At 40.6% G+C, this 288,358-nt stretch overlaps 2 protein-coding genes across 8 annotated transcripts; one reads left to right on the forward strand and one right to left on the reverse strand.

The window, feature by feature from the left end:
• Nucleotides 1–45,499: 45,499 nt before the first annotated feature.
• LOC126203246 (protein SGT1 homolog) lies at nt 45,500–70,820 on the reverse strand. Of its 3 annotated transcripts, none has more exons than XM_049937499.1 (6): nt 70,687–70,820; nt 65,171–65,369; nt 64,203–64,310; nt 64,014–64,110; nt 46,097–46,281; nt 45,500–46,021 (listed from the first exon to the last, which is right to left on the reverse strand). In XM_049937499.1, exons 2-6 carry the CDS (start codon nt 65,342–65,344, stop codon nt 45,917–45,919), a joined length of 669 nt encoding a protein of 222 aa, XP_049793456.1. In that variant the 5' UTR covers nt 65,345–65,369; nt 70,687–70,820; the 3' UTR covers nt 45,500–45,916. The 3 variants fall into 3 exon arrangements, with proteins under 3 accessions (XP_049793456.1, XP_049793457.1, XP_049793455.1); XM_049937500.1 differs by lacking the exon at nt 70,687–70,820 and adding an exon at nt 70,486–70,609; XM_049937498.1 differs by lacking the exon at nt 70,687–70,820 and adding an exon at nt 69,717–69,857.
• A 36,160-nt stretch (nt 70,821–106,980) lies between these two features.
• Nucleotides 106,981–211,514, forward strand: LOC126202951 (testin). Of its 5 annotated transcripts, XM_049937061.1 has the most exons (15): nt 106,981–107,105; nt 107,228–107,401; nt 107,503–107,591; nt 124,021–124,139; nt 134,232–134,329; nt 147,014–147,168; nt 154,289–154,349; nt 157,072–157,420; nt 157,524–157,733; nt 157,817–158,047; nt 158,125–158,763; nt 173,147–173,604; nt 174,543–174,647; nt 200,817–200,975; nt 209,581–211,514. In XM_049937061.1, the coding sequence occupies exons 2-15, from the start codon at nt 107,339–107,341 to the stop codon at nt 209,773–209,775; spliced, it is 2,931 nt and encodes a 976-aa protein (XP_049793018.1). In that variant the 5' UTR covers nt 106,981–107,105; nt 107,228–107,338; the 3' UTR covers nt 209,776–211,514. The 5 variants fall into 5 exon arrangements, with proteins under 5 accessions (XP_049793018.1, XP_049793022.1, XP_049793021.1 ...); XM_049937065.1 differs by having other exon boundaries at nt 107,064–107,401; nt 158,131–158,763; XM_049937064.1 differs by having other exon boundaries at nt 107,064–107,401; nt 157,820–158,047.
• Nucleotides 211,515–288,358: the final 76,844 nt, after the last annotated feature.

Genomic DNA, 288,358 nt, shown 5'->3' on the forward strand with positions numbered 1-288,358 from the left:
GACGAATCAGCACGGAAGAAGAATATCCTTTCCGACATGCGGCGGAACCCATCGCGAGGGATACCTCAGCCAACAATACCATACGATATTTACATCTGATACGAGAGTGTCCACTTACCACGAAGATGTAGAAGAAAGGACAACATTTATTGAGCAGCGCTGAGGAAAAGACAGGCTCGGTTGGTGTTGGCGGTAACCCAGACCACGGTACGGAGAGGTGGTAAGGCCGGGGAGTGCGGCGGCGGGCAGGCGCGCCTGTGTGGCTGCAGGTCGTGTCTGGCGCCGCTATTGATCGCCGGCACACGGGCCACGCCGAGCCGGCTCCACGCCGCTGACGTCCGCCCCGCCCCGCCCCGGCAGACAGCGAACAGCAGTCGCACGATAACAGAACCGGGGGACCGTCATCCGACCACCCGCCAACCTCGCGCGCTACTCTGCCCATCCCCGGCACCAGGCTGACGGCAAATCAGTTATAGGCGGCCGGTGAGATAGCGCTCCTGTCACGAACTCCACCAGTCATTGTTAATATCCCGTCACCCGGAACGAATGGAACGGGCGAACTCAACCTCTGAGAGAGTACCTGCAATAAGCGAACAAAACTGCGAAAAGGAGGTTGTCGCATTTACACCTCATTTCAGCCCACGTTTTATCATGTTTTATCACACAGTATACGAAAGCTTACGCCATTGCGAGCAGTTAACATTTGTGGGTCCACCCACATCACAAAGTGGCAGATGCTCCTGAAGCTTGGGAAAGAGGAGTGAGTAAAAATAGTATCGAGTTGGATTCATTGATTGAGGGGGTTATGGGACTAAACAGCGAGGTCACCAGTCCCAAGTCAAAAGGTACGTGCGCAAGAGGCGTCCGCGTAAAGTGGGCGGATTCACTCGGATGAGTCAAACTATATAGGGCGAGAACACAAAGGCAGAACGCTGACTACAACCATCCGGCCCCTGCTCCAAGAGTAAAGCAAAATCTTATAACTGAAAATAAAAACCACTTTCACGAAGGAAACTGAGGACCAGTTCAACCACCTGTGAATCGTCCGCTAATATTAAAGACAAGAAATCTGGAAGGCCATACTTAGTACGAAGGGCCAAAAGAAGGGGACATTCCACCAATATATGGGATACCGTCAGTCTGGCTCCATAACGACATAGGGGGGGGGGGGGTAAGTTAAGTATGACCGATGTCTAGACGGCTCCTTCTGAAAGCAGCGGAAGGAAGATCGCCAAACAGCAGTAGTCTCCTTGATTGTGCAGAGTTTACAACAGAGGTCAGTACGCACCAGATGTCGTTCCCTTTTGGGCAAAAAGCGAATTGATGTGAATCCACATATTTGCACCTGGAATTACGAAAGGGAATAGGGGCTAAGTATCTGCCTCACTATAGAAATGGTCAGCCAGTTCATTCCCTGGGATGCCCACACGACTTGGGATCCAGAGGAAGACAGCTGAACAGGCACAACAGCCAAGCGCAGAGAGAAGGTCGTCGATAGTGGAGACCAAAGAGTGATGACAGTAGCATCGGTCTATAGCCTGCAGACTGTTCATTGAGTCGGTACATATCAAAACACTTTGGAGGGAGGCCCGAGTAACAAAATAGAGGATCCTGTTAACGGCTAGCAGCTCTGCTGTGAACACACTACATGATCTCTGGTGACCCACGCCAGTAGCAGCCGTAAAAGTGTATCCCACATTATCTATCGTTTTAGGATCATCAGTGTAGAAGATGGTAGCACCACCAAACTCATCAAGGAGAGAACATACAAGACGCTGGTATATCATATGGGCGACAGAGACCTTATGTCTCTGGAATAGCTTCAGCTTGGTGGGGGCTGAAGGTGGTTTCTTCAGCTCGTCGTTTCTGCCAGGATAGGAAGTGTGGCGCGAGGTGTTCTGCAAGGACCAGTGGATCACTTGACAGAGCACCCTGATTGTAGCTGGCGCCCCAAAAGGCTACAGAGCTTGGATCAAACCTGCAATGCAGAGGCATATGTCCCCATGGAGGAAATATAGCGCTCCCAGCATTCCTTTTTACTCTGCTTAATAATGTTGTGGGCCTTAGCATGGGTATGCTTAAAAGCGATAACGTTGATCTGTGAAGGGTGGCGTTTAAATCGTTGCAGAACCCATCGGCGGTCCCGGATAGCGACTGCGACATCCTTGGTCCACTAGCGTACTGGTTGACGACGAGGGGAACCTGTGGATAGGGGGATAGCCGAGCCAGCAGCATGAAGGATAGTGTCAGAGACATCTTGCACGACTGCATCAATGCAATCTGAGAGAGAAGTGTTGAAGTACACAGCAGACATATATAAAGGCCAATTAGCTCTGCAGAATGCCCAGCGGTGGGGGTCTGTCGGCCTGGAAGCAGCATGAGAACGATAGAATAACCGGAAAGTAGTCACTGTCACAATCATCATGGGGAGACCAATGTAGGGAAGCCATGAGAGCAGGGGAGGAAACGATGACATCAATAGCAGAAAAGGTGCTATGAGCGGCGTAAATGGGTAGGGAAACTGTCACTGAAGAGACATAAATCTTAATCTGTAATAAGTTGGTCAATTAGAAGACTCATACCCATCGAAGTGGCATACCACAGTGTGTGGTGTGCACTGAAGTTCCCGAGGAGGCAGGAGTTGTTGTATTAAGGTAGGCAATTCAACATAAGGAAGTGGCCCACCTGGAGGGAGATAGACACTACAAATGGTGATCTCTGGGGTCGTTCACACTGATACAGCTATTGCTTCCAGGTTGGTATGAAGCTGGATCCAGTCACTAATGAAATCAGTGCGAACCAACGCGCAGATGCCTCCAGATACTTTCCCAGAGTCGGCACGGTCCCGACAGTATGCCCAATAATCATAAAAAGTTGGAGAGCAGTCATCAAGGAAGTGTATTTCTTGAAGAGTGAGACAGAATGCAGAATAAGAGGAAACAAGGTGTTGCACCTCTAGTAGGTGACGATAAATCAATTGCAATTCCACTGGATTAGTGTGTGGCGTGAGCCGGCCGACGTGGCCGTGCGGTTAAAGGCGCTGCAGTCTGGAACCGCAAGACCGCTACGGTCGCAGGTTCGAATCCTGCCTCGGGCATGGATGTTTGTGATGTCCTTAGGTTAGTTAGGTTTAACTAGTTCTAAGTTCTAGGGGACTAATGACCTCAGCAGTTGAGTCCCATAGTGCTCAGAGCCATTTGAACCATTTTTTGTGTGGCGTGAGTCCAGGTTAGGCATAAAGAAGCCGAGAAGAGGTCATGTCACTTGCTCAGTGGACATTTCCGAGGAGAATGGTGTGACAACCATAAATAAGATGTCAGACACAGGTTGTGATGAGGGAGATGGCACTTCCAGGTGCACTGGGGGGGGGGGGAGGGGGAAGAGGGTCTAGTGCTGGGACTTACGTTTCTTCTTCTTCTCTTTCAGAGAATGAGGAGGACAGTGCACAATGGCAGAGCAGGCTTCTGCAAGATCAGGGACCGAAAGGGAAATAGCAATCTTGGGGCACATAGACAGTGCATCTCAATACCGAGTTGTTGTAGCACACTTCAGGCAGACACCGGGGGGTGGGGTCCCAGGGGGAAGCCCAATCCCCAGTGGTGCTGACGAAGGGGGACACTTCTTCAGCCAGGGAGGGTGAGTGGCACCTGGAGGGGAGGGCATGGGAACCATAGGGGAGAGGGAGGGGGAGAGGGGGACAGGAGTATGGAAGAGGGAGGAGGGGGAAAGGAAGAAAGAGAGGTAAAAATTGAAGAAAAGGACACTGAATGGAGTCGGTCATATTTCTGGCGAGCCTCAGCATATCTCCTGGACCTTCTTTCCTCTCTTGTAAGCTGCGCAATCTGGCGAGTGGCGCTTACGACACTTTATACACACAGATGGTGGAACACAGGGCTTCACTCATGGAGCAGGTGTCCACAGTCACCACACAGAGGGTCCGCCATGCAGCAGGAACACATATGCCCAAAATGCAAGCACCAGAAACACCTCATGAGTCATGGGATGTACAGCTTCATGTCACATCGCTGACAAATGACCTTGACCTCCTCTGGCAGGTTATCTCCCTCGACAGCCAGAATAAAGGCGCCGGGAGCGGTTGTCTTTATAAAACTTCTGCACACATCTAACAAAATGAACGCCCCATCGCTCCAGAATAGCCCGGAGTTTCTCATCAGTTTGCAGGATGAGATCCCAACGAAAAATCACTCCCTAGACCATAATCAGTGACTGCTGAGAGGTAATAGACACTGGGACGTTGCCCAGTGCACAAAGCAGAAAGAGCTGCAAGTTGGGCAGCAGAAAAAGTTTTGATCAACAATGAGCCCGACCACATTTTACTGAGAGACTCTACTTTGCCAAACTTGCCCTAGATATTCTCCACAGGAAACAATGTCTTTGTGGCAGTGAATGTGTTCCCATCCATCCTAGTACAGACCAGGTGACGGGGAAAATGTTTCATCCCAAGAAGGCAAGCTTGGTCCTCCTCCCAGGGGGTAGCGAGGGAAGGGATGCTGAAGAGTCGTAAAAAGCAGCATTCAATGAACATTTACCACTCTGAGAGATGGCCCTGGAGAACAGCCAGATTTTTGCAGCTTGATACACTCCATGCACCTATCATCTGCCCTGATACCACCCACTCCAATCAGGGGCTCTCCCCATGGGCAGAAACGAGCAAGGGCCGCCTGGCATGGTGGCCACTGCCAGGAGTTCTGACTCTACAGGATGACTCGCAACCACTCCATGGCATACATGTGGAGGCAAAAGCTCAGGTATAACTAGTATGATCCCTGTGTCGTCAGGAGGCTCAGCTATATGGGTACATAACAGCCCCACCACATGGAATGGCTACACACGCTGGTGATGTAGCAGGGTAAAGGGGGCCTTCGGCAGTGAAGCAAGAGGGGAAGAAAGGGGGTATATGAATCCACACCACATACGCTAGGAAGGGAGTTCCCCAAATGGCTCACACTAAAAACAGAAAATTGAGAAGTGGAGGTCAAACGCCAAGAGAGGACCAAGACGCCAAAAAGGATGAAAGAGAAGAGGCAAGAGGAACAGAATTGCAAGGAAAACAGGGAACCAGATGGATAGCCAGGTCGACATAAATCAGAACACCAAGAGAGGGGAAGGAGAGGGCAGTGGCGAAGGAGCAAGGATGGGGAGGGATGGGCATGGGGAAGGAAATGCAGCCAGGGAAGGAAGAATGGGCTGCAATAGCTTGTGGTCCCATATGTGTCTCACACAAACTCACCAAAGAATCGTGAGCAGCATGGGGGGGGGGGGGGGGGGTATCGAGTTGGAGAGCAGACAAAGTGGTGATTTAACTGTTTGGGCTGGCACCATGAGCATAACTTTGGTTACTAATGCAACACTTTTTTTCTGAAAGCACATTCGTTTTATTCAGGATTCCAATATTATCACTCATTCTTTTCGCTACAAAACCCTGTTTCTCCTACATCATTTACGTTCAATGCGACGATCTTACGTCACCTTACGCCACATTATTGGGAGTTCCCTGCTCGGCGTCAGAGCCAACATCGTGCTGCAGCAATAGCCACCCCATCATCTACGTATCGGATCCCAGGACTGCATCCCATTTGGGCCAAACGGATGGAAGTCGGAAGATGCGAGATCCAGGCTGTAGGCTGGATGAAAAAGAACAGTCCATTGTGTGAGGCGTTGCGTTGTCATGGATAAGGAGAAGTTCTTTTGCATTTTTGTGGTGACGAATACGCTGAAACAGTTTCTTCAATTTCCTGAAAGTAACACAACACAGTTCAGAGTTGGTCATTGGGCCATGAGCGAGGACATCAAACAAAATAAACCCTTCAGAGTACCAGAAGACCGTTGTGATGAGTTTACTGGCTGAGGGTGCGGCTTTGAACTTTTTCTTCGGAGGGGAGATGGTGTGACGCCAATCCATGGACGTTGTTTCCGGTTTAAAGTGATGAACCCATGTTCGATAAAAAAATTTCGCGATCAGCCTCTTAACGCGCCATATTGGATTATGTCGTATACTGTTGAACCCCGAAATTTGCTTGTTTCTATGTTATAAATAACGTGCTAAGAAGCTATTTTACGCGAGTTGACTGTCATAAACAAACACTGTGGTTCAAGCACCAGATGTAGCTCTGTTCACTTAAAGATATCTACTGATTCAGATACTAATGAGAACGAGGAGGAAGCTCCTGCAAGTATTCATATGAAGCACAACTATTTGTGAAAATGGTGCGTGAACTGACGGAAACCCAGAGAAGGAAAAACTGGAAGGATTCGAAGAACGTTAAAAAATAAATGAACTGAAGAAGTATTAAAAAGAAGGAAAGATATCTATGGAAGACGTTTGTCAGAAGAACGGGTAGTTCGCTGCGACAACCAGCAATATTTAACTTGTCGCTAGGAGGAGCTCTAGAGGGGAAAGATTAGCAGAGGCAGACAGAAACTGTAGCAGAGTGCACGTATGAAGAGGTGGGCGGTGGGGCTATGTGAACTTGCAAAGAGCTGTGTGCCACGGTACGATCCAGTCAATAGCGTTATCTGCCGCGTCCCTCTGTAGCGTGCACTTCGAGATGGGCATACAACTTGTAATGTTGATTTTCATACTGCGCAGGTATGGTGTTTATTATCAGTGGCATAAAGCAAACACATCAAGTGTTAGCACACGTTAACAAGCGAGGCGATTGCTATCTCGACGTACAGGGTCCCATCCGAAACCTCCCTTACTGCCGATGCAATTACATAAAAGGAACGGACATAGACACTTGCGATTAACGGTATGGTGTAAAGCGACTCACGAAATGTTGTGTACTTTTTTTCTAAATGGAACTTTTTTTTTTCAAGCGCTACAGCATTACCAGAAATGACTACACATAATGCTGAGCCACCGCGTCGTGTGCTATGCGGAAATGAAATCACCCATTACTGCGCAAAGAGACTTCGACGTGAATTTCAGATGGAGCCACGAAACGTTAAAACGATCAAGACTTGGCACGACGAAACCCTAGCTGCTGGGAGGATAATCAGACAGCAAACGCACATCTGATGAAACGGCAGAGATCAATGAGACCTTCCAAAGAACTCAATAAACGTCAGTTTGCCGAACATCCCTCGCTCCGCGGTGCACAAGGTGGTGCATACACTATTTCGCTTGGATGCTACAGCAAGCGCTGTAGCGAGAAGACTGCAGCTTCGACCGAATCGGGCAAAACGCAAAATATCTAGGAAATGTCGTTTTTTCTGACGAAGCAACCTTCCTCACGTGGGAAGGTTAACTGGCATCTGGGGTCCTGAAAATCCCCACAGTTTTCGGGAACGTGTTAGAGGCAGCGAAAAGGCAAATGTGTGGTGTGCGTTGATGAAAGATAATAGAGTTGGACCATTTTTCTTCACCGAGCAAAAAGTAACAGGAATCGTTTATCTGGACGTACTTGAGCAATTTCGTGTCCCTCAGCTTCTTTCCTTTGAGCCAGATATGATCTTCCACTACGATGGTGCACCACCGCACTGAAGTTCACATGTTCGTGAGTTTCTGGATCGAACACTTCCAGCGACAGGACGTGATGCACCAACCAGGTGGCCACCGCGATCTCCTGACAGAACGTCTCTGGATTTCTTCCTGTGGTGTTAGGGATATAAATCGAGATGAAAAAAGCCATGGGATACCTCCTAATATCATGTTGGACCTCCTTTTGCCCTCATGTTGGACCTCCTTTTGCCCTGCATAATGCAGCAACTCGACGTGGCATGGACTCAACAAGTCCTTGAAGGTCTGCAAAAGTGTTGCTAGTGCAGGTTCAAAAACAACTCTAAGCACATCTGAGGTCATCAGTCCCCTAGACTTAGAACTACGTAAACTTAACTAACCTATGGACATCACACACATCCATGCTCGAGGCAGGATTCGAACCTGCGACCATAGCAGCCGCATGTTTCCGGACTGGAGCGCCTAGAACCGCTCGGCCACAGCGGCCGGCGCTAGTGCAGGATTTTGTGCATGAGCAGACCTCTCCGTTACGTACCATAACGTTGGATGGGATTTATGTCGGACGATATGGGTGGCCAGATCATTCCCTAGAATTTCCCAGAATGCACTTCAAACCAATCACAAATAATGTGGCGCATTGTCATCCATAAAAATTCCATTGTTGTTTGGGAACATGAAGTCCATGAATGGTAGACAAACATAACAATTTTCAGCCAATGATAGGTTCAGCTGGACCAGAGGACCCAGTCCATTCCATGTAAACACAGCCTACACCATTATGGAACCACCACCAGCTTGCGCAGTACTTTGTTAACAACTTATGTCCAAGCAACTTGGCCTCGTGGCTTCTTGGGATATCTGAACCACACTCGAACCCTACTATCGGCTCTTTTCAACTGAAATCAGGGCTCATCTGACCAGCACACGGTTTTCCAGTCGTATAGGGTCCAACCGACATGGTAACGAACCCACGAGAGGCACTGAAGGCGATGTCGTGCTGTTAGCAAAGGAACTCGTCTGCAGCCTTGACTCTGGTGAGAGGTAATGCCTGAAATTTGGTATTCTTGGTACGCTCTTGATACTGTGAATCTCGAAATATTAAATTTCCTATCGATTTCCGAAACTGAATGTCCTATGTGACTAACTCAAGTATTGGCGCAAGGGGGACACCAAACCAAAGTACCGTTATCCAAGATGGCAGTGACGACGTCATACAATATGGTGGCCATGACATCATCCAGGATGGCGGATTTTGGTGGGAAGATAGGTCACTTGGGCTACCTCCACTAACCTACGTCATCTGACCGCCACCTCATCCTAGGAACTGTCACCAAGTTTGAATTTTGGTGGTAAAGAAAGGTCAATTGGGCTCTCTCTACCAACCTAAGGAAACAGTGGGAAAGAAAGGTCACCTCCACTAACCTAAGTCACCTGACTGCCACCTCCTCCTAGGTATTCACCGGATAAGGACTCAACCTGTGCTTGACATTAATCTTTATTATTTTGCATGCACTATTTTACTTACAAAAATAGAGGCTCTACCACCACCCAGTGTGGTCGCCCAGGGGTCCGGACTCCAAATGACCTAGTACACAGTACCACCAACAGAGGGCACTCTCATCCATGACATAATCCATGATGGCCAACATGATGCGAGTACCATTATCCAAGATGGCGGGAAACTGTATTCACCATGAGGCCCAAGTGGTCTAGTACGCAATACCACAACCAGAGAGCGCTGCCATCCATTCTGTGATGTAATTCAAGATGATGGTCCGGGGTGGGGGAAATGGAGGTAAAAGGACTCTGCCTGTGCTGGACATTTTATTTTGCATGCAGTGTCTCCACCACGAGATCTAGTCCAACTGACCTACTACACAGTACTGCCACCAGTAAGCACTGTCATCTGTTCTGTCACATAACCCAAGATGGTGGGGGAAATGGTGGGAAACAGTGTGGTCGCCTAGTACACAATACTGTCACCAGCAGGCACTGTCATCCGTTCTGTGACATAGCCCAAAATGACTGTCTGGAGGGGTAAATGACTCAGCCTGTGCTGAGCTGCTGGAGAGAGGAAGGAGTGTACTTTATTTATTTTGGAACAATTTATTTAGGAATTCAGTATATTTATCACACTGACACAAAACACTCGCCATGATGTGCTTGAGGTCACAATACACAGTCTGCAGACCTTCATACTACTCGTAAATAATGCAACAGACACACCTGCTAAATGTAAACTGTCGAAATGATGCATTCCACAGCCTACACACATGCAAAATACTACACTGAAATAATTTCAATGGTTGTTGTTGGGGTCTTCTATCCTGAGACTGGTTTGATGCAGCTTTCCATGCTGCTCTATACTGTGCAAGCTTCATCATCTCCCAGTACCTACTGCAATCTACATCCTTCTGAATCTGCTTAGTGTATTCATCTCTTGGTGTCTCTCTACGATTTTTACCCTCCACACTGCCCTCCAATACTAAATTGGTGATACCAAGATGCCACAGAACATGTCCTACCAACCAATCCCTTCTTCTAGTCAAGTTGCGCCACAAATTTCTCTTCTCCCTAATTCTATTCAATACCTCCTCATTAGTTACTTGATCTACCCACAAATACTTTCAGAAACGAATTCCTGACACTTAAATCTATACTCGATGTTAACAAATTCCTTTTCTTCAGAAACCCTTTCCTTGCCATTGCCAGTCTAAATTTTATATCCTCTCTACTTCGACCCTCATCAGTTATTTTGCTCCCCAAGTAGCAAAATCCTTTACTACTTTAAGTGTCTCATTTCCTAATCTAACTCCCTCAGCATCACTCGATTTACGAGGTGCATTCAAGTTCTAAGGTCTCCATTTTGTTTTCTCCGGACTGGAAAGAGATAGAAACATGTGCATTGTTTTAAAATGAGGCCGCGTTCATTGTCAATACGTCCCAGAGATGGCAGCACCGTACGGCAGATGGAATTTTACCGCCAGCGGCGAGAATGAGAACTGTTTTAAATACTTAAAATGGTGACGTTTTCATTACTTGAACAGCGTGCAATCATTCGTTTTCTGAATTTGCGTGGTGTGAAACCAATTGAAATTCATCTACAGTTGAAGGAGACATGTGGTGATGGAGTTATGGATGTGTCGAAAGTGCGTTCGTGGGTGCGACAGTTTAATGAAGGCAGAACATCGTGTGACAACAAACCGAAACAACCTCGGGCTCGCACAAGCCGGTCTGACGACATGATCGAGAAATTGGAGAGAATTGTTTTGGGGGATCGCCGAATGACTGTTGAACAGATCGCCTCCAGAGTTGGCATTTCTGTGGGTTCTGTGCACACAATCCTGCATGACGACCTGAAAATGCGAAAAGAGTCATCCAGGTGGGTGCCACGAATGCTGACGGACAACCACATGGCTGCCCGTGTGGCATGTTGCCAAGCAATGTTGACGCGCAACGACAGCATGAATGGGATTTTCTTTTTGTCGGTTGTGACAATGGATGAGATGTGGATGCCATTTTTCAGTCCAGAAACAAAGCGCCAGTCAGCTCAATGGAAGCACACAGATTCACCGCCATCAAAAAATTTCGGGTAACCGCCAGTGCTGAAAAACTGATGGTGTCCATGTTCTGGGACAGCGAGGGCGTAATCCTTACCCATTGCGTTCCAAAGGGCACTACGGTAACAGGTGCATCCTACGAAAATGTTTTGAGGAACAAATTCCTTCCTGCACTGCAACAAAAACGTCCGGGAAGGGCTGCGCGTGTGATGTTTCACCAAAGCAACGCACCCGCACATCGAGCTAACGTTACGCAACAGTTTCTTCGTGATAACAACTTTGAAGTGATTCCTCATGCTCCCTACTCACCTGACCTGGCTCCTAGTGACTTTTGGATTTTTCCAACAATGAAAGACACTCTCCGTGGCCGCACATTCACCAGCCGTGCTGCTATTGCCTCAGCGATTTTCCAGTGGTCAAAACAGACTCCTAAAGAAGCCTTCGCCGCTGCAATGGAATCATGCCGTCAGCGTTGTGAAAAATGTGTACGTCCTCAGGGCGATTACGTCGAGAAGTAACGCCAGTTTCATCGATTTCGGGTGAGTAGTTAATTAGAAAAAAATCGGAGGCCTTAGAACTTGAATGCACCTCGTAATTCGACTACATTCTATTATCGCCGTTTTGTTTTTGTTCATTTTATATCCTTTCAAGATACTGTCCATTCCGTTCAACTGCTCTTCCATGTCCTTTGCTGTCTCTGACACAATTACAATGTCATTGGCGAACCTCAAGAGTTTTTAAATCTTTTCCATGGATTTTCATTCTACTCCGAATTTTTCTTTTGTTTCCTTTACTGCTTGCTCAATATACAGACTGAATAATATTGGGAATAAGCTGCAACCCTGTCTCACTCCCTTCCAAACCACTGCTTCTCTTTCATGCCCCTTGACTCTTATAACTGCCATCTGGTTTCTGAACAAATTGTAAATAGCCTTTTGGTCCCTGTATTTTACCCTTGCCTCCTTCAGAATTTGAAAGAAAGTATTCCAGTCAACATTATCAAAAGCTTTCTCTAAGTCTACAAATGCTAGAAACGTAGGTTTGCCTTTTCTTAATCTATCTTCTAAGATAAGTCATAGCGTCAGTATTGCCTCACGTGTTCCAACATTTCTACGGAATCTGTACTGATCTTCCCCGAGGTCGGATTATACCAGTTTTTCCATTCGTCCGTAAAGAACTAGCGCTAGTATTTTGTAGCCGTGAGTTATTTAAACTTATAGTTCGGTCATTTTCACATCTGTCAACACCTGCTTTCTTTGGGATTGGAACTATTATATTCTTATTGAAGTCTGAGTGTATTTCGCCTGTCTCGTACATCTTGCTCACCAGATGGTAGAGTTTTGTCAGGGCTGGCTCTCCCAGTTGTTGAGAAAACGGTATACAGGGTGTTACAAAAAGGTACAGCCAAACTTTCAGGAAACATTCTTCACACACAAACAAAGAAAAGATGTTATGTGGACATGTGTCTGGAAACGCTTAATTTCCATGTTAGAGCTCATTTTAGTTTCGTCAGTATGTACTGTACTTCCTCGATTCACCGCCAGTTGGCCCAATTGAAGGAAGGTAATGTTGACTCCGGTGCTTGTGTTGACATGCGAATCATTGCTCTACAGTACTAACATCAAACACATCAGTACGTAGCATCAACAGGTTAGTGTTCATCACGAACGTGGTTTTGCAGTCAGTGCAGTTTTTACAAATGCGGAGTTGGCAGATGCCCATTTGATGTATGGATTAGCACGAGGCAATAGCCGTGGCGCTGTAGGTTTGTATCGAGACAGATTTCCAGAACGAAGGTGTCCCGACAGGAAGACATTCGAAGCAATTGATCGGCGTCTTAGGGAGCACGGAACATTCCAGCCTATGACTCGCGACTGGGGAAGACCTAGAACGACGAGGACACCTGCAATGGACGAGGCAATTCTTCGTGCAGTTGACGATAACCCTAATGTCAGCGTCAGAGAAGTTGCTGCTGTACAAGGTACCGTTGACCACGTCACTGTATGGAGAGTGCTACGGGAGAAGCAGTTGTTTCCGTACCATGTACAGCGTGTGCAGGCACTATCAGCAGCTGATTGGCCTCCACGGGTACACTTCTGCGAATGGTTCATCCAACAATGTGTCAATCCTCATTTCAGTGCAAATGTTCTCTTTACGGATGAGGCTTCATTCGAACGTGATCAAATTGTAAATTTTCACAATCAACATGTGTGGGCTGACGATAATCCGCACGCAATTGTGCAATCACGTCATCAACACAGATTTTCTGTGAACGTTTGGGCAGGCATTGTTGGTGATGTCTTGATTGGGCCCCATGTTCTTCCACCTACGCTCAATGGAGCACGTTATCATGATTTCATACGGGATACTCTACCTGTGCTGCTAGAACATGTGCCTTTACAAGTACGACACAACATGTGGTTCATGCACGATGGAGCTCCTGCACATTTCAGTCAAAGTGTTCGTACACTTCTCAACAGCAGATTAGTTGACCGATGGATTGGTAGAGGCGGACCAATTCCATGGCCTCCACGCTCTCCTGACCTCAATGCTCTTGACTTTCATTTATGGGGGCATTTGAAAGCTCTTGTCTACGCAACCCCGGGACCAAATGTAGAGACTCTTCGTGCTCGTATTGTGAACGGCTGTGATACAATACGCCATTCTCCAGGGCTGCATCAGCGCATCATGGATTCCATACGACGGAGGGTGGATGCATGTATCCTTGCTAACGAAAGACATTTTGAACATTTCCTGTAACAAAGTGTTTGAAGTCACGCTGGTACGTTCTGTTGCTGTGTGTTTTCATTCCATGATTAATGTGATTTGAAGAGAAGTAATAAAATGAGCTCTAACATGGAAAGTAAGCGTTTCTGGACACATGTCCACATAACATATTTTCTTTCTTTGTGTGTGAGGAATGTTTGCTGAAAGTTTGGCCGTACCTTTTTGTAACACCCTGTACACAGTTCTGTCCAGTAAGTAGCATAACACCACTGATAAACATATACTTCGAACAGAAGTCTCTTGCTAAGGCAGAATATTCAAAATTTTTATTTAAGTATACTGTCGAAGCAACTGAAGAAATTCAATGATTTTCGTTTAATATTTCATCTTCATATTTTCTGTAATGTGAATATATCTCCAGTTGTTCTAACAAATCCACTCCATCTCGTTTATTTCGTCGATGGAGTACTTCGACAATTTGCTTTGTTGTTACAAATGGGAATCCTGCGCTGTGTATGTGTGTGGCTATTGTCGATGTTGTGTGTGTCCTATGTGTAGGTTTTAATGTGTTCTGCGCACCTGGCGTTGAAATTTTGGCATCATGGAGCATTCCTCGCAGATTACTTTGTATATCACGAAGTCTGAGTATGGGTCACGATTACACATCACGTTACGTTTTAGCTTTTGTTGTAGTTTGTTATAGATAACTCAATTTTTATATTGTGATTTTTGAAAATATTTGCAATCTTCTGTGATATATTGGCAATATCTGGGGTACCAGACATGTATCTGTTTGTGTCTTTTTCTCCTGTGGTGCAGTTTGCGCCTGAATATTTCCGATTTCTGCACTCTGTCTAGGAATCTGCCAGCCCTGGAAGCAGCGTAAGCATCAGCAACTGTAATCTGGTTCTCTACGTTTATTTCTCGTTGAATGTTTTCTTGGTTCACAGATATTTTAGTTGCCCTGTGCAGCACTGACTTGTATGCTACCTGTTTATGAATGTTTGGGTGACATGAGGTTGCAGAGATTATGGTGACTGTTCGCTGCATTTTATTCTATAAAGTTTGAATGTACATGTGTTGTTGTGTCATGTAACACTTAGATCCAGGTAACTGACTATTTTGCCTTGTCCATGTCACACTGTAAGAGTAATTTTCTCATGTAGATTATTGTGACGAAGTGATCTTGCTTCTCATTGGTACTCCCCACGAAGCGCAAATCTGACAGCCCTGATTTTGCCTAAAATGCTTTTGAATTCTGTGGTGTCACCGCCAGACACCACACTTGCTAGGTGGTAGCCTTTAAATCGGCCGCGGTCCGTTAGTTTACGTCGGACCCGCGTGTCGCCATTATCAGTGATTGCAGACCGAGCGCGCCACACGACAGATCTAGTCTAGGGAGACTTCTTAGCACTCGCCCCAGTTGTACAGCCGACTTTGCTAGCGATGGTTCACTGACTACAGACGCTCTCATTTGCAGAGACGACAGTTTAGCATAGCCTTCAGCTACGTCATTTGCGACGACCTAGCAAGGCGCCATATTCAGTTACTATGTCTTCTGAACAGATAATATTGTGACTCATGTACCGTCAAGAGCGTCGTTCATCATTAATGGATTACAGTTAAGTATGAAACCCATTACGTCCGCTTTCTGAATTCTCATTCCTTGTCATGTTCCAGACCTCACGTCAGTATAGTTCTTCCCTCCTCACGCCAGCCTGCGTGAGCTAAAACGCGTGCATTTCGGCCTCCTCTAGTAATACGGTGTTGGCTCTTCTGCCAACACAACAAATTTTCCGCAATGTGAATAGTAAATTATAGCGTTACAGAACTCTGCCAGTTACACGACTACGATCGCTTTCACGTCCTGTGTGAGTACGATTTCATAGTGTACGTGACAGCGTCGGCGAGGGATGACAGGTTGGCAATACGGCCGATGGACAGAGGGCGTTAATGAGGAAGTCCTGCGCTGAGATACAGAGGGCCTTGGCCCCGCACTACGGCAGTGGGGCTTGATTTGTTCCGTAATGGGTTAAGGAACACAGTGGCTGTGTCGTATATTGCTGAGAAAGAAACTGCAGCAGTCACTACTTGAAAATCTTGTACGTGTGGTGCTCTGCAACTTGTATGTGTTCTGCTGGTGTGCGCTATGAGCTGCATGTAAAATATATAGTTGCCAGATCGGTGCACGGGCATACTGCCCATTGTCAGTGGCATCCGTTTACCATATTTTCATTCCACAACAGTGGTATCCAATGAGACTCAGGTGTACAGTCGTTTAGTGTTTGGCAGCTGTAACATGTACGCAAGATAGCCTGTGTGCTGAATAGGTGGGACATGATAGATCCTATCGATCGCATAGACATGTGTCTAATTTGATTTTAAATATCTTCAGGGTTGTGAAATTTGTAGACCTACATCTAGTTTGAAATCGAAGAAATTTTACAACCGACATACATGTCATTTGATATGGACGGAGGTGGCAAAAAGTCACAGGATACCATCTAATATCGTGTCGGACAGCATTTTGCCCAGTGTAGTCTAGTAACTCGACGTGTCATGAACTCGACAAGTCATTGGAAGTCCCCTGCAGAAACACTGAGCCCTGCTGCATTCCATAACTGCAAAAATCTTGCCGGTGCAGGATGTTGTGCAAGAACTGAAAAATGGTTCAAATGGCTCTGAGCACTATGGGACTCAACTGCTGAGGTCATTAGTCCCCTAGAACTTAGAACTAGTTAAACCTAACTAACCTAAGGACATCACAAACATCCATGCCCCAGGCAGGATTCGAACCTGCGACCGTAGCGGTCTTGCGGTTCCAGACTGCAGCGCCTTTAACCGCACGGCCACTTCGGCCGGCTGCAAGAACTGACCTTTCGATTATGTCCCATAAATGTGTGATGGGATTCATGTTGGACGATCCACATAGCTAAATCATTTGGAAAAACTGTCCACAATGTTTTTCAAACCAATCGCAAACAACTGTGGCCTAGTGACGTGACGAAGTTGTTTGGGAGCATGAAATGGTTTTCAAGTAGACGAACATAACCATTTCCAGTCAATGATCGGTTCCATTGGGCAGGGGGCCCAATCAATTCCATGTAAACGCAGTCCATACCATTATGGAGCCACCACCAGCTTGCACAGTACCTCGTTGACAACATGGATGCATGGTTGCGTGGGTTCTGCACCACACTCGAACCCTACCGTCAGCTCTTACCAACTGATATCGTAACTCATCTGACCAGACCAGTCGTCTAGGATCCATCCGATATGGTCACGAGCCCAGACGAGTCGCTGCTAGCAAAGGCACTTGCGTCGGTCTTCCGCTGCCATACGTCATTAACGCAAAGTTTCGCTGCACTGTCCTAACGAATACCGTCGTACATCCTACACTGATTTCTGCGCTATTTCATGCAGTGTTATTTGTCTGTTACCACTGACAACTCTACGCAAACGCCCCTGCTCTCCGTTGTTAAGTGAAGGCTGTCGGCCACTGCATTGTTGGTGGTGACAAGTAAAGCCTAAAATTTGATATTCTCGGCACACTATTGGCACTGTGGATCTCGGAATATTGAATTACCTAACGATGACCTAAATGGAATCACTCACGTGTGTAGCTCCAACTGGCAATCCGTGTTCAAGTCTGTTAATTCCTGTCATCCTACCATAATCACGTAGGAAATATTTGCACATAATCACCTGAGTGCAAATGATAGCTCCGCCAAAGCACTGCCCTGTTATACTTCGTGTACGCAATACTGCCGCCACCTATATATGTACAATGAGAGGCAAAAAGAATGGCCGGCTCGAATAATTTAGAGTCGAAGAACAGAGCATTGCGCATGCCCAAGTTCAGAAGTGCCTGTGTTCACAACTCCAGCGGTCTATGGAGCTACAGCTTGGTGTTTACATCGTCAAATATAAGAAATATAATTGTTAGGACACAGCATATGTCGAGTTTCATTGCAATTTATCTCGTCGAGTCATTTCTTTTTAAAATCATGCACGTAGAAACGGTTGAAATATAAGAACACGTCGGTAGAATTACTAACAAGTGTTTAAATGGCTTTACGAACGTAAAGGACGAGCGTTCGAATCTAACTCTTTTTTTTTTTATTTTATAGACCTGTGCATGTAATATTTTAAACCTTAATTCGCTACAAGTTGTGCAGTTGTAGGCTTCCCCCGATTCCAAATTCTTTCAGAAGATTCCATTTTATAACAATCTAATCTTTAAACAAACAGACAAATGGTCATAGAAAAAATATTGGAAAAGTGTGTATTTAATTGTAATTACTTCGTGCGCCATCCTGTGTGTCTATGGTTTTCAGCTAATTTTCATATTTTTCTGCGTCCCTACGCGCGGTTTGCGCGACTGATTGGATGTGCCTTCCAGAATGTGTTGTTTCCAGTAGACCGTTGCGCTAAAAAGAAGAAATCGGTAACTCCTTGGTAGCGTCTCCGCTTATTATACTGGTAGCTGTAGTATGTTGTTTTGTTTTGGGGCACAAAAAGCAACTGGGGTCATACGCGCCCAAGTCAAAACTATAAAACACAAACACATTTTGTCAGTCTTAATGGATAGAAGAGGAGACTGCTAGAAAAGGCACGTGGAAAAGGGGCTAAAGAAAAACGCCATCCAGAATGGATGTCCAAAACTAAAAATTAAATTGCCTTCGCCATATTGCTTTGGCGGATAAAAAGTAAAATGCGGTCGACAGCCCGCGCGTCATTCGCAAAAATGGCTGATAAATCAGATGGCAAACCCAAGCTGGAATGTGAATTGGTAAAAAAGGGCATTCCAGCAGGAAGTGGCGGACAGTTAAAATTTGGGAGTAATGCGTACAAAGTGGAAAAGCAGCGCCACTGAGCAAATGACGATGGCTAAAAAGGCAGTGCCCAATACGCAATCGAGTTAAAATATTCTCCTCCCAGCGAGAGGGCCGAGAGGAGGTCGTCCAAGGCGCCAGGAGAGTCTTAATAAGCCGAAGCTTATTCCTGTGAAGGGAGGACCATTGGCGATGCCAAAGGGACACCAACTCCTGACAGACGGCAATGCAGAGATCATCGGAGGAAATATAGGTACTCGCGGTTTGAGGTACGGGAACTGCAGCCTTGACAGCAGCGTTAGCAGCCTCGTCTACTGACAGACCGACGTGATCAGGGACCCACAGAAACATGACACTGGCTCCACCAAGAGCGAGCAAGTGTCAGTTGTCCTGGACCCGCTGCACAAAGGGATGAGCAGAGTACAGGGCACAAAGACTTTGGAGGGAGCTGAGTGAGTCTGAGCAGAGGACACAATTGGGAAGGCTGTGTCGCCGGATGTACTCCGTGGCCCGATGCAAGGCGAAAAGCTCGGCTGTAAACACTGAGGACTGTGCCAGAAGCTCATAGCGAAAGACACGCGTACCAATGACGAAGGCACACCCGACCCCACGGTCAGTCCGAGAGACATCAGTGTATACAAAGGTACTATCGCTAAGTTCCATGCGAAGGTCGTGAAACTGAAGGCGATAGATCGAGGCTGGAGTAGTGGACTTAGAAAGCGAATGAAGGCTAAGGTTAACATGGGCCGCTTCATGAAGCCAAGGTGGTGAAGGGTTCACACCTCCTGGGAAAGTTGCAGGTAGCATGAAGTTAAGCCGCCATAGCAAGTGGCGAAAGTGGACTCCATGAGGTAACAGAGAAGGGGGACGAGCCCCATACTGACGATCTAAGGAATCGTCAAAGAAGGAGGCATAGGAGTCGTGGCCATGCATGGCAGACAAACGGCATGCGTACCTACTGAGGAGAAAGCCACGGCAGTAGGACAGTGGTAGTTCAGCAGCTGCAGCATACAGACACCCAACTGGGCTGGTGTAAAAGGCGCCCATGGCCAAACGGATACCATGATGATGGATAGTGTTGAGACAGCGTTAAGGGATGGGAATGCAGATGCATAAACAAAGCACCCACAGTCGAGTTTCGAACGGACAAGGGACCGGTACAATCGGAGGAGGGTAGTTCGATTGGCACCCCAAGAACACGTAACACATTGAGGGACTGTGTACAGTGGGCTGCCAGGTAAGAGACATGGGAGGACCAAGAGAGTTTCTTTTCGAGCATGAGCCCCAGGAATTTCGTAGAGTCAACGAGCATAAGGGCAACAGGTCCAAGATGTAGAGAAGGTGGGAGAAACCATTTGCACTGCCAGAAATTCATACAGACAGTTTTGTTGGTGCAAAAGCGAAAGCCATTGGCAATGCTCCAGGATTGAAGACGATGAAGACAGTGCTGAAGACGCCGCTCAGTGAGACAGGTCCGTGGAGAACTGCAATAGAGGGCAAAATCATCGACAAAAAGGGAGCAGGAGATGCCTGACAGGAGACAGACCATTATAGGGTTAATGGTGATAGCAAAGAGGATGACGCTCAGGACAGAATCCTGAGGCACACCATTTTCCTGAATAAAGGTGTCCAACAAGGCAGAATCCAGATGCACCTTGAAACTCGGTCTTGTAAATATGCCTGAAGAAAACAGGGCAGGCACCCACAGTAGCCCCACATGTAAAGAGTACGGAGGATACCAGCTCTCCAGCAGGTGTCGTAGGCATTCTCCAAAACATGGCCACAGTCTGGGATTTCTGCAGAAAGTCATTCATGACATGGGTGGACAAAATAACGAGATGGTCAACTGCATAACGCCGCACTCGCAATCCACACTGTGCTTTCCTGAGTAAACGGCGAGACTCGAGCCACCACACCAGACGGACATGAATCATACGTTCCGTCACCTTGCAAACGCAGCTGGTAAGAGAAATGGGGCAGTAGCCCTTACCAGGCTTAGTTATGGGTATGACAGTGGCTACACGCCACCATCCTGGAAATGTGCCCTCAGCCCAGAAGCGCTTGTATGTGTTAAGCAGAAAGTGCTTGCCCGCAAGAGAGAGGTGCTGCAACATCTGAATGTGGATAGCATCAGGCCCTGGGGTGGAGGACCAGGATGAACTGAGAACATGGTTGGTTGGTTGGTTTGGGGAAGGAGACCAGACAGCGTGGTCATCGGTCTCATCGGATTAGGGAAGGATGGGGAAGGAAGTCGGCCGTGCCCTTTCAGAGGAACCATCCCGAACTGAGAACATGATGTAGCTCCCTCATAGTGAAGGCGGCATTGTTGCACTCACTATTCGGAGAAGAGAAAGGTATCGCCCAAGCCTCCTAAACTCGTTTCCAATGGAAGAAGGCAGGGTGATACTGGGAAGAACTCGAAACTTCCGCAAAATGGCGGTCCAAGGTGTTGCAGATAGCAATAGGATCCACGATGACATGGGCATCTACTGTCAGGCTGGAAATGGGTGAATGGATCTTGGTTCCAGAGAGCTGTCGGAGGTTGGCCCATATGACAGAGGAAGGTGTGGAACTGTTAAAAGAACCAGTGAATGAAATCCAACTAGCTCTTTTGCTGTCCTGAAGAACTCGACGACACTTTGCACACATCCGTTTATAATAAAAGCAGTTTTCCAGCGTAGGGTGGCGGTTAAAAACGAGGAGAGCAAGTCTCTGTGCGCGAATTGCGTCGCGGCATGCCTGAGTCCACCAAGAGACTGGGACACGACGTGGTAAAGAGGAAGTGCAAGGAGTGGAACGTTCTGCAGCAATAAGGATAACGTTGGTGAGATAGTCCACCTGGTCATTACAACTGGGGAAATCTTGTTCTGCGAAGGTCGCCATGGAGGAGTAAAGCTGCAAGTCAGCCAAAGTGAGCTGCCATTCGGGTGTGCATTTGGATGGGGTAGAAGTCAGCAGACGGAGAGCACACGGGAAATGGTTGCTCGAGTAGGCGTCAGAAACAACACACGACTCAAGATGATGGGCAAGCTGGGCAGTGCAAAAGGATGGGTCCAAATGGGAATAGGTGTGCGAGGGGTCAGAAAGGAATGTGGGTGCTCCAGTGTTAAGGCAGAAGAGGTTGAGTTTGTGAAGATCAGCCAAGAGGGCACCTCTCTAACAGGTCCTCGGAGAACCCCAAAGGGGATGATGCACATTGAAGTCACTGAGTAACAAAAATGGGGGAGGTCACTGCCTAATAAGCTGAAGGAAGTCTGCCCTGGTAACACTGAAGGACAGAGGTACATAAATGGTACAGAGGGAGAAAGTCCGGTGGGGAAGGAGAAGACGGACAGCAACAGCTTGAAGATGGGTAGTCAGGGAGATGGGCTGAAAATGAAGGTCGTCCCTTATGAGCAGCAAGACGCCCCCATGAGATGGGATGCCGACCTCAGGGAGAAGGTCAAAACGAATTGGTAAGTAATGTGAAAACTCAAAGCGGTCTTGAGGACACAATTTCGTTTCCTGAAGGCAGAGTACAAGGGAATGCTGCAATGCTAGAAGCAGCCGTAAACCCTCTTTGTGGGACCGAAGGCCGCGAATGTACCTTTGGAGAACAGTCATGAGGACAAAGAGATGTAGGGGTGTCAACTCGGTGGCCGCCGAGGGACAGCTGGTGTAGAGTCGCTACTACAGGGCACAGAAGCAGGAGGATCCTGATCCATGGGGTCCACAGAAGTATCGGCGTGCTTGTGTGGTCGGTTTGCGGAGTCGAATGCTGAAAAATGGTTGGCGGTGCGCACTGGCAAGACAGAGGCCAGCCGGGCTAAGTGACCACATGACGACACTGTCGAGCAGTTGGGTGAAGGAGAAGACCATTTGTCTTTAGAGGACTTCTTCGAGCCCTTCTGGTAAGAGGAAGACTTGGGTGTTATTTGGCTGGAGGAATGGACGAAGTCTTCTCGGGAGTACTCCTCCTGTCCTTTCCTGCCTGCTGGTTGTGTTGTGGGTAGCTTTGCCCCTTTAAGTGAGAGTCTGACAGTTTGTTGCACAAGGGGACATAGGGACGGTGATGCTACCTTGACACAGGGCGACTTCACAACCTCAGAGCCAAATTTGAGGTCACATGTCTGCGTGGCCATGTCCTGCATGGATGAAGGGGTAATAGGAACAGAACTACAGGTTTGCGACTAGCCAGAAACTTGCGAGCTACTGGGTAAAGCACTTTTTCCTTTACCCAGATCTCTTTCACAGCCAGCTCATCTAGATATATGGGACAATCCCGGGAGGAGGCGGCGTGGCCGCCATTGCAGTTCATACAGCGGGGGAAGGAGGTGGACATTTGCCCTCGTGTGCATCCCTGCCACAGGTTACGCATTTGGCTGGGTGTTGACAAGATGTTCGAGTGTGGTTGAAATGATGACACTGGTAGCAGCGCATCAAATTCAGAAAGTACGGCTGGACTGTGATGATTTCATAGCCTGCTTTAATCTTGGACGGCAGCACTACCCTATCAAGTGTGAGGAAAAGAGTGCAGGTGGGCACCAAGGAGGAATCGATCTTTTTCATTACATGATGGATACCAATGACACCCTGGTCAGAGAGATAAGAATGTATTTCAGCCTCAGTTAGATCATCACGCAGCCTGGTGTAAATTACGCCATGGGAAGAATTCAAAGTTCTACGGGCCCCGACATGAAAAGGGTAGCCGTGGAGAAGCGAGGCAGCAAGTAGTTGTTGTGCTTGAGAACCAGAAGGCATCTCGAAAAGCAAAGTGTCATTCCGTAAACGAAAGCAGAATTTCACAGGATCAGCAACGGCATCAACACCTTACTGAATAATATACGGATTGACTGTGGTGAAGGACTGACCGTCTTTAGTATGTGAGACCACAAGGAACTGGGGTGCAGCGGGAAGGGTCTTCAAATCAGTAGTCTCATTACGTTTACGTTTCGTCGACATTGATGGAGAGGATGATTGATTCATCATGAGGAAACCCCCATGATTGCCAGTGTCTCCGATGGCATGCTCCTTCTAACTGGGGCCCCCTTCACAAGGTGATCGTTCACACCTCAGGTCACACCTCCCGAACAGCTGACAGAGGGACCAATCGGCATCTCGGGAAGGTTACAGTTCAGGCAGTCACCCCTCCCTGGGCCTGGCCTGTACCAAGGGGTACGTGCGAACCCTACCTGTCGACCGTGGACTGGGAATTATGCTTTACCCAACCACCTTTCACGCATCAGACACATGGGCCAGCCTTCAGGAGCGCACAGGGAGGAAGAAGAAAAAAGAGGATCCTCAAATGCTGGAGGGACAAGAGGAGAAGGGAAACAAAGAAAGGGAAGGGGAGCCAAAAAGAAAGTTGAGATTGTTCGCAGGTCAACGACAGACTGCAGAACATTGCCCCACAAATGTTCCCTAAGCGAGGGGAGAAAGAATAGCAAGAGGGTAGACATACAGCACAGAAGGGAAAAAGTGCTGCAAAGGCTGGGGCCCCGTGGGAGCCAAGCACGAACCCGCCAAGAGTTGCAGTATGTGTTGGATCGGATCTCATCGCAGCCTTTTTCTTATAGCATTTTAAATGTTTCATGCTTTATTTACTTTTGTTATTTAAATTTGCTTTTTTTACTTTTTCAATGTTCTCTTCTGTAAACAACTAATTATGGTCTGTGAATTTGATGTCTAAAAATAAGGATGTCTAAAAATAATTTTCCTTAGAAGGTGAGGGTGATATTCATGTGACCTCCGGTACAAATACAAATAATCTTCCTTCGAGGGTGATACTCATCTGACCTCCAATAAAAATACAAACAACATAGTAGCAAGTAGATTTGTATTTTGAAATTAATATTGTTGGTCTAATAACTATGTAGGCCTTTTATAGAAAAATGAAATAAAATAAAATGAAGAGTAGGCTACGTATAGTTTCAGTGTTTTGTCCACATGCCATGGCATCAAGAACAGCTTGGATCCTTCGAGGCATAGAATTGACAAGTGTGTGGAAAAAGTCCTCATCCATGAAGAATGAACCAAATCCCAAAGGTCATTCACAGTTCCCGGAGGAAGGTGTGGCCAACGGTTCCGCTATATCTTCTTAAGCTGAGCCCAAACGTGCTTAATGGGATTGAGATCAGGTGACTTTAGAGGCCACGGAAGGCACTGAATAATAGTTTCCCTCCATTGAAACCAGCTCTGAATCCTAATGCTAGTGTGTGATGGACGATTATCACATCGATAAATTAGACATCCTTCAGGGTACCAAAGTCGAGCTCCAGGGATGATAACATTTTCATGTTCATAGCATGGTGAACTGAACTTGCCTTGGATACATTCTAACGTTCCTGCACCTATGTAAGACATCCAGCCCCAATATTTCACACTTATGCATCTGCTTCCAGCACGTGTGGCTGAGAAGAGAGTGTTATATCGTTGTCCATCTGTGCAGGGAAAAACAGCAGGACCTCTGCTCGTAGACTCAACCGTACACCTGTCGGTGAAAATGACTTACCTCCAATTAAAATCTTCCCAAGAACTCACAATTGCTAGTCTATACACGGCTTGTTTGTCACACAACTGTTCTTTGACAAGAGCACGATGGGACCTGATTCCAAGGTCCTTCTGACAGCAGTTCTCAACAAGCCTGGTAAATGTAAAACTTTCTTTAATTCCCGGAAGATTGACAAAGGAGCATTCTGGGTAGCCCTGACCAATTCTTCATCTTTTATTCATGCAGAGACTCGTGGTCTTCCAGGTATTGGACATATCGCTACCTCACCATTATCTCCAAATCATCCAGTCCATCTAGTTGCTGTAGAAGCATCAACACCAAATGCACCAACGCCGTTTTCAAAGAGGGCAATTATTCTCTCGTGAACAATCACATCAGCCATTCTGAACCAGACCTATGATGTATGCCAATCAATTAATACATTTCTCTTAGCTGAAAACTACAGAGATACCAGATGGCGGTCGAAGTAACTACAAATAAATACATCCATTTTCAATATTTTTACTATGACCATTTGTCTCTTTCTTTAAAGATAAGACTATTATAAAATTGATCTTCTGAAAGAATGTGGAACCTAGAAAAGCCTAAAACTGCACAATTTGTTGCGAATTAAGATTTTAAATATTACCTGCATGGGTCTAAAGAAAAAAATGACAATTGACTCCAGTTATATTCGAACGCTCGTCCTTTACGTTCGTAAACCGTCAGTTTATCCATTCAGCCATTTAAACAGATGTCAAACATCGTCGCAGTAATGCTGCCGATGTGGAGTTTTCACATTTAAACCATTTCCACATGCTCGAGTAACGATTTTCAAAAGCAATGATACAATAACTTAAACTGCAATCAATCTCGACATATACTGTATTCTAATTATTATATTGCTTCCATTTGACGATGTAAACACCAAGCTGAAGCTCCTCAGACATTTGTGTACAATTGCACTCCTGACCTTGGGCATGCACAGAGCTCTATCCTTGGACTCTGAATTATTTGGGCCGGGAAATCTTTTTTGCCTCTCATTGTACATATCGCTATCTCACGACTTTTGTCATCACAATGTATACAAATAACCTTATGTTTCTACCGTTATCGGTATGCATGCGGCAGCTTCCGCTACCTAATATATTCCAAAACGCTACACATAAAAACAGTATTTTTCCAGGGCTCACACCTCAGATTCTATTGCTGATAGAGGGGTAGAGTTAAGTGTTTTGGAAAGCCCCTGGGCTATCGACCATTTGTATAACCAACAGAAGGCTCGTCCTAGTGTCGCTGTCCTGCAGTACAGGGTAAAATTATGAAAATTACATACTTCCTCACGATTAGGCAAATGGAGCAAATCAGTTGGTTCTTTTTTGCTTTTGATGTGGTCTACAGTTAGCCTTAAGGGGCTTATGAAGGCTCCTTAGAAAACCTCAAATACATTTATTTTGCCATTTTTCGTACAAATGCCGAGCCGCGGATTCCAAGATGACTATGCACAAAAAATGGCTGAAATTTTTACGATATATTCTTGAGATCTCAATCTCGGACAACCTCGATAATTTTCTCCATATTATTATTCATTTCCGAGGTACAGAGGTTAAAGGTTACCTTACATGTACACTTAAATCTGCACGTAAAATCCGTTATGTGTCGAAATCTAGATAACCGCGGCCAATTGCTCTATTTTAACATTATATTACATTGATGGACACCAAGAAGTTGTGCGACGTAAACGAGAGTTGGTAGGTATGTTTCTGCATCTGAAAGATAGTGTCTATTCAAATTTAATGCTATTCGCATAAGAGAATGAACATGGTGAGTTGATGTTAGTCAACAATACCTTTAAGGCGACAAAGACGCCTATATCAATGAGACTACAGCAGTGTTAGAAAAGGGGAAGCACACAGTGGCAGTGGGACATAAGTAGTCAGTGAGAGAGCAGCGCTAGGAGAAGAGTGACGGAGACAGTGCCAGTGGGACAGGATTAAGGAGAAGAAGACAGTGGAAGTGGGTAAGAGTCAATGATAATGAGAGACAGAGTCTATGACAATGGCAACGACGAAGAGAGATATAATGAAAGTGAGAAAAGACAGCAGCTGTGTGAAGGAATGAATGAGATAGTACTCGTAGCAGTAAGAAACAGCACAAAGGAGACAGTGACAGTGAGAGGAGACAGTAATAGTAGAAGTACGACAGAATGAAGGAGACTGTGACTGTGAGACAGTAACAGAGAGATAGTAACAATGGTCTGGGGTGAATGAGTGAGTGAGAATGAGCAAGTGGGAGTGGATGGGTACGATCGACTTATAGCGATAGACTAGAGGATGTGAGCGAGTAACAGCAGAGTTTGTGGGAGCGACAGGTGAGCTATAGGTTAAAATGAGCGCGAATATACTCGCATAGCACAATTTTTGAGAAAATTTTTAAAATTTCTGAAGTAGGTAAGAGTGATGTTTTTAGTCAGAGTCATTTAAAAGGAGCATATTCGCCTTTTCGTGCTTGGATAGGGCTATTTTTCCGCTGATAAGGTTCAAATGGTTCTGAGCACTATGGGACTTAACATCTGTGGTCATCAGTCCCCTAGAACTTAGAACTACTTAAACCTAACTAACCTAAGGACATCACACACATCCATGCCCGAGGCAGGATTCGAACCTGCGACCGTAGCAGTCGCGCGGTCGCTGATAAGGAAAAAAGCATTTAGCAAAGCATTTAGCAACTGTTAGAAATGTAAAAAAGAAGTCCTACACTTTGCCCTTCTTAGCAGAAGGCTTGGATGTAGGCTATACTTTTTAAGGCTTTTAACAATGAAGCAAGTGTACTGTATGGATAAAAGTCCATTGACTGTCTATATTTCAGTTTTAAGGTTTTATTTCCGACATGTATTGGAAATGAAATCTAAGTCTAATCTGTATTTATTTCGGTTTTCAGTTTCATTTCCGATTAAGTAGCGGCAATGAAACCTAAAAATCTAAATACAAAAAGTCGAAGGACTTTTATTCATAACATGTATATCTTCTACTCTCTTTTTGTGTCGCATGACACCATTATGAATTTGTTAGCAAATGAAATAAATACTTCATGTCTTGCATGTCTATTGCTATTCTCCTTGTATGACGTGTCCCACAAACATCTGCAGTCTTTCAATTTTTCCAGAAACTGTAATTAAAGTTTTCTACACCTCACACTCTGTCATGTATATTACACTGAAGAGGAAAAGAAATGGGTACACCTGCATTGATATTTCGAGTGGGGCCCCCGCGAGCACACAAGAGCCACAACATGACGTGGCATGGACTCGACTAATGTCTAAAGTAGTGCTGGAGGGAATTGACATCGTGAATCCTGCAGGACTGTCCATATATCCGTAAGAGTGCGAAGGGGTGGAGATCTCTTCTGAACAGCAAGCTGCATGGCATCGCCGAGATGATAAATAATGTTCATGTCTGGGGGGTTTGGTGGCCAGTGGAAGTGTTTAAACTCAGAAGAGTGTTCCTGGAACCACTCTGCAGCAATTCTGGACGTACGGGGTGTCGCATTGTCCTGCTGGAATTGTTGAAGTCTGTTGGAATGCACAAGGGACTTGAATGGATGCAGTTGATCAGACAGGATGCTTAAGTACGTGTCACCTGTCAGAGTCATATCTTGACGTATCAGGGGTCCCATATCATTCCAAGTGCACACGCCCCACACCATTATACAGCCTTCACCGACTAGAGTGGTCCCCTGCTGACATGCAGGGTCCACGGATTCATGAAGTTGTCTCGATACCCGTACATATCCATCCGCTTGATACAATTTGAAATGAGACTCGTCTGACCAGGCAACAGGTTTCCAGTCATCAACAGTCCAATGTTGGTTTTGACAGGCCCAGGTGAGGCACAAATCTTTGTGTCGTGCAGTCATCAAGAGTACACGTGTGGGCCTTAGGCTCTGAAAGCCCTTATCGATGTTTCATTGAATGGTTCGCATGCTAACACGTGTTGATGGCCCAGTATAGTTCAGTTGTCATTAGTCCTGTTTTTGCAGGATCTCTTTCCGGCCGTAGCTACCTCGGAGATGCTGTGTCCAATCGCTCGTGCGCCGACTATAACACCACATTCAAACTCACTTAAATCTTGATAACCTGCCATTGTAGCTACAGTAACTGGCCCAAAAACTGCGCCAGACGCTTGTCTTATATAGCATTGCTAACGGCAGCGCTGGCTGTTTACATATCTATGCATGCCTATACCAGTTTCTTTGGCAATTCAGTGTAGGACAGCATTGAATCCCAGACTCACTGACAGAAGGTGAGCTTCAGTCAGACCACTGGCATGACAGCGGTACACATGGCACAGTTTGTCGGCTGAAGTGGGGGGGAGGGGGGGGGGGATGGTTCGGCTGCCACTTAGTCGTACCCAATCGACTGCTCGACAAGAATAGCTGCTTGGTCTGTTTGGAAAAGCGCCTAGACACGCCTGGTTTGTCTGTCGGTCGGTTGGTGCGTTTGTAGTGCCCTTTATACCTAAGTCATACATGCATTTGATGTTCGCAGCATGCATAGTTTGCCTTACCTACTCCATAGGTATTCCTTTGCTGACTATAGAGTAGGAATAACTTTGAAGTAAGCACAGCAACGAGCAACTAAAATCGACCAGTTAAATATTGCGCGAGTGTAAACATAGGCTACACCACATGTCAATCTGTTCCAACCTTTATCTGACATTCAAATTCGTTGGCTTTGCCGTCTCACAACCAGATTATCACCTTTCAACCTAACCAAGACGTTGGCTATCCTACCTATCAGGAAAGGAAAAAAAACATAATGTAATTAGGTGATTTTCTTTCAAGAAAATGATTTAAAAATCAGTATTACGAAATACGCCGTACCTCCAGATCCAGCCCCCACCCTACAAGCTGTAAGTCTGTCACCACAAACAACTTGACCTATTTCAGCCATTTTAGTGATTCATTCAAGAAAGCATGCTGCACATCTCACCAACAGAAACAGAGACGTGTTTCGTGATAAATGCTGTTTGCTTACATGTAGAGCTACGACTGAAACTTAAATATTGCGCTTTTTAAATCAGTTTTTACACATTTTTATTAGTAACAACAGCAACAATTATTGCTATTACAGATGGATATTCAAGCATATCAAAGCAGGAAAAGTTGCTTTTCATAGTAAGTTCAAATTGTTCAAATGGCTCTGAGCACTATGGGACTCAACTGCTGTGGTCATAAGTCCCCTAGAACTTAGAACTACTTAAACCTAACTAACCTAAGGACAGCACACAACACCCAGCCATCACGAGGCAGAGAAAATCCCTGACCCCGCCGGGAATCGAACCCGGGAACCCGGGCGTGGGAAGCGAGAACGCTACCGCACGACCACGAGATGCGGGCTTTCATAGTAAGTGCCACAAAGGTCTACTGTCAGTCATCATAATAGCAAGAGGCGCTTTTTGATTAATATTAAGACACATTATAATAGAGAGTTAACACAGCAATTATACTTTATGTGACTGCATGGCCACGAGACAAGTGCTAGATAAATTAAGCACAGCTGGGGTGTACTGCCAGTTTAATCTGTCGGATGTCTACAGTAGAAGTTACCAAACTTTTTTCACAGAAGGGTCGTAATAACTGACAAAATGACTAGTGTGGGCCGCATCTACATTCTGTGCAATACTTGTTAGCCAGAACGAAAACTGGCAAAAAAGACGAAAACCTAAGTTTAGCATTCCGTGTTAACCATGGGGAGTGACATGCAATGCATAAAAACACGGGCAACCAACATATTTATTTACTAAAAAAGTTATCAAAGAAGGCAATGTTACCAAATAGAAAATTACACCAAGCCTGGTGTGCACATATTTGAATCTCACAAACTAAACAATAAAAAACGTTAGTAAGATTTGTAAAACTGTAGTCTGGCTTTCAAGTTACCTTCAATATTTGGTTTGGCATTGCTACATCCAATTAAGAAAATTGCTTTTAAATGTTCATCAGTCAATCTTGTTCGATATGCTGATTTCACATAATTAACTTTTGAAAATGTTTGCTCACTGGCATATGTTGTCCAAAACACTGATGTCATACCAGCGACAAATTTCTTCAGTATCGGAAACTCAACATCAGGTAAGCAGCGGTAAAAATCGACAAATTTTCCTTCTCTGTACTTCCCTTTCTGCAAATCATTTGCTTGCAAATCAATGAGCTTCACTTGTACTTGAACTGAAACATCATTAACTTTACAATCAAACTAATGCTGGAACAGAACAATGTCAGTTGATTCTGTCAAGATCTGAAAATCTCTCTGCTTTCAAGGCTTGAATATTTTATTTCGGAAAATCAAGGTCGACGTCTTCAGAGATTATAGCACAAAACTTTGAGACTCTGAAAATGAAAAGTTTTCTCCCTCCAGCTGTGCTACAAACAATAACACTTGCAGGAATCCTTTGAAGATTCTGTGGAAATCAAAGACGAGGTTGTCCTTCTGCTGAAGTTTCAAGTTCAGTTCATTGATATCAGATGTGATTTCGATCAAGAATGACAATTTTGACAACCAGGGAGAATCTGACAGCTGAGGATCAGCTCTATCCTTTTCAGTGACAGAAAATCTATTTCGTTTCGGAGCTTGTAAAAATGTAACAGGACTTAACCGCAGCTGAGCCACCTCACTGCTATGTGAAAGATCAACTCACAAAATTCAGAATAAATTACTTCAAGAAGAGTCCGGAAGTGATGGTGATTGTGGTCATGTTCACAGCAGAAATGAGTGTATCAGTACACAACAAATATATGTCTTCCCAAAGGTCCTTGTTGATGTATGATGCAGTATATGACAGAGTGTCCAGAATTCGTAAGTCTTCCAAATGAGTACTGATCCATCCCATCACAGTCATGTTTTTTCCTTCATCAATTTTAACACCTCAAAACTGACTCCACACATAGTTTTGCCCTTCAGTGCAAAATGACTTTCCAGTTGTTGTTAGATGCATGCTGCAAATGAATATTAACACTTCAATTATCTGAAAGTCTAAATTGATACCACAAATTGACAGGATAAGTTGTGACGTACTTCAGGAATTAGTAGATTCATCCAAAGCCAGAGAATACCACATGAAGTTCTAAGCTTTCTCACGTACCTGTAGCATTAGTCTCTCTCCAATTTCTTCTGTTTTCTGCACAACTGAGCTTTCCGAAAGGCTGATACTTCCAAACAAATCTGCTTTCTTAGGACACAAGCCATTTGCTGCTTCCATCATACATTCTTCACTGAAGTCTGCCATTAGTAAACGGTTTCCTTCGTTTCGTCATAGTGTGGACTATTTTGTGACTTTTAAGAGTGACATATTCATTTACAAGCAAATTTTCTCGTAAAGAGTTTGCTTTGGGTTTCTAAGTTACGTTTCATTGACTCATACTTCTCAGAGCGTCACTTTTCAAAAAATTTTGAATATATTGATTACGGTGGTCCTTCGTTTCCCGAATTTCGTGTTTCTTCACGCAGCCGCCCCCCCCCCCCCAGTTTTTTCCCTTTTGTTTTAAGAAAAATTTTAAGATGTATTTTGTTGAAACTGAAGACGAGGAACCCTTGCCACAGTGGCCGAGAAGTTACGTCTTATCACTACGTTTTGTTTATTACTGCTTATGCGTGTGCTTGACTGCTGTCATACTCCACAATGAAATTTTCACTCTGCAGCTGAGTGTGCGCTGATATGAAACTTCCTGGTAGATTAAACGGCGCGCCCAACTGAAACTCGAACTCGGGACATTTGCCTTTTGCGGACAAATGCTCTAGCGTCTGAGCTACCCAAGCACGACTCAAGACCCGTCCTCACAGCTCTACTTCCGCCAGTACCTCTTCTCCTATCCGATAAACTTCACAGAAGCTCCCCTGCGAAACTTGTAAAATTAGCACTCCTGGAGGAAAAAAAAAAAAAAAAAAAAAAGAGGGAGAGAAGGGATATTGGGAAAACATGGCTTAGCCACAGCCTGGAAGATGTTTCTGGAATGGAATTTTCACCCTGCAGCAGAGTGTGCTTTGATATGAATCTTCCTGGCAGATTAAAACTGTCTGACAAACTGAGACTCGAACTCGGGACCTCTGACCTTCACATAAAGGTGCTCTACCAACTTAACTGCCTAAGCACGGCTCACGAACTTCACAGCTGCTCTCCTGCGAAACTTGAGGGGCTAGCACTCATGGAAGAGAGGATCTCGAGGGGACATGGCTTAGCCACAGCCTAGGGGATGTTTCCAGAATGAACTTTACACTCTGCAGCGGAGTGAAGAATTCACTTCGATCAAGAGTTTGGACATACAGAAGTTAAGCATAGATTTAGGTATATTTAATAAGCTGCCTTTTCCTTGGGATTCAAACACTTGCTACCTTAGAGCCAAAGAGGCTACGAAAAATCTCACGGTGACACATGACACAAAAGGTGAAGTTAATGTAATTTTCAATGGACCATTCAACCGATAACAGTCAAGCACACGCATAAGCAGTACTAAACAGCATTTAGTGACATAACGAAACTCCTCGGCCACTGCGGCATGGGTTCCCATATTCAGTTTCAACAAATTAGGTCTTAAAATTCTTCTTAAAAGAAATGAAAAAACTCGCTGTGTGCATGACGAAACGAAATTCGGAAAAATAAGGGCCACTCCCCATTCCTTATTGAAAATGCGGCCGAAGTAGTCGCCATAATGAAGGGTTTAGTGAAGGGATCCGAATATAAAAAACGCTTTAAATTATAAACACATGGCGCGAAATAAGCAAACATTACAATAAACAAGAACATCTAGATACAAATTAAAAACTGAACTCAGTTCATTTAAGGTACACAGCAGCCAGTAGGTCTCCGCACATATGAAGATCTCCTTGTATTCTGAACATAATATTTAAACTATATCACATCATCTCATGTTCAGTACGTTTTACCAAGCAAATTCAAATACGACGGCAGACCGACTTAACTGAAGTCTAGAGCCGGGTCCAACCAACAACACCTATAGGCCAAGTGGTCCTGATTAGCACTGTGGGTTACAATTTAGTGATCTCTGGTCTACATCTTTCAAGCAATTTTCACTGCAGACAAGCTTCATATACAGAAGTCTGATTCATTGCCTCCAGCATCATTTGTTTACCTTAAAGCAGTCACAATAGACAACTGTAGCATTATGTAGTATGCATATCAGAGGGAATGTAAATGTGTGATTAATAGTTCAGTTCCCGCAGAATGAACAAGGCTTAAGTATGTGGCACTAGGAAGGAAAAATGGCACAAATTCATCCGTAAATATATTTCACTGTGTGATAAATCTCTAATTTGCTTCGTTTAATAGCTCCAAATTCGATATTTTATCAGGGCACTTTCAGCTTGGTGTAGTAGAAAGCCATTACGCAACGCCGCCACAGCCACCTTTCTTAAAACAGACTCTGTGTTTTGATGGAGTGCAGCACAAAATCTAAAAATAGTGGTGGCTATCGATTTTGTTGTTATAACAAAACGATTAGCGGCATCCGAGCAGTGACACTTGTCATATTCAAGCGAGCTGCGCTTTCATTTACCTCTTGAGGAGAACTTGACAGCAATTCGCTCCAGATATCGAAAGCAAATTATTAAGATGCCTATGGAACGCGTTTACAAAACCTTCGGCGCTATTGGGGGTGACCTGACTGTATCAGCGATCACGGACAAACCGTCAGCCGCAACACATGACTTTTGGAGTCTATGTATGTTGGCGACAAAAAGATGTACGGTACCTGAATGGGATGTTACCACAGTTTACAAATACCAAAACTTGTCATTACAAATATCACCCAGGGAGATGGGTGATCCGGATGTAACAGGCAAGGATGCAGAACTTGAGAAATTATAAATCACTTGGTTACGAGAGTCTTCACCTTGAACAATGACAATTACAATGTGTGCTCGTCAAATTGTTGACACATTACAACAATTGCAGAATGTCTCCAAACATTCTGTATTTTATTACTTAGACGGTAAGCATTGGTATTAAAAGAACTATTAATAATTCAGAAAAATGCTTTCTGTCCTCTCGATATTCTCCTAGCAGAATCCGTCAGCATCAATTTCATAAACAATGACCTTGTATAACACAGCGTTTACACTTTGCAGTTTCGAAAGCTCCAGCACAACTCCCCTTAGAAAGCTTGTTCTACAAGACCAACCACTCTTTATTACGTACCGTATAGTTCCTCATGGAAAATCAAGGCACTCAGGTACGCCGTGAGACAACTCCTCGTGTTGGTGACACGAAGCGGCGCGCACTATCGACACCGGCGTACATGACAGTAGCGTTTCTTTCGCTCAAATAGAGATCTTGAAAAATAGTCTTAAGCTACAAAACGAAAGTAGAATAGAATCAGACGTATTTTGATGTTATACTAAAATATAACATCACTTCTACAGCAAACTACCAAAAATTCAAAATAAAAAGATAACACCTTAAATCTACGGTTAGTTACGTTAGATTTTATGAAACATTGAGAAATCCATGTATTGTTACGACCACACCTTGTTTTCAAAACGGAAATTTCGGTAAGTCCTAGTAAAAAGTATGTAACCTAAATAGACGCCAGTTTCGTATTATGCGTCACGTTATTTCAATTTCGGTCACGTAGTTCAAGGGTCAATCCTGTGCAACCTTTCAAATTTCCATTTCATTTCATTTCATAATCGTTTTGTGAATGGAAGTGATAAAAAGTTTACCTGTGCGGTCCAAAATCGTTGTGGTATCTTCAAGCACACACTGAATTAAAAACGCGGTCGTAAAATAGAAAAAAAAACAATTACGCCATTTCTACGGCAAATAGTTCAAGAATGTTCCCTTCTTGATTGCGCCAGAGCACTTTACACCATTGATCTTATGTTTGTTTATGTTCAAATGTTTACACGTAAATTTTTATTGAGAAACTCGTCCATGATACGAAATAAATATAGTACAATTTACGAATTTCCACCGAAAGTATAATCTGTTAAGTGTTTATTGAGTCCATTCTTAGCAGATAATGCCGCGCATCTAGACACGCTAGCTACAGCGCACGGATTTGTTTATCCACGCTCACACCATCCCTCACTCTCGAACTACACAAAGCAACTACCTTCTGATCTTTGCCACTGGCGGCTGGTCGCATGACAGCGCTAGCTGTGTAAAATGGCGGCACGAATAGACAGTTCTACCAACATGATATTCGGATCCATGATCAGGTCTGGGCACGGTGAGATGCTTTGTTATTGTCAGTCAGTTGCGTGGATTAAAAAAAAAAAAGTCATTATACTAGACTCAGTTTGTATGATCTCAAACGACGGCGCAAATCTAAACAAGAAAAGACTGATTAACGTAACTATTCGTGCGAAAGACTTTTTTCAGCAGATAAGATTTTGCGGCAATTTTATTTCACCGGGTCGCAAGATAGATACGAAATATAAACATCACAGTGTCTGTTTTCTACTACGCACAATTTTAGAAATTTTGCACATTTCCGTCTATGTTGTTCATATTTTAACATCAGTGTCATGGAGTATTTTAGCCATGTTTCTAAAGATATTGTTATAAACATTATTTGGTTTATCCATATACTCTTTCAGTTTTACTAACTCATACATTTACTGCAAATTTTTGTCGTCCATTCTTCTGTGTAGTTCGTACAAGTTATTTAAATTTACTAACTCATTGTATTTTACCCATTTGGTTTTCTATGCATTTTTTTATTTTTTCCCCCTTTCTTCAGCAAAAATTTTAAGGCGAGTTCTATTGGTTGTTTTTCTAGAAGACTCATTTACCTACTTCTGTCAAGTTTCTTTTAAGTATTCGAAAATCGTCGACAAAAGCTAAGCAGTTTGCCTTGACTCCACATCAGTTTTCTTACTACAATTACGGGTAAATTGTGTTAGCTCCAAGTCCTAATTCTTTTCTAAAACACAGTTAGTCATTGAAGATAAGCCACTGCCAAACCATTATTTGAGAAATATTGCCAATTTCTTCTATAGCTCTTTCTGACAGCATCAGATTTATTTTACCTGCAAAGAGTACCAACGCTGGGATAGGCCTATATCCTTAAGGAAAGGTCATTAACATGCCAGGATTACTCGATTTCTATCAGTCTCTAAAATGCTCCCTCCATCTTTCATAGTTTAAATTATTCATGATTATTTGCTGCATTATTTTTGATATAGTTCAGATCAGTTGTTTTTAAAATCAACTACAAAATAAGTTGAATGTTCTAAGAAAGTTTAATGACCTACTCAGTCAAATGCTTTAGACACATCACAAAAAGTGCTAAGTTGCAATATTTTATTACTCAATGCTTTTAATATGGCGAGCATATGTGCAAGTGGCATTCTTAGCTGAGCACCTATCCTTGAACCTAAATTGTGATTTGCAAAATTAAATTGTTTACATATAAATGTGACAACTCAAGTTTGTAATTTTTTCGCATAGTTAGGAAAACATTCTGAGTATGCAAACAGGAGGACAAGTATTTCAATATTTTCTCACATTCTCAAAAAAAGATTTAGAAATAATTTCTTTTCAATATAAATACCGAAAACTGCAACCAGTCGCTTTCTTGAAATACTCGTTTATTCCATAAATCAGTTTTCAAATCTTTTCAAGGTCATCTTTAGATGGTACATATGAGGTCATTTGTAGTGTAATACTGGGAGCTCTCTCTGTGACAAGAATATGGAACCTGCTTTAATGTACTGCCATTAGTATTGTTCATATGGCAATTTGAATCCACAAATGAATTCTGAATGTATTGCACTACTATTGGTAGCTTTGTTATTAATGTCGATGTACCATCCTCCATTGTGATGGACACTTGGTGACATTTCTCATGTAAATAATTCATTTTTTTTAACCAAATTGCCGTATAAACAATACTCATGGCAATACATTAATGCATGTTGGCATCTTCTTGTCACAGACACCCAACATTATGCTATGAAATGGTCATGTAACCTCCTATGCATCTTCTAAAGATGAGCCTGGAAACAGGTTTATGGCATAAACAAGTATTTATAAAAAGTGACTGGTTGTAGATTTAGGTATTCAGTCATGGGTTCTTAATCATCTGTACTGGATAAGCTTAATCTTGACTTCTTTTTGTCTAAAATTTTCTCATGTTAGTGCACTGTGTTACACTTACCAGAGTACATAACTTACACTTTAGAATCCCACAGTATTTCTTTTGAAAACATTTTAAAATACTGTTAATGTCAGAAAAGAATATGGCTGCTTCCGAATAGTTAAATTTTTGGAAAAGCAGTTTTTATTGATTCTCGTACTGAACCCTATGCTTAGGAAATGATTATAAATACTTGTTATTGGTTGGTTAACATCATGCACGATATGATCGAGTCAGTTGTCGTACCCCTTTGCACTGACTGGTTTTCTTGTCTCATTTCATTTCACATTATGTCATATGCTGGGGGTGGACAAAACTAAAAGTTCTGTACGGTTGTCAGGGGAATCTTATATCACTATTCCTGCAAATTAGTGACAAGTTCAGCTAACAAAGATGAAGGTGGATAGCAATTCACACACACTTCTCTCCGATGTAGACCACGAAGACTCAATAATACTGAGATTTGATGACTGGTGGCCATGGGAGATGCAACAATTGATCATTGTGCTTACAAACCCATGCAAGCTGTGTAAACTAAGGGGGCCTGTCATCTTGGAACACAGCATTGCCATTGTGGAACAGACACTACACTATACCATGGGATCAGCTAAAATTGTCACCTAATCCTTGGCAATAATGCAACCTTGCAGAGTAACCACAGTGCCCATGGAATACCACAATGTGGCTGCTCAAATCACCACCGAACCCCACCATGTTTTACTCTTAACTCACACTACGCCAAAAGTTGGAAACAGTGTGAAACAAGACTCGTCAGAAGAAATGACATTCCTCCATTGCTCTGTAGACCAGTTTCAGCATCATGTTTTCTTGCCATGAGTGTTTCATCATTGATGCAGTATAAATCTTCAAAATGAAGCCTCTCAAAACACCAGACACTTTAGCTCATTGGTAATGGAAGCACCCACCATATGAGCACCAACAATTTGCACATGTTCAAATTGACATAGTTCCAATGTAATGTATTCACAATTACACAGAACAGTGTTCTGACCACAATTGATGCTTACAATGCATTTGTGGTCAAATATAACAGTGTAGCCTGGTGGCTTGGTTACCATCTGCATTATGTTCAAGCATGCATTGCTCATCGTGTTTCCATATATTTGTTGAACCCTTGTAGTTAGAATTCTAGTTAATTCCTATTATTACTACCATATTTAAGAAATAAATTATACATTGTTGAACTTACAACAAAATTCAAATAATAAAGGATCTTTACCTATGCCAATTATAGAGTGAGAACCTTAACTCTGACAAAATTTCGCAGATTGTTCAGGGATATTTTGGCATAGGGACAGTGATAGAGAATGATAATGTATGTTGTTGTTGTTGTTGTTGTTGTTGTTGTGGTCTTCAGTCCTCAGACTGGTTTGATGCAGCTCTCCATGCTACTCTATCCTGTGCAAGCTTCTTCATCTCCCAGTACCTACTGTAACCTACATCCTTCTGAATCTGCTTAGTGTATTCATCTCTTGGTCTCCCTCTACGATTTTTACCCTCCACGCTGCCCTCCAATGCTAAATTTGTGATCCCTTGATGTCTCAAAACATGTCCTACCAACCGATCCCTTCTTCTAGTCAAGTTGTGCCACAAACTTCTCTTCTCCCCAATCCTATTCAATACCTCCTCATTAGTTACGTTATCTACCCACCTTATCTTCAGCATTCTTCTGTAGCACCACATTTCGAAAGCTTCTATTCTCTTCTTGTCCAAACTGGTTATCGTCCATGTTTCACTTCCATACATGGCTACACTCCATACAAATTCTTTCAGAAACGACTTCCTGACACTTAAATCTACACTCGATGTTAACAAATTTCTCTTCTTCAGAAACGATTTCCTTGCCATTGCCAGTCTACATTTTATATCCTCTCTACTTCGACCATCATCAGTTATTTTACTCCCTAAATAGCAAAACTCCTTTACTACTTTAAGTGTCTCATTTCCTAATCTAATCCCCTCAGCATCACCCGATTTAATTTGACTACATTCCATTATCCTCGTTTTGCTTTTGTTGATGTTCATCTTATATCCTCCTTTCAAGACACTGTCCATTCCGTTGAACTGCTCTTCCAAGTCCTTTGCTGTCTCTGACAGAATTACAATGTCATCGGCGAACTTCAAAGTTTTTACTTCTTCTCCATGAATTTTAATACCTACTCCGAATTTTTCTTTTGTTTCCATTCCTGCTTGCTCAATATACAGATTGAATAACATCGGGGAGAGACTACAACCCTGTCTCACTCTTTTCCCAACCACTGCTTCCCTTTCATGCCCCTCGACTCTTATAACTGCCATCTGGTTTCTGTACAAATTGTAAATAGCCTTTCGCTCCCTGTATTTTACCCCTGTCAACTTCAGAATTTGAAAGAGAGTATTCCAGTTAACGTTGTCAAAAGCTTTCTCTAAGTCTACAAATGCTAGAAACGTAGGTTTGCCTTTTCTTAATCTTTCTTCTAAGATAAGTCGTAAGGTTAGTATTGCCTCACGTGTTCCAACATTTCTACGGAATCCACACTGATCTTCCCCGAGGCCTGCTTCTACCAGTTTTTCCATTCGTCTGTAAAGAATTCGTGTTAGTAACTTTTGCAGCTGTGACTTATTAAACTGATAGTTCGGTAATTTTCACATCTGTCAACACCTGCTTTCTTTGGGATTGGAATTATTATATTCTTCTTGAAGTCTGTGGGTATTTCGCCTGTCTCATACATCTTGCTCACCAGATGGTAGAGTTTTGTCATGACTGGCTCTCCCAAGGCCATCAGTAGTTCTAATGGAATGTTGTCTACTCCCGGGGCCTTGTTTCGACTCAGGTCTTTCAGTGCTCTGTCAAACTCTTCACGCAGTATCTTATCCCCCATTTCATCTTCATCTACATCCTCTTCCATTTCCATAATATTGTATATTAGGATTTATTCAGCTTTGTTACCAGAATTATCGTTGTTTCTGTGAAAATACTTTCACAACAGCAATATGCAACCACCAATCCTAATAATATGAAAGGATTTGTTTATTTGTGGGCGGCTATGTGCAGAAGCAGCACTCGTATGAGTACAGAAACAGCTGAGCAAAGCATTGCCGCCGTGCCCCTCTTCCATCGCATTCAATGATCCCATAGATGAGATGCTTATCAGCAGATCCTTCATCAGTAAACCTATACATATTGCTGTGTAAAGTGTTAACATACAACTAACACTGCCGGGAAAACATCCATGACAGGACCAAGCTGTACTGAATGCAAGCTTGAAAACCAAGAGTAAATTAGGCCTTACTGTTGTCAGCAGCAAGCATCTACATCTATGAATGAATGGAACACATCTGTTTACAAACAAGTCAAACAGAGCGCTACTGCACGGATATTTACATTGCAGTACCAATAAAAGCGATAAGAAATGAACCAAAATGTAATTACTCTGTAACAAGCCAACAGAGACCGTGGGTCCCCGATATCAAAATACTTCAAAAATCCCTGAACCCCGTCTTAAAATTTGTCAATGGTGTTCTCGTTCATCCTTTATACAGGGTGAAGAAAAATTCATGCACTTTGATTTCACAGGGCGATTCCTCAAATACCAGCAATACAAAAATGTCTGTCACAAAATTTTGTCCTACACATATTTCCAGAAGTAAATGGATGTTAAAGACTGGCAATCTGACAACACTGTAATCACATGTCCGGTAACTACCTCTTTCGGTAGCAGGGTGCTGTACAGTTGGTGCAGTAGATAGTGTTTTTGGTTAGCATGCAAGAGGTAAAGGGTCGATTCTCGGTCAAGGCTTTTTTGTTTTTATTTGCCAATTTCATTTTGCCATATAATACTGTAGTATGCACCATTTCTTAAGCCTTATGGTGGTGGTGGTTATTGGGATGTTTAAGGGGGACTAAACTGCGAAGGTCATCAGTCCCCCACTTAAGCCTTATGTATCCGATATTTACATAGTACATGTTTGGCAATTATGTGCAAAGCACGTTGCTAGCCCTACTAGGGACATAACGTCATAATGAAATGTAATGGACTTGAATGCGGCAAGAATAATAGTTGGTACGAATCAATGGGACCACTGGGGTAGGTACACAGAAAACAGGTTTGGAATCCATTAGATGCAGTGATGTGCAACAATTCGTGTCCACAACATGCAAAAGGCTACTTTAAAAGCTGACCAGTGAAAATAATTGTACTTCCATTTCCATGTTGGCGGCATGTAAGTGCAAATGTTTTGTAGAAGACCTACTGTAATCAACGTATGATGATTAAGACACCAGATACCGTACCATGCAGACTACATTTGAATAAAAATAAATACGGCTTGACTCAGAATCCAACCCTTGACTTCCTGCATGCTAACCCAAACCACTGTCCATTGCACCAGCTGCACAGTACTACTACAAAATGCTGACAAAGGTAGTTTATGTGACTACCGTGTTGTGAGACTGCCTATCTTTAACATCCATTTACTGCCGGAAATATGCACAGAGCAAAATTTTGAGACATGTTTGTATTGCTAGTATGTGAGGAATCACACTGCGAAGTCTAAGTGCACGAATTTTTCTGCACCCTGCATATCACCTTTTAATCAATCATCTGTGGTTTCTTACTTGTTTTTAAACCAATTTCTGGAAAAAAATTGAAATAATGTTGACCTAATAAAGCTGGCATAAACCAGTGGTGGTTAAACACCTTCAGATATGGTACTTACTTGTAACACATAACTTTAAATCAACTATGGATGTAGTAATATATGACAGTGAGTAGAAGGGAACTGTCATTTAAATCATTTTCCAAACCTTTGCGATGGTGTCTCGCATTCATTATCGCATTTAAATGTAGGTACAGATACTATTATTAATCAAAGTCATTCACACTTAGTAAAATAAGCAACTCACCACCGCACAATAATAGTGTCACAACTGTCAGATTCGCTAGGTGAGCAGCAAACTGGAAAAGACCACAGTCAACATGGAAATGTTCCAAATAATGCCAACATGTGGCGATCAGTACTTGGAGGCTGGCAGCCAACTTATCGCATCCTTACCGTAGGTAATCTACTGGGGGCTCACCTATATCACTAAGTGACAAAACCAGAACTCAATTCCATCATCTAATGGCTTCCAGGGACAACAAAAATTTGATTTCAATATTTCACATAATTATTGACCAAATTTAAAATGCTGTTGTAATCTACTCACTAAGAATTGTAATTTTATGTTAAAGATTTAACACAGTAAGACAAGTATTACAGTTAGAAACGGTGTGTTTATCTTGAGGCATAACTGATGGTGCGCAATTACCCGGATTTCATCGATCCAGTAGATGAGCATGAGAGCACCTGGAAATGCTCCGTAAACTTCACATGTATTTTATAACCTTAAACTTTTTCTCAGTGGCACCCCGACCCCTACCCACAAAGTGGTGAAAGGAAAAAAATTATCGCTACCTACATTTTCGATTTTCATGCAGTAAAACTTAAGCATCAGACATGGTGTTTAATTTATTGCTTCTTTACTACTGGCTCTGTTGACATCACAGTTTGCAGACAATATGCACATGTTACTGAATGTACCAACAAAATTATACCATTGACGACATATCGTTCAAAAGATGTGATGTCATAAACACTGAGACGTGGTAAAACTTGCTTTTGCCCAAAATGGGGCACAATTTATCGAGTCCTGCATAATGAAAGCACTTCCAACAAATTTTAAGCAAAATTTCAACCCTTGTCTGAACCTTTTCTCACTTACATATTTAATGCCAAATATTTAACACCAGATGTTGAAGCCATTTTATACATGGAAGTTCAATTCTAGAAAGAATCAAGTGTTTATTGGTAACACACTAATTTATGTAGGTTACCAGTTGATGATAAAACCAGTATATATACAGACCAGTAGCCTGCTCCAAGTCAGTATTGGCTCTTGAGCAAAGAGTTTGACACCCACTGGATTACACAGTAGTAATTCTTTCCTTACATTATGTCATTCCAGTATACCACTTGTATTTTATGACATGCTGGTATCATTAAGCTTCACTGTTTTGCACTCTTACAAAGACATACGACAAAACTGCAAAACTGCTGCTACTGTTGGCATATTGGGCTTGCATGAAGAGCGAACCGCCAGTCCCCTTTCCATGCTCAACTTCAATCATTTTGTTATTCTGGTCTAGGTATACGTACAGGCCAGTGCTAGTCAAAGTTGTTTCTGAACATTATAAATCATCATTACTGGGGAACTGGTGGGCAGTTAGTAAATTTATTATTACGGAAGTGGGTGGTACATAAAAAAGGTTGACTACCCATGGTGTAGGCCCTAGACACCTGCTGAAACAGATTATCAACAACATTGTCCAATGACTTGGCTTAAATTACAATATGCTTTAAACTTTCCTCAATATGCTGAAACCCAAGATGGTGTATCTCCTTGTCATTATGGCACTAAGCACATTCACCTGCATTTTGGGAGCCATATACTACTGTAACAAAAAATAAAAAAAATTGGACTCAGTTTAATCAGTCTTGTTTAGGATTTCTATATAAAATTTCCTTTTTCAAGTTATAGCTTTCTGTTACACTTTAAATTTTTACATGACTAAATAAGATGTACTAGAACCATAAAAGGATGAAATTCACATAACATGAACTAGAAACATTTGACTTCTATGTAAATTTCCATTTGTGTGTCCTCTTCCTGACCACACCAGATATTTCTCTGTTTCATAGCTCCTTGTGGTATCAAAGTTTAGTGTCGTTGGACCTGCAAGTCGTGACCAGAGCCGCTCCGCAGCTTGTATCAAGTTTCTAGCTAGCCCTTGTCCACTCTTGCTCGGGATGTCAAGTAGTAAAGTATTGTAGCCTTCAGCTGATAGGAAGCAACCTCTAACAAGGTGCTTCGTAACGTATGGCCTAAGTGAGGCCTCAATAGCTATCTGTGTATAATGATATGTATGCAGCCAAGAAGAATCCTATACCACCAGTTAAGTACAATATACATAATTTTTTACCAACGACTTCTTATTATTTTAGTTGTTGCAGATCCAGACCATGCAGCCAGCACCTTATCGACGTTACTGACAAACCTACTGTGATTTATATGTTTCTATTTAGCATTGGCCACCAGTCAACATTGGCGACGACTCATCCGTCGTCGTCATACCGCTCCTTATGCTCAAATTAACTGAGGAAAACCAGGTTTCCTGTAATTAGTTTGTGTAACAAATTTTTATAAATAAAAAAAGTTTTTCAAGCATAATTATATTATTAATATGGAGACATTATTTATTTTGTACACTCAGTCTTTAAAGAAGCAAACACAAATTAGCATGCATTTAGAAAGATTGTACAAATTTACAAGATAAGACAACAATGATGAAGATTAACAAAATTATGAGACATTATGAGCTTTGCACCAGATGTAAGAATTCATTTTATAGGATCTTTACTAAATCCAAAGTAAGTGCATACCAGAGCCACCATATAACTCATCATACACAAAAATGTTAAGAAAGTTTAATGTGCCCACAGCAGCTCTGTTTCTGACTTTTGTCAATATTTTAAAAGTGAAATGAAGAACCACTATACAGTGTATATACTCTGGTTTTTCACTATTAAGTCTTTCAAAATACAAAAATATATTAAATACACAAGCATAACACAACACTGTTCTTCATTAATCCCACTTCCGCCACTCCAGCCCATCAGGAGCCCTTACTTCCACCTTCTCTTTTGCCACTTCTCCCCAATTCGTACTGAGAACAGTGCCACCAGATTCTTGCTGCAATTGTTATTTAACATTAGTTTTGTTGCAGTGTAATGCCATAGAATGCAAAGGATTTTTTCATATACTTACAAACGACTTGTTCATAGCTCGCCTGACTTCATCCGAACCCTGTTCATAGATTTTTTGGAAGAGGGCATTCAGCGCAGCTTCTCCTTCAGGTTTCTCATTGTCATCCAGTTCTTTAGCAACTTGATCCCAGTCCTTTGATTTTGGGGCTGAGCTGGGATATTTTGGCGGACCAGCGCTCAATATTGCTGTGTAAGGATGTGATCATTTGAAATACGAAAAACTAATATTAAAACAGCCAAAGAAAGCAAAACAAACATTAAATTTTTAATTTTCAGTAGCTGTTCTGGCAGTATCACAAGAACTGACAGACAAATTGATGAGAGGTGTAAAATAGATGCAGAAGACCATTAGCTTTTGGAAACGGAATTCCCCTAGCACAAAGTGAGATTACCAATTTTGCGTAAAACATGTCAATGATCAAGTTTTCTTATATAACCATTAAATATTTGAGGCAAAACTTGGATGATCATGAAATCTCTTGAAGTGGTCCATAAGAGTGTGCTCTCAGTTAGCGTATGTGAAATGTTGGGTTAAATTCAAAGACAAGACTATAAATTTAATAAAACAAATCAATTTATATACTATACAGCACCTTCCAGTGGTACAAATAGAGCTACCTGTTGCCAGCATGTGGTAAATATGAAAACAGACCAGGTAGTCTGATCAGACTAATCCTTACTTGACTGATGGATTAGAACTTTCTTCTGCTGACGACTGTGCTATACATCATTTTATGTTTTCAAAATGTCTTATTAAGCAAGTTATGTCAATGTTGTCACTTGGGAACCATATTTAGTAAGAAACAAGGACAACCATTTAATAGCATCCTACTTCTGTGAATAAGCTGGAAGTATTGAATAGACAGAATGTAAAATGATTTTTCAAAATTAGTTTCCAAGATAGTTCATATAATTTCTGGTTTCTGTAAAATCTTTGACATGCACAAAAGAGTTTAACAATATTTTGTCATAAATTTTGTCTTTTGTAGTTCTACTGAACCTGATACAATGTGGAACTGAAATAAGAGAACAGTAACCATTTAACTGCTGTATGTAAATCATGTGATAACTGCAGTGTATCCTCAGAAAAAGTTGTCTTAATATCCACCTTACATGTTTGTGTTTTAGTGCGTAGTTATGGACAGAGACTCAGGGCAGTTATGCTCACAAATATTATTCTTCCTTTTTCTGACACTAGCTGCGTACACGGAGTATTTACAATGATCAGCCAGAACTTGACCACCAAACTACTACCGATATAAACACATCCAGGTGATAGTAGCATCACATGGCAAGGAATGACTGCTAGTCAGACACACACATGTAGCATGTAGTATTAGTACGCGTACCGTCCGTGTACAGAATGGGCAAGGCGTATGATTAATCTGAGTTTGACCGTGGGCAAATTGTGATGGCCGAGAGTATCGGCATGAGCATTTCGGAAACTGCACGACTTATCGGGTGCTGTGGGAATGCTAAGGTGAGTGTCTTCCACCAAGTCGAGATGGCGTGGGGTTGGGCGGCCAACCCTCTTTACAGCTGTCTAACATCATAGGAACAGAACAGGCAGCAAACTGTGGTGGAACTAACATCAGACTTTAATGCTGGTTGAAGTACCAGTGTGCCTAAACACTTCTAATGACAGACCTCCGCAGCCGACGACCCATGCATGTGCCAATGCTAACCCCATGACAGCGGCAACTACAACTGAAATGAACCCATGACCATCAGCACTTGATGCTGGTGCAGTGGCAGAGTGTTGCATGGTCTGCTCAATACCTTCTTCATCATGCCGAGGGGAGGGTGCGAATCTGTTGTCATCCGGGTAACAACTCCTTGACACCTGTACTAGGAACAGCTCCTTGACACCTTTACTGCGGATCAAAGACAAATTGGTAGCAACTCCATTATGCTCTGGGGAACATTCACATGGACATCCACTGGTCCAGTGGAGCTCACGCAAGGCACCATGAGGGCCAAGGAGTATAGTACACTGGGTACAGACCACATGCACCCCTTCACAATGATCACATTTCCAGCAACAGTGGCATTTTTGAACAAGATGTTACAAGGCCAAGAGTCCTATGGAGTGGTTCAATGAACAAAGTTGTGAGTTCCAATTGATGAACTGCCCCACCCCCCTTCCCCCCAACTTGCCGGAACTCAATCAAACACATCTGGGATGCAACTGAACATGACGCCAGAACTCATCACTCTCCTCACCACAATTTATGGGGATTGTGTGACTTCTATGTGCAAATGTGGTGCCAACTCTCTCCAGCAACCAACTAATACCTTACTGCTTCTACACCATGATGCGTTGGCATTGGTATCCATGACAAAGGTGGACATACTGGCTATTAGGTCGGTAGTCATAATTTTCTGGCTGATCAGTGTAAATTGCTCATTAGCCTATTTTGATATAACACATTCCCATCGTAAAAAATTCCTACAGCAACATTACAAATTAATATAAAACTGTTGAACACTGTATGTGATACAACTTCAGTATACACATAAATAATCCATTAATGTAATGACAATTCATTAGAGAAAGCAGCAGTAAAGATAAAATCTAAAACTCATTTGTCAGAGCACAACAAGCAAGTCACTATGACTGCCTGAGAGTGTTGTATTGTCTTTTAGGAACTGTTGTCTCTGAAATCTTTCCATCTCTTCAGTTTGTTGCTACATTTTGTTTTATCTTCCAGTTTTTGCTTATTTATGCCAATTTCTTCTAGGCCTTCATGCACTTACTTAAGCCTGTTGCAGTGATCTTTTAAATTTTAAAATGTATATTTTTTCTTGCCAGTCTTTTGGGATAGCTCCTGTCGATGTGCCCACTGAACATTAATCATCTTTTTCTAATTTAATCTGTAATTTTTCAACATACTTCATTGTTTTGGTCTCTCTCTTCAAGAAAGAGGGGAGGGACAACAACGGCAAATTACTTAAAAACAAATGAAGTAAGTGACAGAAGCATCTGCAGCATCTTAAAGAAATAAATTACTTAACTACATTGATTCCACTGCAATAACTGGCAATATTTATTGTATGACAGTTATACACAGCACCTTGCACTTTTTTGGTGGAAATGTGTATTGATATTGTTGCAGTCATCTAAAAGATACCATGGCGAGTTTTTTCCACCTTTACTTTTAGAGTAGATCATAACATTAGTAGCAAATTTTTGAGCCACCTAATATGTGGCTATCATGTAGTCAGATCTCTTGTTGTAATCTGCTTGGGACCTCTCAGATAACCCCCAACAGCTTGGAATAACTTGCATCAGTACTTTTGTACATAGCAGCAAATTGATAGCAACTGAACTAGGTGGCCACCATCCGGAAACAGCAGAAAGATGCAATGGTAAGAGTTAACAACAGGCTTCAGGCTGCTGTCCTGGGCAGGAACACTGGGGCACCTATGGTGAAAGCTCCTCTGGGGCTCCTGGAATCCCCCAAAAAGTTGATTTCACTCCTTCCGATGTACATGGCTATCTATTTAAATGGGTGAATGGTGGACAGTGGCAAATTTTGGTATTTGGCTGCACAACCATCCCTTACACTTTTAAGCAGAAAACTGTTCCCTTTTAGACCAATATGAAGGAGGCCAAGTAGTAAGACCAGTGGCCAGTTTGCACTCTATGTTTGCCGGAAGTTTCATCTGAGATGTGGAGGTGGCTATGCTGCTAGTTATTTAATAAACTGGGTGTGATCAACTAAAAATCATAGCTCATGTCAACACAAATAAAACTTTCTGCCTGGGTTCTGAAATCATCCTCAGTTCCTATAGATGGCTGTGGCTAAATGGTGAAGGAAGCAAGACTCTTACACGGATTGGGTGGCGGTGGGGATGGGAGCTGTGGGTAGGCAGCATGTCTCACTATTTCAGCATAGAACTGTAAAGGAATTATCACAGATTTTTCAGATATTCCAACTCTCTGGCTGCCGTACATTTTGATTCATCAGACTCTTTGCAAGCACCTTACCTTGTTCACATTTGCATCTGAAACAGATGAGTTGGCTGCTCCCTTTTTATGGAGAACGCTACTTGTTTCCATAAATGTTGGAATTCAACTTTTTCTGTTTGTCCGTGAAATCCAGACTGCTGTAAACAGTGGGGTCAATGTTGATGCCCTTCCTTTGACTTTTGGACTATATCTGATACAGTTTCACACTGTCGTTTAATTGACAAAATATAAGCTTACTGAGAACCAAGCAACTTTTTTTACTGCATTGAAGACTTCCAGGCATATAAAACTCAACATGTTTTTCTTAATGGGCTGAATACATCCGACGTACAAGTACATTTAGGAATACGCAAAGGATATAGAGGATGTTATAAATTACCTTTACAACTTAAGGCTTCAATAGCTTTAAAACTGTACTAAATATTAACAAATTATGCTTTCAACATTTGATAACTAAACATCTTTTTTACTTTCACGGTGATGCAATTTTGATGCAGAATTGAACTGTAGATTCTGATAAAACGTGAATGCCACAAGAAAAAAGTCAATGTGTGGCCTAGTTCATACAGACAGCATCCTATGGCCAAGTGCAACAAAATGTTCGAACACTGTATGGAAGGCAACCACTGCCTGGCCAACTGTTCGAGCCTGGCATAAGTCATTTATGGAAACAAGCAGTGTTCTCCATAAAAAGGGAGCAGCCAACTCATCTGTTTCAGATGCCAATGTGAACAAGGTAAGGTGCTTGCAAAGAGTCTGATGAATCAAAATGTATGGCAGCCAGAGAGTTGGAAATGATATGATCAATAGTGCACAATGTCTTGTATAAGAAGTTACGGCTACATCCCTACGAGGTACAGCTGCTGCAGGCATTAAAGCCTACAGACCAACCTCAGTGCGAACAGTGAACAGTAAATATGCTGGGCAAGACTGATGCAAAGGAGGAACTTTTGAAAAAAATTTGTTTCTCTGGAGTGGGGTAATGTTTCATGTATCTGGCAAACTCAATCGTCATAGCTCATAATGTTCATATATTAGGTTCACAGCATCCTCATGTTACATGTGAAATGGAAGGGACTGTCCCAAGGTCAATGTTTGGTGCAGATTGATGCAAAGTTGCATCACTGGTCCACCCTTTTTCATCACGATTGCCATCAGTGGTGGTGTTTACCTACACATGTTACAAGAGTTTGCAGGACCATAAATGGAACATCTGCAACCTGATGTCATATTCCAGCAGGATGAGGCACCACCCCAATGGTCCCTCAATGTCTGTCGATTTCTAGATGAAAAGTTACCAGATAGGTAGATTGGACAAGATGGTCCAATGTGATGGCCAAGACAATCCCCTGACCTCACACCACCTGACTTCTTACTCTGAAAACCATTTCTTAATATCTAGTAATGTTTTAAAGGTATTGGTCTTAAGTTGTAAAGATGACTTATGGACACCCCGCATAAATGATCTAGTGCAAGATGTGAGGCCATTTGCAGATGCTGCTGCTGTTCATAGGGAAGTTTCAATGCCAGAAAAATTCAACAAAATGCAGAGAGACCTACTGGGGATGTATTTTGCCACAAAAGATGTGACTGTTTTTTTCTCTCAACAATACATTAAATATAGAACTTTCATAAAGGTTATCTGCACTTCTTTGTACAACATGTGATACATTTTGACCACAGAGTGGTCTCCAACATGAAAATCATTTTGAAAACAGTGTTGTATATGATATGTCATTTCTCTGCAGGACATACACAGTAACTGTCCCTTCATAATGTTCATTCAATAAGTAAGGAAGCTGCAACTAATTAAACTGGGGCTATGACCCTGAAAAAAGTGGCAAGAATGAAAGACAAATAAAAGAAATATAAACAGTGTAGCTGTAGAACATCTATTTCAAAAACAAAGAAAATAAGATTGGGTGCCATAACTAAGGAAAATGGTCACTTGAATTTATAGGTCATAGTTAGGGACTGGAAAAATTCAGTTTGCAATAAATGCACAACAGATGAAAATTCTGCCTCAAAATGTGAAAATGCAAAATTATTTAACAGACGCTGTTTCATAGCGAATTGTATCCAAATGAAGAGACAGTTTGAAATAGTTTTATTTTCTGCATGTAAAATCAAAAATGTAAGCAGTTACTGGCTTTGTACATCATCTGGCGAAGCCCAATTTGAAAAGATAATGTGCGCAAGAACCTACCCGCAAAATAAACTGTATGACCACAATGATGTATCAATGTGCTCAATGATCGGGTGCCATGCCAATTGTGGAAGGTTGAATGGCCTGTTTAAGATACACATCACGTAATGCAATGCAGTACTCAGCCATGAGACATAGCATTTTACAAGAAAGAGATGCTTATGTTTGTTAGGTAAAGCTCGAAAGATGGTACAATATGAACACTTTTAATGTGGCAAAGTTGAACTAAGTCATTAACAATACCTTGATAAACTCAACAAGCTACTGCGTGGTAGCCATCCCCAAATGCTTTGTGTTGTGTGTTGCTCGTTGTTTTCTTTTCTTGGAATAAGTGAAGTGACTAATCCTGTTGCATCACGTATTTTGATTATAATCCTTACAACAACAAAAGAGACTGCCAATCCCTGTGACAATGTGTCAGTTCTGCAGTAGGCTGCCGCCCAGCAAAATGGAAGCAGGGTTTGTTTTCCCACATCACTCCTCACGTGGCAGTCAAAATTCTCATCTGCTTACGCTCATGGCCATCTGCACTACAGCCTATAGGCCCCACCCTCTGAGCTATAGTGATTGGAAAATAAAATCGGTAATGTTTTTCGATGACGCCAAAATTTTTTCCCTAATGCTAAAACTGAGTTTTTGTACATTTGGTTCCACTTCTATGTTAAGTGCCTTGTCAGTTATCTCTGTAGCATTGCCAAGCATGGTTTGTAGGACTTTGAATGCCCATTAAAGCTCAAAATTAGTAGTCTGCAGGTTTTTTAATTTTCAAATTGGTAGGAAAAGACAAATAATGTCCAAAAACACCTTATATTGGAGACGCATTCACTTAACTGGTGGGAAAATGCTGCTGCTTTACAACAAAACATTTCAGAAGGTGGTGTTGAAGTTTTTGGAAAAGCTAACACTCCAGTCAAAAAGTTCCCAATCAGCACTTTTTTCAACAGTAAATTTTGAAGAACAAATAATTTCCTAGTCTTCACTCACACAGCATGACAACTTTTTAAATTTGTGCATCTAATCATTTACAAACAAAGAAAATATATGCAAATTTTGACAAAAATAGATGTGAATTTTCCAGTCCCTGGTTATAGTACACATTTGTACATGTCGACAGCAGGATATTACTACTGTACACTGGAAAGCACAGAACACAATTGATTCTCTTGCCAAGAGGACATCATTAACCCTAGCAATGCCAACACGTTTTCCATAATGTGTATTACCAATTGGGTGGGGCATTATTTTTTTTCCAGCATTATTTTTTCCCACCACAGATAAATAAAAAATTCATGAATTATTAACTTTTATTAACAATGTACTTTTTAAAGGTATACTGATGTGCAAGAAGGATCCTGAACCCGAAAATATGAACTCTACATGTGAAAAGTCACATCCACTACTAAGAGTTAAATTTTTGGGTCAATTTTTACTGAAAAATTTAAAACAATTACAGACTCTGGAAGAAGAGATTAAAAGCAAGTAAAAGACTGGATAACAATATTTTCAAAAGCTAGGCATGAAATACCACCCTCCCTGTACTGTGAGGGTTAAGGCAGGGTGTGGAGTAAGTCAAACAGGTGTTCTTGTCACCTTTACAAACTCTGCCCTCTTAGCTAACAAGAATGAATAATGGGCTGACCATCTTGTGTAGCTGACATATGGTGCCTACTTTTCAACAGTTCCACTGCAACTGATTTATTGTACGCCTACACTACAGTTTTGAGAATGTGGAACAACATGAATTAAAATTTCAGGTAACTTGATGTAGTAAAAGAGCAACAGGATTCCCCCATTTGAAGTGATGACAGAGAAGGTTTTTGAGACACTTTACTATACCAGCCTCCATTTCATGGATCTGTCATTCTATGTCCTTGTAAACAAAATGAGACAAGTCAACCAACTAGTCATGTGGCAATGAAAGTATAATCCTAGGAAACATAGGAACAACAGTTTTAACTGAAAAAGAAAGATCAGGAAATATTTGTGATGGTACAAACACATTAACTAGCCTAGAAGCATGGTTTTAACAAAATGGTCTGAAACGTAATATTGCAGAGGCTTCTCAGAACAGTATCACACACAGAAATCAAGCCCTGAAAGAAGCTCTGTTTATCAAATTCTTACAACTAGACTTGACAAAAATTTATGTTGGTGGCGCACATATATTCTTTAATTGCAAAACTAAACAGTTTGGTTTTTATGGTGTTCATATTATTTGGGACAATGGACATGTCCAACAGGAAGTGGCATACATGAGTTACTTTGAGTCTGTCAGATACAGTTCAACTTTTGTGGAGAATGCAGGCAACATGTCACAAATCCTGCTACTGCAAAACAGAATCATTAAGGAAAATAAACGCTGTCTCTACATGAACAATGTTGTCCCTTATTCAAGAACCTAAAAGTATTATCTGCCCCTGCATTTTACATAACTGAGCTAAAACATATTTTTTGGACACAAAAAATTTCATTCTTCTGAAAAACCCAGCTACATGGAAATAAATATATATATGGTAATTTGGAAGGTAAAGCTATATTAAGCATGAAGATATGTCCACTGAAAATGAAACTATATGATCTCTTGGTAGGAAACTGCTACTATTCAGTGGCAGAATTAATGAATGAGAAGGTGACTTATCTGTGATTACAGTGCTAAAAAATAGTATTGCATTTATGAAATAACGATTAGAAAATTTAGAAGCTAAGTACATCGTAAGGAAAAACAATTTAATAATATTAATGTGTTAAATACATAACTGTGCATGTAAAAATATAGTCAGAGAATTTACTAAGCATATTGTAAAATAAAACTTGACATGTCTTGTGTACTGAGTGATCAGATGCTCAGTAAAATGTATGTTATGAGACACACAAAATCCAAATACAAAGAAACGAGACCCTTCTTTCTACACACCTCACCAACATAATCTAACGGGTACAAAAAACGTGGTTAACAGGAAAACGTTTCTGAAACATGTAATAGAAAGGTTACATGGATACAACTGAAGAGAGAAGTGCTAACCTATGAGGTACCATTTTGAGATATTATATATTTGGTTACATTCACAGACCAAAACATACATACAATAAGACAAAAAATATATAATACAAGACAGTACTTTGTATCAGTATGTGGTGAAATGCAACACATAACAGACAGTGTATCACATTTATCCTTACCAAATTAAGAGTTAGTGCTTCCTTTTACTGATCCTTCCAATTCCAATAAATTTTAGTAACAAAGACAGCTATGTAGACAACAGACTTTATGCTCTTTATAGAAAAATGCTGGCTTCGTTCAGCAATAACACTTCTGTATATTTCACACAGTTTGGGGTAAAAAAAAATTTCCATTTCAACTGTTGGCACAGTATGTCATGAAAACAGTATTATACAGGCTCCCATTTCTGGCAGCTGTCATTCTAACTTTTTTTCGAACAATTTTCACAACATCGATACAGCTTCCAAATGATTAAAAATATTTAGGCATACATGGAAGGCCACTGCCCCCCCCCCCTTAAAATGTCGCCTTCAAGTTTAATACATTCAAAAACTTGCGAACTACGTAATTTAAAACAATGGAAACTCCAGTTTGGAATATGAACGGTATTAGGGAAAGAATAGATTGCTACTCCCTGTAAAGATGACATGTTAAGTTGAAGACAGGCCCAACGAAAAGACTGTTACATATTGCAGCTGTTGGCTAAGCCTTCGTCACCCAAGAAAACACACACACACATTTGCACAAGCAAGCACACCTCATGTACACACAAGCACTCCCACCAGCAGCTCTGACCAGAATGCCTACAAAATTTTAGATTTCCAAATAGTCTAAAGGTTGCACCAGTGTCCTCCCCACCTGACAAAATTGTCATTTTCCATCTGAGGTTACATTTCTGTGGCGACTGTCGGCTTTAACAAAACGTTTGCAGGCATCTTACCATGACATCATCATGTTTTACAGACCAATGTTTGGGCCACTAAGTTGCATTCATCAAGGCCATGCAATTACTACCAGGCCACTGCAACATTTAGGTCTTACATAGTGTTACTTTAACCTGTTCCTAGCATCCGCTGGTCAAGAATGTCATTGAGTTCCAGTTTCAGATTGGCTGGAAGGAGTGGGGTTTGACATCTTTTATTAATAGTATGTTTTAGTTTAAACTGGCTGGTATTGGCAAACGAGAGGCAAGAGAGCAGTGATGGATTTTTCTCCTGCAGCATCTGATCACATACAAACCAAACAGTGTTTTATATGCCTTCTGCTATTATGTTTCCTGTTATGCCTGATGATGTAGCCTTAACAGTGGTACTGGCCTGTAGGCCCACTGCTGCTGGCAGCCGAGATGGTAGAAGCCAGTATTTGTCACGAAGCTTTGTGTTGAAATGGTACTTCACAGTTTAAATCGCCTCTTGTTTCTTTCTCTTGCAGTGAAGTGGCTGCATAGCCAATACATAAAACTCCAGAAACTGTATAGTTTTGTTGTACTCATCACTGACTTGCTGCATTGTCTGAGCTGCTGTATTGCCCTTCATGTTTCATTCTCATTGCTACTGCCTCACAAATGAAATAGTATTCCACACTTTCAGCTGATTTAGTATACTAAAGGTAGGCGAAATTTCTCAACATAATGCTTTGTAGCATCTAAAAGTTCTTTGGTTGGGTTGTTGCTGTGGTAGATAAACTGTGTGCTCACTTGACAGATGAACTTTCCCATTCACAGATATTCTGCAGGGATGGTGTGAGGGCAATGTGCTTTTGGTCTGTCTCCTCCTCCCTTTTGCTCTCACAGACATCAACATCATCTAGGGAGAAGGATAAGAAACAGTCTTCCAAGGAGATTCTGGTGGCCTCCATCCCACCGGACTCCTCATGTTCCGCCCTCTGTCCCTGAGGCAGCATCCCTAGTTCCCTAGTGCCCCCCCCCCCTCCCTGCACACACACCTTGGTTCAGGCAGCCCTGAGGGATGACCTGTCTCCTTAGTTACTTCCTGCTCCCACAGGATGCTCATAGTGTGATCCCTCTAGTGGAACTGTAGTGTTTTTTTCCGCTACTCGGCAGAGCTGAAATGTGTTTATGAATTTACTCTGCCTTTTGCATCGCCTTCCAGGAAACCTGGTTCCCAGCTATGGGGATCCCAACCCTCTACAGCTATTGGGGCTATTTTAAGAATCACGTTGATTATGAAAGGGTTTCACACGGTGTCTGCACTTATGTTCTGAGCACTTTCTACAGCAAACACATGCCACTTGATATGACTTTGGAGGCTGTGGCTGTTCATGTGAGGACATCTCAGGACTCAACTGTCTGTACTCCCTCCCATGGAGCATTGTTTGTGCTGATTTCTCAGCTCCTTTCACCCTTCCTAATACTGGGTTACTTCAATGCCCACAACCCTTTGTGGGGTAGAATACGAGCACTGGGTGAGGCAAGGTTGCTGAAAACTTGCTCACAGCCCAGGTCTTCTCCCCTCCCTCCATTGGAGAGTTCATAATGACTTGTGTGACTGATCATTTTCAAATCACCTTGACCCTCCCTCAATGTCACTTGCCTAGGTGTCCACCCAGACTGGCTCTCAACAAAGCTGACTGAGATGCTTCCAGCTCCTCTATCACCCTTAGCACCCCACCACGTGCAGGTACTGATGCAGCTATCCAGACCACACCTGCAGCCATTCTCTCAGCAGCTGACTCAGCAATCCCCTATTCCTCCCCATCGAAAGACAATACCCGGGTGAACCCTCGAAATCGGCATGGCCATTAAAGAGTTAGTGCGAATTCTTCAGAGCCTCTAGCCCTATTCCCCGACATGGCTCCAGGTCCAGACTGTGCCCACAGCCAAATGCTCAAAGGTAAACATCCCCTTGAGATGGACAGCTCTCGCCCAATTAGTCTCACTCATGTTTCTGCAAAATGCTCAAATGTGCAATGAGCTGGTGCTGAGTTGATGCCTTGAGCCTCGAGGTATTTTGGCTCCGTCCCAGGGCTGTTTTCGCCAGGGTTGTTCTACTGCTGACAATCTGGTTTGCCTGGAGTCTGCTATCTGGCCAGCTTTTGCCTGGCATCAACACCTTATCATCACCTCCTTCAACTTCCAGAAGACACATGACACCACACTGTCATTACCCTACAAGCGTGTGGTCTCCGAACCCCATTCCAGATTTTTGGCAGTAAGTTGTAGCATCATGCATTCTGGGTTGAAGTTCATGCTTCCCACAGTACCCCACATATACAAGAGAATGGGGTCCTGCTGGGATCTGTACCATGGCTACCAATGGTTTAGCTGCAACTGTGGGGTCTACATTATCACCCATCCTGTAAGCTGATACTTGCATTTACTATTGCTCAACTGTGCATGTTGCTAAATGCCAGCTGCAGGTGCCATACAAAAGGGACAGTCCTGGTCTCTCACCCACAGCTACCAGTTTTCAGCTGCCATGACATGCGTCAATGCACTTCTATCACATGGTACTGTCCACCCACACTCAGAACTCTGCCTCAATGACCAATTACTATGGTGAGTCTTATCACTTTTTGGAACTGGCATTCTATGTCTGGTTACATTGCTTCCCCATCTTCGCCAGCTTAAGCCAACATGCTGGTCACATCTTAATACTCTTCGCTGCCTCAGTAACAACAGCTGGTGTGCAGACCATTCTACACTCTTGCATCTCTACAAAGCTCTAATCCTGCCCCATCTTGATTATGGTAGTCTTGCATATGACTCAGTGTCTCCTTCAGCATTGCCGATGCTAGACCTGATACACCACTGTGGGGTCTGAGTTGCAACAGGTGCCTTTCAGAACAGCCCTGAAAACAGCCTACTCAAGATCAGATGCCAACAACTGCTGATCTATGCGATTCACATTTATTCCTCCCCTGAGCATCTGAACTAACATGTTCTTTTTCCTGGTAGGGAGATCCACCTCTCACAACTGAGGCCTAGGGCTGGCAACACGATCACAGTTCACATACAAGGTGCGTTCCATAAGTAATGCAACCAAATTCATAAAAAAAAAAAATCATTTATTGAATATACTCATACAAATAATCAAAAATTTTCAAAATAGCACCCTCTTGCATTGGTACACTCCTGGAGGCGGTGTTTCAATGCCTGGAATGCCTTTTCCGGAATGTCCTTTAGAGCTGGTGTAACATGCACCTGCATGCTTTCAATCGAGTCCCAATGTTTTCCTTTCATGAATCCTTTTAACCGAGGAAACAAAAAAAAAAAAGCCAGCGGGAGCCAGGTCAGGACAGTAGGGAGGCTGGGGAACCAATGAGGTCTTGGTCCTGGCCAGGAATTCGTTGACAATGAAGGCGCTGTGACTCGGCATGTTGTCGTGGTGAACTTTCCACGTGTCCTTGATGTCGCTTCGGCAGCGCAAGACCCTCCTTTTCAGTCTTTTGAGCACTTCCAAGTAGAAATCTGAGTTCACTGTAGTCCCAGTAGGTACAAATTCGTGGTGGACAATGCCTCTGATGTCAAAGAAGACAATGAGCACGGTTTTGATCCTGGACTTGCTCATGTGTGCCTTCTTGGGACAGGGCAACAATGGGGTGTGCCACCCTGAACTCTGCCCTTTTGTCTCATGGTCATACTCAAAAATCCACGACTCATCACCAGTGATAACTGAGTTTAAAAAATGAGGATCATTTTCACACATTTCCAACATTTCTTGGCACCGAAGCACTCGCATGTGCTTGTGTTCGTCGGTCAACACTTCTGGGACGAGTTTGGCACACACCTTTCTCATGTTCAAATCTTTGGTCACAATGCAGAAATTGTTGTTTATGAGATGTTTAGAGTTTGTGTTATCAATTGAAGGCTCAATTGTCTGTCAGAGTTCAAACAATCGCACACACGTGTCACATTTTTGTCGACTCGTGCGGTTGATGGCCATCCACTACAAGGTTCGTCGGTGATCTCCTCTCGGCCCTCTGTGAACAACTTGTGCCATTGGAAAACTTGTGATTTGGACAAGCAATCATTCCCAAAGGCATGCTGAAGTAATGGAAACGTTTCGGTGGCGGAATTCCCAAGTTTACCGCAAAATTTGATAGCATACCGTTGCTCTACAGAATGATCCATTGTGCCATGTTACATAAACTCAAAACGGGGTTGACGGAAACGCACGTCCTGACTCTCTGGCAGCTCGCAGCCGAATGAGACAGAGTGTTTTGAAGCTAACACCCCCTCCACTTAGCCCAGTCGGTTACAACATGCAGTGGTGTACCGTTGCATCGGAAAAAAAATTGGTCGCATTACTTATGGAACGCACTCTGTACAGGGTCTCTGCTCTTCATTCCAGCTACCCCCACTGTCATATCTTATTAAGAAGCAACTGTGTACACCCCATGGTGTGTACTCCATCCTGGGATCTGGACCAAAAGGCTCTGCTGGTGCCAGATTTTTCACTGCCTGTTCCTGGCTGTCCTTAGCATATTTCCAGTTTCAGAAAGGGTTATACCGAGGGCCCTACAGTTGACAGATGAACCGGTTTTGCCTACGTACATGCACGGTGCAGTGAACTACACTCACCGCTGGACAGATGCAGTGTATTCACTGCAGAATTGGTAGCCATCGCTTGAGCCGTCAGCCAAGTTCGTTCTTGCACTGGCAAGACATTCTTAATCAGCAATAACTCCCCGAGTAGCCTTCAGCCTACTGACCAGTGCTATCATTGAAACCCACTGGTTGACACACAGGATTTCCTTTGAGATATCTGCCAAGTTGGAAAGCTGGTTATTTTGTCTGGACTCCAGGTCACATTGGGATCCCACAAAATGAACATGCCGAACAGCTGGCCAAGTTGGCTACCAGGATGCCAACTTTGAAAATTGGGGTACCAGAGCAGGACCTTTGCTCAACACTATGCCATCAGCTGTAGGAGGCCTGGAACACAAGATTGGTGTACACTGGTTTCTCTGAATATGGGAACCACAACCAAGTATCATTCTTATCTTCATGCTTCTTGCAGGGGATCTACTGTTATCTGTCAGCTCCACATTACTATACTTGGCTGAAACAAGGCCACATCCTCCGATACAAGGGTCCACCCCACAGTCAGTATGGTGCCTGTCTGACAGTGGCTGATATTCCACTGGACTGCTATAATTTGGCAACCTTACAATGAAACAAACTTACTGACACACAACCTGTGGTGCTGGCAAGCAACACCCAAGCAGCTGATCTGGTTTTACATGTTATCCATGAAAGTGGTTTCTACTCCTTGCTGTGACAGAGCACATTAGTCTCATTGGCCGCTTGACAGATTGGAGGGGTGCCCTGTCACCTGCTCTGACCCATGGCTGCCCTTGCTCGGTGATCTGGCTCCTGCGCGTCCCACCTTTTTAATTCTTCTTATTCTTTTATATGCATTGTTCGTTTACTGTCTCTTTGTCATCATTCTCTTTCCTGAGATTTTATCAACTTGCCCTTATAGGCAGTTTTCTTTTAGAAATGGAGGGAGTGGAAGCACCGGTCAGATGTAGAGGGTGCATCTCCTGTCATGTAAGGTGTCCCACGGGTCTCCAGCTGCTTTCTGGACAGGGCAGATCTTTTACCTTCACCATTTTATCCCGCTATCATTTCTACTTGCTTCTGTCACTCTGTTTTCTTGATTGTTGTGTACAACTGGGTTTATCGAGATTTGTCTTTTGGTCCTTCCTCTCTGGGTACTACCCCCTCCTTTCATACTGACAGGTCCACCTTTCATTACATCTAGTAGTCAATGCTGCATTAAATAGGGGTGTCTGGATACTTTAGACCAGACTGTATGCTTGCAGTTTTATTAGCTGTTGAATGGCATTGCTAGAGGGCCCCCACTTTCACCAGTTGAAGCAGGATGTCATTACGGAGACATCTGAAGAACATCACCCTAGCATGCATCATGACAACTCAAATGTCAGATTTGCAATGTGGATGCCATGTCATTTGGCCACACAGTAACGACTAAATGTAGAACTTCCCCACCATCTTAAACCAGGTGAGCTTTTTATTAGTAGTATTCTGGCTGGTTTAATGCGTTCCACCATGACTTCTCCTGTGTCAACTTCTTCGCCTCAGAGGGCACCTATAACCCATATCTTCATTTATTTGCTGGATATATTCCAATCTGTCTCCCCATATGGTTTTTGCCATCTGTTGGTGCTTCTCGTATTATGTAAATTATTCTATAATATTTTTTTAATACTACCTCCCTGGCCCTTCTTTCCACATATTCACTGCCTTGGTGATTCTGAATATCCTCATTTCTTTTCTTCCTAGTCCATTTAATTTTCGGCATCCTTCTGTTACAATATATATCAAGTTGATTTTCTTGTTTTGCCATGGTCACAGACACTGGAAATTCAGAAGCATATAGAACTGTATGCCAGACATACATTCTTAGAAATTCCTTTCTCATTTTTGAGTCATATGTCTGACACTCTGCCTGTGCTAGTCTGCTTCTCATATGACCCTTGCTTCGCAGATCACTCATTATTTTACTCCCAAGGTAAAAGTATTCCTTAAAATTATCTAGTATATGGTTTCACAGTCTGATGTTAAGATTTATCACTAATCTAATTTCTGCTACTTCTCATAACTTTTGTTTTTAGCTGGTTTGCTCTCAACCCATATTGTATTCAGTAGATAATTCATGAGTTCATTCCATTCCTCTAGCTCTTCCTCGCGGACATGGTGAGTAGTATTCATATCATATTAGAGATCACGAGAATGATGTACTACACTTCCACAATGTGGAAGTGTGCAGAAAACCTAATGGTCAACTCACTCAGTCACAAAACATATACATCATATAAACCAATACCGACAAGTACCTGCATACTACCTCTCACCTTCACCCGAAACAAAAAAGGTCCACTCTGCACTTGTTACCCAAGTTGACCAGCCAGCTCAGCAACACAATACAATTGATGGAGGAATACAGTATTGTGACAATCCACAATATTACCAGATGGGAAGATAAAACAGACAAACGTATTTCCCTTCCTACAGCAAAAAAAATATACAGTTCTGGTAAGTTCGCGTACTATATAGGCCACTCACCTTCAAGAGAAAGATACAACAGGCAACTGAAACTGTGAAGAAGCCTGCCAATACAAGCTCCCATCATCTTGGCAGGCAGCAGTAACCAACTTGTAAGGCTGAACCACCATATGTGACTAGACGTAGTGGAAGAAGACACATTAACACATGATGTCATTCAGCGACAGCAAGTACCATGGGAGGAAAATACAACATTACTGGACTGGTTTGCATCTTATTCACTGACAACAGCATCGAGGAATTAAAATAAAAACTTCAATATAGGATATCATTTACCACCTCCCCATTCTGGACATCAAATCAAAGCTAATGTTAAATGATGTTCATTACAGACAGACAGTAGTGATGGGATTACATGACATTATATAAAATCTTAATTTCGCACTGCCCCAATAGTCACTGTGATGAAGCGTTTGCCAAAATGTTGACATATAAAACATGTCAACATGGTCACATACCCTGAAAAGTTTCACTGGTAGTCATATTCCATTACTGTTCTTTCAACAACACCTATATGCATTACATCTACTTCTCATTTAAGGACAAGCAACACACTTGGAAGTTTGTCCAAGTATAGCTAATATATATACAAAGAATTTCTAACACTGAACCTCACATTCATTACAGCTTACAATGCTTGTACCTGTATGGAATATTAAATAGCTGCTCTACAAAACTCAATTACCTGCAGGAATAGGGGCCACTGCTGCCTCTGGGTATTGTGGCTGCCCTTGCAACGCTGACCAACGGATATCTGCCGCCTTCTTCATTTTTATCTCTATCTGTAGCAAGATACAAATATTTATCATTACATCATTTTTCAAAGTTCAAGTGTTGATAATATTAGGTTATAGAACTTAAAACTGAGACTCACTTTCATTGTGTAGGTTTTGTGTGTTGACTGAGTTGGCACAATTGAATGTGCCAAATCCAACTCCATATTGTAATCTGCGCCATTTTCAAGTTTTGCTGTGACACTAAGCTGGAACAAAAAACTCATTTATGGATCTTTCCTATCTTTCCACAGAGCTGTACACTATAGAACTACAGGATGCTCCATTTTTCAGGGTGGCACAGTACTCAACAAAATTCCAGGAAAAAATGGATAAAAGTGCACTTACAGTGTCGGCAGCTGTTGCGCTGTGTGGCTGCTAACAGCTTAGATGATGAAAGGAGGAGACTGAATAAACTGAATCTAGCATCTATTGTTGGTGGCACATGCAAATGCTTGTTCATAATTTTCTATGGTTCCATGAATAAAGTTAGCTGATATTTTGCTCTATTAGGTCAGAACTTAATCACACGTTTGTTTCCATTGTAATCGAAAATATTACTACACTACACATCATTCTATTAAAGCAGTCATATTTTGTGATGAGATTTGTCGGCTTTGCCATCTCAGAACCCAACGCTCACATTCCAACCTAACTTGGGCCTCAGGCAACACTAAAGGTCAGTCTGTTAGCACGTTAGTTTTTTCCATTCACCAGGTAAATATGAAAATCAGTAACCAATCTTAAAACTCATAATAACCAGGTTTGAAAGTTATTCTGGCCCTTTTGACATCAGAGACAAATGTAATCAATCCGAATCTTCTGCAATGAGGAGTCATTAGATTTTACTGATTCTTGCTTGCTACCATATACCAACACCCAACTGGTTATGACCAATGTGAATGAATTGCCAACATCAGCATAAAATGTAAGAAACATCAACACTGTAAGCACACTTTGGCCAGTAAAAGTAACACTAACAAACAACTTAATTAAACACACTTAATCAATTTGCATGAAGAATAGAACATTCTACAAATATTAACTATATTACGTAATTTGTATGTACCATTCGTTCACCATACTCTACTTTCACAGATTTAGACTCAAACTTTGTGTTTTTGAACAATATTGCAACAACAACATGTGTCTCTGTCTGATACCAATCATGAGTAAATTTAGTTGTCTGCTTCAATTTGTCATTATCTGCCGATGCAATTGCATCATTAGCTCCTTCTGCCATTTTTGCACACCCAGGTGGGAGTCTCCTGTGAAAACACAAAAATAATTAAATATATTTTCAGGGACACTCATTAACTCTCTGCATTTATTTTTATGAAAGTGATAAATATCGGAGAACATTTCAAATTCAGAGAGTTTTATTCATTCATTCAAAACTCACCAACGAGACAAAATAGACTTCCAAAATAAACTGTGTTCATAAAATTCCCCAATTGCTAAACAGGTTCAGCAATTCAGATTCAGACTACCTACGAGTGTAATGAAATATGTCAATTTTGGACTTAATTCAGAATGACTTGCAAGATGGAAGATGTCCAGTGGCAACATTAGCGAGACCTGTTCCATTCACTCCATCAAGGCTGACAATAAATGACAGCAAAGAAATTATGCAAGCTAAAAGTCACATATATATGTTAGTGTGTGAACACGCCAATAAATAACCTTGTTACTTGGAAAAATCTAAACACAAAACAGAGGTTTACCTCTACTATATTGTGTAAGTGACCAACAGCATCTCAAGGGGTCAGAATATTTCCAATGTATTGTAATGTAAACCAATTACACAAGGCTGAAGCTACATTCACACTGTCATTTGAGATCTTATATCTGTACCGCTCCATAAGATCAGTTGCTACCCAGAAATATCTGTACTATCTCATAGATATGCTCATGTATTTTGTTGTACAATTACTTCCTGGCTCAACAGATAAATGTCAGACCACAAATATAAAAGTCTGGGTTCAGTCCAAAGTATCACTTGTAGCTTGATTCACCTCCTGGAAATGATTTGTTACAGTGAAAGACGAGTTGAACTAGTCCACGATAAACTGTAAGGCCCCTATAACTGGCTTGGGAAAGTTAATGTCAAAAGATCAACCCACACTTGGCCAGTGGAGCACTATAATGAAATCAGCTTTCAGACTGACTACTGAATGCTTACATTTAAATATTATTTTGGACTTAACACATTTCATGTTGGAATTCACTTTATGAAGGGGGAAAGCTAAGGCAAGAAATGTCATTGAGAGCTTTGATTTACATTTGGCTTCAATACTTGAAACATTGGAGACAGTTTACTGGAGTAGGAAGTGCTGGCCGGGTGGACTGGGTAGGTCTTGCACCATGCTCTTCCACACACAGTCTATTAGGGGCAAGCCACCTGTGAAGGCAGCCATGTCATATACCAACTCTGATAGCAGTCACTGCATAGCTTTTTATGTCAGTATGACGCCTGACCAGCTGTCTGCCACAGTGAATGGCCACTGCCAAACTGGGGCCAAGAACAGAATTTATCACATAGTGGCCCAACACACAGCTGAACAAAACTTGCTCGAGTCCAACAGCCACTTCACAACCTACCATCTAGATTACTTTCTCCAGCACCGGATTTTCTGAACTATGCAGATGGGAGTTAGCCTTACGTCACATCCTCCAATCCCATAACCCTGTTGACCTCAGTCTCTACTCACACACTGACCCAAACCTTCTACACAACAGTTTTCCTGCTCTCTGTACTGTTGTGTCTCCCCCCCCCCCCCCCCCAAATCCATGTCACATTTGTCATGCACTGCATTTCGCCAGCTCTGGTAGCAGCATATCACATGCACCATCCAAATGCTTGCCAATCTTCCCTCCTGCATTCCTAGCCAGCAAATCTGCTGCCTCCCTCCAAGGCACAAGCTACCTACCCTCAACCCCTTTTCCTGCCTCCCACCTAAAAACTTTGAAACATAGGGGCACAAGTGTAGATGGATGTGTGTGTATTGGGGGATTGGGACGCTCTCGCTTGACAAAGAATTTATTATTTATTCTGAGAGCCAGCAAGTTTTATTTCCTTATTGTGTGTGCCTGTTGTTCACTCAATGCTTCTGCTATCTGGTGAGTCATCTCCTTTACTTCTAAATTATTGGTGTAACTAGTTTCTTTATCTTGCACCAGCCACTACGAAACTAATTCGTAATCCCAGCAGAATCTCTTCTTGGCCACAGGATGTGTTACTCTGGCTTTTATTCTGAGTCTGTGCACCAGTAAAACCTGCAGTGATGAGTTTTCAGTGTATCGTGGAGGTACAAATATTAACTCTATACTTATGAAGAACAGATACCATTGATGACGGTGCAGCTTCTCTAGAATAAATTATAATTAATTGAACCCTTAGCTGCCGACAGGTGTTGTTGATGAAACTCGATAGGGACAGCTGAAAACGTGTGCACTGACCGGGACTCGAACCCGGGATCTCCTGCTTACATGGCAGACGCTCTATCCATCTGAGCCACCGAGGACACAGATGAATAGCGCGACTGCAGGGACTTATTCCTTGCACGCTTCCCGTGAGACCCACATTCCCAACTGTCCACAATCTACACATGTAATGTACCTAATAGATATTTGCCCATCCACTCATTACTTATGCACACTAACGTGAAGCTGTCGCCATCGAGGTATATCAACAACACCTGTCGGCAGCTGAGGGTTCAATTATCATTAACTCTATACTCTTCTAGGTGAACCTATAAATCTCAGATATTGGTCCTCATGTTGTCTTTGGCATTATCTTCTGGACTTAATATAATCTTTCATCTACATCATCTTCATTGAGTGGAATGAGAGTTGTGCCCACTATTTAATGCCTAATGTACACAAATTACTGATTTTTTGTGAAATTCGTAGCACCTCAGCTCTTTAACTCTGTGAAAACTGTGTTTCTTGTGCTAAGACTTAGCAACAAGTTTAATATGTGAGAAGTCACTTAGTCTGCATAACCTCAGAAATCTAGAAGTGGACTTAAAGTTCCTTAAATCTGCACAGAATACTGATGTAATCATTTTTTAAGTTGTCTGGAGATGTGTCAACCTTAAAACTAACTTAGATCACCTTTTAATGAAGGAATTTACATTGCTCCTTAACAAAAAGCAAAAAATTTGGTTGTGGTGGCAGATTTATATCTGTAGCTTTGCCCAGATCTAGGTTGGGTTGAAAGGTCATAGTTCGGTTGGGAGCTGGTGAAGCAAATGAATGTGAAAATAAAAAACGAAACTCCTTGTGGTAACAGATGTGCTTAGCCTGTTTGGGGGAAAACAGAAAAAAATAGTCACTGTTATTGTCACCATGTTGTTTATATCATTTGTTGTATGTTTCCTATGTCACTGAGCTATAACGCATTGAATAATTCTCTTTATCCTTAACAATGTAGTGTTCTGTCACTGGTGGTCAACCATGCTCTGGGCCAAAGTTTGGTGGCGGCCGTTCACTCACATGAACAGGTGGTTTGTGATCATGCCCCATAAAATGCTGTGCAGATATTGTAGCAGAGCTGTGATTTAACAATTTTTCATTATGCCTGGAAATGAGAAACGTCCTAACCCTCCTCCTCCAAGTGGTTTTCTACCAACCAACCAACCAAATATAAGCAATACTGTAGTTCATCCTCACACCATACCAACTCCCTGCCATATGGGTCATACCTCTGTGGAAGACAATGGTGCAATACCTGTCCGACACATTCACCCAGCACATAATACTGCAGTCCCATCACAATCTTATGCAGTGAAAGCAATCATGATAATGCTTTTTAATATTAATTCACTGATTACAGATATACTGCATTTCTCAAAAAGCGTTGATTTTCAAATTTTCGTCACATCATCCCACAACACAAAAACAATCAAACTCTTAAACTAGTAACTTCTGATACTAATTAAATGTTGACACATGTAAACAATTACACAATTAATAGCCTTGAAAACATCATACTAGCAACTCAGAAAAGTGAAAATCAATCTCTCAGCATGTCATACTTGGTAAAGCCCAACCACTTTGAAGGGCGACAGATTTTACAAATCAAAAATAGATTTAATTTCTCGGAATATGGATGCTGGGAAATTTAAGGCTTTGTTTTTTTGGTGCTTACTGTTTCATATGATCAGTACCAGCCATTCTAAAGCCAAGAATTAGGTTCACGTCTTCATTGAAAAGCAGAGAAAAGGGAGGGGGGGGGGGGACAGGCTAAAAGATAAATTGGTATGCTTACAAATAAATTATCTAAAATATTTTCTGTGCCTTTAGCCATCACAATAAGCACAACTTTATCCTTAATTACAAAGAAAGTTTAGCATTAACTGTGTGTGTGTGTGGGGGGGGGGGGGGGAAATGAAGTCAAGGTCATTAGGGAAAGCTTCATTACAAATATCTAGCACAAAATAGTCATTGTAAATACAAGTAGATACCACAATTTGATGTATCCTTTTCCCTAGTCATCTTTCTATGAAGATCTGACACGTTGGAAATACAAGGAGAGCATTCCTGTCTGCAACATTAAATTTTTCCACGACATTTGTTTACTTACATAAACCTCTGAAACAATATCAACATACCTTTTGTATGCCACCATACCACCACTTACTACTTCTGAATGAAACTGGTTATACTTCTCTCTTCTAGGTGCATGATTACAGATTTAACTTATCTGTGCCATTTAATTTTATGTTCAGATGAGCATGAAGTAGTATCGACACAGTGGTTTCTGAGGTGTTTTGGTGAGAACCATTATCCTACTAACTTCCACACCATATAGCCAAGTTCCAAGGAAGAAGTAAACAAAAGTCAATGAACACTTACAAAACATGCTAAATATGTATCATGCTCTGCATTCCTTCATAAAAATTATAACATAGAAAAAAGATACTACTGCCTTACTTTGCGAAGCACTTTAGTACACCTGTAGAGGGTGCTTCCTATTACCCTGCATGTAAAGGTTCGTTGTTATTGTTTTAGACTAAACAGTATGGGAAAAATTTCTGTAGAACTAGGTCCTAATTTCTTTCCCAGTCTTCAAAACCTTCCACCACTTAAACTACTATCACAGAATGCATACAGCTATTACCAGTGTCAGGAAACACTGAAACATCCCTCTCAAGCAGGTACCCTGAAAGTTGCACAAATAGTACGATATAACATAAACATTATGGTAAGTTTTTCTTCCACTAAAAATATACAGCTACGTTTCTTCCAACAGGATTGTGGATCAAAATCGACGAGCAAAAGAGCCAAGAAAGTTTTTTCTACGTCATATTAATAAAACATAAGACACAATTCTAACAATTAAACTTCGAGTTTTCTTTGCAAAAATGGCAACTGATATACCTTCAACCTGTAAAACATACAGCGCCTGAAAATTTTGGAAGGATATACCTCCATTCTTTGTGATTTCCTAATAAACAAGCATACGAAACCATAACATGCCCTTTATTGGGCTATAGTTACTCAAGTGTCACACACATAAATCCTTTACTCACAATAAACGAAAATAACACTAAAAAAGTTCTAACATATTTGAATACGTACAATTCTTTTATCAATATCCTAGAAAATATTGCACTGACTTATGCGATATAATAGCAACCAAAGTGTTTTAACCGTCGGCAAAGATTAAATAAATGAAGCACAATGCAGTATTCAATGTTGCTGCGATCACTATTTTGTAATTGTTTATCTGTGTATTAAATTGAATGTAAAATTACACTTATCGTATTACAAGAATGTAGTAAATTGCTACCACTATACTTTATCGCTAATTCGACATCACGATATAAATTATTTTACAGCTTTACAAATTCATTGGAAAGTAAAGATCGATTCACATTGGCGTTTGAGATGGTGGCATTCACGCAGGCCTTCAATGGAACGGATGGGAACGGAACGGAACGTCAACGTTCCTGCGAACGAAAGTTTAAAAGTTGACGTTAGTGGGAAGAAGGAGGCGTCGATTGCTGATTTCGGAAGTTAGTCTATTGTCGGCGCTCTCACTGACGTTACAGTAATGGGTTTTGTGTTCTCTTAAAGATGATTCACACATGTTGGAACGAAACGTCAAAACATTCCACAATGCGTTTCAAATGGCGGCATTCACACAGGTACAGCAAGGAGCGTTGTCAAAGTTTTTCAGGAGGAAAGTGTATGTGCGGGGGGAAAGGACGACGACGATGTCGACGTTTGCTAACATCGGAAGCTAATCTATTTTCGCAGTGCTCACTCATGTTATACTAGTGAACTCTGTACTTTTGCATCTTATTAGTTTTTATTTTATTGTTGTGCATTTTCTTTACTAACTGCAAATAGTTCATGGAAACTTAGATATTTTTTCCACTGAATATTCTTGTACAACTGAGTCACATGCCTGAAGGTGAAAATGATTTACGTTTTGCCAATAGCTGGTAACAGAAAAAGCTTATACTGTGTGCAAATAAGAACACAAACTGATAAATTACTTTTCATTTCATAACCTTCTCTTAACAGAGAAGATGTGAGCTCTACTGATGCAGTAAATGCACTTGTTTTTTTGTTATTTATTGCATGGGAAAAGAAAGTGTAAGGTGTAAGGTAAAAAGGCATTACGAATTGCGTCACTGCCTTATAAATATTTGACGTGTTTTTATATACATTTTTCACTAACAAATAAATGTTGAAGTTTTCAAATATTTGGATAACACTTTTTCTGTTGGTTAACTTTTTAGCAGTTTACCATGCAATCTCCTATGTGAATCGACTTTCACATGTGTATGAGCGATTTTGGACATAATTGTTACTTGAGGAATCATTTAAAAGCTTTTATTTCATTGAAAGTAGTAGTTGCGAATACATATTCTCTACTTGACGAAGTCTTCTCGGGGCATCAGATGAATGGCTGCATCGCTATTTTTTTTTTTTTTTTAGATTGAGAGAGACAAGTAGCGCCCTCTGCATCCACAACTCTCACATGCATAGTTAGTTAGTTGGTTGTGTGTAAGGGACTAAACAACGAAATCATCAGTCCCTTGATCAAGAGATAGTTCACCTGTAGTTAGTGACTTCAGACAACAATTGGATGTTTATAAGAGTGATAAAGTAATAATAATGCAACAGTTGGGAAATAATTTAAAGAGAAATAAAAGTATATTGATCAGGCGAGTGTGAGGTCAAAGAAGAAAATCGATCGTTCTGCTAGGCCTGATCTGTGGTGAGACAAGCCTCATCTTCACCTGAACCCACGCTAACCTGATCAATGGCAAAGAAAGTAACAGAGTAAAGAATGCATCCCAGCCAAGAAATTTGTAATAATGAAAGTGAGAATGCTACAAATGTGATGGATATCAGTTGGACTGACAATAATAAAATCAGATGCGAAAAATAACCGGGTCAGTAGCTTGGTAGGGCCAAGTAAGTGCATCCTGAGGGTCTGCATCTACGCCCCTGCACCCAATCTCTTATAGTCAACATATTAAAGACAGTAACAGCACTCATCTGCTCATTGATATGTTGCCCTAAAACATAAAATAGGTTATGTCAGGAAAAAGTGGCTCACCTCATTTAAAAGCAGTTAAAGCAGAATAAAAGAGAGATAACCTTGATAGCTGGCAAAGGAGATAATGTCAAGGGCTCTCAAATCCAGCATGTGTTGGGAGATGCCTGAACCTCAACAACCCTGCCCATACCCCAAAACTACTCTTAAACGTTATGTATGAGAATAAAAGCCAATTTCTTGGAGAACTAGTTCAACTGTCCGTGTGTCAGCCGCCAATAGTAAAAGAAAAGAATTTAGAAGATCATGGCTACCACAGAGAGCTAGAAGGATGGTACATTGTGTATGACCTATTGTATGGAGTCATAATATGGGTACAGGTAATAACATAAAATTTCAAAAAAAATGTTAATCTGGTATGACTCATGCAAAGGCGACATAGAACAGTGGATTCCTTTCAGGAGTGACTGAAGAGAAAGGCCTAGTAGCTGTAGTCTTCCTGACAGAGTGCGGCATTTATTAGAGGAACCAGTAGCCCACGAAATATTATTCCATGAGGGAAGGTCTTATTTGCATTTGTTTGTCCAACCTGTGAATGACAAAACCAATGTTGTGTGAACAATTTATTCCCTAGTCAAACAGTCAACCAGTTCATTCACTGGGATACATTCATGAATTGGAGCCCAGAGAGAGATAACTGAGCAGACACTATGACAAAGTTAAGAAAGAAACGTGAATAGCATATATCATATGGTGGCAAGAGTAACATCAATCACTAGCCTGCAAACTTGTCACTAAGGCACTACAAATTAAAATGCAGTAGAGGGAGGTTTGTTTAGTAAAAAAGTATTGCTCTGTTAATGGCTATCAACTCCACTCTCAAAACACTACATGTTCCCAGCAACAAATATTGTTCCTGACCAGTGGTGCATGTAAAAGAATCCTTTCCATGGTCTTAGAGGCATTAGTGTAAATAGTGGTAGCACATAAATACTTCTGAATTACAGATCCTTGAAAGAGATCGGTCTTAATTCTTGGTCTAGGTATTAACCAAGGAGGGGTGTGCTGGGAAACACAGGAAGTACATTCTAAGTAGGTTAGATGGAGTTCCTGCCAGAGTGCCTTAGTTTCCCAACCAAAGGATGGGTGTTAGGGGCAGTCTTTGTCTCCTGTATGCTAAAAGAATTTGGTAAATTGGATGATTAGGAAATTGTTGGATGATTATTGCTTAAGTGGGCAAGAATTGGTACCAGCAGAAATGAAAAGGCAAGAACCTGCTTGGCAAGGAGACTGTCTATGGAAGTAGTCTCAAGGTAGCAGCTGCCAGTCTTACTCCATGATGATGGACTGCGTCCAAAAATTTCAAAACTGGAGGTGATACTGAGCTGTAAATCTGGCAGGGTAAGACCAAAGCCCAGTAAGCAAAAAGAAGGGTATTCCAATCCGCACCTTAAGAGGTGTGGTCAAGGAAGGAAAGAGCGTTTAGCTTTTGCATTAGCTAGTCTTTAGTTGAAGAATATAGGCAGCTATTTCAGCTTTTTATCAGAGATGAGTCTTAAAAATCGGGGCTGTGCTACAACGTACGCTGAGTACCCGAGTAGCATTCAGCGTCAGGATGGACTGCACTATGATGACAGGAATGCATTACCCCCTTTTTTACTAGGAGAGAATTGAAAGCCATGGAAAGGGTCCAAGTGGAGGCCCTTCAGATGGTGCCTTGGAACTGGCATCCAGACTAGTTTACAGACTGGGAGCTTTACCAAATAGAAAAGTCAAGATACAGTATGAAGGTGATCAATGAGTCAAATGGAGGTATTAACCCATTGATGACAATGATGAAGGATCTCTCACTCAGTGTGGAGGCCTGCACTACATATTTCCCTTGGACCTGAGGGAAGCTGAGTGATGTACCAGCTTTAACCTAAAGCAACTGGTGGGTTAAAAACTGAAGAACAAAAATCGGTAGGGAGCTCCAAAGGCTAAGTCATGGAGGAAGGTAAGTAGAACATGATTGCACCAAATGGTGACATATGTCTTTTTTAGGTATAAAAAGACTGCAATGAGGTGCTGACATTCGGAAAATGCCTCTCACGTTGCTGTTCCCAATCAAACCCAATAGTTGCTTGTGGATTGTCCCTTCTGGAAACCACACTGATAGAGAAAAAAGTCCTCAGAACTCCACAATCCAGTATAATCATTGAAAAATCATAGAATGAAGTAATTTACAGAGCACATTGGTGAGGTTAATTGGTTAGTAGCTGTCTACTGACGTGTTTTCGCTGTTCTAAGAATTGGGACAAGGATACTGAACACACAAAAAATACGATTTTTTTGTGAACAAGTAACAGTGCTTCTTTCTGACTCACTTAATGTGACTTGCAGATGCTGGTTGCTGACACCCTCCACAGGTGCATTGGTCGGAATCACTTAAAGGTTTGACACCCTTGTTGGGGGTCATCATTTCTTAAGTCCTACTCTGAACACGCAAAAAATACGATTTTTTGTGAACAAGTAACAGTGCTTCTTTCTGACTCACTTAATGTGACTTGCAGATGCTGGTTGCTGACACCCTCCACAGGTGCATTGGTCGGAATCACTTCCAGGTTTAACACCCTTGTTGGACTTGCCATCCAATTTATATCGGTGCTGGGCTCAAACACCTCTGACATCTAGTTTGAAGTAGTTGGCCATTCCCAGGCTGGGAACTCCTACAGTTGTGTCAGGGCGTGTCGCCTGAGAATTTGTGGGGTGTCGCCTGCCACTAATAAAACAATATTAGTTATTACTCAGTTTTTCATTCAATCTACACATCATAGCTGTGGCCTCGGCGATGGCTGGTTGCTACATAGGCTGTAATGGAATCCGCTGTCATCAGTGGCAGACTCAGTACTACCGGAGATTGCTGCATCGGCTGAAGCATAGGCTGGCGACACCTGGTCTGGTGGGTTGCTAGCACACTGATCCACAGGCGCTTTCCATGTGGCAGATCCACTGCAAAGGTGGTGTGATTGAAGTGTGTGCATGATTGATATACACGCCATTGTGACAGAGCTTGGCTCTTCTCCGCTCACTGCCGCATTGTCCCATCAGATGGACCATGGTATTGGGTGGCTTGATGTCTAATATTGTGATGTACACTGATTCTGGTCCACCGTTTAGGTACACAGTCAATCAGTACTATACCTAAGTATCAGAGCAGCTTGGTCATTGATCTGGAAAAGTACTGGTGAACCCATGGACTACCCATCAGTGGCAGCTAACGCTCTTGATAATACTGGAACGATCTTACACACGATTTTACGATAGTATAATCAGAGAATCGAGAAAGAATGACATGGATGATGTCGATCATACTGGTTGACTGCTTCTAAGTTATAAATATCGGGATATTTATATTGAACTGAGGAGAGGGTTTGCCATGAGACTTCATTTGTAATGAGTGAATTGGCCCAGTTTATTACAAATGGTCAGTGGTCTCCTGCCTGGCTACATACAAATAATGGGTTTGTTTCAGCATCATAATTGCTTTGTCAGGTCCCTGATAGGTGTTGTTCTGTCCTGTCTAATGCATTGTGCTTAATGTTATGAGAGCATCGAAGGTAGTTTGGTGTTTGCTTGTCTTACACTTCTGCACTGAGCTCTCTCGCACTCTATCATAGAAGTGTTGATGTCACACTCTTGGTGACCGACTAATCATGTCGAAATGTTTACACCTTGCGGCTGGCTTGTGTTGATACACTGAAGCAATACTGTGCTGTGGGGACTTAGAAACTTCTTTACTCTCCCAGTCCCTTGCTATGGTGGTGGTTAACACTCTCCTCCTCTCCAACAAAATTCATCCAGAATTTTTCTTTTATCTACTAGTTTAACATCGTACACATTAACAATTTCTTTTACTGTGAATATCCCATACTGTGTTGGTGCATAACAAAATGTTCCACTTTACAAAACACAGAAATGTAGTGTCTTAAGATTACAAATGTCAGTGAATCACAACTCGAATGAGTAACTCATATAGGTAGCCCAGTGCCAGTGGCGGTGTTAGGCGAAAACTGAACGATGGCGACGAATCAGCTTTGCAAGGCCCCCCTTCACTTTCCAGTCAGAAAGAAAATGTTAAATTAAATGAGCTGAATTGTACACTAATAATAATACTACACAAATTTTATTATTGTAATATACAAGGATTATTACAATGACAGAAATTAAATTAAACAAACACACATTAAATAAACGAAACTTCTGGCTTTGTGCCTAATTGAACTTTTTTAAGATTACATCATAGTTAATACCAGCCGCTATTTCCGCTTCAGTTGATAATACTGACACCACAGATAGTCTTTCTTGGCACATCATGCTTCTTAAGTATGTCTTAATCAGTTTTAACTTTGAGAAACTTCTCTCAGCAGAAGCTATACTCACAGGAACTGTGAGCATTATTCTGACTGTTATGCAAAGATTTGGATATACTTCTTCCTAATTATTTTCTAATATGTACTGAATACATTCTTTTGCATCTCTTATTGAGTCCTGTAGATTGGATTTTAAAAGTTGGAGTTCCTCATAAAGTTCGAAAGGCTGGATGTCGCTATTTTCGACTTCTCAAAATATTGTACCTAAATCATTACAATGTTTGCGAAGGTCGTTCTTAGATAACGATTTCAAGTAATTCATATCGTAAATAAAACCAAATCGTGCAATATATTGAGATTCAGTTTCAACTATGGCAGCATCTATCATTGTGTTAAAAAAGCTAACTCTGTACTGCATTTCAGCAGATTGTATAAGTTCGTCAATTTGTTCATAACTGAACATTCGTTTTTTCTGTGCTATTCTTTTTTTAAAAAACTGAGACTCAATTTTACAATTTCTTTTCTCTACAAACAGTTGAGCTTCTGCAACGCTTCTTTCAAATCCTGTGTTATGGAATTCTTGAATCCAGTCATGAAACGAATGTAAAGTATCAATAGCTATTTTCAACTTCACTTGAACCGATTGCCACAGCTTACTTATATTGTTGATATGTAGTAAAGTCTCATACAACACATGTTTTGCAACAATAAATTCAAAAGTGAACATTTCCTTCAAGACTGCTTCACAGTCGCTAAGACTTTCAGATTCATCATTTCTGCTTTTCAGGTCACTCACACTTTCGATGACATCAAAAAATTGCAAAAGTATCGCTTTTACAGATCCGACTCTACTTTCCCGTCGTGTTTCTGGAGAGGTTTCAGTAACAACTTCAATTTTGATTTTATAAGATCCCAACGCTTGCTTGATCTTGTAATAAGCACTAAACTTCATTGATGAAGCAAAAAACGTTTTAGCTGTTGTAGAAGTGTTACCGGCATCTAAAAAGAGCAAATTCCAACAGTGGCATCCGCACAGTGTGAACAAAGGTCGTGGATTAATATTGAGTATTCTTGTTCTAACACCTTTATTAATGCCAACCATATTGGCACCGTTATCATATCCTTGTTATCGACAGTTTTGAATGTCTAGGCCACTATTTTCTAGTTCCTTTAAAATGGCATTTGATAAATACTCTCCCATTTTTTCAGTGATGGCAATAAACCCAATGAAATGTTCCTCTATCTCTCCAGTTGAGGAACTACAAAATTTTATATTATTCACATTTGTTCCACATGGCTCGAATCCCTAGTACAATTGAGCATGAAGGCAGAATATTTTGCTTGTCTGATTCTGTTTATAGTTTTGTTGATAACAGATTTGGACAATAATGTAATTAATTTATTTTGAATGTTGTGGTTCAGATAATGCTGACAAACTTTGCTTTTCGTTAATATGTTCCAAGTGCTCTTTTAGTGTTAGATCGTATTTGGATAACAATTTAAATAGGTTTATAAAATGTCCACTGTTTCTGCTATTGTTCAGGGTAAGGGATTCTCGATGCTCTCTAAATTGTGTGAAGCTAAGTATTTTATAATATCGATCAATCTTTCAAATAAGTTATACAAGTACTTTTGTGATTCGCTAATCAGTCTCTCGTTTTCCTAATATTGCTTTTCCATATTTGATTGTTTTACAGAATTCCATCCATCTAATAATGCACTCCATGTGCCCTTGACTTTGTTCATGTCTTTTCAGCATCCTATTCAGATCTTTCCAGCCACAAGATCCTTCTTTTACCACCTGTGTCTGAAAATGCTAAAAAGTTGACAAAAGCAATATACTTTCTCTTGAGGTATGGCATAAGTTAACTATCTAGGATGTTGCATTTATCTGTTATCAATTTTCTAGTAAAATGGAATTTCGTAAAATGTCTTCTATTCCAGTTGGCTCGAATCCCTAGTACAATTGAGCATGAAAACATGATATTTTGCTTGTGTGATTCTGTTTATAATTCTGTTTATAATTCTCTAGGTTTTGTTGGAGACCATTTTGAATTAAATCATGATGCTGCAAATCTGTTACTGGAAATACCCACTTTCCTGGATCTAATTCTATAAAAGACTCTCTTATATGAATGGTTTGTTCTTGATTGTCGCTTTTGAAGTCTTTATTCGGCTCACAGTCTCGGATCACTTCAGTTTCACCCAACTCTGATGCTGTATCAGAAAGGTTAAGAGATTCATTCGACCCTGAAGCTGGTTCTGTTTCAGAAACTAAAGACACTTGGATAAGAACTTCATCACAGGCCTCTGGAGCAGTTACACCCGAAGTTTTCTTAAGAAATTTCATTATACTCGAAACTCAAAGCTTAGTTAGATTTAATTGTCTCACCCTTTTTTTTCTTTTTGATGCACCAGATTCCCATTTCCTCCCTATGTGTCTGTCTCTTGAGGTTCCTCCGGACATGATAATCTAAAAAAATTTTGTGCTAAGTACATTGATAAGTACAGTAGGGTACTTAAAGCACTCATTGTCATTGCATAGAGCAAATGGGCTGTGCGATTACCATACATGGCAGAATATTTTTTTTATTCTGTCATGTATGATAGCAGCCAAATAAATATGCCAAGAAATTTATTTGTATACTGACTTACCATAGGATGAAGTTCCTTGAGTATGTATTCTTCAAATTGATACAACCACACCTTCAGATATAAAAGACTTGTTCACTTGTACCAGTTTAATATCTTGAAAAATAATGAAGTGTCACTTGGTAGGATTGGTTTCAGAGAACTGGCATTATTGGCCAAGAAAATGCTGCTGTCTGTATTGTCTCTTCCACAGAGTATTGCTGTATTTGCTCCTTGTTGGATCGAAGTGTCAATTCGGAAAAAACTGTGCATACCAAGTGGGCTGTGAATATGGTATAAAGAAAAGAAAGTGTATTTTCCGTTTAACGTGCATCTTTCGTTAATATGACGATCGGCTTCCTCTCTAAGTATATAATTTAATAATTTATTTTACAAAACTTTTTTAGTCTGTATGAACGACTTTACAATAAAATACTCTCCTCCGAGTTCCATGCGTTACTGCCGTCTAGTGTGCATGTGCTGATTCGCGACAGGTATATCCCGCGCTCATCGTGTAATGTAATAGACCTACGAGAATCAGTCTGCAGTCCCAAAGTTGTACGCTTGGCGCACTGCTACATAGGCATACACCTTAGATGCATCTCGTAGTGGGGCTTAACTGTCATAATGTTGCCAGATGACCCTAGATAAATGCTACAGCATTCGTACGGAAATAGAGTCGGACAACTAAGTAGCTAAAATTTTAATGCTTCAACAACTTCTTTGTGAGGACCCCCCTCAGGCGAGAGGCTGTCAGCGGTCGCCGATGTCGCCGACGCCTAACGCCGCCACTGCCCAATTTTTGGGGGTATGAAATGTCACACTCACATGTGCTTCATTGTAGATATAAAGCAGGTGGTAGATACTAGTCGATTGGTACCTGTAAAATGCAATTAATGTACAACAGAAATTAATAACGAAACAGTCAGATCTAAAAACCTGAGGAATCACGTTGCTTACAAATCACTTGAGCGTATTTGTCGTGTGTGGTACAAGTACCGAATAGGTGTAACAGGGGACATCGAATAGGCACGAAGAAAGGTAGCACAAATGGCCACATGTTTCTATGACCCACTGCAGAGCTCACAATAATGTTGTAAAACCTGGTCAGTCCCTTGAAGATAGATCCTGCCTAACCCGTGAATGGTTACTTACAGAGTTTAAAAAACATGTATTTAATGAGGGATCTAGGCAAATTCTACGTCCTCCTAAGTATTGCTCCCATAGGGACCGTGAAGACAAGATTAGACTAATTGCAGCATGCACAGATGCGTTTCAACAGTCTTTCTTCCGACGCTTTATACGTTGTTGGTATGGAAACAAACACTACGAACTGGGAGTAACTTCTTCCACACACTACACTGTGGTTTTCAGAGTACAACTATTAATGTAGATGTAGGTAAACTGCACTAGGGTTAAAAAGCCTGATGTACTTATATTTTTGGTAGATCAGTTCTTCTGTTCAGCATCGTGGCGGATGTTTGGCGATATGAAAAGAAACAAACTTATCTGCCAGTAGCTGTGAGGTCCCAGCAGTCTCTTCAGACAGACCGCAAATAGGTGCCGATCGTTACGACCTTAGCAACTTTCCCTCCTTGCCTACGGCATGGGAGCAATACAAAACCAAGCGACTAACGGAAAGTTATTCTCCTCAGTTTACTCGTCTGCACCCATACAAACGAAGGCCTCTTTCTCTTTACTAAACCAAAGTTTTTTGTGAAGAATATTGAAAACTTATTTGACGAACTTTCTTCTATTAGCAGATTATGACGAGGCCTCATATTAGTTACTCATAAGATGGCAAACCTTACCCAGTCCCACTCTGCTATCTGTTACCGTCACACACATTAAGAACCTCAATACAGTACAGGGATTTACTTTTTGCTGGGACCTATCTCTCCAGATGGAGGAAGAACTACGCAAACACGTAGAGAGTGATTTACATAGAGGCCTGCCATAAAACAAAGTATACATGGGCACATTCATCCTCATTTTTGGGGAATTTGCTTCCACAAAAGAGCAAACTCACATGTTACTGCTGCAATGTAAAGCCATATTTTCCACCCTCTGACGCAATGTTTTAAATGCCAGAGCTTCAAGTGACGTACAATGTACATATGGCCTGAGACAGTGTACAGCCACTTCACGCAAAATTTACAATGTATGCTATCACCTGTCTGTGACAACCACGAGAATGGCCATCCTCCTCGATCTCTGAAGCGTACTAATTTACACAACGAACATAAAATCAAGGAACTAAAGGTCACAAACAACTTTCATTGTCTGAATCTCAGAATAATATGATCGTTTGTATCCAAATCAGTGATATAGGCCTCTGTCATTACTGCAACTAGATTATCAGCAGTACCTGCATTGACACGTGGTGTAGCCACATGGTCTAGGGCCCCTTGCCACAGTTCACGCGGCTCCTCCCGTCGGAGGTTTGAGTCCTCCCTCTGGCATGGGTGTGTGTGTTGTCCCTAGCATAAGTTGATTTAAGTTAGATTAAGCAGTGTGTAAGCCTAGGGACCGATGACCTCAGCAGTTTGGTCCCATAGGAACTTACAACTACAGTACTTGGATTATTTACTCTCTCTGGTAGACCCAGAAACCATGCACATAAGCTTGACTGTGGAGCGATAGGCCCTCCACTCTCGTGATTCCTGTGGCACAATCTTCAGGAACCATTCCCCACACTCAGCCAAAGAAGCTGTATCCTTCTTCAGTGTCTACCAGTAACAGGAGTCCCTCTCCAGAACTCACTCTCCAAAAATACTCTGATGCCAGTCAGTGGCTTGAGGGGCTACGTATTGTGGGTCACAACCTACCTGAACTTCTTCCATTCTCACACTCACAGCCAATAAGCCCACACAAAAATCTCAGCCTCTGAAATTTTTAAAGAGAAGAAGAAATCTTTGGAGAAGGCTACTCAGGTGACACTGTAGATGCCAGATCTCCCAATGCCATTGCACTCTGCACTGTTGTTCATTGACCTTGCTCCAACCTCACCAGTGAGAGACAACGATCTTGGACCTTGATCTGTCCTCCTGACCCTTTCACGTCTAACCAGGACAACATCAGCGTTATCATCCAATGGAACTGTAATGGATATTATTGTCACCTGTTAGAACTGCAGTAATTAATTGCCTCTAGTTCTGCGATTTGTGTTATCTCCAAGAAACACGTAGCACTAACCATCATTTTGCAACTTTTCGAGGCTACCATCCATTATATTGGAATCGTGTTAGTCTCAAGAGGGCATCAGGAGGAATTATACATGGGTTCACACAGACATCGTTTGTGGGAGGATTCACCTCCACACCATATTGGAAGCAATACCAGTGCAAGTGTAAACATACCAAACTAGAATCAATGGCAGCACAAGTGCGAACGACCCCTTCAGTCAGCATTTGTATTGTTTATTTACCTTCAGGCAGGGCACTTACTTACCTTTAGATGACCATCTGAATCCAGTAACTCAAAAAACCCTATTTTCTCCCACTTGGGAATTTTAATACACAGCATCCCCTGTGTGGAAGAACCATTTCATCTTGTAGAGGCCTTCCAGTTTACCATGTTCTTTTCTATCTTGATCTGTGTATTCTTAGTGATGGTAGTCCTACATTCTTCAGTGTCGCCCATGGACCCTTTTTTGGCTGTCGACTTTATGGTCTCTTCCCCCATGTCTAGTGGCTTCACTGCAATGGTTGCTACACAACAATCTTTGTGACAGTGACAATGACAGTGATCCTGTCACTTCCTTGTCACTGCCCAATGGATAAATTAGTGTGCTTGATTCTTTGAAGAGCCAACTAGCAGCTGTACACCTCTGCTGTCATCTTTGCCTCATCTCTGTTACACAGCAACAACGAGGATGAGGGAGGCCTCTCCAACAGTCACCCACTCTGCTGGAATTCCCCTTCCTATAGACCACCTCCGCCACTGTTCAGTCCTGTGGTGGGCTAAAGACATTGCAACAGCTATTCAGGATCGTTGAAGGGCCCTGCAGCAACTCATGCAATATATTTCACCAGATGACTCTCCTCACTTTTAAGAAGCTTTGCACACAATGAGGAACTTGAACTTTTCAACTCAGGGCAGGAGCATTTAGACGAACTCTGGCTCAACTTTAAAAGAACATTTGACCATGCAGATATATACAGATATATACCCAGTAGAAAAGTTCATAATGGAAGGGGACCTCCATGGTATACTGTCACTGTAAAGAAACTTCTAAAGAAACATAGATTACTGCATAATGAGTGTAAAACAAAGTGTAGGGCTATAGATAGAGAGACGCTGGGTGGAACGTATTTGGCTGTCAAGAGAGCAATGCATGATGCCTTCTGTGACTACCATAGCAGAATACTGTCAAGTGATCTTTCACAGAAATTCTGGTTATACGTAAAGGCTGTTAGTGGCACCAAAGTTAGTGTCCAGTCCCTAGCGAATAACACAGGAACTGAAATTGAGAGTAGTAAAGCAAAAGCTCAATTGCTTAACTCTGTTTTCAAACGTTCCTTTATAAAGGCAAACCCAGGAGAATTGCCCCACTTTAATCCTCGTACCACAGGAAAGATGCATGAAGTAAGTATTAGTGACAGTGGTGTTGAGAGACAGCTGAAATCGTTAAGATTGAACAAAGCTCCTAGTTCCGATGGAATCCCTGACAGATTCTGTACTGAATTAGCTGGGTTAGCCTCTTTTCTAATTATAATCTATCGTACATCTCTCAAACAAAAAATCATGTCCACCTCTTGGAAAAAGGCAGAGGTCACACCCATTTACAAGAAGTGTAGTAGAAGTGATCCCCAAAAGCTACCATCCAATACCCTTAACATTGATTTGTTGTAGAACCTTAGAATATTTTCTGAGCTCAAACAGTAAGGGGTATGTTAAACAGAATAAACTCCTCAATTTCAATCAGCATCTATTTCGAAAACACTGATCATATGAAACTCAACTTGCATTTTTCTCACATGACTTACTGAAAGCTTTGGTTCAAGGCAATCACGTAGATTCAGTGTATCTTCATTTCCAAAAAGCATTTGACTCAGTAAAGCACCTACACTTATTCTCAAAAGTACGATCGAATGAGGTATCAAGTGAAATTTGTGACTGGATTGAGGACTTTTTGGTAGGAAGGATACAACATGTTATCTTGGATGGGTGTACCCCAGGGAAGTGTGCTGGGACCCTTGCTGTTCATGTTGTATTTTAATGACCTTGCTGACAAGATTAATAGTAGTGTCAGGCTTTTTGCAAATGATGCAGTAATCTGTTGTGAAGTATTATCTGAAAGAAGCTGCAAAAATATTCAGTCAGATCTTGATAAGATTTCGGTGTGGTGCAGAGATTGGCAACTTGCTCGAAATGTTCAAAAATGTAAAATTTTGCGCTTCACAAAACGATGAAACGTAATATCCTATACTCTGGTATCAATGAGTCACTGCTGAAATCGGCCAACTCATTCAAATACCTGGGAGTAACATCTTGTATGGATATATCATATAGATGCAGTTGTAGGTAAAACAGATAGTAGACATTGGTTTATGGTAGAATACTGCTGAAGTGCAATCAGTCTACAAAGGAAATGGCTTACAAATTACTCATGTGAATGGCTCCAGAGAATTGCTGAAGTCTGTGGGACACATACCAGATTGCACTAACAGGGGATATTGAACATACACAGAGAAGGGAAGTTTGAATGGTCACAGGGTTGTTTAAGCCATGGGAGAGTGTCGCAGAAATACTGAAGGAACTGAACTGGAAGATTCTCGAAGACAGACGTAAACTGTCTAGAGAAAGTCTATTAACAAAGTTTCAAGAACTGGCTTTAAATGATTACTCAAGGAATATACTATAGCCCCCTATGTATCACTCACATAGTGATCACGAGAATAAGATAAGGATAATTACTGTACACACAGAGGCATTCAGACAATTATTCTCCCTGCGCTCCAAACGTGAATGGAACAGGGAAAACCCCTAATAACTAGTACAATGAGACGTACCGTCTGCCATGCACCTCACAGTGGTTTGCAGAGTATAGATGTTGGCTAATTAATTAAACGTAACAAAAATAACGCTGAGAGCAATGCGTTTTTCCTTGGGAACGTAAGCCTTTTCATCCCAGATGTGTGACAAGCTCCACATTTTTCTGAGCCATCAAAGATCAACAACTGTGTCATTCTTCGTGGTGATGTGTATGCTGATGCTCAGTCCTTGTTGAATACCTTCAGATCCACTTGTGACAGCATCAGTATCCTCTTCTTACCCGGATATGTTTTGACAACAATAAAGACAAAGTGAAGACATCTTCCTATTCTTCACCCTTTGGCAAGCTGAATTATATTGGTATATACTGGTAGCGTTTTCCCATAAAATTGGTAAACACAACAGATACACATGACAATACGTTTGGTCGTAAATAATACGACCCTTCACTATGTACAACAGTCTGCCAAGGCTGGAGTAACTTTTCGATTCTGGAGCTGTAGAAATAATGGCTTTGTGTCGCATTTTCATCCGGTAAAAGAAGTTTCTTGAAGGTTTTTCGAGAGAGGGCGCAAGATCAGGTGAATAATGTGGGTAAGGAATGACTTCCCAACCCTGCTCCTGCACAGTGATTTTTGTCAGTCTAGCAGAATGCGGGCAGGCTTATTGCTGAGTAGCATTACCTCACACAAAGTCTGCCTGGTCGTTGTTCTTGAATTGCATCTGCAAGACGTCTCAGTTGTTTATAATGAATGTCAGCAGTGATGGCTGCACCTTGGGGATGCAATTCGTTGTACATCACAGAGTTGCTCTTCTACCAGATTCATAACGTTATCGTTTGTGGATGCACGTAGGTCTTTGTAAGGGGAGTTGCTGCGTTGTTAGATACAGCTATTCCTTTCTTTTCCTTATTTTAGTGCAAAGACACCATTTCTCGTCACCAGTAACGATGCAGGATAGGAATGGTCGGTTTTGTTCAGGAGCAAATTAATAACGAGAAGGCAGAGATTAACATATGGGCACCCATTGATTTTTGCGATTTTGGCACAGAGCATGCAGTACCCATACACCCGATTTTTGGACCTTCTCCATTGTATGCAAATGTCACAGGTGGGAAGAATGATCACGTTTGCCAGTTGTCAAATTCAGCGACGTGGATCATTGTGAATTAATGCGCTTACACGATATTCTTCAACCCTCAAGGTCTTCGCAAACATGAAAGGAAGGGAGAAAGATTGGGTTTAACGTCACGTCGACGTCGAGGTCATTAGAGGCAGAGCACAAACTCAGATTGTGTCAATGATGGGGAAGGAATCAACCGTGCCCTTTCAAAGGAACCATCACAACATTTAGGGATTTAGGGAAATGACGGAAAACTTAAAACGGGATGGCACACAGTGGGTTTGAACCATCAACTTCCTGCATGCGAGTCCGGTATGCTACCCACTGCTCCACCTCGCTCGTTTCCTGCAAATGAAGAATCACTAATGCGAAAACAATCCTCCTTAAAACGAGAAAAGCATTTTCTTGCAATGCCCTGTCCAACGGCGTTATCCCCATACATGGCACAAATATTCTTGGCTGCCTCCACTGCTGTCACGCCTCTACTGAACTGAAACTAAAGAATACGTCGGAAATGTCCTTTGCTCCATTCACTATCTCCAAATGACAAAATGGCAATACGTAAACTCAAATGGTAATAGTGAACTACAAATAAAAAATGACAATCGGTAAATAAACCCATAGCAACCAGAATACCAACATGCAGAACAAAAACGCTACCAACGTAGCATAATGAACTTTTCACTAACTGCGAACTGCTTCAAGCTCTTGACTCGCCACATGACATGGCTCTGGACAGTGATTAGATTCATAATCAGATGATCAAACATCTGAATGTTATTCAAAGGCTCCACCTAGTCATGGTCTTCAACCATATTTGACTATAAGGTGCATTGGAAGGCCAAGTGAACCAGAGGATTTATCTCAGTTTATGGGAAATAGTCGTGAAGAGTATCTTGTTCCGACACATTGTTGAATTTTCAGTTTAACAGATCACAGTGCACCTCGCAATAAATTCATAGCTGCGACATTCACTACATGCAGGAGGTATGGTCACACAGCAGACGATTCCACACAATGTCACTGGATGATGACTAGACGTAAGAATTAATTAAAAACTGTTTTTATGCATCCGCAGTTACTGAGTTTCGTGTTTTGAGAGCTATACTAGTTTCTTTGTGTAAGAACGGGAAAAGAAATTTGCACAAACATGACGCAGACACGGGCAACTAGTACTAACGACATGATAGCTGCTCTCATGGAGCAAGTTCCTGAATTTTTAGAAGACAGTGAGGAGCAGAAAGCATATAATGACATCAACTGCAATCGGGATTTGGTGAAATTAAAACTGTAATAAGCGTTCCTTCTTCAACTGTGGATCTCCCAGCGGCGAATCTCGTAGCCCCCTTCTCCAGGAAAACATCAGAGGACATAACTGTATTTATAAATGATTTATTAGCCACGGTCGAGTTCATTAATGGTCTGATGAAACATGCTTGTGGATGACCAAATTACATCCCATGGGAGAGGCTAACAGGTATGTAATGTATCATGAACTTCTCAGCATCCACATTCAAGGGATTGGCGGAGAGGTTTCGTGAAAGATATAGAAAGAAAAACAGTACTCATTTTTTCAGTGAAAATAAAAGCACTGGCTTAATGCAGAAAGTGAATGAAACAAAACTTACGAGCTGACACAAAATTCAGAGGCTTATCCTCATGGAATGGAAGCAGAGAACAGGGTGCTGAACATTTTCTTTCGAAGAATCCCCCCCCCCCTCCGAGATTTCACAGCAGGTGCAGATGAAAAATCTTGGTGGTTTAGTTGCAGCACTTTGCGTTGCCGTACATATGCAACGCAACAAGAACACAGAATGAGCATAATGGGCAGAGAATATTTATGTCCGCTAGAGGATGTTACCATTGTGGTAAGCAGGGAGATCTGAAGGCACGAAGTCACCATTCACGAAGCTATAATTAACAACTCTTTGAGAATATGACTCCGGAGTGTAGATCCAGGAAAATGGGCAAGTGTAACAGGAAAAAGAAACACTTAAATCGTCAACGGGAATGTTCTGTCCATCGGGAAGGATTGCCAATAAATCGCAGTACTGTGAAAGCATACACAGAGATGAATTGTTGCTTCATAGCTTGAGTAAATAATAGAGAGTATAAATTTCTAGAGGACAGTGGGGCACACGTATGGGTTGTGAGTACGGACCTCATGGACAAGAGGAGACTGAAAACTCTGAGACAGAGATTTAGTGCAATAGGAGATAATAGTATAGATTCAATACAACACAGCTCGAGTTTACGGCAGGAAACACATGTTTTCGGTAGTAAATGAAAGTGTTGACAACTCTGGGATAGGAATTTTCTGCAGTACTTGGATTAGACTTTCTGGTTAGCATCATGCTAAAATCGATCTTTGGCAACAAACACTTGAACTCAACAGGTATTTGTTTCCATTGGGCGCAGTTGTAATTATTTCTGTCACAAGGTACACCCACTGCTAAAGCAGTGCCAGATAAATTGTGTACAAGTATATTGCAGGTTATTTCACCTGACAGGTTACCAGGAAATACAGGGGAGCTAAATTCGGTTTTGGTAGATGTTGATGTACCACAGCAGGTTTTATGTCTGGTAGAAACGCAATGAAACAATGACGTCTAGATGAGAATCATTTCGTTACACGAAGCAGTAGAGCACACGTAAGTAGTACACATCATTCGCTAGCTGTGTTCTGCCCTAATGTGAGGAGAACTACTCCGAGTAAGAGGGTTGGGGTTGATTTGGGGGAGGAGACCAAACAGCAAGGTCATCGGTCTCACTGGATTAGGGAAGGATGGGGAAGGAGGTTGGCTGTGCCCTTTCAAATGAACCATCCCAGCATTTGCCTGAAGCCATTTAGGGATATCACAGAAAACCTAAATCACGATGGCCAGACGCGGGATTGAACTGTCATCCTCCCGACTGCGAGTCCAGTGTGCTAACCACTGCGCCACCTCGCTCTGTCTAACTCAGAGCTGGAGGATCTCATGGTTATGTGAGCTTTTGACAAGTTCCAATACAACTTATGTGGGAGAAACACGAAGGTGCTTACCGATGACCAGCATTAGAGTTTTTAATGTCAACAACACTGAATCATGGGAGACAGGCTCTCTGGGCCTTATTTCTACAAGAATTTCGGTTTGCGATTTATATTCCCGGCGTAAAGAGCATTATTGCAAGCATGCTTTTATGTGCTCTGGTCAGTACGGGGTGCATTCAAGTTCTAAGGCCTCCGATTTTTTTTCTAATTAACTACTCACCCGAAATCGATGAAATTGGCGTTACTTCTCGACGTAATCGCCCTGCAGACGTACACATTTTTCACAACGCTGACGCCATGATTCCACTGCAGCGGCGAAGGCTTCTTTAGGAGTCTGTTTTGACCACTGGAAAATCGCTGAGGCAATAGCAGCACGGCTGGTGAATGTGCGGCCACGGAGTGTGTCTTTCATTGTTGGAAAAAGCCAAAAGTCACTAGGAGCCAGGTCAGGTGAGTAGGGAGCATAAGGAATCACTTCAAAGTTGTTATCACGAAGAAACTGTTGCGTAACGTTAGCTCGATTTGCGGGTGCGTTGGCTTGGTGAAACAGCACATGCGCAGCCCTTCCCCGACGTCTTTGTTGCAGTGCAGGAAGGAATTTGTTCTTCAAGACATTTTCGTAGGATGCACCTGTTACCATAGTGCCATTTGGAACGCAATGGGTAAGGATTACGCCTTCGCTGTCCCAGAACATGGACACCATAATTTTTTCAGCACTGGCGGTTACCTGAAATTTTTTTGGTGGTGGTGAATCTGTGTGCTTCCATTGAGCTGACTGGCGCTTTGTTTCTGGATTGAAGAATGACATCCACGTCTCATCCATTGTCACAACCGACGAAAAGAAAGTCCCATTCATGCTGTCGTTGCGCGTCTACATTGCTTGGCAACATGCCACACGGGCAGCCATGTGGTCGTCCGTTAGCATTCGTGGAACCCTCCTGGATGACACTTTTCGCATTTTCAGGTCGTCATGCAGGATTGTGTGCACAGAACCCACAGAAATGCCAACTCTGGAGGCGATCTGTCCAACAGTCATTCGGCGATCCCCCAAAACAATTCTCTCCACTTTCTCGATCATGTCGTCAGACCGGGTTGTGTGAGCCCGAGGTTGTTTAAGTTTGTTGTCACATGATGTTCTGCCTTCATTAAACTGTCGCACCCACGAACGCACTTTCGACACATCCATAACTCCATCACCACATGTCTCCTTCAACTGTCGTTGAATTTCAATTGGTTTCACACCACGCAAATTCAGAAAATGAGTGATTGCACGCTGTTCAAGCAAGGAAAACGTCGCCATTTTAAGTATTTAAAACAGTTCTCATTCTCGCCGCTGGTGGTAAAATTCCATCTGCCGTACGGTGCTGCCATCTCTGGGACGTATTGACAATGAACGTGGCCTCATTTTAAAACAATGCGCATGTTTCTATCTCTTTCCAGTCCGGAGGAAAAAAATCAGAGGCCTTAGAACTTGAATGCACCTCGTATGATACAAGGCGATGAAGAAAGCCTATGAGAAAATAATGTTAGTATATTATATCTCAAGAATGTAGCTTTCGAGAACTTCGTTACAGTGACACAGCAGAACATTGACAGTGAGCAGGGAAAGTTAAGTGGTACTGCGCGAGATCAAGGAAAGGTGGTGGGATAAGAATCAGCCAGCGATCTGACAATTTTATTTGATTATGAACAATATCATCTTCCGCTGATGAAACTTCGAGGATTCAAGGCGGTTCCTGATAATACCAAAAGGGCTCGTGAAGAATCTAGAACAATCTTGTGTGTCATACCCACCACAGCTATGGCTACTTTCGAAGCAGGAAGTGTTACCATAAATTACGGGAAACATGCTGTTTTAATGACACATTGCGCAGAATATATCATGTCATTAGTGTTTTCAAGTCTCATCATGTGCCACAGCCATCTACCAAATTATACCAACAAAATTATATGAGATTGCTACAGTCGATATATTCAGTCCAGTGAGATAGGGTTTTGCCAATATATTTGTGGTGATGGAGATGATGTCCAAATTTGTATGTTCCTCTCCATTGACAAAGACCACAGAGCATGCAGTTTCCAGTAGCATTCGTGATTGGATTTTGACATACGGCCAGGACCACATGCCCCTCCATATCCGCATCTAGTTACACCTGTGGGCTGGGGATGACACTGCAGCCAGTTGGTACCGTTGGGCTTCCAAGGCCTAATTGGCGGAGTTTAGTTTCATACTGTATCTGCTTAGTAATGTTTTTTGATGTATCATGTGTTGCACCATTTTTCTTTTAATTGTTCATTAATGATGGTTTTGTTCATGTAGCAAACGTAATTTTTACTGGGTTATAGGGGCCTAAATTAATCGTCCACGTACAAAAAGACCACTGCCAAATAAAGAATTTGGATACCAGAGATTAATTCTGACATTAATTAGTTTTGGAGCATTGGATATGTTTGATATACATAACAAATTTGTTATTTTTTTCTGTTGATTCAGTGGATATGCTGTTGTACATTAGTAGAAAAGTGCTTGAAAATGCCCTCCCTTGGCAGGGCCACTCCCTGCTCATTTTTGTCCTAGGAGGCAGGGTGCTATGAAGCATCTCTATATAAGTCGCTTCATTGACTTTCAGGGTTGATACACTTTTACATTTCTGAACAGTATCCCTTATGTGTCAGTGCTCCTACAAATTCAAACTGAGAGAAAGATGATCAACTGAGTCATATATTTGGCAGCCATAGTGATATTTCAATTCTAAATTACCATATCTAAATTGTATTTCATATCTAATAATTTTCCATATTAGCTAGATACATATTAAGAGTTTAATTTGATACAGAAAAGCATTCATCACATATTTGCATTATCACCCTATCTTTTCCTTGTTCCTTCCCTCTGGTTGTCTGCCTGGGAGCGTGTTTGTGTCTGCTGGAGTTTCTACGAGTTGATTCACGAAAATATGAAAATATTTTAATATGTTATTCTACAAGTAAAACTAAAGAAAAATTCATATAAACATATGTGCACAAATGTTTAGTTATGGAGTTACGTCTAATAAAAGATTTTACCTAAAATTGAGCAACTTCACTAATGTGAAACCATCACAAAATGGTATGAGGTTTAAGTAAAGAACGATTTCGATTTATTTTGTTGTCATTGATCTGGTGAATGTAATAAAACATGTCCCAGACGTGTATCTGCAGTATTTCCATAATATTAAGAGAAGCAAAGACGTAATTTCGTAAAATTTTTAATTTATTAACTACTTGGCCCAATTCGACAATTTCACAGTCTTCAGCAGAAGTTGTAGGGAACTTAATTTTGGAAAAATGATAGTAATGACATTAACTGAAACTGTATGAATGTGTCAGATAATATGCTCTTATTAACACCATAATACACATGAATTCATGTTCAATGTCTCTGAACTTGGGATGAGTTACAACTCTTCTGAGTCAGAGAGTCAGAGGGACACTGGCAAGCGATGATCCATCGCTTTGTTAAGTTGGCACAGATAGAATATGTATATTGTCTGTGTACTGGCTTCCAGCCCATGGTAAGGCTCTGAGTGAATAGTGAGCAGCCTGACTGTGCTCGGGGTCATCAAAGAGGTAACATCTAGTTTTAATCCTTAGTGTTGTAACTTTGTGAATGTGGAACTTTCAGCTCAACTGAGCCTTCACTCATTTATTAGTTGGTTACAGCTATTATAGAATAATCCTTGACACCTTGCGTAGGCAGGAACTGAGAATGATTTCGTGATTTTTGGAATTTTTAGCAGTGTTTTCTTTGTGCTCTGTAATTTGTGATTGTGGGGTATGAAGCCCTGTGCTCTGAGATGAGTGTGACTAGATTCCTAAATAAATGATGTAACCTATTACAAACAGTGTATACGTTTTTAACATTTAGTAGTCATATTTTACTAAAAAGAGTGCCACCGTGTTTCTGTGGAGATTTGAGTGAGTTTTCTTGGTGCATGGGTGGTAGCCACTGCCATGTGTTTTGCTCGGGAGATTAGGCTTTTTCATTTTTTACTAGCAATTTAACCAGTTTCATTTCCTAGGTAAATTCTAGAGTTTTATTGTTTGATTTCAAGATCCTTATTGTCTTCAATTTTAGTTATATTTTATCGATTTTTCTTTGTAGTGGGTAGCGACATGTTATTTATGATTTTGGTGGTTGCTACTTTTTGGAAGAATTACTAACAAGACGTAGTTCCCATTCATAGTCTCTCTCTAATGCAATTTGAATCTTGTTTTCCTCATTAAATTATTGAACGATGTCCTTCTTCATGATGAATTATTAGTCTGTACATTTGCATGTGTAATCCATCTTATCCAAGGAACTTCCAATTTCAAATGATCATGTTAGTCATGTATGCAAATGAGAGTGATGTACCAACAATGTTTAGTACCAACACTCCACGATAGGTTAAAGTTTTTCTGTTAAATATGAGTTTGTTCATATGCTTTCTTATTAAAGATTTAATCACGAAATTATAAAGTATAGAAAAAGCCATTCCTTATATTCAATAACTCACCTACTATTTATACAGTTCCACATCAAGTCTCTTCCAGGACAGCTTAGATGTCAACCGTGTGATTTTTTGGTATATTTAAGAGCTTTTCCCAGGTTGATTCCCCAACAGAATTAATCAAGAATTATCAAGTGGATCAAAATATCACTAATTTTTACTGAATTGAGGCCTATCCACTAATTGTTCTTTTTTTTTGTAAATATTCAGGGTACTTAATTGATAAGTCAGTTCAGGTGGTGACCTGAGATATCTTCTGTAGTAATATCCCTATTTCAATTCATGTAACAATTTACCAGGCTTATGTAACAAAATAATTTTCCATCAGCCACATTAACTGCATAATTAAAGATGTATGATACAGTGGGAGTGGCGACACTGTGGCGATTATAAATATAAGCGAAGGAAATGGTTTTATGCATGTTATGAATGAAAGAAAATAAGCAAAAAAAAAAGACATATAGTATACACAGCACACAATATTTTGAGTACAAAACATATACTGTCATGCAAGTAGAAAAGCAGGGCATAAAGTCTATGTGAGAACCTTGAGTCCAGTTTTAAGATATGAGTGTTACAAATACTTAACAATGATAGAGCTTATACATGAACACAACGGAAGAAATGACCAGAGTGTTCCATTATCTATTTGATGACACAGCCACTGAAAGCGCCGGTAGTCGGCGATAGTGGGCAAAACAGGATTTTGTTTCTGATGTATTGCCTAGGTTGTAAAGCAGTTTAAGATGCCTTCTGTACTTCTTAATGTGCTGGCTTGTCTCTGCTAAAGGTCATTGCTGGCTTTAATCTGTGTCTAGAAAACTTAGACGTGCGTCTGTTTGGGCTGATGTCAAAGGTATTCTTACTTCTGTTTAAAACTTTCTGAGAGCATGAATAGGGGGACTGCAATGGTGGCCGCACTGAGTCGTCCTTTAACATGAAAAACATGTAGCTTTTGAGATCTGTGTGTATGAACGCCCGTGGAGAGGCATGTGAGTGAGGAGGAGGTATATGAACGTGAGAGAATGCTTTTTAATCTTGTGTAACAGTTCTGGCAATGCCAGAATTTCAGGTACATCAGTTTCTAACATTCTACGTGGTGTCTGTTTGTTCTAAGTCGTGTCTCCCTACCACTTTCACGCAATGACACTCTGAGCATGTTTTTTAGGGAATAGACTAGTTTGAACCTGGGACCTGTTGTTGGTAAGGAGACGCCAGACCGCACATGACATGTAGAGTTCAGAAGAGTTCAGTGAGACTAGCGATGATATAATCAAATACTTAATGATTTCAGCATCAGCTCCACTGTACTCCCTGTAAAAGAATCTTAATACTAACTAAATTTAGTGGAAGGGGTTTAAGGCTTTCATATTTTTAGTTAGCTCGTAAAATAACGTCGAAATAGCAGTTAAGTTTACCGTTGGAATTTTTATTCTGCTCCCAAAACATTGTTTATAAATTGTACTATTGATAAAAGGAAATATTTTAATACAGGATGATAAAAACCAACTGCATTCATCAAAAATGTGTATGAATATTCCCTTAATGGGTTTCCAAGTGCTATAATGGATCGGAGGATGACCTATGCGATATCACATCTATAATTTTGGTTTAAATTAAGTTTCATAAAAGAGAAAACTATCAAAAATGGTCTACAGTGACCCTCAATTATCTTTAATTACTTACTTAACTTGTCAGAAATTACAGTGGCTGATGTGGATTCTCAATAATTATATAACAGAAAAATCATCGCATTTCAGATTTTAACTTCAATTAGCAAATGTGAATAGCACGAAGTTTAATTGACAATCGACACTAGTATTACGTAAAAAGGGGGTTAACAGATTAGACTTCTGCAGTTCTGAGTGAAGCCTTATGCGCTCTTATGCGGCATTGCGTGCGTTCATTACCTTGTCGGTGGTTAGGCAGCGTTAGGGGCGGCAGGCAGCTCAGCTCCACACACCTCGCCGTCTCGGTAGCAACTCTCTCGAACTTATACTTACTACTGTTTACCGAAGCTGATTTAAGAAAACGGAATCTGGCTGTGTTTTCAACTGACCAATCAGCATCTCAATGTTAACCTTAAGCTCCGCCTACAGAAATTCTGTCTACCCAATGAGAAACGCTATACTTTTTGTGGTGGGGCAATGTTTTTAATGTTTACTACGCAACAGAGGCGCGTATAGTCTCACGCTGAAACTTGCAGCTGGTGTGGCTTTTTAGTGTTATCGTAAGATCTATACTGTTCTTTTGGAGGGCTCTATCTTTTAACATGGGCTGGGGGATGGACCTCCCGGCGTTCGGCCGGCGATGTGGGTGTCCCATTATACCGCTCTTATCATAGGGCCTTCTAGCCTACACGGCTCTGCTCTCGGCTTCTGTTCTCGCTTCTCCCCTCAGAACTGCGTCTGTTTCACGGTGGAAAGGTATGACATGCATTTAGACGTTGTTCTGTTAGTTTGTGGTATTCCATTTGCTCACTCGTTGATCATATTACTTTCGTTAATTTAATGTCAGGATTTATTCGGAACTATGTGACATATTGCCGGATTTGCTATCATGTCAGGGTTTTCATGGAAGGTGTTGGATTTGCCTGACACCTTACAAGTCGGCGCCATGAATTACGCAGGTAAAATCGATTGCTGCCCTTATAAGAATAGCACATTTCTGCCAATGTTGGCTGAAGCGAAATGTACCTCTAGCAATACCCATGGAAGGGCCTCCTGCCATTCTCCTCTGTGGCTCACGAGTGTCGCTTTTAAAGTGCCATCACTCTACCAAGCCAAGACTTTGATGTTGGTAGATTGTGGTTCGAATTGGTTTGACACTGCACATGTTGCAAAGGATGACAGAGTGTGTAGTTTCGAATTGTCTGCCCTACTCTGCTGTTACGGCTACAGGGCAGCCAAAACGAGAAATGCACTACTCTGTGAAGGCTTTCGTCGTCGATTCTGCCGTAATACTTGCTAGTGATGTTGTCTCCACCCATCGTGACACCTGTCAATTGCCGTAAGAATGTAATGGAAGCCACCAGATTCTGGTAGCGGTTCCATGAGGTCCAAATGACCTGTTGCAGCCTATTAGTCAGGATATCTAACTTGCTCAATGATGCGCTCACGTGTCTCTCCACCTTACTGCTCTGACAATCTATACAGGCTTAAGCTCACTCTCGGCAGTCAGGCTTCACACTGGGCTATACAAAGCGTTCAGAAGTCCATATACCAGGCTGTGCAAGGTCATGCAAATGTTTGAATGTAGTCAGTCTTCGCAGCTTGTGAATAAAAGGTCGCGTGCGGCCCTGGGATGTGTCACGCCACTATTTACAATTCATAGCAGGTATTTGGAAACAAACTTAACACTAATTATATCATCTGATAACAATTGTCATAGTTCATCATCATTGTCCTTCCGCGATTTGCACCATTTCAGTGGGGTTTTATACTTGTTTAATCCTTGACAGGAAGTCCACAACTAAATCTTCAACCTCCTTAATATATTTCAAAGTTGTTAAAAGCTGTCCAGTAAAATCTAGATATCTGAAATGGTGGGGAGGACAGTCTGCTTGGGTTTATAATTACCTCCACCAGTGGGTGGTAACCCATACAGTGAATTCCCGCCTCTCTATGTTTGGTTTGAGATACTGAATTGATTCACACACAGCTAACAACTCTCGATCAAAGGTCGACCATTTTTGCTGGGAAGCTTACTACTTAATGGAAAAAAATCTAAGGGGTGACATTGTCCCTGTATGATCTGGGTAGAAGCTGACCTCGGGAAAGATCAGTGTGGATTCCGTAGAAATATTGGAACACGTGAGGTAATGCTGACCCTATGACTTGCCTTAGAAAATAGATTAAGGAAAGACAAACCTACGTTTCTAGCATTTGTAGAATTAGAGAAATCTTTGGAAATGTTGACTGGAATACTCTCTTTCAAATTCTGAGGGTGGTAGGGCCAAATAACAGAGAGCGAAAGGCTATTTACAATTTGTACAGAAACCAGGTGGCAGTTATAAGAGTCGAGGGGTATGAAAGGGAAGCAGTGGTTGGGAAAGGAGTGAGACAGGGTTGTAGCCTGTCCCCGATGTTATTCAATCTGTATATTGAGCAAGCAGTAAAGGAAACAAAAGAAAAATTCGGAGTAGGTATTAAAATCCATGAAGAAGAAATAAAAACTTTGAGGTTCGCCGATGACATTGTAATTGTGTCAGAGACAGCAAAGGACTTGGAAGAGCAGTTGAATGGAATGGACAGTGTCTTGAAAGAAGGATATAAGATGAACATCAACAAAAGCAAAACGAGGATAATGAAATGTAGTCGAATTAAATCGGGTGATGCTGAGGGAAGTAGATTAGGAAATGAGATACTTAAAGTTGTAAAGGAGTTTTGCTATTTGGGGAGCAAAATAACTGATGATGGTCGAAGTAGAGAGGATATAAAATGTAGACTGGCAATGGCAAGGAAAGCGTTTCTGAAGAAGAGAAATTTGTTAACATCGAGTATAGATTTAAGCATCAGGAAGTCGTTTCTGAAAGTATTTGTATGGAGTGTAGCCATGTATGGAAGTGAAACATGGACGATAAATAGTTCAGACAAGAAGAGAATAGAAGCTTTCGAAATGTGGTGCTACAGAAGAGTGCTGAAGATTAAATGGGTAGATCACATAACTAATGAGGAGGTATTGAATAGAATTGGAGAAAAGAGAAATTTGTGGCACAACTTGACTAGAAAAAAGGACTGGTTGGTAGGGGATATTCTGAGGCATCAAGGGATCACCAATTTAGTATTGGAGGACAGCGTGGAGGGTAAAAATCGTAGAGGGAGACCAAGAGATGAATACACTAACCAGATCAGAAGGATGTAGGTTGCAGTAGGTACTGGGAGATGAAGAAGCTTGCACAGGATAGAGTAGCATGGAGAGCTGCATCAAACCAGTCTCAGGACTGAAGACCAGAACAACAACAACAATCTGACGCAGATCTTCACCTACCACCTTGTCACTTGTATCAGTTTTGAGTGTCTTTGAAGCGTCCACTAAGTGTAACAGCACCTTCAAGGCTGCATTTAATGTCTGTAAATGCCTGTTACATTTCCTCCGTCCATTTAAAACCCTCTTTTTTTCTGTGACCTTACCAGCCAATGTATCTGTTAGCAGCACCTGTACCTGCGTAGCTGGGGGTAATTGTTTTCTGTAAAAATTTGTTATACACAGGAAATTCGTGGGACGTGATATTTTATGGATAATTTCTATCCTCTCTGTAGTTGGTCTGATTCCCTAACGAAGTGGACTAAAAATGTTGCCTGCTGCTTATGTAAATTAAATTTTCTTTATTGACTAGAATACCATGTTAGTCTAGAGTAAAAGTACATGTTCTTCTGCCAATTTGCACAAAAACAGAATGTCATCTACGTAACAGAAACAGGATGGCATGCCTCTGAACATCGAATCAATGAAATGCTGCCATATTTGGGCAGTATTTGTAAGTCCATATGTCATTCAAACAAATTCAAACTACCTGAATAGCGTAATGATTTCTGTCTTATCTATGTTGGGTAGGAACATAGGAATCTAGTGACATGTTTTTGTACTATCTATTAGACTACTTTTTTTTTGCACCTGCTAGGGCGAGGGAGAAATCAAGCAGATTCGGTATCGGGTACCTATCTGGTACCGTGCAGGAAATGAGTGCAAAGTAATTCGCGCAAAGCCTGAGCGATTCATCCTTCTTTGAGATTAAATGGATTGTGGAAGACCATGCACTAGAGGAAGGGCTCATAATTCTTAAATTTAACAGATCTTCCACAATTTTCTTAGCCTTTCAAAGTCTGTCCACCGCCAGTCAGTGCACTCTTGCGAAAACTGGGTGCCCGTCCACTGTCTGACTGTGACACTTTGTGTTGTGTAAAACTGTGCTCCAGCCCCTTTTAGTTTGTCCTAGCCTTGAATGTTCTGTGGGTGCATCACTTCTGCCACCTCCGTTTCTAGTAGCTTCTGTCTTGGTCTTTGATGTGACAGAGAATCCCACTGGCCCTGCTGAAATGTCTGCTGCTGTGGTAGTAGAGTATGTTGCCATTTGTGGCTATGTGATTGCGGTGCCAGCAGCAACGGCTGTGACGCTGCTACATGATATGGAGCTCACCCCCACCAGGAAAAATTGCGATGTGTTCGTAGGAGTCATTGGAACTGTTGCCTCTCACACTGCTGAGATGATGATTGATGTTTCTGTTGCGGTTGATGGAAAAGTTGTTGCTGGATACCTCACCCTTCATTTTGTGTTTGTTGGTGGGTAAGTTGCTGATGATTGGTGTGATGATCCTGATGTCAGGCTCCAGCTCTCGGCTGTGATACAAATGCGTCTACAGAGTGACAAGTTAGGTGTTTATCCTTTCCTGTGTTTTCCACGTAGTATATTTATTAAATTTCGTGCACATTTCTCTATTTAAGAGGGTTAATCTCGCGTGTTTGTAAGTGTAAATTCATTCCGTCTTCAGCGCAGTTGTTGCTCACCAAACAGCTAGTTAGCTCTTTAATGCATCAGCATCCATTGGTGACATGTCAGGAACGTATCAAATCGCGTATCTAGGACTGTCTGTTTTTATAGTTCACTTCTTCAGTTAATGTTGCTAGGATAGATAAGATGTTTGCCTGTTGTGTGCAGTTGCAGGAGGAGCTGTCCGCAGTTTGCGCACAGCTGAATGTGCTGTTGGTTATGATGAGTTACCTTCAGATTGATGGTTAAGGGTGTAGCGGTTGTGGAGAATCTGGCGCATTGCATGGGACACCTCAGGTGTCACTTGTTTTGCCCCCAGATTTTGCTTCTAAGGCGCCGTTTAGTGCGCCTGATGTGATCGATCTTCCCTCGCAGCAGGATAAGTGGCGGGTGGTAACGTGTTCGCATTGCTCGAGGTGGAGGACCAATGTGGGGACTGGCTGCCTGGCCTCGCACATTCATCCTGCGATGGGACAAAAAAATTGAGCACTATGTGACTTAACTTCTGAGGTCATCAGTCGCCTAGAACTTGGAACTAATTAAACCTAACTAACCTAAGGACATCACACACATCCATGCCTGAGGCAGGATTCGAACCTGTGACCGTAGCGGTCGCTCGGTTCCAGACTGTAGCGCCGAGAACCGCTCGGCCACTCTGGCCGGCGTGAGGGGACAGGTGGCCGCTTCTTCAACAGGGTCCGAGAAGGCATACAGATAGAGGGATTTACTGGTTATTGGGAGCTCCAATGTTAGGCCCATTACGGAGGCCCTCATCCCAAATAGCATTCAGGGCTAGTAAGAAAGTCAATGTGCACTCCATATGCCTGTCAGAGGGTCTCATCTGAGATGTGGAGGCGGCCTTGCCTGTGGCTATTCAGTGTTCAGGGTGCAGTCGTCTGCAAACTGTGGCTCACATCAGCGCTAATGACACCTGTTGCATGAGTTCTGAGGTGATCCTCAGTTTGTACAGGCGGCTGGCAGAGGTAGTGAAGACTGCTGGCCTCGTGCGTGGGGCCCAAGCACAGCTTGCAGTTTGCAGCATCGTTTCCAGAGTTGATTGGGGTCCTTTGGTTTGGAGACGAGTGGAGGGCCTCAACGAAAGGCTTCGTCGACTCGGTAATGGTCTTGGCTGCAGATTTCTAGACCTGCGTTATCGTGCATGGATTTGTAGGACTCCCCTTGATAGGTCAGGAATGAACTACACAAAGGAAGCAGCTACTCAGGTAGCAGAGTACTTGCGGAGTGCATATGAGAATTCTTTTGGGCTAGACAGTTGTCTGAGTTGCTCTGATGGACACTCGCCAGTCGATACACAGCAAGGGAAGTTAAACGGCATTCAGAATAAAGACATTTCGACTATCACAATTTTATCAGTAAGCTGTCGAGGTATTCGTAATAAAGTTCCCGAATTTACTGTCCTCCAGGAAAGTTCTAGTGCTCATTTTATTCTTGGGACCGAGAACTGGCTGAAACCCGATGTGGAAAGCTCTGAGATATTTAGCGAGTCATGAAACGTATATCGGAAACACAGATTAGAGGCGTTCGTGAAAAGATCTGTGCCGAAGCAGACAACAACTACGACAGTCACACCTTAGCGAAAGATTTGGCAGAGAACCCGAGAAAATTTTGATCGTATATGAAATCGCTAAGCGGGTCTAAGGGTTCCATTCAGTCCCTTGTTGACCAGTGTAGTGTGGCAGTTGAAGACAGCTAAACGAAAGCCGAAATTTTAAATTTCACTTTCAAGAAATTGTTCACTCAGGAAAACCATACAAACATACTGTCATTTGACGATCGGACAGAATCTCGTATGGACGACATAGAAATAAGCGTACCTGGCATAGAGAAACAATCTAAATATATGAAAACACATATATCACTGGGTCCGGATGAAATCCCAGTTCAATTATACAGAGAGTACTCTATGGCATTGGCCCCTTACCTAGCTTGCATTTATCGTGAATCTCTCACCAACACGAAGTCCCAAGTGACTGAAAAAAAAAAACCGCAGGTGACTCTAGTATATAAGAAAGTTACGGAAAGGACCCACAAAATTATAGACCAATATCCCTAAATTCTGTTTGCTGAAGAATCCTTTAACATATACTCATTTCGAACATAATAAACCTTCTGGAGACTGAGAAACTTATGTCCACGAGCCAGCATGGTTTCAGAAAGCATCGCTCGTGCGAAACTCAGCTTGCCCTTTTCTCACTTGATTTACTGAGAACCATGGACGAAGGGCAACAAGCAGATTCCATGTTTCTGGATTTTCAGAAAGCATTTGACATGGTGCCCCATTGGAGGCTGTTAACGGAGGTACGATCATATGGAATAAGATTACAGATATGTGAGTCGCTCAAAGACTTCTGAAATAATAGAACCCAGTATGTTGTCCTCAATGGCGAGTGTTCATCATAGGCAAGGGTATCGTCAGGAGTGTCCCAGAGAAGTGTGATAGGACCGTCTCATGTCTGCTGAATTGCATAGATAATGTCTGCTAAATAAAGTTTGCTGTCTGAATGAAATCTTTTCGGTTTTCAAGCTGTGCCAATTCGAAGTAAATTCTCTAGCCTTCGATGGCTATTCCACCATCGTTGTCAGGCGTAAAAATCGCTGACTGCTGTGGGCGGCGCGGTTTTCCTTTGCAGCGTCTGTCCCCAATCAGAGTGGGCCGAAACGAAGCATGCGAGGAAGGTGAGTTCGACAGCTCTTAGCAGCTCCGACCCACTGCGGGACCGAGTGATGTCAGGTAGCACAACGTGGCAGCATCATGTTTGAAACTGCCGCTCCCGCATCTCTACGAGCGTCATGCGTCAGTTTCTGCTTCCTTTCAAAATCCAAAAGTCGCTGTCGATAGAATCCCTCTGATTGGCGACTAATACTGTTTCCAAAGTCTATGGCATTTTCAGAATCCAGATCTTCCTTAAACTGCCATCGGGCAAGAAGGCAGTTCCCACAGATAGCTGAAAGTGCCGCGATAATTGTGATGGTGTCTTATTGTCCAGTGTAAAGTGTCTGAGGCGTCTGTAGTTCCGGCGACTTTGATAAACGGAATAATAAGCATTTTTTAGCACATCAAACTTTTTTGATAATGAAAGTACTACTACTGTTAAACCATTTAACACTGTCACCAACTAATAATTGTCTTTCGTGACAATGTAGTTCTGCAGACTTAATTCTACAATGTGAAGCCACGTTTGCGGTTCTGCAAACTGATACGGTAATAATTTGAATATACAGAGTGATTATAATTAAAGTTAAACTTTCAAAACCTGTAGAAATAACGCCACTGATCAGAATGAAGTCAAAGCGATTATATCCCTGCTAATTCGTCCTTTTTTCTGCTATTTCTGCGTATTTATTTTCTCGTTTTTGCGACCTAAAGCACAATTTTTCTTACTCGTGGTACTTTGAAGTGTTTATTAAACGCATTTTACGTACTTGCTCCCAGTTTATTAAATAAATAGTAGACTGAGTAAGAAGGGGTGGAAAAAGGCTATCGGAGAATAAATGTACTGTAATGCAAATACAGTTGGTCATGTAACAGTCAACCCATATAACACCATTAAGGGAAGTGGAAAGTGAGACAAATGAAAGAGTTTGGGTACATGTTTACTAACATTTTACGTTCCTTAATCAAATGGTGAAGAAAATAAATTGAAGGCAAAATACACCAAAGAAGATGAATGTGTACTTTGATTAGCTACACTATTGTGTTTTTTTATTTGATTTGTGCAGAAAATTATTTAAGCTGAATGCAGAAATTGGTAGTAGGCGCTGTGTAAAATTAAAAATAGTTGGTATAGCATCTACCTTCAGCCACACAAGCCCAAATTTTTCTCTTTCTGAACATTCCTCTTCAAAGTGTTTTGAACACACTTTGGAATATTTTGTGGGGCAAAATTACTCCTCTTTATTTTCTGGAGCCACATTTTTAATCGTTGTTCATCCTTCGGGAAACTAAAATATAAATCACATAATCATTCTCCATGTCCTAGACACACTTAACATGGTCTCTTACTGTAACTTTATAGTAAACAAAAAGGTTTAGACACACATATTATACGAAGACAATTACAGACTCCCACTTTATTGAATTTATCTGTCTCCCATCTTTCAAATCTATATACACAATAGACAAATCACTGATAAATGCATGGAGGATAGTATTTGCTGAAACAACTAACCATTCCCTTTCCTGTTCCACTAACAAATTTACGAGAGGAAGCGATTGTTTGTAAGCTTTTGTACGAGCCGTAATATCTATTATATAGTCATAAAATCGTAGAAAAATAGGTCTACAGAATCAAGCCTTAATTATAATGCGTCTTGAACTTTTTAAACATAGTAGCCATGATAAGTCACTATGCCTCCTTTCATATATTTTTATATGCATCCGTAGCAACAAGAGTAATTCACCATCGCTAGTACACTATCAACAAACGGTGAAAACACAAGAAAAACTCTTGATATTATAAACTTCAAACTCTGAGGAAAGCACACACGCACAGCGAAGTCCCGAAAACACATGACAATCCTGGTTTAATGTTGACAACAGGCGCAGAACGCAATGCTCATTCCAGAGGTATTTACTCTATGGAAATATGGCATGCTGACATGACACAAGCTCAACGCTGCTTCTCGCCCGCTATCTGTTGTAGGAAAGAAATTTCAGTGGTAAGCGATTATCACTGTTGTGCATTAACCTCAACGTTTTTTTTTATTTCTGCAGGAAATTCTATTACGGTCTGTATTTGCAACTTGTGTTCCAAAAAACAAAAGCAAACAAAATGTCAGGAATAAACAGACAGATCAAAATGATCTACATAGTGGCTGCTTCAGCAAAGGCAGTTTTATCACATTGATTTACTTCACGAGTTGTGGGGCACAGGATGGAGTTAGAGGCATATAATTATCTTCTAACGCTCATAACTCCTTTTTTATTTATTTATTTATTCGAGTCATCAGTCTTCTGACTGGTTTGATGCGGTCTGTCACGAATTCCTCTCCTGTGCCAACCTTTTCATATCAGAGCAGCACTTGCATTCCGCATCGTCAACTATTTGCTGGATGCATTCCAGTCTCTGTTTTCCTCTACGGTTTTTATTCTCTAATGTTCCCTCTAGTACAACGGAAGTTATTCTGTGATTTCTGAACAGATGTGCTGCCATCATGTCCCTTCTTCTTGTCAATGTTTTTCATATATTTTTTTTCCTGCCGATTCTCCAGGGAACCTCTTCATTCCTTACCTTGTCTGTCCTTGCGAGGTCGGCATGTATACCTGAACTATTATTATTGGTGATGGTTTGCTGTCGATTCTGATGAGAACAGCCCTGTCACTGAGCTATTCAAAGTAACTTACGCTCTGCCCTACTTTCATATTCATAATTAATCCTAATTCCATTATACTATTTTCTACTGCTGTTGATATTATCCTCCACTCATCTGACTAGAAATCCTTGTATTCTTTCCATTTCACTTCACTACCCCCCACTATATCTAGATTAAGACTTAGCATTTCCCCAACTTCAGGTATAATACGGAAAAAAAAACTCGTATGATGAGAGAAATATTTCCACATGAGCAGCTGATGATTACGTCAAGGTCACTGGCAATTGGAGTTACAAGGATCTAGAATTTGCAACTGTAATTTCCAAACGAGCAGTAAGTGAAATCATACCTATTAGAAGTGAGCGGTTTATGCTGTCCTGAAGGATGATTTCATGAAGGCAGGTAAACTACTGGACATCAATTCTGACAAGCTACAGATCCTATTTTTACGGTTTTAGACGTGTTTGAAATGGAGTATATTCTCAGAACTAACATACACGGGCAATGAACTATAGTTCAATTTTCTTATAAGTCGATATTTTCAGTCCTCTGCCTGAAGCCTACCAGCAACTTTTGCACCAGAGTATAAAATTTCATTCTGAACTCTGGACGGCGGACGCAATACATAGTATGTCTTGAAAGTTTTACTTGTAGTATTGTGGTTGTGAAAAAATAATGCTCGTTAGCAGCATCAATTCACGGATTAGTAAACAGTATTCAATTGTAATTTAACGCTGCAGAAAAATCTAAATTTTTAAATAAATTCACAATTCTTGTAATAAATTATTCTAAAATAATGTAGCACAATTATTGTGTAAAAATGTCTCGGTGTCATTTGAAAATCGGGATGTACTAATTTGTCTTCCCATTCTCGGTATATACACCCTCCCGTGTAAGCAATGGGTTGAGTGTATTGTATCTGTGAGTAATGTTGACAGCTACACCTTGTATTTGTTGACATCTGGAGTACTACAGACAGTTTGACCACTGGTGGTAGGTAGGTGAGAGCTCTACGTAACTTGTGTGAGAATGTCGAACCTCAGCAGAATCCGTTTGGGAAATTTTGGTGGTTCTACAGAGAGCATTGATCGACATAATAATCTCTATTATTATTGACAGATGAGTTCGACTGAGTCATAGGTGTGACTCATTCAGTGTGAACGATAACCGATAAAAGCGACAGGTAAACGGGTGTGGCACAACAGCGTAATGAGGTTTGTCGTTTAAAAAATGTCGGAAACTTCAGAAAAGACGCCAGAGTGGTTGGTGTTGCTGGAAAACAAGAAGAAGAGGGTAAGTAGAAGTACTTTTCAGAAACTATTTTCATTTTACCTGTTCTCTGCGGATGGTTCGTTACGAAAAAAATTGTAAATTAATGTAAACATGTCTTCCAGCACAATCGGTTGGCTCATGAAATCGGCGCCGGTGCTCCATGTCTTAGCTGCGGAGATGCTTGTCCAGGGCTTGATTTACATTTCTGGAGGTACGTTTTCTTATTTTCTATTCTCCCTTTTATTTATTTTTTACTTGTTTGGATTTCATCAGTTTCACGCTAATCATATGGAAGATGATAAAGCTCTAAATATACTGCTCAACTGCCAACTCTTTGCCAAAATAAGCTAGTTATTTAACGGAAAATATAGACATATTTCTTTTACCGGTCGTAACGACATGTTCGAAGATATTAGATGTTTACCAGTAACTATTGCTTAACTTAACGGGTCACAAGATGTCCTACAAAAGTTTGACCAGCGAAAGATTTCTCAATTTATTATACTGTAAGGGGAAATAGAAATGTTCTTTGGGTATTAGTTTCAGTCCTTACACAATGGACACATTCCAGCATGAAATTAAACTTTATTTTTCGTATTGTTTTAGTATTTCCTTTTATAGAATTTGTTTTATGTTCACATATTATGAACCTTCTGGAGACCAAAAATCTCCCCCCTAGAAAAATGGATTCCAACATAATGACTGTGTGAAACGCAGCTTACTCTGTTCATCCAGGAGACCAAGACAGCAGCAGATACCTGTGAGTAGGTTGCTGTCACGTTCCTTTACTTCTGGAAGGCATTCAATACAGATCCGCACTACAGCCTAATGAACAAAATAAGACTGTATGGAATATGATACCCACCATGTGATTGGACTCAAGTGTTTCTAGCAAATAGAACAGCATATCATTCTGAACAGAGAGAGGTCTTCAGATATAAAAGTAATTTTAGATGTTGCCCAAGGGAGTGTTGTAGGACAATTAATTATTCCAATAGAGATAAATTACCTATTGGGCAATGTCAGAAGTTCCACATCTTTTTGTTGTTGATGCTGTTGCGTACAGAGATGCCGGAGTGCAGGAAGATCTGCAGAGGATCATCCTCTGTGCAGAGATTGCCGACTGACCCTCAAAATAAAAGAAACAGGAAATTGCGCGTAAATAGTCAGGAAGATCTGTTGTTGTGTTATTACATGATTGCAGAACAAACATTGGAAGCAGTTACATCTGTAGAATATGTAGGAATACACCATTGAGCAATTTAAAGCAGAGTGACCGCATAAAACTAATCACGGGTAAAGTGGATGACAGACAGTTTTATTGGAAGAATTGTCAGGAAATCAGTCCACCCACCAAAGATGTAGCTTACAAAATCCTTGTTGAATCAATATTTAAATACAAGTTGTCAGTATGAGATTTATACCAGATAGAATTGATAGAGGAAACAGAGAAGATTTAGCAACCAGCAGCACATTTTGTTACAGCTTCATTTAATAAACACGAAAGTGTCATGGAGATGCTCATGCAACTCCAGTGGCAGATGCTGTGAGAGAAGCATTCTGCATCACTGTATGCTTTACTGATATACACAGTCTGGTCACATTAATGTGACCATCACCCGTGTTCAGTGTTAGTGCACACTAATCAAAAACAGGTGGCGGCAGTAGCAGTGGAGGGTATATAAAGCGTGTTGGGGGGATGCAGAAAATAATGTATTTGTTGTCATAATGTGGAAACGGAGTGATTTATCTGACATCCAAAAGGGCATGAGCATTGGCCTTTTGGCCAAGGGTGGAAGCATTTGCAAAATGGTTAAGTTTGTGAACTGTTTGCTTGCCTTCATGGTTAAGGTATACTGCGTATGGCAAAATGGCGCTATCCAAAACTGATGCCGAGGCAATTGTGGTGCACCATATGCTGTAGGTGATGGGTAAACAATGTCTGCCAAGATGTGTACGGGCAAATGGATGTGTAACTTTTGAGCAACTGACTGTACAGATTAATAAAAGGGCTACCGCCAGTGTCTCCTCAATGGCCATTCAGCGAATGTTGCTGTGTATCGGCCACCACAGCAGACGCTTGGTTCATGCATCCATGCTGACTGCTGTTCATTGGCAATGAAGGCTGGAATTTTCATGCCAATACCATAACTGATATTCACTGAGTGGCAACAGGTGCTCCATCGGACGGACGGCTGTGTAAGGATGTGCAACAATCGTCAGAAGGTTACAGGCCGGAGGAGTGAGCTTTATGGTCTGGTGAATGTTTTTGTGGCACTCCCTGTTTGATCCTGTCATTCAGCAAGACACAATGGATGGACACAAGTATGTACCTATCCTTGAGGACCATATCCACCCCTTCATGCTGTTTGTTTTTTTCTCGGCACGATGGCATCTATCAGCAGGACAATGTAAAGTGTCACACAGTTTGCAGTGTATGCGAGCGGTTCGAAGAGCGCCAGCATGAATTTACCTTACTCCACTGGCCAACAAACACCCCAGATTTAAACCTAATAGAGATTCTGTGGGACCTTCTCTATTGGATTGTTTGCACTATTCCTAGAAAAGCTAACCAATTTATTGCTTCTTCTTACTTCTATCTCATGAAAAGATCATTTTGGACCATCCATGATTGGAATAGGAAAAGTGGGCAGTGATAGTTTTACATAAAGTATCCTCCACTAGATACCATATGATGGCTTACAGAGAATAAATGTAGATGTAGAATGCTTGTCTTTCCTGATTCCTTTCATATGCCATTTGTGATGTCCATGCATCCATATTTCCTTCAGAGTGAATTGTTTTGTGTTTTATTCATCCCATGACATAAGTTTGCAATCCATTCAGTTTGCATACGGGAGAAATTTCAGAAATTTATAAAACAGTTACAATGATGTTCACATTAATAAATAATAGCACTATAATAAATGATAACACTATAATGATATTTCTTCGAATGTGCGACACATTGTATCCAGCTCAAATTTCCCGTTGTCCCGCATCAATTCATTCACTGAGTAATAACACTTCATTGTCAGTATAATGCAATATAATTTTGTCACTTTTATGACTTTACTTGAGTACAAAAAAATTAAAGTGGTAGACTACTCTCATGCATATTTTTGTGTGTATCAGAGCGACATAAAATTTTGTTGATACTAGCAACATATGTAATGGGCATTCAAATACTGATATACACGTATTCTGTAATTAAGTTTCATCAGTACAAGTATGCTTTGTAATTCGCAGGGTTTCAAATCCAAGTTTAAAAGCTGTGGTACATTGTCTGTGGATCACTTTTTCAAGTATATTGGGCATGTCATGATGTTATGTGTTAAGAACAAACAAATAAGAACATAATTCACATTTACAGGCATGTGCATACTTAGGTGTAGTTTGCAGTGTATGCGAGCGGTTCGAAGAGCACCAGCATGAATTTACCTTACTCCACTGGCCAACAAACACCCCAGAATGGTGGGCCTTATAGTAGGAATCGGGTCGGCAGAAGCGTCCGATCCCACGCGTCGGCTTTGACCCGTGATGTAAGGGTGTTGTCGTGTGTGACGTCATAACGGCGCGGAGTTTGGTTTGTGAGTGTGGTGTGTTTGTAGATGTGGTTTGTTGTGCTCTCTGGTGGTATGTTCAGGGTTTTCGTTTGTGTGGTGTAATGGGCTCAGTTTGCTTTTGCTCATTATCCAGAATTGTTCGAGTGTCGGCTGTGTTTTGTAGTGGAATTCGTTTCAGTGAGTTAACAATTTTGTGTGAAGGTTAATTTAGTGTTGTTCGCTGTACATTGTGTGGTAATTTTAGTAAAATTAATCGGTTGTTGTTTTTGTTCAGGAATGGATATGACGGATAAAATTAACAGTGCGCAGGTCAAGGGAAGTGCTCGATCCCAATGTGTGGCTGTGTGTGTTGATATTGGTATCGGGAGATGTTTTTGAGCTATATAGGCCAAGGGAAGTGTTTGACCCTAATTTATGGGATCGGCAGCTGCTGTTGAGCTATATAGGTCAAGGGAAGTGTCAGATTCCAGATGATATTGTGTTTAGTGGTATTTGGGGAGATTGTGATGTCGCTTTTTTTCGTTGTTTTGTGTGGTTTTGTTGGGGGCGGGTGTCTAAATTTGTTTATATTTAGTTTGCTCGCACCCAAAAACACCCCATTTCCCGCGTTTGTCCCGTTAGTGTCATTAGGCTTTTTGTGGAAAGTGCGTGTGTTTGTTTCTCGATGTATTTTTGTCCTCATAATGTGTACGTACCGACTTTATATGCACCATATTGGAATCATGGTTTATGATCGTTTCAGCCATATTTGTGACGTCATGGGTCAAAGCAGACGGGCGGGATCGGACGCTTCCGTATTTCCGTAGGAATCATCCCCCCTCCCACTTGCCTGGAGTTATTTAGAGAAACCATGGAAATCTAAGTCAGGTCTGCCAGATGGGGCTAGTCTCTCCATCCTCTCAAATACAAGGCCAGTCTGTTCAAAAGTGTGCAAACTCATTTGGTTATGATCCCAAGTGGAAAATACTGTTATTTAATAATCTGTTCATTTCCCATTGCACATAATGTTCAGATGTTACTTTTGGAAATTTGTGGTAAGTTACCATGAGACCAAACTGCTGAGGTTATTGGACCCTAGGCTTACACACTACTTAATGTAACTTAAACTAACTTACGTTATGGACAACACACACACCCATGCCCCCTCTGACGGGGGTAGCCGCGCAAACCATGGCAAGGCCTGTGCAGCTACCCCACCCGGCTCAAATATGCATAGTTTATCATTGTGTATACTATCAGCTAACATCAGGATCACTGGGAACATCAGGACCATGAGTTTGGTTTCCATTTTGGGTATTTAGACTTCCAGTTTGCTTGCCTGAAAAAAATCAAGACACAATCCCTCCATAAGATGTGAGACATTGAGTGCAGAAAGAGAGTAACTTAAGGTGTGATTCAAGTAAACATGACATAAATTACTGAGAATAAGTTAAGTTACAGGAAAAATGGAATATTTATACATTGACCATCATACACTAGGAAATGAATTAGAGCTAACTCATAAGAAATTAAAAGTTTCAAAACATAAATACAAATGGCAGTAGAAATTTACAAAAACAATCATTTATTAATTTTCATACGCTCGTAAAGAGAGAAGAATGGCTTATCCACTGGGTATTTTATTAATTTAGATATAAGTGAAGCTGGGACATTAATGACGAATTTTAATGTCTAGTGGAAGAGAATTGAAAGCTTTTGTGGCAGAATAGTGAACACCTTTTTGTGCAAGACGTAGTTGTTTTAGATCCCTGTGTAAATCGTCTTTAGACCTTTTATTGTGGTCATGCTATGTACTATTAGATGTAAAAAGAGAATGGTGTTTAGAGGCAAAAATTGTCTAAGAAAATAGAAATATGGTGGTTAATTTTTGGAGCTTACAAAAAAGGTTTCTGCAAGAATATTTTGGATGCATGCCACTCATGACTCAAACTCCCCTCTTTTTTTCTATAAAGTGTTTTTTTGTTGTTAAAGATTAATTACCCCAAAAAGTTGTACCTTATGACACGATAGAGTGAAAAAAGCCAAAATAAGCAGCTCTGATAACATTCACATCGCCAACAGGGGTAATTACACGTAGGGCACCACGCCCAGGTCATTTTAACTTGGCATAAGTTAGCATGCCCAGGAATTTAGAAGATTCACAGTGCAGTATATTTTGGTTATCACAATTCACTATATAGGATGTATTGCTTGACAGGTACTTTTTACTGGCTTTTTAAATAAACATATTTTACTAATATCTTTACTCTTCTTGCACAAATTATTTTGTAATTTTATTCTTTAGTAGAAAATGCTGTTTTATGGTAACTTCCTGTCTATATCTTGTTGCATCACGAACAGAGCTCACCATGCAATAATTATCAAGGCAATTTTTGGTGTGCGTAACAGATCGGTAAATGTATTTACTTGGTGGGGTTAAAATATCCAATATTTTGGAGATATTTTTATGATGAGCTCGGTTACCAATTTTTTTATTATTCTTGTGGCTCTTTTATGTAGTCTGTGTACATATTTTGTGCAGTTGTTTCCCAAGAGAAGAATTCTTTAACAGAGAACTGAGAGCACATATAAATAATATTTACTGATAACTAAAAAGCACTGACTGTCACATGTTGATGGCAGGACATAACGTGCTATTCTGTTTGAAAGTATCATTGCATGGTCACATCGTTTCAACTGAGAATCAATCATCTTTCTAAAAATTTGGGTTTGTTACCCTTCCATCTACATTTAATGTAACAGTATAATTTTCCCTTGTCAAACTGAAATAAATGGCATTTGTTTTCTTTATGTTCAGTGTAACTTTATTTTTGATTAGATGAAATATGTGACTGGATTGATGACTTTTTGATAGGGGGGGAGGCAGCTTGTTATCTGGGATGTCAAGTCATTGACAGATGTAGAAGTAACTTTGAGTGTACCCCAGGGAAGTATGTTAGGACCCTTGCTGTTCGTGTTGTGTATTAATGACTTTGCGGACAATATTAATAGTAATATTAGACCTTTCACAGATTATGCAGCTATCTGATATGAAATACTATGTGACAGAAACTGCATAAATGTTCAGTCAGATGTTGATAAGATTTCAATGTGGTGCAAACATTGACAACTTGCTTTAAATGTTCAGAAATGTAAAGTTGTGCACTTTAAAAAAAAAAAAAAAAAAAAAAAAACATAGTGTGCTATGAATCTAATGTCATTGAGTCACAGTTAGAATTGGCCAACTCATACAAATTCCTGGGTGTAACACTTTGTAGGGATATGGAATGGAATGATCACATAGGCACCGTTGTGGGTAAAGCAAGTGGTAGATTTCAATGTCACAGTGTCAGCCAGTAGCAACATAAAACACTTACTGCTCACCCTTATTTTTCTATGGACCTTGATTTTTATTAACTTGAAGAAAGACATAAATTAATCAGTTTTCAGTTAAAATCAGTTTGGTGGTTGAGTAATATGACTGCACTTATATAAAATCATATTTTCTGAGAAATTAAACACTAAGAGAGCATCCTAACATATTGAATATGGCATTGGAGCCATCATTTTCTGACCACATGTATATAAAATTTGAGGTTGAAATGAGTGTTAAACAGATCATGGCCTATAGAAATCCTAGGAAAACAAACTAGGGCTCTTACAGGAAAGGCCTCAGCACTCACTCACCTGAAGTCAGAACTTTGCTAAGGAATCCAGTAGACCTTGAGGAAATGTCAGACACAGTGGATCGGAAGAGATTCTCTCTGGTTTCGAGCACTAACAGAATTGGTAAAGGCTGCCAGTCTTGCTTGTGAGATGAAAGCTGAGCTGACCATTTGCAGCATTGTCGACAGGACTGTTTGCGGACCTGTGGTAGAGAGTTGAGTGGAGAATATCAATCAGAGGCTCAGACATGTCTGCAACTGTGTAGCCTGCAGATTCCTCGACTAGCGCCATAGGGTGTTTGGGTTTTGGGTTCCACTGAATAGGTCAGGAGTCCAGTACATGCAGGAGGCAGCTACATGGGTAGCAGACGCTCTGAGGTATGGACTGGGCAGTTTGTTAAGTTCGAGGGTCTTGGGAAAACACACAAAGGGCCTCAGTCACAAAAGATGCAGGCCAAACACAGGAAGAACATAGATACAGAAACCATTGGTATAACAGTTGTAAATTATTGTAGCTGTGTTGGGAAAGTACCAGAGCTCCAAGTGCTAATAGAAAACACTGATGCTCAGATCATTATAGACACTGAAAGCTGGCTAAAACTGGAAATAGGTTCAGCCGAAATTTTTGCACAGAACCTAATGGTGTACTGAAAGGATAGGTTAAACACAGTTGGCGGAGGCGTGTTTGTTGCTGTTAGAAATAGTTTATCTTTTTGTGTAATTGAAGTAGTTAGTTCCTGTGAGTTAGTATGGACAGAGGTCATTGTTGGCAACCAGAATAAAATAACAATTGGATCCTTTTGTTGGCCTCCCAATTCATATGATACAATTGCTGAAAGGTTCAAAGAAAACTTGAGTTTAATATCAAACATGTACCCGACTCATACATTTATAGTTGTTGGAGACTCTAATTTACCCTCGATATGTTGGTGAAAATTCATGTTTAATTCTGAAGGTACGCATAAAATAATTCGAAATTATATTAAATGCATTCACTGAAAATTTTTCGAGCAGTTCGTTCATGAGCCCATGCGAATAGTAAATTATTGTGAAAACACTCTTGACCTCTTAGCAATAAATAATTCTGAGTTGTTAATGAGTATCAAAACGGATACAGGGATTAGTGAACACAGGGTTGTTGTAGCGAGATTGAGTATTTTAATTCCCAAATCTTCCAAAAATAAACGAAAAATATACTTATTCAAAAAAGCAGATAAAAATTCACTTGACGCATTCCTGAGAGACAATGTCCACCCCTTCCAAATTAACAATGTAAGTGCAGATCAGATGTGGCTTGAATAAAAAGAAATAGTATCTCCAGCAATTGAGATATTTATACCAAATAAATTGACAAACAATGGAGCTGATCCTCCTTGGTACATAAAATGGGTCAGAATGGGTCAGAACACTGTTGCAGAAACAACGAAAAAAACATGACAAATTTAAACAGACGCAAAATCTCCAAGATTGGCTATCTTTTACAGAAGCTCAAAATTCAGCACGGACTTCAATGCGAGATGCTTATAATAGTTTCCACAACAAAACTTTGTCTTGAAACCTGGTTGTATGTGAAGTATGCTAATGGCAAGACATAATCAATGCCTTATCTGCATGATAGCAGTGGAGATACTATCAAAGACATTGCTGCCAAAGCAGGGGTACTAAACACAGCCTTCCAAAATGCCTTCATGAAAGAAGACAAAGTAAATATTCCATAATTCAAATCAATAACAGCTGCCAACATGAGTAACGTAGATATCCTCGGAGTAGCGAAGCATCTTAAATCACTTAGTAAAAGCAAGTTTTCTGATGCAGACTGTATGCCAATTAGGTTCCTTTCGGAGTATGCTGATGCAATAGATCCATACTTAACAATCATATACAACGTTTCGCTCGACGAAAGATCAGTACCCAAAGACTGGAAAGTTGCACAGGTCACACCAATATTCAAGAAAGGTAGTAGGAGTAATTCATTAAATTACAGGCCCATATGATTAACGTTGATATGCAGCAGGATTTTGGAACATATATTGTGTTCAAACATTATGAATTAACTTGAAGAAAACAGTCTATTGTCACACAGTCAACATGGGTTTAGAAAACATTGTTCTTGTGAAATACAACTAGCTCTTTACTCCCATGAAGTGTTGTGTGCTATGGACAAGGGATTTCAAATTGATTCCTTATTTCTGGATTTCCGAAAGTGTATCACACAAGCAGCTTGCAGTGAAATTGCGTGCCAATGGAATATTGTCTCAGTTATGTGACTGGATTTGTGATTTCTTGTCAGAGAGGTCACTGTTCGTAGTAACTGAGGGGAAACTTGTCAAGTAAAACAGAAGTAATTTCTGGCGTTCCCCAGAGTAGTGTTATAGGCCCTTTGTTGTTCTTTATCTATATAAATGATTTGGGAGACAATCTGAGCAACCATTTTAGGTTGTTTGCAGATGACGCTGTCATTTATCGACTAGTAAAGTCATCGGAAGATCCAATGAAATTGCAAAAAGATTTAGAAAAGATATATGTATGGTGTGTAAATTGGCAATAGCCTCTAAATAATGAAAAGTCTGTGGTCATCCACGAGTGCTATAAGGAATCCATTAAAATCTAAAGGCCATAAATTCAACTAAATACCCAGGAACAACTTAAATTGGAAGGAACACACAGAAAATGTTGTGGGGAAGGCTAACCAAAGACTGTGATTTATTGGCAGGACACTTAGGAAATGTAATAGATCTACTAAGGAGACTGCCTAGATTATGCTTGTCCATCCTTTTTTAGAATAATGCTGTGCAATGTGTTATCCTTACCAGATGGGATTGATGGGAGTACATTGAAAAAAATTTAAAGGAGGACAGCATGTTTTGTATTATCTTGAAATAGGGGAGTGTGTCACTGAAATGGTATAGAATTTGGGATGGACATCATTAAATCAAAGTCCTTTTTCATTGCGAAGAAATCTTTTTACGAAATTCCAATACCCAACTTTCTCCTCCGAATGTGAAAATATTTAGTTGACACTGACCTATATAGTGAAAAATGATCACCATGATAAAATCAGGGAAATCAGAGCTGGAACAAAAAGATTTAGGTGTTCATTCTTTCCGCGCGCTGTACAAGATTGGAATAATAGAGAACTGTAAAGGTGGTTCGATGAACCCTCTGCCAGGCACTTAAATGTGATATGCAGAGTACCAATGTAGATGTCTGCCATTATGATGTTATATTTAGAAAAATGCCCAATCACCAAGAAGTTGAGCAAACAGGAATGTCTCTTGGTGGAACAATAACCTGGAATTCTAAAGGAAACAGGTAAGAATACTGTTCTACGTTGCAAGAAGGAAAGGACAATGTGCAAAATATAAGGAGGCCCTTGCCAAATGCGAACTTGCAATTAAGCAAGCGAAACTGCCATCCTGGAAGGTATTCTGTGAGGAAGTGGAAGGTACATCTACTCGTGCCAGACTTTACAAAATCCTCACCAGATTGTGAGTATACAAGGACAGAGTATGAGACACTGGATGTGCTCCTCTAGACACACTTCCCTCAGTGCACTCTAGCAGACAACATAGATAGAGATTCAGTCCCTGAGATGCACTGGTTTAAGATAATCAAAGAGAGAAGTGGGACACTGGTAGAGAATGTGTCATTTAAAAAAAAAAAAAAAAAAAATCTAGTGGACAGTGGGGACGTGTCAACTGTTCAAGTCACCAGGCACAGACAGAATCTTTTCAGCTCTACTGCAACAAGCAGGAGAGAGTTTAATCAAACTCCTATGTAGGCTGTTTAGGGTTAGCCTAGCAGCAGGACTCATTCCTGATGCTCGGAGGACAGTGAGAGTTGTTTTCATTCCAAATCTGGGGAAAGTTGATTATGCCAATGCCAAGGGTATTAGACTGATCAGTCTGTCCTCCTTTCTTCTTAAGAATGAGCACATTAGGGAAAAGAGGTTAACTTAGGTTCCTGTGTATGTAAACCAACACGCATATCAACCAGGCAAATCATGTAAACGGCATTTCACTTGTTGGGAGGATGGAAAAAGCTCTACATTTTCAGGAAATTTCTCTGTCTCTCTTCCTGGATATCAAGTCGGCTTTTAGCAATACAACATTCTAATCCATGGTTAGAGCTGCAGAGGAGCATGGCATTTAGAGTACCGTATATGGGTGGATTACAATCATGTTGAGTAGGAGAAAAGTAGAAGCCACCACAATGAATGAAAAATATAATGAACACCACTAGAGGATGTCCACAAGGAGGGGTTTAGGCTGCACTGCTGAGGAATCCTAGTGGTGAATCAACTCCCTGAAGAGCTAAACACGAGAGGCTACTTTTGCTAAGGATACGAAGATGGTTTAATCGTAATAATATGTAGCAAATTTACTAGTACTGTGAGAACAATGGCTAAATGGACATTGAACATTGTGAAAAACTGGTGTCTTAACTAGGATCTAAGGGTCAGCTGCAAGAAAACAGTTGCATTACCATTCATAAGGAAACATGTCCAGGACATGTACTGGAATCTTGAGCTTCTCAGTGAACCTCTACCTGTAGAGGCGGTAGTGAAGTATCTTGGGGTAACCCAGGATGTGAAACTGTCGTGGACCTCTCGCGTAAGGAATACAGGGTGCTAAAAAAAAAGTGTCAGATACTTTCAGAGGTGGCAGTACTCATTGAAACAAGAAAAATAAGTCCAGAAAACATGGGTCTGGAAAGGCATATTTTCTGAGAAGTCCAATGTACATGGATCTGGAAATACATTTTTTTCTGCGATAAACATGTGTTATTGTGAGAGATTATGCTGATACTTGGTGCACATCTGTTAATATAATAAGTAAACCAGTTGTACATCATTTGTCGTACTTTGTTTTGTGTTCTACAGAACTCGGATGTACATTATAAAATTTATAACTTAAACAGCAGTGAATCATAACTTGAGAAGTTTATTGTGGCTGGCTGATTGCCATGTAAATTATAAACCTTATGTTTGCACTATAGTAACGGTTCTAAATATGTCAACTCTCAACAAGATACTGTTAAGATTTACCTGTTTCCATCCCTGAGCACCTTTCTTTTCTCTCTCACAAATGGTGTTGGTCCTTTTGATCTTTGCTATATATGGTAAGCATAGATATTTGTCTTCAAGTACAGTGTGTTAACTGTAAGACGGCAGAGTTGTGAGGGGAGTGTGGGGGGGGGGGAGGAAGCAAGCATTGGCTGGCAAGGGTAGAGGAGCCGTTGGGTGGGGGCGGGGGGGGGGGGGAGGCGGTAAGGCCGGTATTACACTATCAAATTTCTTTGTCCAATATCTTTGTCAAAGATATTTGATAGTGTAATAGGGATCTTTGACAAATGTCGTCCAATATTTGATCAAATCTAGGCCGAGGCCGTATATTTGATCAAAGAAATCGCTTGTCTTCTGTTCACTGCAATGCGATATGTTACCACGCGGAGCGCTAGCATCGCTGCAGCGTTCTGTCGTCTGTAGTGTTTTTATAACCATTGCCGGTAAATACAATTGGTGTGTGCCAACAACTACAGAATTAATAGAGATGTCTGAAGCTGATGAGGCGTTTACAACGTGAGGCTCCCTGAATACAAAAATAGATTAAGAAGATTGGAGACCTAACCTGACCTAACCTAACCTAACATAACCCTCTCCTGTAGCAAGGAATCGGAGTGTTATAGTGAGCCTGTCTTCTGAAGATGTACCAGTTCTTAAGTGAAAATTGTGCGTTGTGATATGAGGATACACTTCATTGAGCACATACAGGAATGTATGCTCATCCATTCTTAAGTAATTGATGTACGACTTGACGTCTTCCACTGTAAGCTCACGTAACAAGTTTTGTTGAATGCTTTTATCGTGTCGTCGTAAAACCCACGGCTTCACCCAGATTAGATTAGTTTTTCGTTCCATAGATCCGTGCTGAGGAGATCCTCGTGGATGTGGAACACGTCGTTTTTTTTTTAAGCTGAAATAAAAATACTAATAGTATGAATAAATACATCATTTGTTTCTATTAAAAATTTCGCCAATGGAGTAGAAGGAGTTGGCCAGTAGTAAGTCTTTCAGGCTCCTTTTAAACTGATCTTTATTTCTAACTAATTTTTTTATGTTTCCTGGCAAATTATTGAAGATGAGTGTTCTTGAGTAGTGGACCCCTTTTTGAACTAAAGTAAGTGCTTTTAAGTCCTTGTGCAGATCATTTTTGTTCCTGGTATTGTATGTATGAACTGAGTTGTTTGTTGGAAAAAGAGATATATTATTTACGACAAATTTTATTAAGAAGTAAATATACTGAGAGGCAGTAGTTAGTATACCCAGTTCTTTGAAGAGGTTTCTGCAGGAGGTCCGTGAATTTACTCCACAAATAATACGTATTACACGCTTTTGGACCTTGAAAACTTTTGTTTGACTTCAAGATTTACCCCAAAATATTATCCCATATGACATTATGGAATGAAAGTATGCAAGCATTTTCATTTTTATGTTGCCTATGTCTGCTAACACTCGAACTGCAAATACAGATTTGTTAAGGCGTTTCTGCAGTTCTGTGGTGTGCTCCTCCCAACTGAATTTATTATCAAGTTGTAATCCCAGGACTTTTAAGACTGTCAACCTCGTATGTATGGTTCCATTTTTTCCCCCCACTTCTTTTCCGCATGTGCACACAATGCAATTGGAGTACGTAGAACTGCTGCGGTTAATAACAAGTTGTTGTCAGCCATCTTGAACTTTGACGAAAAATTTGATGACAGTGTAATACCCCTTGTAGCGCTACGTCAAAGATCTTTGTCAAATATATTGGACGGAATATTGGATCACATCTTTGATCAAATCTTTGACAAAGAAATTTGATAGTGTAATACCGGCCTAAGGCACGCCTACCAGTTGCAGTGCTGGCACTACAAATTGCGCGTCATGCTTACACGAAAGCAGACGAAAGGCTTGGAAGTAAAACTCGCTTTAAATGTTGTTCGTAAACGAAACTGAAATCGTCATGTACATTAAAATATATATATATATATATATTAAAAAAATGAATGTATGTCTGTTTGTCTACTATGCACTCACAAACCATTCATCCGATTGCAATGAAACTTTTGTTAGTTGTTCTCAGAAGGCCCGAAAAGAGTAATGGACAATGTTTCAATGACACGCTGGTTGAAATCATCAATCATTACTTCGATTTCTCCACTTCTTTTCCTAAGTTAAAAGAGAGAGAAAGATTTATAAGAAAATGCCTTCTGCACTGCATGTATTTTTTTGAATTTGGAAATGTACTGTAATATGAATGTGTTTCGAAATAATACAGTAACCAGTGGTGTTTCCATACAAAGCAATACGGTACCAAGGAAAACTGAAATATAAGGTAATTCGGACGAAATAGGGGGCTCCTTCAAAGTGATCACGAACAAAATATCTGAAGTGGAAACTCGCCTTTTCTTGCCAGGCATTTGTGGTGATACGCCAGGATGATTCCTGGAAAACTGTTTGAATCTTCCAATGCTTCGCATGCTTTGTCCTGTGTATGTAGCAGCTCTCACTGAAGATTTGTGAATGGGGTGAAGCAATTTTTTCTGCTCCCTTTCCCTTTCGCAGCATTCAATCACACGCAATATAATTTTGCGAGCATCGCTGCATAATACTGGTTTCCTTCTAACCGTAGGCCTACCGGTAGGGGTTGTTGGCGACTCCCCAGATGGGCCAGCAACTGCCTCTTCACTCATTTTGATAATGTTTGGCACAAGTGCACAATAAAAACACGCAGAACAGTACAGCGCAAAACAATAAAGAAGCAGACGACAATGGCTACCTTGTACTGCACAGCTATGTACTGTTGGCAGCAGTCGAAACTGCGTGCCTACTGAAGCCTCCCGACGTTTACTGACTTCTACCGATTCAGGACTAGGGAGAGGTCTGCCATCTAAAAGTTTACACACTGTATTATTATATTGTAGGATTGGCCACTTATTGTATTTTAATGTCATCCATTTGTCCCGTTTTTCTTACAGTGCCAGAAAAAATTTTAAGAATCCAGATTCAAGCTCAATCTTGTCTGTGTAGTAGTTAAAAGTGAAACAACCTCAGCCTTATAAATAATGATGCTATTGAAGAATAAATATGTGATTTTGAAATCTTGTGTTTTTAATCAACTTTCATCTAGCCACAGTTTATAGATTGTCTTTCAATGTAGTAAAGCCCTCTTTCCTGGCTTTCTTGTTCGTTTTCAAAATATTTTTTTTTTTTGTGATATTAATATTTGAATAACCTAAAAACAAAGATGATGTGACTTACCAAACAAAAGCGCTGGCACGTCGATAGACACACAAACAAACACAAACATACACACAAAATTCAAGCTTTCGCAACAAACTGTTGCCTCATCAGGAAAGAGGGAAAGACGAAAGGATGTGGGTTTTAAGGGAGAGGGTAAGGAGTCATTCCAATCCCGGGAGCGGAAAGACTTATCTTAGGGGGAAAAAGGACGGGTATACACTCGCGCGCGCGCGCGCACACACACACACACACACACACACACACACACACACACACACACACACACACATACAGACACCTGCTTGTGTCTGTATATGTGTGGATGGATATGTGTGTGTGTGTGTGTGTGTGTGTGTGTGTGTGTGTGTGTGTGTGTGTGTGTGTGTGTGTGCGCGCGTGCGCGTGCGCGTGCGAGTGCGAGTGTATACCCGTCCTTTTTCCCCCTAAGGTAAGTCTTTCCGCTCCCGGGATTGGAATGACTCCTTACGCTCTCCCTTAAAACCCACATCCTTTCGTCTTTCCCTCTCCTTCCCTCTTTCCTGATGAGGCAACAGTTTGTTGCGAAAGCTTGAATTTTGTGTGTATGTTTGTGTTTGTTTGTTTGTGTGTCTATCGACGTGCCAGCGCTTTTGTTTGGTAAGTCACATCATCTTTGTTTTTAGATATATTTTTTCCCACGTGGAATGTTTCCTTCTATTATATTCATATTTGAATAACCTGGTACATGCTGAGTTTTTAAAAAGTTTTGTTCATTTTTTTCTGTTTGAAAGTTATTGTTGGTATCTATAATTTAATTTGTGATGTTATTAAATTATTTGAATCTTTACTAAAAGTGCATGGTATACCATTATGTAAAATAAAGGAAAAGCAAGACCACACAGATGCCCATTCACACTGTACCACTGGTGTGCATTTGGGTTAAAGTGTGTGTGAATATGTGTATACTGTCTGCCAAAAGAAAAGCCAGAACTCAAAAGATAGTTGTTAGTACTGTATTCTGTTATGTATGTGTATGCACCGTACATCAATATGCTAAAGGTGAGTGGTTGCCTTTCCTTTATTTTATCTATTGTTCCATTCAGGAATTTCCGTATTGTTGACCTACCATTTATTATTTTATAATACTGTATTTTCTGTGCCACATAGGAAATTATGTCGCAATTGCAAGTGCAAAAAGGAAGAACATGATGTGAAGGATGATGAAGGATATGAACAATTTGAAATACTACTTGGACCTGCTAGTAAGAAGAGGAAACGTGGTGCTTGTAAGTTTACTTTGATTTCATGTGGTTAGACATCTGGGAACCATTCAGTAATCACTTCCTGTTAATGAGATTATGTTTTCACTTTCATTATCATTTTCTTCGCAATGTTTTAAGAGTATTAAGAGTTTGAAATGAAATCAGTCATGGATGTTAAGTTTTAGGGCTTATATGTTGACTCCTTAACATCTGTAATTGTTTGCTAAGTAAGTTCCAAAGAATAACTTTTTATTATTAATGAAAACATTCATTAGTGAATGAAATTACATTTGGACATACTTCTAGCCTTATGTAGCGTGAACGTTTTGATTCCAAACCTTGCCCTTCTCAGTGGTTCCAAAGGTACATGACCAAGTCTGCCATCGTACAATATCAAACTCTCATTGTTATATCTCTATCTGGGGTGCACGAACTTTTGAATGTCGTGTTGAGACGTTACAGTAAACACCAACTGGGAGGTTACAGGTGCTGGAATGGGTACTCTCTAGGAGTCTAACACTAAACTGTTAGTGCTGAAGACATGTAAGTAAGGTTTATTTGTAAGCTGCTCGAATAAATTCTAGATTTTAAGTTCTTATTGTTAAGCGGTTAACCAGAGAATCTGTGAGAGTGGTTTGTGCCATATGGTGCTAAATTAGAAACACTCCAGTTCAACATTACCACTTTTGGAGTTAATTAATTTTAAGAAAATGAGTTGCTGCATGCCAGGTGAGGTCACATAGAATCCGAAAATGATTGTTCATGTGGATACCCCACACTTAAGTATATTTTGATTCTTGGACGTCTGACAGTTCGAGGGTCAATTGAAAAGTTAGTAAACGTTAAATAAAATATCTTTTAATCATGCTAAAATGTAATTTATTTTTCAGATATGTTTCTTGAGGCAATGCAAGTTGTCAACTGTAATTTCAGCTTCTCCCAATTTCCCAAAAATGTGGTTTCTCAAGATCTGCAAAATGGAAATTAGCTTTGATCATCATCTTTTTAATTCATACAAGAATTCTTCTCAGATTTTTCCTAGTTTGTACAAAAAATCTGGTATCCTGTCCCAATGAGTTTGAAAGCCCGCCAGAACACGTGGACCTAAATGATAGATGCTAGGTGATGCTCCTGATATTTGCGGACACTGCTGTCATTGCATCAACACTAGGTGTGGGCCATGCCCCATGCGCCAACCTGTTGGTACATGTGGCCATGCTGTAAAGCTGGCCACAGCAGGATCCAGACCTCAGTCGTGTTCCAACTGCACTTACGTATTGTTCCTTGTATGCAGTGTTGCTTGGCTCCACATACGAGGTCTGTCTAAAAAGTATCCAACCTTTGATTTTCCTGTGCAAAATATAGACAATAGTGTGGCCCCACTGTACGCAGTAAAGGAAGAGACCTTCATCCGCATGCGTGAATTTTGTCCCCGCCTTCCAGCATGTCTGTCGCTGCCTGTTGGTTGTTGAGTGAGGTGCTACACAATGTGTTCATCAGATTACTGATTCTCTCAAGATGACTGAAAGTATTGAGCAGAGATACTGCATCAAATTTTGTCAAAATATTGGTGATTCTCAAAGTGAAACAATTTGTAAGATTCAGCAGGTGTTTGGAGAAGATGAGATGGGTGTAACACAAATTAAGGAATGGTTCAGTCGATTCAAAAATGGCCGCACATCAGCAGAGAGTGACTAGCGTTTTGGGCCCCAAATTGCTCGGAGTGCAGCTGTTATTGAGAGGATGCAAATGGTGATGGCAGATTGTCATTTGACTGTGCAGGAGATTGCCCAAGAGGTTGGAGTGAGTAAAGATTCTGCACATGCAATTTTGCATGATGATTTGAATATGCACCGAGTGGCTGCAAAATTTGTGCCCAAGTAATTGTCGCTGGAACAAAAAGTGAATGTTGCACAGGACCTTGTGTACACCACCAACACTGATCCTGTATTTCTGAACACCGTGATAAGTGGAGATGAGTCATGGGTGTACGGGTACAACCCAGAAACATAAAGATAGTCCTCGCAATGGCAGAATCCCGAGTCTCCAAGGCTGAAGAGAGTGCGGCAGGTGCGAAGCAAAACCGAGGTGATGCTGACTGTCTTCTTTGATATCCGTGGAATTCTGCATCACAAATATGCACCAGGACGACAAACAGTGACAAAGGAGTACTATCAAGATGTTCTCCGGTGACTCTGTGACGCAGTTCGGTGCAAAAGACCAGACATGTGAATGGTGAAAAACTGTTAACTGCATTACGACAACATCCCCACACATTCATTCCACTTGATCCAAAATTTCTTGGCTGAACATGGAATACAGCCATTTGCCAACCTTCCTACTCTCCAGACATGGCTCCTTGCGACTTCTGGTTGTTTCCAAAATTGAAGACGCCACTGAAAGGATCCCGTTTTGAGAGTAGAGAAGAGAGAATGCAGAACGTGATGACGGAGCTGAACACCATTCCAAAAGAAGACTTCCAGAGGTGTTTCCGGCAGTGGAAATATTGGGGGGCTAAGTATGTGCAAGCACAATGCAGGTATTGGAAATATTTTTTCTGGCCAAAGGTCGGATATGTTTTAGATAGGCCTCATGTAGTTATGACTTGGTGGTTCTCATTTTGGTTTATACGCCTCTCTCTCTCTCTCTCTCTCTCTCTCTCTCTCTCTCTCTCTCTCTCTCTGTGTGTGTGTGTGTGTGTGTGTGTGTGTGTGTGTGTGTGTGTGTGTTAGTTTAACTTAGGTTAATTAGTGTGGAAGCCTAGGGACCGATGACCTCAGCAGTTTGGTCCCATACGAACTTACCACCATACTGTCGTGTTGTCTCGTTGCTTGCCCACAGTTGATGTCATTAGTGATTTTCAGCGACTCTTCATTTGATGCCCTTGGCCACTCGGGCAGCATCTCCCTGTTGTGTCATATTCCAGTTGCTATAGAGAATAGTATCAGTGAGGTAGCTGTTTTTAGTGCAGCTAATCATTTCTATGCATGACAGTTGCAGATTCGTGAAATGAATTATCTTTTTTCTTACCGAAAGTGCTCTTGTTTTTATGAGTTACTTGTTCAGTTTATCCAGTAAAGGGGCTTAGCCATTATTTTCTCTTTCCGCTGATCACCCAATAGCACTCTTCATTATTTGCATCTGTGACTGCTATTTTGGGATAACCTTCAGGGAGATCATCTTCAAGGTAATATGTCTACACCTGGATTGAGTCACACATTTCTTACCTATTGAAAACAAAGGACTAGACTCCTTATAAAACTTAAGCAGCTTTGGATGCATTTCAGTTGGTGATGCAAAACAAACAATCTTACTATGAAAGAGTATTCCAGTTTATCAGTTTTAATTAAACACAACATGAACACCCTAAAATGACACATGAACGAAACCTTATTGACACATGACTGAAATGATTGCCTGACAGTCAACTTTGCACCTAGCTAATGACCTTCCTTTTTATCCTTGTGGTGAGCAATGTCGGCAACAAAATGGATGTCTTGGAGATTAGTGAGACCAATAACTGTAACTGCAAAATGTTGTATGTATATTGTGTCTTACATTACCTGTCTGAAGTTAGTGTATGATCATTAATGTACATCGATGAAAACAATTAACATATCCAATGAGACATCTCACGCAGTTAATAAACATAGAGATTTCATTGTGTTACCATGGCAGATAGTCTTTCAGGAATAGTAAAGTAGTAAAATCGTAAGACACTTCAGTGATGAAGACCACATGCAATAGTATTTGAAATGTTCATCTATAAGACAATGTATAGTCACATATGCAGAAAAAGTTTATCAGAGATAACATCCTGCAAACCCACGCGTGCACAGTACAGTTTTTTGACTGATTCAGTGTGTCCTGCCAAAAATTCCTCTTTTTTGCCAAATCTCTCCATTTCAGAGTAGCACTTAACCATCCTACATCCTAAAGTATTTGTTATTCCCGTCTCTGGTATTCCCTACACTTTTTACCCCTGTGCAACTCCTCCTAGTGCCATGGGAGTAAGTCCTTGCTGTTTTAACACGTGCCATATTATCCAGTCCCTTATTCTTATCAGTGTTTTCCACATATTCCATTCTCTACCAATTCTGCAGACAACCTCATTTTGTGTCTCAGCAGTCTACCTAATTTTTAACATTCTTCTGTAGCACCACAACTCAAATGCTTTGGTTATTCTCGTTTGTGGTGTTCCCATATTTCATGATTCACTACAACACAATAGTGTGCTCTGACATACATTCTTAGAAATGTTTTCCTCAGATTGAGGCTCATGTTCGTAACTAGCAGATTTCTCTTTGCCAAGAATGCCTATTTTGCCTATGCTAATCTGCTTTTCATGTCTCCCTCGCTTCATCCACCATGTGTTGTTTTATTCCGAAGTACCAGGATTCCTGAACTCATTTACATCACAGTCCTGATATTTTATGTTAAGTCTCTTGTTGTTCTCATTTCTGCTACCGCTCATTGCTTGCAGCTTTCTTCTGTGTACTCTGAATCCATACTCTCTACTCATTAGACTGTTCATTCTATTCAACAGGCCGCGTAACTATTCTTAACTTTCGCTGAGGATAGCAGTGTCATCAGTGAATGTTACCATTAATATCCTTTCACCCTAAATTTCAATCCCACTCTTGAACCTTTCTTTTATTTCCATTATTGCTGCTTTGATGTATACACTATGTGATCAAAAGTATCCAGACAACTGGCTAAAATGACTTAAAAGTTCGTGGTGCCCGCCATCGGTAATGCAGGAATTCAATATGGTGTAGGCCCACCCTTAGCCTTGATGACAGCTTCCACTCTCGCTGGTTTCTTGGGGGATGGCAGCCCATTCTTCGTGGAGTGCTCCACTGAGGAGAGATATCGATGTCGGTGAGGCCTGGCACAAAATTGTCATTCCAAAACATCTTAAAGGTGTTCTATAGGATTCATGTCAGGACTCTGTGCAAGCCAGTGCATCATCGGGATGTTATTGTCGTGTAACCACTCCGCCACAAGCCGTGCATTAGGAACAGGTGATCGATTGTGTTGAAAGGTGCAATCACCATCCCTGAATTGCTTTTCCGCAGTTGGAAGCAAGAAGGTGCTTAAAACATCAATGTGGGCCTGTGCTGTGATAGTGCCATGCAAAACAACAAGGCGTGCAAGCCCCCTCCATGGAAAACACGACCACACCGTAACACCACCACCTCCAAATTTTACTGTTGGCACTACAAACGCTTACCGTGATTTGTCACACCACATAACATTTTTCCACTGTTCAATCATCCAATGTTCACGCTCCTTACACCAAGCGAGGCATTGTTTGGCATTTACTGGTGTGATGTGTGTCTTATGAGCAGCCGCTCGAGCATGAAATCCAAGTTTTCTCACCTCCCGCCTAACTGTCATAGTACTTGCAGTGGATCCTGATGCAGTTTGGAATTCCTGTGCGATGGTCTGGATAGATGTCTGCCTATTACACATTACGACCCTCTTCAACTGTCAGCAGTCTGTCAGTCAAGAGATGAGGTCGGCCTGTACGCTTTTGTGCTGTACGTGTCCCTTCACATTTCCACTTCACTATCACATTAGAAACAGTGGACCTAGGGACGTTTAGGAGTGTGGAAATCTCGCTTGCAGACATATGACACAAGCGACACCCAATCGCCTGATCATGTTCGAAGTCCGTCAACTACACGGAATGTCCCATTGTGCTCTCTCATGACGTCTAATGATTACTGAGGTTGCTGATATGAAGTACCTGGCAGTAGGTGGCAGCACAATGCACCTAGGATCAAAAATGTATGGTTTTGGGGGTGTCCGGATACTTTTGATCACATAGTGTATGTTGAACAGTTGGGACAGGAGTTGATATTGATATCTTACACCCATTTTGATATGAGAGCTTCATCTTTTTTCTGTCCTTATTGTTCTCTCTTGGTTCTTGCATACATTATATATTATCCATAATTCTTTACGGTTTACTCCTTCTTTTCTCAGAATTTCGAACATCTTACTCTATTTTATATTGTCAAACACCTCTTTTTCGAGATTGACAAATCTTATGAATGTGTCTTGATTTTTCTTAAGTATTGCTCCTGTACCAATTGCAATGTCAGAATTACCTTTCTGGTGCCCTTGCTTCTCTGAAATCCAAACTGATCATCATTGAACAAATCCTTTATTAAACTTCCTGGCAGATTAAAACTGTGTGCCCGACCGAGGCTCGAACTCAGGACCTTTGCCTTTCACGGGCAAGTGCTCTACCATCTGAGCTACCGAAGCACGACTCACGCCTGGTACTCACAGCTTCACTTCTGCCAGTATCTCGTCTCCTACCTTCCAAACTTTACAGAAGCTCTCCTGCGAACCTTGCAGAACTAGCACTCCTGAAAGAAAGGATACTGCAGAGACATGGCTTAGCCACAGCCTGGGGGATGTTTCCAGAATGAAATTTTCACTCTGCAGCGGAGTGTGCGCTGATATGAAACTTCCTGGCAGATTAAAACTGTGTGCCTGACCGAGACTCGAACTCGGGACCTTTGCCTTTCGTGGGCTGTGAGTATCGGGCGTGAGTCATGCTTCGGTAGCTCAGATGGTAGAGCACTTGCCCACGAATGGCCGAGGTCCCCCAGTTCGAGTCTCGGTCGGGCACACAGTTTTAATCTGCCAGGAAGTTTCATATCAGCACACACTCCGCTGCAGAGTGAAAATTTCATTCTGGAAATCCTTTATTTTCTTTTCCACTACAATAATATAAGGGTTTATACTGATGTAGGTTCTGTGTAATTCTTATCTGAATGGTTCAAGAGAGACTCACGAGAGGACAATAGTTTTTTGTCAATAGAAAACTTAAACAGGTGAAGTAACACCAGCCATCTTGTCTTAAGTGATTTCATGAACAGACAAGACCGCTTTGTATCTGCATGTATTTGAGTGAGTGAGGTTATTAATTTTTTTCTTAGGGGCATGTATTTAAGGAGCCCCTATTCATTAGTCACAACTAAAAACATTTCTGCAGACAGTTTGAATGATATTCTGCCTCCTTTCGCTGTCTCCAAGTCTCAGTGGAATCAAAGTACATACTGCCACATATCCCAACAGTCCGTAAATAAAAATTAATAATTGTCTTTAGCTGTAGTTTCTTTTCCTTAGTGTTGCCCTGATCTGTTTTGAGTTATTTGATAGTTGCTTAGGTCATAGTTGTGAAACCACAGTTTGGAATGTATTGTGACTTATCAGTTATCATCTTACTAGTGGCTTGTGAGATCAGAAGTTTTTCTGAAGCATGTTCTGAGATATTGCACGATTGTTATTCGTTTTGGAGTGAAAAGATTAATGGTTATAGCTCAAACACCTAAGAAGTGACACACTTACTAGTCATATCTGTTTGTGTGTCTTGGTGAGGAGATGAATTTTTCCACTCACTGAAGAGTGCCAAGTAGTTACATTTAAAGCTGTAAATGGGTTTCCCCCCAGGATGTTCGAGGATTTTGTGATCCTTTAACTGTTTTAATTTAATATTATTTCCTTATGTGACTATGTTCTGTTTCAGACTGATTTCTCCCATTCAAGTTCTGAAACAAAGATAGTCATCACACCTAGAAATTTGATGCCTATAAATTAAGCATAATAAAGAAATAAGGGCATGTTACGTGAATGGTATGTGCTAAGTGCTACAGAACTAGGCATTGTGCACCTCTTTGGAAATGACTTATCCATATCATTGTACTAAATGATCAAATGAATGATGATAAAACTCAAACTGAATGTGCACATTTCAGAAAAAGATAAAAATCTCTTTCCCAGCAAGTGATCAGTTAATGGCAGAAAGGGTGACTTATAATAATTCTTTACCGAGCGAGGTGGCGCAGTGGTTAGCACACTGGACTCGCATTCGGGAGGACGACGGTTCAATCCCGTCTCCGGCCATCCTGATTTAGGTTTTCCGTGATTTCCCTAAATCGTTTCAGGCAAATGCCGGGATGGTTCCTTTGAAAGGGCACGGCCGATTTCCTTCCCAATCCTTCCCTAACCCGAGCTTGCGCTCCGTCTCTAATGACCTCGTTGTCGACGGGACGTTAAACACTAACCACCACCATTATAATAATTGGCACACATGCTGGTAGTGAGTTGGATAGTCTCTTCCTGACAAGGAGCTGTGCAAAGTCTGAAAGAGTGCTTGTTATGGGGAGGGAGGGGGGGGGGGGGGAGGCACAGCTGCAATTCATGTTCCAGCTCAAGGACTCCATCTTCACAAGACAGGTCTTTTTCTGCAATGGTCTGTGACCAGCCACTTTTTGTGCTTCAAATATACAAGTCGTCAGTAGCCTTAAACTGATGAATACATGCTAGGTTTGTCAACAACTCTTTTAGGTACATAATTTATTTTTATTGATCAATTCCAGCTATCTGTCCTGTTCTGGTATAGTTGCCCTTGGTTGACCTTGCACTGTGCAACAGTGAGCCTTTCGTATGTCAGGGAATCATCATGAAAGCTTTATAATGACACATTTAGTGCTTCTGTGATGTTGGTTTGTGTTTGATTTGCTTCAAGATAACAAAGGATTCTCTACTTCAAGATAAGATCTGACTGGAATAACATCGCAAAATTCAACAAGACTGAAGCCTACTCGCAGTGAAAGTGCAAACATGATTGAGGCGTTATGGATCTAGGTCACTGCTCTTAATTGTCTATGAATGACATGCTATTCAAAAGAGGTACTTTCCTTTGCTGTACAGTTTGCTTACTTTTTTATGTGTTACGCAGGTCATATTTGTAATAACTTGTTATGATGTGGAATGGGTCAATAGTTTTACAAGTAAGATGTATTTTATCTGCAAAAATGTAGCTACATTTTGGACATTCAGATAAATAGATTTTTTTTTTTTTTAGGTGGAGCACAATTATTCCTGCATGTGTTGAGCTCTTGGTCATATATAGTAACTTTTCACTTTTTCTCTTTGAGTATTCTTTTTCTTGATTATGCTTACCCTTCAGATATTAGTGTATAATCTTACTTGCTTCTATTTTTAGTGTGATTTTTGCGTGATAGTGTATACAAGTCAGTGAGTGTGAGAAAATGTATTGCTACATGCATTGTATGATCCTTGGAGTGTAACCACCTACGTAATATTATTCAGGTACTCACTTCAGCGTCCATGCAGCCTATAACATTACTTCAATCATATGTTGATAATAGTATGGCCAATCACTATGTATGATGTGCAGTCTTCACCATTAATATGCAAGCTAGAACTTACTTAATGAGCAGATATGCTATTTTATGAAGTAGCATAATTTGTATGTAGTACTGAAATCTTTGCCATTCTGATCCAGATTGCACCACAGAATTGTCATTAAGGCTTTAAGAGAACATCAGTGACATGGATTACAAAGTACATTGTTCATAAGGAAGAGATACCAGCCTCTTAGATTTTTTAGAATGTATGTATGTATTGAACTGGGGACCTATAAACGATGGAGAGTCTTCGTCCTTGCCATAGCCCTCAGTGGTTCACAACCCCACAACAGGCTACAGCAGTCCACTTACCCACCGCTGCCCCACACCGAACTCGGGGTTATTGTGTGGTTCGGCCCCCAGTGCCCCCCCCCCCCTATTCCAGGCAAGTGTAACCCCAATGTTTGTGTGGTAGAGTAATTATGGTGTATGCGTACATGCAGACAGTGTTTGCGCAGCAATCGCTGACATAGTGTAACTGAGGTGGAATAAGGGGAACCAGCCCGCATTCGCCGAGACAGATGGAAAACCGTCTTAAAAACCATCCACAGGCTGGCTGGCACACTGCTAGACCTCGACACTAGTCCGCCGGGCGGACTCGTGCCGGAGACTGGCACACCTTCCCGCTTAGGAAGCAGTGCGTTAGACCGCACAGCTATCCAGGCGGGCTTCTTAGAATGACTGAATGGTGATATGTCTTTGAATTTCCAGCCAAGTTGATGATTCCATTCTTCTGCTCGATTTCTCAATAACTGACCAAGTCGTCTTCAATGGTTCCTGGACTCCAGCCAGAATAATTTATTCAACTCTAGCTAATTTATTTTATTTTAAGTGGTTATCTCATGTGGGACACATCTAAAAATTTCTTATTGTATGGTTACAGGTCTGAATATCAAAGTCCCAGGTGTCGACAATGCAAAAACTGTTAAAAGTGCTGAAGTGGCATTCGATTGGGTCCCCCCAAATGTTTCTGATGATGTGGTAAGTGAAATAATGTGTTTTGAATTCTATGTTTTAAAGATAAAGAAATAAAATGTTGTGTGCCAAACATCTACATTTATATTATGCTATTGCCCTGTGGTGTATGTCAGAGGGTAGATCATGTAACATTTCATGTACTATTCTATTTGCAAATAGTGTCTCTCCAGTGCTCACTGAGCATAAACTTTGACTTCTTCTTCTTCTTCTCCCCCCCCCTTTTTTTTTCATCAATGTTGTGACTGGTTTCATGCGGTCCACCACAAATTCCTCCCCTGTGCCAACCTTCTCATCTCGCAGCATCACTTGCAACCTACATCCTCAATTATTGGCTGGATGTATTTCAGTCTCTGTTTTCCTGTACTGTTTTTACCCTCTACAGTACCATGGAAGTTATACACTGATGTCTTAACAGAGGTCCTATCATCCTGTCCCTTATTCTTGTCAGTGTTTTCCATATATTCCTTTCTTTGTCGATTCTGCAGAGTACCTCTTCATTCCTTACTTTATCAGTCCACCTTATTTTCAACATTCTTCTGTTGTCCCTCATATCAGATGCTTTGATTCCCTAGTGTTTAAGTTTTCCCACAACCCATGTTTCACTACCATACAATGCTGATCTCCAAACATACATTCTCAGAAATTTCTTCCTCAAATTAAGACTTGTGTTCAATACCAGTATACTTCTCTTGGCCAGAAATGCCCTTCCTGCCAGTGCTAGTCTGCTTCCTAAGTCCTCCTTGCTTTGTTTGTCATGGGTTTTCTTGCTGCGTAGGAAGTAGAATTCCTTCACTCCATCTACATCGTTATCACCAATCCTGATCTTTAGTTTCTCGCTGTTGTCATTTCGCTACTTCTCATTACTTTCATCTGTCTTCAATTTACTCTCAGTCCATTTTCTGTACTCATTAGACTGTTCATTCCATTAAACATATCCTATAATTCTCCTCTACTTTCATTGAAGATAGCAATGTCATCAGCAAGTCTTATCATTGATAACATTTCACCTTGAATTTAAATCCCACTCTTGAATCTTTCTTTTTATTCCATCATTGAGTCTTCAATTTACAGATTGTACATTAGGGGCGAAAGACTACATCCTTTTTTTTTTTTTTCAGTCTTGTTAATCTGGGCACTTTGTTATTCGCCTTCCATTCTTATTGTTCCCTTTTAGTTCTTGTACATATTGTGTCGCCCATGTTTCCCTACAGCTTACCCTTATTTTTCTCAGAGTTTCAAACATCTTGCACCATTTCACATTATCGAACACTTTTCCTTGGTTGACAAATCCTGTAAATATGTCTTAATTCTTCTTCATAGTTGCTTCCATTATCAGCCGCTACATGAGAACTACCTCTGGAGCTTTTATCTTTCCTAAAACCTTGGGAGAGCCAGCCCTGACAAAACTCTAACATCTGGTGAGCAAGATGTATGAGACAGGTGAAATACCTTCAGACTTAAAGAAGAATATAATAATTCCAATCCCAAAGAAAGCAGGTGTTGACAGGTGTGAAAATTACCGAACTATCAGTTTAATAAGTCATGGCTGCAAAATACTAACGTGAATTCTTTACAGGTGAATGGAAAAACTGGTAGAAGCCGACCTCGAGGAAGATCAGTTTGAATTCCGTAGAAATGTTGGAACACTTGAGGCAATACTGACCCTACGACTTATCTTAGAAGATAGATTAAGGAAAGGCAAACCTACATTTATAGCATTTGTAGACTTAGAGAAAGCTTTTGACAATGTTGACTGGAAATTCTGAAGGTGATGGGGATCAAATACAGGGAGCGAAACACTATTTACAATTCATACAGAAACCAGATGGCAGTTACAAGAGTCGAGGGGCATGAAATGGGAGGCAGTGGTTGGAAAGGGAGTGAGACAGGGTTGTAGCCTCTCCCCGATGTTATTCAATCTGTATATTGAGTAAGCAGTAAAGGAAACAAAAGAGAAATTTGGAGTAGGTATTAAAATCCATGGAGAAGAAACTAGAACTTTGAGGTTCGCCGATGACATCGTAATTCTGTCAGACACTGCAAAGGACTTAGAAGAGCAGTTGAATGGAATAGACATTGTCTTGAAAGGAGGATATAAGATGAACATCAACAGAAGCAAAACAAGGTTAATGGAATGTAGTCTAATTAAATCAGGTGATGCGGAGGGAATTAGATTAGGAAGTGAGACGCTTAAAGTAGTAAAGGAGTTTTGCTATTTGGGGAGCAAAATAACTGATGATGGTTGAAGTAGAGAGGACATAAAATATAGAATGGCAATGGCAAGGAAAGCATTTCTGAAGAAGAGAAATTTGTTAATGTCAAGTACAGACTTAAATGTCAGGAAGTCTTTTCTGAAAGTATTTGTATGGAGTGTAGCCATGTATGGAAATGAAACATGGACGATAAGTAGTTTAGATAAGCTTTCAAAATGTGGTGCTACAAAAGTATGCTGAAGATTAGACAGGTAGATTACATAACTATTGAGGTGGTACTGAGTAGAAACGGGGCAAAGAGGAATTTGAGGCACAACTTAACAAGAAGAAGGGATCGGTTGGTAAGGCATTTTCTGAGGCATCAAGGGATCACCAATTTAGTATTGGAGGGCAGCATCGAGGGTAAAAATTGTAGACGGAGACCAAGATATGGATAGACCAAGCAAATTCAGGAGGATGTATGTTGCAGTAGTTATTTGGAGATGAAGAAGCTTGCACAGGTTCGAATAGCATGGAAAACTGCATCAAACCAGTCTCTGGACTGAAGACCACCACAACAACAACAAAGCCAAACTGTCGTCATCTGATGGATTCTCAATTTTCTTTTCCATTTTTCTGTATGTTATTCTTGTCAGCAACTTGGATGCGTGAGCTGTTAAGCCGATAGTGTGATATTTCTCATACTTGTCATCTCTTGCAGTCTTCAAAATTGTGTGGGTGATGTTATTCAGAAAGTGTGATGGTATATCACCAGTCTCATACACTTTACATGCCAGTATGAGTAGTTGTTTCGTTGCTAGTTCCCTCAATGATTTTAGAAATTCCACTATAATTTTATTGTGCCCTTCCGCCTTAATATCAAATATGTCTTCCGACGCTCATTTAAATTCTGATTCTAATACGGGATCCCCCATCTCTTCCCTGTCAGCTCTTGTTTCTTCTTCTCTTCTTCTATCATGTCATCAGACAATCCCCCCCCCCCCCCCCCCCCCCCCCTCTCCCCATAGAGGCCTTCCTTCAGTGTACTCTTTTCACTCTGTCCTCTGCATTTAACAGTGGAATTTCCATGACACACTTAATGTTACCATCCTTTTTTTTTTTTTTTTTAATTTCACTAAAGATTGTTTTTACTTTTCCATATTCTGAGTCAGTCCTTCCAACAGCCATTTTTCTTTTTTTTTTTTATTTTATTTTTTTTTTTTTTTTAGATTACTTCACCTTTTTCTTCCAACCATTTCGCCCTGGTTACCCTGTACTCTGCAGTTAGTTTGTTCCTAAGTGACTTGTATTTCTGAATTTCCCTCAACATTTTTGTACTTCCTTCTTTTGTCCATCAACTGAAGTATTTCTTCCATTAGGCATGGTTTCTCTGCAGCCACATTTCTTGTGCCTACAATTTTCCTTCCAACTTCTGTGATTACCCTTTCTAGAGATGTACATTCCTCTTCAACTGAAACGCGTACTGAGCTATTCATTATCACAGTATATATAGCCTCAGAGAACTTTAAGTGTATTTCTTCATTCCTTAGTATTTCGGTATCCCACGTATTTGCACACTGATTCTTCCTGGCTAGTCTCTTATACTTCAGTCTAGTCTTCATCATTACCAAATTGTGGTCTGGGTCTATATCTGCTTCTGGGTATGTCTTACAATCCAGTATCTAATTTCGGACACTCTCCCTGACCATGACGTAATCTAACTGGAATCTTTCTGTATGTCCCAGCCTTTCCCAAGTATGCCTGCTTCTCTTGTGATTCTTGAACAGAATATTTGTAATTACTATGTGAAATTTATAATAGTGATGGAAGCTGAAGAAATGAATTAAAATTCTTGCCAAGGCCGGGACTTAACCCAGGTCTTCTTGCTTACTAGGCACAAATGCTAGCCATTACACAACCACAGCACTATAGCTAAATTAAAAAATGGTAATAATTGTAAGATCCATAGATCACCTACGCCTGCGGTACAGGATTTCGCCATTTCATCAAACGATGTGCATTTCATCAAACGATGTGCATTTCATCAAACGATGTGCATTTCATCAAACGATGTGCATTTCATCAAACGATGTGGAGCTATTCCAATGCTGGAAAGCTTCAGCAATAGTGGCAGTCTAAGGAGGAGAAATAAGCTGAAAATGTTAATCAAGGTTTTTGTTGGGGAGGGGGTTGAACTTAGGTTGTCCATGGAGCAATGCTAACTGTAATGCTGCGGTAGTGTAATGACCAACATCCTTGCCTAGTACGCAAGGAGACCCGGGTTCAAGTCCCAGCTGTGCCACAAGTTTTAATTCATTTCTTCAGCTTCTGTCATCACCATAGATGAAGATATCTTGAGGAAAATTTAATTATGACATCTAGCTGAAATTTATTGCAGAAGTCAATTAGTCTTTCTCCTCTCTCCTTTCTACTACCAAGAAGCCCATATTTTCACATAACCCTTTCTTCTACTCTAATCCCCAATTATTAATACAATTTCATCTTCCTTTCCATACTGAATTACCCATTCAGTATCCTCATATACTTTCTCCCCCCCCCCCCCCCCCTCTCTCTCTCTCTCTCTCTTTCTCTCTCTCTCTCTCTCTCTCTCCATCTTCTGCTTGCAATGTTGGCATGTACACCTAAGCTATTGTCGTTGGTGTTGGTTTGCTGTCTATTCTGATGCGTATAACCATATCTCTGAACTGTTCACAGTAGGATATGCTAAGTTGCAGACAGGCATGATTAAAAGACAATTACACAAACATTTTGGCCACTCCCTTCATCAGCAAAAGGGAAACCCACACCATTGATACACACAAGAAAGCACACCTCATGCACACATAACCACCAATTCCGGCAGCTAGAGTAACTATGGAGCTATTCCATGGGATGGAAGCAGCAGCCTGGAGGAGGTGGGGAAGGGGAAGGGATAGTAGTGTACAGGTGGGGGGAAGACAGGAACACTTTCTGGCAGAGTGTGCAGGGACTAAAATGCCAACAGGCTCAGCATCAGGAGGTTGTGGTGCAGGGAGGTGGGGGAAAAAAGTAGCGAAAAAGGAGTGGAGCAGGGAAGGATGAGTGGTTGTGTTGCAGGGGGTTTCAAACAAAGAGGATGGAGATAAGAATGGGGAGGAGATGGTACAACTGAGGGGGTGGAAACTGTTGGGTGAAGGGTGTGGACATAGTATGTTTCCATATGTTGAGGCCGGGATAATTAGAGAGGAGAGAATTTTGTTGTAAGGATAACTCCCATCTGCACAGTTCAGAAGAGCTGTTGGTGGAGAGGAGGCTCCAGATGGGTGGGGCAGTGAAGCAGCCACTGAAATCAAGCATGTTATCTTCAGTTGCATGTTGTGCCACAGGGTGGTCTACTGTGCTCTAGCCCACAGTTTGGCGATGGCTGCTGATCCCGGTGGACAGCTAATTGGTAATCATACCAATATAAAAAGCTGCGCAATGATTGCAGCAGAGCTGGCAAATGACATGGATGCTTTCACAGGTGACCCAACGCCTGATGGGCTATGATAAACTTGTGACAGAAATGTAATGGGAAGTTTTCAGTGCATCGATTGGGTTTTCCACAGGAATATGATCCTTGGGCAAGGGGTTGGGACTGGGAGTGGAATAGGGATGGACTAGGACATTGTAGAGGTTGGGTGGGTGATGGAACACCACTTCAGGAAGGGTGGGAAGGATCTCAGGTAGAATACCCCTCATTTCAGAGCATGCTGATGGATAATCAAAGCCTGGTGAAGGATGTGGTTCCAGTCCGACATGGTGCTGGGTGAAAAAAGGGGCACTCCTTTGTGGATGGTTGTTGTTGTTGTTGTTGTTGGTGGTGGTGGTGGTGGTGGTGGTGGTGGTGGTGGTGGTGGAGGAGGAGGAGGAGGGATGTGAGAGGATATGGCATGGGACATCTGTATGTGGACTAGGTCTGGGGATAGTGCCTGTCTGTGAAGGCCTTGGTAAGACCCTCAGCACACTGAGGAATGGAATTCTTGACATTGCAGATTCCCCATCCCTTTGTTGCCAGGCTGTATGGTGTGTGGATTTTTTGGTGTGAAGGGGAAGGCAGCAGTCAAAATGCACGTGCCATTGGTGGTTGGTGGATTTCGTGTAAACAGAGGTTAGTAGGTCCATGTGTCTAGGAAGGTGGCCTGCTGGGTTGAGGTGGATGGGGTGAAGCAGACGGGAGAGAAGGTGTTGGGTTGTGAAGGAATGAAGATATGGTGTCTTGGCTTGGCATTTTGTGGGGCTGCCAAGGTCTCCTATAGGTAGCCTGTAAACAGGGTGGCATGGAAGGGTGTCTTGCAAGTGTCCATGGCTGTGCTGAAGATTTGTTTGTGTATGTTACCTTCAAAGGAGTAGTAATTGGGGGTTAGGATAAGGTTAATAAGATGTATGGGAAATGAAGTAGTGAGTTTGGAGTCTGAAAGTCATTGAGAAAGGTGGTGTTCAATAGCGGCAAGACCATGGATATGAGGGATGTTGATGTATAGGGAGGTGTCATCAATAGTGACGAGTAGGAATCTAGGAGGTAAAAGGTCGGGGACTGTGGAGAGTCGATGAAGGAAGTAGTTGGTATCTTCACTGCAGAAGGCTTGGTTACAGCAATTGGTTGGAGATTTTGATCAATGAGAGCCGAAATTTTTTCAGAGGGGACGCAATAACCAGCACAATGGGACATCAAGGATTGTTGGATTGTGGATTTTGGGGAGCATATAGAAAGTTGATGTGCGGGCTGTTATAGAAGTGAGAAGGGAAATGGATTCAGGGTGGAATTGCACTAAGGGAAGAGAGGGGGATAGGTTAGGTCAAGGATAACAAGTTCTTCTGACATGGGCAGGAGTGGAAACTAAAATGCTAAAGTTACCAGGGTGAGGAATATCAATAGGAATAAATATAATTATAGAAACTGGAGTATAAGATACTGCATCAACAGTCCACGCAGTCACGAAGCCTGTGCTGCTCCCGAGTGATTGTTGATACGTGGTTTCGAAAGGCAGTGAATAAACAGAGGAAGGAAGAGAGAGAACAGACTGAGAAGAGTAATGCTGTAGAGAAGAGTAGCAAGGAAAAGATCACAGGGTTGTAGGATGGGAGAAAAGCCATTCAGCAAAATCAGACAGTGGAAACTCAGGTAGGAATGTCAGAAATGTGTGAAAAGATAGACTGCTACTTCCTGTAAAGAAGACACACTAAGTTGCAGACAGGCACAATTAAAAAATACTTACACAAAGCTTTCAGCCACAGCCTTCATCAGCAAAACATAAACAAACATTATTCCTTCACAGTCTCAACATCTTCTCTCCCATCCATTTCACTTGGTCTTCCTCAAATCAGTGTGCCACCTTCCTGGACATTGACCACCTCCTCTCTGATGACTTCTTCCACACCTCTGTCCACATTAAACCCACTGACAACAAACAGAACCTGCATTTTGACAGCTGTCACACCTTTCACACCAAAAGGTATGTCCCATACAGCCTGGCCATCTGGGGACTATATTCCTGCAGTGAAAGGAACTCACTTGCTCAGTATACTGAGGGTCTCACCAAGGCCTTCACAGACAGGCACTATCCCAGACCTAATCCACAAACAGATCTCCCATGCCATTTCCTCTCACACCCCAATCCTCCCACTACCACAAGGAACCCTCCACAAAGGAGTGTCCCTTCATTACCTAGTACCAACCCGGACTGGAACAACTGAACCACATGCTCCCAGGGCTTTGATTACCTATCATAATGCCGTGAAATGCGGGCACGCTGCCCAAGATACTTCCCACCCCTCACCCATCCAAACTCTGCAACATTCTAGTCCATCCTTATGTCACTCCCAATCCCAACCCCTTGCCACAAGGATCATATCTTTGTGGAAGACCTAGTTGTAAGACCTGCCCAATCGACATCACGAGCACTTCCTATTCCAGTCTTGTCACTGATTTATCCTTGCCCATCAGGGGCTGGGCCACCTGTGAAAGTAGTCATGCCATTTATGAACTCTGCTGCAATCATAGCACAGCTTTTTATATTGGTATGATTAACAACCAGCTGTCCACCAGGATGAATAGCCACTGAGCAGAGAGCAAAGTAGACCACCTTGTGGTGCAGCATGCTGTTGAACATAACATGGTTGATTTCAGTGACTGCTTCACTACCAGAGCCATCTGGATCCTTCTCTCCATCACCAGCTTTTCTGAACTGCGCAGTTGGCAGTTACACTTACATCACATTCTCTGCTCCCAGAATTATCCCGCCTCAACCTATGGTAACATGCTGTCTCCACACCCTCCTACTAACAGTTTCTACCCCTTCTGTCATATCATCCTCCCCATTCTCATCTCCCACCCTCTCTCTTTGCCACCTGCCCATCTTTCCCATTCTCATCTCCTTTCTCACTCTTTTTCTTTGCCACCTCCATGCCTCACAACCTCCTGATGCTGCACCTGTTTGCATTCTAGTTCCTGCACTCTCTGCAAGAAAGTGTTCCTCTCTTTCCCCACCTGTACGCTACTGTCCTTTCCCCTTCCTCACCCCCTCCAAATTGCAGTTTCCATCCCATGTGATAGTAGCATTCTGGCCAGAGTCGGTCATGTGTCTTTGTGGTGTGCTTTCTTGAATGTATGAACGGTGTACGTTTCTCTTTTGCTGATGATGGCTGTGGTGGAAAGGTTTGTGTAATTGTCTTTTAATTGTGCTTATCTGCAAATTTGCACATCTCCTTTATGGTGAATAGCAATCTATCTTTTCCTACTTTGTTGATATTCCTACTGATTTCCATTATTTGATTTTGCTGAACTGCTTTTCTTCCATCCTACAACCCTGTGATGCTTCCCTTTATCGCTCTTGCCTATAGCATTACTCTTCTCAGTGTGTGCTTATTCATTGCCTCCCTAATCACATCTACTTCCGAGACACACTGTATCAACGATCGTCCACGCACAACACAGGCATTGTGACTGCATGAGTTGTTGATGTAGCATCTCACGCTTCAGATTTTTTCCTTTGATGGTTACAATTTTATCTATTACCACTGATCTCCTTCATCCCTCATCCTGATGTACTTTAGCATTTATTTTCTATACCTGGCCACCTCACATGTATTTGTGATCTTCAACCTAACCCATCCTCTCTCCCTCTCTCTTCCCTTCTTGCAACCCACACACTCCCTACCTCATCTGTTCCAATTCCCCCACATTTGAGTATGTTTCTAATGTATTTATTTGCATTTTCATGTGGTTCATAATGGTTTCATGCATTCTCACTTTTTTTTACATATTTGTGTTCATTTTTATACATGTGTGCATATTTTTGCGTGTCTGTGTGTTTTTCAGCATGTCTTTAAGTATTTTTTACACACCTTTTCTCTTATCCAACTCCTGTCACATATATCTACACCTATTTTATCCATTTCTGCATCATTCCTATTTTCTTTACACCATTCCTGCCACAGTGGGCTCCTGCCACAATGGTCTCCTGCTCCATCTTTTGGCACCAGTTCAGAGAAGTATCCCTTTCACTGGCTAAAACCCAGTCCCACATCCTATTCCTCAAATGCTGCCTAAACCATGGAATCCCTGCAAATGGCCTAACCATAAAAATCCCTTTCTCTGGATCACATACCTCCTTTCAGAGGGACCTTCACCTTTTCAGATTCCAGCAGTCCCCGGCCCTCACAAACCTGGCGCTGCACAAACAAATCTCCATGGCACAGGCATCCCAGAACTACCTCTGCTCCGTCCACAAGATACTACTATTGTTCAATCCCTGCTCCATACATCACATCTCTGAAACTGAATCCCTTGCTCTCCAGCACCTGAAGGAGCATTCCAGACACCACCTCCATAAGTTATCCAACCTGCTGACATTCTACTGCTGCCTCAGGGTACCAGTGTCCACATCCACAGTGTTCTTTCTCATCCACCCCTCATAGCACCTAATCCCTGCCTAGTTGACCTTTTCAACTTGCCACATCCCACAAAACTCCCCACCAACGCTCCTCCAAATACAGAGCCAAAACATTCCTGTAACACTGTTGTTAACCTTTCCACCAAAACCCTCAGTTCTACAGAAGTTTCACTCCTACCCAAAGACCCCACCTTTAGCCCTACACCCAAATTTAACCTTGCTGGACTTGGCAATTACCTCATCTCCTTCCAATCCCTGCAGTGAACACTTATTTGCAGCTAATCCCTTCAAGCAAACCCAACCTAATTCCAATACTGAACCCCGCCTCTTCCAGATTATTACAAGCATGATCCTCTCCTCTTTCCACCTAACCACCCATTGGTCACCTTCCAGGAATTTCTTACCTCTAACCTTGTCCCGCCATCCTTTCCCTGGCTCCTTCCTTGGAATAACTGCCTTTCAGTAGAAGAAAGAATAATCATACACACCTGAAAACAAATCCTGACCTAATAATCCTACCTGCAGACAAAGGTTCCAGTATTATCCCAAACTGGAACAACTGAACCACATCCTTCACCAGGGCTTTGATTACCTGTGATCATGTCCTGAAATGAGGGACATCATACCAGAGATTCTTTCCACCCAGCCTAAAGTGGTCTTCCGTCGCCCACCTAACCGCTGCAGTCTCCTAGTCCATCCCTGTGCCACTCTCAATCCCAACCCTTGCCACAAGGATCATATCCCTGTGGAAGACCCGTGTGCTAGACATGCCAAACTAATCCTCCCAGCACTTCTTATTCCAGCCCTGTCACAGATTTATCCTAGCCCATAGGGGACTGGGCCACCTGTGAAAGCACCTTTGTCATTTACCAGCTCTGCTACAATCGTTGCACAGATTTTTATATTGGTATGACAACCAAAGAGCTGTCCACCAGGATGAACAGCTATTGCCAAACTGTGACCAAGAGCACAGTAGACCACCCTATGGCACAACATGCAGCTGAACATAACATGCTGGATTTCAGTGGCTGCTTCAGTGCCCTACCCATCAGGATCCTCCCCTCCAACACCAGCTTTTCTGGACTGCGCAGATGGTTGTTATCCTTACAACACACTCTCCCGTAATTATCTCATCCTCAGCCCATGGTAATATACCACCCGACAGTTTCCACCCCTCTGTTGTATCACTTGTCCCCCTTCCCATCTGCCACCCTATTTGTTTGCCACCCTCTGCCAATGCAGTCACCCATCTTTCCTCGCTCCTAAGCTCCTTTCACTCCTTTTTCTCCCACCTCCCTGCCCTCCCCCAACCTCCTGACACTGTGCCTGTTCACATTTCAGCCCCTGCACATTCAACCAGAAAGCATTCCTCTCTTCCACTTCCCCACCCCCTGTAGAGTGTTGCTTCCACCCCAGATGATAGTAGGATGGGGTCTAGTCCAGACTCTTCTGCCAATGAGATAATCATGAAACTTTTTTCAGTTACACACCACATGTCCTGTGAATACACATTGTGTGCCTTTAATGCAGTGGTTTCCATTGCCTTCTGCATCCTCATGTTATTGATCACTGCTGATTCTTCTGCATTTTGGAGCAGTTTCACACCACAAGAGCAAGAGAGTGCCCTGAACTTCTGTCCACTCCTCCATCCTTTTTCACAAGACCGTTGGTAGAATAAGAGTGACTTCTTATGCCAGAAGTCTTCAGCTGCTGTTGCTAAAAATATTTATTCAAAGTTTAGCCAGTGGTGGTGTTTGAACCCAGGACTGAGAAAGTTTTGATTACTAATCAAAGACACTACACATAGATCACTGGTGCTGAATATAGTTAAATGCAAAAACTGTTTATATGGACCTGATCATGTTCATTGATCAACTGCCAACGGCAAGAAAAATGTTTCTGAAGAAGAGGAATTTGTTAACATCGAATATAGATTTAAGTGTTAGGAAGTCTTTTCTGAAGGTTTTTGCATGGCTTGTAACCATCTATGAAAGCGAAACGGGGATGATAAACACTTCACACAATAAGAGAATAAAAGGTTTTGCTTAACTTTTGGGCCAGTAGAAAGCCAGCCAAGTTCTCAGTGTTGTTTATGTGCCTGTCGACATCTTGGCACTGCATTTATTTGGTGAGTTGTTAGCTTTACTGATTATCATCAGTTTGTGTGTGCCTACATGATGTTTCGTGTGCCATCATGATGTGTTCATTGGAGATGGATAACAAATTTTAAAATTTAAAATTTTCCATAGAGTAAATAATTAGCAATATATCAATGAACTATGCAACTCTCGTATATTGGCAGAGCATTGTTTTTAATAAAATTTGGATCAAGGCTGCTATGCATGACAACTTATTTTATTGATCGTATTCTCTTGCAATCAAAGATGATTTTGAGTGGCAGTGAGTGAATTGGGAGTGAAAATAGACTTGTGGTTGAAGGCCTGCTTTTTATGTCTGTAACTGCTTCTTGGATTGTAACTGCAAATAGCACAGTTGTTATAAAAGTACATGTATTTTGTCATCATGCTCCTGAAACAGTTTTTCTTCCTCATTGTAGTATTTATTTTGATCATTGTGTGCAGGCAGTGGAATACATGAAACAGCTGCCAACAGCAAAGTTGCCAATCAGTGGTAGCGATGGTGCCTTGTATCGACGTCAACAACTTGAACGACAAGTACCAATACATGACTTGGATGCCAGCCGTTGTCACAATTTGACTCCACAGGAGGTGGAAGGGTTTGTTACAGATTATAATTAAACTTTATAAACAAACAGCGTGTTTTAAGAAGTATCTATAAATTAAACTCCTCTGTTGCACTTTTGTCTGTAAATGCAAAGCTTTTATGTCTATTCTGTAGTTATGTTGCTAGAGTGTGTGTGTGTGTATGTGTTTTTTCTATTTCACATTTCCTGCTGCACGCAGGACTATGAATTTTATTATGCTGCAGAATTAAACAGTTCTGATATGCAGCAGTGTTGACACTCAGCTAAAGCTAATTTGGTGGCCTTGGATCAAAAACTGTACTGTAAGTCGTTGTTAGAGATGACAGTGCCTAATGCACACAGTGTGTAGATATTAATTAGTTACTGGCATGAAAATAGTTGCAGCATGGAAGAGTAAGAGGCCATGTGCTCACTTTGTAATGCAATATCCATTTGCCATGCCCTTCTCCAGAGTTTTGTTGAAGAAGGAACAGGCAGTAAGGGCAGTTAGTTGTTGCAGCCTGACTCAATCTAGTATGTGGACACTCCAGTTTGTGCATTATTGTTGCATTACTGTGTTAGGAAGGACGTCGGTACAATCCTACTTGAAAGCAGGCAACACACGTCTTGTCAGAGGTAGATATTTTGTTGTGGTACTATTTCCCATTCTTAGGTAGTTGCTTCAGTATTGATTCATCTTCCCTAGACACTTTTCATTGAGCATATTAGGGGAAATGGAAACAATAAGATTTTTTTTAAGTTATGGATTTAGTTTTTTCATACGAAACAACCTTATTAACTTCAGAGTGCTCTTCATTACACGTAATACATTTTTTTCAGTCAGTGAATTCATTGTGGGAATAATTTTTATGCTGATCTGCAGTATTGGCTGTTTTCTCTAGTTGTTTCTTCCCCTCTCAATCATTTCTACATCATCAAATCAGTTTCATTTCATGCCTTTTCATAGCACCAGGACTCATCAACTGCAATGATCGTAGAAAATAAATTCTGGGTAAGTTAGGAGCTAGTCTTTCAAAGTATAGCATGCCTCTGCTTGACACTCTTCCAAAAATTTTGGGTATCATCTTGTATATTTTTGTTTTGCAGGGCATTCTAATGAGTGCGAGTTAGACATATTTAATTAGCCAGTTTTACACTGCATTTTATTGAATGGCCACAAACCGTTTGCTACCACATGATATTTCAATTTTGAGCATGAAATTGAGCCCATTAGTTAACATGACTGTCAATAAATCTCGGCTGCTGAGTTCCTTGTAATGTTTTAGAGGTATGTGCTCGGAAAATATTAACATAAAAGTCTGAAGTACACTTTTTTGTGATTGATGTGGATAATAAATTGCTAAAGATTAAGTTCACAATTCATTGCTAGCTTGTATTTGCATGGTATTATCTGTTCTGATACAGTTGTTAAATTTATAACAACCATTTACTTGCCTGAGATAGATATCTTTAGGGACAGAAAAAAATGATTTTATTTTTGCAAATTTGGTGTTTTGCTAAATTTTGTGATTTTTTTTTTTTTTTTTGCCGAATTCAGTGGCTTCTTTTGCCAGATTCGGTGTTGCTTTATTTTGAGTTGTTTTGCCAAATTCGATGTGTTTTGTAAAATTTGGTGTGTTCTGCCAAATTCGGTGTTGGTTCTGCCAAATCTGATGATTTTTTTGTCAAACTCAAAATTGTTTGTCAACTTTCATGTTCTTTACCATATTCTGTGTATTTATTTTGCTAAAATCTGTGATGCTCTTTGCCAAATTCAGTGGTACTCTATACCAAATTTTGCACTATTTTCATCATCAAACAAAACTTAATTACACAGGACATATGCTGTTATTTTAAGAATATACATGACCTTTTACTTTGAGGAGACTAGATGACAAAATGCAATTTATCATTTGTGTCCTCAGAATTATAACTTTTTTATACAGCAAAATCTCAGATTCTGTGATATCACATAAAAATTGCAAATTTCCTATTATTTTGCAACAAAACAATAATTTGTGTTTTTTTCCAATTTATCATTTTCATTAAATTTTCCTTTCCCTAGATACCATTCATTATATTCAACTGATTTTCATTCATTCCAGAAATGCTAATGATTTGACTGCATGACCCTTCTGTATTTCATTCGAACTATTACAATTGAGCATCAATTATCTGAATGTTAGTCAACCACACTACAGCTTCACTGAACCATTATTCGCTTGGGCATGCTGCCTTTCTCACTATGGCCTTGCCTCCCCTTCGCTCCCCAGCCCCCTCCTTCCCCGCACTATTGCCGAGTGACCGATGATAGAAACTGTTTGCAGCCTGCTACAATCACTTGAACCAACTATACAAGGAGGAAAACTGTGTGCCGATTCTTCAGCAGCCGATTCTTTCAAAATCAAACTAAGGGGCATGTTAAGGGAAAAAGATTATGCTCTTGAAAACATTTACAATACTGACAAAACTGGGCCCAATTGGAAAGCTTACCAAGAAAAATTTTTGCATTGTATTGTGAATTAGCAGCACTTAGTCTTAAAATAAGCAAGGATCATATTAATGCTTTCACTTGTGCTAATGCTACTGGTAGCCACCCATTGCATAGACTTCTCATTGGTAAAAGTAAGAAACTGCATTGTTTCAAAGGCTTTCATATGTCTGTGATGCCTGTTGTTAACACATCACAATAGAACACCTGAATGTATAATACGATTTTCATGCAATGGATTGAGGAAGTTTTTGTGCCCTTTGTAAAAGCTTATGGGTTAAAGAATGACAAAAGGGAGAAAACATTACTGCTCCTGACAATGTACCAACGTGTCCATCATCTGATACCTTAAATGAAAAGAGCAACTTCATAAAAGTGATGTTTTATCAGCTATTATGAAGTCTTTACTACAGCCTGTGGCTCAAAGCATTATTTTAGAGTTTGAAATGGTATTACAGGAAAGAACTGATACATAAGTTATTGTTAGAAAGAGAAGAGGGGGGGTGAGGAGAGAGAGGGGGGGAGGAGAAGTAAGTCTGTTTCAAAATCATAAAAATCTGATTTGAAAGCTGTATCCTACATGAGTGGAGAAGCCTGGGGTAAAATTTTGGGTACAGTGAAAAGTCTGTCTAATTGAAAATGACAACAGAATAATATGTCCAAAATTCTCAAAATCCTGCAGGATAGCAACATTGTGAACCTTGTCACTGATAAGGCTGACTGTGCTAGTATATCGCATCAACTAGTGATCCAGAAAATGAAGATGAAAATATACTGGCTGCTTCTGAACAATTTACATTTTTAGATACTGCTCTGTGATGGATGGAAACACAAGATGCAAGCAATATTAGATACCTGTAGTGGAAAAAGTGTGTGACTTAGCTACTCGTAAGTTGGTAGGCCTGCTTAAGACACCAAAATTAAAGGTGTTTTTTTAATTCTGTAAGTATGTACTCTACATACAAAATGCATATGAAATACATATTTTTTTGCTTACTAGGTTGTACTACATACATTCGTACCATGTTTGCCTCTCTAATAAGAAAAGAGAGTCATGTTACTATAAATATATGTAGTCTTTACCGGCAAATAAAACTATACAGTTAAGTTATCAAAATAAACCAGTTTTTCTAAAAACCATGCTCCCAACTTGTTCAGATAATAGACACTTTACTGTATTAGTGTATTTTCATTTACAAGGCATCTACATTGAAGTACTCAATTTCTGGATGTTATATCAGATTACTAAATAAAAATATGACCTACTTATTGTCAAGTTTGAAAAGCACAACATTTGAGTTTTCATAAGAAGAAGATAAAGAGGAAAGAAAATTGAACAGAAAATGAAGGAATTTGTATCTGAGTTCTTCTGGAGGCATTTAAAATGTTCACTTTGTACATCAGGGCTGTTGCAACACATCAACGATTCAAACAAATATATTCTGGAGACTTTATGTAGCTGGACATGTTCTCCTCTTGACTCAAAATAGAAATCTAACAATGTAGTAGCTGGAGAGATTAGAGATCAATAGTTTAGTTCATGCTTTTGTAATAAAAAAAAAGTACCCACTAGAGTTTATCTCCCATGTAGTAAACAAGGGGTGTAAATCAGTCCTGTTGAAAAAGCATCTGTGGCTGTAGGCCATGCAGCTGTGAAAAGGTGTAGAACAACAGTATGTCCATAAATGAACAATATATATCAGTTTTCTTATGTAAAGGTGAACGGTAAGGAAATTAATTGGATTTATGAGGTCATTATATTTTCAACTTAGGCCTGCCACATAGCCCTTGTTGCTGTTCTTATTCTCGGGTCTCTCTATGCATTGTTCTCTGAAAGAAGTTGACAGCCAGTTAGCACCTTCACCGTAAATGCAAAATCCAAACAATTACATAACAACTTCCTTTTTCTTGGACATGTATCTTTGCATAAAATGCTGGTATTATATTTACAGTGTCTGGCAATTCTTGTAGATATTTGAAACTCTGTGGAATGTGGGAGAAGGGAGCTATTTACATGGGTAGTATCCAGAAAGATATCATCTATCAGTCAGGCTGTGAAAGCTTCAGAAATCAAGTAGAGAATTTTTTTCTCATCCAAACTCCGAAATTGATATATTTCATTGTAGATAGCCTGTGCAAAATATATTACATAAATTTTCATTTATTAAAGGGAAATAGGTTTCCTATGTCAGATTTCTGCTTTGTGTGGAAGGAGGGAGGCATAGTAGCAGCAGGTACGCATAGCGAGCTACCTAAAAGTGAAAAAAGACAGACGTAAACAAAGGGTAAACTGTTATTGTTTCAAAGCTGTCAATACTTTTACCCCACTGTAAGGCAAAATGGGTAATGCCACCATACAAAAATGTTTTCGGTTGGCATAAGAACTATAATTGTACCCAAGTATGCACCTCTTCATCTGAAGCAAATTGACAGCCACTGATGTCTTTCTTCAGGGCTCTGAAAATATGGAAATCATCTAAGGAGAGATAGGGACTGCATCTAGGAAGTGTTAAGTGTTTTGCAGCAGACAGGTAGGCATTACCCTGGAAGAGAATGTTGCCATCTGTCAATATCCTATGTGTTTGGACATGATCATATGCTTGAATTGTTGCATTGTGTCCACTTATTGCTGTGTGTTAATTTTAGTATCATGTTCCAGAAAAGCAGCAGCGGGCCCATGCAGCCAAACAAAAATGTCATCATGACTTGCTTAGAGCTTGCAAGCACAGCTTTAGATTTTTTCAGTGAGGGTGAATCCATGTGCTTCCATTGTTGGCTCTGATGCTTCGTCTCTGGGTCAAAATGCTCACACCATGTTTCATCTCTTGTGACAGTACAGGACAGGACACAATATTCTACATCATGATACCATTCTAAGTGCTGCAGTGATATTGACATTCCATTCAAATTCTTCTCCTCCATCGCCCCGTGGGCAATCGAATGCACACAGATTTTCTGGAACTTCAGATGCTCTGTCAAAAAAGCATGAGTGGCACCATGACCAATTCCCAACATAGCCAAATATCTTCCATTGTCTGCTTTTGACTATTTCTGATGGCAGCATTTCCACAACAATGACTGAAAGAGTCGTGGCACAGTGACTCTGTCCTGACCGACTTCTGTATTTCAATGACGCTCAACTTTCTTCGAATCATTTATTCCATACAGACACAGGTGCACTTGATATACTTTGTCCATCATACACAGCAGACATTCAGACATTTGGGCATGAATTTCCCTTCCTGACAATCCTTCTGTAGTCAAAACCCACACTACCCCTCGCCTACACACACACACACACACACACACACACACACACAAACACGACTTGTTGCTCATGTTGTGTCTAACAGACAAATGGCTCAGTGGTGAACATTCACACTGTTCTTTCCTAATAGAGGGCACTTCTATACGCACACCTACCTGTGCTACCAGCACCTGCACAATGCTTGTTATGTAGTCTGTCTTGTTTTCTTTTGACGAGCCCTTGTTGTATGGGTGCCTAACTCTACTGTCTAGAGATTAGCATAACTGATAGCCTCAGGACGTCATATGAAGGATTTCAGGACTAAAGAATCAATACTTGAAGATTTCTTTGTGTACATCTACATACATACATACATACATACATATTTAATTACATACTCCACAATCTGGTGCAAGGTGGAGGATGCCTTTCCTGTTCCACTTGCAAATCGAGTGATGCTCTTATGTTATCTTCACAGTCCTTATGTGAAATGCGTGTTGACAACAGTAGAATTGTTCTGTAGTCAACTTCATATGTAGGTTCTCTAATTTTTCACTAGTGTTCTGCAAAAAGAAAGTCATCTTCCCTCTTTCTGGAGAACCCTGAAGATAAGGGGTTTATTTGTTGTCATTATAGGTTCTTTTTTTATTAGCGTGTGGTTTGAAGTTTGTTAGTCAGAATATACTGTGGACATACAGCCTCAACACAAAAGAAATACGATTACTCGGATAAATATTAATCAGTGACTGGTTTTTTCCCTAGAAGTTTATCTTTATACTGTGCCAGGTTTTATCAAAATCAGTCAGCTAAGTGACAGTGGATAAGGAGATTATTACACATATGTTCTTGCGCTCTGCTGGAAAAGTACTGTACAATGTCTGACACAAAAGAATTAACACTTATCCTGAAAAATCCATGTATTTGCTACATATGTTCAGTTAGTGGGTGGCACGTTCATACTAGGACACACTGAAATCCACAGATGTCACAAATCATTTCTTATTGCTATTTTCCATGAAGCTGCACAGGAACTCACCACTTAACATTTCTGGGGGAAAATGCAGTCCTCTCTTGCATACCATCCTTTCACTACGTCCCAACCATATCCATTTTTTGTCTACCTTTATTCCCATTGTAACTCTCTTACACCGAGTGAAGTAACAATTACTTATTTTGGTGTCATATCTCAGTATTTAGTGCCTTTTTCCATAAAGTTGTATTTCAATTGCAACTATGTGTTGCCTGTATGTTTTACAGTTTACCTGTTGAAGGGCTTTTCTTTTTACTGCAAATTTTATTATATATATGTTTTTATATTATTATGTTCTTTAAATTTTTTGTTTTGTCAAAGTTTTTTTCCTATAGAAATGTCACTTAATTACATTTTTTGCATGATATTTATTTTCCATGCATAGGCTGAAGAAATATCTTGACAATCTAAAGAGCAATGTTGTTGGACAAGGACGTGTCACCAAGGTGAGTGAATTCATTTCGTATTCATTCATTCATTCATCTTTAACAACAAGATTTACATAATATTTGTAGTGGTGAAGTACTAATATTATCCTGAAAATGGGTTAGTAAGCATGGCAGAATAAGTGTAATGAATCACACTCATATTTTGTGGTGCTTTAGCATATTATTGTTATTAAGTTTGTGTGTTTGTGTATATTCTGTAACTGTTGCAGTTCATTTTACATAAAAATGCACTGGTATTGATTAATGTATAAATCCACAGATTGATTTCTGCACTGTAATTGTGTTTTTTGCAAGACAATTGTAATGCCACGATACCTTAATTTTCATATAAAATGTGACGATTTGACGCATAATGGAAGAGTTCTACCAGAATCACAGTTGGGAAATTGTTCATACTGTGTGCCCATCACCCAGTCTATGCTCTGCTCCATGCAGTATACAACTATAGCGAAAGATTGTGTATAAATTTATAAGATAAATTGTGCAATTTTACTTTTGGTTATTGGATTAAAAAAATAAAACAAATATCTAATTCAAGAATAAAGTCAGAATTGAGTATCAACAATGCTGGACAAGGAGGAAGAGTGTTCTCTCACCAGCCACTAAAATAGAAACATCTCAGATTTAAAAAAGGAGAAATGTCACATGAAACCATAGATTATGAGAGAGATGAAATGTAGGAAGAATGCTGGAAGTAACAGCGAGATAGAATTTGTGACTAACATTCTGAACTGCCAGCATGAGATGCTAGCAACCACTAGCTCAAAGACGTAAGTCAGTTTTCGAAAAAAATGCAAAGCTTCATTACAGTGAAAAATAGGTTATATAGCTGGGGAGGGTGGGGCAGGAGCCAATAATAAAAATTGTATTAGAAAGAAGGCAGAGAGAAAATGGATATATATAGTTTAGAAAGAGTGATACTCAGATTACAGACTGCTACTCTAGTTTCAGAAGTCATTGAACAAACTAAACAAATATACAAGGCATCTTAACAAGAAAGATCAAGATTCTGTGAGGCTACAGAAATTCTCATTTGGGAAAAAAAAAAAAAAAATTAAAAGTTTATGTCCTGTCCCAAGTGATTTCCAACATACAATACATTTAATGTACGTTTTTGATAATTGTGCTGTTATTTTGAAGGAACAATGTCAGAACACAATGACTAGCTTTTTCTGGACAATTAGAGGATGTTCTGCTTATTACATGTAATACAATACACTTCCAACATGTTGGATCTACTCCACAGTCTCCACCACAACTTCTGTAATTGGTGGGGTATGCGACTTCCTTTTGGACATCTGGAAACAGCACTGCCAATTTGTAATTATAAACTTTCATCTATTGTCTTTCACTGGAAGAAAAATGTTTAAGAATTCTGTGAGATGATACATTGCATTTTTATATTTGATTCTCGGCTCCAGTCCACAGCATCATGTGTGTAATAGTATAGTAAAAACAAAATAATGAATTTCTTCTGTGTTTACTTTTTTGTGAGGTTTTATCCAGTTACACGAAGAGAAAAGTATTGCCAGTGGACATATCTTTTTTCTGCAATTGCATATTCATTTCACCACCAGTGTGGCATAGGCCTCAATGCTTTTATCTTTTGGTTAATAAAGACAATGAGTATGAAACAGCTGTGCACTGCCATGATATAATTTTGAGTTATATAACTATTCAAATTATGTCTGCAAGAACATTACAATTAACAAATTTCAGAAGCATAATTTCTTCTCAGTGTATTACACTTTATGCTCACATAGTGTAACAAACATTAAATAGCAGAAGGATGTTTGAGTCACAAAAATGATACTGTTCAACTACATCTTTTATATTTGTTTCTACCAAAACATAATTAATATAATCACATACCATTCCTTCCATGCATAATGTTAAATGGAAGAGCCAGATACAAAAGCAAGCAGTTTTTCTTTTCTTTTTTTATTTTAAAACCTTTCTTTTGCATTAACAACCAGCAAAGTAAGCTTTTTTCCATTACTTTACATACAGTCATTTTTTTCATCACAGATTTCTACACATTATAGATGTATTATACTTTTTATCACTGTTTATTCATTTTAAAGTCTTCATTATTTTGGTGGCATACATTACTATTCATAAACTGCCACATATCGACCAATGGGTACACTTGGTCCTCAAAGATTACCACAACCACAATCTTTTCCAACACAAGACACCACCAGAATGTGTTTCATCATATAGCTGACATAAATCATGCAGTTCATGAACGAAAATAGAGAATACCTGCATCTTAAAATCTGGTCTTGTGGGTGGAGAGGAAAAATCATAGCTTGTTAGCATGAAAAGAATAAATAAAATAACAGTGAGTGGGCAGTACTGCTTCCTCACATGTGATCGTGGATGCACCAGTTTCTGACACACCAAGATTTCTAGATCATTCTTGCCACCTCTGTAATGTTGACTTGTCTTCCTGAGAAACTATAAATAGTTACGTAATTGTGGATACTTGTTTCAGGTGTTGTTATGTGTTGAACAGTAACTTGCAGTTATGTATTGCCAATTGGAATTTCTGTATATCTAAGATAACAGGCTTCTGTTTTGGATTGTATTGGAATTAGTTGAATGAAATACTTCAATCAGTGTTTGGTATATTTTTGTGTTTGATTTATAATTAGTTGTAGCAGAAGTTAGAGTGAAAACAGTATATAAGAAGTGTAATACGTCTGAATTTCTGCAGGTGCCATTACTCCATGCAGATGTGAGGTGGGCATCAGAAGCATTTGGCCAAAAATCTCTTCCAGCATCGCACTCAGCAGATTCCATACGTGGCATTCCACCATCTGCCTTCTCTGCTCCTCGTCCATTCCACCCAGCAGTGCCTCATATGCCAGCTGGCACAGAAGATGACGATTTTCCACCACCTCCCCCACCACTTCCTAACACCATGCCACCAAATCTGAAGAAACCAAGTAACTTTGCACCAAGTTGGAAGCCTTACCATAATCCTGAATCCCAAACTTCATATTCAGAAGCTCTTCCAGGAAAACCATATACATCATCAGAATTTGAAAGGGCTGGTCCAACAGGTAACTACACAATGAAATCGAAAAGTAGTTTTCTTTTATAAAAAAATATTGGAAATAAAATACTCTTTCTTCTTCTTCTTCTTCTTCTTCTTCTTCTTTTCAGATCGTCTGTCACAGAAAGGTAATAGCCAACAATCGGCAAGTGTGGGTCGTCAGCAGTTTGGTACGTTGCCTGGTGAGAGTGTCTCAAGCTTGCCAGCAGATGCCAGTGTATCACATACACTGCATCCTGAATCTCATACTGCCTACTCAGAAGTTGTTCCAGGAAAACCTTCATTTGCCTCAGCCGAGCATCATAGGTCTGGTTCAGGAGGTAACTGTTTAAAGCAAAAGACAAAATTACTAGATGTCTTTGAAAAGCTGATGGTTCTTAAAGTAATATCACATTTTTTCCAGTAGCAGATCCTGTTTCACAGAGAGGTCAGCAACAAGGAGATGTTGGGCATCAACGGTATGATGTTGGGCATCAACACTACGGACTATTGCCTGAAAACACTGCTGCAACTTTGCCAGCAGATGCCACGTTCGCTCACACAATGCATCCTGACTCCCACACTGTGTATTCAGAATCTGTCCCAGAAAAACATTCAGCCCTATCGCCTGAATACCGCAGAACTGGTTTACGAGGTAACTCTACAAAGTGAAAAATATCATCCTTTGCTCTGTGAAATTTACAGTAGTTGAGATAACTTTCATTTTTCCATTAGTAGACCCTGTGTCTCCAAAACAGCAAAGTGAATGGATGGAAGGCATGAGCACTAAACATAGTGAATCAGTTCCTGGATATAACGTATTGAGCTCACCAGCTGGTGCAACTGTTTCACTTGCAACGCGTCCAATGATTATGTCTGTTTCTACTAATGTGCCAGGTGTCTCACCTGCAATGATAGCTACATCTTTATCTCAAAGTTGTGGAGCACCTGAAGGATTTAAGAATGAGTCTGTTCCTCACAATAAAAATACTGGTACATTACGTGCTGGTGCAGTTGCTGGCTCAAGATATCCTAGTGGGCAGGAGTGCTACCAGAATGCCTGTCCAGACAAACTGCCATATAATGAGCCTGTAAAGCAATGGGCAGGGAAAGATATCCCTCAAGAGGGAAATTTGGGATATTCAATGCATCCAGCAGAAAAAGAAGACATTTACAGTCAACAGCCAGGAGCACTTTTACAGTCTGATACAGTGAATATTAAAAGCCCTGTCTCCAGAACTCAGTTAAGAAATTCTGAAGGAACAAGCTCTTTATTAGGCCATAAACCACATTATATGTCCCATCCTGTGGAAAGCACATCTAGTGAGCCAATAGCTGCCAGAAATGCTGGTTCAAGTCATTGGGAAGTTGGTAAGTCTTCTGTGTGTCCATGTCTTCGTTGTCGATTTGTGCATGTCCTCTGTGTTCGTCCATTCGTTATTCTGTGTATATGTTTGTCCATCTGTCTTATTGGTATGTCCTTCCATTTGTCTGTCCGTCCTTGTTTGCATTCTGTATATACTTTAATTTTCAACTTTGTTGGTATTTGCTGACACAGCCATTAAAGGAGAAAAACTGAGTAAGAATTATTTATACAAAAATCTAAGTTGTATTCAACAGATCTGCAGAATACCATATACAGTGGTTGGCCTCCATATTGTTGCAAAACAGGCAAGGCAAGAATTGATCATCTCTGTGTGAACTTCAGAAAGTATTTTGTGGGATTTCATAGTTCACTATCAAATGTCTCACTGCTACCAGCAAGAGCCCATTCAATTGACTTTGGTTGCTATATTGATTTCTTTGCTGTAATATAATCAACTGTCCACTTCATCCAGACTGGTTTGTTTATATAAGTATAGCTTATTTGATGAATCTTTATTTCTCACCAGCAAGAACATGGTTGTTTGTTGACCTAGAAATGGCACCACCACTGAAACAGAAGAGACAGCTGGTGCACTCTGTTTGCAAACATTATTGACATTGGGGAAATACAGTGTGTCCCACATAAAACCCCAGTATGCTTCACACCCAAGATTTGAGAAACTGTGAACTAACTAAAAGAGAATAGATAATAGTAATGTTAAAAATTATGTAGTTACTTTTCTATAATAGATGCTGGAAGTGGTGATCAATGCATCCAGGAGTCAAAGATCTCTACATATCTTGTGTTGTTTAAGGTGTAATTGAAAAATATGGGGTACACCGGACAATGCATGCCAAACACCTATCTTCTCTGAGTGGTAGTGTTCTTCATGGAGAATACATAGGTTATCTTGTGAACAGTATCTGCATTTTTGGGAGTTTACATAACCTGACAAATGAAATCAGGCCTCATCTGACATGAAGTAAAGCAAGGGTCCAAGTAACCATCTGCATTTGATACTAACAGCCAATTACAGTAATGAAGTTTCCAAGTCCTCAAATTTCAACTCTTGCACCATACTCAAAGAGTAGGCTTTTAATTTCATATCTTTTAGTACATAATGACACAGTGTCCAAGGTACACAAACTTGCTACAATGACCTCCTTACCAACTTGTGGACTTCTCATAATATCCATGCGAATTCTGTCTGTAATTTCAGGGTCCTCATTGTTGGTTGCCTATTCCTCTGTCATTTAGTACATAATGACACAGTGTCCAAGGTACACAAACTTGCTACAATGACCTCCTTACCAACTTGTGGACTTCTCATAATATCCATGCGAATTCTGTCTGTAATTTCAGGGTCCTCATTGTTGGTTGCCTATTCCTCTGCATATTCCTACAGCCCTTTATTTCTTGTTCAGATCTTGAATAGTGCTGGTTGTGGGGAGTTTCGTTCCAGGATACTGTGCTTGAAACATTTCTTTACATTCCTTGATGTATGTAACACTCCATAGTATCAGTTTGCTGTTCTGATGCAAATTGCCAATTTCTGTAACAGCCCAGCAATACAAGCTTCTCACAACAACTGATGCATGAATGCACAGTTGCTCTCAATTTTCCAATAAAATTTAGTGTAGCCAACTTCTTTGAGACAGTGTTGCTATTTCACAAGCAATTCGACTAGAGATGATTGACTGATATGTATGGCATACATGTCTAATGTGGGACATTCTTGTATATGCATACATATTTCATGCTTGTAAGTTGCTTGTTTGAACATATTACTCGATCACTTTCTTGATCACTACTTTGAATCCCAATATATATTACAAATATTTAATGTTCATGTTCCGTAAAGGCGCCAGAATGTCGATATTGATGACATGTATACATGCTCTGATTCAGTCTTCTGAAATTACTTTTCTTATGCAGTTACTTTTCTTATGCAACTTTGTATTTGTTCTTTGAAAGTCTTTAACATAAGACTGTTTTTACTGCTTGCTGACTTTTTTGTCGAATTATGTTCTACATCAGTTCCATTGAATTTAGTTTGTTATAGAAGGGAGTGACCATTAAACAGAAAAACTATATTTTTAAATCTTGTCCATGGTGCTTAAAGGATTAAGTGTGCTTACCTTAACAATGTCTAGCAACTATCTCTCAATAATGTCTTTTATCACTGATGTGTCAATTTCTCACAACCATGACAGTGTATTGCCTTTGCGGAAGCAGTAGCAGGAGTCCTATTTTCTTGCATCATGTGGTATTGAGGATTTTTAGGTACATAAATGCATCTGTGTGGGGAACTTAGAATGAGTTGTTCCTGTACCCACTTTTGAAGTTTGTTTTACCATGGTAATCTTGTGGTGAGATTTGCTCCAAAATCTCTCTCTGACTGGTACTAGTTTTTTTTTTTTTTTTATGGTCATTGCAGTTCGATCATTCTGGTGCTTGTTTATCTATTTTCTGTTTCAGATATACCTATCCTGTGCCCTGAAGATTGGTTGGCAGCAGTTCTTTTCTCCATTACTCTCTGTTCCCTGTTAGTCTCTTCATTTCTTAATATGAACTTCCCTGAATGCCATACTTGATCTGCTCGTATTGCCACAACACACACCTGGCATAAGGACTCTGAAGGCAAGATAAGAGAAATCTGGGCTCATATGGAAGCATATAGACATTGCTTTTCCCTCACTCCATTTGCAGATGGAACAGAAAAGAGAATGACTAATTATCATACATCGTACCACCCCTCCCCCCCCCCCCCACCCCACCCTCCTCGCAAGCACCATATGATGCCTTGCGGAGTGTTTATGTAGATATAGACTGCTATCTAGGTCTTACTCTTCCTCCCTTGCCTTGAGTCATCCTTTCATCACATTAACTAGAAAGCTGCTGTGTTGATAGATGTGGATCAATCAATTGAGTTTTTTCTTTTCTATACCGTTGGCAGCAGAGATTTTCAAAGCCCATCATCATTTCTGTGAAGCAAGGCATATCCAGTGGGTCTTCAATGGAGTGGTTTCTGTGTGGCCTTCTCCATCCTGTGGCATAGATTACGCTACTTCATGCAGCATTAGGAGCAGTTTACCACTCCAAGGATAAGAGACTGCCTTGCACTATACCGTATTTTACAGACTATAAGACACACTTTTTTCTTTGAAAAATTGCCTCGAAAATTCAGGTATGTCTTCTACTCGAAATTAATATAAAAATGTCCAGTCTTTGATGTAAAATTCGCACCAGTCTTAAAGATAGCCATATATTTGATGCTGTGGGAAACCTATCTCTGGCAACATTGGATTCAACTGGCAGCAGCAGTGCACCGATGCGGCGAACATGATTTGCAGGAATTCACAAGTTGCTAACACTGTCTCCCTCCCACCTCTCGCAAATCTAGAGCATTGTCTAGCCTATGATGCATCATTGCCGTCTATGGTTCCAGTGAACATGAATTCAAAGTGGTTTGTGTTATCAGTAGCAGTGCAGTATTTTTGTTAGTAGCTAGTTTCATAACGGGAAAAAATAAAAGGTATCCATATGATTTATAAATTATAGAGCACAACAATCAGTCATCCTTTTTTGCAGGTTTTATTTGGCAAATCCAGATTCCACTTAGTGCCTAGCCATTATCAATGCACTATATTCTAGTCTCAGTGCATGTCAGTTCCCTGTTGTTTGGACATCAGTCACAGTTCTTTGAATATTTTTTCAAAGAACTGTGACTGATGCCCAAACACTAGCTGAAATCTGGATTTGCTAAATAAAACCTGCAAAAGAGGACAACTGATTGCTGTGATCTATAATTTTTAAATCAGATCACAGTTGCTGAGTTCACCCACATTCCTGCATTGAGTGCACCCACATTCCTAATGGAAGGTAACCTGATGGTTATTCATATGATGTGGGCTATGAATTGAAAGTAATAGCATATGCAGAAGGACATGGAAACAGAACAGTGGAGTGGCATCCCCCCCCCCCCCCCCCTCCCTACACCAACAGCAAAAACCATTCACCGTTGGCAGGCTTGTAAACAAGAATTGAAAAAAAAAAAAAAAATGAGGAAGACAAAATTTGCGAAAAGAGGACTGAAGGCAAAATGGCCAAAAATAGATGATGAGATATTGAAATGGATTTGAGGACTGTCACAATGGCATTGGAATTAATGCAGAAGTGAGTGAAATACTCGCTCATAACCTAGTGCTACAGTGGAACTTAACAGACTTTAAGAGGAGTGTTGGTTAGTGCTACATGTTTGTCAAGTTTGTGAAGTGTCATAGACTTAGCATGCGAACCAAAACCAAAATATCTCAGAAAATGCCAGAAGAGTATGAAGAGAAAATACAAAGGGCGTTCAAAAAGTTTTGCACAGTCATCTCTAATTTTTTTATTTTTTGCAGGAGGAGAATGAATTTTTTGTGAACATACTTGGAACATTTAGCTATACTTTGAGCCTCCATCAGTTGTGACGCATCTGGCTTAACGTTCTTTCCATGATGTAAATGCACTTTGGCAAAATTCTTGGGGGTTGACTTTTACACCATTACTTGACACAGGAAATAAGGTCTTTCTCACTATCAAATGTTTTACCGCGCAGGTGGGTCTCCAAACAACCAAAGAGATGGAGCCAAGTCCGGACTGTAGGGAGGTTGAGGAACAATTTTCCAACCCATTTTGACGATTTTCTCCTGTGTCGTAAGGGCTGTAATGGGGTTTGGCATTGTCATGGATAGTCTGATGAGCTGACCCTGAAGCTGTGGTCTGTGGGTCTTGATGACACATCACAACTTGTCCAGTGACAAACAGTAACGGTCCTGGTTAATTGTGGAGCCAGTTTCCAAAAAGTCAATGAAAATGACACCACACTGATCCCAGAAGGAGGAGGCCATCACCTTTCAGCCTGCTGTTCATGAAAGTCTTGGTTTCTTTTTCCAAGCGGCACCCGGATGACGCCACTTCATGGATTGGGTTTTGCTCTCAGGTTCGGACAAAAACAACCATGTTTCATCATGGGTAAGGACATCATCAGAACACTGTTTCCACTCTTCGGTAAAGGTCTTTATGAGACCCTCGCACACATTCTTCCTCATCGTTTTCATTTCTCTTGTCAGTAATCTAGGCACCCAACATGCACATAGTTTTCTGCACCCTAGTGACTGTAGCAGTGGTACCACACTACCCCATGACAAACAAGTCATTTCAGCAAGCTGTAGTGTCGTCACACATCTGTCATTTTGGATGATTTGATCAATGGTCTCCTTATTCACACCACTCACTGCTGTCAATGGTCTACCGCATGGTGGATTGTCCAGTAGAGAGAAATCACCTTCTTTAAACCTCTGCAACTACCGCTGGATACTGCTGTGATCCTCTGTGTCCTCCCCATAAACAGGGAACAACTCCCTGTGAATCGATGTGGCAGAGTCATCGCAGGTCTTGAGATGTCGAAGAGGAACTCTATCACCGACCGTTGTTGCAACCTGACATCTACTTCACGGTCCATTATGGCTCACCTGTAAATAAAAGAAAATGCTTTTATATACCAACTTATAGCTAAAAGTTCCAAGTATGTTCACAAAAAATTTCATTCTCCTCTTGCAAAAAATAAAAAAATAGAGAAGACTGTGCAAAACTTTTTGAATACCCTTTGTATTATCTTTCCATCACTTTGTTATTCAATATCAAAAGAAAACCATTGTGGAACTAAGCCAAATAGTGAATATGGACGAAACTCTGACATTTGATGTGCCGAGTAACAAAGTTGTTGCCATAAAAGGTGCTAAAACTGTAACCATAAAAACAACTGATGATGATGTCCCATACTCCTTAACAGAGCGTAGGGGAACGATGCGGGAGACCCACACTGCTGTACTAGGCAAGGTTCTGGTGGAGGTGGTTTGCCATTGCCTTCCTCTGACTGTAATGGGGATGAATGACGATGATGAAAACGACACAACAACACCCAGTCATCTCGAGGCAGGTGAAAATCCCTGACCCTGCCAGGAATCGAACCTGGGACCCATGCTCGAGAAGCGAGAACGCTACCGCGAGACCACAAGATGCGGACATAAAAACAAGTGGACATGCAAAAAAAAAAAAAAAAAAAAAAAGAAAATGCACTACACTGTTGTCTTTTCATCTTGTGCTGAAGGTACTAAACTTAATCCAGTGATCACCTTCAAGCTCAAAAAAATGCCAAAACCTTCTGAAATACTGTCTTGTGGTGGTGTTCATGTACATGACAGGGACTGGATGGACGAGATTGGTGTGAAATTATGGGTTAACAGAGTGTGGGAGAGAAGCCAAGGTGCTTTATTGAAGAACAGTTCTCTTCTTGGCTAGATCGGTGTAGTAGTCATTTGAAAAATTCTGTGAAGGAGAAATTGAGACAGGGAAATACAGAGCTTGCTGTTATTCTGGGAAGACTTATGTCACAATTGCAACCTCTTGATGTCTCAGTAAATACACCATTTAAAGTGTATATGGGGGAGGAATGGCACAAATGGATGATGGATGAAACCCAGCATGAATTCATGGCGAATGGAGCTTTAAAACGACCCACAATGAAACAAGTGTGTCAGTGGATACAACAGTCGTGGTGTAGAGTGAGAGATCAGATGACAGTTTTCAGGGATTTTAAAGGTCAATTCAGTTTTATAAATTAAAACATGTTTTTTTAGTCTGGCTTCACAATCTAATAATAAAAAATGGTAAAAATGTTATCTTTTTTTAAAAAGTTGCTTAAAAATTAAAGTGCATCTTCTAGTCCATAGCATCTTATAATTCATAAAATACTCTTTTGTCCTGCTAGGTTCTTGATCAAATGTGTCTTTTTATCCCGGGAGACATTCAGTTCCTGCATCTGTTAGCTGCTTGCTGAGCAAATCTTACCCCCCCCCATCCCACCCTACCCCATCCTTCTGCTGCTATGAGGTGGATTTCAAGGTTCTTGTTTCACAGACTCTAAGATCTTGACAGCTTTTCTTTATCTTTGTTAATTGCAATGAAAACCTGAACAGCCTCCTGTCAGAAAGTCACAGAGGGAAGTAACATGTGATCTTTTAATAGGCTGGGATTCTAGTAACACATATTGTGGACATTCTGAAATCTATTAAGTACTAGTTTACTATTCAGTCTGGTAATGTAGCAAAATAAGATGTCGCCAATAGAAAAGTGCAGTGACACCTCCCAGTCATCAAAAAGGCAAAAAATTAAACAATTCGTTTCGCAGAGAATGTGATTCAAACCTCATTCTTGTATATACATACATATTTCATGCTTGTAAGTTCCTTCTTTGAACATATTTGATCACTTTCTTAATCACTACTTTGAATCCCAATATATGAGGGTAATCCCAAAAGTAAGGTCTCTTATTTTTTTATAAGTACATAGATCTGTTTATTTGTACAATGGTTTACATTGATTTACAGCTTGAAAATTTAGCAATTTTTTGACATAATCACCATTTCTGTCAATGCTTATTTGTAGACACTGTGGCAGTTTTTGTATGCCTATGTCATACCAGCTCGCCGCCATGCTGTTCAGAAAGTTATGAACTGGTGTGATTGTTGCTTGGTCTCAGGTGTAGAGTGGTATGCCCAGGTTCCATCACCCGTGACAATTGAGTCCAGAAAGTTGCCCTGGTGGTGAAGAAACGCGCGGGAAGCATCAACTCATTGCCGCATGTGGTCCTCAGTCAGCTTGTGTGGCACCCATCTTGCGCACACCTTCCAGTAGTTCAGTGTTTCAGTTAAAATTTTGTGAGCGTTGCTTCGGGAAACCTCAGGAACCAGGGTGATCCGCTGACCTTCACACATGCTTTGCTCAACTTTCAACATTGTCTCCTCAGAAATTGACGGTTTCTCGCTACTTTGTTCGTCGTGAATTTTGGTCCGACCAGCTGCAAACACTCTACACCACTTAAGAATATTTTTGACATCCATGCACGACTCACCATACACTTCCATCAATTGGCGATGGATTTCGATCGGCACAGTGCCCCTTGCATTCAAAAACCAAATAACTGCATGCAATTCGTACTTGGTGGTAACATCCAATGGGAGCTCCACTCTCAATGGCTGCCAAGCCAAGACTGAGCGCCTCAGCACGGCGTGCGCATGTTTACACATAGCGTGTGAAGCACTCTTCATAACAGTGTGACCAACTGCCACACGAACAGAGTTCTGCACTTATAAAAAAATAGGAGACCTTACTTTTGGGATTACACTCATATATTGCACTGATAAAATTCATCTTAAGTATCAAGTAAATTTATTTTTTGGTTACATGAAAAGGATGCAAAAATATACCTAGAATTCCTAAGTAATAGTTTTCTGTGGACATGCCATGACTTTTTGTGTGTTGAAACTTAGGAACTGCCAATTAAAATTGACTCCGAAAACAAAATTATTAAGTTATTACAAAATAAAAGTGAGGTGTCAGAAAATGAAATATTGGCTGTACAGAGAGAAAGTGGTGGTTTAATATGAGGAAACTATCCAGTTTGTGTGTGACAACCAACAAATAAAAATCAAACGACACTGTGAAAATGCTTGTGCACACATGTTAAACATTAACATATCTGTTGTTTCCGACAATTATGCACAGAATGTAACAAACCAAAATCTGCAAATGTACGGGATGGTTATAATTAAAGTTAAACTTTAAAACCACTGTAGAAATAACACCATTGGTCAGAATGACGTCAAATTGCAACAGAATATTATTGGAGAAGTGGGGAAATGTATGGCACAAGAAAAATAAATAGTTACAAAATATAGCAATAGATGGCGCTGTAAGCATCATAATTTAATAGTCATTGACTTCAAGTGACCAATGATTCATACAACAATGCCTAAGGTGTACGTTTGACGTTTAACAAACTGTACTAGGCCTACTCAGTGTGCATGGGTGTACAGGTGTGATACTGTTAATTATGTAAGCCCATCCACCACAGCAAGGTCACATCATATTGGATGGCAAAAATCAGTTTTTAATTGTTCTGAAGCCAAGAACCGCACAAAAAGCATCACTCACATTGGTTTTTAATTGTCCTTAGGCCTAAAACTGCATAAAAAGCATCAATCACATCGGGTTTTTTTGTTCTGAGGTCAAAAACGCATAAAAAATCAAATCGGATGATTAATTTCCATGTGACTGGTACAAAACATGTTCAATATGCTGTCCACCATCTTCTGCAATAAGTTGAAAATGAGAAACAGTGTGTTCCACAACTGATCGAAGTGTTTCTGGGTTCACATTCAGAATGTGTTGCACAGTGCATGCCTTCAGTGCAGCTAAGTTTGCATTTGGAACACTGAACACTACATATTTCAGATAGCCCCACAGCCAGAAGTCACACGGATTAAGATCAGGTGATTGGGACGGCCAGGCTGTAGGGAAATGGCAGCTGATGATTGTAGCATTTCCGAAATGGCACTTCAGCAGCTGCTTAACTGGATTTGCAGTGTGCGGAGGTGGAGCATCTTGCATAAAAATGATCCCATCCACACATCCACGCTGTTGGAGAGCTGGAATGACATGTTTGCTCAAAAGACACTCGTAGCACTTACCAGTGACAGTACAGGTAACTGGACTGGGAGCACCTGTCTCTTCGAAAAAATATGGCCCTATGACAAATGATGCCATAAGCCCGCACTACACAGTGACCTTTTCAGGATTAAGTGGTACTGGTTGATTTGCGTGTGGATTTTCCATTCCTCATATTTGACAATTCTGTGTATTGACATATCCTGTCAGATGGAAGTGGGCTTCATCTGTCCACAAAATCTTCCATGGCCAATCATTGTCCTCTTCCATCCGAGCAAGAGATTCTGAAGCAAAGGTCTCTCATGCTAGCAGGTCAGCAGGAAACAACTCATGCACATGGTTAATTTTGAATAGATACCAAAGAAGGATGTTTTGTATGATTTTATGCACCATGCTCACGGGTATGTCCAGTGTTCGGGCAGTTCTCCGTGCACTACACGTTTGTACTCCACCACCACTCATCTCCTCCTGCCTTGCTGTGGCCACTGCTTCCACTGATGTCGAATAAATTCGTTTCCTTCATCTACCAGGTTGCACACCAAAAGAACCAGTGTTTTCAAATTTCCGAATCATTTTCTCCAGACCCATGGCAGTCATCGGACCAACGGCTTTTTTCAAACCCTTCAGTGTCCGGTACTTATGCAGAGCAACGTATGCACAGTCATCATTCTTGTAATACAACTTTACAAGCAGAGTGCGATCCTGCATTGAGACAGTCATGGCGAATGTCGCAGACGTGAAAGAAGGAAAAGCCGTGTGTCGTGCGCATGACAGGTGTTTTCATTTACATATTCTGACACATACAGCACCGTCTGTTGATCAATTTTCACACTATCTTTTTTCTTCTGCCTTACATTTTCCCTCTTCTCCGATAATACTCCGTTGCAATTTGATGTCATTCTGACAAGTGGTGTTATTTCTACAGTGTTTTGATAGTTTAACTTAAATTATAATCACCCTGTATATCAGTGGAAGTTGGTGACATACAGAGAAAGAAAAGGCAAGAAAGTTAAATTAAAGTTGTTCCTGAAAAATATTACTGTCCCAAACTGCAACATCAATGTGTGGCTGGAATTAGAATGCAGCAGCTCAACAAAAATTTTAAAAACGTGGAACTTCCTCAGTTTTACTGTATGTATGCTGCTAGTAGCTTAATAGTTAATTGATTACAGTGATACTTTTCAAAAACAAAAGTTCCCTACATCTGTAAAAATGAAGTTCTTTTTCCTGTACATTATTATTTTTCATGAAGATTTTTAGCAAAAAATGCTACTTGACATGTAGTTAACAGAACTTTCCAATCTCCGAATCTAGCATCATATGTGGAGTGGAAGCACAACTCATCATTTCCATCATCATACCCAGAGGCTCAGATGGTTCTGCAGTGATTGCAAAAGTGCTATTCTTGATTTCCACTATTGAGGGAAGAATTGTAGTGTCCACATTGACAGGTCACAAGAGTATCACACAAAGGGAGTGGTTGCTCGGATAGCAGGGTATGTATGGCTTGCACATGAGGGTTTTTGGGTTAGAGGTACCCCTTCTTAGGGGAAATTGTAAAATGCCTGTCACATTCAAAGATAGAATAGCCAGATTACTCTGAAAGGAGAATTCTTCATCTTGTAGATCGAAAAGAGAGAATGTTAATTTATTATTGGTATACTGCAAAAGTAGCCATGGTAAAGTTTCATAATTAGTCTTGCTTATTAAAGATAATAATGCCCACACATTATTAGGAATAGAAGTGTGCAGCAGTGAAGATTTTAATTTATGGAAGGGTAGACTAGACACAAGTGGTGGTGGTAGCATGTTTAATGCCATAAAGAACTCAGTAGTGTATAATGAGGTTATTACAGATTTTAAATGTGAAATAATGTGGGTAAAGCATTACATTAAAGGTGGGTAAAAGAATATAATGCATGCTTTAGTTGACCCTCCTGTGTCAGGAGTTGTAGTGGCAGAGCACTTCAGAGACATATTGGAGAATATCACAAATAAATTTTATTATCGTGTGCTATTTTAGTAGTGGAGGAATCAGCTTGTCTGGTGTAGAAAGGGAGAGTCAGGAAATGAAAGTGGTGTCAGAGAAATGGATTTGAGTAAAATATTTCTGAATGTCTCATCTGAAAATTACGTTGAGCAGATGGTTAAAGAACCAGCATGTGAGGACAGTGTCCTAGACCTCCTAGTAACTAACAGGCCGAACCTATTGAATCTTATTAATGTCAATGAGGAAATCGGCGATCAGTTATTATAGGTATTACAATGAATGTTTGAAAAACACTAGGAAATTTTTTTTTGGTAGCATTAGTGACACGATACAAACTGCAGAGTATCTAAGTAGTCATCATAAAATATTCAGCTCTGAGAATAAAGTTGTGGATGACAAGTAGATGAAACTCTGAATCATTGTAAAACATGCCTTAGCCAAGTATGTGCCAACAAGGTTGTGAGAGATGGCTTAGGCCCACTTTGGTTCAATAGTCAGGTTAGAAAGTTTCTGCAAAAGCAAAGTGAGGTTCATCTCTGATTTAAGTGAAGTCAAAACCTAGTGGACAAGCAAGAACTGACTGAAGCCAAAATGAGCATAAGGGGTGTAATGCAAGAAGTATTTAATGAATTTACAAGTAAAATTTTGCCAAACTAATTGACTAAAAGTCCTAAAAGGTGTTGTTCTTATGCAAAATTGGTAAGCAGATCAAAATTGTCTATCTAGTTTCTGGGTGACCATACTGCGACCAAAACAGAAGATGACAGGAGAAGGCCACAGTAGTGAATTTAGTCTTCAGAAATCGTTTCACCACAGAATATCATTTCCCCTTTTCAATCATCACACAAATATCAAAAACAGTTGTTGAGATAAGCAATCACAGAAAAGAAAAGCAACTGCTCAGCAGTGAAAAGCCAACTGGACTGGATGAGACTCCTGTGAGGTTCTCCAGAGATAGTGTGAAAGGACTCACAAACCTTCTAACAGGTTACTGGAGTGACAGAGTGTACCTACTGACTGGAAAAAAGTGCAAGCCATTCCCGTTTTCAAGAAGAATCATCAGACAGTTCTGCATAATTATAATCCTCCATCACTGATACCATTGTCATAGAATTATGTGACATGTTTTACACTCATTCATTATGATGTTCTTGGAGAACAAAAATCTCTACAAAAATCAATATAGCTTCCTCAAATAGAGGTCTTGTGAAACTCTGCTTTCTCTGTTTGTTCATGAGACCCAAAGTGCCTTAGACTAGTTGATGTCATTTTCCTTGACTTAATGGAATACATTCACTACAATTCCACACTGTCATTTAATGAATAAAACATGAGCTCACTGAGTAGCAAGCCAAATTGTATTCAAGACTTCCTTGTAGATATAACTCACCACGTCATTCTTAGTGGAACTAACCAAAACATGCAAAAATAATCTTGTGACTACCCCAATGGAGTATTGAAGATCTATAACTATTTACAATTTATATTAATGGTCTGGTGAATGGCATTGGAGGCTCCATGAGACTAGACTATTCATAGATGATGCTATTGTCTATAAGAAGATTGCAACACCAGAAGATAGTAGCAAAATGCCTGAAGACCTGCAGAGGGTCAACAATTGGTGCAGGGATGGGCTGTTGACCCTGAATGTAAATAAATTTACGTAAGTAGGCAAAGAGATTAATTACTGCTTGGTTACAGTATTAATCGCAAATCACTGGAAAAACAAATGATTGTAAAATACCTAGGAGTTACTACTGAAATGACCTGCTGTGAAATGGCCACATAAAACAATTAATAGGAAAAGCAGATGCCAGACTGAAATTCATTGGGAGTAGCTTAAGGAAATATATTTCATCCATGAAAGAAAGGGCTTGAAAAACTCTCATTTGACTGCCTCATGATTATTGTTCATCAGTCTGGGGCCCTTACCATGTGGGATTAATAGATTAAATAGAGATGATGTGATGAAGAGTGGTGTGTTGCATTATGGGATCATTTAGTCTGCACAAGAACATTATAGAGATGTTCAACAAACTCCAAAATTCTAAGAAATTACATCTCATATAATAGTCAGAACTATATTTTTCACATTCTCACTCGGTATTGAAATATGGGATAGTATTTTGGGGCAACTTCAGAGCAAGCCCAAAATATTTCAGAGCACAGAAAAAGGTAATTAGGTTAATGTTAAAAGTAAATGGAAGAGTAACATGCAGTCTGTATGCACATATTAGATTATGTAATTATTATAAAAGGAAAACTGAACAGTAGTGATCCTCGCATTCTTGTAATGAATACAAATAATTTACATGTTCAGTGGACAAATACAGCACTATTCTAAAGAGGTTTACCCCAGACTAGCAAAAACTGTATGATGCACTACTGAGACACACAAAAGTAATAATGGACCAGAATGAACTCAAATCATCAGTAAAATATTATCTGACTGAGCCCTAGTCCTGATCCATGAAGGAGTGTCAAAAAAAAAAAAAAAAAAAAAAAAACCTTTGATGCTTGTTATATGTACTCATGCTTGTTACATATGTACTCAATAATACAAATTAGATATTATTATTTCCAGCTGAAAAATTATTGTGTTTTAGTATAAGAAATGTATGCAGCACTGAAAGTATTGGTTCATTGTCTACTGTACACAGTTAAACTGTAGAAAAATTAAGTAAATAAGTAGTCTTGGTATCCATCCTGTTTTGTGTGTTTTTTGCAACCTAAGCTTCTTAGAACCTCATGTTCTTATAAATCAAGTGCAATGACATGCAGAACTTGGATATAAATGTGGCTCTTGATAGTCACTTATCCTCACAAAACTGTTCTACCTTTGACAGGAGTCAACAACTTGTCACCTGGGAAGACAGCTCCAACAAAGTATATTCCAGGTGAATCACATGATGATGCCCATAGGCAACAGAAAGGGAGGTTTGCTGACACTGTTGGTACTGGGCATGATCCTTTTGGAATGCCAGAAGCCCTTCCAGCCAAGACTTCCATTTATTCTTCATTGGGTCCTCACGGAGAGACTGTTTTTTCTGAAGGTGTTCCTACTGATGCACTGCCGAAGTCAGCTCTAGCAATGCAGCAGCACAGACATGATGCGGAACTTGGAGAGTTGTCAAGTCACATGGCAGAAATGAAAACTGATGATACTCCAGCTGTGCAGCAGCCACAGTTTAATTGCAAGGAGTGCAAAGGTGCAATTCAGGCTGGTGACGTAGCTGTGTTCGCTGACCGAGCAGGACAAGATGTAGCATGGCACCCGTCCTGCTTTGTCTGCGCTACTTGCAAGGTAAGAGCTGATTTTCTGATTTTCTTGTTCTTGCAGAAATGTAATTTATTCGTTTTCAGCAACTTTTTTGTTTTTATGCAACACACCATCCAATTGTCCTTTACTTGAAGTAATACAGCTTGAAGGTGATCAGTGACAGCAGTATATAAGCACAGTTGGACCATGCGGCCAGTATTTAGTGTGAGGTACAAGGCATGCATTATAAGTAGTGGCTGATTGGCTGAAAAATTTAACTGGCTGCTAGGGTCAGCTTGCATGTGTGCAGTAGACTGCACTGATCATCTGTTAGGAATACCTTTTTGTGTGACAGTAAATTAAAATGACTGTAAAAATAAACAGTAGTACCACAAATGAATTACAGTCACTGCAGAAGGTCATGGAATAGTTATGGAGCCTGGAGTCTTAAACAGCAGTCTAGTGGTATCACTCAAAATTTACTGAAGTCAAAATTCTGATGGTTGCCTTTTGGTATCAAACTAACAGTGACAATATGTAAAGATGAGATTAGAGTTATTTTGATTTTCAACAGTGGATGCTTACCTTGTCCACACATTTTAGTACTTAAGGTGGGAACCTTTTGTACATGCCCCAACGTCCTTGCAGCCGTGAGCTTGCACCCACTGTAGACTACCTCTCCTTGCATCTCAGGAAACGATTCACTCTTCAACTTTATGAAAGTGAAATATTGAAAACTTCAGTTCTGAGTTGCAAGGAACTTCAAGTGGAACAATTTTAGATGTGCATTTGAAGTCATTGTAAAAGAGGACCAATCACATGTTTACACAAATAAATATCAACAGTGCTTTGATAAAAAAGGCTTTAAAAAACCAAATCTTGATAGTTTTCTGTTTTAAATCATCACATTCATTTGATTAAGATTAATTTTTAAAATTTTGTCACCATCATTTTTAGCATTCAGAAACTACTGTCTGTTTCAGGAGCTTCTGGTGGACCTCATTTACTTCTTCAATAAGGGACAAGTTTACTGTGGCCGTCATTATGCAGAGCTCCTGAAGATTCCTCGATGCTTTGCCTGTGATGAAGTAAGCTTGATCAGCAGTTCTAGTTAAACACCAGTAGACAACTACCACAATATATTATGTTGTCTCATTACTCTGCCTGCCTGCCTGCTTATGTTAACCAGTGTATCTCCCCTCCAGCATATTGCTGTGATTTACATAATACTGAGACAAAAGTTTGCTGGAGAAATATGCACAGTAAACTTGGGGGAACTGGAAGCTGAATTGCTTATACAGTGGTATTCTGAGATTATTTTTTTTGTAACCCTAAGCAATATAAACTAAGTTATAAAGCTGTAAATTATTGCAAAATGTTAGCTTACATTGTAAACTGCTCTACATATACATTTATACTTTATATCCTCCTTGGCGTAGATAGAAAAAGTTCTGCATCACTTGGCACACTGTGGTGCACTAAGCCATGAAATGAACAGTAGTTCTAGACGATCAGTAATGTAAGTAAGTTCATGTATTGAATGATTAGTTAGAAACACAGATCAAAAGACAACAACATTGTCTCCACAAGTGTTCAAGATCAGTTCAGAGTGAATACTGAAAGAGAGAGAACTCCAAAACAAGCAATAGTCAACACACTGTATCAGATGATGTGGTCTGAAGGCCACAAACGGCAGTACACAATTGAGTGCCTGTATTTCATCTCAAAACTGTGCTCATTGTACTCTCAGCTTGCATAGTCTGAGGAGCAGTGAAGAACTATGCCTACTTGTCATCCACAGTATGTGACATGCTGTGGCATGGATGGGAATACAAATCATTGTTGCGTACAATATGTACTCTGCAAGCCATCGTATGGTGTATGGTAGAAGGTACCGCATGTGCTACCATCATTTTTCTCCATTTCTGTTCCATTTGTGAATAGTGCATAGAAACGAAGACTATCTTTAGGCTCTATGTAAGTTCAAACTTCTCTGATTTTACTGTATTGTCATTTATTTAGATATATGTGGGAGGAACTGTGATTCTTCTTGTTATGTCACTGGTGCCATTGGAGTACCTCAATGATGCTCCACAAGCCCACTATGACACATACAACTTTTTTTCTGACTTCTCCATAAATCTTCCCCCTCTAAATCTTCCATAATAAGGATCCCAGACTGATGAGTTCTACGCAAGAATCAATCCAGTAATAGTATCATAAGCTACATGATTTCCCCTGATAGATTACAAAAGTAATGATCTAGCATTTGCCGTAATTCTGTTGTGTAACCTACTCACTTCTTCTCATGATTAAGAGACCATATCACGTTGCTAAATGGTTTATTAGATCAAAAGTATTTGGACCCCTACAGATGTGATGATGATGATGATGATGATGATGGCCCATACTCCGAGGAGCGTAGGGGACGATGCGGGAGACGCACACCGCCGACTAGGCAAGGTCCTAATGGAGGTGGTTTGCCATTGCCTGTCTCCAATCATAATGAGGATGAATGATGATGATGATGAAGATGACACAACACCCAGTCATCTCGAGGCAAGGAAAATCCCTGACCCCGCCAGGAATCTAAGCCGGGACCCCGTGCGTGGGAAGCGAGAATGCTACCGCAAGACCATGAGCTGCAGACTGACCCCTATTTCTGAAGATTAATCTGAGGGTGTGTCCAACCCTTCACCTCTGTGACAGCTTGAACTCTGTTGGGGAAACTTTCAGTGAGGTGTCTGATTGTCTGTTGTGGAATGGCATCCCATACCTCCACAAGAGCCAAAACCAGAGAAGATAGTAATGTTAGATGCTGGAGTCTGGAATGAAATTGGCTTTGTAACTCGTTCCAAAGTTGTTCTGTTGGGTTCAGGTTGTGACCATGGGCAGGCTAGTCCATTTCTATAATGTTATTGTCCACAAACCATTGCCTCAGAGATGCTACTTTCTGACGGGGCACATTGTCATACTGGTACAGTCAGTCATCATCAGCAGACTATTCCTATACTGTACACAGTACACTATGCTGTACAATTTGGTCGTGCCCGTCTGCATTTTGTGTTTTTTAAGCACAATACTGTAAGAGGACCACATACTAACCATGAAGGTAAACCCATACTGTAACAGCACCTTCCCTAAACATCACTGTTCACATGATGACAGGTAAAGTTTTCCAGGCATTCGCAAATCCAAACCTTTACATTGGATTGTCACAGGGTCTAGCACGATTCATCACTCCCAAGTGACTGGTTTCCAGTCGCCCACTACCCAGTGGCATCACTCTTTTTACACCACCTCAATAATCACTTAGCACTGAGTGTAGAAATGTGTGGCTTATGAAGAGCTGCTCGACCATTGCATCCCATTAATTTTAAGTTCATGTGCAGAGTCACTAACTGTACTGCCAGTAGCACTTTGTATCTCATGAGTGATTCATTGTGTTGATTTTGTGTGATATTTTACTACCACTTTCCACAATATTCGATGGTCCATGTCTGTCAGTAAATGAGATCTGTCTAGTCTTGGTTCAACTGTGGTTGTTCCTTCACATTTGTGCTTCACAAACATATCACCAACAGTCGACTTGGGTAGTTGTAGAAGAGTTGAAATGTGTCTGGTGGGTTTGTTGCTCAGGTGACATCCAATGACTAATCAACGTTTGAAGTCACAGAACTCTCCTGGCCAATTCAAGCTGCTGTTGCTTCTCTGCTGACAATGTAATACTCCCCATCTCCTCTTATTTTGGTTGGTTTATGTTATTCCTTATTCACATTTTATAGTAGGAAAACAGTAATTGGTCATACCATTTTGTTGTTGGTTACCTCGTTTGTGGGTGAATTACATTAGGATTCTTCCAATGAATTGCAGACTCATGTCTACTTTTGCTGCATCTGGTTTTGTGTGATCATCCCACCTTAAGCTGCTCTGGTAGAATTCTCTTTAGAAATTTGCAGTTTTGGCTGTTCCCATCGATTGACTGCCGATGGTACAATGATACAATAATGGGTCTTTATCGTTTTACACATCATAGATTAAATTTGTTTGTGCTGCACCAAATGTTGATCCTCTGCAGGTTTTCTTGCATTTGTGTATGATTATATGGCATTGTGAACAACATTTATTCAATGAAGATGTCACTCCTCAAATGATAGGAAAAAACTAGCACCTGATGTGATCAAAAAGAGAGAAATGCCCTCAAATCCTACTTGCAAGATGGATGTGGAATTATATATATGTACCAGAAGTAGTAAACTATCCAGTTAATGACATCAACATCTACATCTACGTCATACTCCGCAAGCCACCTAATGGTGTGTGGCGGAGGGCACTTTCGGTACCACTCTCTGATCCCTCCAACACCGTTACAGTCGCGAATAGTTTGTGGGAAGAATGATAGTTGGTAAGCCTCTGTATTGTCTCTAATTTCTTGAATTTTCTCCTCGTGGTCAATACGCGAGATGTATGTGCGGGGCAGTAGTATGTTGTCCGACTCCTGAAAAGTGCTGTCCCCAAATTTCAGTAGTAAATATCTCCGTGATGCACAGCGACTATCTTATAACGTCTGCCAGTGGAGTTTGTTTAACATCTCTGTAACGCTCTCTCACCAGTTAAACAATCCCGTGACGAAACACACCATTCTTCATTGGATCTTCTCTATCTCCTCTATCAGTCCTACCTGATAGGAATCCCAAATAGGTGAAAATTACTTAAGAATCAGGTGACCAGGTGCCTTATAAGCCACTTCTTTCATGTATGAGTTACGTTTCCTTAAAATTCTTATGATGAATCTGAGTCTGGTATGTGCTTTTCCCACTATCTGTTTTATATGGTCATTCCACTTAAGGTCGTTCTGGATAGTTACGCCAGATATTTTACAGCAGATGCTGTCTCCAGCTGTTTGTCATCAATAGTGTAGCTGTACAGTAGCAGATTTCTTTTCCTATGTATGCACAATATGTTGCATTTGTTTACGTTCAGGGTCAACTGCCAGAGCCTGGACCATTCGCCAATTCTCCGCAGGTCGTTCTGCAAATTCTCACTATCTTCTGGCATTACTACTTTGGTGTAGACAGCTGAATCATCTGTGAATAGCCTTAAAGAGCATCCGATGATTTGTACTGTTTCATTTATATATAATGTAAATAGCAACAGTCCTATCACACTTCCCTGTGGTACTCCGGGTATTACCTTTACATCTGTTGATTTAGTTCCGTTATGAGTGACGTGTTGAGTTCTATCTGCAAGAAAGTCTTGAACCAATCGCAGGTCTGCTCTGATACTCCATAAGCTCACATTTTTTTTTCATTAGACAGCAATGCGGGATGGTGTCAAATGCCTTACTGAAATCAAGGAATACGGCATCAACCTGAGTGCTGTTGTCCACTGCGCTGTGGATCTCGTGGAGGAACAGAGCGAGCTGCGTTTCCGTTTCGCAGGATCTCTGTTTGCAGAATCCATGTTGATTTTTATAGAGGAGTTGCTCATTTTCCAAAAATGTCATAATTCTTGAGCATAAAACATGTTCCATAATTCTAAAACAGATTGACGTCAATGATATAGGTCTGTAATTGTGTGGAGATGTCTTACAGCCATTCTTAAAAATGGAAATGACCTGCACTTCTAGTTGTTAGGTACCTTTCATTGCTCAAATGATTTATGATAAATTACTGTTAGAAGGGGAGCAAATTCTTTTGCATAATCTTTATAGAATCTTACTGGCATCTCATCTGGTCCAGAAGTCTTTCCACTATTAAGCAATTGTAGCTGCTTTTCAATTCTATGATTGGTTATCTACCATTTCAGTGTTCGTACGACGATTGAAAGGAGGGACAGTGTTATGATCTTCCATGGTGAAAGAACTTCGGAAGACCGAATTCAGTATTTCGGCTTTCTGTCTGTTATCTTCCATTTTGGTGCCAATGTGGTTGCTGAGGGAATGAATAGATGATTTTGACCCACTTACTGATTTTACATACAACCAAAATCTCTTAGAGTTTTCACTCAGGTCGTTTGACAACGTTTTACTTTCGAAATCATTGAATGCTTCTCACATTGCTCACCTTACACTCATTTTCGCTTTATTCAGCTTTTGTTTGTCAGCTAGGTTTTTACTTCCCTTGAATCTGAGATGAAGTGATCTTTGTTTATTTAGTGCTTTTCTAACACAACTATTAAACCATGGTGGATCTTTCCCATCCCATAAAACCTTACTCAGAACGTACTTGTCTAGGACATATTGAATGATGGCTTTGAATTTTTTCCATTTGTTTTCCACATATTCGTCCTCATCACTGAATATTTGATGCTGACTGCTGAGATAATTTGAACTTTGTACCCTGTCACCGTTGTCGAGGAAATACATCTTCCTACCTTTCTTAACATTCCTTGTAGAACCCATCGTCATAGATGCTGTCACAGCCTTAAAATCACTGATACCTTCCTCTACGTTAACTGATTCGATAAATTCGGCTCTGTTTGTTGCCAAGAGGTCTCAGATGGTACCCTCACGAGTTGGTTCTCTATCTATCTGCTCAAGATAATTTTTGGACAAGACATCCAGAACAATGCCACATGATTCCCTGTCTCTGGCGCCAGTTTTGATGGCATAACACTCTCAATTTATACCTGGCAAGTTCAAGTCATCCCCTATTACAACAGCATGATCAGGAAAATTTCTGATGATATTCTGCAAGTTCTGTCTGAAACACTCTAAAACTACAGATCTGAGCCAGGTGGTCTATAAAAGCATCTGATCACCATTTTTGACCTTCCTTTGATACTCAGTTTCATCCAGATTAATTCACATTCGGAATCCATGATAACCTCACTAGATTTTATTGAATTTTTTACTGCAAAAACATGCCGACATCATTGATGACTAACTTATCCTTACAATAAACATTTCGATCTGAATTTAGGATTTTGTTGTCATTGACGTCTGGTTTCAACCAGCTTTCTGTTCCCAATGCTATCTGTGCATTAGAATCTTCAGTAAGCAGTAATAATTCTGGGACCTTTCCTTGGATGCAGTTTATTAATTAGATGACTTAGAATCAAGTGTATACAAATCTACAATGAAGAGATCAACCCCACTGTATGTATTAAGTAAGAGACTTATAAGAAAATGCTAGTTAACAACATCCAGAATAATTAAGTTTAGTAAAGCTATCCTCATACTGTGTTGTCAGTTAGCCTGATAAAAACTGGTAATATAGCTAATGAAACAACACATAAGTACTGTACGTCGTAAGTGTATAAGAAATCTCCAATGAAGCGACAATGTGACACACCACTAGTTTAAAATGTGTACAAATCAATGAATGTAAACTGAGCGATCTCGCATTGGTTAACTTTTATTCTCCCAGTATTTGAGTAAAGTGACATATACATACTCTTGTACACACAAAGACTGCATATTCAAATTTACAAAAAATGTAAACAACTAGTATTTCTGCTTGGACATCATAACCATTGGTAAACAATTTATACATCTTACCCACTTCTTCATGGTAAAATACTGTACCCAGTCTCGGTTAAGTACCATTTTCACTACGGAAATGTTTGAAGTTTGCTCTTTTGAACCACCTTTCGTTATGTGCAAATTAAAACAGCAAAGATCTGTTTTCATTGCTAGTCAGTGATACTGAGAATGGTCAAGGTCAGAGATAGGTACGTAACTGAAATTTGTAAAATTATATTTTTATTTTTTTAAATTGTTAATTTATTTCCTACATAGGTCTCTTGTTCTTTATACACTAAAGATTTCTAATATCTGACTGAGTTTTGTTCCAATAAAGCTAATACCTGCTTTGTATCTAAATATGAGAGATAATTTATCTTTTTGTCTTATTTTTACTTGCTCTTTAACTTCGAGCTTTGACTTTGGAAAATATTACGTTATGAATTCCTTTTAGTACTATATTTTGATTTTTATCCTTCTCTTAAGGACAATAAGGGTGTACTAATACAAAAAATAACCAGGGTATGACAACGTCAGAATTTATTCTTTGTGTTACATTTCAGCAATGATTGCTTTTATTTCTCGATATATCAGCTATACTTTACTGACATTGAGCTCCATTGTTACATGACCTAATTAACTTCTCCCTGAAAAAAAAAATAATGGTGTCACCTTAACAATTTAACATTCGTGCAAACAGAAGTGGTTGGATATCCCATTCAGCATCCCATCAACTGGCAAGTGGCACTGAATGCTGTCTATTTAATGGTTCCTTCATACTACAGAGAAAATTAAAATTCGATAAAACAATCTTTTCAACTTCAGGGCAAACAAGACTTACTAACAACTCCAGGTTTTTGGTAATAATAATAATAATAATAATAATAATAATATAGTGTCAACAACAACAAGAATCTGTAATATACGTAATGCAAATCAACACATCCTTTCTACACCATGAAAACAGAAATCACTCTCCATCGAAATGCTTCTGTGCAGGACCATTACTACAAGCTGGAACTAGTTGGAACTAATGCCGATCCAAATATCACGCTTTACACATCCACAAAATTGCATTTGATTTGTTATCAGCTAGTGATTGGGTTATGATCATTTAAGGTTTTATCAACCAAATGCACCTTTTTCCCTTTGTTGGGACCTCTATCCCTTTTTCTCCCAACAATGCCCATAATTCTCCATGTTCTTCGAAGTTTCATTCCAATTTATTGTACAAGATTTCTAATCAATTTAAAATATTTAACTTTTAATTAAAGTCTCCTCACCTTGCTTTGTACATGTGAATAGTAAGCCTACCTCCTTCAGTAAATACTGCACAGGAGTTAAGAGCACACCTGCAACAATGGAAAATAATTCTGTGCTCGACAAAACCTCTTTTTCTTGCTTTACTGCTATAAAGTGGCCCACATTAATGCAATTGACAATGAGTGAGTCTAGCCCACCAGAACCAGTAGCCTGCTGTTCACGAATGTGAGTTTGTTACTGGGGAGACCTTATCTGTTCACATGGAGGCAGAGTCTGATTACACAGGGACAGCAGTAACCGCACCTGCATAGTTGCAGGAATTGAGACAGGGCTCTGGTAGAAGCTACTAGAAATCGCAGAGACAGATGAATGAGAATATTCTGGTAATTGTTGCAGTATTACAAAAGAGTGTGGACAGCAAGTGAGCAAGTGGGTGCAAGAGTGATGTATGACAGGCACATTGAGTTAGCAAGTGAGCGGTGTTAGCTTCTTCTTCTCTCTTTTTTTTACATTACTACTAGATTTTGCCATGCCAAAGGTGTCCAGAGCCCAATTTATTGTTCCGGGTCAGGAATTCAAACAAGATTTCATAGACACTGGTGGAACTGTTGTGCGATGTACTATTTGCGATCCAGGAATTTTATTAGATGAAAAACACCAGCGAGATTGCATCAAACACCACATTTCCAGCTCTAGGTGTCAAGTGAATAAGGCTCTTCAAGCAAACAAATCAGCAACCTCTATTACAAAATTCATTTCAACAGAGTGCCTCAAAAAGCCAAAATTTTCAGGAATTAAACATTGATTTGTGTGCAGTTCTTACACAAACAGGAATTCCACTCAGTAAAGTGAACTACCCAGCCTTCAATGGATTTCTTGAAAAATATACAAAGCTGTCAATGCCTTATGATAATACTTTAAGAAAAAACTACATGGACTCTGCTTACCAAGAAACCATATAAAGAAACAAAGAAAGTGTCTGAATATGATGTGGGAAGCATTGTGGATGAAACCATATACTCATAGAATGTTTTGAATATTTTTGGTTTTTTCCTTAGCAGGGGAGTAAGTTAAGCCCATCTTGTTAAAAAAAAATGTATGAGCTGCAGAAAGCCAATGCCAGTACAGTAATGCAATCAATTGTGGACTTCTGCCAGAAACTCTGGCCTAATGGTATCGAGTTCGGAAAACTACTGCTTGTGATTATGGGTCATCTGTTAACCAATTGAAACCTTTATTTCCTAAATTGAAGCATGTGACATGCTTGGTTCGTGCCCTTCATAGGGGTTGTGAATCCATAAGGAAGAATACAACATCGCAAATCAGTTCATCTCTTCCCTGAAAAAGATTCTACGGAAAGCTCCAAATCGTGTTGTTTCCTATGGGGATACCACTGGCCTGCCGCTTTCAGATTTCCTGATCATTGCTTGTTGGAGATCTTGGATAGAGTGTGCTGGTATGTTGTGTGAGAATTTTGACATATTTAGTGTGTTCATGTTTTCTTTGACTCCAGCCAACCCAGGTGCTATGTCCAAGGCACAGCAACTTCTGTTACCAGAGAAAATACATAATTTGCAGAGAGAACTATACCGTGTCCATAGTTACAAGTACCTGACTGCAACTATTATACAATTAGAAGAACAAGGTCTGGAAAAGATAAATCAATGGGATATTTTTACTTCTGTGGGGAGCAGTTAGATGGCTATGCCAAAGACAAACTTGAATGTAGTCTTCAGAAGAATCTAGACATTGAGGAATTCGCCACATCTGTAGAGTTGTCATTCCAAGTGAATACAAGGTTTGCCCCACTGATTTCTGTGGATGTGGGAAGAAGCTTTAACATCTACAAAGACATTCTATCTCCTAATAGAAACAGACTTACATTTAAAAATGTAGAGATGCTTAATGTCTTGAAGTACAACAGCTTAGTGTTTTTTGCTACTTTTGATGAGTGGCAATTTGATGTACTTGTTTGTAATTCAATAGTAGAATAGAAGAAAGAGAAATCACTGAATTAGTAGAATAAGCCAGCACTTTTTGTTCCCCTTTTTACTTTATTTGTGCATCTTTTCCTTTTCTTTTTTCATCTGAAATTTGCACTGAAAATCAACCCTGCTCATGACAAAAGACAAACGAATTTTGGCACATTACATCCTCAACCCAATGGCTTGTTCCATTACTGTGGTGCTTTACTGTTGGAGGTGGTATACTCTTGGTTTCCCCCAACCTTCGAACTTACTCTGTCATAGAGGGATGTACAGTTTCAAGTGGTCTCCAAACCAAGGCACAACTTGACACTTTTTACATTAAGAAACAGTTGCCAGAAGTGAGAGAAGTGATAAGTAACAGAAACGATCTTAAGACTGACTGGAGCTGAAACCCTGGACCTTTACATTTCTAATCTGGGACTTACCGCAGAGTCATCAAGCCACACCAGAAAAGCAAGAAGTGGCTCAAAGCACTTTATGTCAAACTCAACAAGAATCAAAGGACAGGCTTGTAAGTAAAACAGAAATAAAACAAATGACATACGGCCTGGTCCCATTAATGTGGCCAAGTTTCAAAAAGCCTGAATAACCACCTTTTGTAGTGCGGATGTGCAGGAACACAGTCAGTGAGGTTCTGGGAGGTACTGACAGAGATGTGAAGCCATGCTGACTCATTGTTGTGGCCAGCTAAGCTAGGTTTCTCAGTTGAGTATCCATGGTGCAAACAGTATGACTGAGGTTGACCCATGGATTCTCAATCGGGTTTAAATCTGGGGGTTGAGTGGTCAACAGAGTACGGCAAACTCCTCCTGGTCCTCTTTGAACCACTCAAACACATACTGCTAGCTTTGTTACATGTTGCTTTGTCCTGATGGTAGATGCCATTGTGCCAAGGAAAAACAAACTGCATGTAGAGATGGACATGATCTTCATGGGTAGACGCATAGTTGTGCAAAAGCCTATACACATCATCATTTGCTGAATGATCATTGAGAAGACACTGTTGATAGCCCCTAGATTCACCTGGGTTGTCAGATGCTCAGCAGTTGCACGTCTATTTGCGTATACACATCTCCACAGCCTTTGTTCACTCGTGTCGTCTATGGTCTGTGGTGCACTACAGTTGCCTTGGTGCCAGTTTTGGATAGCACTATTTTGGCATGCACGGTATTCTGGAACCATGGTGGCATGCATACAGTCCACACACTTAACCATTTCGGAAATTGCCCAAAAACCAATGACCATGTCCTTTTTGATGTCAAATAATCTCATTACTACAACAGCTATGCTCTAGTCTGGTTCCCCTGACAAGCTTTATATACATTCCACCGCAAGTGCTGCTATCTACATCTGCGAGTGTTTGTTGCACATTGACGTCAGCCATACACGGTATTCACTGCAGTGTCCTCGTCTACACTGTTGTATCCTCGTTGCAACTGTAGAGTTTTATGCCATAGGGATCAAGGAAGAGGATGTGTTTTTGGTGGCCGTTATCCTCTTTCTACAACACAACTGCACACGTGTAGTAACAGGGTTCTTTGTTTACATAAACAGGAAGCTACTTAACTTTAACAGTCCATATGTTGTGGTACAAACTCTTCACTAATAGTCCATATTAGCCTCACTCCTGGTGAAGTACAAGTCCCGCTATGCGATGAATGACAGATGCCAAAATGGAGTGGGAGTTTGTGCATCAATGACAGAGCTAGTGACTGAGAGACTGCATTAGTGCCTGAGACAGAGACTGAGCTAGTGACACACTGAGACTGAGTGAGCTAGCAACTGAGGCTGAGCCATCCAGTACATGGGGGCGATCTAAATATTTGTGGTCAAGAGGGCATTGACGACGTGTTACTTTTGAGTCTGTCTTTGGCATTTCTCCTGATAGGCGTGCTTGATCCAGCACCTACTATCGATCTTGCTACATCTGATGACAGCTCATGCCAGTACATTCTCCCCCCCCCCCCCCCCCACGCCCCCTGAAATGCGACACTGTCATCGTGTAGGAAGATGTAGGAAGAATGCGAACAACAGAGAGAGAGAGAGAGGGGGGGGGGGGAGGGGGGTAGGACGCTGGATGTAGAGATGAGCCTGGAGCCATGACTGGAGGATGACATACTTCTGACTATACCCTGCCATCTTGCTTGCAAGGCAATGGGAACATCCTCCGGAAAACTGCTGCCAGCTCACATGTCCAGGCCTGAGGACACGTCCTAGAGCGATGACTGCGACGGCGATGGCAGGTTCAGGTCCATGGGGTTGGCGAGTGGGGACGGTGGGGGCGAGGGCCCATCATCCATCCGCTCCTCCTGGGGTGCCCTGGTGGCACCAGCAGGCGGCTGTGAGGGCCATACGGTTCTATAAGGGGAAGAAAAGCAGCAGGATCACGGGGCAAATCACACACACAAATTTGGTTCTGGTGACGGTGCTGCAAACCATCACGACCTGCAATCAAGTGCATAAAAGAGCCAATGCATTCCTCGATCATGCCTCTTTCCAGAGCCCAAGCTTGCCATAAACCCTGAAAAGGAAAAGATTGCACAGCGCAAAGTGATACTTGCAGACCATAGGTGGTGCCAGATGCTGCGGTGGGTGTAGCAAGTATAGCAGCAGCCATGCAGAAGTTCTGCCGGTGATGGTCCATCTCGTGGGTGGGGGCAATAGGAGGCTAGAAAGAGTTGCAGCACATGTTCCCGTGTGTGGGTGGTGCGAAGCTTGGCCATCTGTTGTTTAAAACTGCATACAAAGTGTTCTGCTTCTCCAATGGACTGGGTCTGAAACGGAGCACTGGTTAGATGACGAATGTCATTTTGTTCACAAAACTGTTCAAAATCACATGAAGTGAACTGTGGTTCATTGTCGGACACAAGTACTTCTGGCAAACCTTTTATGCAAAATCTGGAGGACAATGCTTGAATGGTGCCACATGATGTAGTAAAGTTCATAGGCACTGCAAATGGAAACTTGTAATAGAATCTGCCACTATGAGCCAACGAGTGTTCCAAAATGATCCAGCAAAGTCAGTGTGTGCTAGTTGCCATGGCGATTGAGTCTTAGGCCAAGCTTCAAATGTCTGTGGCGGAGCAGATTGGTTGCCCGCGCATGTGTGACACTGTGCCGTCATCTGTTCAGTGTGGGCGTCCACGCCCTGCCAATTACAGTGCCGTTGCACAAACTGTTTAGTACAAACAATTCCTTGGTGGAGCAACACTTAGGGAATAAGCACATGCAATTCTCCACTGTCATTTTAAAATAGTCACATTCTGTTGAACTGAAAGGTTGTGCTGATGTGCAAAATATCGGCACACAACTGAGTTCTGTATACTGTTCAATGAAGGAAGCCAAGATTGTGAATGTAATGCAATAAAATCTTCAGATTTGGGTCTGCTTCCATGGCCTGTGCTATTTTTCTGTACTGCATGAGAAAAGATTCCAGCAATCCAGAGTCCTGCACATCGATTTGGCAACAAGATGCATCAGAATCAGAGGCTGGGCCAATCTGAAGCTGAGATAGGGTTTCTGCATTGCCATGCTTTGCCATAGGTCTGTACACAATTTCATACTGATACTGTGAAAACAACAAAGGCCAACATCACAAATTTTGAGGAGTGCACATAGGAACCGGGTGTAATGGATGAAACAAGGACTGCAAAGGCTTGTGATTTATCACTAAATAGAATTTGTGACCATACAAATACTGATGGAATTTCATTACTCCATACACAGTGCTGAGAACTTCTTTTTCAATTTGCGAATAATTGCACTGAGTTTAACAACTTTCAGGCAAAAGCAATAGGTCTGTCTTGTGCACCAATTCTGTGTGAAAGCACAGTGCTGATTCCGTCGGATGAAGCGTCGACTTGTAAAACTACTGGCTTCGCAGGGTCAAAATGCACTAAACATCTGTCACTAAGCAAAGTATTTTTGAGTTTCTCAAATGTGTCTTGACAGTTCTCAGTCCACAAAAAAGGTATATTTTTGTGATGCAAGCAATGCAATGAAGCCGTGATCAGAGCAGCTTTTGGTATGAACCGAATGTAGTATGTTATCTTTCCTAGTACTGACTACAGTTCAGACACATTGCGAGGAACAGGCAGGTCACAGATTGCAAGCAAATGAGACTGGAGGGGATGCACACCATAACCGTTTATCACATGACCTAAGTACTGTAGTTCTGTTTGAAAAATGTCACACTTTTTGAGATGACACTTGAGTCCCACTTCTGACAACACTCAAAAGAGAGTATGCAAATTGGCAATATGTTCCTCTGGTGTACAATGTGAGACAACAATATCATCAAGGTAGTTTGAACAAAATGGCACTTTTGCTGTCAGCTGTTCCAAGTAAAGTTGAAAAGTGGCAGGTGTGGAAGCACTGCCGAAGGGCAAATGCAAATACTTGAACAGTCCTAAGTGCATATTTACAACAAACAATTTCTGTGGTTCTTCATCCAATGAAATATGCAAGTAGGCCTCATGCAAATCTATCTTTAGAAAAGTAATGTCCCGCACCAAACCTGTCCATGAATTCCTCATGGCGTGGTAATGGATAAGTGTCAACTTAATAAACACAAATCTGAATGCTACCAGAAGACTTGCGCAACGAAACGAGAGGACTTGCCCATTGACTAGCTTGAATGGAAGCAATTAAACCATTATCTTGTAATTCTTTCAGTTCACTGGCTACTTTGTCTCTTAAAGCTATTGGAACAGGCCAGGCCTGGAAAAACTTAGGCTGTGCATTGTCTTTCAATGTAACATGTGCTACAAAGTTATTAGTTTTTCCCATTCCTTCTGACAATATTTCAGGAAATTCTTTAAGCAAGACAGTGTTGCTAGCTTGCTAGCAACACTGGCTTTTGTTGCTCAGGCCGCTACTGAAAGTACATTGTCTTTGATGCTAAGGCCAAACAATTCAAAGGCATGTAAACTGAATATGTTCTCACTGTCTCTTGATTTCAAAACAGTAAAATTTATCATCCAAGCACTGGAATTTCCTGTCCATTATAAGCAGTGAAGTGCTTTCTAGACTTAAAAAGACATGGCATGATTAAGCAAAGTTACTGAGGCACCTCTGTCTAACTGAAAGTTCACATGACGGCCAGCAATTCGTAATGAGACAAATAGTTTGTTAGGACGTCGTTGCACAGCACTAGAGCGAGGAGTAGAAACAACCTTAATCTTACTTTTGTCCGAACCTGTTACAGATTTTGAAAACACAGCATTCACTCCATATGCATGAGCCTGTATTTTTTTCTGGGAGCGGGCAAAATTGGCATTTTTGTGCTGTTGCTAACAAACTAGTTGGACATGGCCTTCTTTTCCACACGTGTGACCCCTTGCATTACGTGATGGGCAGTCCTGTTTTTTATGGTTAGCAAAACATCTAGGGCAAGACTTCACAAAATTCACAGGCTTGTTTACATGTCTATGTGGCTGCCCACACGGCTGTGTACACGCTTGTTGTGTCTGTTTGGGGCGGTAACAAGCAAGGGGCGACGACCCAACAAATCGGGGCCTAATCAAACTTATTGGCCGCTATGGCACACAGACCATATTACTCTTGGGGAAGTGGTGGATCAGAGTACTTTAAGATTCATTTCCATATTCTATTATCTGGGACATTGAATGTTATTCGTGTACCACTGTCAGTATGTCTGTTCCAGATTTTTCTGCAAGCAAAAAAACTGATGTCTGGCTGCAGCTACATGGACTTGCTGGTCATAATATTGAGTTAAAGCAGTGATTATTTCATCATAGATGAGTTCATCAGGAGACGCGGTTGGAAATAGTTTTTGTATTAACCAGAACACTGGGGACCCTGCAATAGAAAGGAGGTATTGTAACTTTACAGTACCTTCAACATGATGAACTTGACAATGTGCTTGGAACTGAATCAAGTGTTCGAACTATTCCTCTTCTGTGTCGCTAAATTGCCAGAACACTGGTATGCTGGTCGGCGGTACTTTTTGGACTGTTCGGTTGGTTGTGCGGATGACACAGCTTGTGCAGCCAGTAGTTGTACTGTCATCAGTAAGGCAGCAATTTGTTGGTTCTGAAATTGAAAAGCTTGTGTTAGATCCATCACACTGGCTGTCTGTGGCTGAGGCTCGAGGATGGGGTATCCAAATACTTTGTCAAAAAAGGTAGCAAAGCCTCTGAAAAGTGAAATTTAATTAGTTTTGCGGCTCCCCTCCTGGAATACATGCAAGGACACAACAGCAAATTAGCAATTAGAAACCTCTGCAAGCTAAAACACAAGAGAAGCAAGCAAAATCTTCAGCCAAGTTGATTATCTTCAATCTGCACTGAATCCCATCCTCGTCACCTCTTTAGTGTTCTCGTTGACACTGTTGTATCCTTATTGCCACTGTAGAATCTTGTACCATAGGGATCAAGGGAGAGGATGTTGTCTGGTGGTCGTTATCCTCTTTTTTTACAACACAACTGCACACACATATTGACATGGTTCTTTATTTAACTTTGAGTCCATGTGTTGTGGTACAAGTTACGCTTGTGTCTGTTGAAGTCACCCCATTCAGGATGACCTACTGCTCTCTGTCTCTTAGAAAACTTTCTATCCAACCTCATATGTCATCGGATAGACCGTAAGCGCGCACTTTTTGGAGCAAGTGACAGTGCGGAACTGAGCCGAACGCCTTTCAAAAGTCGAGAAATATGGCATATCAGCCTGGGAGCCGGTATCATGCACAAACAGGGCCAGCTGTGTCTTGCATGAGTGCTGTTTCCTAAAACTGTGCTGGTTTCTGCAGATTAGCTTCTCAGAGTCTAGAAAGGTCATTATGTGCATGCGATTTTCTACTCTTTTTATAGATTGCTCTAACCTGGGCCTTCTTCCAGTCCCGTGGAACTTTCCGCTGTTCCAATGATCTCTGATAGATGATGGACAAGAATGGTGCTATATTTGTACCATAGTTGATATGAAATCTTACGGGGATACCATCTGGGCCAGATGCCATCCTGTCGTCTAAGGATCTTAACTGTTTTACAATTCCAGGTACACTAAACACTATGTCAGTCATCCTTGCGTTTGTTCGACAATTGAAAGGGGGAATGGTGCTGCAGTCCTCTATTGTAAATAAGTTTTTGAAAGCTAGGTTTAGAATTTCGGCCTTCTGTTTATCATCATCCATTGCATTACCCGTACTGTCAGCAAGAGAAGGTATTGAATTATTTGTGGCGTTCATAGATTTTACGTACAACCAAAATTTTTTGGGGTTATTTTTAGAATCTGCAGATAAAATATTGCTTTCAAATTCATTAAAAGAATCTCTGTGACCTTTTGACAGCTGCTTTCATTTTGCATAATTTCTGTTTTTCAGCGGGACAGTGACTATGATTAAAACGACTGTGCAAAATTCTCCGCTTTCTCAGAAACTTCATAATATGTTTGTTGAACCAAGGTGGATGCTTTCCCTCCCCTATATTCTTGCTAGACACATATTACTCTAGCACATGGTGGACAATACCTTTAAATTCCGACCAAAGATACTCAATATTTTTGTGTCCTGCGGTGAATGCTTGGAGCCAACTATGAAGATATTCAATAGTGACACTTTTATTTGCTTTCCCAAACAAGAAAACTCTATGCTGTTTCTTTCTTCTTCTTCTTCTTCTTCTTCTTCTTGGATAGATCACTTAGGACCATGCGTAATCAACATTTGTTGGCCTTCCTTTTTGCCCAGTATTCCTTCATAAACAACGAATGGGCTAGCTTTCATTGCGTAGGCCATGTATGTTGGTTAGTTTTTCTCTCTTCTTCCTCAAAAACCCCGTGTGTTTGTGATTTTTCTGCTTTCATTTCTATCGTGTAGTTTTGGAGACCCTAATTCTCTCAGGTCTTTTCTGTCTGTTTGTACCAGTTCGGTCTTGGAGTTTTATTCTTTAAAAATGTATGGATTTTGTTCATTAACCTGTTTGAGTCCATTCTTTCTAAATGCCCCATGAATTGGATTCTTCTCATGCGCGTTGTCTGTTATTTTGGAGATATTTTAATATATTTCTGCATTGGGCTTTGGATAATGCACACCATCTTTAGTTCTTGGTCCTAGGATTTTCCTCATTATTTTACGTTCTTTCACTTCTAATTCCTCTTTTAGTGTTCTGTGTTGAAGGTTTGTGTCTCAGATGCGTAGAGAGCTTCGGGTTTAATTACTGTTGTGTAGTGTCGTATTTTGCAGTTCCACAAGAGACTCTTTTTGTTGTAAATGTTTTTGGTTAATTGAAACGCCGTCTCCATTTTCTGGACTCTTGATCTGACAGATTTCTTTTCATTACAATTTTCTGCAGTCAATTCACCTAAATATTTAAATTCTTTTACTCGAGAGATGTAGTTATTACCAATTTTGAGATCAGAAGGTGATTATATATATATGGTTATAATAGAGGGAAACACAAGCTTGTGTCTGTATATGTGTGGATGGATATGTGTGTGTGTGTGTGTGTGTGTGTGTGTGTGTGTGTGTGCTCGAGTGTATACCCGTCCTTTTTTCCCCCTAAGGTAAGTCTTTCCGCTCCCGGGATTGGAATGACTCCTTACCCTCTCCCTTAAAACCCACATCCTTTCGTCTTTCCCTCTCCTTCCCTCTTTCCTGATGAGGTAACAGTTTGTTGCGAAAGCTTGAATTTTGTGTGTATGTTTGTGTTTGTTTGTGTGTCTGTCGACCTGCCAGCACTTTCATGTGGTGGTAAGTCACATCATCTTTGTTTTTAGATACATTTTTCCTACGTGGAATGTTTCCCTCTACTATAACTATATATATATATATATATATATATATATATATATATATATATATATATATAAATAAAAAGAAAGATGATGAGACTTACCAAACAAAAGCGCTGGCAGGTCGATAGACACACAAACAAACACAAATATACACACAAAATTCAAGCTTTCGCAACAAACTGTTGCCTCATCAGGAAAGAGGGAAGGAGAGGGAAAGACGAAAGGATGTGGGTTTTAAGGGAGAGGGTAAGGAGTCATCCCAATCCCGGGAGCGGAAAGACTTACCTTAGGGGGAAAAAAGGACAGGTATACACTCGCACACACACACATATCCATCCACACACATATATATATATATATATATATATATATATATATATATATATATATATATATATATATATATAACAGAGGGAAACATTCCACGTGGAAAAAATATATCTAAAAAGAAAGAAAGTGATGAGACTTACCAAACAAAAGCGCTGGCAGGTCGATAGACACACAAACAAACACAAACATACACACAAAATTCTAGCTTTCGCAACAAACGGTTGCTTCGTCAGGAAAGAGGGAAGGAGAGGGAAAGATGAAAGGAAGTGGGTTTTAAGGGAGAGGGTAAGGAGTCATTCCAATCCCGGGAGCGGAAAGACTTACCTTAGGGGGAAAAAAGGACGGGTTACACTCGCGCACACACACACATATCCATCCGCATATACACAGACACAAGCAGACATATTTAAAGACAAAGAGTTTGGACAGAGATGTCAGTCGAGGCGCAAGTGCAGAGGCAAAGATGTTGTTGTATGACAGGTATGAGTGGCAGCAACTTGAAATTAGCGGAGATTGAGGCCTGGTGGGTAACGGGAAGAGAGGATATACTGAAGAGCAAGTTCCCATCTCCGGAGTTCGGATAGGTTGGTGTTGGTGGGAAGTATCCAGATAACCCGGACGGTGTAACACTGTGCCAAGACGTGCTGGCCGTGCACCAAGGCATGTTTAGCCACAGGGTGATCCTCATTACCAACAAACACTGTCTGCCTGTGTCCATTCATGCGAATGGACAGTTTGTTGCTGGTCATTCCCACATAGAATGCATCACAGTGTAGGCAGGTCAGTTGGTAAATCACATGGGTGCTTTCACACTTGGCTCTGCCTTTGATCGTGTACACCTTTCGGGTTACAGGACTGGCGTAGGTGGTGGTGGGAGGGTGCATGGGACAGGTTTTACACCGGGGGCGGTTACAAGGATAGGAGCCAGAGGGTAGGGAAGGTGGTTTGGGGGTTTCATAGGGATGAACTAAGAGGTTACGAAGGTTAGGTGGACGGCGGAAAGACACTCTTGGTGGAGTGGGGAGGATTTCATGAAGGATGGATCTCATTTCAGGGCAGGATTTGAGGAAGTCGTATCCCTGCTGGAGAGCCACATTCAGAGTCTGGTCCAGTCCCGGAAAGTATCCTGTCACAAGTGGGGCACTTTTGTGGTTCTTCTGTGGGCGGTTGTGGGTTTGAGGGGATGAGGAAGTGGCTCTGGTTATTTGCTTCTGTACTAGGTCGGGAGGGTAGTTGCGAGATGCGAAAGCTGTTGTCAGGTTGTTGGTGTAATGGTTCAGGGATTCCGGGCTGGAGCAGATTCGTTTGCCACGAAGAACTAGGCTGTAGGGAAGGGACCGTTTGATGTGGAATGGGTGGCAGCTGTCATAATGCAAGTACTGTTGCTTGTTGGTGGGTTTGATGTGGACGGACGTATGAAGCTGGCCATTGGACAGATGGAGGTCAACGTCAAGGAAAGTGGCGTGGGATTTGGAGTAGGACCAGGTGAATCTGATGGAACCAAAGGAGTTGAGGTTGGAGAGGAAATTCTGGAGTTCTACTTCACTGTGAGTCCAGATCATGAAGATGTCATCAATAAATCTGTACCAAACTTTGGGTTGACAGGCCTGGGTAACCAAGAAGGCTTCCTCTAGGCGACCCATGAATAGGTTGACGTACGAGGGGGCCATCCTGGTACCCATGGCTGTTCCCTTTAATTGTTGGTATGTCTGGCCTTCAAAAGTGAAGAAGTTGTGGGTCAGGATGAAGCTGGCTAAGGTAATGAGGAAAGAGGTTTTAGGTAGGGTGGCAGGTGATCGGCGTGAAAGGAAGTGCTCCATCGCAGCGAGGCCCTGGATGTGTGGAATATTTGTGTATAAGGAAGTGGCATCAGTGGTTACAAGGATGGTTTCCGGGGGTAACAGATTGGGTAAGGATTCCAGGCGTTCGAGAAAGTGTTTGGTGTCTTTGATGAAGGATGGGAGACTGCATGTAATGGGTTCAAGGTGTTGATCTACATAGGCAGAGATACGCTCTGTGGGGGCTTGGTTACCAGCTACAATGGGGCGGCCGGGATGGTTGGGTTTATGAATTTTGGGAAGAAGGTAGAAGGTAGGGGTGCGGGGTGTCGGTGGGGTCAGGAGGTTGATGGAGTCAGGTGAAAGGTTTTGTAGGGGGCCTAAGGTTCTGAGGATTCCTTGAAGCTCCGCCTGGACATCAGGAATGGGATTACCTTGGTAAACTTTGTATGTGGTGTTGTCTGAAAGCTGACGCAGTCCCTCAGCCACATACTCCCGACGATCAAGTACCACGGTCGTGGAACCCTTGTCCGCCGGAAGAATGACGATGGATCGGTCAGCCTTCAGATCACGGATAGCTTGGGCTTCAGCAGTGGTGATGTTGGGAGTAGGATTAAGGTTTTTTAAGAAGGATTGAGAGGCAAGGCTGGAAGTCAGAGATTCCTGGAAGGTTTGGAGAGGGTGATTTTGAGGAAGAGGAGGTGGGTCCCGCTGTGACAGAGGACGGAACTGTTCCAGGCAGGGTTCAATTTGGATAGTGTCCTGGGGAGTTGGATCATTAGGAGTAGGGTTAGGATCATTTTTCTTCGTGGCAAAGTGATACTTCCAGCAGAGAGTACGAGTGTAGGACAGTAAATCTTTGACGAGGGCTGTTTGGTTGAATCTGGGAGTGGGGCTGAAGGTGAGGCCTTTGGATAGGACAGAGGTTTCGGATTGGGAGAGAGGTTTGGAGGAAAGGTTAACTACTGAATTAGGGTGTTGTGGTTCCAGATTGCGTTGATTGGAATTTTGAGGTTTTGGAGGGAGTGGAGGTGGAAGTGGGAGATTGAGTAGATGGGAGAGACTGGGTTTGTGTGCAATGAGAGGAGGTTGAGGTTTGCTGGAAAGGTTGTGAAGGGTGAGTGAGTTGCCTTTCCGGAGGTGGGAAACCAGGAGATTGGATAGTTTTTTGAGGTGGAGGGTGGCATGCTGTTCTAATTTGCGGTTGGCCTGTAGGAGGATGCTCTGAACAGCCGGTGTGGATGTGGGAGAGGAAAGATTGAGGACTTTTATTAAGGATAGGAGTTGACGGGTGTGTTCGTTGGCTGAGTTGATGTGTAGGTGAAGGATTAGGTGGGTGAGGGCAATGGATTGTTCAGTTTGGAACTGGTACAGGGACTGATGGAAAGAAGGGTTGCAGCCAGAGATGGGAACTTTAAGTGTGAGACCTTTGGGGGTAATGCCAAATGTCAGACAAGCCTGAGAAAATAAAATATGGGAGCATAATCTGGCTAGGGCGAAGGCATGTTTGCGGAGGGAATGTAAATAAAACTTAATGGGGTCGTTGTGGGGGTGTTGTGAGGGTGACATGGTATTAGAAGGTGGAAAGTGTAACATGAGGTTGATATGAAAATGAAAGATAAAAATATATGGGGAGAGATAAAGGTGAACTAGAAAGCAACTGGAGATCTGGTATGAAAAAAGGCAAAAAAGTGTTGGTTAAGTTGATCCTGTGGTGAACTTGGGTTGGTAGACAGCGATGTGCATAAAGGTTAGGTGGTTGTGTTGCCGCTAAAACACGTTAAAGGATGGAGAAATTTGGGAAAATTTCCAAAGAAACATGTAAATGTATTAAAAGGAGTGGTATTGTGGTGAAAGATTACGAAAATGGGGCTAACAATTGTCTGACGAAGAAATAATGACGTTAAAACCTGTGGGGAGCGGCTAAAAATGATCAGTGATGTGCAAAAAACGGAAGTGGAAATAAAGTGAAAGTTATTAGAACTAGCCAAAATGGTTGTTTGTTGGTAATGAGGATCACCCTGTGGCTAAACATGCCTTGGTGCACGGCCAGCACATCTTGGCACAGTGTTACACCGTCCGGGTTATCTGGATACTTCCCACCAACACCAACCTATCCGAACTCCGGAGATGGGAACTTGCTCTTCAGTATATCCTCTCTTCCCGTTACCCACCAGGCCTCAATCTCCGCTAATTTCAAGTTGCCGCCACTCATACCTGTCATACAACAACATCTTTGCCTCTGCACTTGCGCCTCGACTGACATCTCTGTCCAAACTCTTTGTCTTTAAATATGTCTGCTTGTGTCTGTATATGTGTGGATGGATATGTGTGTGTGTGCGAGTGTATACCCGTCCTTTTTTCCCCCTAAGGTAAGTCTTTCCGCTCCTGGGATTGGAATGACTCCTTACCCTCTCCCTTAAAACCCACATCCTTTCGTCTTTCCCTCTCCTTCCCTCTTTCCTGATGAGGCAACAGTTTGTTGCGAAAGCTTGAATTTTGTGTGTATGTTTGTGTTTGTTTGTGTGTCTGTCGACCTGCCAGCACTTTCATGTGGTGGTAAGTCACATCATCTTTGTTTTTAGATATATTTTTCCTACGTGGAATGTTTCCACGACATTATGGTCGCTAATACCTTCTTCTAGATTAACTTCCTCCAAAAGATCAGGTCTGTTTGTCACCAAGATATCTAACATGTTCCCATCTCGAGTTGCTTTTATAACCAATTGCTCAAGCTTTTATGTTAAGAGCACTCTTAGAATAACTCCACAAGAGTCTTTGCCTCTGCCCCCTGTGATAAACATGTAATTTTCCGAGTCAATGGATGCCAGATTAAAGTCTCCACTTATAACTAATGGATAATTTGGATATTTATTTCCTGTGTACTCAAGACTTTCCCTGAAATGTTCTGCGACATTTGTTGCGGATGCTGGTGGTCTATAAAAATATCCCAATACAATGGTCACTTCTTCTCTGATTGACAGCTTTATCCAAATTATTTCACATTCCGACCCAGTATCGATCTCAACTGTGTTTAAACAGCTTTTAACTGCAATGAACACACCACCTCCCATAGCATCAGTCCTATTCTTCTTAAACATTGTCCAATCAGAGTTCAAAATTTGACTGCTATTTATGTCTGGTTTCAACCAGCTTTTAGAACCTACTACAGTATTGGCATTACTACTGTTTATTTCGGATAATAACTCGGGGATCTTGCTATGCACTCTTCGACAATTTACTAACATGAGATTTAGCATATTTAAATCCTTTGGAATGACCTGTTTAGGCGAACTAATAATTTTTACAGTTGGCACACACACATATCATTGTCATGAACTAGTAATTTTGTTTCCCGAACGGAGGAACCTAATCTAAAAATCGCCCATGTGCACGCTAAGAGTGCTGTGCTACCCATGTAGCTGCTTCCTGTGTGTAGTGCACCCCTGATCTGTCGAGGTGTGTCCTACCACCTTCCACCGCGTAATGTAGGTCGAGAAATCTACAACCATTTTCATCACAGACTCGACATAGCCTCTGGTTTAGATTCTCCACTCAACTCGAAACCAGAGGACCCCGGTCCACCCAGGGTATGATGATGCAAGTCATCAGCTTGGCTTCCACTTCTCGAGAGATGGAGGCTGCCTTCGCCAATTTAGCCATCCATCAAAAGGACCCAAGGATTTCCTCGGAACCCCAACAACTGGCATTTTTGGTGCCAACATGTACAACAGTTTTCAGCTGGCTGCACCCTGCACGCTCGATAGCTGCTGGAAGAGCCTCTTCCACATCCTGGACAAGGCCCCTGGCAAGCAAACTGAGTGAACGTTGGACTTCTAGTATAAGTGGAGAGGGTAGCATATAAGGCCATGAAAATGTTGAATGAATGCAACACAATAAGAATGAATGAAATTGAAGTGTATCAAAGTTGAAGAATGGATCAACTGTTGTGAAAAGCTTTTGCTGGACTATAAAGTAGCAGAATAAAAGTTCCCATTAATAAGTACATTTTATATCCATGAAGTATCCATGAAATAATTGGAAGAAGTTGTAAGAAAAGCTGAAAATCCAAAGCAACTGGACTTGAGGGTTTTCTCCTCATACAAATGTGCTGCACCCATGGAGTTCCCTAAGTCCAGAAAAACCTAAATAGTTTCTGTTTTCAAAAAGGAGAAAGAATCAACCCTTCCCTCAAACAGTATGTGCACATTGTGCACTACAGGTTTAAAAATTACACTGAATACAATGACAAAGGGTTAAATTGTCAAAGAATAGATGGAATTTAGAGTAATAAAATTGTGCTTAAATGCAGTTGTTACTTTGGAATCATAATGGCTCAATGGTGAAGTGCAGGACTGTGGATGGAAAGATCTTGAGTTTTATTGCTGGTCAGTACTAGGTTTTTTTACCTGTGACATATCACTTCTTTCACCTCTGACAAAGTTCATTAATATGAAAAATTTTGAGTTTCCAAATCCACGCTAAACTGTAGGACCCCTATAAGAGGCTGAGTAAGTCAGTTCCAAACTTGGAGGAAGGCAAGGGCATACCCCTCATCCAGTAGAAGCATGCTTAGTAGAGGAATTCAGACCAATCTTCAGGTTGATGACTGACTTGCTTTGTTTTGGAATGTGTAGTACATAAACATTAATGCATCTAACGTCGCAGTTGTTGAATAATAATAATAATAAATGGAAAAATGCTTTTCGTACATATCTGTTTGCAGCACTTAAAAATCTCATATCATAGCACATTGATAATTTAAGATGCGAATGACAGCAACAGAGAATTTACAACAAAGAAGTAAGACGAGGTTACTGTGCATCCCATACAACATGTTAATATTGACATGGATGACATTTTGAGGGAGTAGAAACACAATAACAGAAACATTGCGTCTTAACGCTGATACGATGATAACCACTGCTGGTGACATGATTATTATGTGAAGCACTGAGAACAAGTTTGCAAACAGCAACATACCAATTACGCCTAATTGGACACAATTTTGGACTGGTAATACATAGAAAGATCCAGGTTAAAGATAAAGTTAAGCATCTAAATTGTTGTCGAAAATTATGCTTTTGAAGAAATGTCCTATTTCTTGGTTGCCATTCTTCAATAGAGGTACTGACGCCATTACAAAATACTCTTTTGTTGTGCCCATCTGCGACTCAGCATCTCTGTTATATAATGAGTAGCAACTTTCCTTTTCCTAATATTGTTACAGTCAATCCTGGATTTTCCATTGTTTAAATTTTGTGCAACATTGACATCACTGCACGTAATTTAACATATTTCATTTGAGCAGAGCTAAATAAATGAAAATTTACGTGAATGCTACATCGTCCTACATGCCTTACTGGGCAATATGGTATTTAGGTTTCCTAGACTGCCGAAGGTGAATGACAGGATGGTTTGTTTGAAATTGATGCTTCCAGTTTCTTTAACCCATCCTTGTCCATTCCATGCTTGTGTTTCATCTCTAATGACAATGCCATCATCAACATGGTGTTTAGCTCAAACCTCTCCCCTTCATTCATTGGTTTTTAGTATCACACCATAGGAGTGTTATTTAGTTTTTGAATATGAAGTCAGCGTTTATTTCTGTTTGTTGACTTAAGCATTATAATTACAATCACTGTGGCATTATAGTTGTATTAATTTGCATTTGTGTTTCAGCTGATATTTGTCAATGAATACACAATGGCAGAGGGACAGGCTTTCCATGTAAAACATTTCTGTTGCTATGAATGTGACATTCCCCTCGGAGGCATGAAATATGTTCCAGTAGATGGTCAACCAGTGTGTCTTGATTGTTTCCAAGAAAAATATGGAAAGGTAAGATGTAAAACCTTGTTGTATATTGTAAATTAGTTTTTTTTGCAAGATACTTTCAGAAACATCACCAACTATCAAATCTCAGAGTTGGTTAACATTACTATGTGGAATAACTGCGCTCTTAGTTCCAAAATATACTACGTTAATTATAAAATCATTCTCGATTATGACTATCTCATGTCATTTTGTAGTCACCACCACCACCAAAATCATCATCATTATTTAATAGCTCCGTTTTCCTGTGTTCTGTGTACAAGCCTTCACCCTGTCTTCCTTCTTGCTGCAGTATGATCTCCCTACCTTCCAAATCCTACATCTTTGTTCACTTCAGCTATTTTATTCAGTATTCAGTCTCACATTAACATTCCACAGTTTAAACACTGTTTTCTTTTTCTATAGAATCAAGGCTTTTCACTTCTCTGCTGAAATTTGATTTGATGTTCATAATTCTTAACATTGCATACAGCAATTCTTACTGCCATGGGGTCAAATACCAGTACTGCCAGTATATAAAATTTAAGTGAAATAATTATTACCGAGCGAGATGGCGCAGTGGTTAGCACACTGGACTCGCATTCGGGAGGACGACGGTTCAATCCCGTCTCCGGCCATCCTGATTTAGGTTTTCCGTGATTTCCCTAAATCGCTTCAGGCAAATGCCGGGATGGTTCCTTTGAAAGGGCACGGCCGATTTCCTTCCCCATCCTTCCCTCACCCGAGCTTGCGCTCCGTCTCTAATGACCTCGTTGTCGACGGGACGTTAAACACTAATCTCCTCCTGGAATAATTATTTCTAGCTTTCAGAACTATTAGTTCCTTCATCAGGGAGAAAGGAGGATAGATTGGGGAAGGTTAGAGTGGAGAACCAGATCAGAGCCCCCAGGATGAGAGGGACCCACTTACACTGAGATCAAGGGAAAACAATTATTAATGGGAATGAGTAAGAGAGAGTTGGAGCCAAAGGCAGTGTGTTGGTAAGCACTTGCCCAGCTTCATCCCAGTGGTAACACAAGGATAGAGAATGAAGATGGATATTGGAAGATAAATTAGTAGTGAAATTAGTTGTGCATGTGTGTGTTGATGGGGGGTGGGGAAGAAGGATCTTGCATCCGTGTGGGGGGGGAAGAAGATGAAAAAGGAATAAAGAAAATATCCAGGTTTCCTCCCTACCGCCATCCCCTCCCCACTCTCTTCGATTTGTCCCTGTTTCCTTTTCTACTTAGTTCTTAACTGCAGTACTCATAGCTCTTCCTCTGTCCATCTTTATTTTTCACTCTATCCTTATATCCTCTCTTGACTGAAACTGGAACAGTGAGTACTTCCACTGACCTCCAGCTCTCTTTGGTATCTCCTGAAGTGTCCTTCCACAAGCTCACTCAGTACGAAAAGGCTTGAAATAGATGTAAAACAAGAATCACTTTATTCTGAACAATTGTTTCTAGAATTTAATGACAAGTAGTCACACTGTTAGTGTAGAGTTTGAACAGAACAAATTCAAAGTTCAGATGAACGAAATCAGGCTGTCCATAAATATGACCACAAAAGTCAATGAACTGGTGAACACTAAAGTCTCGCTCCTTGGGTCCTGCGATGTTATGGTCAGTAAATATGGCTCGTTGTAGATCAAGTGGTGTGGCCATGCGGTTCTAGGCGTGTCAGTCTGGAACCGCGTGACCGCTACGGTCGCAGGTTCGAATCCTGCCTCAGGCATGGATGTGTGTGATGTCCTTAGGTTAGTTTGGTTTAAGTAGTTCTAAGTTCTAGGGGACTGATGACCACAGATGTTGAGTCCCATAGTGCTCAGAGCCGTTTGAACCATTTGTAGATCAAGTGGCTGCTTATAGAGTCTTTGAAGGCAGAAGTGCCCAGGATAGTGTCAGTGAACTGTTAAGAGACCCAGTCTGGATGCTGTGGTCCACGGAGGCCCAGGTCAGTGAGGCGGAAGCTTGCTGTTGTCCAGCTGGCTCCTTTTAGTGATGGTGCAGGCAAAGTCGTCCAGAGTTGGCAACTTGAACTCGGTTGTGGTTTGATGGCTGAATCCACCAGATTGGTTTTGGTGTCTGAATTGCCATGCTGTGCCCATGCGGTGTCCTAAATGCTGTGCTGGCAGAGGAATATGGCGTACACTACGTGTGGATATGTGACATTGTGGTCACAAGTAGTGTCATGATTGCCATGCCTCCTATTGGCGATATGGGTGCGATCTGTTGGCAAAGCAGGCACTGCTGGTTTCAGCGGAAGCTGCCAGAGATGCCTGTGGATACATGCTGGTGTTAATGTTGTCATTCAGGAATGTTTGTTACATTCTCAAAGGTATAGCATCACCAGCCCAGTACTTTGGCAACCTGCTAGTGTGTCCTGTTAAATTGGTGTGCTACATGTCTGGGAACAGCACTTCCCCCTTCATTTTTGTTATCCCCAATACAGGTGGGTGCACCTCATCCATGGGTCCAAATGATCTGCCCTTCTTTCTAACCTTCCATCGTATTCCTATTTCCTCATTGAGAAAGAAACTATTAGTTCCAAAAGCGAGGAATGGTTATTCACTTTTAAATGTGTCTGGTGGCAGTACAGTAATTTCACCTCCCGGTGGTGAGATCTGATGAGCCACTCTGTCTCCTGGTAATTTTATAGCTTTCTCATGTGTGGTTTTCATTTCATACAATAGCACACTCCTTTTTAACATTGTTATAATCATTTGGATACTTATATTTAAAATATACATACAATGTTTGTGAAAAAATTGAATGTCAAGCTTAAAATGCATGACAAAGAATGGGAAGTTTGTGACAAAATAACAGTATGAATATTAGTGTGGATTGCTAACTACCACATAGGTGTTCAATAGCAGACACATATTTAACAGTTGACTGTTAGATTTTAGCTATCGGACAAATCTTTCATTGGATGGAGCAAAACACACACACACACACACACAAAGTGCTTACGCATGCGCAGCCACTGTTGGTTCTGTGCACTGCAGCTCCACTGCGGCAATTAGCATTCTTAACTTGCATGGGCATTAGGGTTTCAGAAGAACCATGGGGGAGGGAGGGAGGACAGAGAGGACTACCTGGGTAAGGGTGGGAGAAGAAGGTGCAGGGATGATCCATGGGATGGTGGACTGCTAGGTGTACCATTGGGAGTTCTGTGTTGGGAACTAAGGGGGAGAGGGGGGGACAGTAAAAGGGCAACATTGTGCAGATGAGCCAAAGGGAATAGAAAGCATGTTAGAGGTTGGAGTGGTGGTAGGCAAGGTGATATACACTCATGCTCATAAATTAGGGATAATTGCAGAATGTGGTGCCACACAATGTGGCAGTACACAAAACTGGTGCTAATAGCATAGGCACATGGGGACACACATGGCACAGGTCTGTAAGTCCACGGTATTGGTGATAAGTTGAGGAAACGATCCCGAAACACATGTGCTACAAAACGCCACTGTTTCCTCCGCATGTACCCCGATATCAATATGGTATATGATCGCCATGCACATGTGCACAGACCGCACAACGGGTTGGCATACTCTGGATCAGGTGGTCGAGCAGCTGCTGGGGTATATCCTCCCATTCTTGCACCAGTGCCTGTCGGAGCTCCTGAAGTGTCGTAGGGGTTTGAAGACGTGCAGCGATACGTCAACCAAGAGCATCCCAGACATGCTCGCTGGGGTTTAGGTCTGGAAAATAAGCAGGCCACTCCAATTGCCTGATATCTTCTGTTTCAATGTACTCCTCCACGATGGCAGCTCGGAGGGCCCGCGTGTTATCATCCATCAGGAGGAAGGTGGGACCCATTGCACCCCTGAAAAGGCGGACATACTGGTGCAAAATGACGTCCCGATATGCCTGACCTGTTACAGTTCCTCCGTCAAAGATATGCAGGGGTGTACATGCACCAATCATAATCCCACCCCACACCATCAAACCACAACCTCTATACAGGTCCCTTTCAAGGACATTGAGGGTTGGTATCTGGTTCCTGGTTCACGGCAGATGAAAACCTGGCGAGAATCGCTGTTCAGACTATACCTGGACTCGTCCGTGAACATAACCTCTAACCACTGTTCAAATGACCATGTACTGTGTTCTTGACACCGGGCTTTACGGGCTCTCCTGTGACCAGAGGTCAGTGGAATGCACCTTGCAGGTGTCTGGGCAAATAAACCATGTCTGTTCAGTCATCTGTAGACTGTGTGCTTGGAGACCACAGTTCCAGTGACTGCGATAAGGTCCCGAGCAAGGCTACCTGCAGTACTCCATGGCCATCTGCGGGCACTGATGGTGAGATATCAGTCTTCTTGTGGTGTTGTACACTGTGGACGTCCTGTACTGTAGTGCATGGACACGTTTCCTGTCTGCTGGAATCATTGCCATAAACTTGAGATTACACTGTGTGCCACACAGAGGGCCCGTGCTATTACCTGCTGTGCTTGACCAGCCTCCAGTCGCCCTAGTATTCTGCTCCTCATAACGTCATCAATATGTGTTCTTTGAGTCATTTTCAACACACAAGTCACCATTAGCACGTTTGAAAACGTCTGCACACTTACTCGCTGCACCGTACTCTGACAAGCACCAACACACCTCTGTGTATGTGGACTGCTGCTAGTGCCACTGTGCGATGACTGCAGGTCAAATGCACCGCATGGTCATACCCTGAGGTGATTTAAACCCGCAAACCACCCACCAGATCATTGTTTCACCATGTATCAGCATTATCCTTAATTTATGAGCATGAGTGTAGGTAGGTAGGTGGTGGACAGGAACTGTTGTTGGGAAAGATACAAATGGCATGGGCTGTGAAGTGGCCCTTCATAGTGTCAACATGTAGAACACATTTATTTGGTGCTGACATTTCTTGTTAATTTTGATTTCGAAGCCTTGATATTGGTATTTGGTTGTTCTCTCTCTTCACGTAATAATACAAGTAGCAATTCATTCTAACCATGTTGTGCAGAATCCTTTTTTTTTTAATTATAAATAAAGTGTGTGAAATAGATTTTCATTCCAGCTGTTCAACTTTAAATCTTGAGGAAAATATACTGTTGGAAGATATGGCTATGATGTGGGAATAGGGGTGTTAGCTTAATGCCCAATATTTGACTGACAATGACAATGACAATGACAACACTACATCCACATGGTTTTGTGACGGTGCTTGTGAAGATTGTTCTCGACTGTAATAGTGATATGCTAGGGACCCATATGGAATGAAATTTTCTTGTATTATGGAACACTGTATATTGTGGCATGATTGGCCTAGGCACAGACAAATGTATTAGAAAAGTGAACGTCATCTCTCAGCAAATTTACTGTCTCCCAGAGGAAATAAATGGCAAACCGACATCTACCGTTGAAACATGCAAACAAAAAATCCCAAATGTCATGTATGTTACATATGACTTTACACTTCAAAGAATATACCAATGGCCCTTTGAATTTTTTTATGTTAGATCACTTCAACACAGCTTGTTATTGCCTGAAATTTGCTTCAGGAGCCTCTCTGACAGGTACATTTTACTGACAGCACTGGGAATTTTGACTGAATTGCAGGTAAAACAGATAAAAATGTTTACTTATTGTGTGGGAGTGTACACACACACACACACACACAATGAAAATGTTACATAGTTATGAGATTTTTGAATCACTCATTCCTACATCTGATAATAGAAAAGAAAGACTTGCATAAAATTTATGAATTCACTGAATAAGCAGAATATTTGAAGGACTGTGTATCACAGGAGAGATACTAGTTTCTATTTAATTTTTGAATAGCCTTCAGTCCTCCAACAAAGTGAGCATAGCAGTGCAGGGCAAGTAAAGCATAGAATTATTGTGGTAGCAGAGAAATATACATATTCATTGTGAACTGATAGATGCCCACTCAAAAGTAGGATCTACATCATATATACATCTCCTCCTAAATCACTGGATTGCTTTCAACCAAACTTGGTACACATAACTCTTACTTTCAGGAAACAAGCCTTGTTGGGGCAAGAATCACCTAGTTCCCGTTGAGGTGAGTTTCATAGGTAGTGTACAAAGAGAGGTAGGAGAAATAAATGGATAGACAGAGAGGGGGGTGAAGAGAAGACGGACACAGGGTGAGGAGAAGATGGACACAGAGATGGGGGAGGAGGAGATGGATGGAGAGAAGAGGAGGAGGAGGAGCTGGACAGAGAGAGGGGGAAGAATGAAATGTACAGAAAGAATGAGAGGAGGTCATGTACAGAGGGAAGGGGGAGAAAATGGTCAGAGGAAGTAGGTAGATGGTTGAATGGCATGTGGAAAGAAAGGAGGGGGGTGGAGGAGGAGGAGGACAGGGATAGGGGTGAGTAGGAGATGGATCGAAAGAGGAGAAAAGTAGATGGATAAAGAGAGGGAGGAGGGGGGGCAGGTGTAGGAGGCAGATGGAAGACGGAAGAGGGTAGTGGGTGGGTTGAAAAGGGAGGGGGAGGAGTTGGACAGAGAGAGGAGGGAGGGGAAAAGAAACCAAGAAATGGTGGGAGGAGGAGTGGACAGAGATGGGGAACGGTGGAGATAGAGTGATGGAGGAGGGGAAGATGGACAGAGAGAAGGGGAAGTGTGTGTGTGTGTGTGTTTTTATATACCACATCTCCTCCCACCAACTGGTACACTTTGGTGCTATCTGAAGAGAAGCAATATGAGTAGAAGAACTATGTGTCTCATATAAGGGTGCAGGCGGAAAGGGGATTATGTAGAACCATAAATCGGGAACCTCTGGAATAGTTTCAGCTAAATTTTGTGCTTGACTCATTAGATGTATTATTTGTGTAAAAGTACTGTGAAGTTAATGTACCCTTACCACCCCAAGTGCTGAAGACTGAGAGGCCCCGACATTAAAATTATAAATGATGACTGATATTAGTATCAAATCTATAGCTTCCAGTTTCGCTATGCTCATTGATCACAGTACTGACGACATTTTACCTCTAGGAGTGGGGCATTTTTTGGGATGCAAAGACAGCAACATATCAGCGTATCTGGAAAAAATAAATTACTATGACAGTAGACATCACTAGTGCCCCTATGGCTAAGGGTGGGAGTGAAAAGGATGACATAAAAGTGTAACTCAGGAACATCTGGAAAAATTTCAACTAAATTTAGGGTATGCATGAATCAATGTATGTATAAGGAGACTGTGTGAATAAGATACCATATTTTTAATGTGGGATATTGTTTGTAAACAGAAAGAAATGTTACTTTCAGAACTCAACTTTTCATTTAAACTGTGAATATATACCATGGTGTGCAAAACTTAAGGATGAAAGCAACTTTCGCATGATGTGTGTCACTGCCAAGTAATGCACCTGGATGAAACTTGTATCATACATTGAAAGAACTGCTATAGTACAGAATGTGACAGAAGCAAATACACCGTGAGACAAACAGAAATAACACTTTTATTCAAAGACAATGCAGGTAATTACATTGGTGTCACTGTGATTTTTTGATGGTCCTTTGGATGTTATAAAAGGAAGGGTATGGTTCCTAATAGGCACAAATGTCAGTGCATCCTCTTCAACATGCTGCCATGCTGGCCACAAGATGGGTAAGGAGTTCTTGTGGTAGGGTATTTCATTCCTCCTCCAGTGCAGTTTACAACTGCTGAATGGTCGTTGGTGCACGTGGACATGCCACAGTATGTCTTATTAACATACTACTTAAATAAAATAGAAAGAAACATTCCACATGGGAAAAATATATTAAAAACAGAGATTCCATGACTTACCAAACGGGAAAGCGCTGGTAGATAGGCACAATAAAAAACACACAAACACACACACAAAATTTCGAGCTTTCGCAACCCTCGGTTGCTTCGTCAGGAAAGAGGGAAGGAGAGGGAAAGATGAAAGGATGTGGGTTTTAAGGGAGAGGGTAAGGAGTCATTCCAATCCCGGGAGCTGAAAGACTTACCTTAGGGGGAAAAAACCCACATCCTTCCCTCTTTCCCTCTCCTTCCCTCTTTCCTGATGAAGCAACCGGGGGTTGCGAAAGCTCGAAATTTTGTGTGTGTGTTTGTGTGTTTTTTATTGTGCCTATCTACCAGCGCTTTCCCATTTGGTAAGTCATGGAATCTCTGTTTTTAATATAACATACTACTTATGCGCTTGATGCGATTTAAATCAAGGGAACTGGCAGGCCAACCCATTAACTGAATATCCTCTCATTCCAAGAGCTCCTCCACTTGTGTGTGATGTGGCCTCACATGATCACCCATAAAAATGAAGTCAGGGCAAACACACCCCTGAAAAGATGCTCATAAGGAATGAGAACAGTGTCACAATAACTTGTGTGTACCATGTTCAGTGAGTTCGAAGTCAGTGTACCCACAGAACATTATGCTTTCTCACACCTAAATCACGAAAATGTCAAGTACTTTAAGAGTGCTGGAGCTCAGTTGATTTTGATGTTAGACATAGCTACCTAGGAATAATTTGTTCTTTTCACAATTGTTGGAGTACTACCTTAACATTGATTTTCAATGCATAGCATTAGTTTGAGGATGCATTCTCTTTGTGCTAAATCAGTTTGAAATCTTTGTTCACACTAATAACAATAATTTACTTGTTTCACAGAGTTGTCATGCATGTGGAAAAAAAATTGGTGCCAGTGACCAAAGAGTTAGTTGGAATGAGCTTCACTGGCATGTGTCAGGTGACTGTTTCAGTTGCTTCTCATGCCATAAATCTCTTCTGGGAGGACGTTTTGCTGTGAAGAAAAATCAGCCATTTTGTAGCAAGGAGTGTGTTTTGGCATCTGGTATCTTATAGAACTGTATGAAATGTAATCATAATTATGTATTACATTTGGGCATATTGGATGTAGCTAAGGAGAATACTTGGTATATGTGCCATATGTTATTCATTTATTTTCCATTCAACCATATCTTGGTTATGAGATTTATATTTAGGAAATGTTTGACATATAATTCAAGCATTTGAAAAGAAGCATAGTGCATTTGGAGGCATTTCTACAGTAGTAAAAAGAACAGAATAATGAGGTGAATAACACAGTTTATTCATTTTGCTTTCTCTCTCTAATAATTTGTGGATTTTATTACTTGTGACAAAATTGTATTGTTTTAAGGAAGCAACATTTAACTCATTACAGTCTTAAGTGATAATGTCATGAGTATTCAGAGTATTGTGTGTACAATAATAGGAGAATGAGTTTCATGTGTGATGCATTTGGTTTACAGTGTAGGTTTGACTTGTTTTCTCTTGATAAGAAACATTCATATGGTACTTTTCGTACTTAGTGTGATGCCACCTAACACAGGTTTAGATACGCTGCATTTGATATGACCAGTGTGAACTCGTCCACAACATTTTTCAGTGGCCTAATTTGCTTCCTACTGTGTCCCTGTAAAACAGTCTTACTAATCATTGAAGAGAAATATATGTTTTTATATCAACTTTACACTTAATATCTGCATCTACATGCTTAAAAGGTATTTTTACATGTTGTCTTAAAAGTGTCTTCTGCAGTGTACCGTGGCTGTGAAAATTAATTTTGAAGCCTATGAAATGACAGATTTCTATACTTTTTACATACATTTTAATATCACTGATGTTTGTAACAAAGTGTTAGTGTAACTGTACGTAATGATTGTCAATGGCCATTGTAATATGTGAGCATATCTTATGCAAAATATTATGACGTGCCTTTTTTATGCAGAAAACAGTCTGTTCAACATAGTGCAGAAATGATGTTCAACATAGTGCAGAAACGATTTATGTAGACTGTAAAATTAGTGAGTTGATAATTGTGCTCATACATTCATCTTATGTTCTGTGGGTTGGGTTATTGATCATTAGATTCATTTTTCAGTATGGTATTCCCCAGCCCGATGTTTTGTAAAAGGTGATATGTTGAGGTAACTTTTTCATGTATTGTAGGTACATGCAGCAGCTTTGCAGTATTATTTCTTATTCCAGTCATGCATTCATTTCTACTTGAAATATGGTGCCATAGTAATTAAATGTATTCAGAAACAGAAATACTTTACAGGCTGTAAATTTGATGGCATTTTTAGGGTATTTCTTAAGGAAGATCACAGTGTGCCTGGCCAAGATAATACTCTTTGTAAAGATTAGAGAAAATTTTACATCATTTACTGTTAAACATTGTTGCTCTCATATCATTTCATTTGTGATTGAATATTGGGAATTACTGTGAATGTTTTTGTGTTCACTTGTTTTAGCTATTGTCAGTTGTCAATCTCCTTCCTGTGAATTAAGTTTTCAGAAGATTTCACGAATTCAGGAAATATAGTATTAAAAATCAAAAAGCATAATTCACTAAGATTAAAGACTGTTAGTTACTTTATATATATAAGCCTATATTTTGCGTGAGGTTGTTCTACTGTAGACTGTTGTTCAAGATAAACAAGAGTAAATTTTAGAACTTTTATAAGTGATTAATATTTTGTATGCATTTTTAAGCATTTCAGATTTTAGAGTTTGTATTTACATTCCTATTTTATGTCACAGATTATTGATATACCCTTTTTTTGGAAATAAATTTAAATTATCAAGTATACTACTTCAGATTCATTTTTTAAATGTAATATGGTTCATGAAATTTATTCATCATGTTAATGAGAATAGTTTTGACAGACAGAGCTGCTTTTGTTACTAAATTTCATGATGTCAGAAGTATATTTTGAGTGGAGACACTTGGTAATGTGCACCTTGTAGGATTGTTACACCTTGGGTGAACTGTCTGCACCATCTGCTAGTAGTACAGTGTTGCAGAAATATTCTGTAGTATAGACGATGTCATCATAGTAATATTGTGAGAGACACAATTTTATACTATTTATGAGATACTTATATTAATGTTCAGTCTAGTTGCTAATAACTGTGCTATTAAATGTCCAGAAATCACATTTCACTCAATCAAACCGTTTTGTAATTGTTCAGCTGTCTTGCATTTTCTGTTGAGATTGCATGTCATGTCATTCTTAACGGAGAGAAATCATGGGTACACAGATACTGCATGGGGTTGTCTAGGAAGGGAAGGAGTAGGACCAAGAAAGGATTGAAAACCATTCATGACCAAATATTTATTGAACAATGTATGCTTAGAAGATCAGTTCAACCAATTAAGAAAAATTTATGTGTAAGCTTTCAACAGTTAATTAAAAACACTTTAAGAACAATAACAAGTCTCAGCAGTGATCAAATTTCATAAATGTGCACATCCCTGAACATGTGCTGCGGTGTTTACTTTTTATTCAAATAAGACTTCAATACACCATTACACTGGCATGCATCGTACCATTCAAAACATGGGAAACCCAAAATGTTATATATGGTTATGAAAATATGTATGTTCAAAGACAACAAATGAGCCTTGCACATAAGTATTGCTGTTATGGAAGCAAATACTTTCAACAACCCACATCACAGGGACAAAGAAATTTGTGGCAGTTCCTTGAGAGTCAATCGCTTATCACTAAGTTTCAATTCCTATAATGAGATACCTTGTAATCATTATGACATAGAAAATTTTTTTGGACATGTTTATGTGACAGAACAACAATGCAAAAATTTAATACAGTATCTATAGTTCAAACAGCAGCTAAACAAGAATTTGTGTCACAAACAATTTGGCAATCCACCTTGTCATATTTTCTGAGAGTCTGTTTACTGATTTACAAAACATTACTGACCAAAGGCCCACCCCCCTGGTAGCTGAGTGGTCAGTGCGACAGAATGTCAAACTTAAGGTCCCGGGTTCGATTTCCGGCTGGGTCGGAGATTTTCTGTGCTCAGGAACTGGGTGTTGTGTTGTCCTAATCATCATCATTTCATGCCCATCGACGCGTAACTTGCCAAAGTGGCGCCAAATCGAAAGACTTGCACCTGGTGAACGGTCTACCCGATGGGAGGCCCTTGTCACATGACATTTATTTTTGCTGACCAAAGAAATGAAAACTTACTAAAAATGACCTTAAAATTTACATTCAGTTCCCCAAAAGGGACACACACACACACACACACACACACACACACATTTTAAAAAATACGTAATTTTTTAAAAAACAGAGACAGGTACAATGTTCCATCAAGTAAATTTTTTGGCCATGCGAATACTGTTGATCAAGAGGCAGCGCAACTTGAGACCTCAGAATTCAACCAGCTGCCAACAGGTAGTTACTCAGCTTTAATGAGATACCTCCCAGATAATCAAGGCAATTCTGTGGATGGTGCCAGTAACTGCTAGTAATAACTGGCAAGAAAAATGATCAAGTTCAACAAGTAATCTAATCATAAATGATGATTAACCCTTCAATCATGGAACTGAACAAATTATGGCTACAATTTTAATTACACACCCACATATCAATAAAGTGGCAGAAACCAAGCCCTCCAGTATTAATAGCAAGAAAAACAGTCTGGCTTTATTACAGAACACACACGTAAATCTTTACAAGGAGATGATAAGATATAACCACCAACTGCAATTCAGTTTCAAAACAACACCCAATGGTTTAATGGTAGCAAGGGGCCACCATGCGGGATGGAAAATCAACAAGATTTGAATGGATGCACATGCTTGGCAATTGAACTTCAGTTGAACATTAGCAGAAAGTACCTGAAATACCAAGAAACTGGCATGAATCTTTTTGCTGAATTAACAAGTTAACTAGCAAGTCCACAAAGATATCACATACAAGAAGGTAAAAACACAGTATCTTAATTGCAGAAAATTACAAAGTTACGCTGGTATAAACACATGATGTAAACACATGCAGGCTTGAACTCGCACTCAACGTACCCACGATGAGGGCTTAAGCAAGCAGGAAGAATGATCTGGTATTTTTAGGGTTATAATACCCATGAAAGCAGGTAAGGTACATAAACAGACAGCGAGGCACTGGGAAAGACGGTAGAAAGAAACATTTTGCGAATCTCAAGCTGTCCTCAAATTCACTGAACAAAGGTAAGGTACCTCTGCGTAGTTCTAAGACACATGCTTCCCTCTTAACCAAGGCACGGCAGCCGCAGATTTCCACAGCAGGAATAGCTCCAGCTGCCTTGTATCATCTGGAGCCGCCAAGGTAAAAACTTATTCTTGGATACGCAACCCCAAGCAGAATACCAAAGTCCAGTCACCTGACAGAGAAATCGCATTGCCCAAATCACAATATGCTGTGCCTGAAGAGCCCTTTTCTGCTCCGTCATTAGCTGCAATTTGACTCACTCCTCACACTGCCATTTGCTTACATCGAAATGGCATACCCTATGGTATAGGCAAAGATGGCATGTGGAAGATGTATTGTGACATATCAATGTAAAAGCAATTTTCAACAAACCTCACTGGAGTGTTAGAGCAATCAATTTCACGTATTGTGAGGGAGCAGTATTTTGCTTCCTTACATAATCAATTACAACAATTAATTTGGTTGATTACATTAACATATTTGTATCATTTGGTTTCAAATGTTTGGTAAGGTTATCAGTTTATTAACTGTACTTGTAGATACTGGACAGCTTCGCATTGGCAACTGTAGTACAGCATGCTTTACAAAAGTAATTTTTGCGCTGCCTAGTATAGTGAGAGGGGCTCCAGGCTCAAGGAAGCGAAGCACTTCAAGCAAGTTGGGGAAGAGTTGGAGGGTTTTTTTTTTCCCCCCCTCAGCGGGCAAAGGGTAGAATTTTTACAACTGGCCACAAAGCTATCCTGTGGAACGGTCCAGTAAGTGCAGCCTTCTGTTATCAGGGGCCCGGGCAAAAGTTGATAGGAGGCACTAAAGAGCCATCTATCATTAATTGCCTGCAGTTGTTTTCCACTTTGTCAGAATGTATCTCCCGTTGCCACACAGGAGCTTGGGAATCAATGGTTGAGAATTCTTCCCGCACACACAACGCATAGCACTTTCCTGACACTGTTACAAGGAGGCACTGTGACTGGCAAAACCCTTCATGCAGACATCACTTTAAACTGTTTGAGGAGCTTTTTACATGTGCTGCTCAGGGCTGGCTAGTCGTTTCCTGTCTAGAAAGAATGGGAGGAAATCGGGTTGTAACGAAGACCATCATTGGCTGAGTCGAGAGTCCACATTAGTGAACTGAGGATTTCTAATATCAAGGCAGAAGGTGCTGGGGAAACTGGTGGGTGTCCAGCTGACACACATCCCTGGACAGCGTATTATTTGTTTGAGACACTACTGGGAAAGTTTCCAGCGATCACACTGTCTGAGAAAGTGTCAATTGTGTCATTTGTTGTTGTTGTTGTGATCTTCAGTCCTGAGACTGGTTTGATGCAGCTCTCCATGCTACTCTATCCTGTGCAAGCTGCTTCATCTCCCAGTACCTACTGCAACCTACATTCTTGCTTGGTGTATTCATCTCTTGGTCTCCCTCTACGATTTTTACCCTCTACGCTGCACTCCAGTACTAAATTGGTGATCCCTTGATGCCTCAGAACATGTCCTACCAACCGATCCCTCTTCTAGTCAAGTTGTGCCACAAACTTCTCTTCTCCCCAATCCTATTCAACACCACCTCATTAGTTATGTGATCTACCCATCTAATCTTCAGCATTCTTCTGTAGCACCACATTTCGAAAGCTTCTGTTCTCTTCTTGTCCAAACTATTTATCGTCCACGTTTCACTTCCATACATGGCTACACTTCATACAAATACTTTCAGAAACGACTTCCTGACACTTAAATCAATACTCGATGTTAACAAATTTCTCTTCTTCAGAAACGATTTCCTTGCCATTGCCAGTCTACATTTTATATCCTCTCTACTTCGACCATCATCAGTTATTTTGCTCCCCAAATAGCAAAACTCCTTTACTACTTTAAGTGTCTCATTTCCTAATCTAATACCCTCAACATCACCCGACTTAATTCGACTACATTCCATTATCCTTGTTTTGCTTTTGTTGACGTTCATCTTATATCCTCCTTTCAAGACACTGTCTATTCCGTTCAACTGCTCTTCCAAGTCCTTTGCTGTCTCTGACATACTGCTTGCTCAATATACAGATTGAATAACATCGGGGAGAGGCTACAACCCTGTCCCACTCCCTTCCCAACCAATGCTTCCCTTTCATGCCCCTCAACTCTTATAACTACCATTTGGTTTCTATACAAATTGTAAATAGCCTTTCGCTCCCTGTATTTTACCCCTGCCACCTTCAGAATTCGAAAGAGTATTGCAGTCAACATTGTCAAAAGCTTTCTCTAAGTTTACTAATGCTAGAAACGTAGGTTTGCCTTTCCTTAATCTAGCTTCTAAGATAAGCCGTAGGGGCAGTATTGCCTCACGTGTTCCAACATTTCTACAGAATCCAAACTGATCTTCCCCGAGGTCGGCATCTGCCACTTTTTCCATTTGTCTGTAAAGAATTCGCGTTAGTATTTTGCAGCTGTGACTCATTAAACTGATTGTTCGGTAATTTTCACACCTGTCAGCACCTGCTTTCTTTGGGATTGGAATTATTATAATCTTCTTGAAGTCTGGGGGAATTTCGCCTGTCTCATACATCTTGCTCACCAGATGGTAGAGTTTTGCCAGGACTGGCTCTCCCAAGGCCGTCAGTAGTTCTAATGGAATGTTGTCTACTCCCGGGGCCTTGTTTCGCCTTAGGTCTTTCAGTGCTCTGTAAAACCCTTCACGCAGTATCATATCTCCCATTTCATCTTCATGTACATCCTCTTCCATTTCCGTAATATTGTCCTCAAGTATGATTATACTCCCTTAGAACAAGAATTGAAAGGACAACAACGCACATTCACGCTTAACGATATTCACTTTGCTAACAATGGTAAGAGCATTTGAGTGACACAATAAAAGGTCCGATGTGTCCGTCATTCGGTTTCGTCATGTATCAGATTTATTCAGAGCATTTCATGTCGACATCCTTGTTTTTTTTTTTCCATTTCTACAAACGCCAGCTACCTAGCAGTTGTAGTGTCAAAATTGCGTGATGGAGTTAAACGCTGCTTTTTCTGTTGGTAGCGCCGATTACGTCACCATATCCGCTAAGACGTCTCCGTCCACCGCAAAGACCAATCTTGTCATTTAGATTTTTGTTCATCATTTTTAGCAACTGTTTTGAAGATTGTCGATGTGAAGAAATAGCACAGTATTTGTTACAAATTGTTTTTTAACGCAACTGATATGCTATTTCTTCACACTGGAAATCTTGTTATTCCATTCACGCCTCCCCCCCACCACCCTCGCAGTGCAATATGACTTCTTTGTGCCACCTATACTTGCTTCACACAATCAAAGAAAAATACTGGACGTAGTGAAAGCTCAAAAAGCAGTAAGACGCTTTCACTCAGGTTATGCTCTAGTACAATTTCTTATATTTACCAAAAACTGGGAGAAAATATAATATAAAATTAAAATATCAGCACTTGATATTACCATTTCGATATCGATGTATTGGGGATAAAGTTATCGCCGATAAGTATCGACATATTTTAGGAAAGATATTGATATTCTATCAACAGCCCTAGTTGCTACACGAGTTTTTTATTTCCCCAACCTAAAATGCATCCAATTCCAAAGATATTTGCTGCAAATTGCAGTCAGCCAATGACTGATAGAGATAGGCCATTCTGGGGAGTAACCATTATCACGGTTCCAGGTATTTTTTGATAGCCGTTAATTTTAACGGTTGTCAAGTTAATTTTCACTACCGACTACTACGACAGGACTACAGTTAAATAACAATGTAGGTGGAGTCCATCAGTTTAGTTATCAATATAACTGCGAGTAGTGCGAAATGGCAGGAAATGTATGAATCGTGACAAAATTTGCTAATTAACTTCTGGTACATTTCAGTTGATGTTTGAACGATTATTAGAGTTTCAAATTATATGTATGTAGGTTATCGGTCGCTATTGGAAGTCTTATCCTTGCAGCTGCAACAGAAAGTATGCGCAACCGCGCCACAGCACTGTTTAAGTAAAATGTTAACAACGTGCGTTTTTAAGCATAAAGCAATTTGTAAGCTGAGTATTTTAGGTTAAATTCGAAGTTTAATTTCTTGTGCTGTTCACTTAATAGAATAAGTGTACAGCCTTGTAATACAACACAAAAATATATGTAATGTAATAGATTCGTATACTCCTGTGCAAGATAGTCCTATTGGGGAAAGTGTGAGTACGCTAATCCAAATTTTATTTGAGATTTGGAAAACTGTTCGGTTTCTCCAACTACAGCATGTGTATAAAATATGAAAATATGCAGATCAAAGCGGCTGAGAGTGTTAAATTTCTGGCGTTACAACTCGATAGTAAATACAGTTGGGCATAGCATACGACAGAATTGTTGAAGCGCCGAAACAAGTCTGTATTTGCAGTGAGAATGATATCAGATGTAGGAGACATAAATATAAAAAACCTTACATACTATTATTTTGTTACGTCATAAGGTATCATATTTTGGGCTAACACATCAAACCGAGCAAATGTTTTTTACATGTAAAAGTGTGTAATAAAAATCATTTGTGGTATAAATTCAAGAACATCTTGTAGAAACCTGTTCAAGGAACATCGTATTCTAACCACTCCTTCTTTGTACATTTATTCCTTAATGAAATTTATTGCAAGTATTTCCAACCAATAGCTTAATACATAATATCAATACTAGGAATAAGAACAACAATCTACATAAAGACCTAAAATCACTTACCTTGGTCCACAAAGGGGTCTAATATTCGAGGAAGACACGTTTTCAGTAAATTACCTGCAAGTCAGCAATCATTAAAAACTTCATTTCAGATTTTGATAGACAACTCCTACTCTATAGATGAACATCTTAGCAGGGACAGCTTAAGTGAAAATTCTGGTACATTTTGTATAAATTAGCAACTCCAGTTTACTGTAATATATCACATATTCTGACAATTTCCTGACAAATGATGGGGATAATAAGTATTATATTCAAATTTTTGTGTTATACTTTCTGATACGTTATTTGCCATCCCACCCCACCCCGAATGTGTAGGTTTGTGAATGCTTCCGGGATGTTTACTGTAGCATTAAGCTAATATGTATTGTACAATCTGTTGCATGTACAACATGATCAGCATCGCAAAATCCTGAAAAGCATGGAGAACCATGTTGCTATTGCCATCTTCATGCTGTCAACTACTTGTTCTTACTGACCTTCTGCTGCTGTCAACCTGCTGTAATTGTCTTGTCAACCTACTGTAGTCGTTAACCTGAAGATGTCCTCAAGATATTGTGTTACATTACAAATCAGGTTTTTAAAGGCGACCTTTCCCAAAGAGACTGTGTGCAAACTCTGGGTTGAAGCATTGTAAAGGTTTGTCCCTCTCACTCCAACAGAAGCCAACTCAAAAGAAATTCTTAGCATTCTCCAAGAAAAACAACTTGTATCAAAATTTGTATTAAGTCAAAGTATGCGATACACCTATTATGTTCTGTATAACCCAATAATGAGATGCTATTTGATACACAGTCATCAAGTCACTCCATCATCATCAATTAATTAATGCTATGAAATATTAATTTTTTTTCTTAAAAAAACAAAGAAAACTGGAGACCATTTTATGTTAGAATTGCTCCTGCATCAAACTATGGGTGATTAGTTTTGTTAGAAGCATAATTAATGTTTAAACTATCGCGCTTCATGTTACAATAATGCAATTGCAAGAAGCAAGACAGTGTCTCATATAGAAATTAAGTAGTAATTGTATTTATGAAAAAGTGTTGATACTTTTGGACAGTCAACAGTTCATCACTCTTCTTGTTAAAATTATGGATCGTAATTTAATTGTTGTACATAAATTTGTTTGTACAAGGTTTCTTTGAAAAGTGAAGTGGTGTTACATTTAGTAATTTTCTTTGGAAAACAATGTTCAAAAATGGATATAAATCTATTAAGAAATATGTTGCATTTATCATTAGCATTTGGTTCATTATATACATCTCCCCAATTAACATTTCTTAAGCTTTCTCTGAAGTGCTCTATAGATACCGGGTTGAGCGACCTTGAGACCGGCGGACGGCTGTTTATAGCTCTGCTTATCGCCCCCAGCAATGATATTACCGTACTTTGTTTGCTAACTATTTCATCCATTAATCTTTGTTTTACCTGTTTGATATCATGTTTTATGCGTTTTAAAATTCCTTCTTCCTTATCCGCCATTACTTCCTTTACTGCTTCCACATAAGTACGCTGTTCGCCTATGCATTTTTTCGCGAACGTTGTGTTTTCATGTTTTGTATTGTCCGCCCACGGTAGTTGAGAGGTCAGCGCGACAGAATGTCAATCCTAAGGGCATGGTGTAACGTTCCCTGGCAAACTCACACATTAACAAACTGAAATTTATTTGTACCATATACGCCGCTCTGAGCAATCTGTATATAATGTAATTATTTAACGAAAAATATTATTGAATTTTGTGTAAAAGACATTTGTTATTATTGTAATATTTTTTGTAGTAATATTCTTTCTGTATTTAGGATGGTAATATTTCTATATTAATAATGTAATTGCGAAATGTGTCAATATCTGAGATAACAGAGATGTGAAATTCAGCCAGAGGGAAATAATGTCATGAAATTACAAAGAAATGTTAATAGTCAGCAATACTATAAAAGCACAATGCACTATGTATTCTTTGGTCTTCCTCGTTTAGAGCTGATAGCGGTAGGTAGTTGTATGGATGTATTTGATAAATGGGTAGACGTCATTTGTCTGTATCTTGATTTAGCCGCCATTGAAGGAGAAATTACGAACTAATGTGAGTTGAGTATTTGTTGTGGTAAAAATATATCGAAATTTATAAAAAGTGTGTATTATTAATGTAAATTAGCTTGCCCATGTCATCTATAATATTTCTTTAAAGAGTTTTCAGCATTTTTTAGCGGTGTTGCAGGGCTGTGCCGCGACCGATCGATTTGCAGCGGCGGCACATTTAAAAATTGTTCCGCTAAAGGAAAAATCAACCAAACCCGTAAATCGGGAACAGATAGATAAAAATTAAATGTGAATTAAGAGAATGTTCTTCTTTTACAGCGATCCAGAGACTGACTGAGATTTTAAAAATAGTTACACATTTGTGCATTCTTAGACGGATAGTTAACGTTGAAATTTAATAATTTTGGTTCTTGCAAATAACTTAAATGTATAGCGAAGTAGGTTTGATCAGTGATAATTAAATGTCGGCTTGGTAATAATTAACCATTTTCTGCAATAGTGATAATCTTGTGTTCAAAAGCTAACGCCGGGATAGAATTTAGTAAATATTTTAACAAAACAATCCACTGCATTTAGAAAATGTGTGCCAAGACCGAATAATGTAAAGAATTTAATTTTCAACCAAATATTCTTAATCAGTTAATATGAGTTCACGTAATTTTTAAATGTACGTAATTCTTCTGAAAGTGAAAATTTTTATTACCACACGCAAATAAGAGTGAGATTCTACAACAAAGTTCGCACGCAAAGAAAGTAAGGTAAAATTAATTAAATTAAAAGCAAAAATTTATTATTCTTTAACGAAAAATCATTCATAGCAATTTCGTTAAATTGGCGCCCAACATGGGGCACGAATATGCAGTGGCCACTAAATACCCATGAGATAACTAGGGAATTATTATAGTCGAACTTTGCTGGAGAACATTTAATAATTTTTCCATGTATTGTATGTATTGCATAACCAATATTGTGTGGTAATACCTGTATATGATTTTTTGCATGAGAACACTATATACCCAGAGGCAAGCTGAAGAAGAGAGCTCATTATTTCGAAAAATTAATTACCTACCACAATATCAGGGGGCAGCTGCACCCAAGATAGATCACCAAAAGGTAAAGCTACAGTGTAGTTGTCCTGTGGGTAGTAAAGTAGCCTCAGTGCAGTGTTCGCGGATCATTAGTGGTGTGCTTGTTGTTAGTGCTTTGTTTTAAAATAACAGGACATTTGAGTAGTTAGTCATTGTAGTATATAATAAGTGTGTTTTAACAAATGACCATTTCTTGTGTGATTATGTCAGTGAAACCTGAGTGTTAGGATATTTAGTTCAGATTTTATTTCTTTTGTTTACTATGGTTAGATTGCGTAGTCAGAAGGATATCAACATGGATAATGAGCAACAGTTAGTAAGTAGTGATACCGAGTTAGAAAGTGGGACACAAAGTAATGTTAGTGACGTAGTTCAGGAAGTACAATGTGAGAATCTGGGGGCAGAGGGGCAAGAAATGTTGCCACTGCCACCCAGTGATTCAGTTGATAGCGGAAATACTGTGCCACCCGCAAGCACTGGACACGGACCAGAGAGTGGTGAGGTGTCAGAAGTGCAATCATTAAGAGTTATGTTCGAGCGCATGCTCAATTTCCAAGCTGAATTTGTACGTATGCAAGCAGAATGTGAAAGAGAACGTGATGCTGAACAAGCAGAGCGTGATAGAGAACGTGATGCTAAACAAGCACAGCGCGATCGACGCATGCATGAGAGAGACTTGCAGTTAATGCAATCTTTAGAAGCTATGCAAAGTGAAATTGTTAGTATGAAGCAAAAATATGAAACCATACCCAAAGCAGTGAAAGAACTAAGCGAAAGAGTAGATAGTATTCAAGTGGCTAACGCCAGTATCGTAGAGGAAATCAGTGTACTGACCAACAGGGTGGAACAATTAGAGATTGACACAAATCAAGTAATTGAACACAAAGTGTCCGAACAAGTGCACGCCGCGATTGAAGCCAAAGATGCGGGCTCCAATGCGGAAATACGGGACCTTAAAAAGGCGGTGCACACTGACATTCCGCTATGGCAGCGGAATGTCAACAGTCGTCTTGCCAAGCTAGAAATCAGCTTGCTGCACGGCGACGCGCAGGTGTTTGTCACGCCAGCCAGGTCCAACAATGATAGGCTTATAAATACAGCAGTAAAAAATTGCGACTGCGAGACAGAACAGGCAACCAATGTAAGCGAAACAAATAAATGTCATTCCAAAGTAGTGATTGAAGAAAGCCTGATTAGAAACCGACAGTTTCAGATCTTTATAACGGAGAAGAAATCTGTTCACCCTGTAGTGTTTATCAAGGGATTTAGAAACATTTTGCCTAGCGTTCGGAGTCATACACAGAAAATACAGTTCGTTATGTCTTACATACAAGGAGATGCTGCATTATGGGCAACCGAAGCAGCTGACAGTTGCGATACATATGAGCAATTTGAAAAGGCATTCTTGGCCAAATATTGGTCAACATGTATTCAGGAGAGATTACAGAAGGAGGTATATAATCCAGAGCCGTATTCTCCACGATTAGGCAATTTGCGAAAATATTTTGAGAAGTACATTAATAAGACCCGTTATTGGGACGAGCAGATTTCATCCCGGGATTTGATCAGACTTTTGAAATCACACTTGCCGATACACGTAAAAGAAAAACTTATACACGTGCCTGAAAACGATATGGAACATTTCTTGTCTGTTCTGGACTCAATTGACCTGATTCAGGAGGATGTTAAGGCAGCCTCTGAACAGGCTAGAAGTAACGGAAACGGTTACAGAAATGGTCGAAATAACACGCCTCCACCAAATAATGGAAACGGCGGAGGTAACAATAGGAGACAAGATTATGTACAAAACGGGAATAGAGGTAGGGACCGGAACGGCAATAGTCCGCCGGTGAATAATGACCGGAAAAGGAGGTCTGATGACCGATATGAAACAGGCTCACCAAGCAATAGTAGATGGAAAAATGCCAGGGGGCCGTGGAACACTAATACTTACAATGATGCAAACCGAACTTGGCCACAGAACCAGAGGCCCAGTCCGGACCGGCAAAACAGTGAAAGATATGACAATAACCGACCGCCACCACAAAATGCGCCAATTGCGCAACCGTGGCGGCCGACGCAACACAACTTACACATAGTAGAGGTCAGTGACACAGAGCAGCCACACCCATCCACCAGCAATAATCCAACAAACTAGATTCAGCCGAGATACGCTCTCCATCGTCGGCTGAGGTTTGGAGTGAGAGCAGCCCGACACAGAACAAAACATAGGGAATCTGTATCCGTAGATATAATGACGGGGTACAGATGGGACATGAATTAATAACTGAACCATCCACGTGCATAAAGGAGCACAAAGACAAAGTACAAGCGATAATAGAGATCAAAATTAACAATATTGACGTGCAAGCAATCGTAGATACAGGTGCTACTGTCAGTGTCATGAGTATGGACTTATTCAGAGTACTGGGGAAAGAAAAGCATATGCTGACTTTTCCCGTGAATAATTGTAAAGTCACTGGAGCCATAAGTGCACAGCGACAAATAATTAATCTCCAAGTGCGGGTAGAGATGTATTTAGGGGAAGAAGCCATAGCGTGCTCATTCCTGGTAGTAAAGGGTTTAAAGGTAGCCTGCATTATGGGGGTAGATTTTTTGAGAGAAAGGGACGCAATAATCGACCTTTCTCGGGGAAAATTAAGTTTGATGAACGCTGGGAGGAGGATAGAATTGTCCATGCTCAGATCTGAAGAGGTACCTGTGCCTAATTGTAATACTATTAACGTAAAATGTAGGAATCAGTGGGTACTACATTTAGACAATCATTGTCAAGGACAAAATCTCTATTATCCAGACGTACAAAGTGATCAATTAAAAGCAAATGTGGACGCACTTGTGAACAAAGTATCACAGTCCGAAAATTTGAATTCAATGCAACAGCAGGATTTGGTACAGTAATTATCTAATTATGCAGATGTGTTTTCAGAACGACCAGGAATTGTTAAGGGATATCAGTACAATATCGAGGTGAAACCTCACAAAACCTACTGTCGAGCCTCATACTCCATTCCTTGGTCCAAGAAGGAAGTAGTAGCTAAAGAAATAAGAAAACTGATCGAGTGGGGAATAATAGAACCGTCTTTGTCCTCTTATAGTAGTCCTTTGGTGGCGGTAGCAAAAGCAGACGGTCAGGTACGGTTAGTATTAGATGCGAGAGACATAAACGAAATTATTGTACCTGTCAGGACTCATCTGGAAAACGTAGATGAGCAAATTCAAAAATTCCATGGAGTGCAATATTTGACATCTATTGATATGAAAAGTTCATTCTGGCAAATCCTGCTAACACCCGAGTCGAGGAAATATACTGCATTTATATTTGGGGGAAGGAGCTACCAATTTAGGGTACTACCTTTTGGCTTAAATGTAAGTGCAGGGGTTTTCATAACAGCCCTCGACGCGGTTTTAGGTCCGGATTTGCTGCAAAGGGTAACAGTGTATGTAGACGATCTGGTGATTGCTACTACCACCTGGGAGGAGCACGTAGAACTACTGAGTAGAGTCTTAGAAAGGTTTAAGCAAGCGGGTGTAACAGCGAATCTTGAGAAATCCAAATTTGGACGTAATCAGATTAAATTTCTAGGTCACATAATAACACCACAAGGCATCAAACCTGACAGCAAAAAACTTGACGCAATTCGTGGGTTTCCTAGTCCGAGAACTAAGAGACAACTCAAAGCGTTTATAGGTCTTGCATCCTTTTTTAGACGGTTTGTTCCAAACCAATTAATGAATAACGAATCTTTATTGAGCCTGTTGCGTAAATATGCGCACTGGGTATGGACAGAAGAATGTCAACGCGCATTTGACGCTATCAAAAACGCCTTGGTGAATGCAAACATACTGCGACACCCAGACATGACAAAAGATTTTTGCATAGCGACAGATTCGTGTTCATACGGTCTGGGCGCTTGTTTATTTCAGTGGGACAGGAGCAACGACCCCACAACAATCAATGTAATCGGATTTGCCAGCTGCACACTAAACAGCTGTGAGAGAGCATATTCCGCTACCGAATTAGAGGCTCTTGCAGTGGTTTGGGCGGTAAAGAAATTCAATTATTACATCTATGGTAAAGAAGTCAAAGTATTCAGTGACCACCAGGCTCTGAGCTATTTAATGTCCTGCAAATTATACCATACCCGCTTGCTAAGATGGAGGTTAGCATTGCAGGAATATAAAATTAAGATTATGTACCTAAAAGGACAAGATAATGTTGTAGCTGACGCCTTGTCGAGGCTTCCACTAGGGCAATCCTCAATGTCAGAGATTTTGGAACAATCGGAGGAATATCGAATACTTTTAGTACAAGATAAGGTACATAGGAGGGACTTTTTACATATGTGTAAGAATATGTCTATATTGCAGAAAACTGATCCGATTTGGCGAGATATCATTAGCAAAATTAAAGAAGGAACCAATCTTAAAAGTGTTCAGAATTTCAAAATAGTAGATGATATTCTGTATTATAAAACAGGTGTGTCAAATGACCATGGAGTCGTGTGTATACCGCAACAGGCTATCCCAGCTGTAGTGTGGCACACGCATTTAGCATGGGGTCACGCTGGGATAGGCAAAACAATAAGGATTTTATCCAGATTCTGTTACTTTAAGGGAATAAGCCAGCGGACTCGCACCATTATCAGGACTTGTCCTCTGTGCCAAAAAGCTAAGTTTCAGAATAAGTCCACAAGGTTTGAACTGCATCCTATAGTGCCTCATCGGCCACTTCAGTTAGTATCTATAGACATAGCAGGACCCTACCCACGAGCCAGGGGTGGATTAAAGTACATTTTAGCGGTGTATGACCTTTTCTCTAAATACTTAAAAATATACTGCCTTAAATCAGCCACTGCTCGTGGAATAGTTAAATGGTTAGGGAAAGAATATTTTACGCAAGTGGGTAAGCCTGAAGCGATAATATCGGATAATGCTTCCTATTTTACAGGCCATACCTGGAAAAACTATTTACACGAACAAGATATAAAGAACATACTAATTTCCGGTTTTCAACCACAAGCAAGTTTAGTAGAGAGAATATTTGGAGAGTTAAATAAATTTTTCAGGTTATACATTGCATGTCAGCACACAAGATGGCCAGATCTGATACCTAAGTTTTTGGAAATTCACAACGCAACCCCGCATGCTTCTACGGGGTATCCACCAAACGAGATTATAATGAATAACAATAGAGTTCTGAATGAGTGGCTGGCACCTTTGCCTAAGGTCCCAGTCATTCCTGAGCCTAAGGAAGAGAAGATAAGAAAAGCAGGGTGCAACCTTACCAGGTGCGCTCAGAACAGGAAAGAAAAATATAATCGACATGTGACGAATAATAAAAAATTTAGTGTTGGGGACTTGGTACTCTCGCCGGCCGAAGTGGCCGTGCGGTTAAAGGCGCTGCAGTCTGGAACCGCAAGACCGCTACGGTCGCAGGTTCGAATCCTGCCTCGGGCATGGTTGTTTGTGATGTCCTTAGGTTAGTTAGGTTTAACTAGTTCTAAGTTCTAGGGGACTAATGACCTCAGCAGTTGAGTCCCATAGTGCTCAGAGCCACTTGGTACTCTTACGCAATCATCCTAAGTCCTCGGCATCCTTGAAACAGAATAGCAAGTGGCAATTGGTGTACAATGGACCTTTTAGAGTAGTAAGTGTGCCACATGAGTATAGCCATCTCTTAGCAGATCCCCACTCAGGGAGAGTTCGGGGACTGTATCCGCGTAAGGATGTAAAAATATTCTTACAATAAATGACTAATAGTCCTATGTGGACACCATTCTTTTGTAAATAATGAACATTAATGATGTGTGATCTGTAAAGATAATGTACTAGTGTAGAAGTATTTAGTTATAAGAATATGATTGACTTTCTCTTTTGTTTATGAATATTTGTGTCATGTACTCTTTTAATTTGTGTTATCTAAAACATACTCTAAATGTCTGCACAGATGATCTGATTAGTGCAATTATTTGTAGTGTTAAGCTGTGACAGAGTTCAGTGAAGAGGACATTTTAATAATGATTAGTTTGTGTACTGCATAATTTTCTATATGTGTGTCAAATTTGAAATATTTCTTGGCACAATCTTTTCTATTATGTGTATGTATGTATATATGTGTGGCTGTCAGATTGACAGATTCGAACCCAGAATAATATCAGTAATATGAGGCCCTGAGAACTTTATTATCTAACCAATGTTATCAGAGAGAATAATGCACCCAGTAGTGACCCGAGGGCACCATGGGAGGCAAACTTATTGCAAGTTTATGTAACGCAAAGTTACGCACAAAGAAGCTTCAACTGAAACACGTGCAGATTCAATCAGTAAAAAAAAAAAAAAAAAAGAGCTAGCCAGATACAGTCCAAGTCAATTTTAGCCTACAGAGACTACACTGTAGTTACGTAGGACCTTGATAGTAAAGTGTGACATGATTTCAAAGGAGTTATTGAACAATATGCCTGAATCCGGCTGGAATGCACAAATAAAATCTACGCGAACACGAATATAGATGATTTTTGGGCAAACTAATACGAAATTTTAATATTTGTTACCATGTAACACACCTTGGTAAAGTGTTACGAATGTGCTATTACAAAAATTGCACAGCGAACATTGTAAATAAAAATAAAGGAACCTAAACAAAAAGTGCAGTATTGTGTGGCAGAGACAGACAGTGACTGTTAAACCTGCAGCAATACGTCACGAAGTTGTTGTGTATAAGCAATAAGAAACTGTATCATCGCCGTGTGTGCAAGTGGACAAGCAACTAGCACGACACGAACAGTGAGCCGATAACGGACGGTGGATCAAGTTAGTGTCAAACTTTAACTCCTTGTGTGTCAAGGGACGCCAGAAAAGCGCATTGACTACAGAGATACAATTTGTCCTATTGTGAAAACTTGCGTGTGACTAATGACAAGTCATGACATGGTGAAAAATATTGTGTGCCCATAAAACGTGCTACTATGTCAACGAAACATTGTGCAAACCAGACTAGTGAAGGCCTACTGAATAATAACTGCCAATAACTGTGTGCGTTTTTTTCCACAGCAGGAAAAATGCCCATAAGGATAGTACATTGTTTGTGAACTTGTTGCATGTTTGCTGGAGCACTGCAAGAAGATGTCACACGGGCGAGCTGATATCCAACGCGCATCCGGCTACATCAGCCATGCAGCGGCCGCAGCAGCCCGTAGCAGACCAGACAGCCACGCCCCTCCGCGCCGTAGCTGTTAACACCGGGGGCGGTGACCAACACGGAGCCGACGCGCCGCGCCGAGCGCCGCTCAACAATCACTCCGCACCGCTCACCGACTACAGCATTGTTGTCACTTTACAAAATATTTACACAAACTGCATAACATATCAATGACTCCATTTTTGATAAACAATGAACATTTATTATGTATACCTGTGAACCGATAAGAGAAAATGAACACTAACAAGTGTAGGAGATGGATTTGTAACACGTAGGTAGTGGGAACATTAGAAAAAGTGATGCTGTGCTAAATGATTTAAAAAAAAAGCTAAGTGATTTATCATGGACAAGTAACCTTGCAGTATATCGTTGAACTGTATGTGACAGTGATATTATGTAACCGTTGATGACAAACTGTTAAATCAATTCAAAAGAATGACTATTAAAGAGACAAGATTAATCATGAACCAACTGGGATGGCTGGGCTCCGGCACAGTTTTGCCCAGGTTTCCTCTCTGCCTTCGCCCATATGGGGGAGCCATGAACATATATAACCCTGGGACTAATTAAAAGAGCCATTCCATGAAAAAATACAGAATTGTAAAGAACGTTACTGGCACCATTGTGTCAAAGTATAGAAACTCTTTGCCAAATGCTGCCAGGGGGCAATGTAACGTTCCCTGGCAAACTCACACATTAACAAACTGAAATTTATTTGTACCATATACGCCGCTCTGAGCAATCTGTATATAATGTAATTATTTAACGAAAAATATTATTGAATTTTGTGTAAAAGACATTTGTTATTATTATAATATTTTTTGTAGTAATGTTCTTTCTGTATTTAGGATGGTAATATTTCTATATTAATAATGTAATTGCGAAATGTGTCAATATCTGAGATAACAGAGATGTGAAATTCAGCCAGAGGGAAATAATGTCGTGAAATTACAAAGAAATGTTAATAGTCAGCAATACTATAAAAGCACAATGCACTATGTATTCTTTGGTCTTCCTCGTTTAGAGCTGATAGCGGTAGGTAGTTGTATGGATGTATTTGATAAATGGGTAGACGTCATTTGTCTGTATCTTGATTTAGCCGCCATTGAAGGAGAAATTACGAACTAATGTGAGTTGAGTATTTGTTGTGGTAAAAATATATCGAAATTTATAAAAAGTGTGTATTATTAATGTAAATTAGCTTGCCCATGTCATCTATAATATTTCTTTAAAGAGTTTTCAGCATTTTTTAGCGGTGTTGCAGGGCTGTGCCGCGACCGATCGATTTGAAGCAGCGGCACATTTAAAAATTGTTCCGCTAAAGGAAAAATCAACCAAACCCGTAAATCGGGAACAGACAGATAAAAATTAAATGTGAATTAAGAGAATGTTCTTCTTTTACAGCGATCCAGAGACTGACTGAAATTTTAAAAATAGTTACACATTTGTGCATTCTTAGACGGATAGTTAACGTTGAAATTTAATAATTTTGGTTCTTGCAAATAACTTAAATGTATAGCGAAGTAGGTTTGATCAGTGATAATTAAATGTCGGCTTGGTAATAATTAACCATTTTCTGCAATAGTGATAATCTTGTGTTCAAAAGCTAACGCCGGGATAGAATTTAGTAAATATTTTAACAAAACAATCCACTGCATTTAGAAAATGTGTGCCAAGGCCGAATAATGTAAAGAATTTAATTTTCAACCAAATATTCTTAATCACTTAATATGAGTTCACATAATTTTTAAATGTACGTAATTCTTTTGAAAGTGAAAATTTTTATTACCACACGCAAATAAGAGTGAAGTTCTACAACAAAGTTCGCACACAAAGAAAGTAAGGTAAAATTAATTAATTTAAAAGCAAAAATTTATTATTCTTTAACAAAAAATCATTCATAGCAATTTCGTTAAAATGGGTTCGATTCCTGGCTGGGTTGGAGATTTTCTTCACTCAGGGACTGGGTGTTGTGTTGTCCTAATCATCATCATTTCATCCCCATCGACGCGCGAGTCGCCAAAGAGACGTCAAATAGAAAGACTTGCACCTGGCAAATGGTCTACCCAATGGGAGGTCCTAGTCACATGACATTTATTTTTATCTTTTGTATTATCCTTTACTGTTTGGTAAAGTTGCACAATGCCTGAGTTGATTCTTTTATGTCCTAAATTAAGTAATCCTATCTCCACTTTGATTTTCTCTACATTTTCTGGTAAGTCGTCACAGAACGAATGCGCTACTTGATTGTACATTATATATGCTAAACTGCGTATTATTTTGTATTACTTGTAAATCATCCTGTGTTTCTCTGATTCCAGATAGCTCTTGTCCATACGTGCATGTGAGTGTTTCAAATTTTTCTTCCACTGTGCCTTTTAATTTCTCGATCATATTGTGAACTGAAGTTTGTACTTCTTCGTTAATTTTCTTATCCACCTACTTGGAGATTTGCGAAATTTTCTGTGTGAACTTCGTATCCAGATTATTAAGTTCTGTGGGCAGATTTTTTACTTTGCCTGATACGTGTGTGATGTTTGTATTTACCTTCCCGATCTTGTACTGCTTTCATATTAGTCATGTCCACTTTTATTGTTTCTGAACTCGACATTTTTGAATTTAATGTGCTCAGATTGGACTCTAAAACCGACATTTTTGAATTTATGTCTGTTTTCATTGCGCTCATGTCTGTATTCCTGTTAAGGCTCGAAATAAGGCTTGCATATCTTCCCTAGTCACTTCTGGGCTACACCAGCATTTGTGTCTGTACTATGTGTACTACTTTCATTTAAAATATTCCTTTGACTTGAGGTGTCATTAATTTCGTCTACTGCTTGTCTATTGCTTGCAATGAAATGTTCCATGTTCACGGGCGTCGAATGCAACAATGGCATGTCGCGCCCAGCATCCAAATACTCACCGCTTGATGGCTCTAAACCACTCATTGTTACGTTTTGCAAATTCAAGTCTACTACATTGGAATTTTGATTTTGAAATGACATTTCCTTATTGTTTTGTCCATCCATTATAGAAATCTTTACGCCTGTGCAGTTACCAAAATTAATATTTTCTCTGTTTGGACTTCTGCGCTATTCCACACATGACAGAATGCATATACAACTAAATGTAATTGTACAGTAATCTCTATTGTTGTTTACTCAATATGCTTTTTGTACTGATAAAGAAGTGGCATTCTCTCTACTTGATTGCAATTGCGTTAACCTCTGAAGATTTAGGTTCTGGATTTTAGGGAATAGGTACTTGGATTTTCTAATAGGTGTACCAGGCAAGCATTTTCTACATCCATAGCTCGGTCCTACCTTATTGTACCTGGTACTGCCTTCTATTGTACTTTTGGTTGTCCACTCTTGGTATTGTTGTCTTCTACCTTCTAATTTATTTATTATTTCTTTTTCTTCCAGTTAGTATTTTTTCCAGTGTTACATCATCGACTCCGTCATGTCATCAGAGTACATGCAACATAAAGAAATTATTAACATACACATATATTCATTATCTTAACAATACTAGTACTCAGTTTTGCCCACTATGTATCGTGCATGTCGTTTGTCATCACTTTATAATATAATAAAAAATATATGATATATGTTTGTTTAGAAAAACACAAATAATGAGATTAATTTATCGGCGTGTTGGACAAGCACAATAACCTGTAAATGGGTAAAGAATCTTTTCATATTAATTCTACATAGGCGAAATAGTCTTTTTATTGTTGCAGATTTATGCTTACCAATTAATAATACTATGTCCGATAGCTGTAGCCACCTACAAAATCTTGACCGTGTCCATGATATTGTAGTCAGATCTTCGTGATAACTCCGAATTACACAGATGGGCTTTTGGATTTTTATATGTTACAGTACTACTTGGGATAATCACTCATACAATTCACTAGCATAATAATGCTATATTCTATAAAAATACAGACTTCTTACTCATTCTCTCAACCAAAGTGGCTACCGCCGATTACACTCTAAAATAACGTGCGTCTGCCTTCATTCATTAACAGAGAGAGAGAGACCTTCCTCTTATCGTGGAACAGGAAAAACATCTTATGTTTTTTAACACTTGAACATCAAAAATACATGACAAATACATGACGGTGGGCGCAGGCTCTACGTTGGGCTACCGCTTCACCTTCTCTCTTTGCCTTTGAAGAAAACGAAAACATAAAAGCAAGAAATGCAAAAGGTACATCACATGTTGGAGGAGACTGGATGCATTCGAGTACAGTACTATATAATGCCACCTGACCAGAAAAGTAGTGCATTTGCGGTAGGTGTTGACAACTGTACTACATTTACAAGCAATTTTAGAATATGGAACGAGAAGTGATGCCATGATTGCATGAGTAGAAGTGACATAAAACCTAAAAAATTACGAAAAATGACGGAAAATATCTATAAACTGAGGTAAAATACACCGAAATGCGGGGAAATTGAGGGAGTACTTGCATGTCTTCTGGTTGGTTCAGAACAATTTTTGTACGTGGGAACGAATATACATCAGGAAGAGGAATACAAGAACATGTTGACATGGAAACACTGGGAATGGGGGAAACAGTCCTTTTTTCGTTGAGGTAACATTCTATTGTATGTCTATTGAGGTAAGTGATACACGAGAGTTGACTACTATCTTTGATGCTTTCGTGGAAAAAACTAACTTGTATATGTGTTAAATGATGCCAGAGAGTGGATGGAGTGATCGCTTGAAATGGAATTGTAATGACGTAGGATTTAATGGTAGACTGACGATGCATTCTACAGAGAGTGTGACATGTTGCTGCAGGTAAGTTGATCATTTTTTCCGTTGTTCTCTAGGGATGCATCAGTTGTGTGACATAACCTGCGTTCGATTCACAAACAACTCTGTGTTTGTGCGTGATTTACAATTAGAGCACTGTCTACTTGCGATCGTTAACAGCAAACCTCTCGGTGATCAGAGGACTTCCATCCACTTTCGACATATCACTCTAGACAAAGAAAGATTTACGCGATGTACTCCATTTCCTTGCCTCATCATGGGCATAAAATTGAGTCTTCAGTTTCACAACGACGGTGATTCTAAGTTAGCGACAGCTGTTTGTGAGCTACTACAAACCCCGCGTATACAGACAGGGTGCCTCAAAAAAATGTATACACACTTTGAACCGTCATAGACAATTTATTTCCCGTTCTACAAGGTTAAGTATATGTGAGAAAGTAATGTTTTGTTTATTCAACATGTGGCAGCAGTGGCAAGGAAGTAACTGCAACATGGCGGACGTGCGTTTGACCTTCGATGCGCGGAAGCAGATAATTAAGTGGTACTGGAAGTTTGAGAATGTAGCTGCGGTTCGAAGACAGTGGAGAAGTGAGTATGGTACAGACCAACCTTCAAAGTTAACAATTACACATCTTCGTGACAAATTCGAAATTCATGGAACAGTGTGTGATGTGCATAAAGGTCGATCAGGGCGACCTTGTATGGCTACAAGTGATGATTCCACAACTGTAGTCTTGGAACTGTTTCAGCGTTCACCTCAAAAATATTCAAGGCAAGCGGCACGTGAGAGTAATGTTAAGTGCTAGTAGTGTGCTACGCATTCTGATGAAAGGCAAGTTTTGTGTGTACATTCCAAGGCTGGTGCAAGAGCTAAGTGACGACGATCCAGATCGAAGGTTAGAATTTTGTGAATGGGTTCAGGAGATGGTGAGATGTGAACTGGGATTTATGGGTAGCATAAGCCCAATTCAAACTCAATGGAACTGTCAATAGGCACAATTGTGTGTACTGGGCTGAAGGTAATCCTCACATTACAGTTGAAAAGGCTGTGCATTTGCCTGGTGTAAATGCGTGGTGTGGTTCGTCTGCAAGGGGACTCATTGGGCCTTTCCGCTTTGAAGGTACTGTTACTAGAGAAACGTACCTAACAATGCTTGCTGACTCCATATTCCCTGCCATTCGTGCATTATACGGTAATGATGAGTTTTACTTCCAACAAGATGGCGCCCTGCCGCACTATCATAGGGACGTACGAGCATACCTGGACCACAATGTGCCAGGCCAGTGGATAGGACGCAGGGGACCAATCGAGTTTCCTGCACGCTCTCCAGACCTCACGCCGTTGGATTTCTTCTTATAGGGCACAGTAAAATATGAGGTGTACAAACGTAAACCACGTAAACTGGACACACTTTGGAATGAGATTCAGGCGGTGTGCGCAGAAATCTCATTGGACACTTTGGTACGATGTACGGAATCTGTGGTGAGTCGTACTCAGAAATGTATTGATGCTGAAGGCCACCAGTTTGAACATTAATCACATTTGCAAAGTACATTTATTTTTCCAATTGGACTTTAAGCTTTCCATTTCCAGAAATTTAACATTGTAGAACGGGAAATAAATTTTCTATGACACTTCAAAGTGTGTATACATTTTTTTTATATACCCTGTACATCTGCTTAACTGATGTGCTGTTAAGGAATTAGTGGCGGTATGATGCGTCATTTCACATATCAAACACCGCTGCTATGTGTGTGTTTCTTTCTTTGTAAGAGACGTTCTCCGTTACTAACGGTCATTTTATTCAGGACTGATGTGAGCATAGTATATTTTCTGAACCGTGATCGGATGTGAACAGTGGGCGCTATACACCTCTGCAAAGCTATATCATACATGTATCAAAAGGAATCGATGTTTTAAGGAAGTAGTTTTTCATTGTATAGCTTGTCACCATAGTTTATCGTAGAGAAACCTGCAAGGAGGATGTATGTGATGCGCTGGAAATACATTTCTTACATTGGGATAGTAACAGCGTTGCATTCCACACGACTGATAGGTCAGAAACCGCAGTGATCTAACATTATAGTGTGTCTTAAGTGCAGAACCGTGTAGCCTTACGAGTACATGTGTTTATGTTCTCTCTTACCGATACCTTCTTGGTACTGACCCCAGACACTAGAACAATACTTTAGAATTGATAGCGCAGTTGATTAACGTAAAATGCTTCAAACTCCGTCTGGCTGGAGCTCCATTGTGCATAAAAACTACTCGTTTCTTCTTTTTAACAGTCTGTTATGTCATCACAACAGTTTCATATCTACTATACACCGATAAGGGATGCTAACCTCCTCGACATTCGCGCATCTGGAAAAATCTTGTTCTCTTGGATGGATGCGGGACAGCAGTTACAGCCTCGGTTCGGACTGTTCCTTCACGAAACGTGGAATATAGCGGTCTGCTTCTGATCAGCTGCAGATTAAATCGGTGCCAGTGCTACAGGGAGCGTTGGTCGAAGACAGTGCGATGAGACCCTTCAGTTTCAAACTTTATTCTAAGAATGCGAGAATGCCCTGTGACTCCCATCCATATAGAGAAAGATCTCAAATTACGCACTATGATCGAAGTCCTAGAGATATGTAGATCACTGTCTCGTGTACTTTGGTGCATATGTTTGAGAATTAACAATGAATGAACGTACTGCACAGTCATCTATATACATTCGCAATGGTACTCGCAAAGTAGTGGAGGGGCATGCTGCCACGTCGTTCGTTGGTGTCGAAATTATGGTAAAATTGCTAAACTTGATCGCACCATCAACTGTGATGCTTATTATTACAGTACGTCGACGGTGTCTTTTCCATCTTATCCATATATTGGTATGCTGTTGATTACAATATAATGACTGACTGACTTGTTTGAGATGGAGAAAGAGTCTTGGTGGAGAGGGCAACATCTTCCGGGAATGGCTAGCACCGAAACAGTGATTGTGTACATGATGAGTTTAAAAGTAGAGGTCGTCATTCACCTTAGGACAGCTGTTTGGAAACGCTCCAAAATGCCTCAAAAGTCTTCCAGTTTCCTTATTTCAATCACACAGTGTGTGTGTTGTGGGAGCAGCAGCAACAAAATGATTTTCATCATGCAATGTCTAGTTTTCTGTTAGAGCCAACGGATCAAAACGTGTGAACGTCAGTTTAGAACCTGACACAGACCTCGAAGTCATGCCACAAAAAACAAAATGTGTGGCAATGTACAAAGTGTGTTACAGTAGATAAAGCAAATACAAGGACCCTCGCTTGTGACTGATTGTCTGTGGGATATGGTACTCATACAGTAAAGTGATGAAACTTTACACTGGTCTGTGCAAGTGACTTCGATGATTGGCTGGCTGCTCGAATGGATCAATACCTGCATATTTAGTAGGATCGCTGCATATGCTCAATGTCGGCATGCAGATGGTATTTGTTTTCCACATTGGAAGAGAGAGATGCGGTAAAAATCGTATAGAGTTTTCCATCAGATGAAGTTAGCTGAACTTCTTTAGTTCGTAATTTTTCTCTGTTGGATGGTACAGAATAACGATGATAGAATGTTTGGACGATAGACGTGAAATGAGCCTGAGGGATGGCGATCTGCTTCAGACTGCAGTACCTGTATGATGTTTAGTCTTCGTAATTTTCCCGATAAGAAACACCACTGTTTGTACTGCCTTCCCACGCTACTTTGTGTTGCAGAAGCAGGTTTCGTTTCGGGCTGATCTTACATATCGTACACAGTTGGCAGAGCTATGACAACATATTCCCATTTCCATCGAGTGGTCAAAACATGATCATGTCACATTAACTCAGCTCAGTTGCAGAATGTGGTAGATGTAGAGCTTTCCAACTTCTGCTCCGTTCCGATTTAAGTTGGAACGATCACATGCTCTGAGCCGCAGGGTTGGTGAGGCAGAGTCTGAGGAGCAGTTACTAGATGCATAGGGACTGTCTAAAACCATGTTGGAATTTTACTGCAACAGATAAGTTCGAAAAAGTGACTAGTTTCGAGATATGAGTATGCCACGAATACGATTCATTAGTAGCTGTAATCATTAAAAGACTTCTCCATAGGATCCAACGCAGGTATGTGCTTGAATGGAAAGATGATTCCAAATTGCAGACAGCATTTCTACCAGAAAGCGTAACACTAGAGATCTGAAAAGCCTGTGTACATTTCTTACAATCTCAATCAGCACACCATCTACTATATGTGATCAACCATCCCCTATAACCCAGTAGGTGTATTGCAGAACCTCTGACATGGCATCGAGACCGAATGTGTTACAAATACTGGAGAAATAACTAGTGGCAGCAGGGAGCTACAAATACCGGCTTCATACCACGTACCTTAGCCGAATCGCTTTCTAAATTCGGTGATTTTATTACGAGCTTACACCCTCGGCGACGTATAACTGCACTGTCGGTCTGTTAATACGCACTCCGGCGATCACCGTCTATATCCAGCGTCACGGCATTTGTGCGGAAAAGCCATTTCATTCGGAGGTAATGCCATACCTCGATTTATAAGGCTTGTGTAGTTTTTAACGTGGATTTCGTTAGCGATACTTGTGAGCACCTGTAGAACAAAGATCGCTTGTGAGAGTAACATAGACGTTGCAATCTGGAGGCTTGTAAGACGATTATGCCTCTCTTTCTAAGACACAGTGGTACCACTCCCAAGGAAAAACTTATGAGACATGTCCACCCATCGCTGATTTGCGCTCAGTATTGTTTCGTGTCGCCAGCATTCAGTTAGTGGTGAAGTATTATACTTAGTAGTAGGGGATGCGTGATAGATTCGCCTTGAGCAGCAGGCTTCTAAAGTATGTGTGTGTTCCGACATGTGTAAAGAAAACGACTATGTCCTGTCCTAAGGACAGTTATGGATTTCACGTGGAAAACTGTGATAACCACAAGGTGAATGAAGGATGCTTATGAAGGAACAATAAAGGAGCCCTCTCATGTGATTGATAGTCTGCTGGGTATGGTCTTCTTCCAGTACAGACGACAAAACTTTGTACAGATCTGCACAAACGACTTCGAGTACTGGTCTCCAGCTCCACTGAGCGATACTTGTATAAGTAACGTGCTCAATGACAACACGCAGACGGTAATTGTTTTTCGATATATCGGGAGAGAGAGATGTGGTAAAGTCTTGTAGGATATTCTACTACAAGGAGTGCCACAACGGGTTAAAGTTTGGTTCAGAGAGTTATCTCAAAACTACACCGATTTTGCTCATAAAACTAATAGGAAACGGATGTATCTATTCTCACGGAATCATGACTGTTTTTTTATTATTATCGTCACGATTGCATATTAAAAAAACAGGTGTTATTTCATACTTCATTACCTCTAATTACAAATTACACATCACTTGGTTTATAGCTCGTTGCGGAACCCAGAAATGAGACCTTTTTTTTCAGACATGTGAGTAGGCTGTGATGATCAAATTTCTTACAAAACTAGAACGGGAAAATGTGCTGTTGTATGATAGAACCTTTACAGACATGTCGGTAGAGGTGAGTTATGCATCAAAAATGTCGAATGTAAGCACACAGACGGTAATTGCTTTTGATGTACCTGAAGAGAGAGAGACGTGATAAAATCTTATAGCGGGTTCTATTACAAGTCAGGCTCTCACTCTTTGTTTCATAAACAGCAGTATGATACAGCATCGCATTGGTTAAACGGGACCTACCATAGTGTAAAAAACAGTTGCATTCTCTTGAATTATAGCTTGTTCTGCAGTTTTCGCATCAAAAAAGTGCAAGTTTTTTTGCCGATTTTACTCAGGATGGACATGTATCTGCTGATCATCTGCAATCAGGGGCAGTGCACTTCGCTGGATGTCGCGAAACAATGAGATGCGAATTGTATCCTGTAGCTGAATGTAAAAACTACAGGGTGTTAAAAAAAGGTACGGCCAAACTTTCAGGAAACATTCCTCACACACAAATAAAGAAAAGATGTTATGTGGACATCTGTCCGGAAACGCTTAATTTCCATGTTAGAGCTCATTTTAGTTTCGTCAGTATGTACTGTACTTCCTCGATTCACCGCCATGATTTCATACGGGATACTCTACCTGTGCTGCTAGAACATGTGCCTTTACAAGTACGACACAACATGTGGTTCATGCACGATGGAGCTCCTGCACATTTCAGTCGAAGTGTTCGTACACTTCTCAACAACAGATTCGGTGACCGATGGATTGGTAGAGGCGGACCAATTCCATGGCCTCCACGTTCTCCTGTCCTCAGCCCTCTTTACTTTCATTTATGGGGGCATTTGAAAGCTCTTGTCTACGCAACCCCGGTACCAAATGTAGAGACTCTACGTGCTCGTATTGCGGACGGCTGTGATACAATATGCCATTCTCTAGGGCTGCATCAGCGCATCAGGGATTCCATGCGAAGGAGGGTGGATGCATGTATCCTCGCTAACGGAGGACATTTTGAACATTTCCTGTAACAAAGTGTCTGAAGTCACGCTCGTACGTTCTGTTGCTGTGTGTTTCCATTCCATGATTAATGTGATTTGAAGAGAAGTAATGAAATGAGCTCTGACATGGAAAGTAAGCGTTTCCGGACACATGTCCACATAACATATTTTCTTTCTTTGTGTGTGAGGAATGTTTCCTGAAAGCTTGGCCGTACCTTGTTGTAACACCCTGTATATCGATTTTGCTTACAATACTAAAAGAAAGTAGACTGCGGCTATTTTCTTGGAATTTTCGTCGCGATTGTGTTATTTCTCATTTTTAATAGATGTTTGATTGCAGGAGACACGTTGATGTTAAATGAAAATGTTACAGTCCAGTGCTCAGATCCTCCAGAAGAGGTCGTGGCTGTCCCTTTAGACAAACAACCCGGGGTTGGGATAACCCTAATTTAATTGTGAGGAATGCAAGCATCCCGCTCTATTGTAGGTGTAGCTTTTGTTGGCGTCGATAATGCTGACAGCCCAGTCACATGCTCGAGGCGACACATAATACTGAGGACACCGTGGGCCATCTGGACCGTTCTCCGGAAGTTCGTTGTTGTTCCAGAGGGGTCCGGCCTTCCCGAGAAATGTGTTAACAGTTTGCAAGAAAGAGTTGTGTTGACATTAAATAAAAATGTTTTCCATCGGAGAATGACAGACCTATTGGAGGCATTACGGGCCTGCCTAGTCTGTGTCAGGTCGCCACCACAAGTGCATCCCCTAACCATTAGGGGCTGCTGTGTCGCTTTACTTTAGTCGAACAACTTGCATTTGAGATGGAAGTTCTTTTATCTCCTGTTGTTTACTTACCTATACCGGCTTTTTTTGCCGAAGGCCATCGCCTCAAGGGGGGCAGTGTCCTCAAGTTTATGGAGGATGGACTGGTGCGGGTAGCAACCGCGAAATGCTCGGAAGTAGCAGTTTACTGTTTGAAAAAGCCTGTGTCGTCCCTGTAGGTGGATGGATGGAGGAAGGGAGAAAGGGGAGGGATGAGGGGCTAAGAGGGCCTCGATTTTCGGCAGTCTGTGAGCGCCTATTGATGAGAATGCACATTCAACAACCGCCCCCTCCGCAGTCTTTTGGGACGACGTTTTTCCCCAGTACATGAATTGCATTATGACCCGTTCATTACGAGTGCTGGTTTTTTCACGAAAATTTTGAAGTGTAATTAGAACTGTGATGCATTTTTTCCATCCGTTGTGGTAGCATGTATTGGCTTCGATAACCTGGGCTGCAGGTTGATTTTTGAACAGGCTTCTGTAGCGAACTCTGACAGCAAACAATAGACATCGTCTTCAACTGCATGCTTACAGGTAATACACTTATTAAACTGCTCTCTAACACCAGCATCTCGTCAGTTGAACATATTTCCCGCCAAAAAGAATATAGATACTACCTTACACCCCAGCCTTTTTCCTTCCTGCTTGTAGGCGAAGGGCAGAATTTGAGTGTTTCTGTCACTAGTTTCGAGAGGTATTGTGAAATTTTTCCCCAGCAGGATAGCACCAGTTGTATGATATCGCCAATTTTTGAATTGTATTGCGATTTAGGTTGTCCTTGTGTAGCGCTGTGCATAAAGTTGTGTAATTAGGCCCGATCTTTATGATTAATTACATAATCAGGACCGATCTTTATGTCAGTTTCTAAAACAAAATAAATAAACTTCACTCACCTAATCTTCCTCTCCTACATCTGGACAGTTTCCATGTGTTGAGGGGAGCACTTCGTCTTTCCATCCAGGAGGGCCAGGATTCGAGTCCTGGAAAGGGCACTGGCATTTTTTATTTCCTGCCTATTCCAAGCGCCTCTGGCGGTATGATTGTGTTAAGGAGGTGCACTTGGGCTTTCTGTCCAGGAGTACCAGGGTTCTAGTCCAGAAAGGGCACTGCTAATTTTAATTTCCCGCCATTTCCCATGTGGGAGCTGGGGTAGGATGTCAGCACAGTCCTGGGACAAAGATATTCCCATCAAAATTCAAAATTCTCGCCAAAATTCGTAATTCCCAAAAACAGGATATGTGGAGGTGGTGAGGGGGAGGGGGGAGGTGGCTGGGACCCTTGTGCAGGCGGACGTAAACACATGACATCATCCAGAGATTGGGGGGGGGGGGGCATGGTCAAGTGTGGCGTTGGGCGTGGCTGGGGAGAATTAATTGATCAGTTTAATTAATTTGCATATTAATTCGATATCAAAATTTCACATGTGACCCCTCCCTCCTACTATTAGTATTTGGTCACCCAGTAAAAAAATATTTGCTTGAGATGAATCTGCTACTCCATGTCTTGCTTGTTATGGATAATGCTCCTGCCCATTCTCCAAGGCTACAAGACCACGACCTTGAAGGATTTCGATTCATCAAGATCCAATTTCTGCCTCCCAACACCAATCTTTTATTCCAGCCAATGAAGATCTACACCAAAGCACTCTTCAAGCATTGCTTTGAGTTGACTGAAGCTACAAATTTCACTCTCAGAGAGTTTTGGAAACATCATTTCCACGTCATTGGCTGCATCCAGATGATGAAAAAAGTGTGGGAAGTGGTTACCAAGAGAACGCTCACCTCTACTTGGAAGAAGCTTTGGCCAGATTGCATTGTCGAATGTGACTCTGAGGCGTTTGAGCCCTTGGAGCCTCTAGTCAACGAGATTGTGTCTTTGGCCAAGTGTGTGGTATTAGAAGTGGATTACAATCATATCGATGAGCTTGCGGAATATCAAAGCCAAGAAATGACCACCAAAGAGTTTATGGAGTTGCAGTGTGTGTCACTGCAGGAAGATATGGAGAGGAGGAGGAGGAGGCGATAACAGCAAAGCAGCAATCTTCTGGTGCAGTGAGAGAGATACTGAAAGCATGGGAGTCGGTTGCATTATACACTGAAAATCATCACTGCAATCAGCTATGTGCGCTACAAATTTATTTGACAAGAATGCTGTCTCGCATTTTCGCGAAGTGTTGAAGCGTCGGCAGAAGTAAGTACTGTAGATGGCTTCCTAGTAAAAAAAGAATTAGTTACATGTTGTGAATGATAAAGTAATTAATACTACATGTATAATTTTCTATGAATAATTGGCGCGAATAAGACAAAACTTCTAGTACTTTTTCTACACAGAATGCATTATCGTATTATACATTGATTTATATGGGATAAATTGTTTTTCTTAACGGGTGTTTTGCACTACGAGAAATATTCTGGAACGAATTATGTTAGTTATGCGAGGTTCCACTGTATTAGTGTACTGTACTCTTGGTAGTTACAGTGAAGTATTTGTACAGGACTTAGGAAAAATTATCTTCCTCTTCGAAAAATTAAGCAAATACAGAAATTAGTCCTTGGAGATATGAACACTGACTTAAGGCTAAAGACATCAAATCAGCAGTATCTAAAGAATATGTTACGTTCACATGATCTATATTGCATTAATAACAATCCAACAAGGCAGTCATCCTGTCTTAATGTCATCACTAATGCTGAAAGAGATATGTATGAGTTAGAGTTGTTCAATACTTACTTTCACGTGATGAAGATATATGGCTAAAAGTTAATAATCCTGAATCTGTGTCTTGTATAGCTACAAGACCGCCACTTACTTGTGTATATTACATGGGGTCTACAGTTAGCAAATTATCTTCGCATTCTCACTGCTGTACTCTCTGCAAATTACCATATATATTAACGTAAATGAAAAGAGAGTAAATTTATTGAGTCTCGACTGTAATGAACGTCTTAACTCTAAGACGAACAACAAGAGAAGAATAATTTTAACTGTAATGTACGCCAAGTTCAAAGAATGCTCTGCTCTTGTAACAAGGAATAAGCCTCCAAGGCAGCCAGTGCTCTGGTGCGCGAACCTCCTTGACATTACTGTCGATCAGCTGATCGTGCCCATTGAGTGCGTAATCTCCACATCTCTTCCCATCAGTCCCCTGCGGAGACTCGACGCTGTCGAGAAATCTTGCAGGAAAATGGATGTGCCGACCACAGCACGTTTGGAATGACGGCTGTGGCATCGGTGAGGTAGGAGGTGGCTGGTCAGCTGTAGAGGGTGGTGGAAGCAGTTGACTGGGCGAGGATGTATCGACAGCGTCCTCAGACCCAAAGGCAGGTTTAACCCAGTCGGCTGAGACAGTGTTGCATTTACCATTGATTAGACTGTCCACAGTTCTGTCGTTGTGGGTGAGGACATGGTGGTGACCAGTATATGGTGATATCAAATCTGGTTTAATTCCTACGCGACGTAGTACGACGTGAGCACTATTCGATAACTCCTTGTGCACAAATGAGGGACGTTGTCCATGCTGTGACGCTGACTAGGATTGGATCTGTGTGATATGTTCTCTGAGATGCGCTATAAATTCCGGTTCGTGTAGAGTTTCTTTCGACGAATCAGTAAATTCTCCTGGAAGGCACAGTGTCTTGCTGTATACTAGTTCTGCTGGCGCCGCATCCAGGTCTGACTTAGCTACCGCTCACAGGCCGAGTAAAACAAGAGGTAGGGCTGTAGTCCACTTGGTGTTGTAGCACATGAGTGCTGCCTTGAGGGAGCGTGCCAGTGCTCCACCATTCCACCATTCCGTTGCTGGCTGGGTGGTAGCTCGTGGTGAGGTCTGTATAAAGCGCTCTGATTCACACTGACATCCCCTGTCAGTGTGTCAGAATGCCTCTGTCAGTGTCTCTGTGGAGGTGTTGTCAAACGGAATCGTTTCAGGTCGCCGCGCGGGATTAGCCGAGTGGTCTAGGGCGCTGCAGTCACGGACTGTGCGGCTGGTCCCGGCGGAGGTTCGAGTCCTCTCTCGGGCATGGGTGTGTGTGTTTGTCCTTAGGATAATTAAGTAGTGTGTAAGCTTAGGGACTGATGACTTTAGCAGTTAAGTCGCATAAGATTTCACACACATTTGAACTTTTTTTTTTTTTTCGTTTCATGTCGTAGTGTGAATCTCTCTACGATTGTCAAAAACAGCGTTGTCCTTCTGACGGCGGCAAAGGTCCCACGATGTCTGCAGCAATGTGGGCGAATCTCTTGGTTGTGATGGGCGCATGTACATGTCAACGGTCTTACATTGTTGACAAGCCGCGCATCCGCGGGCCGACTGCCGACAATATTTTTGTACTTCGGGCCAAACATAGCGGGAGGAATGTTTTGCTGATGCTCTGCTGGCTGGATGGCATAAGTCGTGTAGGCCATGGAAGAGACACTTGCATACACCTGCTGGCACGTATGGCGTGTTTTCGCAGTGGAAGCATCGCAATAGAGACGAGTTTCTGCTCTGGGAACGTTCACGAGTTCAAGTTGTAGTCCAGTCTCTGTGTCCTGATGAAGGTTAGGTAGCCCTTGTTCAGACTGCTGTGCGTCGTACAGGCGTAAGAGATCAGTGGCGTTCGTGGCAGTATTAATCTGAGATAAACAGTCAGCCACCATGTTATTTAGCTGCGAGTCTTGTTGTACAGCTGTGGTAAATGAGCCATGTACTCGAGCTGGTTAAGTTGTCGTGGCGAGCACTTATCGTCGTTTTGACGGAAGGCATGCGTCAGAAGCTTGTGTGGTCGGTGTATATCTTGAAGATATGCACTTCTAGCTGTGTGCAGAAGTATTTCACCATTATATAAATGGCCAACAATTACCGATCGTATGCGCTCCACCTTCGTTGCACTGGCGTTAGTTTGCGAAAAAAAAAAGGAAGCAGCTGCACGTCTTGTGGATATATTGTTTTAAGTACTGTGCCGAGCGCGACCTGACCAGCATCGGCCACCAGTGTCAGGGGCGCATCTCTAGCGGGGTGTGCGAGAAGTGCAGTTTCGGCTAGTCTTCTTGGTTATCTCGAACGCGTCAGTCATTGTCTGTGACCATTGCAACAATGCCTTGCTTTAGCCCTGGGACCGGACAAAGCTGTTGTTAGGAGTTCTTTGGCAATGGTAAAAACTGAGTACGTCGAGGAATCTGCGTGGTTCTTTCGCTGTAACTGGGCGTGGAATGCTCAGTACCGCCTCAATCTTCTCAGGTAAAAGGCGTGACCCCTCTGACGTCATGCTTGGCCTCCCAGGTCCCCAGACCTCAGTCCGTTCGATTATTGGCTTTGGGGTTACCTGAAGTCTCAAGTGTATCGTGATCGACCGACATCTCTAGGGATGCTGAAAGACAACATCCGACGCCAATGCCTGACCATAACTCCGGACATGCTTTACAATGCTGTTCTCAACATTATTCCTCGACTACAGCTATTGTTGAGGAATGATGGTGGACATATCGAGCATTTCCTGCAAAGAACATCATCTTTGCTTTGTCTTACTTTGTTATGCTAATTATTGCTATTCTGATCAGATGAACCGCCATCTGTCGGACATTTTTTGAACGTTTGTATTTTTTTGGTTCTAATAAAACCCCATCTCATTCCAAGCATGTGTGTCAATTTGTACCTCTCTATCTACATTATTCCCTGATTTATTAAGTTTTCAAATTTATACTGACTTTTTGATCACCCGGTAGATGTCCTAAGAAGGATATCTCTGGTTTACCAACTACACACTTTGTAAGGTTCAGTACGATATCATGGGCAGCAAGGCGTTCGAAAAGTTGAACGAGATGCTGTTGATGGGCTTCTACATTCTCCGAAAAAACGAAAATATCGTCCACATAAGCGAAGCAGTGTCGTAAAACACGCAGCACTGAATCGTTGAATCTTTGCCGTGTCTGTGAGGCGTTTCTGAAGCCAAATGTCATGAATAAACTCTCAAATAATCCGAAAGCCTTGATTACTGCGGTTTTTTTGAATATCTTTCTCAGCTACAGGGATTTGCGTACAGTAGAGTCCCGTTAATCCGAACTAATTGGGACCGGACCTTGTTCGGATTACCGATTTGTTCGGATTAGCCGGAATTACGGTGACAAGTTTCTAGAATGAGGTTTGCCGAGCATATAAGTAGGTACACCATGGTAACAAATGGGAACAAGCGTGGGGACAATGGCTCACTCTCACTCCCTGCCCTTGTTGTTGTGCATTGTTGAGACCTTTGTAGTGTCTGAAGTTAGTGCACTGCCAGTTGGCTCGCAAAACGCTTGGTTATGTTAGTTCTCGGTCGCTGGCACGGGTAACAGTTGTATTGTATTCGTTCAGGTGTAGTGTACATATTTTCGTCAGGAGTAAAAGGAAACATGCAAGGTTGACTCTCAAAGAAAAACTGAATGCTTTGAAGTGGATAGACAATGGAAAGAATGTATCTAAACTGGCAGCGGAACTGGGTGTTGGTAAAACAACCATTTGTGATTGGAAGAAAAACCGAGTGAAACTTGAACAGTCCTGTGCAACGTCTTCGGGAAAAACACTTGAAATTCGGTAGACTTTTAAACAGTCCAAGTACGATAAAGTGGATGAAGCTCTTTTCCTTTGGTTTACGCAGGAAAGAGAAAGGCGAAGTCCATTGAGTTGAGCATTGGTTCAGGAGGAGGATGTTTACCTCAACACGTTAATGAATGGTGACGAGTCTTTTAGTGCGAATACGGGTTGGACAGATTTAAAAAAATAATGGAGTCCGTCAGTTAACAATTACTGGAGAGCAGTTTTCTTCTGACCGTGACGCAGTGAAGGAATACTTGGGTGAGTTCGAAAGGATAAGAGAGGGAAAGTATTCTCCCCAACAAATTTATAACGCTGACGAGACTGGCCTTAATTTTAGGGCATTCCCAACAAAAAGCCTGGCATCAAAAGCAGAAGACCATGCTCCATGTTTTAAAATGTCTAAAGGTCGTGTGACTTTATTAGCGTGCAGGAACGCTGCTGGTAATCACAAGTTGCCTTTAATGCTGATCGGCAAATCTGCTAGGCCCAGAGCTTTTAAAAACTGCAACATGAAGTCCCTGCCCATATATTATCGCAACCAGAAAAAAGCATGGCTAGATGGTAAGCTATTCACAGAATGGTTTCACGGCCAGTTTGTTCCCTCTGTTCGATGGTTTTCTAAGGAAAATCATTTGTCTCCCCGTGCAATCACTTCGATTGATAACGCGCCATCTCGCCACAGCACTGAGGAATTATGTGAAGGAGAAATTGTGGCGAAGTTTTTGCCGCCGAATGTTACACCACTTCTACAGCCGATGGACCAGGGTGTAGCGCAAACATTAAAACTTATTTACAGCAAACAATTTTTAAGTATGCTGATCCAAGATGATAGCATTCCTTTAGTGGACAAAATAAAAAAGATCAATGTGAAGGATGTTGTTTATTGGGCTGCTGAGGCATGGCAGAATATTTCAGAAAATACTCTGAGAAAATCGTGGTGTAAACTGTGGACATCTCTTGAATTTCAGGACAACCTAGTTGAAAATGAAGAGGAAAATCTACTACAAATGATACAGGCAATCTGTGGATGTGAAGAAGGTAGTGAAAGAGACATAGATGAGTGGATGGCAGCGGATGGGGCATGCGTGGAGAACCTTACTGACGCTGTTTTACTTGCTGCTGTGACTCGAGACGAGGAAGAAGTGGACTACTGTGACGAAAGTGAAAATGAGCCGGAAAGCGACAAAGGAGAGCTGGTGCCACGCAGCGACGCAGCAGAGGCCCTTGACCTCGCGCTACGTTATTTGGAGCAACAGCCCCCTGCTACACCTGCTGATTTGATGTTTATGAGACAATGGCGCAACTATGCGTCATATAGCAGACTATCTTCATTATGGCAAAAAACAATGACTGAGTTTTTGTCATCTAAAAGGTAAGGATAAAATGTCTGCTGTATTTTAGTAAATCTGACATCTTTTCTTTCATTGGAGTACCTTGTTTAAATCTAATGTTTTCTTGCCAATTTTTCTAATACATGTTTACTGTACTGTGTAAATTAAAATAGTGTGTATGTTCAGCAGTTTATCGCACAGTTTTCCATACTTACACTAACATTTTTCAAGTTCGGAATAACCGAACGTTCCGATTACCGGGTTTCGGATTAGCGGGGACTGCTGTGTATGCCTTAGTGCAGTCAAGTCACTGAAGACCTGTTTCCCACTTAAGGTGTGAATGTAACCCTTCAAATGTGATATTGGGCAACAAATCGGATTGGTTCTGAAATTCAAAGCACAGTAGTCTCCGCATTGGCCACTATGCACTGTTCTTTTTGGGTACCAAGTGCAGAGTCGACGACAAGCCGCTGTTGGATGGATGTATCGAACTCGGGTTTGCCGGCCGGGGTGGCCGAGCGGTTCTAGGCGCTACAGTCTGGAACATCGCGACCGCTACGGTCGCAGGTTCGAATCCTGCCTCGGGCATGGATGTGTGTGATGTCCTTAGGTTAGTTAGGTTTAAGTAGTTCTAAGTTCTAGGGGACTGATGACCTCAGAGTTAAGTCTCATAGTGCTCAGAGCCATTTTGAACTCGGGTTTTGTTACAGCATACCTGTCAGGCGCCAACAGCCTGGGCCTACACGAAACTGGGGGGAGGGGGGGAATGCTGTGGTGTTAATGTAACAGATAGTATCGTGACGTATGTGCTGAGCGGCCCCCAGAGGCCTTGTGATTATAGAAAACTGGCTGAGTAGACTGGTGATCAGGTCTTCTGCTGCCTGGATAAGCTTCTGCTGTGTGGATAAGCTTGACGTCGCAGCTGGCGGTGTGACGTCAATACCCGGCCGTCGTCAGCCTGGTGACAGCATCCTGTGAAATGAAATGAAATGGCGTGTGACGAGGGCCTCCCGTCGGGTAGACCGCTCGCCTGGTGCAAGTCTTTCGATTTGACGCCACTTCGGCGACTTGCGCGTCGATGGGGATGAAATGATGATGATTAGGACAACACAACACCCAGTCCCTGAGCGGAGAAAATATCCGACCCAGCCGGGAATTGAACCCGGGCCCTTAGGATTGACAGTCTGTCGCGCTGACCACTCAGCTACCGGGGGCGGACGACAGCATGCTGTAAGACGGCATTGGTGACGTCCAGTAGCAGGTGGTAGTGGGCCAGGAGATTTGCTCCAATTATCCTCCATGTCGGCAACAACGAAATTCCACTAATTTTTGGCTGCCAACAACTTGAAGCTAGTGGACTGGCGGTAGTTATGCTTATTGTCGGGCGGCATAACACTTAAGTTGGAGCCCACATCAATTAAAAACTCCCTCCCTGACTTGTGGTCCCTCAGAAATAGGCGGGTAGAGGCACAAGTAGCGGCATCGGCTTCAGCTTCTGCTTGAGGCTCACATACTCTGATGTCAGGTTGCACTTGTGAGCTTAGTCGCTAAACCGCTGATGGTACCTGCTATATATTATCATCGCGACTGAAGTGTGGGTGGTGGAATGGCTCCATGAGCAACGTCGGTATTTGCTTTTAGCGTCGCGATCGGTGAGAAGTTCATTCAGTTGTTTACTCAGAGCATCAGTCTTGTTCAACAAGTCATCATTCAACTGTTGTCACCTTTGATGACAGTCTGTCACTATCAGGTTTCATCCCTGTCGAAGCACTGTTGCACATAACTGCCGAGTCAGAGCTAGAAGCGGGCACAATGGGATCATGAATGCGATCAGCCAGGGCAGCCACATCATCTAAAGCCATTTCAGTTGGTGATGCGATCATCACTGTAACTTGTGCTGGTGCCTGCTGCTCCATAATGTGCATACCAACGTGGCCGGCACCGTGTGTGCGTTAACCTTGCTGCGATGGGTTCTTGTCACCTATGTCTTCCTGCATTATCACTTGTACTCTCTCCTCTCAAGAGGCGGACACTCGGCGTGTGAGTTCTGTCTTCGACTTCAAGTACAGGGTTATTACAAATGATTGAAGCGATTTCACAGCTCTACAATAACTTTATTATTTGAGATATTTTCACAATGCTTTGCACACACATACAAAGATTCAAAAAGTTTTTTTAGGCATTCACAAATGATCGATATGTGCCCCTTTAGTGATTCGGCAGACATCAAGCCGATAATCAAGTTCCTCCCACACTCGGTGCAGCATGTCCCCATCAATGAGTTCGAAAGCATTGTTGATGCGAGCTCGCAGTTCTGGCACGTTTCTTAGTAGAGGAGGTTTAAACACTGAATCTTTCACATCACTATGCGTGAAACTTGCCCGCACGCGTTCAACCGTTTCTTCGCTCACTGCAGGCCGACCCGTTGATTTCCCCTTACAGAGGCTTCCAGAAGCTTTAAACTGCGCATACCATCGCCGAATGGAGTTAGCAGTTGGTGGATCTTTGTTGAACTTCGTCCTGAAGTGTCGTTGCACTGTTATGACTGACTGATGTGAGTGCATTTCAAGCACGACATACACTTTCTCGGCTCCTGTCGCCATTTTGTCTCACTGCGCTCTCGAGCGCTCTGGTGGCAGAAACCTGAAGTGCGGCTTCAGCAGAACAAAACTCTATGAGTTTTTCCACGTATCTGTAGTGTGTCGTGACCATATATCAATGAATGGAGCTACAGTGAATTTATGAAATCGCTTCAATCATTTGTAATAGCCCTGTACACATCTACTGTCAGCGGTGTCGTTATAAGGTCCTGCACCTCCACTGTGGATAGATAATCGAACTGGTTGATCACAAGCGCGAATTTTGATGATTCCATTTTATTCCTGAAGATAAGAAATTTGTCTCTGCTTGCGCATACCAGAGCGCAGGATTGGTAGGCCAAAACGGCGGCAGTCTCACAGGCAGTCTTGACGTGATGTGTGAGTCGTTATCTGTCATTTTAGAGATCTGTAAAAAATTGTAGTCCTTGACCATGTATCATGTCTGTGTCAACACTGAAGCTGAGCCTTGTAGGGCTACAAGTACACTCTCTACAAATTACCAAAGAAATAAACGTAAATGAAAACAGAGTAACATTTATTGAGTCTCAGGCGATCTCAACTGCAGGATAAACACAAAAAACTATAAAACAAAACTAGGCGTTGAAACCCTAGAAGAAGATGGTTTCACCCTACTTAACGATAGACAGATACCTACATACATATGCCACAATGGGAAAAGCACCATTGATAACGCATTAACAAGAGAAGAAATAGAAGGAAGTATTCAACCAATAAGGCATGACTCCATTACTCCTATACGAAAGCACATTCCAACGAAGATAAAAATAAATATCCTCACGTCACCGCCAGCAAGAAGGGCCCACCAAATCACACAAAGAAAAATTGATATAGAAAAATTAACAAACCAGCAAGAACAATTAACATAAATAGAAACTTTCATAGAGGAATGAGACCTTGAAAAAGCAACAGACCAAATAGAAGACCTCCTAAAAAATTCAGTGATACAAACAATCCCCAAAACAAGGACGGCAAAAAGATGGTTCGATGCTGAATCCTACAGTAAAACGAACACTGTTCTACGAATTCTCCACAGACTAAGAAACCAGCACGACGAGGAAACATATAAACTGTACGCAGAAGAGAGGAGAATCTACAAAAAACTAATAGAAGAAAAAAGAATACATAGAAAGAGAGGCAAAAAGAGAAGCGGATGAAGCAGAGAAAGACCCATACATAGCAGCAAGACCAAGAAAAATGGCTCATACACCAAATATAGACCTGAAGGAATGGGAAGACCAGTTCAGTAAGATGCTGAACAAACGAGGAATCAAAACACCCCCAAAGAAAGAGAAACAACATCAAACTAAGGAAAAAGACAGTATATGGGAACCTCTAAATGAAGAAGACATGAAAGAAGTAATAAAAGCACTGAAAAAAAAGAAAGTAACAGGACCCAATAATATATAAAATGGCTCTGAGCACTATGGGACTTAACAACTTAGGTCATCAGTCCCCTAGAACTTAGAACTACTTAAACCTAACTAACCTAAGGACATCACACACATCCATGCCCGAGGCAGGATTCGAACCTGCGACTGTAGCAGTCCCGCGGTTCCGGACTGAGCGCCTAGAACCGCGAGACCACCGCGGCCGGCCCCAATAATATATATAATGAACATATAAAAGATGCAAAAGAGGCCCTCCAACACATATGGACCAAACTATTTAACAAATGCCTGGAACTTGGAAGAATTCCGACACAATGGAGATACTCGACAATAAAAGTTCTCTACAAAGTTAGAGGAGACCCAATGGACCCAAACAAGTACAGAGGCATAGCTCTGGAAAATACTCAGTTCAAGATGTTTTCAAAGATAATCACACAAAAAATCCAAGCCTCTGTGGACAGTCATCTCCCAGAACGACAAAGGGCTTCAGATTTGGAAGATCAATACTTAGGGCAGACAGGCTTCTTCTAAACAACATCGACGAAGCGCTACCAAAAGAAACAAATATTCTACACGGTGTTCATAGACTTTATCAAAGCCTTTGACCTACTGGAAAGAGATCTCATAGTACGAAAACTGGAAAACACAATGGGAGAAGATAGCGTATGGGCAAGAATAATCAAGCCAATCCTCGAATACAACTTAATCACAATATCAGACAACCTCTCTTTTTCGAACCCCATTCTGCAATCGAACGGCGTCTTACAGGGTGACCCCATGAGCCCTTGCCTTGCCACTGAAAAACTACTCCAGATTGGAGATAATGAAGAAGATGTGTATGTATATGCATACACTGATGACATAGCTGTAGGTTCAACAGATATAAAGAAGCTGCAGAGAATCATTGAGAAAATAGACAGATGGTGCAGTGAACACAAACTACACATAAACATAACAAAGACAGAAATGGTAATTTTCAGAAAAGGATGCAAAACACCCAAGAATGCGGAAATCAGTATCAGAGGACAAAAAATAAAAATCTCATCAGACTTTAAATACCTAGGAGTGACATTGCAACCAACAGCCAAATGCTTCACAAAACATACAACTGAACGTGCAACCCAAGCAATAATAACAATACAGGACATCAAAAACATCTGCCTACTCAGTCTGGAAACAGCCATGAAATTATTCAACACAAAAATCTTGCCAATCCTGGGCTATGGGATGGAAGTTGTATGGGTCCACCTGACAAAAACATCTAGAAACACCAGAAAAGGTAAAATCGACCTATCTAAAAAGAGCACTAGGTCTCTCAAATACAACAAGATCTAGACTAGTGTATCTGCTAGCGAGAGAGACATTCCTAATTGAAGACATCAGACTTTGATATGTGATGCCACACACCAGGGCTTCCAGAAAGCAACTGAAGATCATGGAGGACAAACGAGAAAAAATATGTCCAAGAGTTCTATGGCACCGAAGCAATGACGAACCGCTCATGGACAGCACCTAACTTCGAACTGCGACATGTCGTAACTAGACTTTCTATTTACGGCTTTCATCATCTAATCAGCAAAAACAAAACTTATCACGACCCAACCAAATGTTCAAATGTGTGTGAAATCTTATGGGACTTAACTGCTAAGGTCATCAGTCCCTAAGCTTACACACTACTTAACCTAAATTATCCTAAGGACAAACACACACACCCATGCCCGAGGGAGGATTCGAACCTCCGCCGGGATCAGCCGCACAGTCCATGACTTAAGCGCCTTAGAACGCTCAGCTAATCCCGCGCGGCACGACCCAACCACAACATGTGTATGTGAACTGTGTAATGAAGCCTGTGAACGATATCACATAGAACTGTGCAGTAAAAGAGTGAAATCGATAAATGAATATGCAAAAATGTAAAATGTAAATGTAAAATGTAACTGTATATGGCCATTTGGCTGCAATTTTATTAAATAAAAAAAATTATTGAGTCTCAAATGTAATGAACATCCTAACTTTAACACAAACAACAAGAGACGAATAATTTTTAACTATAATGTAGATCAAGTCCAAAGAATGCTCTACTCCCATAGCAAGGAATAAGCATGCAAGGCAGTGCTCCAAGTGGCTAGCAACTCCTTGACTGGCGATAAGCTGATAACGCCTATTGAGTGCAGAATCTCCACTGGTCACCACAAGCTTGCAGCTGACTGCCTCAAAGCAAAGCACAATATGCTAACGTATGATCCAAATATTGACAACTACAGGATACAGTTGCAGATAAAACCCGACTCTACGTTCAAATGGTTCACACTTCTTCTGCAGAGGCTTAGGATATTAGTTACGATTTGCTATGATAAATATAAAGATTACAATACAGACAGAGCTAGTTACATTGAGTTAAAGAGTAAATACAGATCAGAAATCAGGTTAGCAAAGGGTAAGCAAATGATAATTACCTTAGTAAGTCCCACCACAAATGTAAAGCTGCTTGGAATGTTATAAACACCAAACTAGGGAGAAGCAAAAATTATGAAAGTGATAACAGTAATATTAATATCACACTAGATTAATTCATTTTGATAATCATTGTGACTTACGTTCGTCTACTGCAACTGAGTCAAAGACTAGATATGAACTGGATCTAAAGGATGCTATCTCTTTCCTACAACATTCTGAACACGTTTCTTCTACATGTGAATGGAAAGAGGTTCATTTAAGTGATACCATGAAATCAATGGAAAAATTAAGCAGCTCAAAAGCAGAAGACATTTATGGTTTATCTAATTTTGCAATTAAAACAAAAAATAGAAGAAGTTAACTTGTAAACTGGGTATTTACTAGTGGTTGTTTCCCAGTATATTTAAAAATGGCAGTGGTCACGCCGCTACACAAAAAAAGAGATTGATGATGTTCAAGTAGTCATCCACCAATTTCTCTAATACCCATCCTATCGGATGTAGTAGAGCACTGCACACAACTCCAAATCCATAAACTTCTATCTGCCAAGAGCATTCTTAGTGATTCTTAATATAGATTCAGACTTGGCATATCAACTGTGAAAGCAGTGGAAAATATTGTTTCTTTCCCTTTGTATGTATTCGAATCCAAATTTTCTGTCTATGCCACACTTCTAGACATGAGTAAAGCGTTTGACTCTGTCGGCCACAGAATTCTATTAAAAAAGCTCTATCTTATGCTTTTAAAGGCAAAGTTCTGTCTCTGATTATATCTTATTTCAGTGAGAGAAGACAAATTTTACATTTTAACAAAACTAAAAATGGTTCAAATGGCTCTGAGCACTATGGGACTTAACTGCTGAGGTCATCAGTCCCCTAGAACTTAGAACTACTTAAACCTAATTAACCTAAGGACATCACACACATCCATGCCCGAGGCAGATTCGAACCTGCGACCGTAGCAGTCACTCGGTTCCAGACTGTAGTGCCTAGAACCGCTCGGCCACTTCAGCTGGTTAACAAAACCAGATCAGACACTCTGAGTGTAACGTGAGGTGTACCACAAGGTTCCAAGCATTTCATAATTTATATAAATACTTTGTCCAATAAGATACCACATAAGTTGCTGCTATATGCAGACGACACCGTCTTTCTCACAGTTGATGGTGCCTTTAATGCAGTCAAGCAGTAAAGTGCAAAACAACTCAGAATATCCAGTATATGTTTCACCGATAATGAATTACAAATTAACCTCTCTAAAACTGAAAATATTATTTTCTGTCTGCATAACAACGACAACTGTAGTGCTCAGTTAAGCTTCTTGGCATTCATCTTGATCCAAGATTAACTTGGGAAACTCACACTAACTATGTATGTAAAATTTTGCGCAGATCATCTATCTGCTAATCCACCTTAAGACTAGTGTGCTTTTTTCACAGGCATCTGACAATGCAGTGCTGTCTTGAGGCAACTACTCTGAAGAAAAGTGTATTTTCATTTGGCAGAAAAAGGCCATTTGGTGTGTTGCTGGAGGAAGAAACCATGTATCATGTACAGAATACTTTAAAGAGCTTAGAATACTGATGGTTGCATTACTGTTTATTCTCAGTTGCTTAGTGCATATCCAGGTAAACGAAGACAGCCAGAAACTATGAGAGTCTATTCACAATCAGGACACATGTTAAAAGGCACATGATGGACATCCCAGCTACTGCACTTAAGGAAACATAAAATAGATACACATACATAGGGATATAATTATTTAATATGTTACTATCTCAGCACACAGTGTATCACTGTATATTACAAAAGTGTGTCTTGAACAAAAGTCTTCTGTACAATAGAAGAATTTAAAAAAAAGTGATAAAAGTGATATAATTTCTAAAGCTGCTCTACAACATGAGCACTATATTATGTGAGCTATTGTATCATACTATTGCGTTTTATTTGTCTAATGTATTTATATTTATTCATTAACATGTATCAAGCATATCTCACTTATATTTGTTAAAATGTTTTTCTCAGCCTGTGTACTGTGTTACATACACTGTTTCTCCTTTTCTCATTCTGCATGATGCATTTATATTTAATGATTATAGTGTGCCCTTGAATATGTTAAAATATATGGCTTAGTATATAGCTATGTAAAATGTATATAGCTATGTAAAATGATTACATCAGCTGTATGGAAAATGCTTCAAGATGGATCAATAAATCAAATTAAATCATAGTGTACTGTTGTTGGAATTGTGTTAAGTAATATATTGGTATTACTTACCTAATACCTGGTAATTTCTAACATTAACAACACAATTTTTCAACACCAGCTATAATTAACTAAGTGTCAATCTACAATTTTTTGTCATTAGCTTTTTTGTATATTCACCATGGCCACACAGAGGACACAAATTCCAAAGTTTCAGTATGAATTAAGCAAAAGAACACATGGTACACTGCGACCAATCTATATCTAAGGTTTTGATGATTTCCACAATACAAAATCATATTAGGCCTACACATATAAAATATGAAATTTCATGGTGATTCTTGGTTTTCTGATAATATGAATACTCACTCATTTTGTATTTCACTGTGCACAGTGCTTATGCTGCCATAGACGCTATATCCATAGATTCAATGAATTCCACATTACAACATTAATGAAAACTAAATATTATAAGTCAAGGTGAATCATGGCTTTATGGGGATGAAAAGAGCCAGCACACAAAGTTTCACGTTTTGCCTGACTGATATGATTTATGGCTTTTGCAACTCCCTACTGTTTCATGCTGAATATTTTTTTCTCCATCACTTACTGACACACAGATGTATTGCAAACGTCAGAAGTTAATTTCCACTGAATTCGTGCCAAACGTTTTCATTGATTGGTGATAACTTCGTTCTCATTGGTTGACTGCACTGTCAAGCTTCATCTTTGAACAGGAATGTATTTTTGTTTAGGAAATAAGTGCTTGGTTCACACATGCGTCTAATGTGGGGCCACAGCTTGTGCCTTGCTGTAGTGGCATCGTGAGCTACCGTTCACACAGGATGTCACAAATTCTGCAGGGTTGCACAGCTTTCGGTATGGCATCAGTTGAAACCATATGGTCGGATATGAATGTTATAGTGCAGGTTGTGGCCTTAGAGCTGTGACAGGAGTTCAGAAGAGTGTCAGAAGCCTGATATGGAGCAAGGATGTACACCAAATCATTAAAAAGGTTATATACTGGTCATACTATGTTCCGATCCTGACTTCCGAAACCTGGGTTATGAAAGGAAGAGAGAAAAGCAAAGTTCAAGTTAGTGAGATGAAATTGTTGAGGAACTGTTTTGGAGTGACAAAGATAGACAGAGAGTTAATGAAGGTAGAACCATTACACGAGGAGATAGAGAAATCAAAGCTGAGATGGTATGGGCATGTTAAGCGATTGCAGGAGAAGATGATACCTAGGAGGATACATGAGATGAAACTGGAAGGAAAGATACCAAGAGGAAGACCAAGAGACAAATTGCTGAAAGAAGTGGAGGAATGCATCCAGAAGAAAGGAGAAAACTGGACCAAGGTGAAGACAGAGAGATGGTGGCAAGACAGAAGAAGATGGAGAGCCTTATTTTCCAAATGGACCTGGCCAGAGGTTGTAAACTGTCCAAGGTGATGATGTTGATCATGATGATTTATTCAAAAATCTGGACTGTGGGATACATCATTGTTTTGCAGATATTGGTTATTGCACACACACACACACACACACACACACACACACACACACACATATGCATTTCTGCATAAAATGAAACATAGGTTGCTGTTGTTGTAGTTCTAGAAGTGTACCTACGAACTATTGCTTGACTGTTTGCAGAAATAAAATAAAATAAAATACTGAAATCGAATGGAGTACAGTAGCAATTAGACCATGATAACTGTGACAGAATGCTCATGTTTCAAAATAGTGACACCAGGGAGCAGTGGTTGTGCAACCAAACTGAACTTTTTGTGGCAAGGCAAGAGTTTGTCTCTTAAGTTGCCCCTACTAAAAACTGGGAGTTCACACATGCAACTGCTATGCAACTGAGGTATGCCACTAGCTGTGGCAACACTTCAGCATGTGTAAACCTAGCTTTAGTTTCTAATAACAAAGAGGCTAAACAGTATCAACCATTTAAGTATTCCTGTCATGAAAATGGGGGTGCAATTTTTGAATAGAAGATAGATGTCATGCCAGTCTTAAATTTAGTCTAACCGTTAGGAATAATCAAATGTTGTAACTGTACAGATCTTGTTTTGCAATTTGCTCGATTACTGTAATAAATGCCTTGATGGCATCCTACTATTCTCATTTGACTAGCATTAGTCTATATTCCACTGATACTGAATAGGTTATTTAAGAACATTTATCAGTTAGGATCAATTAAATAACTTTTGTGTAATGTCTAAGGTGGGAAAACTATTACAGCACTAGTCAGATCGCAGCATCAACATAATAAAACCACTATCCACCCAATGTTACATAATGACATCCCTCTGCCAGGATCTTGCAAAGACAGGAATCTTCTGATCAAGTCTAGGTCTTAGTTCTATCGACCCAATTTTGTAGATACCAAGTTAATAGACAACAAGGTGCTCAGTATTATAAAAATTAGATGTGTGGAACTGTTACTAGTTTTGTGCAATGTGCCATAAACTGTTAAGAACAGAATAAATAATGTGCATATGCCATAACCAATATTTCATTTGCAGAACTTTTGGGAGTTCTGCCCTCACTTTTTTGTCTCAACATTTTTCTCATCATGCAGCACATATCTCTTGTCAACTCAATGGAGTTAGAAAGGATTAAACAAGAAAATCCTTACAGGTATACTATGTAAGCCATGTAAATGTATTCACAGAATGATACGTATAGAAGTAATAAATTGTATTCATAGTGTAGAGTTGGTAAATTTTAGAATAGAGTAGGATGTAAAGGAACGTTATTTGCAACATCATAAAGAAACAAGAAAAGGAAACGTTAGTGTCAAAGTAACTGTTCAATCAATCTCTTTCAAGACAGTGTTGGTATGTAGTGAAGTGTTCGTTTGTAGCAAAGAATATTTGAGAACAAAGTGGAAATGTCACATATAAGAACCACAAACAGAACCAGAAAATTGGCAAGTAGTCATGCTTACATTGTCATGATAAACAAGATTGTAACTCACACTGCCAACACAATATTTGATGGATTAACTGAAGCACTGTACTAACAATTATACATCTTGTAGAATGATGTGTAACAGCACCACATATTGAAGAGAAAGATACGTAATAAACCTTCAAAACAATGAAATATTCAAAGAAAGGTGTCAGGAAGCGTTGTGCACCTGGAAATTTTGTGTTTGCAACAGAGGAAAATGGCTGTGTAACTTAATGGCCGACAAATTTCGTGTTTGGTGTTCCTTGGATAAGTCAGTGCAACTTGTTTGTTTTTCTGATTCCTTCTCCCTGTCAGATAGACATAGAATACCATTTTATGTAGAAGAAGGAGGGTTTACCATGGGTGCAAGAGCGGTGTTTTGTGTTGTTTGCAGAGGGGCTCAATGCATTGTGTGCAAGCAGAGGTTATTCAGATTATTCAAGTAACACAGGGCGATCGTCAAATGAGGCTAGAGAATGATTATCGAAGCTACAAACTGAAAAGGCTTACTTTCAGAAAAATTGATGTACAGCTTTGACACAGTTGTTTTGTGATAAAAATATGTTTCTACCACTAATGATATGTTTGTTCAACAAGCAAACACCACTGAGTGCAGCAAAATCCTTGAAATGTTTGGTGGCTATCAAAAAAAGGGGATTAAACAATGCATCTTAGTAATTTCAACTAACTGTGGCAGTGTGGACAGCAGAATTGATACACTACTAAACTAATAAAACACACACTAATTATACATTTACATGCTTACTAACCAAGTACTGAGAACACTAAACCATATTAACACTAACCTGTGTGAAAGTCGTGCTGTAAAAAAAAATATTTAGTTGAAGATTTTGAAATATTATAGCTGAAACATTTTAAAATATTATTGTTTCTTCTTTTTAATATTGCAACGATTTTTAATTCAGATTGATAAAGTAAAAACAATATTTCACATCAAAATGCATTATTGCAAAGGATTTTTAATTCAAATTGATGATCAAGGAATAATATTAACGTCAAAATTTACATCATTTCTCTTTATTGTAACGAACGAATATCACTTTTAAATCAAAATCAGAATTTTTTTTCAATTGTAGATGTCATTTATGTAAATGTAAAGATCATGTTGTGACATTAGTCATAAACTACAGACTAACAAGGGAATGGTCCAAAAAGACATGCCAAAACCTACTCTAAAATTTTTTACGCATGAAGAAGAGAACGAGAAAATGCACTGTCAAAATTTTAGCTGCTAAGAGGCACTGTCAGTATTGAAAAACAAACAAACAAACAAAAATCTGAAAATTGACAAATTCGTAGCGCGGCTGGCGGCTGTAGAAATGTACACCCCTATTGGCGCTACAGCAACTGCGCATGCGCAACTGGTCACACACATAGCCGAGATCGGCGGTACATTTGTAAACAGGAAACACGACACAACCCGATCGTAATTTGTAACAGACGTTTCAGGTTACCGTTCGTTGATAGTTTGACACTATAGTACACAGTTACTATTCTCTCGAATTAGCCACTCAAGTAACATCTATTACAAATTATCAATTGCTTTTTGCAGTATTAGTAAGTATTGACAACACAGATAAAGCTAAATTGATATTTCATAAGACATGCCTGCTAATAGTACCTTTTTTCCCTTCAAGTTTCACAGTAATGTGGAATCTAATTAATGTCTTCGATTTAGCAATGATGAAAATGAAGAATGTGGTTTCAAGCCGAAATCACCTACTTCTCCTGAGGACATACATATGTGTCATTTGTTAGTTGGTTTCCTTGGCATTAATTCGGACGATATCGACCTTTCGTTCGAAATAGTGGTTACTCTAGAAGAAATAGGAAATAACAGTGACGATTCCATGAATTGTGGCTCGGACGATGTCAGTTGCGCCAGTAACAGTTCTGAGAAAAAAAAAAAAAAACGCGTGCTGCAACAGCTTTCGGCGACAAAGAAAAAGCAATGAAATATTGATTAAACGAAAGAGTGAAAAATGCTTGAAGTTACGCAGTGGTGCGAAGTCGTTTTCATTTCGTAAAATCGGAGCGTGAACTGTACAAATGGAAGAATGAATTACATGAAGTAAGAAATTTGCGCCGAGCGGAAACCCGAAACCATCCGAATGAAAAACTGTTCGAAAGATTTAGAACTGCTCGTGAGAGGCTATGCACCGATACCGACGGAGATCTAGGGGCGAGACTGGGCCTCCGAATTGCATCTGACATGAACATTGCTAATTTCCAGGCCTCGTCGACCTGGCTACGCAGGTTCAAGAAATCGTACACAATAGGAAATCGCAAAATTGCCAAGTTTACATCACGTAACGTGTAGAGCAGCTGCTACTGATACGATAATTCCAGCGATAAGTATGAGTGGTTTACTGTTTCCGCAGCTGTGTATTTGTCTTCAAGAACCGCAAGGCAAATTAGCACACAAAAGAAAAAATGGACTGTTTAGTTGCAAAAATCTTGTAATCAACATATCAAAATTTGGAAAAACGGGAAAGAATAATTTTCATCGTTCCGTCCGAAACGTATTCCTACCAGCTGCAGAAACTAATTCATTGTTTTTGTTGGATTCTTGGTTTGAACACAACGACGCTTCTGTTTTTGTTGAGGACAACGAAAAATTTTAGATGTAACGTGGATTCCGCCTGGAACTACTAAAGTGCGCGTCATATATCTTGGCGGCCCAGTTTAGGTTCGTTCTGCGCATCTGACGTCAAAACATACAGTCAGCCAATGAACAGAGAACGACGTTGCCAGATCTCGACTGTAGTACAGAGCACGGACGAGTGTCTTCAGTTTTAGAAACGTTCAGTCATAAATAAAGTAATAGAACAAAAGCAATGTCTTGATAGCAGACTTTGTTTTTTGAAAGTTTGGAAAAACCATTCTTTATGCCAATTGCTTCATTTTCTATTAATTAATTAAACCAAACAAGCAATAAGACTCTTAATTCAGGCGATAGCAAGGAAAGGTGTTTGTATCAATTTCACGAACCGCTTTTTCGCAATAAAGAACAGCGGTAATTGTTTATTTCCTATTGTACTTCGACGAAGTGCGAGTAATTCATAGGCATACCAAGTGTTTGTCAGAATTTTGCGTGACGTGTTGAGAGTCCTTATGGAGTAATATTGCAGAACGAGCTGCGTTAGCGTAACGGTTAAGGCGTTGGATTTGAAGGCGATAGGTACCGGGTTCAAACCTTGTGCGATGCTAAATATTTTTTTTTATTTTAAAACAATATCGAAGTGTCTTACTTCACGAATTTTATTCGTTTGAATGCAGTTTTTTGAAATTTCTAGTGCTTTGTCTCTTCATTAACTCTTTCGCTGCTGCAGTCACGTGCTCCCCGCATTCCGCGCTGTGCGCGATTTTGTCATCACTGCACTGCTCGCCTGTGCAGACACATGGTGTTTCCACTGCTTTGACACACTTATCATTCGATTTCACAAAAACTATTTGGCCCAAAAATTAGATTTTCACACATCTTTTTGACTGATACCTTCCCCCCATAAATAACTTAATTTTGTTTCGATGTTCAACCCAGTTATTGTGCAGCATTAAATGTAGTAAACCATTGCACGAAATTTTGAAGAGTTTGCAGAGGTAAAAGTCCATAGCGTATACTTTCCGTATGGTCGATTTTAGTTGCCACAATGTTGAGAATGAAATGTGGACAAGGTACCTAAATTTCATATAAAATTTACTGTATAACAATATCTCATTTAATTTAAGTACCACATAGATGTCGTATGTAATATTGAGAAATATTCCGTCTTTCGCGACTGTAATAAAAGTTTTATTTACACCGGGCGCGTTTGGCTTTATTTTAAAGCACTTCAGTCAGTCAAAGGAAGTGGGGGGAAGGTATCAGTCAATAAGATGTGTAAAAATCTAATTTTTGGGCCAAATAGTTGTTGTGGAATCGAATGATAAGTGTGTCAAAGCAGTCGGAAACACCATGTGTCAGCACAGGCGATCAGTGCAGTGACAAAATCGCGCACAGCGCGGAATGCGGGGAGCACGTCTCTGTAGCAGCGAAAGGGTTAATGCGGCCGTGGTGGCTTTACTTCATAAACTGCGCGCTCCCCCCTAAATGTAAGCTTGCAAACTATACTGTACTATGGCGCTGTTTCTCTAGGCGCGTGCGTCGTCTGCAACTGGCAACGCAGCAATCTCCCGCGTCTGGGCGGGCATGCGCGAGCCGCCAAGATAAAAGAATTCAACTATAGTGCGGTTCAACCTCTCGATAAAGAATTTTTTCGACAGTGGAAAGAATTTTTCAGGAAATTATCAGGCAACATAATTTACGATATCTCTCTCTCATTTCAGGTTTATCAGCAGAACAGTACTCATAAGCTCCAGTCATTTGTGCACTTCCAGTTTTCTTCGCCACACTTTTACGAATGTGATCAAGCATGCCTGGTACGGAGCGCAGTATGCAGAACAACGGCCGGAAACAAAAAAATGGCTCTGAGCAGTATGGGACTTAACGTCCGAGGTCATCAGTCCCCTAGAACTTAGAACTACTTAAACCTAACTAACCTAAGGACATCACACACATCCATGCCCGAGGCAGGTTTCGAACCTGCGACCGTAGCGGTCATGCGATTCCAGACTGTAGCGCCTAGAACCGCTCGGCCACTCCGGCCGGCGGCCGGGAACATTTCTGACTCCATCCCAGTTCTGTCTAAATAAAACTATTCGTTACTGCGCAGTGCCTGACTGCATCAATTTTTTCTTTGTCTGGTATGCCTGGTGTAAGAAAAACATTTGTTTTTGTCATTCAGTAGACACTTCGTGTTTCTGTGACGACTACAGGGAACAAACAAAGAACTATTTCACTGATAGACAAATGTACAACATTCAAACATTATTATAAGGAATGGACTACAGGAATTGTTACAAAATGTTGTACTGCAAGATGCATTTCATTTCAATAAATATAAGTCCTCATTGATGGATGTAGTATGTCAGATCAAACAGTGACATGATTTTATTTTCTCTGCTAGCCACTTCTATCACAATTACATGTGCAAGAACTGAACTGTCGATGTGATGTTATTCAAAAAAATGTTTGTACAGTTTAAACCAGGTTTTCATCGGCTCAAACAAGCTAACAAGCACATGCAAGAAAGAATTATGTCTGGTGTATCCGGCAGGCCTCTTGCAGGTCTTTCAACTGGACACCACTGGAGCTACTTACGTGTCCCTAATCTTCCCCAGTTACCTAATCGAAAAATGGAGAACTGCAGTTTAACGTGGAATCCGAACCACATGCCTTTCGTGGCCAGTCCTACATCTGTGAGAAATGATTGCTCTGTTAAAAATCTCAATGAAAAAGTTGTGGTCTGAACGGGATCTGATCCCGTGCTCTCTGGATCACGAAGCGCGCACTTCGCCGCTATTTTTTTTTTCGTTGTGCATTTTACACATTTTATTTTATTTTATTTATTTATTTATTTATTTATTTTTTTTTTTGAGACCAGCCAGCTCCCTGGGCTCCACTAGGCCATTTCAGGTTTTGAAAAAGAAAATCGTTAGACCTCACATGCATAGTGAAAACGCTAGCTGTGTCACCTCTTGAGATGATGCTCGACGTCGGTAATTAGTATTGTGTTTATAACTTTCCCCCTCTATGGTAATGAGAAGCCAGGAAAAATGGCAGCCGACACACAAGGAAAATTTTGACCGGTGCTAAGGAGAGATGGAGATGCAATTCCGTGTAAAATGCACGATTTTCACGTATGTCACGCTTCAAACAAATTCAGACACTTAAATTCTTTCTTCCCTGCGCCTTTTTGCGTACTCCGTCAAGAACAGTGCTCTCGCCATGCAAAATAATCCTCACTGAATAGCGAAGTTTCGCATTGTGGCTCTAAGAAGATAGAGCTGTATCCTGTATGCCGAATATCAGCACCAAAAACTAAAAACTAATAACACAACGTTCATAGGCAATGTTCGCTACCTCGCGTTCTCGTCCGTTCCATCTAGTATAAACGGTTCTACCCATATAGAAGCACCGAGCGAGGTGGCGCAGTGGTTAGTACACTGGACTCGCATTCGGGAAGACGACTGTTCAATCCCGCGTCCGGACATCCTGATTTAAGTTTTCCGCAATTTCCCTAAATCGCTCCAGGCAAATGTCGGGATGGTTCCTTCTAAAGGGCACGACCGATTTGCTTCCCCGTCCTTCCCTAATCCGATGAGCTCCGATGACCTCTTTGTTTCGTCTCTTCCCCCAAACAACCCCAACCCCAACCCAGCACCATATACAAGCGAGTGATAGTGAATTTCCTGCAAATGCTCATTCGCACGTGTTCGCTGCCATTCGCTCCACTGTAAACGAGGCTTTAGGCGCCTAAAATTGGTGTCTGTGAACTGCAGATAATTCCGCTACGCGGCGCTGCGTGAGTGATTCGCTGAGTCGTGCGCTAGGCGGGCAGGGCTGTACAAACTGCTGTTATACGCTATTCTCCACACGGCAAAAAATGTGTAATTTCAACATTTTTTTACAAAATGGTTGTAGTTCCTCTTAGCAGCCAAAATTTTGGCAGCGTATTTCGTTCATTGTCTTCTTCTTGTGGAAAACATTTTAGTGTAGGTTTCGATATGTCTTATTGGATCATTCCCTTTTAAGACTCAGTGTATAGATTGTGTCAGGTGGATCCTTAGCACTGACAGGGCAGAGCAGAATAGTAAAGGTTCCCAGTATGAAGGACTTGAGATGAGGTAATGGCGTGTACTGATGAAATGCTCTCACTAACAGGAAGCCAGGTTAGCAGTTGGCCCAGGTTCAAACGAAAGTAGGTGTTGAGTAGGTGGCCAAGGAGCAGCAGTCTTTGGGAGGTTCCGTGGGGCCAACTGAAAGCGGTGGTGGCACAGCATGTGGCATGAGCCAAGGCTGAATAAGCAGGTGCCTGCAGGTGGTCGCCAAACCATCCAGGGAAGACGTCTCACCATGTGCACGACCGACCATGGAGACTGAAAGGGGAAAGACACACTGTTCTGGGTGCCACAAGCAGAGCTAATCTGCAACTAACATTGTACATAAGATGCGCAAGTCTTACTTCTCTTCCTGACACACTACCCTGGACAGAAACCCACTTGTCTTACGTGCCAGCCACAAAAGTAAGCAACAGCATTGAGCTTCCAGTGTGCTTGCACCACACAGTGCATTATCTCCACTAGTGATTGAGCAACTGCCACCTCCACACCAGCCACAACTGCATGCAGCAGCGCTGACCATCTGGTGTACTTGCACCAAGCAGCTCTATCTCGGTTTGAGTAACCAGCACACCTGCGCACCTCAAAGCAGCACATATTCTTCCAGTAGTGCATAAGCTCCACACACAGCCAAGCAAATGCACAGACTTCTACCACAGAGTCAGCAGTACAGTAACTTCGATGTTCAAAAAACATTGCCTCTCCTGTTCAAAAAAGAATGTCGCCCATGTTCAAAATACAGTATTTCCATTGTTAAAATATGGTGTTCTCCTTGTGAAATCCAGTTTTCCCCTGTAAAAAGGTAATCTCAGTTATTTTTAAAAAAGTGTAATGCACACGAACAAGAAAATAAATTCTGCACAGCTTTTAATAATGTTTGGTATGTTCAATATGTTTTATGTTTATGTTTTTGTATTTATATAATATTAATAATTTCTACACAACTTTTATCAATGTTGAATTTTCAGTATGTCTCATGTTAATGTTCTGTATTCATGTAACATTTCTAATTTCTGCATAACTTTTAACAAGGTTTTGCATTTGTAATCCTTTTTACATTCATGTTTTCACATTCATGTAATATTTCTTCTTTTTGTCATCAAATAGTGTCTCTGTTTATTAAAGCAATTTCACACAATTTCTGTGCATGGTCTGTAATATTTTAATGTTTATATAATTTATACATACACACACACACACACACACACACACACACACACACACACACACACACACACACACACACATATATATATATATATATATATATATATATATATATATGAATGATCTCTTTAGTTAAGTGTATTTTGGCCTTTAATAATGTTCAACACTAAATTAATGTCAAATGCAGACCTCTGGTTACATTACATTTGTCATCTTGGTTGACTTGCAATCTTCAGCATTCAATTAACATAACAAGAAATACAAATCACTGTTAATTCTATGTTAACATTTATTCAGAATGGTGACCCTGCTTGATTCTTGTTTCTCTTTTAATCGAAATTAACATAAAAAATAAATGTGATTGACGATATTGTAATTGTATTATCAGATTTAGGAGATGTTCATATGCCAGTTTTTGCAGCTAAAAAACGATTCTTCCTGTAAACTGGTTGATATGTCAATTGCACATTCATAATGAAAACAACTGTGAGAGCAGAGACTGCCTCTGTCAAGCAGGCAGTCTAAGCCATCGTGTAAATTTGCATTTTGTGCCTTGGTCATTTTGTCATTCAAAATGTAACCACCGAGTCACAGAGCCCAGAGTTCTGCTTCAAGAGATGTCACTGAGGTAGTAAATAATGATTGCAGGGGAAAATTAAATAGGTCATGGAGTCCCCAAACAGAACCCTGTTGTGTGTGTGTGTGTGTGTGTGTGTGTGTGTGTGTGTGTGTGTTTGTGTGTGTGTGTGTGGGTGGGTGTGTTTGCAGGTTGACTCAACAGAGGCTATGTCTGGACTGATAAAAGGATGTAATATTTTCTGTAGAATAAATTTTGTGTGTGATCAGAAGACAAAACAAATGGTTCCCGATCATAGCAGAAAAATTGGTCGTTAAGATGTGTGTTGTGTGAGGTGGCGGTATTCTGCCTCCTTACATGACCAATTAATGTTACTAATTTTGTCGATTGGAATAACACATTTATATCATTTGGAATCTAACGTTTGGTGGGGTTATCAGCTAATTAATAGTAATTGTACTGGTTCATACTGTACAGCTTCACACTAACAACTGTAGTAAGGATGCTTTACAATAGTAATTTTTGCTCTGGCTAGGGTTGTGAGAGGGGATGAGGAATCAACGGACTTTGAGCAGGTTGGGGGTGATCTGGGGACTTTTTTTGCTTCGTGAAAGTCTGAATTTTTACAGCCCACCAAAAACCTATCCTGCGGAGAGGCCCAGCGAGAAATGTCTCCTGTTGTCAGCAGTAAAAAATCATCTAACAAGAATCGCTTGCAGTTTTTTTCTGCCCTATTGGAATGCATCTCCTATTGCCACACGGGCACCTGGGAGTCAATGATTAAGAATTTTTCCCATGCAGAACTCATAGCATTTTCCCGCTGCTATTTCCAGGAGGCACTGTGATTGGCTAAGCCCTTTGGATGGATTATGCTTTAAATAGTTTAAGAAGCTTTTAGCTTGAGCTGTTTTGGGTTGCCTAGTGGTTTCATGTCTAGAAAAAGTGGGAGGAAATCAGATTGTAACGTAGGCCATCATTGGTTGAGTTGAGAGTCCATATTACTGAACCAAGGGTTGCTAATATCGAGACAGAAAGTGTTGAGCGTCTCTGGTAGGCGCACAGCAGACACACATCGCTGGAGAATGTATTATTTGTTTGAAACACTGCTGGGAAACTGTGTAGTGATGACATTCAAGCTTAGTTTGAGAAAGTGCTGATCGTGTCACTTAAAGCAGAATCATTTTGTTTCTCTGTGAGTGAAGGGATAAACCTGTGCTTCCCCATGGTACTTTATCCGTTCTGAACCTCTCACTTACAACCACACACTTGAGTCAAATCCTGTTCCTGGTAAGTTTGCAAGGAGATTGTCTCAACTCGTGAATGGACTCTGTACTTGAGTAACTTCGAATGTAGGAGTTTGCAGACGCAACCACACGTCCTCCGTATAGTTAAATTCACATCTGCACATCATACTTCGTCTCTGTACTGAACACAGCCTTCCACAGATCGACACAGCAAATGTGCTCCCTACTCAACTATTTAAGGTGCTGTACGCACCACAGCTTGACAAATAGGGAACCATAATGTAAGTGTGTTTAGTTCCACTAGATTGTTCTCTGAGCTCTCTGTTGTCAGCGCCAGTGAGGCTGGAGCATTTTACTAACAAAGTATCAACCATTTAAGTATTCCTGTCTTAAGAACGGGGGAGTGATTTTTGCATAGAAGATAGGTGTTGTGCCAGTCTTAAACTTTGTCTAATTAGTAAGATTGATTGAATGTTGTAAATGTAGAGATTCTATTTTGCAATTCCTTGATTTTTGTTATTAATGTCTCGATAGCCTCCTACTATTCTTATTTAACTAGGATTAGTCTTTATCCCATTGATCTTGTAAAGATTATTTAAAAACATTAATCAGTTAGGATCAATTAAATAATTTTTGTGTAACGACTGAGGTGAGTCAACCATAGCAGTGTTAGTCAGATTGCAACATCAACATAACAAAATCATGACCTACCTAGTGTTACAATACGTATAAATGACCTAGTGGATAACGTTCTATGAGGCAATTCGTGGTGATGCTGTTATACACAGAGAACTCACAACTCTAGAAAGTTGCAGCCTAATGTAAAAAGGTCTCCAGAGGATCGACACTTGGTGTAGGGATTGGCAGTCAAACCTCACCGTAAATAAATACAACATATTGCGCATAAATAGACAGAAAGACCAATTATTGTGTGTTTACAAAATTTCAGAACAATCACTGGAAGCAATCAGATTCATTAAATATCGGTGAATAAGCATTCGGAGCGATTTAAAGTTGTATAAGCATTTGAAACCAATCGCAGGTTAGAGAGATGACAGACTGAAAGTCATTGGAAGGATCCTCAGATAGTGCTGTACACCCACAAAGTATACAGCTTACAATAATCGGATCCCACCGATAGTTGAATTTTACTCGTCAGTATGGGATGTTTCCAGAATGAGATTTTCACTCTACAGCAGAGTCTGCACCGATATGAAACTTCCTGGCAGATTAAAACTGTGTGCCGGAGCGAGACTCGAACTCGGGACCTTGCCTTTTGCGGGCAAGTACTCTAGCATCTGAGCTACCCAAGCACGACTCACGCCCCGTCCTCACAGCTTTACTTCTGTCAGTACCTCCTCTCCTACCTTCCAAACTTTACAGAAGCTGTCCTGCGAGCCTTGCAGAACTAGCACTCCCGAAAGAAAGGATATTGCAGAGACATGGCTTAGCCACAGTCTGGGGGATGTTTCCAGAATGAGATTTTCACTCTGCAGCGGAGTGTGCGCTGATATGAAACTTCCTCGCAGATTAAAACTGTGTGCTGGACCGAGACTCGAACTCGGGACCTTTGCCTTTAATGGGCAAGTGCTCTAGCATGGGATGTTTACCAGATAGAACTGGTAGATGGATACCAGATAGAAATGGTAGAGTAAACAAATTATATCCAAAGAAACGAAGTACGTTTCGTTTCAGTTTCGTTTAGTAAGACTATCTTGGCGATGCTCAGCCAACTCCAGTGGGAGACGCTGCACCACTGTATGATTTACTGTTAAATTCAGAGAGTGTACACTTGTGTTTGTCGATGAGTCAACCAGATCATCACTTTCTCTTATTCCAATTAAAGACAATGAAGGTAAAATTGGAGAGATTCGACCTCAGATGGAGACTTACATGTAATCGTTTTTCTCGTGGCTATCCTTGACTGTAATAGGAAAGAGGGGGGGGGGATGTAAATGTAGCACACAAAGTACCCTCTGCCCCACACACCAATATTGTGGCTCATATGGTGTATACCCCCTATGTACATGAAGATGTTCCTCAAGTCCAGAATGAAATCACTGAAGACAGGAAATCTAGCTCAATGATAGTGTGGGTCTGTCTGTGCACATAATCCGCCATTTGAATGGGCATTGTAAGCCGATGTTCATATTTAGTCATGAGCCCATAAGTGGCAGTGAGCAAACTACTCTCAGCTCTAAGTCACAGTTTTTGCACTGTCGCTGTCGCCAAAGCAGGCGCCAGGATAAACACTTACAACTGAGCCAGTATCCAATAGAAACTGCATCTCACACCAACTTTACACGGAATGTATTTCTCATCACAAAGCTCACCAGACCTGGTTTCCAACACGATTACTCGTGATTACTGCATACTATTAAATGAGCTGCTACACCCCATGGAACGCACTCCTCATCGTCATTTGCTCCCACAGCGCTCTCTGGTGGCATTTATTAGATGAATCTGGTGCGGAAATCACACAAGTTCCTTAAGAAAATGGACGCACGTAACATAGCTGTGTTTCATCTGTTAGAAGAGCAGAGAAAATTGCAGAGTGGATTCTGGAGTCGTCGATAGCTTAAACAGCGAATTATTTGGTAGAGGAACAATACAGAATGTTACAAAGGTCTTAGATACTTACTATAGTCCAGTTAAAAATATTTGATAGTTGCTCATCAAGCATTATAGCTGGTTTCCTCCAATCAGAGCTCTCAGCATCACGCTGAACCGTTCGCCGTTGCCAAACTTGCCACAACAATTAGTTAACTTCCAGTTCCTTGTCTTTATGTGTTTGGGTCTGGCCCTTTTATTTCACATTTCAACACACATGATAAGCACACTAGAAACAACACACACACACACAACGATGCTAACGAAATACACATGTTTCACACAAGCAATCAACCAACTACTGGTTCTGCACAAGATGTGATTCAGCGTTGTTTATACGGTTATTATAATCACAGAGACCAGCTTACGTTAGATAAGTTTGGCACAACATTGTGTGAAGCTGAATTTTTGAATTCTATCAAGTAGTCATTGCAATTGGGACACCAAACTTATCAATACAACAGCATTTTGCATTTTAACAGCATGGTGTAACGATTAGTGTAAAATCCTGACAGGTAAAAAGTTGTAGGTTCGAATCTTATCAACGATAGCGATTTTTTTTATTTTCCTAAATCTAATAAAAAGGCTCTGATTATTTTTTTCATTCAATTAAATGGTTTGGATGATTTTTTTGTTTCTTAAGTTTGCCATATCATTTTCATCATTGTATTGATTTTTTATTTCCTCTTATTTTTCTTCCTATCATTCTTTTTTCGTTTGGAACCTACTTGTGTCCCCTGTAATCTACAACCAGGATTGTTTATCAATTGGTTCAAAAAATGTTCAAATGTGTGTAAATCTTATGGGACTTAAGTGCTAAGCTCATTAGTCCCTAAGATTACACACTACTTAACCTAAATTATCCTAAGGACAAACACACCCACCCATGCCCGAGGGAGGACTCAAACCTCCGCCACGACCAGCCGAACAGTCCATGACTGCAGCGCCATAGACCGCTCGGCTAAGCCCGCGCGGCTCTCAATTGGTAACACGGCATCTCATGTGGCAAGTGTAAGGATAGTTCCAGGTAACCAATGACAGCGAGAAATTAGTTTGCTTTCACCGCTAAAACTGAAATTTTGTTGTAGAAGATGCATATGCAAACATACGTACTATGAATTTTTTCTGTCTTGAGATTACTCATACAGATGAGCCTTAAACGTTGTGTACAAATCAATAGTAATTTTAGTTATGCCACAGATTGTTGATCGCAGTTCTCATAGATACAATGCACATTGTAGTGATTAGGTTAGAACATGAGTTTAAATTCAGAACAACAAGACCATAGTCTGACGCAGTTCAGTCATTGGTCACTTAAAATCAGCTATAGACAGAGCATCTCCCATTTCTGTCATACCTTGCACCAACCACTTCTAACATTGCTCTGTGTTACACACAAACAGCGTTTGTGAAGTAATCTGCCGTGTTTGTGTGCCACCTGTAACAGAGCGAAAACGGGCAGCTGATGTGGCAACACAGTACTGCCAAGTATCAAGTAATTTTAATCGCGCTATGAAGAAGTTATTCGTTAGCTCAATTGAATCTGTGTCTTGTTTTCGGTTTTAAATTGAATATAGTATAACTATATATGATTACCATCTGAAGTCACATACTTCATATAGACTATTTGATTAAAAGTATCCAGAAACCGCCAAAACATATGTTTTTCATATTAGGTGCATTGTGCTGCCACCTACTGCCAGGTACTCCATATCAGCGACCTTAGTAGTCATTAGACATCGTGAGAGAGTAGAACTGGGCGCTCTGCGGAACTCCACGGACTTTGAATGTGGTCAGGTGATTGCGTGTCGCTTGCGTTATACGTCTGTACGCAAGATTTCCACACTCCAACACATCCTTAGGCTCACTGTTTCCAATGTGATAGTGAAGTGGAAACGTGAAGGGGACACGCACAGCACAGAAGCGTTCAGGCCGACCGCGTCTGTTGACTGACAGAGAACGCCGACAGTTGAAGAGCGTCGTAATGTTTAATAGGCAGATATCTATCCACACCATCACTGAGGAATTCCAAACTGCATCAGGATCTTCTGCAAGTACTATGACAGTTAGGCGGCAGGTGAGAAAACTTGGATTTCATGATCGGGCAGCTGAACATAAGCCACACATCACGCTGGTAAATGCCGAACGACGCCTCGCTTGGTGTATGAGCGTAAACATTGGACGATTTAACAGTGGAAAAACGTTGTGTGGAGTGAGGAATCACGGTACACTATGTGGCTATCCGATGACAGGGTATGGGTGTGGCAAATGCCCAGTGAATGTCGTTTGCCAGCGTGTGTAGTTCCAGGTGCTGGTGTTATGGTGTGGTCGTGTTTTTCATGAAGGGGGACTGCACCGATGTTGTTTTGCGTGGCATTATCATAGCACAGGCCTACATTGACGTTTAAGCACCTTCTTGCTTCCCACTGTTGAAGAGCAACGTGGGGATGGCGATTGTAGCTTTCAACACGATGGAGCACCTGTTTATAATACACAGCCTGTGGCGGAGTGGTTGCACGACAATAACATCCCTGTAATGGACTGACCTGCACAGTTTCCTGACCTGAATCCTGTAGGACACCTTTGGGATGTTTTGGAATGCCGACTTCGTGCCAGACCTCACCGACCGACATCGATATCTCTCTTCAGTGCAGCACGCTGTGAAGAATGGACTGCCATTCCCCAAGAAACTTCCAGCACCTGATTGAATGTATGCCTGCGAGAGTGGAAGCTGTCATCAAGGCTAAGGGTGGATCAACATCATATTGAATTCCAGCATTACCGATGGAAGTCACCACGAACTTGTAGGTCATTTTCAGCCAGGTGTCCAGATACTTTTGATCACATAGTGTAGGTTTCAAGATGGGATTCGGTTCGTTATCTCACTTGAATGGATAAGTAGATTTTTTGAAGCTGTTCACAAACATTGAAGAAGATATTTAACAGGAAGATACCAACATGATACAGTCCATTAAAACGAGACATTGTGCTACAGGATCCCTCCGCCGCGCACGTCCACGAAGCTCTCGCTAAGTTAAGTGACTTATACTGAAATAAGAACTAATTTAGTTAATACAACATTTTAGACTCGTTAGTTTTGTTTACATTTTAGCTATAAATTTCGGGTGAGTGTAGATCTTTATTTTTTTGACTAGACTTAGCGGTTCAAGTTAAATTTATTCGTGTCTGTCTTACAGACTTTAGGTAGTTCATTAGAAAGCGTTTAGTTACGTATTATTACGGGCTACGAAACTTCAGTGCTCTTGTGCCAAGTTATTTTCTGCTTTTGTGTCAATTTTTCTATTAAATCATGTGTGACAAATGTGGTGGTTGCTGCAGAAATTTGAAGGAGGGGGTATTCTGTGAAGACTGTAGGTTATGGTTTCATTGGGGCGAATCTAGCGACGAGGAAGCGGTGGTAGATCATCAGGCACTTCCATGGCAATGTAGGTTATGTAGAAAGGACAGGAAAATCGCTGAACACGAGGCAAAGATTTGTGCCCTTAAGGCTGAATTAGAAAACGCGAATTTTGAATTATGTCGGCTAAGGGAGAGAAAAAATAATGTGCTGGGAAAAGGTATCAAGCAAAGGGCAAAGACGGGGAACTGTTGAAAAAAACTTTAGAAATTTCTTTAATAAATCAGTTTGGCTAGCTATCTGAAGTAATGGAGAAAGGGCCTCATCCAGATGTAGCTGAATGTAGGTTGAAGCAGAATAGTAGCTTAAAGAAAAAAGACAGTTCTGGATCAAATCAGAATAGGAAAAGGAGAATTCTGCTTTTAGGTAGCAGTCACGGGAGGGGTTTAGGCCAGCAGCTTCAGGAGAAATTAGGGGCAGGGTACCAGGTCACAAGTTTTGTGAAACCAAGTGCTAGCCTTAGCCAGGTGACAGAAAACTTAGGTCAACTATGCAAGGACTTTGAGAAAGAAGATCAGGTAATTGAAAGTTGGGGCAGCAGGAAACAGCGTGGCTATGAATCCAAGATATAGTAGTAGGAGTGACCTGGACAAAATAGGAGCAGAAACGGGGCACACAAATGTGGGGTTTGTGAAGGTCATTCAGCAACATGATTAGCGCTAGGTATACACTGCTGGAAGGCATGTTAACACTGAGCTGAACAGGATGCTCCAGACACCAGCAAAATCTCACATGAATGTTGTTCCAGTTGATGCTATTGGTAGGTGGGGATGAACTACACCTGGCCTGCACCTAAATAGGAAGGAGAAAGATAAGTTATCTTCTCTATTCGCAGATACTGAAAAGGGGGGGTGGGCACAGTTACACAAGGGATGATCCCTGTGGTTAATGGGACAAGGTGGACAGGTACTTTTAGGTTAAAGCCAAAGTCCAGACAGACAATAATCAAGGAAAATAGACTACAAGAAACTTCATGTACAGTAAATAGGGTTAAAGTTAAGGGTAGTATAAATTTAATATATGAAAATATCAGGGGAATAAAAAATAAAGTAGATGAGCTGTTAGTATATTTAAATGATGTCAAAAATAAGAATGAGATTGATATACTTTGTCTATCTGAACACCATGTAGCTGTGGAAATGGGAAGTGTCAGTATAAGTGGGTCCAATTTAGCATATTACATTTGCAGATCTAGCAATGATAAATGAGGAATTGCCATTTACACAAAACAAGGGTATAAGTACAAAACAGTAGAAGTAAGCAAATTTTGTATTGATCAGCAGTTTGAAGTTTGTGCATGTAAACTACAGCTAGATACTGTAGCGTTGATATTACAGATACCCATTAGGGGATTGGGAGCTATTCATAAAAATGTTCAACGCCCAATTACGCTGTCTGTCAGACAAAATGGAAAGTTATTAAACTGTGGCAATTTCAATGGAAACTTTCCAAGCAATTCTGATAGGAAAAGTGAACTAGAAGTGTTATTAATGACATATAACTTAGAATCAGTGATCAGTTTCCCTACATGTATATCTCAAGACAGTAGCACTCTAATAGGTGATATATTTGTGCAGCAAGAGGATGCAAAACTAACATATACTTTCCCTGTGATAAACTTACAAAGCTTAGTGGGATGCACAGTTCAGAAACCATTAAGTAAAAGTGTAAGGCTGGTCAATGTGGTGTCTAGATTACTTCAGACAAAGTTTAAGAAATGTTAATTTTGGAGATGTATATATGAGCTAAATACCAATGATAAATGCAACATATTTCTTGATAAATTTATATCCTTTTTAAACACTGTTACCCCAGAGAATTAGCACTGAACAGTTTTCAAAGGAACATTGGATCACTACATGTATTAAAATGTCTTCAGAAAGGAAAAGAAAATTGTATGACGCAGCAAGAATTAGTAAAAACAAAGAAGTAATTTTACACTATAAAAATTATTCTAAAATACTGAGAAAACTTGTCAGAAAATCAAAAAATAAGTATATTAAAAAGGAAATAAACAACTTGGGCAATAAAATAAAATCAGTATGGAATGCTGTTAGAAGAGAGAAAGGAAAAGTAGCCACTCGGGTCGATAGTATTACTATTAAAGAGAATGAGACCATCTTAACCAACTGTACACAAGTAGCTAATGTATTTAACAATCATAAGTGTAGGTGAAAACATTTGTGAGAATAGTACAAAAGAAAAACCTAGGCAGTACATGGAAGAGTCAGTTCTGAGAAATCCTAGTCACATTAATTTTCATCTACCAATCTCTTGTGAAATAAGGAAAAATCATTAAATCTTTGAAAAATAAATGTTCTTTTGAAGTAAAAGACATCTCTAACAAGATATTAAAACAGTGTAGAGCAGTTACAGCTGATGGTCTGAGTCACATCTGTAAGACATTTTCCCAGACAGGTTAAAATATGTCATTGTCAAGTCTCTCTACAAAAAAAAGGGGACACCACAAATGTCAATAATCACCAGCCAGTATCCTTGCTCGCAGCATTTTCAAAAATTGCCGAGAAGGTAATGTACTCAAGAGTGGTTAGCCATCTCAGCAGTAATGGTGTACTTAGCAAATCACAGTTTGGATTTCAAAAATGCTGTTCCACTGAGACAGCAATATACAATTTCACTGCCCACATAATAGAGTCTTTAATTAGTAAAATGTGACCAATAGGAATTTTCTGAGACTTATCCACAGCATTTGATTGTGCGAACCATGACATTATACTACAGAAATTACAATACTTTGGTTTAAATGGAACAGCATATGAGTTATTTAAGTCATATCTACAGAAGAGGAAGCAAAAAGCCTCTTTATATGGTTTAAGTGATTTAAGGAAGTTTTCCACTTCATCTTATTGGGGTGAAATTACATTAGGTGTTCCACAGGGTTCAATCTTGGGTCCCATTCTGTTCTTTATACAAGTGACTAACCTCCTTTCTTATCTGAAACAGGAAGCTAAACTGATACTGTTTGCTGATGATACAAGCATCATTATTAATCCAATGAAAGAAACTCCAATAGAGAATGATACATATAATGCCTTTGGAAAAGTTATTGATTGGCTTTCTGCAAATAGGCTTGCTCTTAATTTTGAAAAAACACAATTCATCCAATTTTCTACTGTATGGAGTACAGTTCCTTCAATGAATATAACACATCAACAGTAATCAGCAGCCATGGTAGTGAATACTAAGTTTTTGGGTGTACATATAGATGAGAATCTTAATTGGAAAATTCATATTTTGGATCTCCTCAAGCAACCAAGTTCAGCAATTTTTGCAATCAGAATAATTGCTAATTTTGAGGATATATAAATTAGCAAGCTAATATACTTTGTGTACTTTCACTCCCTGATGTCATACGGAATAATATTTTGAGGTAACTCAACAGTTATGAAAAACGTATTCACTGCTCAAAAGAAAGTGATTAGAATAATGTGTGGGGTTCATAGTCGCACATCTTGTAGGCATCTCTTTAAAAGGTTAGGAATTCTTACAACAGCGTCACAGTACACTTACTCAGTAATGAAATTTGTTCTCAACAACATGGACCAGTTTTTAAAAATCAGTTACATTCGTGATTATAATACCAGAAGAAAGAAAGACTTGCATTATCCTCTATTTAACATATCTTTGGCACAGAAAGGGGTAAAATATACTGCTGTGAAACTCTTCGATAAATTACCAGATGCTATAAAATGGCTGACAGACAGCAGTAACAGCTTTAAAAATAAATTGAAACTATATCTCCTTGACAACTCCTTCTATGCCATAGATGGATTTTTGAATAGGAATAAATAAATCTACTGGAAGCCTTTAACTACCAAATATATAATTTCCTCTCATTTTATTACTTCAAATTGTACCTGGAACGACGTGTTTTCGCGACATCATAAATGTACTGGGGCTTTGAAACAGCTTATATTCATACCACATGTTCTATAGAAAAAACAAAACAAAGAAAAAACAAATACTGCCAAGGACAACAAGGCAAGTGCAATCAACTGATTTCCCAGGAACTTCACTCAGCAGAAAAGAAGTCAAAATAAACAAACTTATGTCTTGACTTATTCACAGATACTCGACTTTTTCTGAAAAATCGGCAGTGAAAGTTTTCGAAGTGTTTTTCGAGATACATTGTGTGTCTTTTACCGCACAATATCTTGAGAGAAAGAGGTAGCATCGTGGCTTATTAATCTTATGCCCTATGCTAGAAACCTGATTACTGTTGTTATTTATTTAATTGTTATTGCTTTAATTTATCTACCCTTGTCTGTATCAGACTACTACACAAATGATTCTTATCCATTTAGAGGCTGCAAGGGCTTTATATTAATTGTAAAATTAGAAATATATTTCACTATAAGTGTTATACAATTTTTGTGTAATATATGTGTATATTGTATGTTGAGGGCCTACAATCCTTTTAGTTCTAATATTCTGACATTCGACTCTTATATCAATTCTTAAATTTTATTCATATGCTTATTCTTCAGAAAGACTTGGTGCATTCCCTTGGATGAGACCAATCGCAGAAATATTCGAAATACAGGTATTTCAAACACCATGAGCATCATGTGAAGGCAGGTTGGCCACAATGACATTTCTTAAGATACATCTCACTCAGGAGAGAAACATAGTTAACAGTGCTGAAGATATCGTGCATTGGCAATAATTTCAATGCACACCATGCATAATGGATCACTTTTCCGAAAACTTGCGCTTGCAGTTGATTATAAATCAAGATCACTAACCGAATTTCATCAAAAACGATTTCAAATAATTTCTCTCTCCTTTTTTTAAAATTAATTCATGTGACATGGAATTAATAGATGCATAAGGACAACATTATATCAACATACACTGGAAAACATTCATGTAGTATTGTTCTACAGATAAGGGGATATGAATGAAATATAACAATAAAAGTAATAATTGGGTTTCGAACACAAGGTGCAAAATTAGGAAGCCAAAACGCTAACCACTGTACCACTATTTTGTCTAAGAGTATCATGTAGTAAATGGCATATGAAGTATCTGGAAAATACCTCGAAAACTTTGACTGTCGTTTTTTCAGTAGAGGTTGAATAATTATTACAAAAATGTGTTTGCTGCAATCACACAACCACTTCTGAAAGCTGAGACGTGTTCACTTGTTCCGGCACTCTTCCACTGAGCGAAGTTTCTGAGAAATCGGGTTATAACACTTCCCATGTTGTCCTCGCGAGCTTTCTTGGTGTGAGTGATTAATAGTGAGGTTCCAGATGCTTTGCCGAATTGATGTTTCCATTTACTGCAAAATATTTCGAAGACCAAGCCAGTCATCTTCTTCAGGTGCAACGAATTTTGTTATTATGAAGTACTCACTATCTGATCTCTAAACCATCTGAAGAAGATGACTGGATCGTCCAAATATTGTGCAGAAAATGGAAACAACAACTATGTAGATTGAGCAACCGAAAGCTCTCTATTAACCAAAAACTGAGTTTATCTCCGTGCAATATGGCGACTCCTAAGTTGTGGTTGTGATGCATAACCGAACTCATTGGCTTTCATTGGTCATGTTCCTCTCCATGAGGCAAAAATACGACATGCCAGTTCTTCATTTCATGCTTCACAATGTTGAGGAACATGGAATTTTACGAAGTTCGTTGTACGCAGACGTTTTCCACATCCTGCAAGAGGATGCTGCAAATTCGCTGCTGCCAGATCGGTGCTTGCTGGTTGTACAGCATCTGGCATCCTGCTGCGAATCTTTATACTGCAGCTCTTCATATTGCTAGGTGAGTGGATTATTTGCAGTGTGTGAAGCAAAAACCATATTCTATGCATTATAATAACAGTTCGCGTTCTCTCTAAAAATGGCATTATTGACAAAGAAGAAGAAGAATGGATGCACACTTTGCATGAAGACTGTCCACACTGCATATACTTTCACGAGTTCTAACAATAGTTCAAAAATTATCCAGAGCACTCTCCCATACTTTTTAAAATATTATCAGGCCAGAATAGTTTAAGATATGAAGATTTGGCCCAAAATTACTAATGTAGTTTCTGTTGAAGAGCGATTCGTAGGCCTGCTCGATCTGAAGTAATATTTCATCAGTTATCATTCACACATACTTCGTGTATTACATCTGCCACTTGTACATTTTGGTGCTCATATTCAACTGAAAAAAGAAAAACGAAAAATTTGGCGATACAGGCAACTAATTTCCAAAAATTATTATCCCTAATATTATCCATAATGAAGTGGTTATGATTATCTGTATGCCTCTTGTCCCAGATACCAATGGGTCCAAAAACTGTTGAAAAAATGCCACTGATAGTTCCACAACATTACTGTCTGCATATGTTGGTTTCATTGGTAGTGTACTGGGAAAAAGTAGTCAGCCTAAAGATTACAAGAGACACATGTTACGCATTGTAGAATATTGCTCAAATGTGTGCGATCCATCAGCAGTATACAAAGGACTGCACCAATGATCACATGTTTGTTTGACCCATGACAGAGTGTCCCATAAATGTAGACTAACCTGAGCTGGAAAGTGTTTGAAGTTAGATACAAACTATCTATTGAAAGACTACTTACAAAATTTGAAGTGTTAAGTGAGGGATATAGGAATATACTACAGTTCCATACATATGGCTCTTGCAGTAATTGGGAAAAGGAGATTCTTCTAATTACAGCTTGAACATTAGCATTCAAGGAGGTCATTTTTCCCATGCTCCATACTTTAATATATGGTACAATGTGAAGTACCCTTTGCCAGGCATTACACAACAATTTGCAGAATATGCAAGTAGATGCAGATGTAGAAGTAGATGTATACTGTGCAGGAAACCATGCAAGAAGGAGAAGAAAAACATGGATTGGCTAGAATTACCTTGAGCACACAACATGGCTTAAATACTGGGATGCTGATGGTTGCAGAGAAAACGCAAATCAGCTTGATGTCATCATTTGTTGACGATCATAGCCAGCAGTGGGTTGAATAGCAATGTTCAGTATTAAATGGGCCAGCAAGACTCATGGCTGAGTGCACCAGCCTTCCATTTAAAATGTCTCCATGCTGCACCGATGTTAATTGCCAGTCAGCAAACCATCGTCAGAAAAGTGCGCATTTGACGATGTTAATTGCCAGTCAGCAAACCATCGTCAGAAAAGTGTGCATTTGACGATGGTTAACTACGTGTAATGCACCGGAAGGTACCCTGGCGGTGCAAAGATGTTAATATAGATATGAATTTGCATACAGCCTCATATTTACATAAGCTTTTTAGACAATCGCTTGTGAGTGACAGCATTGTCACATGCTCTCTCTTTTACCACCAACCAGAAGTGTGTTTAGATATCGCTACTTGTTATTCGTTTATGTTTAGTGAAATGGAAAACAAAAGATAAACACCAAATTTTTTGAAGTGTGATATGGATACACTTCTTGACTTGATTAGTGCAATTGCATTAGTTCTTGAAAATAAAAGAAGTTATGGATGCAGCATAAAAGGAGGTATTATGGTGTCTCGGTTTGGACATTCTCTTTTCATTTAGTTCGAATACGTTCGTCATTTCAATATAAAACTCATCAAATATATGTTACCAAACACAGCTGATTGTCATTTTTATGAAAAATGTGTGACTTCTTATTTATGACTATACACTGCATACAAAAGTCCATTTTTCATTGCAAACACAAATTCTTTTATAAGATCGTTGATCAAGATGGTATAATTAGAAAACAACAAATTAAAATGTGTTTTTATATTTTTGTATTTTACACTTCACATAAATTCTCATAGAACATGCACCTTTGTTTAGAAGTTTGAATCCATCTGGAATAAAACCCAGGCCCCCATGCAGTAAGGAAGCACACTATGACAGAGCCATATTACATGTTGAAAAAAAATCTACCTCATTTTTGCACATTAAACATGGTTGGAAATCGTAGAAATCGATTTTTTCGAGAATATTTGAGAACTACATCCAATTACTTTGGGAGACTAATATTTGAATTTGAATTTGACATAGCATAAATATAAATGATTAAGAAATCCAACTGTCATGTGATCTTGTTTGAGAAAACAGGCAAAGTAGTCACATGTGAAGCCACAATTTTATTCTACTTCTGATAAGTTTGTTCATAAATTGATAAACTTCCTGAGTTCATCTTAATATGTACGCTAATAAAACCATGGCCATTGTAGTGTAACGACGCAAGTTCTGTATAAATGATTTTCTTTGACATATGATCATGTGCAGACTTCGTCACCTACGTCAGTTACAACACACTTCAAAATTACTTAAATTCTTTTTTAAAAATGTCTCTGAGTGGTTCATGAACGAAAATGTAATTAAAACATCATCATTTGAGTCGTATGCGCGGAATTACGTCACTCAGTCCAATTGGTTTGCGCAAACTTTTTTAAATTTAGATGTCGTTTTGTTTCTTCTCAGAAATTATATTAATGTAAGTTATCTGATTTAATAAATATTAGAACCACATTGAATAAACTTTCAAGACTCAAACTCACGATGAACGTTGTCAAAATTAATAATCTTATCAAATATATTATTAATTCATTAACATAATTCTTCATAAATAAATTCTCGGAACACGTATTTAAAGTTCAGTAGCATCCACTAGTTTATTATCTTCCTACATATAGACGTGAACCTGAGCCTTGACAAGACAGGACTGAACATTTACGACATGATTAAACTTTCTATAATCTCATTGTTGTAGAAACATTACAAAATCTTATTTTTTTCAGTTTTCAGAAGCACGATGCAACAACTCGGTTTCAGGATCTTCTGTTGCTCTTTGGCTGTCGACCCGCGACGTATAGTGGCCAGCAATTTTCTCTGTGGTCCCGGCAGTGAAGATGCTGTCTCCGTTCGTTGCGCCGCCCTCTCTGTACATGAAACATAAAAAATAAATATAAAACTTTAGATAATTCACAACCATTACAAATATTACAAAAATACATAAACAAAAAACTAAATTAAACTTATATTCACCTGCAAAATGGGCTGACACTGGTGGATGGGTGACGATTCAATTTCGCGTCCCACTACATACCCCACCCACAAGCTCTGTTTGTCAGGTTTTAACCGAAAATAAAACTTCTTCTATATACAATATTTAACTGTTAATATTATACATTTTTCTCAAATTTTCCGTAATCTAAAGACCTTGCTCTTAGATAGATTCAATCCTTTTATGACGATATTGTTGTGACTATTTGCCATTTACTTTTAATTGTGCTATTATGGTAATTCATAACCGAAAATACGGAGATTACTCCTTTTCATTTAATAGTTTCTAGTAAAATACTTTAGGACAGAGCGTTCAAATTGTGATAGGTTAGTTTCAGTTTTATTCCTTTACTAGAGTTATTCTTTCCAAAATGTATATTACTAATAAGTTTCTCACAATAACTAATAGTACTATTTACTTTACGTCGTCCTTTTATCTAATGCTTTATTTATGCCTGAGGTCAAGAAGAAATGAAGCAAAACTTTTTTTTTAGAATCTCGGCACGGCTTTCTCTACCTTTGGACACTTTGTTGGGTAATGGCCATTTATTTAGGAGAAGCAAGCGAGAGAGCCCCGTTTGGTGTGTTCTACATTAACACTATTACAAATCTCTATTAAAGGCACTCTGCTATGTTCTCGTGAGCCATATAGCTCTGGACGCCCATGGTCCCTAAAATTGTTGACCATCCCCTTTGGTTCCTACTATCCGAGTAAATATAAAATATACAAAATTCCTTCTGACCTAATAACAAAACTTTCTTCCATATAAATCCCCTTTTAGTTATCTTTCCCTTTTTGAAGTACCGGTAGATTATTGTAGAACACTTGTTTAAACTTCCTGTCATTTCTTTAAAATAACACGTAACTATCACGAAAAACTTCACATGAATAAACTATGAACGCTCTTCCATATACAACATATACTAAATATTAACTTATTTAGGAATGAAGGGTTTAATTTGATCGACACTTTATAATCCTTTAATTACACTTAATGAAGGTTCCATAAGAAGTAACGCTTTGGGATGTACAATCTTATGTACAACATATGGACCTTCAAAGATAAAGAAGAATTTTCTACATTCCTTATTGATCTTCGAACTTTCAGGATGAGATCGTACTAATACAAGATCTCCTACCTGAAATGAGGGTACTATAGCATGTTAATTACAACTTTTAATTCTCCGTTCAGCATTTTTAACAATCTGTTCGCAACTTTTTTTCGTTTGGATAGACAATTCGTAGAATAACATTTTTCTTTCCTTTATATAATACGGTAACCTACTAATTAGGACTCGTATTAGATCACTTTCAATAATTGGTTCTTGAATTAATTTAGCATGGTTTAAATGCAATTTGAAATAATTCCTATAACCTCCCCACCGTTTAGAATATGGAGGAGGGCCTAAGAACTCTAAAGTTAAGTGTTGTTGTTTTCCTCTTGACCAATAATTTTGTTTAAACTGCTTAACAAAATCATCCCAGTCCCTAAATTCAGTTCTACGCAGTACTGCCCATTCCACAGCTTCTGCTTCTAAATGTCCTATTACAAATTGAATCCGTTTTTCATTACTCCATTTAGGAGATAATGAAGTTTCAAAAGCTTTTATAAAGATTATAGGGTGAAGTTCGCCTCCTCGTTTGAATACAGGAAATCGACTTGCTACATTTGAATTTGTCGTTATATCATCCCAACATTCTGCGAGAGACATAGTTGGATTTTGTTTAGATTGCAGGGACGGAGTTGCATCGGATTTGCTTGCCGTGATTTCTTTATTTGTGCTGTTGTCGTCTGAGCTAGCAAACATGCTGCGACTGTCGTCTCTGATTACGTTATTGCTTCTACTACTTGAAATGTTTTCATTATTATCTAATTCTGATAACCGTTTAGTAATGTCCTGTATTCGCATTTCTGTATTGGATACGCGGTTAGCTAATATCGATTCTTCACTGTGTTCACGATGTGAACGCTCTGTACCTTTGTCAATGTTATTATCTTTGGAAGTCTCAAGGTTACTGCATATTTCGGTAATTAAAAATTTCATGTTTTCTATTTCAGTATGATCTTTTTCTACTCGATGACTTAATGTCTCTAATTCTACATTATCTATTGAAGAAATCTCTACAGGTTTGGTAGAAACCTCTTTAATAGATTCTAATAATTCTCTACGAACAGTTTCTGTTTGCATAGAAAATTCATCTCGTAACTTATCGTTATTTTTCTCTATTTCATTTACAACTAAGACATTGACATTATCTAGTCTCTTGGCTAAGTCAGTAATATCATTTCGCATGCGAGCTTTTTCCTCACGCGATTCCTGGGTATGATCTTCTAACCTTTTACAATTATCAGCAATCTTATGACTGAGTCCTACTAGTTTTTCCTGCATTTCAACTTTAGAAGCCTCTATTTTATCACTTAATTCTCGACTGGTTTCATTAAGATCTTCCTGTAACCTGTCTGTAGATTTTGTTAGCTCCTCTTTTAATGTAGCAGTAGATTCTTCGTTAGACTGTTTTAATTCCTCTTTTAATCTAGCAGTAGATTCTTCGTTAGATTGTATTAATTTAGCGATCGCCCTAAAAAGGGATCTCATGCTCCTATCGGACATAGATTGCTCTTCGTCTGACATTTCACTTCCTGACATTATTGTAAGACATTAACTAGTTACACACGCAGACTTGTAATCAACAATCCTATTAAAAGCACACTCCCTATGTACAACACTCCACTTCCAAACAGACTCACCGGACACTAATATTGTAGTTTGTAGTTCTCGGTGATCTGTGTGCTGCTATGGGCTGCAGAAGTAACAGCCGTCGATGCAGCCGCTGCGATGCTGCGACCCCGCTTCCACAACTGGCAGGACGCTGAGTCGAACACCGGAGACGTCACTGGCTGCAACCACGCCCGGCCCCACTGTA

Source organism: Schistocerca nitens, chromosome 9 (assembly GCF_023898315.1).
Source record: "Schistocerca nitens isolate TAMUIC-IGC-003100 chromosome 9, iqSchNite1.1, whole genome shotgun sequence".
Classification (NCBI taxonomy): Eukaryota; Metazoa; Arthropoda; class Insecta; order Orthoptera; family Acrididae; genus Schistocerca; species Schistocerca nitens.

Bases quoted from the DNA above. Each gene is read 5' to 3' on its own strand.
- LOC126202951 (XM_049937061.1), top strand. From the start codon at position 107,339: ATGTCGGAAACTTCAGAAAAGACGCCAGAGTGGTTGGTGTTGCTGGAA. The intron at 154,350-157,071 runs GTGAGTGAATTC...GAATTTCTGCAG, and splicing joins GACAAGGACGTGTCACCAAG to GTGCCATTACTCCATGCAGA. The intron at 158,764-173,146 runs GTAAGTCTTCTG...TACCTTTGACAG, and splicing joins TTCAAGTCATTGGGAAGTTG to GAGTCAACAACTTGTCACCT.
- LOC126203246 (XM_049937498.1), bottom strand. The intron at 64,311-65,170 runs GTACATACAAAT...TTTTTGTTCCAG, and splicing joins TAGAGTATGGTGAACGAATG to CTTAGTGTCACAGCAAAACT. The intron at 64,111-64,202 runs GTGAGTCTCAGT...ATCTTGCTACAG, and splicing joins ACAAAACCTACACAATGAAA to ATAGAGATAAAAATGAAGAA.